Source organism: Garra rufa, chromosome 5 (assembly GCF_049309525.1).
Source record: "Garra rufa chromosome 5, GarRuf1.0, whole genome shotgun sequence".
Classification (NCBI taxonomy): Eukaryota; Metazoa; Chordata; class Actinopteri; order Cypriniformes; family Cyprinidae; genus Garra; species Garra rufa.
This window is the reverse complement of record NC_133365.1, coordinates 15,284,719-15,569,823: the sequence shown is the minus strand read 5'-3', so window position 1 is coordinate 15,569,823 and position 285,105 is coordinate 15,284,719. Positions and strand designations below refer to the sequence as shown.

The window sequence follows — 285,105 nt, the reverse complement described above, 5'->3', positions numbered from 1 at the left end:
ATCTCTAATGGCTAGATGTGAAAGGCGTAATCAGGAGCTGTCCGATTAATTAACGGACACATTGAGGACTTTCGCTGTTGCTTGGGTAAACAGCTATTGTTCTTGGCCCTGAGGTTCCCAAACACGGGGGTAACAATGACGATATTGTCCCTTTACCCCTCATTAGGGGCAGTGTGAGGGGAAACTTGGAGATGTGTGTATGTGTGTGTGTGTGTGTGTTTGCAATCACTCTCCCATGATCCCATTACTGCTTCCTGGTCCTGGCTCCTATCACATCTTTCGTGCCAGCTGCAGAGAGAGAAAGAGAGCAAGCCTGTCATAGCATCTTCACATCAAAACCTCCTATCGGAGAGAGAAAGAGAGGAAGGGGGACGCGGAGAGGAAACGAAAGAAAGAGCGTGTTGTGTTTGGACTTCATTAGCATAGAGGAAGAGGTGTACAATGGAGGACTTTACATCCTTGTTAGTGAGAAGCAATCAATTAACAGGGCCAGACCGACCCTGGCAGAGCACTGTGGGGTCTTTGAGAGAAATTTCCCTCTCCCTGATGAATAAATGTTGTCATTTCCAAAAAAAAAAAAAAAAAACTGAATGTGCCACTGCATTCAAATGCTTGATTGGACTCTCAGCAGCAAGTGACAGGGTTTGCCCATTTTGTGTGTGTGTGTGTGCGTGTGTGTGTGCTTGTGTGTGTTTGTGTGTGTGAGACAGAGAGAGGTAGAAAGTCCATACATGATTGTCAAAGGCACAAAATATACGTTAGTGTACTGTAAATATACCTTAGTCAAAATATAGCTTATAGTGTAAAGAAAGTGTATAGAAAAACAAAAACAGATTTGTCTGTCATCAAACCCTCTCCGAGCTTGTTTTGTTGTTATTTTCTCTTCCTCTCTCTAGTCTATTTACCTCATATCAAATATATCCAATACCTGGAATTTCCTCTCCATCTGTGGATTTGTTAAATCACATGCCACATATTAGAAGTAACGCACAAGAATGCCCTCGAAATTGTGAAGGCACCCAATGCCCCTTTTCGGCTCCCTGGCAGTGATGGCTTTTACAAAATAAAAGTTGCAGAAAGGTCTGCAGCAGACTATGACAATTGCATGTAAAATTGTAGATCCCACCACCCCACCCCAACAAACAAATCCTCATCTGTGATTCTTATTCACCGTTATCCCAGACTTCTCTGATGTTTTTCTCCACCTGGGAAATTGTCCTGATAATGGCTGCAATCTGTATCCAAAAGGCAGGGGACATTTCCTCTCCGGCAACCTGCCATGACTTCTGTCTAGAATCTCTAATTGAGCAGAATCAGGCAGTTCATACTCTGATATAAAATTAATTGTGAAACTGGTTACTTTTTCAATGAAAATTGTAAAGCTTAAGTAATATGTGACCCTGGACCACAAAAACAGTCATAAGGGTCAGTTTTTTCTGAAAGCTGAATAAATTAGCTTTCCATTTATGCGTTATTTGTTAGGATACTATTTGAAAATCTGGAATCTGAGGGTGCAAAAAAGTCAAAATATAAAAAATTTTTAGGTGTTCTTAGTAAATTCTTAGCAATGCATATTACTAATCAAAAATTACGTTTTGATACATTTACAGTAGGAAATTGACAAAATATCTTCTTGGAACATCATCTTAATATCTTTAAAATAAAAATTGATTTTTGGGATAAAATAAAAATGGATAATTTTGACCCATACAATGTATTGTTGGCTTTGCTACAAATATATCTGTGCTGCTTATGACTGGTTTTGTGGTCCAGGGTCATATATATATATATATATATATATATATATATATATATATATATATATATATATTGCATTTCAAGTTTGTAAATTCACTTTTTTTGTAATAACTGTGTTATTTTTAGGATTTTTAATATTAATAGTGCAGATTTGAATGTCAGTCAAATATTGCACACACTGAACAAATGAATATCAAAAAATTTCTTTTTTTTTTTTTAATGTGAATATGCCAGTGTTGTTTATTTATAATATTTCAGTGTGTGAGTAATGCAGCCTTGTGATTTCTTGCTGATTTGGTCTGCCATCCCTAAGTGCTTCAAGAACATCGCTTTTGATTGGCTCAGGGTTTACGTGCCAAAACGGCATAATGTTCAGCGGGGCGCAAATCTTCATCTTTGCATTTCTCATTTTCCCCTTCTCACAGACTTCTCGTCTTCTCGTTTTGAGACATCATAGGCAAATATTATTCACTGATTTTTATCTAAAGCCACGCGCAACTACGTCCGCCACTACCGTGGGCATGGCAATCCCAGAGAGCTCGTCAGGACAACAAGGACATATTCTAAATTTAAGGCCTTCATTTCGAACCTCTTTATTTTCTCCACATCATCACATGCGAGTTATATCCAAATCGAGGACTTGCGGATTTGTCGCCGAGGCATCTGCTGTTAAGCTGATGGTCCCTGCCAACTCGTCCCTCAAATGTCTGTCAAATACCACGCACACACCCCTGTATTTTCTAAAATGCCAGGTGCTTCCTCCGAACCCTCCTCCTCTGCTCCTTCCTGCACTCGTTCGACATAGCCGTTGTGTTTTAAAAGGAAGCCCAGGTACATTATCGTCCCTTTATTCAATTCTAATACGGAGTGTGTCTGTCGCAGCGTCCTCCGATCTGCAAATCCGCACCCAGGGTCTTTGTGGCAGCCTCATTTGCATAGAGACTGCCGTTCGCTTGGCTCTCCCTTAATGGCACATTACCGTGGCAACAGCATGTTGTAAGCAAGGGAATAATTAATGACGACCCGGTGACATGGGTACTCGCAACAGAGGCGGGCGGCAGTGCTCGGGTTGTATTCTTTAGAAAGCATTAGCCAACATTAGGCAGAAATGCAAGGCACCTTGATGTGTAGAGAGGAACAAAGGGATACAGAAAGAAAGAAAGCACATAAATGTGTGAGGATGGATGGATGGATGGGCGTGGGCACAGTCACGTCTGAGGATGTAGGGCTTCCGTATATTCTGAAAGTCAGCGCCAGCAAGAAAGGAAAGATCTGAATACGATTGACACTCTAATAGAGGTGGTTTGTATTGCAGCTAGGGCAATGCACACGCTGTGTGTGTGTGCATGTGTATGTGTGTGTGCATGTCTCTGTGTTTTGATGGGAGGGTGCTTGAACATGCTCCCGGTTGAAAGTTGAAATCTTCAATATTTAATACAGTGGGAGAGAAAGAGGGTGTGCGTGCGCGTGTGTGCGGGCACGGGTGCGGCTGTAATGATTATTTGTGACAGAAGACTGTGTGTGTGGGATCAGTCAGCTGAATGTAGGGCAATGTCAGAAAGCCTTTCTGCCTTCTGTGGGTGCCGCTGAGAAGTGAAAGGGCGGGGGTTGCGTGCAGCCCCTCGCTGCAACTGAGGAATACCCCGTGTCAGTGCACTTTTCCCTCTTTTCGTTTCATCTCGCCGGTTGTTATTTGAGAAAATGGCATGTGCTGTGATAAAAATATGAGATCTCTTGCATTGCTGCGATGCAACACTCAAATGTGTTTTTACAAAATGTAAGACAAATGCATTAGCAACTATCTCTCATTCACATGACATGTTGCAATACTTCTAATAGGCCAAATCTAACAATGGCTGGCAGGGTCCATTATAAAGACTTGGCAAATACATGTCCGAATTGACTTAAGTGCATAAATAGAGCACTCGCCAGTGGATGGTAACTGTAAAAAAAAAAAAAAAAAAGTGCAACATATGTGACCCTGCACCACAAAACCAGTCATAAAGGTCAATTTTTTGAAATTGAGATTAATACGTTATCAATAGGATATTACTAATCATTTTTGATCAACTAAATGCAACCTTGTTAAACATTTCAGACTTCTTTCGAAAACATTGCAAATATCTTTCTGACCCCAAACTTTGACTATGACAATGACTATAATAATTGTAATAGATTTGATGTAAAATGCAGTTCCCACTATCTTTGAACCCTGGCAGGTTCTGTTGTTTCTCTCTATCCTTACCTTCATATTCTTTCCAGAAACGTAGCTTCATCAAAGAATATGTTTACTATAAAGAACAATGAAATATTCTGATATTTTTTAAATTACATATATAGTTTCTTCACATTAGTTTATCTGTTAGAAGAGGAAAAGTGGAGCCTTTGTAGGTTCTTTGAGGTAACAGGATACAGATGAAGAGTTTATTTGCAAAAAACAGAATCGTATTTTTTATTGTAACTGGTTTTTATTGTGCTTTATTACTCAATAACCCAACTGCAGTTTGTTTGAGATTAATTGGAATGCACAATGAAAAAAAAAACATGATTGAAAATAGTTAAAATCAGAGTTATCAATTTTTGCAAATGAACTCTTCAGATGATTCTCTAAGGAACATTAGAACTACTTCTGTTCTGCACTGGCCTCTGGCTGCAAAACCCTTTTTTAATCTTTGCTTTATAAAGAGTATGAGGTCCTAATTTATATTGGGTGGCCTTAACTACTCTGTACTTGCATCAGAAAATAAGTGCAATGTACTTATTGTGCTATTGAGGTGGGATACGAGTAAGATTAGGGGACAGCTATGGTGGTATGGGTAGGTTTAATGGTGGGTTCAGGTGTAAGGGATGGGTCAACATTGTAACTATGTAATTACAGATTTAAAAACATGTATGTACACAATAAGTGCATTGTATTAAATGATTAATTTACATGCAAGTATATAGTAGTTAAGGCCTCCTAGTATAAAGTGGGACTGACTATGAATATAAATTACACATTGCAGGGCATACAACAGTGTTTTATGCCCGTAGGAGAGAGGAGAGTGCTGTATTGCAGGGATGGAGGCTTGTCATCTAATTGAAAGAGGGCAGGGACATGGCAACACAAATCCAAAAGGCTTCCAACACACAAGGACTCACACAGCAACCATGGGAATGAAGGCTACTGGGGTTCAAGGTCAATGCTAGAATAGAGGCCTGCAGTTACATTGTCTGTTTTGCCCTCACACATATTACTCACACACATATGCAAACATACACATTAGCACACCACTACCAACAGAAGTCACCGGCACCCCCACCAGCACGGGTCTGTTTGTGTGCGACACAAAACCAGCAAAAGTAGCAGCTCCGTGTGTGTGTGTGTGTGTGTGTGTGTGTGTGTGTGTGTGGGCGCATTCACATGTGTGCACTCGCTCGTCCTATAGAAACAACAGCTGTACATATACACAGAGGATAAATATCCCACAGCTTTGTTTGTCTGTCCAGACAAGCTCGGAGCTAGCTGGCCAGCTAGCTGTGAGAAATGATCTAAGACCTAGTGAAAAGAAAGTCTCTGGCCAAAGCTGAGGAGAGAGTCTGTGATTAGCTCCTTTGTTGGAGGTCTTTTGAGCTTCATTGGCTCCAAAGAAAGGCCGTCTAATGAATCCATCCAAGCTTGGCCCAAACTTTGTATGGACGACAAACTAAGTTATGGTGGCCTCCCTGTGCACCGCCGCACAGCATAATGATACAGAACGTTTGCACATATGGTCCCCTGGTTTCAGGACCCCACGTAAGCACTTTCTCATATGCCTGGTTATCCGTCTGCTCCAAGACACAAGGGGGTTTTGCCGACTACTGGGCCTGGTGTGATTAAAATTTGTTTTTAAAAGAAGTCTGGATGAAAGTGCTACCATTTTGCAACATATTTTTGGTTTGTTTATTCATTCATTACAAGTTATACTGGTATATATTATATTGTGAGTTTGAGAACATCTTAGGGGCCATTCACACAGAACGTGAAGAAAACACAAGGCCTAGAGATGCATTTTTTTTAAATTGAACTTCACTACTTGAGTGTTGCGGTTTTAGATGTTGGGAGCGCAGTGGCCCGAGATGTTCGTCTGGAACATGTTTACATAGAAAAACAATGGAAAAGCAGTGAAAATGTCTCTCTTTTGCTTAAATGATAGCAGCACTCGAATTTCATGAAGTCCACAAGTTTGTGTCAAACCCGATGATCGTGTCCTCCATCATGATTTGAGAAGACATTTGTAATGTATTTATTTGATTAGTGGCCCAGAGATGGTGCAGACATCTTTGCAAGATGTTCAAGTGTTTCTTTTTTCAGTCAAAAAGAAATAAAGGTTTTTGAGGAAATCATTTCAGGATTTTTCTCCATATAGTGGACTTTAATGGGAGTCAGCGAGTTGAAGGTCCAAATTAACGTTTTAGTGCCGCTTTAAAGGGCTCTATGTGATCCAAGCCGAGGAATAATGGTCTTGTCTAACGATACGATCAGTCATTTTTTACAAAAAATAAAAAATTTATATACTTTTTAACCACAAATGTTCATCTTGCTCCATAGCACTGTGATGCACACGCGAATCTTCGTGCATGGCGTAATCGCGTTGGAAAGTTCATGTGTGTTTAGTTCTTCGTCTGTGTACTTCGGTTTAGAAAGGTAGGGTAGGGCGAAAAACTTCATCTCATTTCCTCCTCAAATTTCAAAATCATCATCAATTTTCTTTTTTGTAAAGGGCGTTTGACTTTCTTTGCATGTTTGCGTTGTAAACGCTGGGTTGGTACTTCCACCTACATCACACATGACCTTTTCCAACGTGATTACGTAATGCGTGAAGTCAAGCTGGTGCAAGATAAGCATTTGTGGTTAAAAAGTTAAAAAGAAAATTTATTTGTATTTTTTTTTCTTTTTTTTCTTTTTTAGAAAGTGACCAATTGTTTTGCTAGATAAGACCCTTATTCCTCCGCTGGAATCATGCAGAGGCCTTTAAAGCTGCATTGAATCTGCAGTTTGGACCTTCAACCTGTTGATCCCTATTGAAGTCCACCATATGGAGAAAAAGTCCTGGAATGTTTTCCTCAAAAACCTTCATTTCTTTTTGAACTCAAGTAAGAAAGACATGAACATCTTGGATGACATAGAAGTAGGTAAATTATCAGGAAATTTTACTTTCTGTCCATTTCCAGGTTTAAGTTAGAATTTGACTTTTGGAACCCCACTGTATGTTTTGTGAATCTTACAGTACTTTCTTCATCTGTGGAACATATTTTGAGACGTGTCAATGTTATTTTATTGTCAGTACAATGGAAGTCACCAAAACTGTTCCATTACCAACATTCTTCAAAAAATTTTCTTTTGTCTTCTACAGAATAAAGAAAGTCATACAGGTTTGCAATGGCATAAGCGGGAGTAAAAGTGTAAATTACAAAATTGTAATTTTTGGGTAAAACCATTGTTAAAAAAAAAAAAAAAAAAAACTTTCAAATTGTGCTGTCCTATCTGTGTCCTCATTTAACTGTGAGGAAAGATATTTAGTTCACTTAGTTGGCCTGTTCATCAAGATGTCCTCGCTGTAAGGACAAGGGGGTCCAAGGCTCACTGTGGTTTGAATCTTTTTGTTTCCATCAGTCTGGGAATGTCCCAGCAATGTTGTCCTTGTCCCACTGCCCAGGGTCCCGTAACTGAGCCCGGCCAAAGAGAATGGGCCCACTTTGTAGCCACACAGCAGGCTAGAGCGGTACCTATTCTGCTCCCCAAACTGTCATGCATAACAACTTTATTGTGACCCAAATGGGAGCTGAAAGCAAAGAATAGGGCAAAGAAAAGAAAGATGAGGGGGAGTGGGAGAAATAGTCTCTTCAAGCATGACTGAAAAAGTGTAAACACTTGTAAGATATTGTCACGTCAATGTGATTGGCATATTATAAAATATTGCAGCTTTGTTTAATTAGGGAATGGCAAAAGTATTCGGTTTTATGAAAAAATTTATTTGAATCACTAGCAGTGAAGGTAGTGGTGACCTGTCAGCTTTCATAGGTAATGTATATGACATTGACATTGGTGCATGCAAAGTAGGTAATATGTCAAGTTCAAGTCTAGTTTCAAGTTTGGTGTAAACATTGAACCTCCCTGAAAGACTGAAAATCAGCTGACTCAGCCAGCCAAAAGAGACTATGGAGTTTTATGTATACATCCTCTCAGTTTGACCTGTAGGGAGCTCGTCCTTGAGAGTTTGTTTTGGAGGAACATAATGGTGTTGGACTATTCAGATGATTTAGAGCCAGAATTAAAAATCCTCTGCATGCGGTCATCAACTATGGGTTGAGGAAGGAGCTGAAAAGACCAACTAAGACCAGCATGAATTTTCAGCCTGGAAGCTGAGCTAGCTGTTTTAAGCCTGGTAGGTACACCAACATACCAGCATCCCACGTTGAGAACCAGCATACTTATTTTAATCATTTCTGATTTTCAATCTTCTGAAGTTACAAAGAAGCACAATCTAGTATGGATAAGTATAGAAAAGGTAAAAGTTAATTGTGTGTGAGAGGGGGAATAGAAACCGAGGGGAGTGGTCTGTTCAGGCTACAGACTCGAGAGAAGAAGTAGCCCATAGCTGAAAGACTCAACAAAAGGCCGTCTCTATCCATTGTGTTAGTGCTGGATTTCCCACAAGAGGCCCGTCTGCTTGAAAAGGGGAGTGTATCAGTTTCTCCTGACATGGATGTTTATTCATTCTGTGGCCAACTGCACCGCCAGCTCAAAAGGATTCACCTTACCGTTTTGATGTGTATGACACACACACACACTTTTTGGGGGGAGATAGGTGAAAAAGAAAAACAGTGGCACATGGAGAGACTAGTGTGAGCTGTGTGAATAGGCATGTCCGCCCTCACAGTGACAGTGTTTGTGACAGTATCATGGTTGCTTGTCTGGACTTAGCTTTTGGTGTGAAGTGAGCCACCATTTTGTACTGGAGGGTTTCAGAATCCTGCTGGAAGGAAACCTTTACCGCTGCTAGAAGATTAGTTTTAGAATTTCTTTTGTAGTTTGAGGAACCAGTGTACTTGTAAAAAATCCTTCAGAAACATTAAGAAACAATTACATCTGGTTATTACTTGTAGTCCAGACCAGTGGTTCTCAATCCTGGTCCTGGAGGACCCCTGCTCTGCACATTTTGCATGTCTCTCTTATTTAACACACCTGATTGAGATCTTCAGCTTGTTAGTTCAGTTCATGGATCTCTCTCCTAATGAGCTGATGATCTCAGTCAGGTGTGTTAAATAAGGGAGACATGCAAATTGTGCAGAGCAGGGGTCCCCCAGGACCAGGATTGAGAACCACTGGTCTAGACATCCACTCGTTTCTAGGAAAGAGACAAGTGGATCGTTGGGACTACTGATGTGTAGTTTCCAGTGTTGCAACAGGTTAACATTAGTTAAAATTAAATATGTATTGACTAATCATGCCAATGTCTACATGTAACAGTTAAACTGCATTGAGTAGCAGAGTCAAAATAAACCCAGACTCATGAAAATACGCAAATAATACAAATAATTACGTACCATACTGCACGTTTCGTAGCAGTTTCAAAGTCAAATGTCCAGAGAGTGGCGCTAAAACACACATTTAATACTTGATCATAGCACGTTTTTATTAAGTTGGTACAGGCACGTATTGCTGTTTTTTTTTTTTTTTGTTTTTTTTTTCGCTGCTTGAGGTACTTATTGCAGCGGTTTAGAATTTAAATATCTGGGGAGTGTCACTAAAGGTTAATGCTCTATCATGTTGGAAATATCCCTACACCAAACCCAACCCTAGACCTAACTGATAGTGTTAACAAATGCAAAAGTGACAAAAAAGTATTTGTTGACATTGCTGCACTATTTTAACTCCTTATGCAGATTTGAGCTGTTTTGTCAAACTGTAGTTTCACAAGATTCGTACTAGAGCTCTTCACCTCTCAAGTTCAATGCCGTTTCATGTGAGCTACCGAGCAAACCTTCTGAAATGTATAGAGGCACTCCAATGAGTATTTTATAGAGGTATTTCCAATGAGCCTAGGTAGGTCAAAATAGTGTCAACCATTCTGGCGACAGCTTACCAAATTCCTGTGAACTGTTGATTAAAAAAAAATCCAGTTAATTTATTCAAGATGAACCAAACCCCATGACCTTGAGGTTGCTAGCATTATGTGAGCTACAGGAACTTGAGGAACCAAAATTTGCTAGGTTTTATTGACAGAATTTAGAGTGAGTATTTCTTTAATCAGACTTGTCAGACTGTTCTTTTTATTCACATAGGCTAACAGTGCTTCCTTTAGTAAAGATCATATTTCTTCAAGGGGACTGTCCAGTTCAATGGAGTAGTTGTTTTGGGTAAAACATCTTCCAGTTGAGTTTTTGTTAGTAGAGGTGAAGGGTGAATGCTTTTTTGCTGTAATAAGTTCTCATTCTCTGCTCACCTACACAGTGTGTGAACTGTTTTAGAGTATTATTAGAACTGAAGCCCTGTGACTATGTAAGCAAACATCTTGGTTTGGCTTTGCGTGGTGGGTAACTTACTAACTGGCATTAGGCTATGGAGTTGAAAGGGTTCAGCTTTTATGCACCAATTAACATTATTCAAGAACAGTGTGTATGTAAAGTATCACTTTAATCACACTCTACATACTCTTGGATCTTGTTAGGCGATCCGTTATCCACATGGACATGAGCTTTAAGGTCTGGACAATTCCCTTATTTCTTTAGCCATCCAAGTTTAACAACTTTAGCCTCTGAGGTAGATAAGTCAAAACAAACTTGGCAAACTGAAACCGTCTAATTTCTGGAGCACCATTATCGTCTAAAATATCTCAACACTTAGCTTCTCCTCTCCCTCTTGACCCTTTGTGAGACAATCGGAACCTGTGGACCCGGTTGCCTTGCTCAGTCTTGGTTTCAATGGCTCCATTGTTGTGTTGTAACAAGACGCCAGAGCTGGTTGTTTGATCCACTCTTCTGAAAAGTTTTCTTTGCCGTCTTCTTTTCTCTTCCTTTTTGTTAACCGAAGGATCAGCTGAGAAGGTCAAGGAGCATTGTCTTTTGTTGCGCAGTCTCTTCCTGTATCTTCTCCTCTTGTAGTTTGCTATGAATTGCATTTAAAACATTAGCTAAATTTTTCCACATGACTAAGTTGTCTCCGGCGCTCTTGAAATGATTGGCCATTATTACCATGCTAGTTTGTTGAAGCCTATCCACATATTTGTCTAGGAGTTGCTTGGTTTCGCAGCAGGTGTGTCTGTCAGCCGACTTCTCAGAGGCAAAATCATGGTCTTTAACGTGAAAGCACAGAGGCCGCTGTCTCTCAGCCTGAGTGCTAGCAAACTGTCAGAAATCACGTTTTAGTGGCTTGTTCAGGTCACGCTGAGAGAGCAGCCTCTTGTTCCTTACGGTTTCTTTCTTTCTTTTTGTTTGACTGTCCTCTTTGTTTCTTTCTTTTCCCTTTTTCTGCCTACATTTATCAGTGTATACTAAATTTACAGTTTTAAAGGGTTAGTTCACCCAAAAATGAAAATTAGCCCATTATTTACTCACCCTCAAGCCAGCCTAGGTGTATATGGCTTTCTTCTTTCAGACGAATCCAATCTGAGTTATATTAAAAAAAAATATCCTGGCTCTTTCAAGCTTTATAATGGCAATAGGCAGGTGTTTCTCTTCAACAAGTCAAAACAAGTCCAATTAAGTGCATCCCTCCATAATAAAAAGTGCTCCACACAGCTCCAGGGAGTGAAAAAAGGCCTCCTGTAGTGAATCGATGAGTTTTTGTGAGAAAAACATCCATATTTAAAACATAATAATCACTTTTCTCTAGCTTTCGCTCACTGTTGTACACTGAAGCAGCTACGGGCGGATGACGCAGGATGTCGACGTTGTGCATGTGCCGCTCAGATGTGACGAACGTGGACGCGCAAGTGGAGAGCTCAAAACAAAACAACGGAATTAGAAGTACAAAATGAGGATTTGTAAAGAAGAATGTCGAAGGATTTCGATATAAGTCAAGAGGAGACTGCTTTTCCTTTGCTAAGTAAACTTTGCTTCCTTTGCTTCTGTAAACAAAGGTATACGTCCTACGTCATCCGCCCAAAGCTGCTTCCCTGTGAAATAAGTACAAACTAGATTAAAGTGATTATTATGTTTTAAATATAGATATTTTTCTCACAAAAAAGCATTGATTTGCTACAGAAGCCCCCCGGTGCCATGTGAGGCACTTTTTATTATGGATGGATGGATGCACTTTATTGGACTTGTTTTGGACTGATAAAGAGAAACACCCGCCTATTGCCATGATAAAGCTTGAAAAAGCCAAAATGTTGAACCACTGATGTCAAATAGTCTATTTTAACAATGTCCTTATACCTTTCTAGGCATTGAATATGGTAGTTGCGTTGCTGTCAATGCAGGATCAGAAAGGTCTTGGATTTCATCAAAAATATCTTAATTTGTGTTCCGAAGATGAACAAAGGTCTTACGGGTTTGCAATGACATGAGTTTTAAGTTTTGGGTGAACTACCCCTTTAACCTCTTTGATTTTTATTTTCTTAGACTTCTACTGATAAATGCTCATAAATATATCCATATCAGCCGATTTGTTTGTCGTGAAGGTTATCGTTCCCTTGGTGGTAAACAAGAGCTACTTTGCGTTCTTCCTTCAGCAAAGCATTGCTATCGTTAAGAGTATCCACCAGCGTAAGGGAAGACAGACATGCAGACACCATCATCACATTATACAAGGTCTTATTGTCTGGCCGGCTGCTTTGCCTTGCGTGGCATGATTTGTGGGTAGCCATCTGTGCTCAGCCTCTTTTGAAATGTGAGAAAGAACATATGCATTTGCATAAGAATAATTGACACTTCAAATTAGACCTCCAATCACAAAGGATTATTTTTAGTGTATGGCTAAGTAGAGGCTCTTACATCCTGGAAAGAGAAATTATGAGACAAGATGAAGATATTAAACCTGCAACAGTATTTATTATTATTATTATTATTATTAATTATAATTTATTTACTTTAATGATTATATTCTGATTATGTGACCCTGGACCACAAAACCAGTCTTAAGTAGCACGGGTATATTTGTAGCAGTAGCCCAAAATGCATTGTATTGGTCAAAATTATCGCTTTTTCTTTTATGCCAAAAATCATTAGGATATTAAGTAAATGTTTTATGAAGATATTTTGTAAATTTGCTACTGTAAATATATCTAAACGATTTTCTCAATATTTAAATCTTTTGCACCCTCAGATTCCAGGTTTTCAAACAGTTGTATCTCGGCCAAATATTGTCCCATCCAAACAAAACCATACATCAATGGAAATCTTATTTATTAAAACAAAAATCAACCCTTATGACTGGTTTTGTAGTCCATGATCACATATAATACTGACTTAAGTTGCATAAATGCATACAAATAGATTTCCTTTATTTACAATAAATAGCGTTTGTAGGTCATGTGTGCTGAAGTGTGTGTTTTAGCGTATGTTTGTGGACTGCTTGTTAAGTGTATTCTATGTAGTAGTGCATTTGTAATGTTGTAGCGGAGAGAGAAGAGAAGTGAACAAGCACACTGTTACATTATTGATAACAGCTAATGAAATGAATCATTTCAGGATGAACAGAGGGATAAACTGTACATGTCTCTGGATACCTGCAAAAGCACACACAGATCTATACACACACACAAAAATTTTTATGGGTAAATATGAACTACCTAATATCTAATTACAGTGTCAAAACTGAAAAGATTTATGAAAATTATAAAAATTGGAAAATATTGCACCACTTTTGTGAATACGGTTTCACGCAGTGCTAAATGCATTTATCTAGATTTAGCCGGTTCTGAAAGGCCCTTTGACAGGGCTGCTCCATTGGGTTAGCCGTTGGTAGACGGGGTTGATCTCGCCTGCTCTTAGATGGCCATGAATTCATTTGCACACATATGAAAGGAGAGGAGCCCCTGGCGAAGAGATATTTGTGCTGTCTGGTGTCAGATACCAAGATGGGGGTGTGTTTGTGTGTACACGGATGCTTAGCCTCACCCATCTTGCCTGGTGGAAGAGCATAGGTTTATCCTGGTCTCCATGGCAACACTGCAGCATGCCAGGGCCGTACCAAAGCGTGGGTACCCGGGGCAAGGCTCTTGATTCAGCGGGACAAGAAAAGAGAGTGATTATGTGCATTAGTTGCATTAAATAAACATATCAGGCTTGAATGGAGAAACAGTTCGTCCTGGTCAGGGACGATATTTGTTTAGCGTTTTTGTATCCTACGACCTGTATTTATTCTGACTTTTGCACAATGTGGGACTCAACTAAACCATGGGCTTCTCCAGGTTACGTTTCGCCTTCATACAGCGAGCGGATATGTGGAGCATATATTTTTAACCTGAGCCAAATGTGCTTTTTGCTGAGGGGTTAAAAGGGCGAATGAAAAATTCTGTAAATTATTTACAATAGCTGAAACTCTTTTAGTGTTCCTCTGTTGGTTTGGGAGTGAGACTGTGCACTGGAATGTGCTTTACTTATACATTGTCAGATATGTGGTGAGGAGGTGCTTTTATCTACACCAACAAAAGAGCTGTAGGTGGAGGAAGAAGTAGGTCACGTCATTTACTTTAGGTCAGAAGAACAGAGCAGAGAGATTTTGACGGGTTTAACTAGACGTATAGAAGCAGTTCATTCACACATGACACTAATTATTGTGTTTTCTTTTCTTCTAGTGATGCTTCTGAGAAGGTGCTTTGCTCTTTGATGTGAGGAAGGAGGGTTAGTAGACTTCCCTTATTTATGTCACATGAAATGAGGGGTCATGTCTAGGGGTTGAGAAGTGGTCACTGACGGACAAAAACAGCTTGACAGTTACAGCTGGTAGAGGTGAATCAAAGAAAAAAAAGTGAAAATCACTCATTTACACACTTTAAAATCTTTTGACTATCAAATAAAGGCGTGATGAACCAAAAGTCTTGGTTTGTTGGTCTTGGTCTTTCAGCCTGGCCTAGCTGGTGTTTCCCAACCTGAGTTTATGAGTGAACTACAAGTCGGGTCACCTTTATTTATATAGTGCTTTATCCACCTTTTTCCTGAGTAACCAGTGAGCGCTGCCATGATGGATTCTAACTTCCATTTGGGTGCTCTCATGTTCCTATCTAAAAAGAAATCCATGTTAAAACACGGTAAAAAATTATAGACTTTCGATAGACTTTAGATTTTCAGCATCATTACTACAGTCTTTAGTGTCACATGATACTTTAGAAATCATTCCAATATGCTGATTTGCTGTTTAAAAAATATTTATTATTATTATGAATATTTAAAACTTTTTTTAAGATTCGTTGATGAATAGAAAGATCCAAAGATCAGCATTTATCTGAAATTAAAAGCTTTTGTAACATTATACACTATACCATTCAAACGCTTAGAGTCAGTGTAATTTATTTATTTCTTTGGAAAAGAAATTATAGAAATTAATACTTTCATTTAGCACTGAAAGTATGTTACAAAAAATATCTCTTTTTGAGATAAATGCTTCTGAACTTTCTATTCATCAAAGAAACTTGAAAAATCCCACTCAGCTGTTTTCAACTTAACAAAATAATAAATGTTTTTGTAACAGGAAAACAGAATATTAGAATGATTTCTGACGGATTGTGTGACTGGAGTAATGATGCTAAAAATTCAGCTTTGAAATCACAGGAATACATTACATTTTAAAATATATTCAAATAGAAAACAGTTCAAAATTGCTGCTGTTGCTGCTGTTTTTGCTGCACTTTGGATCAAATAAATGCAGGCTTGGTGAGCAGAAGTCTTTAAAAAAAAAAGTTGAAGTTCAGTTGAAGTCAGTTCATCGTTGATTCTGTGATGTTAAAGTCCAGCTAAGTTAAGGTCTCTTCCAATAGTGTCTGTGCAATAAAGTCATTAATATTGCCAAAAATGAAGTGTCCCCAACTAAGCAAGCCAAAGGCGACAGTGGCAAAGAACCAGTTCAGGTCAGGAAACCAGGTTCAGTCGGGAAGCCACTTCTGTTTTGCAAGATGATTTGTAAGATGGTGGAAAAATTAACAATGAATTAAATCATAAAACTGTAAATTCAAATCTACAAATAAAAAAATAATACAAAGATGAAATATTTTATGTCTAACATCAGAGAACTGTGATCATGCAGATGTTTTCCTTGCTGAGAAAAAACAATAGAAACCATCACAGAAATTCTAATGGTTTTCACCACAAATACATTACAAACATTACAATCCATCAACTTTTAACCATTAAAAAATGGTTTTCTGTAGTGTGTTTGGGACATATTCCATTAGGATTTAGTGCTTTTAACAAGTCTCCAATAGAAGGCGACCAGTTAACCAGTAGAAACCAACAGGGTGCATTACAGTTTCCATTAAAATCCCTTTATAACCAGTAAAACCATTACAAAATCTGTTATGGTGTCTATTGTTTTTTTTTTTTTTATTGTTACATTTTTTTAAAGCTTCTCAGGTGGTAAATATCTGAGATGTTTTTAGATGAAAACAAAAAAAAAAGTTTATGAAGCCCTGTCCTAGATTATAAAGTGCCCAAAACCCATCCAGACTAGCTCGAGCAAGTTGGGAGACCAAATAAAACCAGCAAACCACTTTAAGATGGTAGACTTTTTTTCTTTTCAGCGGAGTATCATCTTTGAATATCTGGTTTAGTGGTCCAAACTGCAAATGTACTTCTTATTTTACCTGTTATCAATAATATTTAGTCCACATGGACACTTATATCTAGGCGATAGCCTTCAAGTTCTTAGATAGAGTTGCTCTTTTTATTTTGGACAGCAGTGTGGTTGGATCAAGCAGGAGTGGTTAGCGCACGCCGCATTGAGTCGCAGGGTTCAGTTCTGGAAAGAGTGGCTCAAGCACCTCTTTCATTTCTCAGAGAAATAATGTGCGGTCTGAGAGGAATCTGACACAGATAGGGTGATGAATTCTGCAGAGTCAGTAAAAGCAAAGTGATGCTGAAAAACACATCTGTGCCGATCTTGGACCACACTTCAAAGGTACATGCTTCTCCTGAGGCAGCCTGCTGTATGTAGCAAGCACTTTTTAATTTATTCCTCTGGGCTGAAGTACTTTTTGTTGTTGTCTTGATTTTTGTATTTAATTATTTACTTTCTGGGACAAGAGATTTAGAATGGAGATGGCTGGATGAGACAAATCTAACAAGCCACTGAAGAAAGGGCTGCCAACATGACCGTAAGCGACGTCCACACTATCCTACCTGCAGTAACTCTTTAAAACTTCAAAGGAAGGCTGGAAACAGCTAAGATACGGCTAACAGTATACGTACTGGCGTATAGGTCTTCTCCTGAGTAAAATCTCATGCTTGTTATCGCCTTCTAAGGTTTTAAGAAATATAATACTATAATAACCAAAGAGAGGGAAAGCTATAGGGGGTAAGTGGAATCGGATAAGTTATTCTCTTGCCCAACAGCAAACAAGAAATAATGAGGGGAGGCAGAAACACAGACCCTCCCAGACCTGTGTTCTTCAAAACAAGAAAAAAACACTCTTATCAGGTTATAAGGAGACGTGTAAGCAAAAACCATGTGAGAGGATGAGGAGGAAACAAAGGTGAAGAAGAATGTGTCGGACACTCCATTCTTGTTTTCCTCTTTGTTAGAAGATTTTTGAGAACTTGCTGATCTTTTTGTCACGTACTGTACTGTGATAATGGTTTAGACGCGAAGTGATTCACCTGTTTCATAATGATGCAGGGTTTAGTTTCCTTTTGTTGAAGAATCGAAGGCCTGTTGAGAAGTCAAACTTCTGCTCGGTGGAAGTGAAAAGTGTCCATTTCATCTACGATGATGATGTTTCAGGATGTGAGTTGGATCTCAAAGGCAATGAAATTTAAAGCATCATTTCATCTTGTGCGTGCATTGTGTTGTTTTCTTTTCGTTGCAAACTTGAAGCGCAGAAAAGCGGAAAACAATGGATCCACAATGGCGCCTGCGTGAAGTAGTGCCTACGATGAGGTTTCATTTCAGAAGAAAGATCTTGAGAGTAGCAGGCAGAGGGCCATCCCGAGTCTATTAGAGATGAACCATTTCAGAATTCAGCTTATGAATGTGCACTTAAAGTCTGACAGGGCAATAGAGACAGTTCATTTTGCTACAATCCTCCATTTTTTTATTTCTCGTTGATCTGTTCTCCTCAAACTGTACACTTGGATTAAGTGTGTATCTATATTAAAGAGGTATGATAATACATTGTAAGCCTGCCAACAGACAGCCTGGAATATTGGGAATGTCAGAATCCCTCCTAGTGCTAGACAACTTTTAATAAAACTGGCAAGCTGTGTGGAAAACTTTGTGATGCTTATGAGGACTCTTCCCTCGTGCTGTAGAGAGAGAGAGCGAGGTTCTTTTCAGTTTCTTGATAAATGAAATGATCGTGGTAGCTTGAGCTGGACTAAATGAGCAGCAAGGGATTTGTGAGGGCTTAATGTCAGAATTAGTGCTTTGTGTCAAATCACTTACAAAAAAGAGCGAGAAATAACAAAGCTTTTATGAAAGAAATACTTTTTTTGAGAATCACCTTTTGCTTTTTACTTACAGAGCTTGTATTTGCTGGATAGCTCGGACTCTAAAGTTTGATAAGATAAGCCATAACAAACTATTTTAAAAACAAATAGGTTAGGGTTAGTTCGTTCATCTTCAAAACACAAATTACGATTTTTTTCAGGAAATCTGAGAGCTTTCTGATCCTGCATAGACTGCAACACAACTGACACGTTCAAGGACTAGAAAGGTGGTAAAGACATCATTAAAATAGTCCAAGTAACATCAGTGGTTCAATTTTATGAAGCTACGAGAGTACTTTCTGTGTGCAAATTAAACAAAAAAAAAATACTTTTTTCAACAATTTCTTCCCTTCCGTGTCAGTCTTCGACACGTTCACAAGAGCATCACAACGCATGTGTGTTTTTCTGCTGATACAGGACGTAGAACCCAGATGTGCTGCACCTTATTTGCAAGCAGAAGATGCACACTGTAAATAAAACTTTTTGTAAACATGACTGAAGATTTCGGCAGAGAGGATGACAGCCTTATTTGAACCAGATTATGCAGATGAACTAAAACGGATGGACTTTTACGTTAGAACACGGGCTTCTGCATCGGCAGCACCACACGTATGCGTTGTGGTATTCTCGTGAACACATGTCGAAGACTGACAAGGAGGAGAAGAAATTGTTGAATAAAGTCATTATTTTAGTTTTCTTTGCTGTTTTAACAATGCGCTTACTACTTTTCTGGACCTTGAATGTGTTAGTTGTGTTGCTGTCTATGCAGGGTCAGAAAGCTCTCGGATTTAATAAAAAAATATCTTAATTTGTGTTCCGAAGAGGAACAAAGATCTTACAGGTTTGGAACAAGATAAGGGCTAGTAATTAATGACAGAATTTTCATTTTTGAGTGAACTATCCCTTTAAGTTTTATGGAATTTAATTGTAGGACAAATGTCAAGTTGGAAAAAAAAAACTTGTGAAAGAAAATGTAATGTTTTAAATGTTTTTTTTTTTTTTTTTTTGAACATTTATTTAAAAAAAATATTTAACTTAAAAAAAATTGTATCACAACATCTACATTTGCTGTTGTTGCAGAACTAATTGTATATACAGTCATGGCCAAAATTGTTGGCACCCCTGAAAAATTTCCAGAAAATCAAGTATTTCTCAAAGAAAAGTATTGCATTAACACATATTTTGCTATACACATGTTTATTCCCTTTGTGTGTATTAGAACAAAACAAAAAAAAAGGGAGGAAAAAAGCTAATTTGACATAATGTCACACAAAACTCAAAAAATGGGCTGGACAAAATTATTGGCACCCTTTCAAAATTGTGGATAAATAAGATTGTTTCAAGTATGTGATGCTCCTTTAAATTCACCTGGGGCAAGTAACAGGTGTGGGCAATATAAAAATCACAACTGAAAGCAGATAAAAAGGAGAGAAGTTCACTTGGTCTTTGCATTGTGGGTCTGTGTGTGCCACACTAGGCATGGACAACAGAAAGAGGAGAAGAGAACTGTCTGAGGACTTGAGAACCAAAATTGTGGAAAAATATCAACAATCTCAAGGTTACAAGTCCATCTCCAGAGATCTAGATTTGCCTTTGTCCACAGTGCGCAACATTATCAAGAAGTTTGCAACCCATGGCACTGTAGCTAATCTCCCTGGGCGTGGACGGAAGAGAAAAATTGATGAAAGGTTGCAACGCAGGGTAGTCCGGATGGTGGATAAGCAGTCCCAAACAAGTTCCAAAGAAATTCAAGCTGTCCTGCAGGCTCAGGGAGCATCAGTGTCAGCGCGAACTATCCGTCGACATTTAAATGAAATGAAACGCTATGGCAGGAGACCCAGGAGGACCCCACTGCTGACACCGAGACATAAAAAAGCAAGACTACAGTTTGCCAAAATGTACTTGAATAAGCCAAAATCCTTCTTGGAGAACGTCTTGTGGACAGATGAGACCAAGATAGAGCTTTTTGGTAAACCACATCATTCTACTGTTTACCGAAAACGGAATGAGGCCTACAAAGAAAAGAGCACAGTACCTACAGTCAAATATGGTGGAGGTTCAAAGATGTTTTGGGGTTGTTTTGCTGCCTCTGGCAATGGGTGTCTTGACTGTGTGCAAGGCATCATGAAATCTGAGGATTACCAAAGGATTTTGGGTCACAGTGTAGGGCCCAGTGTCAGAAAGCTGGGTTTGCGTCCGAGATCTTGGGTCTTCCAGCAGGACAATGACCCCAAACATACTTCAAAAAGCACCCAGAAATGGATAGCAACAAAGCGCTGGAGAGTTCTGAAGTGGCCAATGAATTCCAATGAGTTCAATGAATCCAGATCTAAATCCCATTGAACACCTGTGGGGAGATCTTAAAATTGCTGTTGGGAAAAGGCGCCCTTCCAATATGAGAGACCTGGAGCAGTTTGCAAAGGAAGAGTGGTCCAAAATTCTGGGTGAGAGGTGTAATAAACTTATTGATGGTTATAGGAAGCGACTGATTTCAGTGATTTTTTCCAAAGGGTGTGCAACCAAATATTAAGTTAAGGGTGCCAATAATTTTGTCCAGCCCATTTTTTGAGTTTTGTGTGACATTATGTCAAATTAGCTTTTTTCCTCCCTTTTTTTTGTTTTGTTCTAATACACACAAAGGGAATAAACATGTGTATAGCAAAACATGTGCAATACTTTTCTGTGAGAAATACTTGATTTTCTGGAAAAATTTCAGGGGTGCCAACAATTTTGGCCATGACTGTATAGTACAGTTGAGCATAATTATCAAAGTATTTGAGAAAATAACTTTTTGTCTGAAATAATAATGCTTAATCTTTGTTTATTGTAAAAAATTATTTATAAATTTAACTTACTGAACATTGGTTCAGTTAAAAACACTTGTTAATGTCTGGCCTTTTGTGGTTTTAATAAAATAGCACTGCACAAACAAGAAAAAAAGTAAGAATAGTGTTGGGCAGTAACTAGTTACTAATAATGCATTACATTAATACTATTACTGTCCTTGGTAACTACACTATAAAAAATTCTATTTTCTATTTATTTGGCAACCCAGCGCTGGGTAAATTTTGGACAGAACATATGCTGGGTTATTTTGTGTTAAATATTTACCCATCATGCTGGGTTGTTTTATTGAAGTCAACTATTGTTTAAAAATTGTTATATTACTGGATTATAATGTGCTGGAAATTAAAAAATCACTAATAATTATAGAGGCAACAGCAATAATCAAAAGATAAACATTCATTATTAAGCTAGAACACTGATGTGGACAAAAATATAAGACAAATTTTATTTATTTGGATGAATACAGCATAGTTTTCAATATTAAAGTAGTTTAACAAGCATTTTAGAAATAAAAAAATGAAACATTTTAAAGTAGAATTTTCATTTAAGTGTATTCAACTATTCTCTGTAATCACTTTTCACTGAAATAGCGCTAATTCTTGTGCCGGTGTGTCAGAAATTTAGCTGAAGAAATCCTCCAAATAGGCGGCACTGAGAACTGAGAGCTCTCTCCTGAAGAAAAAAAGCCCGCGCTCTGACTGAAACTCAGCAGCTAGGTTGTTTTGTTGGAGACGGGTTCAACCCAGCGCTTGGGTAGAAAAAAATAACTAATTAAAAATGACCCAGCCAGCTTAGTTACAAAAAAAACTACCCAGCACCTGGGTAAAAATAATATTAAAAATAACCCAATAAAATGACCCAACAAGTTGAACCCAGCATTTTTAGACTGCAGAAAAACTACCCAGAACATAGGTAAAAATATTAAAAACAACCCAATAAAATGACCCAGCAGTTGGGTTGAAAAAAATAACCTTGCATCTTTTAGGGTGTACTAGTGTTTCTTATTACTAACACAATTGGTTATTAGTTACCATCCAAAAAATGGCTAGTTACTAGTTACTTTTTTGTCACAATCACTAATGATTTAAAATTCAAAAATATGGTCATTCCTATCAGTTTTCATAATCGTTATCGTGCATTTATGCACATGTCATCGCCAACACATCAAGCTAGCTTTGTCGGAAGATGGAGAAGCCCACATCATATAGCGGCTGTTATATGTAAATTGTGTAGTGGTACTAAGACTTTGTCTACTGTGAATGCCAACATGTTTGGTTGGAAACTATGTTGCTGCTTTATTAAATAACAGAAGTTATACAAGCTCAGCACAAAGTATGAAAGTGCAAGAAGATCAGTACAACGCCAGTTCTGATGACATGAATGCATAGCAAGACTCCACACAATTTGTGTAAAGGCAATAAAACAGCTGAGTAAGATTACACTGCTGATTCAATATGTCATTTTTACAGAATAAAATTTGAATTGTTGAATTGTTGAATGTCACATTTCTGTGTGTAATGACTGTAAATGACTGTCCATTCTAAAGTGTTCTTCTCTCTGCTGCAGGTTGAGAGAGCTCTCTCCAGCACATGCCACCCTCATTAGTGTCCAGCAGCTGAAGACGAGAGGTCACAAACCCAATGAGTTGTCCATTTTATTCAGCTTTGCCGACATGGAAAGATGACCACTGTGACCTAATGTTGCGGTGCGGTCTGACACATTGTACGCAACATACAAAGTAGCTTGAATAACCCTTGAACCTTGTGTGGAGTACATTATTTTTTATGAAATTGCTATAGGGTCCAACTTTTCGACATGCTTGTAGATTTTATTCATTCAATAAATTGTGCATTTTTCTAAAAAAGGGAACAGGTCTTGTGATTTATTTGCTGAACTGTGGGTGATGAAATATTTAATATCCTGGGTATTAAAATGATCAGTCTCAGATCCATTGAGAGGCTTGACATGGTTGAATCAGTACCACGCTAAGGGACTGCCGCACTGGGAATTATTGCTTCAGTCTGAACATGTCACCTCTACAATATTTCTGCGATTATAATGTACAATTATCCCTTCTTTTCGTTCTCGGATCTAAGTTTTCTCTGGCTTGTCATTGTTCGAAATTTCACGCACACAATATGAAAGAACAATAATGTCTAGTCTCAATGTCATTGCTTGGATTTGATTTATACATGTAAGTATTATATTAAGCATAATGCAAAGTAGCTCTCACACTCCACATTTTGTTCTTGAAACAGTTTAGTCCCACATAATGTGACTAAGGTAAAATGAGCAAGACGAATTTCATGTATTAATGTCCCAGAAAAGCTGTTTTGCTGTTTTCTCTGAGTTGCATCAGGAAGCGGTCAAGATGCACGAATAAAGCTACTTTGGTCTGGAAATGAAAGTTCATATATTCTGCTCTTTCTGCATGTGTCACAAAGAGTTGATCACATGGGAGTCTACCAGAACACCTGAACACAAAGCCAGGCATTGTGTGTTGTTCTGACCTCAGTGTCATGTGACTCTGTCATGGCCAGGTGTTGCCTGTATCTGGAGCAGAAAAGGTGTTTTGCTCTTAAGACCAAACCAAACAAACTAAAGCAACAGCGAGGAAAGGAAATGTTACGGGAAAACATAACTAAAAGGAAATAAAATGCATTGAGAGTGTGAATTACATGTGTATACAGTGGGATTGAAGAGTCCATTCTGAAACACTGAATTCAAACATGTAGAACTGAAGATGCTGTTAGTATTATTATTTGTATTTGAATATTGTTCCCCCTTATGTCATCCAAGATGTTCATGTCTTTCTTTCTTAAGTCAAAAAGAAAGGCTTTTGAAAAAAACATTCCGGAATTCTTCTCCATATAGTGGACCTCAATGGGAACCAACGGTCTAAATTGCAGTTTCAATGCAGCTTCACGGGGCTCTACACGATCCAAGCTGCGTAATAAGGGTCTTATCTAGTGAAACAATTAGTCATTTACTAAAAAAATTAAATTCACATACTTTTTAACCACAAATGCTCATCTTGCTCTTTGATGTGCGTCTACGACTTCACGCATTACTTAATCACGTTGGAAAGATCACGCGTGGTTAGTTCTTAGTCTGTGTACTTTGGTACAAACAGGTAGGGTAGTGCAAAAAAAACATTCAAAATCATTGTTTTCGACTATGTCACACATGCTTGAGTATGTAATGGTGAGGTTGAACTAGTGCAAGAGGAGCATTTGTGGTTAAAAAGTATTATTTTTTTCGAAAATGACAGATTGTTTTGCTAGATAAGACCCTTATTCCTCATCTGAAATCATATAGAGCCCTTTGAAGCTGGACTGAAACTGCAACTTGGACCTTCAACCCACTGATCCCCATTTTAGTCCAGTATATGGAGAAAAATCCTGGAATGTTTTCCTCAAAAACCTTCATTTTATTTCACCTGAAAAAGACATGAACATCTTGGATGACACTGGGGTGAGTCAATTAACTAATCTAATCTAATCTAAGATTTAAAATGGAGAAATATTTAAAATCATGCACTATTTATAGGTCAAACACTGCAAAAGATGCTTTTCTTACTTAGATTTTTTGTCTTGTTTCCAGCCAAAATATCTAAAAAATCTTGAATCAGGAGGGATTTTCTAGACAAGTAAAAATTATCTTGTTTTTAGTAAAAACAAGTCCAAATTAAGTGAGTTTTTGCTTAAAACAAGAAAAATAATCTGCCAATGGGGTAAGAAAAAAAATCTTATTTCAAGCAGACAACTAGATTATTTTTCTTACCCCATTGGCAGATTATTTTGCTTGTTTAAACAAAAACTCACCTTATTTTGACTTGTTTTTACTAAAAACAAGACACAAATTTTTACTTGTCTAGAAAATCCTTCCTGTTTCAAGAATTTTTAGATATTTTGGCTGGAAACAAGACAAAAAATCTAAGTAAGAAAAGCATTTTTTGCAGTGCATCAAATTTGTGACATTGTGCAAGATGTTCTTAAATGTTCTTACTTCTGTTGAAGCTCAACATGCTCTTTGAATCATGTATGCTGAATGTTGAATCATCTGGTTTTACACAGTTTTGAGTCATTATATATATCAACCATTTAACACTAAAATAAGGTAATCAACCATTCATTTAACAACAAGATGTAACATAAAACCCAAATGTACATTACTGAAGACAAAAACTAAAACAGATATTTAAACAAAACATTATCACATGTGAGCTGTTAGATAATTCTGGGAATGTCAGTTTATTGTTTCTCACTGCAAACTGTACAGTTGTACTTTTTTACTTCCAAAAATGCTACATTTAACAGTATTTTGCTGTAAAATTATATAAAATGTTGGGTTAGTTGTATTACAGTTTTTCGTCATAAATAACTACTAACTAATAACCAAATAAAAGGTTTTTACTGTAGCATTTTTACAGTTTTTTGATACTTAAAGGGTAAGTTCACCCAAAAATGAAAATTAGCCCATTATTTACTCACCCTCCCCGCATCCTAGGTGTATATGGCTTACTTCTTTCAGACGAATCCAATTAGAGTTATATATATATAAAAATATGCACTTTATTGGATTTGTTTTGGACTGTTGAAGAGAAACACCCATGCAATTTTAAAGCTTGGAAATGCCAGGATAATTTTTAATATAACTCAGATTGGATTCATCTGAAAGAAGAAAGTCATATACACCTAGGATGCATGGAGGATGAGTAAATCATTGGCTAATTTTCAATTTTGGGAGAACTAACCCTTTAAAATTACTTAAATTATAATTTTTACAATGTGTAAACATTTTCACTAGTGGTCTCAGAATTTTGGTATTCCTAGATATACCAAATGTCTCCACTAGGATAGTAAAAACAGATTTAAAAACAAAACAAAACCTATTTATAAATCATGCTAAAAATCGTTTTCTTTTTTTAAAGGTATAAACGCAGAATGTTTTCTACAAAGGCTAGGTTTAGGGTAAGGACATAAAATGTATAGTTTGAACAGCATAAAAGTCACAAACACCTAATGTGTGTGTCTGGTGTCTTTCACATCAGTCCCATGTAAAATCCACTAATGAAGTGTTTTTCTGAACATTTTTAACTGACCGTCTGACTGAAAGCATACACAAACCTTCCAGCAGTTGATCTGCTTCCATAGACCAGCATTCAGTTCATTCAGCAGCTAAAGACGGCCTCTCAGACATCTGACGAACATATGAATTCACCATCTCAGTTGTTTCAGTCCAAAGCTTCAGATTAATGGTCTCAGACTCGTAATCTATAACGCAGAGATGGAAAATAATGAAGAATTACAAATGACGGGCAGAGGCAGAATCTGATTAGGCATATTGACTGACTGATGTCCAGTGTAAATCCATGATGACTGATGTTCCATCTTCAGTTATGAAACACAGTTTTAGAGTAGATCTTCCCAGAACAATGGCACCGGCCGCTTCAACTCCACGGCACAATTGAATTGTCCGTAAGCACATAGAACCACAAAAAGCCCCGCTAGCTTTGCTTTAGAATCACTTACGAATGATCCGAAATCAGACGCAAACAATGAAACTCAATATACTTTTTGTTGACATTTGAAATTTAGAGAAAAGAAAATAAAGTGAGAGTGCTTTTAAGGCCAAAGAAAGTGACCTTGGTGAGGCCAGTGAGAGGTATCTAACTTTAAAAACTCCATTACCTACTCCAGGACTTGCTCTCTCTCTCTCTCTCTCTCTCTCTCTCTCTCTCTCTTTACTCGCTTTAAGAAAGAGGAAAGTACTGCGCAGTATTTCACCTTTATCTCCCGATAGCAGGTCTTTGTGTTATCTTATTCTTATTGGAAAGAAGGGAGAAACGGGAAGGAGGGGAAAAGCCTCCAAGGCGCGATACACCACGCACTCCCCACGGATGGTGAGATACCAAACACTTCCTTTCCAAACTTTCCACACTTTCATGCTAAAGGAGATGAGAGCCAGTTGCATTGTAAAGGGAGCTTCTTTTGGATTCCTCTACAGACAAATAGAGGGATACATCTGAAAAGCCGAGCATATGCCGCCGCACGAGGTGTACGCGCGCCTGCGCGTGTGCGTTTGCGTATATGTACTCGCGCAGAGTCGGGCTGAATAGCACAAAGAGAACTTTTAAAGAGAGAATTGTGACATATTCCCAGAGTGTCTGTCTGCCAGTCAGAATTCCCAAGCATGCTGGGTGATGTCCTCCAAAGCACAGATCTACCTGTGCAAGAGGCCCCAGTGACAGAACACATGCCGCACTGATTTTCACAGATGGGTTGCAGTGGCCTGTGAGGTTTCTCTCTCCCGCTTCAAACTGAGAACGACAAGTTTTGGGCCACACTAAAACTGTAGCAGGTTTTAGTTCTGGCTTTTTTCTGTAGCCTGGCACCACATATGAAGTCTGAACGCAACGGGTTTCACTCGTAAAATGCAAGCAGAATGTAAACTGCCTGTGAAATGTTAAACATCTTAGTGATTTACATAAAACTGTTTTTGCAGAAGGTTTGCACAGAAATTTGTTTATGTAGACTAGTCTAGTCTAGACTAGTATTTTTTGTGGTTTCTTTGTGGTCAGTGCAGGCCTATATTTTATTTTAGGATCTGAGGCTGTTACGGAAACTTTCAGAAACAAGAATCCAGAATTCAGATTTTTAACTCAAACCATTGCAGTCTGTCAGTCATATATGGCAGTCAATGGGACCCACAGTTTTTAGAGTCAAAAATAACATACACAGATTAAACCCTGGTCGTTGCCGACATACAGAGCCGTTGCGCTCCGGGCGTCCCGTGTTCAAATCCCAACTTGAGGACCTTTCCCAATCCCGCCCCCTATCTTCTCCCACTTCATTTCTTGTCATTTCTGATCTGTCCTATCACAATAAAGGCAAAAATGCCAAAAAATAAATCTTTAAAATAATAATAATAATAAATAAACCCTATGGCTCGTGACAATACATTTAGGTCTTAACACATGAAACAATCGATCTGTGCAAAAAACTGAACAGTATTTATATAATTTTTTACCTCTGATCCACCACAATGTCCAGCTGTCCTGAGCGCGCTTACAACAGCCGGCACATGACGCGTCAACGTGCTCTGGCATAGTAGACGCATACACGGAAGCGATCTGTCGCTCGTATACATCACTCATGGTTTACACAGAGGGATTGTGTGTATGACGGCTATTCAAAATGGTAATTACTTGTGCTTATCCTGATTGTTGCAACCGATTAAAAACTAAAATATTACGTTTGCTTGCGCAAAATCATTTTCAGGCTGTTCACCGACTCCCAACTTTTGAGCCTGACTGACTGAAGTTATGCTTGCTTGCTCTTCGTTACATGCCGGCTGTTGTGAACGCACTCAGGACAGTTGGACGTTGCAGTGGATCAGAGAAAACAATTATATAAATACCATTCAGTTTCTTGCAACATTGTTTTATGTGTTAAGACCTCAATGTATCGTAACAAGCCGCATGGTTTAATTTGGTTTTCTCTGTGTATGTTTTTTCGATTCTCAAAGCCATGGGTCTCATTGACTGCCATTATATGACTGACAGACTGCAACGGTTGGAGTTAAAAATCTTTGTTTGCATTCTACTGAAGACATCTTGGATGCCCTGGGGGTAAGCAGATAAACATAAAATTATTCCTTTTAAGACTTATTAAGGTCACTGTAGTATGAAGCAGGGTGGGACTGAATGTTGTAAAAATGAAACAAGACCACTGGAGCGATTGCTAATGAAGGACGAGCACGACACACGGCTCAAAAGCAGTGAAGCTTTTATTATGCCATAGTCGACCTCTTTCACTTCTTCCGGTCTTGCATATGTAGGAAAAAGCATTGCTGTTGTCATACTAGATACATTTGAGCGTTGAAAGTTCTGTTATAATGCTACTCAGTGCGTTTGTCACCTGTCTAATAAAATGGATAACATATTAAAGTGTCTTTGGGGTTTCCACGTTTTCTACAAAATGAAACTGGAAAAATGAGGGTGTATGACATCTTTGGCAGGTGACGCAATGACACGGTCTTTTACACTAGCTAAAATTGCTTATTTCTCTGGATTGAAACATTCTTCAAAACATTTTTTAATATATTTTAATTGAAAAATCTTACATATTGTGCTTTTAAACATGGTTTTACTACAAATAAATAATAAAAAAAAACGAAAGCAACCGCAAATTAATACAGTGCCTTGCAAAAGTATTCATACCCCTTCATTTTTGTCACGTTTTGTTGCAGCATTATGTTAAACTGCTTTAAATTAGTTTCCCCCCACATCAATCTACACCCCATACACCATAATAATGACAAAGCAAAAACCAGATTTGCAAATTTTACAAGTTTATTAAAAATAAAACACTAAAATAAGTACATTGCATAAGTATTCATACCCTTAACTCAGTACATAGTTGAAGCACCTTTACAGCCTCAAATCTTTTTGGGTATGATGTGACAAGCTTTGCACATCTGGATTTGGCAATTATCTGTCATTCTTTGCTTCACCTTTTCACCTCTCAAGCTCTGTCAGCTTGGATGGGGGCTGGCAGACATTTTCTAGAGTCCTAGTTGTTCCAATCGTCTTCCATTATGGATAATGGAGGCTACATGCTTCTGTGATCCTTCAATGCAGCAGATTTTTTTTCTGAACTCTTCCCTAGATCATTGCCTTAACGCAAGTCTGTCACTGAGCTCTACAGGCAGTTATCTTGACCTCAGGACATATCATAGTTTTTGCTCTGATATGCATTTTCAGCTGTTAGACCTTTTCTGAGAGGTGTGTGCCTTTCTAAATCATACTCATTCAAATGAATTTGCCACAGTTTAACTCCACTCGAAGTGTAGTAACATCTACAAGCAATATAAAGGCTCCTGAGCTAAATTTCGAGTGCCCCAGAAAAGGGTATGAATACTTATGCAATGGGATCTTTTCAGTTTTTTATTTTTAATAAATTTGCACAAATGTTAAAAACCGATTTTTTTGCTTTGCAATTATCGAGTAGGGAGTGTAGATTGATGTGGGGAAAAAGTAATTTTAAGTACTGTAGTTTAACATAAGGCAGCAACATAAAATGTGAAAAAAATTAAGGGGTATGAATAATTTCGCAAGGCACTGTATCTTTTTGTAAAACTTCATGTACAGTACTTATGTAAAGTGTTCGTATTCTCAGTTTTTTCATGTGTAGGTCAACTATTTATTGTAGTTATATTTATAGTATGTGTATAGTCAGATGGTTAACTGTTGTATATGTCTATAATTGCTTTTCTTATACTTGTACTGTTTTTCATGTTTTTGTTATGTTTAACCAGTATGTAGCACCGTGGTCCTGCGAGACATGACATTTCGTTCCACTATATGTCCAAACATGTAGCAGAATGACAATAAAGCTCGACTTGACTTGACTTGATTAACCATGGTTTTGCTGTACTAGCCATAGCTTAACAATAGGATTTGTAGTAAAACTGATTATACTAATGGTAATCAATCCAAGTGAATATACAGAGTGAGTGATTTCTGCAACACCTAGATGCATAAACCAGACCCTCCAACCCCTGTAATAAACGCATACATTTTAGTCTGAAAATGGTACATGAAAATCGCATACGTCGGGTGATAGGAATCGAAACTCAATTGTAGTTTAGAAAACTAGTCCTGTTCAAACAGGGCGAAAGACTGACACAAAAGAGAAGAAATAGTTGAATAAAGTTTTTTTTTTTTTTTTGACACAAAAAGTATTCTTGTAGCTTCATAAAATTTCGGTTGAACAACTGATGTCACATGGAGTATTTTAATGATGTCCTTACTACCTTTCTGTGCCTTGAACATTGCAGGGTCAGAAAGCTTTTGGATTTCATCAAAGATATCTTAATTTGTGTTCTGAAGATGAACTAAGGTTTTACCTGTTTGGAACGACATGAGAGTGAGTAATTGATGACACAATTTTAATTTTTGGGTAAACTATCCCTTTAAGATTTAGTGTAATGACCATGTTTACTAAGCAGACTGCTTTCAAAGTTAAGTAAATGGACAAACTGCCTACGCTATAAACCCGCGTGATTATTATTGTGTTAACAAATAAACAGCATAACAGACTCTTTCTATAGCTAAAATAACTATAAATAGCTGACGCTGATCGCTCTCACGTTAAAAGTAAGGAACTGACTGGAAGGCTTGTGGATTGAAGTTTTCTCCACGTAGATTTTGCAACGGGTTCAAGTTGGTCCGTCTGATTCATACAGTAAATTCTATGTGAACAGTGCATACATCGCTGCACTATTTGACAATACACAATAGACCTTTTTGCCCGCGAAATTTAGCTAATGTGACGCTGACGTGTATGGATTTTGAGATGCACAAGACGCCTGAGCTGAGCTCACACACAAGGACAGTTTAATTTTTTTCTCACTCTGCATGTTTGCATTGATAGTAACATGGATGTTTATTGCTACAAAACCACACTTGGTGAGTGTAAAATGTTTATATTGGTCAATAACAGGCTAGCTGAAGCCTTGCATTCCGTGATTTATTTCTGGTTTGCTGAGTTCACTGCTGTCATATTTCCACTGTCTTTATGAGGACTGTGACAAGCCACACAAAATAGGCTAACAGACCACGGTAAACAACAATTGAATATCTGGAAAATAAGCAGCTGTGAGGGGAGGCACGCAATTATAGATTTTAACAAGCATAGGAAAGGATTATTTCGAAGCACTTGATAGAAACATCATGTTTCTGACTTCAGTTTAACTTATATTTATCTCAATTAAAAATAAGAAATTCGAAAATGACTGTGGATGGCTCAGGAAAGTGTTTTAATAATGTGTTTGGACTATATATATCTAACATTAGTATCTGTATTATATCTGGCTATCCCACTGCTCTGAGAGCAGCTTTCTTCTCCCAGCATGCCTTGAGGCAGTGTGGTTTAAACAAGTGGAGTCCTTTTTGCTTTTTGAGAATGATACAGAACCAACAGTCAAAGCATTATTCTTTCATGAGTCCTAACAAAACTGAGTGATGAAAGACCGAAACAGAGGGCAAGTTTATGTTGTCCTTTTTTCCCTGTACAGATATTTCAATTGCACATGTTACATAGAGTGGGAAAACCTCTTTAGACAAGACTAAACACTGAACCTCATCATGATTTCTGTTTGAAAAGGAACTAAAAAAAGAAAAGGCATTCTTAAAACAGCTATTTTAAGGGTTTTGATTTGATAATGATTTCTAAAGCCAAGTATATGTTAAAGAGATGCTTGAATTAAATTGAACGTCGCTCTTTGTCTGATGAGCACATACATTTTCATTTAATAGTCACTCTTGTTTCCTCACACAAAGCAATTGTAAGACTTTTTAAGTACTTTTTCCCATTCACTGTAATTAAATGCAAAGGATTGACCAGTATCATTTTCGAAATGTATTTTTGTGTTTCATGGAAGAAGGAAAGACACATGGGCTGAGTAAATGATGATAGGATTTTTAGTGTTGGCTGTTCTATTCATTTTCGAACATTAAAAATACAATAATACAATATAATTGGCATGGTAAAAGACAAAAAAAAAAAAAAAGAAATTACCTTCATCAGTTGCTTTAGTACTTCTGCACAAGAAAAACATAACATGCCTGAGACATTTGTTAATTAGCCTTTGTACGAGTAAAAATGCCCAATCTCGTATTACGATTAAAATCGCTGTCCTTAAAACCCATTAGAGAATTGAAAATCATCTAAATTTAATTCATCATTCATACATGTATAATTGCAGTCCAAAATAATAGGGTCCTAAAACCCTCTCTCACTGAAGCCACTCCAAACTTATCCATGAGTGTCCCTGTCCATTATCCAGTGGGCTTACGACCGTGGATCAGCCAGACTGCAGACTATCGCTGTCTCGCTGAATTTAACAGCTATTTGATTCTATTCATGAGATGCAAACATTAATATGCAAAGAACAAATGACATCTCACATACTTCAGAAACTCATTCTTCTATAGATCTGAGACTAATCTTAACTCATCTCTAAAATCGTACATAGCTGTGATTGTGATTCTTAGGTTTTAAGTTGATATTTTCAAATAAATGAAAGCGCTGATTCGGTATCTCTGTCACTAGCCTATGTCCTAGGGTCAAGTTCCTCCATTCAGACAGGACATGGGGATCACAGGGGACTCACAAAGGAGGTTTGGTCTAGACAAAGTCCCCTCACCCAGTGTTCAGACCATGGTGGAGGTCCTTAGAGACCCATCCTTCATTTGTTTCCATTGCCTTTCACTACTTGTCTAGTCAGACGCCAAATGTCGCCCGGCTAAACTCACTGAAGCCTTCAACTTGAACTTCAGCCATGTGTCCCTATCAAAAAAAAAAAAAAAAAATTGAATAAACCATCAGAGACTGAAATTCTTTGCCATGTGGGACATTTCAGAGTTAAATATCGCTTCATTAAAAAAGTTCAAAAAAAGAATAATTATAAAAACAATATATATATATATATATATATATATATATATATATATATATATATAGGACAGAACTTTATATCACACTTTATCCCCTGTGAAATAATTGTATTTAATAGGAACAATTGCATCTTTGGTTATGATAACATGCAGTAGACGACAGCAGATGATGTTTAATGTGGTTGTGGATTTTACGACAGACACCTGCAGATCGCTCACATCCTTCTTGTATTACCCATGAGGGAGTGTCTGCCATCCCCGTTCCACTATGGCTGTATTCATATGTGGGAGAGAGGCCTTACCATGGCTAACTCTGATGCAAATTACCCTTAGACCATGAGAATATCTGTCTGCGTGTGTGTGATATCTCTGTGTGTATATATAGCATAGCTCTCCATCCTCTCCATGCATGTCTGCATCGCCTGAAGCATTGTGCAAATTTCAGCCAGCTTCTACCTTATAAATATCACAAAAATATGTTGTATTTTTCCAATTTTGGACCAGCATTTGGACCAAAGATGTGGTAACACTTTACAATAAGGTTCATTAGTTAACATTAGTTAACTACATTAGTTAACATGAACTAAGAATGAACAATACTTCTACAGCATTTATTAATGCATTATTAGAATCAAAAGTTATTTGTTAACATTGGTTAATGTACTGTGAATTAACATAAACTAACTAACAAAAACTAACAAAGATTAATAAATTGTGTAATAAGTTGTTCATTGCTCGTTAATGTTAGTTAATACATTAAGTTATGTTAACAAATGGCAGCTTATTGTAAAGTGTTACCAGAGATGTCTATGAAAAGTCCATATAAATTGCTTGTTTTTGTGCCAAAAAAAGAATTTAAGCATAATGCAAAAATGTATTTTATATAACTATAATATTTTGCACATAAAATACTATGCATAAATACCCAGCTCATAATAACACAACAAAGAATCAGGAAAATGTAGGGCCTTATGAAATCTGTTTTATTTGTTCCCAAATTGTGGTGTTCATTTTTCTGTTTCATTTTTTCTAGACTCTGATTTAATGGTTAGCTTAAATTGTATTAATCAAAAAGCATGTCTAAATAATTGAAATCATGAAACTTTTTAGCAATTTAGCAGAAATTTATTAAAAGTTAAAAAATTAGACACGTGAATTTTTTTTCTCAAATTCAGTTTTATATTTATTGAAATCTGTTTTCCATTAATTTTCTGGATTCTATTTGAATGGCTACATTATTTTTTAATAATCAAAAGCATCTGTAATTAATTGATTTCATTAAAAAAAAAAACTTTCTTAAAAAGGTACATATTTCTTTAAAAAATAAGGTTTTAATAACAATTTTATTATTAGTAGTAGTAGTAGTAGTAGTATCATTACTTTAAGTAATATATTTCTGTCAACGTTTCCTCATGTTAAATCAAACTTTTATTTTGATGGGTTGCTGTGAAATCCTTAAAGTTTTTGTTTGTATACAGTGTTGCCAAGTCCGTGGTTTTACTGCTGAATTGGGCTACTTTAACACTGTTGCTGCGGGTTGTTTTTTATGTCCGCGGGTTAACCCCTGGAATGCGAAATTTGTGAAAAATGTGTATTTTACTTCTTGGAATGCAATTTTTAATCGGAGACCCCCTTCAAATTACAATTGGGATAGTTTTACGCTAGTTTTGAGTTGCAATGGGGTGGGTTTTGTTGTGAAAACCTGGCAACCGTGTTTGTATATGATATGAAGATAGTTTTTCTCAAAAGAAATGATAAAATGCGCATGAAGTGACTCTCAGAGCAGTTCTAGCGATTATTTTTATGTGTTCATATCCTCATATATTGAAAATTTTCAATATGAAAATTTGGCAAATTCCATGACGTTTCACATTATACAGTAAATTCTGCAATACGGTCTCAGTTCATAGTGCTCTAAAAATGTTAATTGAAAGACAAACCAGTGTTTTGAGTGAGGAAGTCTATAAATGCATTCATATATTTATATATGTGACCCTAGACCACAAAACCAGTCTTAAGTAGCACAGGTATGTTTGTAGCAGTTGCCAAAAATACATCGTATGGGTCAGAATTATAATTTTTCTTTCATACCAAAAATAATTATGATATTTGGTAAGGATCATGTTCCATGGAGATATTTTGTACATTTCCTATTGTAAATATGTCAAAACCTAATTTTTGATAAGTAATATGCATTGCTAAGAATTTCATTGGGACAATTTTAAAAGGCGATATTCTCCATATTTAGATTTTTTTTGCACCCTCAGATTCCAGATTTTCAAATAGTTGTATCTCGGCCAAATATTGTATGGTTCAAATAATCATCAATAGAAAACGTAGTTATTCAGCTTTTAGATGTATTAATTGAATCTCAATTCAATTATCAATCTCAATTTCAAAAACTCAACCCTTATGACTGGTTTAGTGATTCAGGGTCACATGTGTATATGATTACATATATGATTAGTATATATGTGACCCTGGACCACAAAACCAGTCTTAAGTCGCTGGGGTATATTTGTAGCAATAGCCAAAAATACATTGTATGGGTCAAAATTATTGATTTTTCTTTTATGTCAAAAATCATTAGGAAATTAAGTAAAGCTCATGTTCCATTAAGATTTTTTGTAAAATTCCTACTGCAAACCTATCAAAATGTAATTTTTGATTAGTAATATGCATTGCTAAGAACTTAATTTGGACAACTTTAAAGGTGATTTTCTCAGGATTTTGATTTTTTGCACCCTTAGCTTTCAGATTTTCAAATAGTTGTATCTCGGCCAAATATTGTCCTATCCTAACAAACCATACATCAATAGAAAGCTTATTTATTGAGCTTTCATATTATGTATACATCTCAGTTTTGTAAAATTTAACCTTATGACTGGTTTTGTGGTCCAGGGACACATATGTGGAGCAGCTGAAGGCCAGGGAGAGAGTATATATGTGTATTATTGTGAATGGTTATAGCTACATAGAGGTTTGCATATAATGGTATTTCATTTGAATTGTTATTTATTTATTTATTTTGCAGCTGACTTGGGTAGAAAAATATCTGCTAAATACATAAAAGTACACATCTTTACAGATGGATGTGGCCTTGCATCTTTATCACAGAAGCTGAGTTACTGAACCCTAGAGGTCTCCACTTGCACACAGGCTTTTTACAAATCTAAAAGTGCTGTCTTAAGGACAGTCTCACATTCATGCGCATGCACACATATACAATTCAACCTGGACTCAGTTGGAGGATTGAGTCATACTGTATTTATGAGGGTCTGAAGACAGAGCTGGACCTTCACTGTTACTCATATACCACAGCCTACGCTCTGAGTCACACACACCGTCATTGCACTGACATCACCCCACCATGACAAACACACCTAAACATGACATCACTAGCTTTAGAGCTAACATATTGGCAACAGACTCAAAATATATAAGAGAAAAAGACAAGGATTGAGATGTTATCAAAGCGGACTGGTTTAGAGGACGTTCACACAGCTATAGCATGATAGAGAGCGAGAATCATCGCCGACGGTTAACACAGATGTCAGACTTGTGTTAAATTGAGAATGTTTTCCTTAGAGAAAGAGAGAGAGAGAGAAAATACATTAACAACAATGCATCATTCAAATGTTTTTTTTTTCTAGTAAATAGCAACAAAATAAAATGCATTGCACTTGATATTCCTGATTAATTTCCCAGTGCCATGATGGCCGTAAGTGATTGATTGTGATGTTATTTATGTCATTGATGTACAGAGGTACTACGCTGCCGCCACACACACTTCCAGCGTTTCATTTGCACTGAGCAACAGCTGCCTATTTGAACCCACTAAATAAAAAGAGAGAGCAAGCTTTGTATGTGTGTGTGTGAAAGAGGACCAGAGGCTGTGAATGCCTCTCCTGATGAGAGATGGAGGCATATTGAAAAGTTTATTAAATTACCCTGATTAACAATTTAGCCACGAATAGTAGAGTGGTGGAGGAGCTCTATGAGGAGGCCCTAGCGCCATTCAAACATCGAGCTGCGGGGTCGAAAGGTTCCTCAAGTTCACATGCTCTAGGGCCTTTGTTATGCTAACGCTCCAGCCCCCACTTCATGGCCAGACACAAACTATTCCTTGAGAACCTCACCGTCGCCTTGTTGTTGTTCCTGGGTGTGCCACCGCATTGCGTGGTCAGTGCTCCGAAACCTTTTTTTTCTTTACTGAGATGCATTCGAGGGCTGCTGGACTGTGTGAGGATGAGGAGACAGCGAGCAATGCTGTTATGCTCATGTAAAAGTACAGCAAGATATGTGAATTATAAGAAATCTTTCATGAGTTGAGTTTTATAGGGTATAATTTTATGTCCATTTTAATTTGAAGTTTTGCAAAACACCTGATTAAAAATTACGGTAACACGGTGCCATTTGTTAACATTAGTTGTGCTAACTAACATGTACAAACAATGAACAATACATATATTACACCATTTAGTAATATTTGCTAATGTTAGTTAATAAAAATACAGTTCATGTTAGTTTACAGTGCATTAACTAATGGTAACAATCATAACTTGTGATTTAAATAATGCATTAGTAAATGCTAAAATTCACATGAACTAAAATTAATAAATGCTGTAAAAGTATTGTTCATTCTTAGTTCATGTTAAATAATGTAGTTAACTAATGAACCTTTTTGTAAAGTGTAAAAGAATAACATTTTGTTATTTCAATTTGAACCAGAATGAGTTTGCATTACAGCAAATATGATAATGTAGTCAATTGTAGAGAGAATTGTAAAGAGTGTAAATAAAGGTTTTACTCTCAGAGGTTTTTGCTCTGCACATTTAGACTTCTTTTTATTATTATTAGTTTATTTTAAAGGAAGCAAATGCATTTTATTAATATTGTACTTCAAAACTGTTAGACAAAGAGCAACACAAATGATTTGCATACCTTGAGACGATTTTCAAGTCAATGTATTAAAAACCTCAAATAATAAATAAATAAATAACCATATCCATAAAGTAATTGCAAATGATGCAAACATATACCAAATGGAATATATAAACAAAGAAAACAGGCCCATGTATTTTTGGAAGATAAAAAAATGGTAACACTTCACAACAAGGTGTCATTTGTTAACATTAGTTAATGTAACTAACATGAACAATACATTTATTACACTATTTATTAATCTTTGTTAACATTAGTTAATAAAAAGTTGTTCACTGTTAGTTCATGTTAGTTCACAGTGCATTAACTAATGTTAACAAACACAACTTTTTAATTTTAATAATGCATTAGTAAATTCTGAAATTAATATTAGCTTTAATAAAGATTAATAAATGCTGTAGAAATATTGTTCGTTCTTAGTTCAAGTAATGAACCTTATTGTAAAGTGTTACCAAGTAAATAAATAAATAAAACAGTCAGAATAGAAAATACAATGTTGTAGAAAATGTATTCAATAATATGACAAAGACTGGGTTTTTCATTATTAATATTTTTATTTATTTCAATGACGAATAGTCGGCAATAAAATAGGTTACTGGATAAAAGACACGCAGCGCAAAGTGCTTAAAAATGACACATTTCTACAAAGATTTTCAGCAAAAATAAATGAGAATAAAGGCAGTGAAGTGACCGGTCAGTGAGCTTGTGTCTCTAGGGATCGGTAATCAATATGACTTTAACAAGAAGAGGTCAGCAGATAACATGCCTAGAGGTCAAGGTCAAATGCTGGCCAAACACCCTTAACCTAAAGGTCAAGCTCTTTATCACCAAAACGCATGTTGTTAGTTAGTGACTTTACAGACTTCACCAGCTCTATTGATTTTAAACAGTATTAGACTACATTTGTTTACATTAAGTAAATGATTGGTCTTTTGTCAAATAATTTCAGCAATCATTGCAAGCAGTAGACTGCATAAAATGATCAAAAATGCAAACATGTCAAAAACACTTACATTTTTAATTTCAAAAAACCTTTCAAAAAAGCATTCACCCAGAGAAGCGGCCTGTACAGAGAGACTGACACTTATATTTTAGCTTTTAAAAACCTGAAGTAACATGAATACAACATTAATAAAAAACATGTCAGTGCATATTATCATTTAGTGCCGCGAATGATGGCGTAAAATAAAAAGATGAATCTGACTGCTCTATAGAAGATACACGATGCAACCCTGACAGAAGGGCGGACCCAGTCGGACATGCAAATAACGGCACATGAATATGTTGCGTCCAGACAGCTTTCATCCCGCGATCTTACTGTTTTTCAGACGTGCCACATCAGGAACGTGTGTCCGTGATTCCCTGTAAGTCCATCATCAACCCAACGCAAAATAATAAGGATGGCGAGCGGCTCCGTATGAAAGCCTGGCTAATTACTTGATGAAGAGAATCTCTCTCTCTCTCTCTCTCTCTCTCTCTCTCGCTCTCTTTCCTAGAGAGCCCACCCTCCCCTCTCTTTTAATTATCACATTTGTGGATTGCAGAGCTGTGGCAGAATCTATTCAAACTAATGCATATAACAGCAGGCCGTTTGGTCTGAAAGTCCTTGATTTCTAGGAACGGCCGTTTGAAATTGTACTATATTCGCTTTGTTGTCATTCTATATAAGAATACTGCTAAAAAAGAGAGAGATCTAGCTCTATTTAGTTGAGCAGCTCTGGGCTTAAGGGGCTCTGGCCATTAGGTAGGCACTTCTCTGAGACAACAGAGTGGGGACCATCGGGGAGAGATGGATTGTAAGGTGTGGGAGTTCACAGCAGGAGATCTGTCTGACCCAATGGACCCACAAAGCGGCCCTCTCAGAGACAGTCCACCCCTCTTTCAGAGCTGCTTGGCATCTGTTCAAAAGGCCTCACTCAGAGGACACTATAGGTAAAGAAAGACTATTCTGTAGTCATGTGCCTGTGTGAAATGCTTTGGTTTTGCATGCAGTATTACAGTTTGCACACCCTTGATGAGAGATGAGCTTTCATATGTTTAGAATTTAATAAGTTTCTCTTCAGAACATGACACAATATTTACACTTTGCCTGTGGTTTGACTAAAAAATGCGTAATATTCATGTGCACGGTATTCCATCTCGTTCGTGCAAAGGATGTTTGGGGCTTGCGACCGGGGTCTAATGTCAACAATGCACGGAGGTGACATTTACATTGAGAGAAGTGTATGCATGCAACAAAAGCACCTCCAGTGTAATTCCTTTAAATAACATTATGTCTCTAGAAAAATCGCATGACATTTGATAGAACGAGTATGATGTTTCTAAGTGGACTGGATATCACAATGGCATATAAATGCCACTCTTGCATTTCCTTAAACAATAGAAAAGAAATATGCTGTATATAGTAAAAGCAGATATGAACAGGTCTGCATCTTAAGATTTTAAATATTAATAACAACACTGTTTCAAGTGGCAAATAAACCAAAGTTTAAATTATGACGGCAGAAAAACAAAGCAAACATGGAAATCATTCAGTTCTGTTGCATTGCAAATTCTGAGACAGAAAATTGTAAATTGTATTTTACCAAAATAAGAGGGATCGTACAAAATGCATGTTATTTTTTTATTCAGTACTGACCCGAATAAGATATTTCACATAAAAGACATTTACAAGAGAAAAGTTTACATACACTTTATTCTTAATACTGTGTTGTTACCTAAATGATCCTCAGCTGTTTTTCTTTCTTTAGTGATAGTTCTTCACGAGTCCTTTGTTCTGAACAGTTAAACTTCAGGTCTCACCGATTTTTCAGCATTTTTGTGTATTTGAACTCTTTCTAACAATGACTATGATTTTGAGATCCATATATTTTCACACTAAGGACAACTAAGGGACTCTATTACAAAGAGCAACTATTACAAAAGGTTCAAATGCTCACTGATGCTTCAGAAGGAAAAACGATGCATTAAGAGCTGAGGGTGTAAACTTTTGAACAGAATGAAGATTGATATTTTGCCTAAACATCTTTTTCATGTCTCTGTATTTTTCAAGGGCAGAACAGCTCGGAATCCTGGCACAAATTTCAAATCATGTTTAATTAATAAAAGATGTAATTTTGCTCTGTTTTTGTAAAAAAAAACAAACATGGCATGTAGAAATGAGGATGTTTGACTGGATATTCAAAAGTTGGGTTGTACTGTAGTATTGTCATAGTGTGTGTTGCAGAGCAAGGGAGTTGGAAATAAGTGAACAGACACCACTTGGATAAAACGCAGAAAAGCCTGTGAAAGTTGGCTGTGATCTTCCATGACCCAGATATGGTATTTCATCCAAAAATAAAGCATGCAGCAGGGATAGTAATGAAGGCAATTCCCCGCCACACTGTACAAATAATAAAAGAGAGGGATTCATTTATTAACGCCACTTGTGTATTTCAATTATCATAATGATTTTCTAGTCAAGTCTTCTGACTTTTAGCTATTTAATGGACATTAGGTTATATCCTGTGTGGTATGTGGCATGTTCCTAAACAAATATGTTTGAAAAATCCAGACACTTTTGTAAGGAAATGTTATATTCTCAAAAGGGAAAACTATGTACTTAATCATAAGTGCAAGAGATATATTTTTGTTGTGTTGTGATGCTGACAGCACAACGGCACTGGAGGGAAAGAGACAGCTTTTGCGCACACACAAAAAAAGGCTCTCTGGACCCATCTACTCTGATTTTAATTAAATTAAATGTGAAGAGTAATACAAATAAGGTATCTGAGATTTGTACTTTAAATACACAGTGATTACCATTATGTAAATTATGTTGGATATTTTTTTAACAAAATTAATTAAGAATTAAAAAAACTGTTTGCTTTTAGGAGTCATTGTTAAGTCATAGTCATTCACCCATGGTGGATACCCATGGTAGGGTATTTTATTTTAAAATGAAATGCTTGTTTGCTTTTCAGATGAAGGTGTATATTCTGATAAATTGTACAATATTTACAGTTGAGGTCAAAAGTTTACATACACCTTGCAGATTCTGCAAAATCATTTTTCAATTTTCATTTTTTTTACCAAAATAAGAGGGATCATGCATAATGCATGTTAGTTTTATTAAGTACTGACCTGAATACGAGATTTCACATAAACGACATTTACATAAAGAACAAATAATAATACAAAAGAAAAAATAATAATTGAGATTTTAAAAATGACCCTGTTTGAAAGTGTACATACACTTGATTTTTAATACTGTGTTGTTACCTGAATGATCCATAGATGTGTTTTTGTTTTTTTTGTTTAGTGATAGTCCACTGTTTGTCCTGAATAGTTAAGCGGCCTGCTGTTCTTCAGAAAAATCCTTCAGGTCCCACAAATTCTTTGGGTTTTCAGCATTTTTGTGTATTTGAACCCTTTCCAACAATAACTGTATGATTTTGAGATCCATCTTTTCATACTGAGGACAACCGAGGGACTCATATGCAACCATTACAGAAGGTTTAAACGCTCACTGATGCTTCAGAAGGAAACCCAATGCATTAATAAGAGCCAGGGGCGTAAACTTTTGAACAGAATGAAGATGTGTACATTTTTCTTCTTTTGCCTAAATATCATGTTTTTTTTGTTTTGTTTAGTACTGCTCTTCAGAATCTACAGAAGATACATAAGACAAAACAAGTTAAATGTACCCTGATCTTTCTTCTGAAGTATCAGTGAGTGTTTGAACCATCTGTAATAGTTGCATATGAGTCAATCAGTTGTCCTCATTGTGAAAAGATGTGAAAAAAATTGTTAGAAAGGGTTCAAATACACAAAATGCTAAACAAACAAAGAATTTGTGAGAATTTCTGAAGAACAGCAGGTAGTTTAACTGTTCAGGACATACAAGGGACTCATGAACAACTGTCACTAAACAAACAAACAAACAAATACAGCTGTGGATAATTCAGGTAACAACACAGTATTAAGAATCAAGTGTATGTAAACTTTTTATAATTTCAACTTCAATCTTTTTTTTCTTGTGGATAATATGTAAATGTCTTTTATGTGAAATATCTTACTCAGATCTTACTTAAATAAATAAAAAAAACATGCATTTTGTATGATCCCTCCCATTTTGTTAAAATAATTAACATTTTGCAGATTCTGCAAGGCGTATGGAAACTTTTGACCTCAACTGTAGATATGTGCTTTGCATGTAGGCTGGTGGTACATTATATCAATATCTGAAAATTTTAGTAGTATATTCACATAAAAGAAACAACAAGGCATAAAAGGTGCTTTGCCTCTCAGCATTTCAATTATATAAATGTTCAGGTAATAGTGTGGTTTTCCTCTATCCACTGGATCTTCTATTGTTTTGTTAATGCTCACCACTAAAACACTGTTTACACCAGCTCCACTGGTTTAATGTGTGTTTGCTGTTTACACAGCGTCTTTGTATTTTACTGAGCGTCTCTTTTTAGAACACTCTATTTTTTCAATTAGTTCCGAGACTACTAATAGGAGCATACTCGTTAAATAAATGCATTCAAATGCGATTTGATCAGTAGGAAAATTACAATCATGTTTTAAAAGCTACAGATTTGTGTAATAAAACATGTAAGTGTGGTATAAAATAAAAAAATAAAGGCAAACATAAGACCACACCACAAGGCATTTGTTCCATTTGTATTTGACGGTTAATGACATCAGCGCATACAAAGGTCTTTTGTAAATACAGGATAAGAAGATCTTGTTTACTGTACACAGTGATAATGACATAGGGGAGCGAGGATGAATTCATATATGACCCACTGCTGTTTACACTATAGCACTCAATAGTGTGGACACACCTACTCCTTCTATATTAGTAATATTTTCTACATCTATTAAATGTTAAACAAGATTATTGTGTAGTATTGCCAATAGATTACAGCTCTGTTCACCCTCAAATTGCAATACGTGAAACAGTTTAAACAGTATTTTTCTCTTTGAATTGTCTTTCTAAAGAAAACAATTCACAAAAAGGTATATAAAGATATTACTGAATCACAAGAAAAGTACATAAAATATACTAGAGCATAAATACAGTAAATAAGGGAAGAGTAAAGTAATGTTAAAGTAAACTATAGTTTGAAGTAAACTAAACTATATGAATTAATAAATAAATAACCTTTAGTTTGAACCTGTTTTTAAAAACTAGAATGAGGTTTGAAAACTTTACATTTTCAAATAATATATTATTTATAAATGCACAAATGCTCTTTTTTATATATTGTTTTCAAATGTGACGGTTTTATGTTGTTTACATATGAAGAGAATAATAATGTGATACAATGCAATAATACACCTGAAAATGAGCATTTTTCCCTTTGAATTTTCTTCCTAAAAAAACACACAAAAAGGTATATAAAAATATTATTGAATCCCAAGAAAAGTACACAAAATATACTAGAGCATAAATAAATAACCTTTAGTTTGAACCTCTTTTTAAAAACTAGAATGATGTTTGAAAACTTTACATTTATAAATAATATATTATTATATTATTTATAAATGCACAAATGCTCTTTTTTTATATGTTGTTTACATATGAGGAGAATAATAATGTTTTACAATGCAATAATACACCTGAAAAAGAAGGAAAATGCTTAGGTAAAAAAATAATAATATAATATAGAATATAAAAATACAATATAATTTTTTTTTATATATAAAAATCTCCAAAGTGCTTTATCAATTATTCTCCCATTAGTCTCAGTGTACCCGCTTATTTTACTTATTAGCACCACAATTTTTTAATTTCTTTAGTGAATTCACATTGATAGTCTTCTGTACTGTGCAGGGTTAACAACACCGGTAGGAAAACGTCACATGTGCTCCTTTCACTACTTCCGGCGAAGGGGGTCCTTCAAGATCCTTAAGTCGCCCAAACTAGTGCCTGTTTTAAAAAATGTGAATAATACAACGTTCTAGTTTCAAATGTACTTCACAACGTAGATGTGTACGAAACTATATGTACGTAATCAATCCGAAATATCACTCTGAAACAATGTTTTATTATTAGCGGGCTCCTGCAGTCATTAAACCGTACAGGCTGTCTTGGGCAGCTCAGTACCGAGAGTCTGAGCGTGACCTCTACTGCAGTTGAAAACATAGTGGAGCCGCGGCTCGATCAGTGGGATGTTTGTTTAGGTCTTCATTTTACCTGTCAACACAGTACTCTCAAATAACAGCACCGTAAGATAGGCTTATGTGCTCCGTGCCGCTGGATCTCCGCTTAGGGGTGCTCAGAGTGTCTGCCGGCTTTGAGGTCTATCATAGCACTGCAACATCAATATGGTAAGTGACCACAGCATCTGAATGGAGTATTACTGTTATGTTTTCATTAATGCATGCTAGGTATATAACAAGAGGATGTTTTATTTATTTATTCGTTCTAATGATAGATGCCTGCAGTCATGCTTATAGATGTTTAGCTAATTAGGGTTGAGTTTCTTGCATCCTATGGATGGATGTAAATGTACGCGCGTTTTTCAAACAAACGTTAAGAATGGTAATGTAATGTCATTTTAGTGGTAGTTGTAAATGCTTGGATTGAACATCAGGTGATGGTTTTGCTAGTAGTGGGGTGTGCCTCACCTGGTGCAGGTAAGCTTTTGACCTCAGAATGCCCTCCACTGGATGACGTCATGGAAGGGCATCAGGAGATCTCTTGCCATTAGAACCGTTAAAGATTATTAGTATTTTAAAGGGATAGTCCACCCCAAAATTAACATGTTATCATCATTTTCTCCTCAAGTAGTCACAGACCAGTGTAAAATGTATTTATGTACATAACAATATGTGACCCTGGACCACAAAACTTAAGTCTTAAGTAGCAGAGGTATATCTGTAGCGATAGCCAAAAATGCATTGTATGAGTTAAATTATTGATTTTTCTTGTATGCCAAAAATCATTAGGATATTAAGTAAAGATCATGTTCCATTAAGATTTAGTAAGTTTCCTACTGTTAATCTACCAAAACTTAATTTTTGATTAGTAATATTCATTGTTAAGAACTTCTTTTGGACAACTTTAAAGATTTTCTCAATATTTTTGTTTTGTGCACCCTCAGATTTTCAAATAGTTGTATCTCAGCCAAATATTGGCCTATCCTAACAAACCATGAATCAATGGAAAGCTTATTTATTTCAAATAATGTGAATCTTATGACTGGTTTTGTCTTCCAGGTTAACAAAAGGTGATATGAAAATGAATGGAGACTCTCACAAACATTCTGCATTACATGTCAGTTTAAGGTCCACAGATGAAAGAAAGTAATTGTGATTTATAGAATTATAATTTTTAGGTGAACTTTCCTGTTTTAACTCCTAACCTGCTCAGTTATAGATGTGAACTGTGGGCGTGTCCCAATACCCACATTTATGGTCTTTGCACTTTGACTACATACATAATGTATTTCCTGTGTTTGGCCCAAGTGTTCAAGTAGGTATGAAAACTGTAAGTGTGTGTAGAACTGTTGATTACAAACATTATAAATTTATACGTTTAGATTTCCAATACTTCGCACTTTAAAATAGACCTTTAAATGTCTGTTCAGTAGTACCATGTTTGTAACAGGTGACATAATTGAATTGTGGTGCTTCTAATTAAAAGATAAAAAGCTGTTGGAAATGTTTTACAAAATGCACATAAACTTATCTCTGCACCAAATTACACTTACACTGGAAAGCTTTCCTTGAAATCCCGCATAGGAGTTCCTGAACACGATAAATGATGAGATACTCAGACTTGAGACAGTCTTGCACACCCTGGGCCACAATCAGTCATAAAGAAATTTTTCCATTGATGCATGATTTGTTAGGATAGGACAACATTTGGCCGAGATACAGCTATTTGAATATCTGGAAAAATCTAAATATTGAGAAAATCACCTAAAGTTGTCCTAATGAAGTTCTTATCATTGTATTTTACTAATCAAAAATTAAGTTTTGATATATTTACAGTAGGAAATTTATGAAATATCTTAATGGAACATGATCTTTACTTTTGGCGTAGAAGAAAAATCGATCATTTTGACCCATACAATGTAATGTTGGCTATTGCTACAAATATACCCGTGCTACTTATGTCTGGTTTTGTGGGGTTAAATTTTTCCTGTCACATGTACACATTCTCAAGTGGCCAAAACTTCAAGTGTAAGTATTGGGACAGGCCTGATTAAAACATAATCTGCAGGAAACGTCTGTAAACATTAATGTTTAACTCTCAGTAGAACTTATAGTTCTGGACCGCTGGAGGCAAGGACATGTAATTAATATTTAATTTAATAATAATAACGCTATTATATCAGTTTTAGATTGATGTCAGTTTCTTTCTACACTGGCATTAGTCTTTATGCCTGGTGGTTAAATAATAATCTACAACATATCAGTGCAAACTTGAGTAATGGAAGAAAATTAATTGCAGAATCTCGAATTTTAACGTGTCGCCACAGGCTCAAAATCCATACTTTACCAGAGCAACTCTCCTTCTGACCATTATTTCATATGGTGACTGAGCTTCCAGACCTGCTGGTTATCTTCAGTGGCCCCCTTCAGAGCTAATTTGGCCCCTGTGCTGTCCAGGTCACTGCCAGCGAGGCAGATAAGTGGCCCATGCTGCTTCAATTACCTCTCCTACCCCAACCTCTCATGGTGACTTACACTGAAGGATCAAACTTCCGAAGCAAGGGAGGCGGCCCATATTATTTAAGTCACGCTTTTAAGGAGAATGTCCAGGGTGTGACACTTTTCTGATGGTTTGAGTTGACTAAAGGGGAACTGTCCCATCCCAATATTGATAGTTGGATGGACATTAGGTTTTTCCACTCTACCTTCAGGAACCCCCTAAAAATACCTCATTCTTCGCATTCAGCGTCAAAGTCTTTATATACAAGTAAGCCGTGACATAGTTCTTAATGATGCCACTGGCTTAGCTCAACTGTGAATCTGGACCACAAAACCAGTCATAAGGGAACATTTTTTGAAATTGAGATTTATACACCTGAAATCTGAATAAATAAGCTTTCCGTTGATGTATGGTTTGTTAAGATAGGACAACATTTGGTTGAGATACAGTTATTTGAAAATCTGGAATCTGAAGGTGCAAAAAAATCAAAATATTGAGAAAATCACCTATAAACTTGTCCAACTGAAGTTCTTAGCAATGCATGTTACTAATCAATAATTAAGTTTTGATATATTTAAAGTAGGAAATGTACAAAATATCTTGGAACATGATCTTTACTTAATATCCTAATGATTTTTGCCATGAAAGAAAAATCAATTATTTTGACCCATACAATGTGTTTTTGGCTATTGCTGCAAACATATCAGTGCTACTTAAGACGGTTTTTGGTTTTGTGGTTCAGGGTCACAATTACTAGTAAAGATAATAGTAGATGACTAGTACAAAAACTAGTGAAATAATGTTTTCTAAATTAGCCAATTACATGTAAATGATAAATTAATACAACAAATAAATAAACTGCAGAAATGATCTAAATAAATACCAAATAAGATATTATTGTCTCAATAAAATGTAATTCATAATGTATGTTAATCACAAATAAAACTGTACTTGTTACTGTGTCTTTAAATAAAAATGGAATATTAAAATGTACACTTTTTTTCCAGCCCACCAAGAATTAACATTCATTGTTTCAACTTAATAGCACTTTTCTTGGCAGTCTCACATTCATTCTTATGGGAAGTATAGTTCCCATGGCAATGGGATGCCTCTCTGTTTCAGTTAAAGTGAGGGAAACATTGTAGTCTGGCATCAGCTTGTGTTCTTTCACAGATTCCTGTAACCAGGAGTGAAAAGAAGCATGCGGCTGCTTTCATGTGTTTTAGACCACCACATTATAGCTTTTGTGTCATTGTGTAGCTCTGCCTCTGTGCAGGTACTGGCGTTTGTTTTAGTGATGAAAAGCGGGATAAAATAAATGAAATCTAACATTTAAGTTTTTATGGCAAGCTTTGCATTAGCGCTGCACACATAGTGAGCTATTCATAGTAAAAGCTATACTGAGAAACTCACAGTCTCACAGTGTTTCACTGTGAATTAAATGGCAGCGGTGCTTAAATATCACAGCTGTTGATCCTATTACAGGGAAAGTTTGATGCTGGTGTCATTGAAACGAGTACAGAGAATATAGTTGACTGATGAAGTAAAAAACAGTAATATTGCAAAATGTTTTTACAATATAAAATATTTTTTTTTATTTTAACATACTTTAAAATAGAGTTTATTCCTGTGATGAAAAGCTGAATTTTTATCAGCTGTTACTCCAGTCTTAAGTGTCACATGATTCTTGAGAAATCATTCTAATATACTAATTTATTATTACAATGATCAATGTTGGATAATATCAACTGTTGTGCAGCCAAATATTTTTTGGAACCAAATATTTTTTTTTTCCAGGATTCTTTCATTAATAACAAGTAAGTTTAAAAAGTACAGTGTTTATTCAAAATATATATATATTTTTATAACAATGTAAATTATTTATTATTAACTTTTAATAAATTTTTAATTATTAACTTAATACATCATTGGAGAATAAAAGTATTAATTTCTTAAAAAAAAAAAAAACAATAAAAATGTACTGACTTCAAACTTTTGAACCTTAGTGTATATATATATATATATATATATATATATATATTGTGTGTGTGTGAGGCTGTGGTCATCTTTCGTGTGTGAATCGTCGTAATTATTTTCTACACTTTCTTTACCCACGTGAGTCAGTCCGCGTCAGTCGTGCTTTTTAACCAATCAGATGTGACCTCGCCATTTCAACCAATCATAACCCGCCAGGGGCGCAGCCTAAATCCTGTTTACATGAAATAAACCTGCTCCCGAGCAGGTTTAAGCTTACGGACCTGTTACTATAACAGCAAGTCTGAGATGCGCATCGAAGAATGAAACAATCCAAGATCAGGACAAATCCACAACAATCAAATCCAGCTAACTGAGTTAGCGACGTACGAACAACGGATCCCTGTTCTGTTCTGAATACCATTGTGAGGGAAATACAATACATGTTTGTAGTGTTTGTAAGCGTTTTATTTTATTTAGTGATATTGTACGTTATTTCTTAATGTAATATTAAAATGTCACCTATGTTAGGGGTGGGTGATATGACACAAATCTTACATTACGATAGGGCTGTCACTAACGATTATTTTGGTAATCGAGTAATCTGTCGATTATTCTGACAATTAATTGAGCAATCAGATAATTATAATACATATTTTGTAGTAATAAAAAAAGTGAACAATAGCCTTTAAAATCATGTAAAATAAATAAATAAAAGCAACAAGGCAATAATAATAAAAAGGGCGCCAACGGCCTGACGATTGTTTTTACACATTACTGTGCGATCTAATCCTTGTTTAATATTGACTTAACAAACATTTTATTCAAATGTCCACTTAATCTTTAATATTTGGCCATTTCTTTATGATAGAAAAGCTACAGCCACTGTAATTTCATGAATAAATGGACATCAAAACGTGTAAACTCAGAGTTAGGGCTTAAACTTTTATTTTAAAATTATGTATTCTCCTGTGTTTGCGTAGGTTTATAAATGATTTACCTTATAAATCTCACGTTGAGATGGTCCACACATGAAATGAAAACTTTGTGTAGAAGCATTTACTGTGAACTGTCTGACACGCACATGCATAATACGCATGTAAATAATTAAAGCACATATATTATACCTGCATCGCATTTTTTTTTTTTTAATTGAATCATAGTGTTTGTGAATTCTTAATAGCATTATGCTTTATTATAATTTTTAAATGGGTTTAATATGTGGAATATGCCACTTCTGGTATTTTGATGATTACTCGACACAGGCAAAATCCAATCCAGGATTTTTTAAATCGAATATTTGAATAGAATCGAGGAATCATTGCAGCCCTAAATTACATATGAGTAATTTTATTTTACGGTAGTGGTATATATCAGTTCTTTTTGCTTTAAATAAGGTCTTAATGATATCAAAATTGTTGGTACTATAGAAATTTCACAAAAAATCTTATACTAACCTAAAAAAAAAAAAGAAACTCAAGCTCACTGAAGAAAAGTAAACAGTCGATTAAATAAGAAACTAATTACAAGCAATAAGAAAAAAAAAACGACATTAAAACAAATAAATAAGAAATGCTACATAGTACATACATTGTATAAAGTAATCAAATGTATAAAAACACTGCACTACACACACACACACATATATACAGTATATATATATATAATTTTTTTTTCTTATTAAAGTCACAAGAGTGATTTAGTCAAGAGCAGTGAGAGATTTTATTTCTTTTGTTGATTGATTAACATGAATGACAGCAGGAATATCATACTGCTGTCACTTTAAGAGCCGCCTGGGTCCAATATACTGTTATATATGTGTTTTCTTCAGCTGTTTGCTTTAACTTAAGACCTTAATTATTGTGTTCATGAGGATACGTGCAAAGATGGGCATTTTGACAGATTATTTAACCGCTCAAGGCCTATTAAGTGGCAAAAATAACTCCGTTTGATACTCCTGCACTCTATGAACACCATCTTCATGTGTGTGTGCGTCTCTGACAGTGCTCAAAAACAGTATCTCAGACAGAGCATATGCATATAGAGAAATAGTTCTCTTTCACTTCTGATTGCATTTAAATGACTTAAAGGAACCGTATGTAAGAAATTTATGTCAGTTAATCATAAAATGGCCCTGACATGTCACTAGACATTAAGAAATCATGTTCATTTCAAATACTTATATCACTGACAACAGTGGTCCGGCCAGGATATTGTCATTTAAAAGTGAGAGTTGCAGCCCTCAACTGATGTTATTGTTGTCATTTTGTGTTTTGGTCTGAGGCTCCACCCTCCAGCTATCTACCAATCACGAAGTCAGTAGAGTTTCGTGAGACGGGTTGCCAGCTCTGTTACAGCTGCGTAACAGCTGCACGAACGTGTCGGATAAAACATGTATAACGTTACGAAACGTAAAAGACCTCGTTATGAATCCGAAATACGTCGTGACGAAGTCCGAAATAAAACAAGGATTGGTATAGGAGATGCCTTTGAAAGATGGAGACGGCTGAAAACGGAGAAGAATTTGAAGATAGACGCCAACATTGCTGATTTTCTCCTGGACAGGTAAGATTCATCTATGTTTGGCTAACTTTGCCTCCGTAGGCTACACAGTGGATTTTCCACGGTCGGCAGTGCTAAATGCGTTCATAAAAAGCTTTATATCGCACCACTAGGAGGGTATGAAAACAATCTATGTTCCGACTGAAATGTGGTATTACAGTACATCTTTGCGAAATATTTGGCTAATCGCCATCTGTAAATTTTTGCGATACATAATTACTTCGCAAAACATCTCTTGTGAAGCATAAACATAATTAACAGAAGAAAAACAAATTACTGTGTAGGACTCGTCACTTGCCGTTGAAGCTCCTTGTAGCACTAGCAGCCTACTCCTGCAGCTTAGCTGGCAACCTCGAGTCAGGGGGAGCGGGAGGGGATACACCGTTCTACAGTATTTTGAAAGTGATTGCAGTACCAGTTTTGGCCACAATCCTACATACGGTTCCTTTAAAATCACTTGTTTTTAAACTGCAGTAATTAAAAACCCGTGCAAACGATACATTTTTGCGACCACGTATGTAAGATATACACAGATGCGACTTATCTGTTTTTTTGTTTTTTTCTCTTAGCTTTGCAGTTTGACCCGGTTTGACTTGTATTCAGGTGCAACTTATTTTCATATTAACATACAAAAATTAAAATGACAGATTTTTTTTTTTTTTTTTTTTTTTTTAAGTTTGTTTATATTTACTGTCTTGGACAAAATGGGGAATCGAAATTGGAGTCAAAAAGGTTTATGTAGCTGTTATGTGGCTTTACCAGGCTATTCCTAATATTCCTGCTTTGTTGTGTTCAGAAATAAACTGTGCTAAAACATGGCACTATTATACACCACATGTCTTGACAATTAGGCTCCAAAGTCATGGACCAGAATTCACCAAGTCAACCTTGCAAAATTATGTTATCACAGAATAGTTCTGATAATTTTCTAGTTTTCTGTCTTGTGATTGAATTGCTGTACAATTTGATTCATGATTCCTCTTTCCTGAGTGACACGCCGGCCATGTTGCCATGTAAATTTCTTTTGTGCGAGTTTTGAAATGGCTAGCTAGGCACATAGCAATTTGTGCGGATCAGCGATCATTTGAATGCACATCACCGTCTCCTCGACACAGGGGCAGGACACTGTGCCTTACACGCGTGGATGGTGAGATTGCCCATTGATGCCAGCGGTCCTCCCACGCTGTAGCTGGGATAGTTTGATGCTGGGGTGTTTAAGGCAATTACAGAGTAGGTGATTGACTGGGGAAGTCAACATCATTTGCAAAGGTTACTACCTTTGCAGCACCGAATTCCTTGCTGTTTTCATTGCTCTGTGGACATTCTGTACATGGAGGAAAATTTGAAGTATTTGGAGTACTCTTTTGGAATTATTTTGGAGTAATTTTGGTTTCGAAATCATATTTTCTAGCCTGCCAAAATGGCAGTTCAGGTTAGTTACTAGGTTTTCACTAGGGATGCAACGATACCATTTTTTCAAAACCGATCCGATCCGATACCAAAAATTCTGAGTATCGCCTGATACCGATACCAGGCCGATATCAGTGGGGGTATTTTACCTTCCAAACTAAAGAGTGTATACAATTCACTTTGTCATTAAGATTTATTTGTTTTAGGTAAAGAAAGAAATACCAAATCTGCTTGCACATTGTTGGATAAAAAAGGGGGAAAAAGAGATACATGCATGAGTGCAATCAAATTCATAAATTCATATTAAGATTAATGTTTTAAAAATAACATTTTGAAAACAGAAATATTACAGATTTAAATAACTGAACAGATCTGCCAGCAGATGGCGGCAAGACACTGATTTAATTACTGAATCATTTCATTCATTTGATTCGTTCGAACGGATGGTTCATTCAGTATTAAAGCAAGTGACTCTCTGTTTGAATGGGAAATTGAATCATTTCACTAGTTTTGTTTAAAAACGCACGATCATTCATAAACGAAACACCGCTGTGTTTGAATGGAGATGCGGAGCAGCTCAGTTGTGACTTGTTTCAGACCACTTTTGACGACGAAATAGAGCAAAATCAGGCAAAAGTGTTATAGTCAGACAGTGTAAGTCATTTAATAATAACTTCTTATTTATTTAACTGCTGTATTAAACAACATCCCATTTACAAAACATTTACAAAGGAAGTATTAAAAGCTGTCACTCGGTTCGCGAAGTCCTTGTGTTCTTTTGCGTGATGCTTGCAAATATTTCAATTTGCATTGCTACTAGCTGCTCTATCAAGAGAAAAATATTTCCAAATCGGGGACATGTTTACCGCGCTGAGGTAGACTTTGCATGTAAAAGTTCTCTCTGAACTCGCCTCTCACACTCATGTCACATGTGGTTGTGTAAGCAGCGCAACGGATTTTAAATGTATTTTATTTTTAAGGCAATGTTTTAAAATAATTGTGTTCTTGTATGAATTATTATTATTATTATTATTATTAATATAATATAATTATTATTATAATTATTTTTACAGTAGACTATTGTTTCTTGATATTTATTTAATCAAACTCTGGTAACGTATCGAATTTGGATCGGTCACGCATCACCGATATCCGATCCATTCAAAAAGCTTGGATCGGCGTCGATACCGATCCAGAGTATCGGATTGATGCAACCCTAGTTTTCACTAGTTTGAATGCTGTGCCGTGTTCTTGCTGGTGCGATCAGAAAGTGTTCTAATATTTCACTCTTTCCCTTCAGGGTGTGATCAGTGTGCAGCTGGTGGTTACCATGGTAATGGCCAGCGTGATTCAGAAGATCATACCCCACTATTCCTTTGCACGATGGCTCCTCTGCAGTGGCAGGTAATGAGGAAGTACGGCCCACTGTGCCGCTCTGACATCCCTCTTGATGGTCAACCTAAAATGGCATCTTAATCTACAAGGCAGCCTTAAAAACACAAACCACAGACCCCGCTTCGCACACAGCATATCCCGTTTTATTGTTCATATTAAGGGCCCATCAAAAATGCATCATTATGGTGTTTCAGTAAGACCAAAGGGTATCATCAAAAAGCTCCAAGACCCAAGAGAACCGCTAACGAAAGTACAAGCCACGCTTGTTTCCCCCCTTAATTAGCGCCATATGTGTTTAGAGTAAACAGCTCTTCCAAATGTGCTCAATAATTCATCTGTGCTTGTTTTTGGCTGTAAAAATAGTTTGGGAAAACTCTGGCTCGAGTGCAGGGCTTGAAGTGTTGCCCTGGAGACTTTGATAATTAAGTTTTCATTAGGAAGTAAACATGCAAAAAACAACTGAAAGCAGTACAGCCCTCTCAGGGCTCATGACAGGCCAGTTTCTAAACAAAGTTTAAGGGGTTGTGGTAAATATTTGCCACCAAAGATCTGATCATTTTATTACCATCAAACAACCTTTGCAATTTGAAGAAATGGTTTAAATGAAAGTGCAAATTCTGTGATTATTTACCCTCATTCCACAACCGTATGCCTTTCTTTCTACGGTGAAACATAAATGGAGAAATTCAGAAAGCTACGGTTGTCGCTCTTTTCCATACAGTTACAATGAATTCGGATGGAAGCTTTCAACTTTCAAAATAGGTCACAAAAGGCACCATAAAAGAATTATAAAAGTGGTCCATGCAATGAAAATCAATAGGTTGACTCACATGTTGTTTTAGACCCCATTGAATTTCATTGTGGATAAACATTCTTCAGAATAGCTTTTCTATCTGTTCCGAGGAAGAAAGCCAGTCATACAGGTATGAAACTAAATGACTGAGAGTAAATGATAACAGAGAATAGTTCACCAAAAAATTACAATTCTGTCATTAATTACTCACCCTCATGTCGTTCCAAACTATAGGACAACCTTTCAACTTCAAAACACAAATTAAGATTTTTTTGGTTAAATTTGAGAGCTTTCTGACCCTGCATAGACAGCAACACAACTACCACGTTCAAGGCCCAGAAAGGTAGTAAGGACATTGATAAAACAGTCCATGTGGCATCGGTTGTTCTACTTTTATTTTATAAAGCTATGATAATACTTTTTGTGCACAAAGATCACAAAAATAACAATTTTATTCAACAATTTCTACACAAAAAGGGTCAGATAGCTCTCGGGATTTAATCAATAATATTTTAATTTCTGAAGCTCTGAAGATGAATGAAGGCCTTATGGGTTTGGAACGACATGTGGGTGAGTGATTAATGACAGAATTAAATTTTTTGGGTGAACTATCCCTTTATTTATTGAAGTGAATGTTTCCTATTGTATTAAAGGAGTAGTTCACTTTCAGAACAACAATTTACAGATAATTTACTCACCCCCTTGTCATCCAAGATATTTATGTCTTTTTTTCTTCAGTCGTCAAGAAATTATATTTTTTGAGATAAACACATCTGGGAATTTCTCCATATAATGGACTTAAATGGTGCCCTGATTTTTGAATCTTCAAAATGCTGTTTAAATGCAGTTTAAATGTGGCTTCAAATGGCTGTAAACAATGCCCTAGTGCTGGACGAGTTTCAGTGCTTAAAAGGTATATAAAAATATATTTTTCTAAGAAAATGACCAAACGTTTCGGTAGACAAGACCCTTCTTCGTCAGCTGGGATTGTTTACAGCCATTTGAAGCTGCCTTTAAACTGCATTTAAACGGCATTTTGAAGACTCAAAAATCGGGGCACCATTTAAGTCCATTATATGGAGAAATTTCCAGAAATGTTTATCTCAAAAAACATAATTTCTTGACAACTGAAGAAAAAAAGACATAAACATCTTGGATGACAAGGGAGTGAGTAAATTATCTGTAAATTGTTGTTCTGAAAGTGAACTACTCCTTTAAGGAGTTCTACAGTTTTTAACAGATTAATAAAAAAGTAAACGTTTCTTAATCAGCAGCAGATTAGAATGATTTCTGAAGAGTCATGTGACATTGACTGTAATGGCTGCTGAAAATTTAGCTTGGAATTTTTTTTTTTAATATTTCATAACAAATGTGACCCTGGACCACAAAACCAGCCTTAAGTAGCACGGGTATATTTGAGGTAGTAGCCAAAATGGGCCAAAATTCGATTTTTCATTTATGCTAAAAATTATTAGGATATTTAGTAAAGATCATGTCTCATGAAGATATTTCATGAATTTCCTGCTGTAAATAAATCAAAACTTTTTCAGAAATTTGTAATTAGTAGTATAGATTAAGAGCTTCATTTGGACAACTTTAAAGGCGATTTTCTCAATATTCGATTTTTTTTTTTGCACTTTCAGATTCCAGATTTTCAAATGGTTGTATCTCAGCCAAATATTGATCTATCCTTACAAAACATACAACGGAAAACATATTTATTCATCTTTCAGATGTATACATCTCAGTTTCATAAAACTGACCCTTATGACTGGTTTTGTGGTCCATGGTCACAAATTTTGTTTTACTATAGATTTGATCAAATAAATACAGCCATGGCGGACATAAGAGAATTATTTTTGAAAGAATGATGAAATCGGAAATTAAGGGTTTTTTTTTTTTTTAGAGATATTTGTATTTCAGAGATGGTTATATACTTGTTTCTTGTCTTGTTAGTCTGCGTTGGTACCAGCACCCCACAGAAGATGAGCTGAGGACTTTAGCTGGAAAGCAACAGAAAGGAGGCAAGAGCAAGAAAGACAGGTACAACACAGCATCATTTTCACTTTTCTTTGAATCTGTGCACATTTGACTTTTGGTTATGAAAGAACATTTTGTGGCTACAACAAAGTGGTAAAAATCAAGCAGCTTTGTTGCCCATATTCTGCAGCGGACTATGCATACAATGCTAATTCCCTGAAAAGGTAGACTAGCCTGTGTCTAGCAGCTTAGGTTTGATAGTCAGTTCTATTATACCTACCTCCTGTTCTCAGACAAAAGCCCATTTCTGCTCTGCAGGGAGCTCTTGGGCCATTTTGTCAGGCAGGTATGCCGCAATCCAGTGCGGAGAGACTACCATGCCCACAGTGCTTTTGTGCTGAACACCATTGTGCACACTGACCTATGTAAACAACAGAGACCCGGAGGAGAAGTCCAAGAATCTCAGGTTCAGCTGGCTTGGAGCCACGGGGCAGAAAGCTTGCATACTAGACCCGCTCACGCTAAGGCCTGTGCCCCTTTCCAATATCCCACCGTTCCCAGCAGAGCCCGACATTCATTTCTCTATTCTTTGTCATGCAGACAGCATTAGAGATGGGTGGAAATATGTTTGATTTGAACGTTGTGTGGATTTAGCTCTTTTTCAATAGCGAGGAGGGCTCCTCTAATCCCCAGTAAAATGTGCAAACTCTGGTGTTTGGTTTCCAATAGAGACAGAGCCCTCAGTTAGGACTGCGAAAAATCTGCTGTCCTTCGGACAAAGTTGCAGATCCCACACGTTGATACCTGCTTCTCAGTTTTGTTCTTTTGCTTTAATTCATCATTGTGAATAAATGAAATTGTGTAATACATTTAGCTTCAGTGTTAATAATTAAAGGTCCTAAAAATGTTAAATTGATCAAAAGGGACTGTAAAGAAATTAACTTTTTATTTTATTTGAACTTATTGGGCAATGTGACCAAAATCTTATATCATGATATGAGTAATTTTATTTTACGATAACAATATAGGTCAAAAGTTTACATACTTCTTTCAGAATCTGCAAAATGTTCATTATTTTCCCAAAATAAAAATGATCATACAAATGCATGTTATTTTTTATTTTGTACTGACCTGAATAAGATATTTCACATAAAAGACGGTTTACAGATAATCCACAAGAGAAAATAATAGTTGAATTTATTAAAATTACCCCGTTCAAAAGTTTACATACACTTGATTCTTAATACTGTGTTGTTACCTAAATGATCCACAGCTGTTTTTTTTTTTTTATGTTTTTTTTAGTTATAATTATAGTCCCTCGTTTGTCTTGAACAGTTAAACTGTCCGCTGTTCTTCAAAAAATCCTTCAGGTCCCACAAATTCTTTGGTTTTTCAGCATTTTTGTGTATTTGAACCCTTTTTAACAATGACTGTATGATTTTGAGATCCATCTTTTCACACAGAGGACAACTGAGGGACTCATATGCAACTATTACAGAAGGTTCACTGATGCTCCTGAAGGAAAAATGATGCATTAAGAGCCGGGGGTGAAAACTTTTGAATAGAATGAAGATGTGTACATTTGTCTTATTTTGCCTAGATATCATATATTTTTTCATTTATTACTGTCCTTCAGAAGCTACTTGTTTCCCAGAAGACAAAATAAGTAAAATCTTCAAATTTAAAAAGATTTCGCCCACCGGTTCTTAATGCACTGTTTCCTTCTGGAGCATCAGTGAGCATTTGAACCTCAAGTCCCTTAGTTGTCCTTGGTGTGAAAAGATGGATCTCAAAATCATACAGTCATCAATGGAAAGGGTTTAAATAATTTAAAAATACTGGAAAACCAAATAATTTGTGGGACCTGAAGGATTTTTCTGAAGAACAGCAGGCACAACTCATGAACAACTATCACTTAAAAAAAAAAAACACACACAGCTGTGGATCATTCAGATAACAACAGAGTATAAAGAATCAAGTGCATGTAAACTTTTGAACGGGGTAATTTTTATGAATTTAACTATAAGTTTCTCTTGTGAACTATATGTACACCGGCTTTAATGTGAAATATCTTATTCAGGTCAGTACTAAATAAAAAAAAAAACATGTATTTTGTATGATCTCTCTTATTTTGGTAAAATAGTTAACATTTTGCTGATTCTGCAATATGTATGTAAACTAGGGGTGGGCATAGATTAATTTTTTTAATCTAGATTAAATCTTGGAATTAATCTATATTAATCTAGATTAAAATGGCTAATTTGAATTCTGCTGAAGGCATTCAGAATATGTGTGCTACCCAAATAATGACTAAAAGTAAGTCTTCGAGAACGGGCCAGGTGGCGCATTAGATCAGGCGCATTAGACCAGGCGCTCATCTCCTGTTTCCAAAATGCATCACAAACTGCTTGACAATTGCATTTACAACATAATTACCTATACAAACTTGTGTAACCAAGTACTTCTGCGCAAAAGGCTGCACGACGTGCGCGTTGCCGTTAAATACACAGACGCGCACGTGCATGGATTTCTGCGTGCATAGTCTTCCATTAAACTGCGTTGCTTTTAGAAGCGTCAATTCAGTTGTTGCATATAGTTTAATGTCTTTATTTCGGGATTATCAAAGTAAATTATAACTCACATGCCCCAGTAAAAAGGATCTGGCAACGCACCTGCCCTGAAGCGGCTTCATAGCTGCATTCATGTTTGCACGTCTCATTTGATGTGGTAATTTCACAGAAGTTGAAGACTCGTTCTCGCCCCCCTACAGTGCAATTCGACTAGGTATACGTCATCCGCGCTAAAATATCAAGGTGAAAGTCATCATATCTTGCGTAGTTTAGACCCAGCTCCCAACCCAACTTTGAGAATAGATTAACGGCGATATTTTTTTTTTATCGCCCGATAAGAGTCTCACGTTAACGCAGCACGTTAACGCCGATAACGGCCCACCACTAATGTAAACGTAATTGTATTACATTTAATTTGATGATACTCTATGATGTATAAAAGAAAAAATACATTTCAGTTTTTGGCTTAACTGTTACGAAAGCTCTTAATTATTACTACAACAAAAGGGATTACCAATTTGTATTGCAACACATCACATACAGTATTGTTGTGCAGTGAGGAGCAGGTAGTCAACATGACAGCATGAAACCGTTTTACCAGTTTAATCGACTTAACTGATATCCTATACAAGTTATCAGAGTATTACAAAGTGAATGAAACTAAAGTGTCTTTTAAAGTGTAATTGGGAGCATCTGAACTTCTCACCCTGATGATGACATCCCACTTCACATAGCAACCAGAATTCACACCGCCAGGAAGAGATAGTAGTCATGTGACACATTGCATTGTGTGATGAGGTTAAATGCCAGAGAAGCCCCACCGTACTACAACTGAAGCACTTACAAGAGTGCTGAAACATCATAAATGAATGGATAAAGTAGCCCAGATGCTCCTGAATAAATTCTGTCTTATCTGGGCAGCAGAGGATGATAACGCCTAGTTCTTGGAATAGCATACTGTTATCATTTTGAACTTTTTTTTTTAAATAAAATGTTAATTATTCTTATTTATGTTTGGCCCAGATATTTTGAGTAATGTGCTTTGAAAAATGTGCTTTCTAATAATAAAACTGGGGTGGTTTTATATTCAGTTTTATTCAAAAGCATAAATAAAAAGCATCTTCAATACAATTTATGCAATAATACTTGGCAAGTGAATAGAGAAAAATAGCACTCTAGCACTTAATTTTAGTTTTTGGCCCAAAATGTCCTTGGTGATTTATGTGTGTGTGTTTGTGTTTTAGTTTAGCCTATTTTCAGTGTTTCATTGTTCCTTATTGTATGTGTTATGTCCACGTTTTGCTTCTCAGAAAGTACAATGGGCACTTAGAGAACAAGCCGATGACTATTCCCAAAGACATCGACCTTCAGCTGGAGACTAAATGCATTGCCGAAGTGGACACACTAGGTAACTCACCTGTTGTCATTATATGAAACCTGGTGAAACCTTGAGCTTCAAGGATCTTCTTAGTAAGTCTGGTTCCTTAAGCTTGTCTTTTTGTCTGTCTGTGTTTTTTTTTTTTTTGGTCTAGCTCTGCATTACTTTCCTGAATTCCAGTGGTTGGTGGATTTCACAGTGGCCGCCACAGTGGTGTATCTCATCACTGAGCTGTACTTCTGTGTGGCGGAGCCCAGTGGAGAGATGAACATCAGCGTGGTGTGGAGCCTCCTGGTCTTGGCCTTTGTCATGTATCCCTTTCTGGCTTGAAATCCTGAAGGAGCTTTTACTTTCCTTCTTTTTTTGCATTGCTTTTCCTTTTTTTCATTGCAAATATTTCTTGTAATTATTAGCATAGTTGACATAACTTTTTTTTTTTTTTTTGTTATATCAAGATTTTTATTTAAAATTGATATTCTATACGGGGTCAGTAAGTAAGTGTAAGTGTAATTAGAGCCCTGGTCATTCTTTTCTATTTATTTGTAGTTTTAATCACCTTTTTATGGAAGCCTGTTTCCGCCACTGAATTAAAAAAAGAAGGTTAATGTGACTTTTTATCTCACAATTCTAACTTGTTTCTCACAGTTGACTTTTTTTTTTCAAAGAATTGCAAGTTTATATCATGCAATTCTGACTTAATTTTTTGTAATTTTTCTTGCAATTCTGACACGCAAAACAAATAGCGTGACATAAACTCAAACTTGCAAGTAATAAAGTCAGGATTGTGAGACAGACTCGCTATTCGAAATTAAGTTTTAATTCTGAAAAATAAAGTCAATTGCAAGAAATAAGCTCACATTTCAGATTTTTTTATTGCAACTTTATATCTCAGGACTGACTTTTTTTCTCAGGAATTGTGAGTTAAGTTGGAATTGTGAGATGTAAACCCACAATTTAAGAGAACATATCAGTAATTATTCCTCTCAAAATTGTATTTTTTTTAAATCTCACAATTCTGAGAAAAAAAGTCAGAATTTCCAAAAAAAGAAAAGTCAGAATTGTGAGATAAATTTGCATTTGTGAGGAAAAAAGTCAGAATTGTGAGGTTTTATCTTGCAGTTCAGACTTTATTTCTCACAATTTTGAGTTTATATCACGCAATTCTGAGAAAAAGTCAGAACGGTCAGGTATACTCGCATTAGCGAGAAAAAAGTCAGAATTACAAGTTTTTATATTTAACTTTTTCTCGCAATTGAGAGTTTATTTTTTGAAATTTTTGAAATTGTGAGTTTATATCACACAATTCTGAAAAAAAAGTCACAATTGTGAGTTTATATCTCACAGTTGTGACTTTTTTTCTTAGAATTGTGAGTTTATATCACGCAATTCTGATTTAATTTTTTGTAATTGTGAGTTTATATCTTACAATTCTGACTTTCTCGCAATTCTGACTTTTTTCTCAGAATTGCGTGATATAAATTCTCACATTTGCGAGAAATAAGGTCAGAATTGCAGGATAAAACCTCACAATTCTGACTTTTTTCCTCACAAATGCAAATTTATCTCACAATTCTGACTTTTTTTTTTGGCAATTCTGACTTTTCTCGGAATTGTGAAATTTAAAAAAAAAAAAAATTTTGAGAGGAAAAATTACTGATATGTTCTCAAAATTGTGGGTTTTTATCTCACAATTCCTACTTGTGAGATAAAAACAAGAAAAAAAATTATGAGATAAAAAAAAAACTCTAATTTTGACAGGGAAAAAAGACTGATATGTTCTTAGAATTGTAGGTTTATATCTCACAATTCTAACTTGACTCGCAATTCCTGAGACAAAAGTCACAATTGTGAGATATAAAGTTGCATTTGTGAGAAAAAAAGTCTGAAATGTGAGTTCATATTCAGAATAGCAACTCACTATTCTGAGAAATTAAGTTTTAATTCTGAGAAATAAAGTCAGTTGAAGAAATTGAGAAATAAGCTCACATTTCAGATTTTTTTTTGTTGCAACTTCATATCTCAGGACTGACTTTTTTCTCAGGAATTGCGAGTTAAGTTAGAATTGTGAGATATAAACCATTCTAAGAACATATCAGTCTTTTTTCCCTGTTTGAGTTTTTTTCTATCTCATAATTCTGAAAAAAAAAGTCAGAATTGCGAGATAAATTTGCATTTGCAAAGAAAAAAAGCCAAATTGCGACTTTTTATCTTGCAGTTCTGACTTTATTTCTCGCAACTGTGAGTTTCTCAAAATTCAGAGAAAAAAAAGTCAGAATTGCGAGGAAAAAAAGTCAGAATTGAGAGAGAAGCTCACATTCGCAAGAAGTCTCATAATTCTGACTTTATTTCTCGCAATTGTGTTTCTCAAAATTCAGAGAAAAAAAAGTCAGAATTGCGAGGAAAAAAGTCAGAATTGAGAGAGAAACTCACATTCGCAAGAAATCTCATAATTCTGACTTTATTTCTTGCCATTGTGAGTTTATATCTCACAATTCTGAAAAAAAGTCACAATTGTGAGTGTATATCTTTCAATTCTGAGAAAATAACTAGAGATAAAAAAAGTCTAAATAACCTTATTTTATTATTTTATAATATTTTAAAGAGTATAGATAACAATAGTATTATTTAATAAGTGTTTTGATGCGTTATTAAAAAGTGGTTGCATGAGGACCGTAATACAGTAGTTTCTCAGCGCGTGATGTGACTTACATAGTGAGCCATTTGTTATTTTTAACAGAACTACAGTAGGAAACTTAAAGTACTTTATTCAATAACGTGTCCATAGTTCCTAAATGTTAAAACATCCTTTATAAAAGACAACCCTTGTGGAGAAGCTCAATTTTCACAGTCTCCGAGCAGGGACAGTCTAGCCGTGAGTGATGAAAGCTGCACCTGTTGCCTTTTACCTGCTACTTTCCCCTTCTAGTGCCTCACCAAATCACACACATTAACCCCGGCACAGTCCACAAAGATCAATCTCCCTCCGCTCGCCACTGCCCTTTACCTAGCTCAGCCTGCCACAGAAGATTGGAGGCCCAATTTTCACGGCCCACCGGACTGATTTGCCTGGGAAAAAGAGAGGAAGGAAGGAAGGTGCCTGGTAGGGTGATGAAGATGATGACGATGATGATAGGTCTATATGTGTGCAAATGGCTGAATGTGGACAGGAAGGAGCTATTTTTCCTGATCTCAGTGGAGAGTGTGTGGTGGGGAAAATGGCCTTGTCAAAGTGATGGTCACTGAAACATTTCCTCAGATGGCCACCCGCTTGCCTTGCAGATTTGCACGACGTAGCCACAAGTTGAATGATTGACCCTAGACCAGTATAATCAAAACGGGCACATATAGGCATCGTAAAAAAAAAAGAGGCGCAGCTAGCCGTTTTCTGTCTGCATTTGGCGCCTTTCTTGCTTTTCAGATTTGTTATTTCTCACCGTAGGGGAAATTAGCCTTGACGCTTTTTGATGAGGTGTGTTTTAAATGCATTTCTCTTCTGCTGTGACACTAAATGTAAGACTTGTATGTCAGGATACTCCTCGATTAGATTAGATTAGAATCCAACCTCAGAGTTTGTATGTAGAGTCTATGAGAATAATATGTGACCCTGCACCACAAAACCAGTCATAAGGTTAAATTTTACAAAACTGAGATGTATACATCACATGAAAGCCCAATAAATAAGCTTTCTATTGATATATGGTTTGTTAGGATAGGACAATATTTGGCCGAGATACATCTATTTGAAAATCTGGAATCTGAGGGTGCAAAAAAATCAAAATACTGAGAAAATCACCTTTAAATTTGTCCAAATTAAGTTCTTAACAATGCAAATTACTAATCAAAAATTACATTTTGATATATTTATAGTAGGAATTTTACAAAAAATCTTCATGGAACATGATCTTTACTTAATTTCCTAATGATTTTTGGCATAAAAGAAAAATCAGTCATTTTGACCCATACAATGTATTTTTGGCTATTGCTACAAACATACCCCAGCGACTTAAGACTGGTTTTGTGGTCCAGGGTCACATATTATAAATTCTGTTGAAATCCAACTTGGACTCTATTAACCACAAAAATGACCTATCTAGAAATTATTATAGCGTGGAATATTTCTTTAATTAGTCTAAGAATTTATTCTAGCCTTTATCTGATTTTTTTGTAACGCAGTTTTTTGGTATAATGTGCCTTTTGTGAATGTTCCTTAGCTTCAGTTTCTCTCAGGAAGATCCTTTTCTCCCTCACGGCTCACTACTTCAGACTAGAGGAGGGCGGTGAGCGTTCCCTCTGCATCACCTTTGCCTTTTTCTTCTTTGTGAAAGCCATGGCTATCCTTATTGTCACAGAGAACTACCTGGAATTTGGCCTTGAGACAGGTATAGTATTGTCAAATTGGTTTTATGCATATTTCTTTTTTTTCTTTTCTTTTTTTTACAGTTATGTAACAGACCATTTTGTTCTAATGTGGATTTCTTTTATAGTCCAAAATTAACACACGCTACATTCAGTTACTTAAAATCATTGCATGTTTAAATTGCATCACTCACAGTGTCAAGCATCAACCAGTCTCACAAGAAAAACGTGGGAAATTTTTTTTTTTTTCCTCATATTTTTGTTTGGGATGTCACTTAACACCCGGAATGTGTGGCTACATGCAGACAATAAAAGAAAAGCTTTTAGCTGCCTAGTTAAATTTCTGACAAAATCGTCTACTAAAGTGAAAACTTGTTTGGCAGTCACCATGCTTTTATGTTGAAGACCATTTTCATTTTTTTGATTTGAATCACTCACATCGCTTATTGTTAGCGAGGGTCAGACTATTATTCTTGCATTATGATTTAAACCATGCATTTGGCTGCAGTATGTCGCAATTTCTAAAAACTGAACTCTATTCTACTTACTCACCATAGACCTTGTAACCAGGGCCCAATATAAACACTTTGACTATGACTAGGTGTGTGCGGTATTGACAGAAAATGATATGTGATTTTTTTATTTATTTATGTCAATTAGACAATAGTTTGCTGAATGTGTTTTTGTGCTGGTACCTTAGCTGATTTAGCCCTGTCATGGACAAAGCGTTTTATATTCTTCATATTTTGTGCTGTTGTTAGTTCACAGCCATGACAGAAATGCACTTTAACACTGTGAGACAATATTTCACTTAAAGTGATTTTTACCTTTTTATAATAGCAGTATTCTATAACAGAGGTGTCCAATCTGCTCCTGGAGGGCCAGTTTCCTACCGAGTTTAACTCAAACCAGCTCCTACACACTTGCCTGGAAGTTTCTAGTTACTTTAAATTAGGGTTGCAGCTAAACTCTGCAGGACAGCGGCCCTCCAGGAACAGCTTTAGACACCCCTTTCCTATAACCTTCATCTTTTGTCAAATGTTTACATTTAATCAATAAAATCAGTTAGAATGAAACACTGGGGGAAATGGCCCTGTATATCTCACATTTCAGGTGCATTCCAACAGCATTAAAATAGACCATCACACAGTGACCGCTTACACTCTCACAGTGTTTTTGTTTAGTTTTTGCAAATCAGGTGACTTACACAATAATGTCAGCTCGCACATTGTTAAAAAATAATTACAATATTTAATTTCGTGATTCGATTTGATTCTGATTCGGTTCCGTAGCAATTATTTTGAATGTATATCAGGTACAGTACAAGCCAAATTCTCTCAAGGAAACAAATCTCAACTAATGCTGCAAAATATACACTAAAGTCAGTTGGTACTACATTACTATAATATTGAAGGTTAAAATTAACTGATTTGTATACAAACGCTTAAATTATACTTATTTTTTAATATACACATGTCAGTCATAACGTCTTATTGATGTTATGTGACAGTTGTTATATTGGCATCTTTACGTGGTTAAAAAAACAGATTGAGCAATTACTTGAAACAAAAACAGATTTCAGTAAAGTTAAACTTTTAACATGTTTAATTCATGCTGTAATTGGTATTAAAGAGGAGACGACGTCAATTCTCATGCACTTGTTCTCTTGAACTGAGGTGCTGCAGCGATCTGTCAGTTCACAATAAACGGATCCAAAATGACATTTTTTGTTTGAATATTGTAATAAAATGAACATAATTTGAAATCTGAGACTTTGTTTCATATCAAAATTAACAAAGCACAAAGCTTATTGCGATTAATTAAATGGGATGTGCGCTACAATGTTCTGTTCATTAACTGAAAACAGGATAGACTAACCGATTCTTAGGATTGAAGAATCAATACCTAACGGTATTTTCATAGACATTTATATGTATTGCACACCCCATCTTTGTCAATTTTATTCTTTCTGTTGATATACAATGGTTTTATCCTCCTCTTTCTCCTTTCATAGGCTTTGCAAATTTTTCCGAAAGTGCTGTGCAGTTTCTGGAGAACCAAGGCCTTGAGTCTCAGTAAGTGTTATGGCTGATATACCCCTGTCTCCTTTGTCAGTAGAGAGGTGTGTGTGTGTGTGTATACAGTATACCATGTCTCCATGGGTTAGGATTAAGCCATGTATGTGATGGTTTGTGGTTCCCTGCGGTGAACAGGCCTTGCTCTCTTCCTCTATCTCTACAGGGGCCCCATATCCAAGCTGACCTTTAAGCTGATCCTGGCACTGCTCTGCGCTCTCATTGGAGCCTTTCTCACCTTCCCCGGCCTGCGATTGGCCCAGATGCATCTTGATGCCCTCACGCTAAACAACTGCAAAGTCACACAGTAAATGTTTTATAAAATCAAATTCATTACATCTTATACTCATAATTACTATTACAGTTGAGGTCACATGTTTACATACACCTTGCACAATCTGCAAAATGTTAATTATTTTATTAAAATAAGAGGGATCATACAAAATGCATGTTATTTTTTTTTTATTTAGTACTGACCTGATTAAGATATTTCACATAAAAGACGTTTACATATAGTCCATAAGAGAAAATAATAGTTGAATTTATAAAAATTACCCTGTTCAAAAGTTTACATGCACTCAAGTCTTAATACTGTGTTGTTATCTGAATGAGTCCCTTGTTTGTCCTGAACAGTTAAACTGCCTTCAGGTCCCACAAATTATTTGGTTTTTCAGCATTTTTGTGTATTTAAACCCTTTCCAACAATGACTGTATGATTTTTAAGATCCATCTTTTCACACTGAGGACAACTGAGGGACTCATATGCAACTATTACAAAAGGTTCAAACGCTCACTGATGCTTCAGAAGGAAAAACAATGCATTAAGAGCCAGAATGTAAACTTTTGAGCAGAATAAAGATGTGTACATTTTTCTTATTTTGCCTAAATATATATATATATATATATATATATATATATATACTCATTTAGTACTGCCCTTTAGAAGCTACAGAAGATACTTGCATGTTTCTCAGAAGACAAAATAAGTTAAATTCACTGTGATCTTCACATTCAAAAAGTTTTATTAAGATGCAAGTGTATGTAAACATTTGAACAGGGTCATTTTAATAAATGTTTTATGTGAAATATCTTATTTAGGTCAGAACTAAATAAAAAACAACATGCATTTTGTATTATCCCTCCTATTTTGGTAAAATAATTACAATTTTGCATATTCTGCGAGGTGTATGTAAACTTTTGACCAACTGTAAATTGAAATGTAATAGTTTGAATTGTGGATATTTCTTTGACCTTACATTTGAATGTATTCAGATCTGGATCATTTATTTTCATAAAGATGAATTTAACCAGTTTATATAGAAATATTGTAGCCACTAGCAGTATTTCCATATTAATTTGTAGGAGCATCTGTGTCTGATTATATCCCCAGCAAGTTAACAGATACGTATTACTACATGGACCTGGTCTCCATTTTCAGCCAGGGTTGGCCTCTAGGGTAACTGTGTTACAAAAGAGGAGTTAGGCATTACACATCTCACATAGCTAATCCTCTTCAGCGTGGCCAGCTCGCTATACCTGCACTCATGACACTATGGGGCTTACAGTCAGACCTCTTTTAGGCCTGGATTACAGTTATGCTGCTTGTACAGCTGAAATGGTATATTTAAAGCAGTGGCACTTTGAGATAGGCGATGTTTGCTGCTCCACTGATGTTGATACTCTTGTGTGTTACCATGTCTAATTGGATGTTTTTATGTGTCCATCTTTCAGGACCTTGCTACATATCAACTTCTTGGCCCCCTTAATCATGGTACTGCTATGGGTGAAGCCCATAACAAAGGATTACATAACGAATCCCACATTTGGGAAAGATAGTGTGCCTTTGTGAGTATTTTGTTTTACAATTACTAGTTTATGTTGAATTGTTATTAAACTAGTTTTAAAGTTCATCAAGATCATCTATGCACTTAAGCAAACTCACTTTCAAGTCAACATGAAAACATAGTTGGCCTTGATTACTTACTTAATACGCATTCCTTGTATTATTGTATTCCTTAGTACACAGTTTTCAAATGAAAATGAATGTCTTTGTAATCTTTCATGAAAATCATTTATAAGTTTTATTTATAATTAATTTGTTCTACCTCTGAAATGGCCTTATTTGATGCTGTGAAGGAATTGGTGACAAAGTCATGGGAAATGAGTATAATCTCATTGAAACATTTTTTGTATTATGTGCTTACGCCCCACTAAGAGTTAGGTTGAGGGCTGGACCTTCATGCTTGTTTTTGTCTAAAAATTGTATGTTTTAATGCAAGTTAAATCATACAAATCTGTAGAAATTTAACAACAACAGTAATGCAGTCTTTTAAACTATTTCTAACAATTACCCTCTCAAACAGTAATTTAATGACGGTTAATGGTCGTAGAATAAAGAAAATAGAATAAAGAAAGGTTTGGGATGGGATGAGAAGTCGATAAGCTCTGAGGGTGAACTTGTTCTTCAGCTTCCACAACTTGGTCAGAAATTCTCTTCAAAAAGGAAGTAATCATGGGGCAATCTACTACAAACTCTCATTTGGGTTCCATTCTTGTCTGAAATGCACTGAAATCACTTTTCGTGATCCTATCAATCAAGCCCCACCTTATTTTTGCTTTACTCATAAATGCATCAAATTGCAGTAATAAAATGGATAGTGATGGTTATTTTCTGTTGACTTTTTAAGTGATGCTTCTGGTAATTCTCCTCAAGTCACAACTTAAGGTTTGGGTTGATTCAGTGTGTCACTCCAGTTCATCTGCTTTCAGAATGTCTGAGAAGACATACGACACGTTGCGTCTGTGGGTGATCCTGCTCCTGTGTGTGCTGAGACTAGCCATGATGAGGCATCATCTGCAGGCCTACCTCAATCTGGCCCAGAAGGGCGTCTTGCAGATGAAGAAGGAAGCGGGACGCATTAGTACGGTGGACCTCCAAAAGATGGTACGTAGACTTTTATCGCTTTTTGTTAAAGGGTCATGAACTGCCTTTTTTATTAATTTGTACTGTTCTCTGGAGTACCCTTATTATGTTATCAAGACTTTTACATAAAAAAAAAAACACAATTTAAAAGTAATAGGCTATTTTCTGTCCTATTTTTAACCCCCCTCATCTGAATGCTCCGTTTGAATAGGCATGGCGAATTGTAAACTCGGAAGTAATAAAACTAACACGCAGTGGAAAGAGGTAAACAAAACAGTGGTCAGTGGGTGAACTAACCCTTGGCACAGCATCATCTATTAGTTTCAATCTTTCTGAAAATCCTGTCTAATTGTGGCTTGTTTGTAAACAAATCCTTGGTAAAAGGAAATGAACAAAGGATGGAGTACTTACAGACGTGGTCTGGAACTTCATTAAAAAAAAGTCCTCCACTATTTCCTAACGCTGGGATCAAAAGGAAGGCAATGCAAAACTGTTTTTCCACAACTTGGCACTGCACAGCGTCTTGTTGTATTTCGTTACTGCGTAGATCTTCATTCACTTCTTGTCATTAACACTACATATGCTAATCAGTGGGTGGGGCTAAACAGGCAGTGATGTAGAAGCAGGCGTTGATCTTTTTCTGCGGAGGCGGTGTTTAGTCACACTATTACGGCAGATTAGCTTCAATATAAGCTGTTTTTAGTCTAACAAGAAACTTTTGAGTTCTGAAACTTACAGGATGTTTTTATAGTACAATGACCGCTTGTATGTCAAAGATCAAGGTAATTTCGGTTTCTCAGTTCCTGACCCCTTTAAGTCTTGTTCTTACAGATAAACAATGTGGAATACGCAATTAAGCCATTGCAATGCAAAGCCGTCGTCTTTTTTTGCCTGGTATCCCGTCTATCCCAAGGGTCCCATCTTTAGTAGGTTGTTCTTGTGATGTTTGATCTGATACTGGTTAATAAATGCACTCAGGGACCCTCTTGTGGCGTCTACTCTTGGGGCCTGCATTACAGTGTCGACATTCCTCAAAGGTGGAAATATGTCGGTATGAAAAAGGACTGCGTGGCATTGTTGCCCTCAAAGCTCTAAAATGAGGAGGCTATTTGAGTTTAGTGGAGCGCAAGGATCAAAACCCACAGCACTCCACAGCTGGAACCGAGGAAAAGAGCCCGTTTGATGTTCCAAGCCATAAGTGAGACTCGCAAATGGCTGTAGAGTCGCAGGGGTGTCTGGTCTTACATCTGTTCCAGAATCATATGCTTGCAGCCTCCCTCTGTACTTAAGCTCCCAGTGATGGTTTCAGCGAGTCTGTTTGATGAGCTCCTCTCCTGCCAAGCTGCTTGTTTTGAATGAAATTTGCCTAAATGTTTTAACTGCAAATTTGTTTTTCCTCACTTAGGTCGCCCGAGTCTTTTACTACCTGTGTGTAATAGCTCTTCAGTACGTTGCACCTCTGGTGATGCTGTTGCACACTACTTTGCTGCTAAAGACATTAGGTGAGTGCGTTAAGGTTCTTCTCTACACATTCTCAATTGCCTGGTAGGGTTTCTTGAATTTTTCAGACTCTTGTTTTAACCCCCAGGCGGATACTCGTGGGTGATTTACCCTGAAGAGAATTTGCCATGTCTACCAAATGAGGACTCGAGCCCCGTCGAGGTGGGGCACGACGAGATGCAGGCCTCTCAAACAGTGGCCCAGCTATCGGTTGCTCTCGGGGGGCTGAGGACTGTTTTCTCCCCCTTGCTATTTCGAGGGCTCCTGTCCTTCTTCACTTGGTGGATTGCCGCATGTCTGTTCTCCACCTCTCTCTTCGGCCTCTTCTACCACCAGTATCTCATGGCTGCATAGCAGCTGGGAATGGCTTGTTCGACTGAACTGTGCGACGTGAGGCCCTGGAACGTTCCCCTTTTCTGAAACCATATCAGTCAGGTTGTTCTCTGACAGGCTTCCTCCATGGACACATTATTTTAACCTAACCAATACATCAGCAACAACAGTAATAAGTCACCCATTCATAATATTCATAAGCATCAACGGAAGATGGCCTCCGAAGGAGAGCTCAAAATAATGCTGATTTTAAAGGGGAGGACGTCTTTGAACTACCAGAGGGTTGAAAGCAAGGGATCACTCATGGTCGTTGACATACTGCATTTTATTTTTTAGAGTTTAAAATTATGATAGACGAATTTCATAAAATTGACGGTTTTTAATAGTGTTTTAATGTTGTTTCACATCTTCGAAGCAGAAACTGGGTTCTGCTTTAGGGGAATATTTCATTGCTGATCCGTGAAGACGAAACAGTGTTTTAGTCAAGCTTGGAGAGTGCAGTGAGGGGATTGATCAAGGAGAACAGTATGTGTTAAAGGTATATTTATTTGTCCATTTCAGAGGGACTGAAGACACAAGGAGCGTTTCGTTTGACTGACGAAGACTGAAAGATAATTTAAGTGTGCGTGCGTGTGTGAGAGTGACGGTTCGTGTGTTAACATCAGTGCCTGCAGGCTCCCAGTGACCCCTGCTGCTGGTGGGTAAATCTAAAAAGGGCATTTTGATCAAGTATAAAAGCTAACTCAAAAAACTGTCTAAGGCAGTGGCCTCCGCTCTTCTGATACCCTTCCCTGTCATTTAACCGGTCGGATGTTTCACTTTGAATTTCGGGTCCAGTGACATCAAACGCATCCTGTAAGCGTGCTCCGTGTTTCTGTATGGAGCCTATTGATTTTCTGTAATGCATCAAATAACAGGATTGGATTTGTTTCATGTGAAGGTGCCAAGTATGCTTGTATTCCTCCGTGAGTGTGTACAGTACTTCCTGCTGGAAATCGGAAGCACACATGCTGAGGTACGAGCCAAAGCAGAACACACGGCTTTATCACAAAGAAACGTCTATGCGTTTAATGAGGTCCACTTTAATATTGCGAGATTTTTGGCACTACAGTTACAAAAACCACACACAGAGGCATATCTGAAGTATTTTTTAGTTTTAGTTTTTGTTTGTTAGTCTTTTTTAGTGTTAACCTACTGTAAAAGTCTTATTCTTACCTTCCATTTGTACATTTTTGGAAGGTATGCAGACAATGAATGTATTGATCCTGTTTGATTTTTCTTTTATTATTACAGAACAAATCTACAAACCTTGGGGCCCCAAATGAAAAGCCACATATGACATAATCTTGGCTTTTAACAAATATCATTGAAATAAGAAATCAAATTTTTCTACGTTGTGGACTTCCAGGGATATTTATATTGCAAAGCATCGTCCATTATTATCAAAAGCACACTATACAATCAATGCTTGTTAAAAATGTGGCAGTAAGATGCTGTATTCAAATTCTGAGAGCTGTTTCTTTTTCTGTTGTTGATTATCAAGCTGTGAAGATTGATGGACGCAAAGGGGAGTTTATTTTAGCTGTAAACATTCGCAATTTTTGGTAATCATCAGCAGGGCCATTTTAGTCTTAAACTCAGCTATATATATATTTTTTTTTCTCCTTCACCTAATTTTGATTTTCTCCCCCTTTCCCTCACCATTTAAAATTTAAAACAAGTGACCAAAATTAATCTAAAAATCTATTACTAAAATCTTACTACAGCCCCTTTTATGTTCAATAAGCATGTCTGTAAACCATTTCTAACCTAATGCCAAATAACAGTATATGATGCTCAGAACTGAGCCATATTAATTTAAGATATTAAAGACAAATCACTCTTGTTTTCCCCACAGTATTCCAGTAGTGAAGTAGCTGGGATCTCTTTTAAAACCTATGAGCCTAATGGATCTGTTGGTCTCTAATGCATTTTAAGTACTTATCTTTATTTATTACTTTTCAGTTTGTTTAATAAATGATTGTCAAAAAAAAAAACCTCATGACTTGCGTCTTCGTTATTTTTGTTCTGTCAGAGTTTTCCCACTCCCATTTTTCACAGTATTTTGTTGACATGATAAAGTTAGAGTTTTTTTATTTTTTATACACAATTTGGTTTTGTTACTCTACTAAACCTAGTGTTATCATGTATAAAATGAATTCGCACCGTGAATGCTTCTCCATGTATCGCTGGGGTAATGTTGTCCTGAGTGCTATTGTCGATACGGGCCTCCTCTTTTAGTTGCCGCTCTTGGATCAATGAGACAAATTCCAAAACAAACAGCCGAAGAGGCTCTTTTCTTTCCCTAAGAAGACTCCATTCACACAAACCATTTCATCCGAGGCCCACAAAACAGCCCTTTGAGGGTCGTCGTTCCCAGTGGCCGAACGAGCGAATCTTCTCGAAAGGTATCTTTTTAATGACCGATCCGCTGTCTGTGCTAAATAATGAGAGTTTCATTATTGTGTTAGCTCAGTTGAGAGCAGCAAAATAAATAATGAGAACTTGTAATAATGGGCGACCTAACCTTGTTCTTTTTGTCCAGAAATGAATGGAGTGAAAGCAAGGACGCTTAAGGAAGCTAACGAACCTGGGTGCTTTGGTTTTGCCCTGAGAGCTGTTTTCAAAGACTACTTGATTTTCCATAATGCAAATACACTCTAGAACAGTACGTTCACATGCCTCGATAAAGACGTTAGTTGCGAAACAAGACATATTTGTGTGATTTACATAGATGCGTTAGTTCACATGTTTTAAGATGAGGGAAATGAGAGCTACAACGTGATATGTCTTTTTTGTTGTTGTTTATATATGATAGAGTATTTGAAGATAGAAAATGCATGGAGTGCCAGTGTAATGCAATTAAATACACTGCATAATGAGCTGAGGTAGAGCTACAACAGAGCATTTGGACAGAAGTGACTGCCCCCTTGTGAAAGCATCATGTACCGACAGGCTTAACATGAAAGAGGCTTTTTTTATTGTATTGTATTGGACATTAGAACAAGACAATCTGAGAAATATCTGACCCTGGACCCCAAAACCAGTCATAAGGTTATTTTTTTTAAATGGAGATTTTTACATTATCTGAACTATTTGAAAATCTGAAATCTGAGGGTGCAAAAATCTAAATATTGAGAAATTCTCCTTTAAAATTGTCCAAGTGAAGTTCTTAGCAATGCATATCACTAATCAAACATTAAGTCTGGATATATTTATGGTAGGAAATTTACTAAATATCTTAATGGAACATGATCTTAATGATTTTTGGCATGAAAGAAAAATCAATAATTTTGATTCATTCGTTTTGTTGGCTATTGCTACAAATACACCCGTGCTACTTATGACTGATATTGTGGTCCAGGGTCACATGTCAAAAATATTTTTAGACATTTAAAAACCATTAATATTTAATTGCAATTTGAGGGTCTGTGTAGTATTGATTTGCATTTGCTTTGCATATGCATAAATGTCAAAGAATAATATAATGATATAATTGTATTTTATTGCAATATACATAATGAAAACATCAGTCACTTTAATATTGCATTCAGAAAAGATCATAAAAATAACTAAAATTGCTTTTTTTTTTTGTACTAAAATAGAATTATAAGAGAGTCAAAGAAGCACACAAACATTATTTTCTATGTCCGTTGATCTATTTAAAGAAAACAGATTTTAAAAAGCCAACACACTTCCTTAGCTGGCAAAAACAAATAGTATTTGTTACAACGTTTCGGTCAAGCGGCCTTCGTCGGGCATATGTCCGCTGATCTATAATCCTCTTTAGCCCTTAGTTGCCCTTGATGTGTCCCTTGTGCCTCTTGTTTGAACTGTGGCTAGTGGTCCGAGGGCAGCAGAGGTCAGCAAGCAGTCAACCGAAGCCCCCACGGGACACCGTCATTTAGATTCCAGCACACCAGCACAATCACTGAAGGTACTCTGTGTATGAGTGGAAACACTGAACAAATACCTGTAAGTGTCTCTTTTTATTATTTGCATTATAAGTGACTAAACATTATATTTCAATATATTTTTTACAAGGTTTAAAAAATGTAAGTGGTGGAATAGTAGCCTAGTATTTTTGCCTAAAAAGGTAATAGTAATTAGCTTAGAATAGCAAGCATTATTTTTGTTACACAAATGAATGACTTTAAATTATGGAGGTTAATAATAGAGAAATAGTGCGTTTAGACACATAGGATGTGCTTAGTTGCATTTTTCACCAATAAAATATCTCTGAATGGAAAAAAAAAAGAGAGAAAACTTTACACAAGATTTATTTCCACAATCACAGGCATGACAACTTTTCTGCCCTGCTCCTGTGCGGCTACTATGTGGCCATAGTGATGATCCTGTACAGAAGTATTTGTCATTGGGGAATTGTTGCCGCTGGAGACAGTTGCCGGGCGCAGTGGCTGGAGGCATGTTTTCCGTCTATAGTATCCCAGAAGGCCATAGGAGCTGACTCCCCATAAGTCACCACTGGAGGTGAGAAACTCATATTGTGTCCTCTGTTTGCTGGCCTGAAAGACAGGGGAAATAAGGGTTAGTCTGTATTAGTTTGTAAGTTTGCAAGGGACGTATTTCAAGTGCGGCAGAGAGTGTCACCATTGTGTGAACGGCCCCGGCTCACTTTGCTAAAGCCTGCCCATTTACCAACAGATTGCCTCTGTTACCTAGCAACAGTTTAATTAAGATGGTACGTGCAAGGTGGGGCTTTCTCTCTAAATGCAGGATTTTTGGGGTACCAATAAGAATATTTCATATCACGTTGTTTGTCATAGCTCGTATTCTCTTTGAATGACCTAAATCACTTTTTTAATCTTAATAATTACTAGTAATATAAGCAAGCCTGACCTGGCTGTAAAGTCAGTGAATGTAGTTATTAAAAGTAAATTAATTGTGATCATTTCTTAAAAAAAAATCCATTTGATTTTATCATTTATTTAAGCCTTTTATATGGTCCATGACAAATATTGTGAATTATGCACATGTACATGTTTTGTGCATGTATCATATCGCAAAAAGTTTTAATTTCTAGTATTTTTTGTAGTATTTTCTAAAAATTTTCATTTTAATTTCTGTCGAATGTCAAATGAAACAATAGATGTGACCCTGGACCACAAAACCAGTCAAAAATACATTGTATGGGACAAATTTATCAATTTTTATGCCAAAAATCATTGTGATATTAAGTAAAGTTAAGTTCCATGAACATTTTATGTACATTTCCTACTATTTATATATAAAAACTTACTTTTTGATTAGTAATATGCATTGCTTAGAACTAACTTTAAAGGCCGTTTTGTCAGTATTTAGATTTTTTTGCACCTTCAGATTTCAGATATTCAAATAGTTGTCTCTCAGCCAAATATTGTCCTATCCTAACAAACCATACATCAACAAAGCTTATTTATTTTGCTTTCATGATGTATAAATCTCAATTTAAAAAAATCCACCCTTATGACCGGTTTTGTGTTCCAGGGTCACATATGTCCTGCTACTGTGTAAAAACTCTTCATTTTGTGTGTATGTACATGACCGCACCAATGAAATGACCATAAATTACAGGAAAGGGCACAAAAATTATCTGGAGACTGCTAAAGCTTTTCATATTTTTAAATATTAGCCTATTTATTAATAAAATGCCTATAATTAAGCAGTAACACTTTACAATAACATCCTCTTCTATTAATTAATGCAATACATCATTAAGAGCACTACATTTCTTAAGAGTATTTATTCACCTGAATTTAAGTTAATAAATATAAAACCGTTCATGGTACTGTTCATTTCAGCTCAGGTCCATTAAATAATATTAACAGGTATTCGTTTTAATGTTAATAATGTATCAATTATGTAATTTCATGATGTAGTTAACTAAGGTTATTGAATAGAACCTTATTGTATAGTGTTACCAGTAAGGCTTAATTCTGAGTCATATTACTGGATAAAAAATAAACTACCATTTTAAGCTGTAGTACTTTACAATCTGTGACCTAATGTAAAATATAACCGTACATCCAAATTATTCAACAAAGCTTTGCCATAGAGGGTGATGAAAGGGTGCGAGTGGAAACGATTTTAATATGGAAAATAAATTGATTTCATAATTGTAATGTCTTTATGCTCAAAATTACTCACGGAGTGTCAGTTTCAACAAATCAAACAAGAATACGCTCTGCCATCGGCATCTTCCTGTCCTAAAAAGGTGATGAATGAGAATTTTAGATCAAGCTTCAGGAATGACAGAAACTCGTTTTAACCAACTGCTTTAGATACCTCATCATCTGCCGGAGGTGTGCGATTCATTATTTTTCTGTCAGTTTACAGTGTAGGAAAACCAACGAGTAGTTTTAGGTGGTTTATAAGACAGCACAAGCAGATGGTACAAGTACTGTGGATAATATCTGTTCCGCAGTACCACTAAACAAATATTTTCACCTGACAGTTAAACTTGGCATAATCACATTCATAGCTTGACATATACTTAGTGTAAGCAATCTGAATGGATTGCGGACCATTTAGCCTGCTTCTAATGTGATATATTTGTCCATTTCTGATTCGACAGAGACTCAAAGCATGCAAATCAAAGTACTTGACAGTGTCTCGGTTAACATAATGACTTTAATAGTCCTGCCCCAAAATTTGGGCCTTGACATTAAAAATGACCCAGCAAGGAAACATTTGTGAAGCTGATGTGTGATTGTGGGTTGGTGGGAAAGGGCACAAGCAGTTGCTGGGATCAGTTCACACTGCCGTGTGTCTGCTCCTCCAGACACATTGCCAATCTTACAATGGTGACAATAATGGCGGCCCATCCTGCCCCGCCACTCCAGACAATAGGAAAGGCCCGGGGCCATATGCTGAGCCTCTTGACACGGGTTCGTTTGCAGGGTTGTCTGTGGGAAAGCAGGGACAAGGACTACGCCAGACACCAAAGGTCACAAGGTCTTTCACAAGAGGCGGCGTGGTCGAAAACTGCCGCAGAGGGCCGAGGTGTGGGCTTATTTTCATGCTTGTGATCTCGGTGAACTGTACAATTATTTAAATCATGTTTAAACGCATGTTTTTCGCGAATAAAAAGATGTCACCTTGGCAACGTAGTTGCTGCTAATTACCGGCGTGCTATTTTAAGAAAAATAAATAACGTCCCCCATCATCTTTCAGAACCAAAATTTGCCACGACCCAAAATGACTTTCATTATCCCGTGTGGTGATTAGCATGCACGCGATGTAGATTGGATGTACGGCTTTGTACGCACCTATACAATTGCACAAAAGGCGGACGGCCTTAGGCTGCTCCTCTTTCCCCTTCCCCCACACTTGAGCGTTCCCGCCTCCCTTCTCCTCAGTGCTACGCAAATAAGCATCTCGCTCGCGGTACCCCGTTAATTAGAGTGTAGATAACTAGCTGCACCCTCCATTCACACTTTTCTACTCTTTTATTAGCATGACACTGGTTAGTGGCCGATCTCGTTGGGCCCCTGATTAAAAAGAGGACCCCTCAGAACACAAATCTCCTGTCCCCTTTCATCCCTGGCCTCATATAACATGGCTCTCTGATCCATGCTGGCATGGCTAACCGTCAAGAGTACCTGTTCGCTTCCTTCTCATCACCTCGGTCCAACCCCGTTCCAGCTTGTGCCTCTCCAAGTGAGAGTAATTGTTGCTTTCACCTGAAAGCCAAGCCGTACAGATTTAAGTCTGACGTACGGGTGTCGCCGAGGACAAAAGCAAATAAAAGAAAGCGGGTCAACGTTGGCGTCGAACAAGTCGGCGTCTTTTGTGGGGTCACTTTGTCGCTCCTGTCATAATCCACTCTGGTTTGAGAGCATTATTCCTGTCTGGATTGGATCACACCCTCTCTCTTTCTCTCATTCTCTCTCTCTCTCTTCGCTGAAGGATCCAGACCCAATTGTGATCCCCCTATGCAAGCTCAGCTCAACAGGGTCTCCTCCTGTCTTGCTCTGATTTCAAGGTAAAACGTCTCATTAGCTCTGGCCCTTGAAAGACGCCCGCTCCATCTCATATTCAGTTATACATTCCCTTTGAATAGCTTGTGAGAGGCAAGAAGGGAGAGAGAGAGAGAGAGAGAGAGAGAAAGGAAGGCAGGGGTGAGAGCTGATCCAGCTACCTGAGAGATAGGGAGGGGGAGGCCTGCTGAGGCCTCTGTAATTTCATGCAATCATTACTGCCTTGTGCCACAGACACATTCGACTGTCATTTATGCCTTACTTGAGGATAAAAGCTCTCCAGAAAAAGGAAAGGAGAAAGTGTCTCCGCGTTTGTATATTCTTAGTATGCCGGCCAAATGAAAAGGGCTTCGCATTTGATGGTTAAATTGTTTAAAATACCGCTAAAAGGAATTAAGGAGCACGCTAGATGCTTTTAGAATATTATATGTTGATTATTTAGCTCATTATAGAGGCATTAAGGGGTATGTTTAAGTGGAGACCTTTTATTGTATCATTAGTATTAGTAATGTTGGGAATAGTGGTAATAGCAAGAGTAAGTATATTATGTTATGGCTTAACCTTCAAAAGCTTTTCAGATTTTGAAGCTGACATTGACGTCCTAAAATAAAATAAGGTAAAATAAAAAATGTGATTACATAAGTGCATAAGATAAAATGTTTTTTGTCAAATTTTTTTTATAGAAATCACACATTTACAGCTAAATCTGGTCAGTCTAGTCAAATTTCATCATTTTATGTCAAAACTCAAAATACTTTTTTCCCTTTAGACTAGGAATTAATAAATTGCCAAACCTGCTTTATTCCCTATCATGAATTTATGTATTTATTTTTAATATACACTGACATTCAAAAGTTTTTAAAATGTTTTTTTAGAAGAAGTTGCTTATGCTCATCAAGGCTGCATTTATTTGATCAAAAATTCAGTCATTCACTATTTTCTATGCGAATATGTTTTAAAATGTATTTTATTCCTGTGAATCAAATCTGATTTTTCAGCATCTTCAGAAATCATTCTAATATGTTGATTATCAATGTTGGAAACAGTTATGCTGCTTAAAATTTGTTAAAAAGAACAGCATTTATTTTAATGTTTTGTAACAATATAAACTACAATTGAAAAGTTTGTGGTCAATAAACTTTTTTTTTTTTTTTTAAAGAAATTAATACTTTTATTCAGCAAGGGTGGGTTAAATTGATAAAAAGTGATAGCAAATATTTATATTTTGAAAAAATATCAGTTTTGATTCATCAAAGAATCCTGAAAAAGGTTCCAAAAAATATTAAGCAGCACAACTGTTTCCAATATTGATAATAAAAGTAATAAATCAACATATTAGAATGATTTTTTAAGGATCATGTGACAGACTGGAGTAATGATGCTGAAAAACTCAGCTTTGCATCACAGGAATAAATTATATTTCAACGTATATTAAAATAGAAAGTCATTATTTTAGATTGTAATAATATTTCACAATATTACCGTTTTTTTCTGTATTTACGATCAAGTAAGTGCAGCCTTGATGAGGATAAAAGACTCCATTAAAAATCTTACTGATTTCAAACTTTTGAATGGCAGTGTATTTGTTAGTAGAATTGAAAGATCTCTTAGCATGCTATAAAAAGCTGCACTGCTAGACTAATCAGTTTTATGCTTGATTCAAGAACTATTGCATTGTTAAAAAGTGTTTTCTTTGGACATGTACAAGACAAAGTGAGCCAGGCTTGCATATCATTCCCCTTGTAAAAAGAAAGTGCAGGAATATAAATTGGTCATAGTGTAAAAATGCTTTGCCCAATGATTTTCATAAAGTTCCTCAATAATGATTTCACAACAGGCAGGTAGATTGAGACCCTTTCTAAATTCAGGCCTTAAGGCACCAGAGCATGACTGGAAGCTACTTTGATGCGGTCCTTTACCGCAGTGACTAATGATCAAGCCAGCCCTCACATCTCTGAATAAGCTGGGAGAGTGGTGCCATCTCTAATAAGGACTCTCACCGTAGAAAGCTGACAAGGGCTATCAGAGTCGGAGTAAGAATGCAGCAAAATCTACAGAGAACTCTAGAAAACAGAATAGCTCCTTTATCGCCCAAACTCAGATTAGAGCATGCTCAACTGCAATGCCATGAAAACCAGAGGCTTTTAAAGAACCTTAGTTGCTGAATCCTCCTCTCAGATCCAGAATGGAACAGTAAATGGCAGAAAAACACCTCAACTAGCTCTTCTCCTTTTGACTCCTTGATTTGATTCTGCCTACTCTAAGATCTTCCTTCAGACCTGAAGGATCTAAGGGTCTGAGTTTCTTAAGTGCAGTCTGTGTGTGTGTGTGTGTGTGTGTGTATACACACTTGCATTCAAACACTTTTTTAGTCTCTTATGTTCACCAAGGCTGCATTTATTTATTTAAAAAATACAGCAAATACAGTAACATTTTGAAATATTATTACAATATAAAACAATTGTTTTCTATTTTAACAGTAATTTATTACTGTGATGCAAAGCATTTTAGAAGGCATTACTTCAGTCTTCAGTGTCACATGATGCTTTGGAAATCATTCTAATATGCTGATTTGATGCACAAGAAATATCTTTTTAAAATTTGTGTAAAAATGATGATTTTTTTAAGATTCTTTGATTAATAAAACAGTGTTTATTTGATAAAGAAACCCTTTGTAACATTGTAAATGTAATTACTTTCACTTTTGACGAATTTAATGCATTCTTACTAAATAAAAGTATTAATGTATGTATATATATATATATATATATATATATATATATATATATATATATATATATATATATAAACATTGTATATATATTAATTATACACTGACATTCAAAAGTTTGGGATCAGTAAAAGTTAAAGAATTGTAAAGAATTATGCTCATCAAGGCTGCATTCACTTGATCAAAAATGCAGAAAAAACTGTAATATTGTGAAATATTATTACAGTTTAAATTAATGATTTACTATTTTAATATATTATAACATATTTTAGCTGAATTTTCAGCAGCCTTTACACCTTCAGTGTCACATGATCCTTCAGAAATCATTCAGATATGCTGATTTATTACTATTATTAGCAACATTGGAAACAGTATATATTTTTTTACATTTACTGACCACAAAATTTTAAAAGGTAGTTTAAATTGTTACAAAATATTTCCATTTTAAATAAATGCTGTTCTTTTAAACGTTTTATTAAAAAATATAAAAACAAAATCACAGGTTAAAACTAAATAAAGCAGTTTTCAACATTGTTAATAAAGCATCATATTAGAATGATTTCTGAAGGATCATGTGACACTAAGGACTAGAGTAATGATGCTGAAAATTCAGCTTTGCATCACAGGAATAAATTACATTTTAAAATATATTCAAATAGAAAACAGTTATTTTACATAAAAATAATATTTCACAATATTACTGTTTTTTCTGTATTTTTGACTATATACATTCAGCCTTGATGAGTATAAGAACCCTATTTAAACAAGCATTTAAAAATCTTACTGATCCCAAACCTTTGAACGGTAGTGTATATTAGCTATATTAACTAGGCTATATCTATCTTCACAAATTAGAGATGGCAACTGTCTCCAAAGTCTTTAAGGTCATAAGACACCATTTATATTTTGTTTCTGACCAGAGAAAGTCAGACTGACTTTGACAAAGACAGATATACATTCAATAAATTCAGCTTGTTACTTATCACTTCGTCTCCTGCTTTCTGCTCTTCCCCCGCATTTTCCTCTTGGCTGGTAGAAGAGTTAACATGACAACCAAGTTGACTGACTTTGAATACTAGACAAAATCGTAATTTCCTGACGGAGAGAAAGATTTGGTAAAAAAACAAACTGAATCTACACTGGAAATAACAAACCCTGTATAAAAACTACACCTGGTCTTACATGCCAGACAGAGATCAGTGCACTTTTCCAGAGATGTTACCTGTAAGTCAAAGGTAAATCGAAATGAGGCCTTTAGCGCCCTGTCACTGATTTAGAGCTGAGCGAAATCAAAGCTGAGCAAAAGAAAGTGCAGAGACCCAGAAGCGAGCGCTTTCCACCGCAGGTATCACTTCTTGCCTTGCGGCACACTGCGGGGGCTAAAATGTTCTGCCCAACCGGAATCTGAGCAAGCAAAAGGTGTACCGCGGATTAGCTGCCCGCGCCGTAGCCGTGGGCAACCTCTGAGATTCACGTGCGGCCGCTTTCACGTGTGTGTTTTCCCCCACACGTAGCGCAGAAGGGAGTTGCAGTGGATGATCGACTCAGGCGTACTCCTGGGGAAAGGAGATGTCCTTCAAAAGTGGACGGTATCAGCAGAATCCAGTCCCAGTGAACGATTTCTCATAGTTTTGTTCCTATGGAAACTTATGTGCTCTCCAAGAAGGCCTGTGAACAACTGAGGCGACTTTCTTTTGATTACAGTACAAATACGCTGAAAGAGTTTTCACTTGTCTCCTAACTGATACCAGTATATTGAATTACCAGTGTTACAATCCCAGATGTGAGGTCTGAGATACAGAAATTCAATATTTTTGCCACCCTTAATTAGCTTCAAATGACAGTCACTGCATCCTCACTGCTCTCTCTCTCGCACACACACACACACACACATAAATACTGTGATTCCCCGCCGAGTGCCTGAGGAGATGAAAGCCATTGCAGCTGCACCCACCTCAGTGTTGTGCAGTGCCTCTCGGAGGGGCTCCCAGCATGACACAAAGCAATAGCGCAACCCACACACACACACTTACACGCAGATTCACCTCATAAACATCATGTAGATAACCCCTCAGACATCTAAACAAATACATATCTCACAGGTCACCAATTAAACGTATAGTTATCTATGAGATCTTTTACTGCACCCAAGACCACCATCATGTATGTTTATACATAATAACAGGGACTGTTAAAATCACAATGAAATAGAAGTAGCGACAGATCTTTTCTTCTGTGTTGTAAATATCTGGGGATTTTTTTAGAAAAGAAAAATGTAGGGGAGGGACTTCGTTTTATTTGTGAAAGTTGATTGGCTTGTGAGATGTGGAGGAAGATGAATGTGAGCTTACAGGGTGGGGTTTAGGCTGACTAAACTCCTCAATGGAGGATTGAATTATAATATTTTGATTTAGATAGTCGAGGTGATGAATTTTCATTTCATAGCAGTGTTAAAATATATCATTGCAAAAATGCCTCAGACTGGAAATGTACTGATCTTGTGGGTGTTTAAAATTTTATTGGTGATTTACCATCACGTGGATCAATGACTGGCCATTAGAGGTGGGCGTTAAACCATTAGATATGATTAACCGGTGGAAATTTGTCAACGGGTAGAGATTTTGGACCATCGTCTCTATTGCAGTTACACACTCATGTGACGTTGCTGTGTTACATCGTCACAAAGACTTAACATTTGCACATGTTTTTAAGCATTGTGGTTTAAAAACAAGTGATTTTAGGCCAATAAAACGCAATCAGCAGTGAAAGAGAACTCTTTTCTCGATATGTGCATGCTGTCTGGTGCCATTTGTCTAGACCCCAGTGACAGGTAGGTTTAGGGGCGGGGTTTGGTGTACGAATTCATACGAATTGGGGAACTCGGAAAATATGTTCAAGTTAGCAAAAACCATATGGATTCATATGAGTGAGGCCATACAAATTAGCCACCTCATTTGTCTAGACCCCAATGACAGGTAGGTTTAGGGGCGGGAATTGGTGTAGGTCATTCATACAAATTCATACAATTTGGGAAACTCGTCAAATACATACGAGTTAGAAAAAATCATATGAATTCGTACAAGTGAGGTCGTACAAATTAGCCACCTCATTTATCTAGACCCCAGTGAGAGGTAGGTTTGGGGCGGGGTTTGGTGTAGGTGATTTGTACGAATTCATACAAATTGGGGAACTCAGAAAATGCGTTTGAGTTAACAAAAATCAAAAGAATTTGTATGAGTGAGGTTGAATTAGCCACCTCATTTGTCTAGACCCAGAGACAGGTAGGTTTAGGGGCAGGGTTTGGTGTAAGTAATTTTTGTACGAATTCATACGAATTGGGGAACTCTGAAAATATGTTTGAGTTCACAAAAATCAAAAGAATTTGTATGAGTGAGGTTGTATGAATTAGCCACCTCTTTTGTCTAGACCAGTAACATGTACGTTTAAGGGTGGGGTTTGGTGTAGGTCATTTACAAATTGGGAAACTCATCAAATACATACGAGTTAGAAAAAATAATGCGAATTTGTACAAGTGAGGTCGTACAAATTAGCCACCTCAAATTAGCCAGTGAGGTCGAATGAATTTGTACGAATTAGCCATATCATAAAATATGTACAAATTTGTACAGATTGCTGTGAGATCGGGTTGGTCTGAGAGACTGTTTCTAAGCATTGTCTGAGAAGTGCACGCACATAAAAATGACATTCATAGAGTGTACTGAACTGAGTTATTTTTGCTGCTTTATAGGTTTTGAATGATTTAATACATACGCTTTGCAAGTAAGCTCGTAAATGCAGTAATTTAGGTCTTAAGTGAAAGCAAACAGCTGAGAAAGAAAACATTTGTAACAGTATATTGGATCTGGGAAGCTCTTAAAGTTTCATATTGCTGCTGTCAACATCAAACATCAAAAGAGAAAATCTCTGGCTGCTTTTGACTAAATCACTTTTGTAACTTTAATAAGAAATATATATTTAATTTACACAGTGAAGAATATGTAGTGTTTTAATATATTTGATTACTGTATATTATGTATGTAACATTTCTTATTTATTGTACTTTTTTGTACTAATTAGTTTCTGCTTACATGTCATCAGTGAGCTTGAGATTTTTTTTTTTAGTTTAGGTGTGATATTGACAGTGGTGACAATAATTATTAAATTTCTATGATATCAAAACTTTTGATGTCATAAAGACATTATTTAAAGCAAAAATAGCTGATATTGTGATATATATATTGTTACTGTGAAATAAAATTACTTTTAGTCGCCTACCCTACTAGCCATATATCTTTTAATGTATATAAACAGCAATTTTAAACTATAGCCCTACGGCACTAGATTGTTTTAGTCTTTAAATCACTGTCACTAACACCGTCTTTTTGTCTCTGTTTATCCCATTGGACAGTCTGTGCTCTCGACTAATAACATTTAAACTTTTGTCTGGGCAACTCTGTGCCCTTCATTACTTTGTCTCCACTCATTCTTCTGAAAAATCCCTTTAAGGATTGCACCAGCGGGGCCAACAGTGAACGCCCCGGTAATGGTGTGAGAACCTTGGCCGTCTGGATGAATATTTACTCTGTCATCATGGCAGGGTGATGCAGATAAATCTGCCTCCTTTAGCTGCCCATGCTAAAGATGGAATGGAGAATGGAAAGGGGAGGAGGACGTGAGTGAGAAAATGGCTGACAGTGAAGGAATCAATTACTGGACAGAGACAGCTGTGATGCACACTGTGAACTCAGGCAGATGAGCAAAACAATGCAGAACGGCATGAATTTATACAGGACAGCTGCGCATATATTACTGTGTGAATATTTTAAATAAGAATTCCTTTTTACCTGAAATGTGAGACAAACAAACAACAGCTTGATTGTTGAATTGTTAGAGAAAATCAAGTAAATAACCAATGAAGCATCATTTTGCTGTTTTGTGTGGCCTGAGATTGACAGGTGATGTTAATATTCACTTTGAGTATTGTAAATGTGAAGATATCTTTTATAGACTAGTCATGTAGATTTACTCCCTTATTTATCTGACCAGACAGGTTCACATTTCCTTGTGTTGTTCCAGATGGTTCCAGTAGTTTAATGTGAGTGCCACTGTCCCCTCATTATTGGCTGTTCGGAGCACATGGGCCAATCCCAGCCAACCATGTAGCAATGACATCACCACTGCAGTGATCTCATCTTGCTTCTCCAACAGTTTTACCCTACTTTCCCATCAGGCCATGCTTTTTCTACCTTCGTGCTTTTTATCTCTCCATCTTTCATACAGAGACACCCCTCCTCAATGCACTGATTACAGACCCTGTTCACTGAAGGCCTTTAAAGGGGCAGCAAGCTGGAAAATAACCACATGCTGTCCTGGGCAACTCCACCACTCCCAGTTACGCAGTTTCCAAGGGAGCCATTCAAGAACTTAAGCAGCAAGGCAGGCTCCCACCCCAGGTCTATCATCCACCTAGCACCAACCCTCACTGGGTCAAACATTAGAAGAGCCTCTCTTTGAGGGACAATAGGGAACGTGGGAAAAGTGAATGATGGATGCCTGAAATGAAGTAAGGAGGTGATCCTTAGAAAGTGACCCCTTTTCACTTTCTAAGATCAGCTTAAATATTTATTTAAACATATTCATATTTTTGATGAGCACCTACTGTTTCAAAATTTATCAGACTTATTAAGGGAAATCAGGTGTTACTTACAAGCTAACTGTGTTCTTCAATTATTTCACACTGTTCTTAGAATAAAATACAGTTTTCCCTCTTAAACAAAGCTTAAGGCCAAACACCATCTTTATGATGGCTATCTTTGATAATCATCATGAATTGAACTCTTGTCCCTGTAAACAGTCCTGGTCATTTAACCTTTGACCCTATGGGATGTCAGCCATTCTACTTGCCCTGCCCTCCATATGAACCTCCATATGCCCTGGCCTCTAAGTCAATAGATAAACCGGTAAAACGGCTCATTTTGGGTGGAAAGGGAGGGGCTTTGAGAATGAGGGGCTGACCAGTTCATCATCAACCACTTTAGTGGTCACTACCATTATGACCTTTAGCTGGAGGTCTTGTCAATGTCACAGGCTCCCTGTGGGATAGACATGAGCTGTTATTTGGGTGAACTTAGACATATGTGACCTTGGAGCACAAAACCAGTCAGAAGGGTCAGTTTTTTAAAATTGAGATTATAATTGAGCAGATGTATGGCTTGTTAGGAAAGGACAATATTTGGCCGAAATAGAACTATTTGAAAATCAAAATAAAATCGTCTTTAAAGTTGTCCAAATTAAGTTTTTAGCAATGCATATTACTAATCCAAAACTGTAGGAAATGTACCAAATATCTTCATGGAACATGATCTTTACTTCATATCCTTTATGATTTTTGGCATACAAGAAAAATCAACAATTTATTTTTGATTGAATTCAATGTATTTTTGGCTATTGCTACAAATATACCCATGCTACTTATAACTGGTTTTGTGGTCCAGGATCACAATTGTGGTCACAGTGGAAACACAATTATCAACTCTTTTAATACTCTATCGATACCGATTAGTATATCTTTCTTATAGTTGAGTTTGTTAAAGCTGAATACAATCACGCACACAGCTATGTAGTTTCAGTTTTAAATTGCACACTACATTTCCAGAGTTACAATATTCCAACTCTTGAGTTTTCACATTTTGGGAAAACAAATCAACAGTGAAACAATCTCTAGTGTACTCACACTCCCAACGGGTGTGATTCAATGACCGTCTCATTAGTCAGACATCCCCAGCACGTGGCCACCAGGGTCATGTTGTAAGAACATACACAATTTGTTTGTGGTCAGCTCTCAGAACAGACAATAGGCCCTGTGTTTCTCAAAACCCCATGAGGGCCTTCTATCTAGGAGCTTGTTTGAGCTTGAACACAGGCCTGGTCAAAGATGGGAAGGGTCACAGCCCTTAACAACCTTAACCTATGACCTTTTCCCAAAGGACCTGACCCAGTGGCCAAAGAACATGGTCATAGAAGGCTGATTGAGACATAGAATATGTGATGAAGAACTAGAATCTTTTAAACCTTTTAAAAATATTTTTATCAATTTACCCCAGTTTGGCATAAAATTATTCAAAGCTTTTGAGATTGTAGTTTAGATGGTTCTCATGAAGGGCAAGCAATCCTCAAGGTGAGGTGCATGATGCATGAAGAGGATAAAGCATGTTAATTATACATCTGACTTTATTGGAATGCATCTTATTAATGATGACCTAATAAACAAAGTCTGTACATCTCAAAACTCATGAAAGATATTCTGCCCAGCTCAAGGATAACGGTAAAACCCGCGTGTTGTCGATCTTGTGAAGGTGGGTCACATTAATTTCTGGGCTAATGGCTGATGCAGAACTTATGATGTGTGATATTAAAATGAATCGTGGACTATTAAATTACAGTGTGGAACGGTCACAAACATTGTAGAGAGAGACATGAACTGTAGCTGTGTGTTGGGGTCCCGAAAAGACCATCTCAAAGTAAAACATGTTAAAATAGCCTTTGTTCCAGACGTGGCACACTTGATCGGCCCTCCAGGTCTACTCGAACATAACAATATTCTCAGTACGACTGATGGACTTTTGCCCCGACCTGAGATTTTGGGCCTCTCAGCTGAATAAGTAGAGCTGCAGGGGCAGTTGACGCTGGCGCCTGGGCCTCTGAATAATCCCGTGCATATCCCCACAGTTCCTTTTCACGCTATAGCCCAGCTCTTCCCCCTTCCCTGGATTCCTCCCACTGTCCTCCCAACCCTGACTGTGCACCGGCAGGTAAGGACTCCGATCAGCCCGCCACTCACACTCCAGGGTGACGGATTAGAACACGTCCACCCGCCGCCCGCTTTCATCCTTTGCCAGTGCTCGGGCAGGGGGCTCGTCCGGAATAGGAGCGCTTTCTCCTCCGGCCCCTCCCCCCTTCTCGTCTTACCTCGAGGAGGTGGCTTGGGGTGTGGGGCGGGAGACAAACCAAGTGGCATGAAAAGGAGGGTAGTGGGGGAGGGGCGCCAAGAAAAGCTGGGGAGAAAAAGAACGAACATTGTCCTTTTCAAATGGATGGGAAACGATTCAGTGGGATTTGCTGGCAATTATACGGTGCAGGGCTAATCAATTCAGAGTATTCTGGCCATGGAGTGGACTGATCCGATAGAACAAAAGGTCGGTCAGCAGGAGAGGTACCTGAGAAATGGGTCCGCTCGGTGTAAGTAGCATGGGGCAACACTTCCCCCTCCTGAACAGCACCAGAGCATATGGACTGGCTATGAACTTATTAGCCAGCGGATTAAGGGGTAAAAGCAAGGGCTCAGGGGGACACCGCAAGCCCCTTTCACTTCGGCACTCAGGGGTCTTACCCCTAATAAGAAGATGATGATACCATTAAAAAGACCTAAAAAATATTCCCGGTAAAAGCGCACATACTTCAAGAGGGGTAGTAGTTTATCATGTGCCATCCAAGCTCAACACACAACCCACAAAATCCTTATCTCGCTAATAAGAGGGATCAGATTGCCCAGTATATTCATGAGCAGATCCCTCACACAAGGAGCTTCTTCTTGGGACTTTGATGTGATGAGGCGGGTGACAGGTGATCCTTGGCCCTTTCATGCCTGTCAGCAAGGCTCCGTGCCCTCAACAACCTCTCATCACCTACAGACAGTCAGCAACTTGCTTCAATGGGCTTGAGGGACCTGAAGAGGCTCTATCTGGTGTCTACACAAGATGAAGGTCTACCTGGTGAGACTTGGTTCCAGCACAGGGTTACAATTTTCATCATCTCCGCATGAAGGGGATAAACTATCAGTCCTTTGATAATTCTTACCACAAACTAAGAACCCTGTAGTGTGCATGGAACTGGAAGCACCTGGTGCTGAAGAGCAAGCCGTGGAGAATGGGCCTAAGGGACCAAAAGGACACTAAGGGTGTGTTCACACTTGTAGTTTGATTCATTTAGTCTGGACCAAAAAGGAAAATGATGCATTTGGTCCTGGTCCGCTTAGCGTTTACATTAGCATTTTTGACAGCGAACCTAAAGATACAGAACTTAGTGATACATTTCCAACCTGATTGGTCAATTGGTTGAATGTCATATATTTTGTGACGGAACCTACCCAACAATCCAAACAAAAGGAAAATGTGTGTTCGACTGCTCAGCTCCACTTTATGTCCAATACACCTAATGCCGTCTGCTAAACTAAGCGTACTCATTGTTGCGTATTTTGTTTTGGATGCACCGCTTGTTCCCTTCATGAAATCATGTCGTATAGCATTGCATCTTGTCATTACTTCCTGTTTTTGCTTTGTTTAGAAGTATTTGGTCCTTGTTGTGTTCTAATTTCATTTGAACCACACCAGAGTTCGTTTGGAAGCAGACCAAGGCACCTCTTTTTAGCGATCTCGGTCCACTTCTTTGGTGCACACCAGGGTTTGGATGGCAGCATTCACACTTGAACCACACTAATACAACAATTGAACCAGAGTTCAATTGTTCAAACCAAACATGACAAGTGTGAACACTTAACCCTAAGGGCACCAAACAACTGGACCGAGACTGCTAAAAAGATGGGTCTCAGCCCACTTTCAAATTAACTTTGGAGTGTTTGGAATAAAATGTGAAAGTGACACGGACCAAATACTTCTAAATGAACCAAAAACAGGAAGTAATGACAAGATGCGATGCAATGCTATGTGACATGATTTCACGAAGGGAACACACGGTGTATCCAAAACAAAATGAGCAGAGGGCAAACGTGGAGCAACAAGGAGGTAAAGTGCCTTTTATGAGCTTTTTGTAAGTTTGCAGGTGGTGAAAATAAAATCATATACATGCAACAATGAGTACTTAGCACTTAGGTGTATTAGACTTTTCTCAACCCGACCAATCAGGTTGTGAACGTATCACTATGCCTTTAGGTTTGGTATCTGTAGGTTTACTTTCAAAAATGCCAGTTTGAACACTAAGTGGACCAGGACCATAGCTTTGGTGGACAAAGCTATGACACTCCACATTAATGTCCACCTTTTTTTGGTTCCTCCTCACTCGATTGTGTGACTCTGGAATTCCTGGAATGCCACTGTCCTGCATAGTTTAGCTCCAACCCTAATCAAACAGATCAGAGCAAGCTAATCAAGGTCTTCAGAATTATTAGGGCTACAGCAGGTGAGTTTTTTTAGGGGCGGAGCTAAACTCTGCAGGACATCGGCACTCCAGGACCGATGCCGGCTATCCCTGGTCTAAACTGTTTTTAGTCTTCACTCTCACTCCAATGCCTCTCTTTCATTTTCTCTCGACCTTTCTTTAAATGAATATTAAAGGCAAGATGATTTTGAGCTTTGTAGTGCAGAATTTTACATTGCGTGGATGTTTGTTTTTTTACTTCGCCTGTACCCCCACCTTTTTTCTTTTTACGATTGAGGTCAACTTCCTTAAGGATTCTTTACAGAGGAGCTGAGAGGTTGCTCTTTAATGAGCAGGGATCTCAACAGGGCTTCGAATGCCTCAGTCATTCTCATCGACTTGTCACATGATGCTGGGGTTATCAACTTCAGAGGCCTGCATCTTCACTGGCACCTCTCGAAACTTCAAGGGGAATCATAGAGTATACCTCTCTCGTTCGTAAACATAAAGACAATGCGGTTCCTCCACTTTCCTTCCCACATATACGCAGGATGAAAACACATGATGGCCTTGCTGTCTCAAATTGAAATAAAAGTCCTCTGTATTATCAGTGATGTCATTTCGTTGCAATTTTTTTGCTCACGAGTTTCTGTACATTGCAGGCTTTCTATAGAATGACTTCAAAGGACTTTCTTTGACAAAAGAGCCACGGGTAGTATAGAGCTCTATGGTATGTCTCAGCATAATTGAAAGGCTCTATTGACTGGTGAATTCATGAACTAACTGTTAACAGCTAAGCCCACTATAGCATGTTATTATAATGAAGACAGATAAAACGCATAAGAGGCTCTGGTCCAGTCTGAGCTTTTGTGACTACACCTTTGACATACAGCCAATGCATCTATAATGCTTAATGACTAAATTGACTAAAAAATGACTAAAAAAAGATGCTTAGCTGGCACCGAGCCACTTCCATTCTAGTCTGGCTATATTAACTGAATCCAGTTAGATCCTATCCTCTGTCTACAAGCCTCTCAGCTCAACCCATCAGCAATGACATGGACATACTGCATTTAGGCAATCGACAGCCACTGCTAATGTACAGTGACCCGTGTCCGGTAAGGTCACGGATGTTTGGGTATGTGACCGTGTTCTGATACAGAGGGTTTGGGGGCTACTGGAAGAAAAAAAGTTGTTGACACCCCGACACGCTCACACCGTGACGGACACACGGAGAACTTCTGCCTTCCCCCCTTCTTCTTCCTGGTGCTGTCAGCCTGGGTCAGTCGGCTGTCAATGTGGCTATGTTTGTGTGAAGTGCCGTGGCATTGCGCCTGCCTGTCAGTGTGTGATCGCACGCCTGGAGGTGACCACAGGGTTGTGGGTGTGCCAACCTCACCCCTCACCCCTCTGGTAGCAACTGACATTGCCCATCCATTCCTCTCCATGGGTTTGTCAGTCAGATCATCAGTTGAAAAAACTATAGAGATACTGGTAACTTACACAGAGCTGCTGTCTATACATATTATGTATATTTACTTAGTGCAAATCAATTTAGTGCAACATTTTTACTATAGGTTAAGATAAAACACAATATTTGACAGTTCTATCATCATGTACTTATCCTTATGTTGTTTCGAACACATGTGACCATAAGTCATAAGTAGCACGGACATAAGTAGCATTTGTAGAAATAGCCAAAAATACATTGTATGGGTCAAAATGATAGATTTTTTTAGATGACAAAAATCTTTAGGATATTAAGTAAAGATCATGTTCGTTAAAGATTTTTTATAATAAAAATATATTAAAACTTGATTTTTTGGGCACCCTCAGATTGCAGATTTTTTAATAGTTGTATCTCAGCCAAATATTGTCCTATCCTAACAAACCATAAATCAATGGAAATTAGATCTCAGTTTAAAAAATGTAACCCTTATGACTGGTTTTGTGGTACAGGGTCAAATATGTCCAACTTTCTTATGAAGCAAAAGAAGAGCTGTTTTTTATGTACTATTTTTTTTTAAGTACCAGGACCAGGGACAATTAACCAAAAAATAAAAAATCTGAAACATAAGGTAAGTTTCTGCGTTCAAAACTAAAGTTTAGTTATTTAATTTAGTTACTAACCATTTTGGCCTCTGACACAGCTTTCTCAAATCTCATTTGAGCTTGTTTAAATACGGTATTCATGATCAGCCATGTAATGTCCAAGAATGAATGTTTTTGGCATCACTTGCCTCAAACAAATGAAATATTTGAATATGCAAATGGAGATTTGAGCACTACAGAGGGGGAGAAGAATTTCAGAGAATAATGAGTCAAATGTTGGTCTCCAACAAACAAAGCTATTGCATGTACGGCCTCACAATGACTTGGCCCTTATTGTTAATTTCCCAGAATTTACTTGCTTGCCTTTAATGTATTTAGCCAGAAAATTACAAAAAGTTAAAGATCTGGATTTTGCTATTGCATATTATTTACGTATTGTTATAGTATTGTTTATATTATATTGTTAAACATACTAATGCATGGTTAATATATGGTTTTTTTTTTAATTGAATGGAGGTTAAAGTTACTAATGTTAGTTTAGGAAATTTCCCACTGCTTCACATTAACAGTCCCTCAATTATATCAGCAAATATTAAACTGTAAATGCTGAAATGTATGATATTAAGATAAGATATTAAAGTGAGGGGAAAAGAGATTATAACAAATATATAAAGGAAACAAAACATTGATCCAAATCCAAATATAGTATTCATTAATGCATTGTTTTGATTTTTTTATTACACTAGTTACTTGAGTTATTCCATGTAATTAAATGTTGATTAGACAAAGAGACGGATAGTATGTGCTCACGAACATCCTTAAAATCCCCATTATTAATAGTGGTACGTACTCTATACGTAATTTTAAAACCGCCACCAAACATAAAACGTATACTGATATAAATAGGTTAAAATCGAGAGGAAGGGTGATCCAGAGGCAACAGTATGACAGAGCACTGATCAAAGCTTCAATGTGTATAATTGTCATGGATGCAGGTTGTCAATCCTGAAGAACAGAAGCATGGCATCTACATATTACGATGCCCCTACCTTCTTTACTTTCCTCCTTTCTTTTACACGCAGTCAATTACGGGTTCCCATGTCACTCACCAACACCAAAACACTGCATGGAGGATATGAGGCGAAGAATTCTTATTTGAAGTTTAGCTCTCATTTGAATGACAAAAAGAAGGCCTGCTAACACACCGATAATAGAATCAATTTGCACACATTTATAGGCAGCAGAAATTAAAAGTGACAGAAAATGAAAGTCTCCAAAACAAATGAAACTGCATTTCCCGACCCACTAATGCAAAAAGTCCGATGACAAACAACAATGTGAACAGTTCTGTAATTTTGCTAGGTGCTTCTTGTGCTGTTAATGCAACAAATAAGAAAGAAGAAAAAAAAAAGGAATGAATTCTGCTAACATACAGAGAAACAGGCAGGCGAGGGCAGGCAGAAACTAAAAAGAGTCCAGTTTTATCTCTTTGAAAATCTCTGAATTAATCAGCAAGTAAACTATTACATTAAAGCATATAAAAGACATCTTTTTCTTTTGCTTTCTGCCTCTCTCTCTCTGTCACACGCTCACTATACACAAGAAACAAAAGCTAATTGAAGCGTACTGTTAAAAGGGTTTGAAATTTTAAGAGGGGCTCATACAGCTTTTGTTGATTTAGGTTTTGCACCATCTATCAATGGGTTCATAGGAAGAGGTTTAATCAGGTAGGAAACCCGGACAGAAAGAGGTGGGACGGGGTATTGTGTTGGTGTGAAAGCAGAACCAAAAAGGGGCGTCTTTTCACGTTTCTTTACTTTCACCTGCTGGGATCCATTTGGTCTCTTTCAAGAAGAAAAAGGGGCGAATGCAATGAATAAAGAAAGACAGACGAGTAGCCCATAAAGGCCAATAGCTTAATCAACAGCCACTTGTAATCACCACAGTACTAAACTCGACTGTCAGCTCACAACACTTTGAGCTCCATCCTCGCTCATGTAGTCAGAAACACATAATCAGATAGGAGAAAGCAAAATAAACTCTGTTTCTTCGCGTTGCTTTAGTCAGTTGTGTTCAAGATGTTGCAAAGCATGCTAGGGAGAAATTTAGAAATGTTATAAAATCACATCTGGGCGATTTTTCACTGTAGAGTCACCCAGTCAAAACAATGAGGTCATTGCGCCATCTTGGGGTGGAAGTGGGAACCATCCTCAGATTTTAAAAAAGAAAAATAATTAAAAGGTGTTATGAAATATATATATATATATATATATATATTGTTTTATAACGCTTTATCTATTTTTGTACTTCTATATTATATTTAAATAATTTGAACTACATTAACAGAGTTTCCGAGTGAAAAATAGTTGTGATGTGAAACAAATTTAGAATTCCAGGTGCAAAGAATCAGTAGCGTTTTATGCGATTACAAATGCTTTACCATTAGTTTTTCAGTGTAGTCTATTACGAAAATCATTTTGGAACTAATGACCACAAGGGGGCCGTCTGCAGTTTTAATATACAGTCTAATTAAAGTCAAATCCACACAGAGGCACACGTTTCACGCACACACACACAACTCAAATATTATTATGAAAACTATACGTTTTAAATGATAAATCCAGCACGCTGTATGAATTAAAATATGCAAATCATGTAGGCCTAAGTCATCTCGTGATTACATTTAAAATGCGTATATTTTCTGCTTTTGCTCATGAACTGGAGATTGTCATTGATCTCATGACATCACAGTTTCTTTTTCAAGAAACAGCTTTCAGCAATTTGTGTAGAAAAATGATACATCTGAATGGCATTTTTTAAATCTCTCAGTGTTAGTAAATCCTTCTTGCCCTACGATCACAGTCAATTCAACACTCTCAAGGCTATCAGGAAAATAAAATTTTCACATGTGAAAGCCACATGAATAACACATTTAATGCTTTGTATGCCTGAACATAAGAAACCCATTTCAAAACATACCATGGACAACATACAGACACACTCTCTCAACACACACACACACACACACACACACACACACACACACACACACACACACACACACACACACACACACTGGTTTACATGTTTTATGGGGACATTCCATAGGCGTAATGGTTTTTATACTGTACAAACCGTATTTTCTATGGCCCTACACCTACCCTACACCTAAACCTAGCCCTCACAGGAGATTGTGCAAACTTTTACTTCCTCAAAAAAACTCATTGTGCATGATTTATAAGCCTGTTTCCTCATGGGGACCTGAGAAATGTCCCCACAAGGTCAAAATTTACTGGTATTCCTATCCTTGTGGGGACATTTGGTCCCCACAACGTGATGAATACCAGGTACACACACACACACACACACACACACACACACACACATGTTGGGTTTACATGTTTTATGGGGACATTCCATAGGCGTAATGGTTTTCATACTGTACAAACCGTACTTTCTATCGCCCTACACCTACCCTACACCTAAACCTAGCCCTCACAGGAGATTGTGCACACTTTTACTTCATAAAAAAAACTATTTGTGCATGATTTATAAGCCTGTTTCCTCATGGGGACCTGAGAAATGTCCCCACAAGGTCAAAATCTACTGGTATTCCTATCCTTGTGGGGACATTTGGTCCCCACAACGTGATGAATACCAGGCACACACACACACACACACACACACACACACACACACACACACACACACACACACACACACACACACACACTTACGGCAGGGTCAGAAACCCATAACATTGTGAAGACAGGTCATACATTACTCAGCCAGGTTTGTACATGCATCTATTCCTTGAGAGCGCACTGGCTATTTGGAGAGCTACGGACATGGCACTTTGATAAAAGGGTCATTCTGCAGGCTTTGCGGGGGCTGTGTACTGTGAAGGATTGGATTTTCACATGAATGCTTGCACTCTCAGGCTGCCCGTCCTCTTCTTCGTCCACACTCAGATAGCCTTTGAATGGCAGATCTCAATTTCTGATTGCTGTCTGATTATCTATTCACCTCCAGCTATATTGACAGGGCACACTGCTATTGAGAAGTGTGTCAGAACGAGTGGTCGGAATTTAGATTTGGGCGTACAGGAGTGTCCACTTAGCCTATATTTTCTTAGTCACTGCTTGAAATGCTTGCGAATAAGCTCTGTAATAAATTAAACGCTTAAAGGCATAGTTCACCAAAAAACAAAAACTCTGGCATTGTTTATTCACCCTTATGTTGTTCTAAACCTGTATGACTTTCTTTCATCTGTGGAATTAATTTGAAAAACAATTGCTTTGAGTGCGTGAGGCAGAGTAAATCATGACCGAGTTTTCATTTTTACTGAGCTATCTATTTGTTTTAATATATTTATGGTAGGAAATTTACAAAATATTGTCATGGAATATGATCTTGACTTAATATCCTAATGATTTTTGGCATAAAAGAAAAATAAATAATTTTTACCCATACAATGTATTTTTGGGTATTGCTACAAATGGTCCAGGGTCACATTTAGGATAAACTGATAAATTATTATTTAATTACAGCCTGTTGTAAAATCTTACAATCAAGTAAGTTACATAAAGGAATTGTGCACCTAAAAAACAAGCAATTCATCAATGGACGAACCTTGATTTCTATAGTGCTTTATGCAATCCATCATGCTTCAACATGGAAGCAAGTCTATGGATGAGACTTCCGGTTCGTTAGCCGCTATAGGGAAATAACAAGAAGAATAACAGCATGGAGTAAACTATAAAACTGTTTGCAATACAAATCAGTGTGTTCATAATTAAGATAATACATTAAAATAATACGGTAAGACACACCAATTTGCAATATCATGCAGCAAAACAAGCTGTTTTGTACACTGTAAAAAACTATTTGTTGAGTCAACTTAAAATAATTAGTTTCCCCGCTGCCTTAACATTTTAAGTTTAGTCAACTCAAAAAACGTTTAGTCAACTTGAAATGTTAAGTTTTACTAAGTGACAGCTTAGATATTTGAGTTGATTCAACTTAAAATTTTAAGGCAGTGGTGTAACAAACACAGCTTTTAAGTTTAACAAACCAATTTTTGGTTTAGTCAACTCGAATATCTAAGTTGTCACTTAGTACAACTTAACATTTCAAGTTGACTAAACTTATTTGAGTTGACAGAACTTAAAATTTTAAGGCAGCAAGTGTTTGTTTTGTTGTTGTTGTTTTTTTACAGTGTGCAGCTAAAAATAGCTAGACACAGATGAAATCGCAAACCTGTTGGCAAACCAGACACAAAATCTATTCTATTGATCTAGAATCAATTACAGAAACTAGTATACACCTCTAGAAAGACAATTGTGTCATTAGTTCAAGTCAGTTCAGTGTTGGTTTAGTTCATAGTTAAGTTATTCAGCTATGTGCAGTTCTACAAAAGTGCAAAAATGTCGTTATTTATTTTGAATTCAATATTGTTTTTTAAACTACACTCTTGAATATAAAGGTTCTTTATTGGCATCGATGGTTCCATGAAGAACCTTTTCCATCTTTGAAACCTTTCAAATGCAGAAAAGGTTCCTTATAGTCAAAAATGGTTCTTTAGATTTTTAAAATGTTCTTCAAAATGGTTCTTTTAAGAACTGTTCACTGAAAGGTTCTTTGAGGAACCAAAAATGGTTCTTCTATGGCATCACTGCAATAGAAGAGTGTATTTAAGCCAGTTTTGAAACTTAAACTTAAAGTCGGCATTGTAGTGTGGTGTAGTAGAGGCAAATAAGGTGCAATATTAAGCTGAGGAATCTAGACAGAGCCCAATTAGAGAGAGATGGTTAGGATGGGACCTGCGGTGTGTGTGTTGGGGGTGGAGCTGATGGGGGAAGGGTGCCCGATGCCAACCTGAGACTAAACATTTTGATCTCCACACTTGGATTCACAGGCATACATTACTCCGCTGGCAGACTAATACGCTTCCACACACGCGCATAAACACACACAATTGGTCATTGCAGGCAACATGATCTGGGTGGCAACACAGTCAACACTGTGCATGGTGTTATGACGCCATCCTGTCTAGTGCAATCGCCTTTGTCGCAATGAGGACCACAAGCCAATAGCATCCTGCGACCCTCTAAAAACGTGTTATGGGAATATTGGTTGTGTTTCTGTCAAATGCATTTTCGAAATAGTTTGGTTTTGTCAATATAACACTTCCAATGAGTCGAACGGTACGTCTGACATAAATCGTCAACGTGAAATTGTAAGTAAGCTATGAATATATTACAGCCCTTGATCATGGCACAGTGCCAGCCAGTCTGCAAGCAGAATAGAGATTTGATGAGGTCATGTGATTTAGTAGCTGTTTGCTTCATGGAGAGAGCTGCACTTGTCCATATTGTAGCAGCTAATATCACAACAGCCCTCTGTCGGTGTCCATGGCAACGGGCGACAGAAAATGAAAGGAGGAAATTAAATCATGCTGTCGTGGGGGTGCATGCATTAATTTTGCATAAAGAGTGGATGATATGTGAACGCCTGGGCTTGCCTTTGTTCAGTGCCAGAGTCGGGTACACATCCAAATATGACAAAGCCGAAACCAAAAACTTGGGTTTAAAAACAGTGTAAGAGAGAGAGAGAAAAAAGCTAAATATTAATCATTGTCAACATAAATGTAAATTTGACTATGCTGGAAAAAGTGCAAGCAACACAAGATCAATCAAATATTATAAATGTACAAAATTATAAGTATAAAAAAACATTGATTTCTGTGCCAATATACAATAAGTGGACAACATTACAATTCTTTACAGTTTTGGCTAAATACATTTAAATTGAAACAAAGAAATAAAATATTTTAAATGTGAATTTATGCATTGTTACAGTGCAAAAATTAAAATTATGTATTGAAAAAATATTTGCTATTATCTAACAATGACTTAATGTAAATGTAAAAATACTAAAACTGATAAATTAAACAATATATGTGACCCTGGACCACAACACCAGTCTTAAGCATCTACAAGTATATTTGTAGCAATAGCCAAAAATACATTGTATGGGTCAAAATTATAGTTTTTTTATGCCAAAAATTATTAGGGTATTAAACAAAGATCATGTTCCATTAAGATATTTAGTAAATTTCCTACCATAAATATTTTAAAACTGATTTTTTTTATTTATTAATATGCATTGCTAAGAACTTCATTTGGACAACTTTAAAGGTGACTTTGATTTAGATTTTTTTTGCACCCTCAGATTCCAGATTTTCAAATATTTGTATCTCAGCCAAATATTGTTCTATCCTAAAAAAAAAAATCAATGGAAAGCATATTCATTCAGATGAATAAATTTCCATTTTAAAAATGACCCTTATGACTGGTTTTGTGGTTCAGGATCACATACAATAAAAAATGAAAATAAATTGGGCAACACTTTACAATAAGGTTCATTAGTTAACATTAGTTAACATGAACTAAGAATGAAACAACACTTCTACAGCATTTATTCATCTTAGTTAATGTTAATGCAGTGCGAACTAACATGAACAAACAATGAACAACTGTATTTTCATTAACTAACATTAACAAAGATTAAGAATGTATTGTTCATGTTAACAAATGACAAAGTTGTACCATAAATTGTCTAAAAATGTTGTTACATCATACACGTCTGAAGAGGAATAGTATGTACAATATTTTACTAACACTTAAAAATAAAGGTTCTTTATTGGCATCCATGGAACCTTTCAAATACAGAAAAGTTTTTTTTATATTCGAAAAAGATTATTTAGATGTTCTTCAAAAGGGTTCTTTTAAGAACTGTTCACTGAAAGGTTCTTTGGGGAACTAAAAATGGTTCTTCTATGGCATCACTGCAAAAACACCCCTTTGGAACCTTTATTTTTAAGAGTGTAGAGCTCCAAGATATTGCAGTAGGGTAATTTACATAACTAATTCAATTTACATATTTTTTCCCAACATATTGCACTGAACTTAGTGAGCTTTGTGGGTTTTTTATAGAGTCTGTATGGTGTTAAGTTGATAAAGGCCACAATGGAGCATCTGAATGGATGTTCTTGTAACATGCATGAGCCATTATGCACTTGTAGCCTATGGACAATCATTTTGATGGGCAACATTGACTGACATTATGCAGGTAAATTCTATGGAAGATTTTTCAAGGGCTTTGTGTTGCAGTGCTCACAACATTGCAATCTACTATAACAGAAATAAAGGGCAGGGTCAATGCCACAATATTGCTCCTTCAAGATGATCCGAGCCAAAAGAAAGCACTGACATACACTTTCAATATGTGCATAAAACATACTTGAGCTTGAATACAACATAACGAGTTTATTATTTGCTCAGACCTCAACAAGGAGCCTCAGCACAATAATCTTCGACTTTTTGCCTCGTGTATCCGGCCGTCGAGGGGCACGGTGACAGCTGTTCATCACGGCGACAGTAATACAAGACATTTCTATCTCTCCACACCATCAATTTACCAAGCCTGGACATTGATTTATTCATAACCATCAGTATGCATCATTTGTCCAAATTACAGAGAGGAAATATTGACAGAAGATAAATAAAGATATACCTGAGGCACAGTGTCAGATACAGCTGATTTCCTGCCTGTTCTAAACTGACTGAAACAACAACACCCAAAGACATCAGCTGATAACTAAAGTCATCTGCCAGAGTAAATTCACAATTTAAGGATAAAGGCAGTCATCTCCACCTGCATTAAATACCAAATGTCAAACTGTAAAATTTCTTGGCAACCTAAAGCCCGCATTTTCAGGCTGAAGGCAGTGCTTGACAGCAGATATCAGCTGCTGCATGACAAACAGATCATGCAAATGACCTCTGATGGATTCAGACTATCTGTCCATACCTGTGCTACATGGAAATGAGATTTTAATTTGACCAGACCACCTGATAATGATAAAACACTGACTGAGGGTCTGAGAAGCTGCCATCAAAGACACATTTATATATCAAGTAACATCTTTGAGTATCATGATCCATCACTTCTCCAGTTTTTGCATCTTCCCATGCAGCTGCATAAGGCAGAGCTTGCATCTCATCAATAATGCAACGAAACATCATGTTTATGCAATTCACACAATGACAGAGCACTAGTACATACTAGTGATTGTAGCCACATACTGACAACATCCCTACGAGCATACAACAGCCAGTGCCCACTCAAAAGCATGAAAAAAGACAGTTATTTAGGCTATAACACATATATCATGCCTCAACAACAGCTGGAGACTAGAGAGTGTAAAAAGGCAATAAATACTCACCTTTTGATGGTGTTTTGTGCAGGCTCTTATCGCTTCATGGTAGCACAGCACACAGGAAAAATAACTGTAGTGCCATGGTGATATGCAAATTAATGGATCACGCTGAATACAAGGACATTTATTATTCATAAATTACTCATGTTTATGCAAATTAGGTTACACAGCCTTACTCAAATAGGAGCTTGGTAATTTATTCTGTCTTGCTTCATAAGCTTCAGTGGCTTTTTATAAAGGCAAATATTTGGTCTAACTAACTGTTATTTGTGTAAAAAAGGAATTGTGGGTTTTGATTAAAAGCTTTTATTTCTTTGTGCAAAAATAATATCAGTGTACAAACATTTAAACCAAAATCGTCAGACAAATTAAGCACCTTAATAATGTAATACACATTAATGCTACAAAATAGCCTAAAAACTGGGTTTTTTTTTTTTTACTTGATGGAACCACGTTTCCAACATAGGGAAATGTGTTATAACAAACACTTGGCGCCCTCATGTGGTCATCTGAGAGAGTCTGTGTAGAACCTAGCCTCTGACAATTCACAACACATCTAAATACATATGAACTAAACCCATGCAGGGGCCAGTTGTTCAAATACATTTAATCTGGATCACAATGATCTGGATTTGGAAATCCTATGTTTTGCTATCCAGGATTACCATTTTACTTTTGTGTCAGTTTTTCAAAGCAAAATTGGATTGGATCACTCTGATCCAGATACACACTTTTTCAGATTTCCAAATCTGGATTACCATACGGAGCCCCTAAAGGGACATGGTGATGGAAATAAAAAAAATGGAATGCCAATGTTTTGCATTTTAGTTTTGCATTGCGTTTACACAAATAACTACTTCTGACTGGTCCATCTCTGATAATCATTCCAATGTAGTTTAAAAAAAAAAATGTGTTTGAAATGTTTGATATTGACAGCTGTTTGGGCATTTACTACATGTTCAAATTAAAGTTTTATTACATTTTTGTTCCTGAAATCCACCTTTCTGATGCAGAATAATCCGGATTGAACAACACAAACCTTTGTGTTAATCCATATCAAAACCAAGATTAGATTTTGTGATCTAATCCAAATTCAGAATCCTTTTTTATTTTGAACAACCCATTTTCAAGATTTGATCCAACACTCTTAACAATAAAGGTTCCAAAAGGGTGTTTTTACAGTGATGCCATAGAAGAACCATTTTTAACTCCCCAAAGAATCTTGTAGTGAACAGTTCCTAAAAGAACCATTTCAAAGATCTTTTTAAAAATCGAAAGAATCTATTTTTTTACTATAAATAAACTTTTCTGCATTTGAAAGGTTCAATGGATGAGCCATTGATGCCAATAAAGAACCTCCGATGGCCAATATCCGATCAGATTACTTTTGAACACCTGGCCCCTGTCCTGTTATGATTGTGCCAACGTAGTTTACAATTTTTAAACTTTAAATGGAATACAATATTTTTGTTTGATATTGACAGCAGTTTGGGAATTTAGGGCTATATAACATGTTAAAATGTTGTATTTTTTTGACAGTTTTCAAGTTTTATTACATTTTTGTCACTAAAATACACAATTCTGCTGGGATCAGAATAATAGTTTTTTAATCAAAAGTCTCCAATCTCATTAAAACGTTTTGAACAACACAAACTGTGGATTTAATCCAGATTGAAACCAAGATAGGCTTTTGTGATCTAATCCAAATTCAGAATCCTTTTTTATTCTTTTGAAAAACCCATTTTCAAGATTTGATTTAACACTCTGAAAAATAAAAGTTCCAAAAGGGTGTTTTTGCAGTGATGCCAAAGAAGAGCCATCTTTGGTTCCCCAAAGAACCTTTCAGTGAACAGTTCCTAAAAGAACAATTTAAGAACATTTAAAAAAAAAACTAAAGAACCTCTTTTACTATAAAGAAACTTTTCTGCATTTGAAAGTTTCCATGGATGTTCAAGGTTCTTTGTAGAACCAATAAAGATGCCAATAAAGAACCTTCGATGGCCAAAATCCCATCAGATTATATAGAACACCTGGGCCCTGTCCTGTTTTGATTCCGCCAATGTAGTTTACAATCTTTAAACTTTAAATGAAATAGAATATTTTTGATTGATATTGAAAGCTGTTTGGGAATTTGGGGATATATTATATGTTAAAATGTTGTATTTTTTGGACCAGTTCTACAGTTTTATTACATTTTTGTTACTGAAATCCAAGATTTTGGTGGGATCAGAATAATCAATTTTTTTTGGGATCAAAAGTATCCAAATCTTACCAAAACATTTTGAACAACACAAACTGAGGATTTAATCCAGATCAAAACAAAGATGTTGTGATCTAATCTGAATTCAGAATCCTTTTTTTCCATTTTCAAGTTTTGATCCAACACTCGTAAAAATAAAGGTTCCAAAGGGGGTTTTTTTCCAGTGATGCCATAGAAGAACCATTTTTAGTCCCCCAAACCTTTCAGTGAACAGCTACTAAAAGAACCATTTCGAAGAACAATTTAAAAATATAAAGAATCTTTTTATTGATTATAAAGAACATTTTCTGCATGTTCAAGGTTCTTAACAGAACCATAAAAAACATAATAAAAATGACCTCCTATGGCCAAAATTCAGATCAGATTGCTTTTAACAACTGGCCCAGTCCTGTTATGATTGTGCTATATTTACACTAGCAGTCTCTAACAATCTACAGCACACTTAAGTCCATATGAATTTAGCCCACAATTTTAGGCTTGAAAGCCGTTTTGTGTTCCTAGGGTCATAGATCTTCTCAAAACACTATCAACCTCTTTTTCAAACTGATGAAGAAGTTTGAAGTCACAGAATCCTCTGTACATTAGCCCGGTTGCTAGTGTTTTCATAGCCTCTTTCATTTGCCACAGTGAAGGTACAGTGACCGTGTGTAAACCATCGTTGAGCTCTGCTGTGACCACAGTCGGTGCGAGTTTTGGAACGTCCAGATCCGATAATGTGTCACTTTCATCATTAGACTGGTCCGTTGTGCTCTCAGATTGTTCGGACACACTTCTGTCCTCAGTTTGGTAACTTTGTGTATTTTCTGAACACTGGAACATCTCTCGTACAACATTCTCCCGGGTTTTAAAACGGTTGAACCAGGTTGTGCTTGCCCGAAAGTTACAGAATCCCATCATCCTAGCCAGCCGAGTTGCTTCTGAACAAATCTTTCGATCATTTAGTGTAATACCCCTCTCTCGAGAATGATCTATCCATCTCCAAAGCGCAGCTTCAATTTGTCGCGTCTTTGTAGATGTAAAATCCATCCTTGGTACCAGTTGTGCCACAGTCTTGTTATTGCATGACCGATTATGTCGGCCGATCTGGAACATCGCTCGTACGACTCCCTCTCGGGTTTTAAAGCGTGTGAACCATTCTGTGTTCGCTCTGAAACTACGGAAGCCCACAGTCCGGGCCAACCGAGCCGCTTTTGAACGAATGGTCGATTCGTCTACGTTAACACCGCTCTCTCGAGAACGATCGATCCACCGCCACAGTGCAGCTTCGATTCGATGCGTCTTTCTGGTTGTAAGGTTGTTCGTAGGCTCCGCCGCTTTATTGTCAGATTTGAGCTCTTCTGTTGCGTCTCTTTCTTTTCGGTCGACCTGGAACATTTCTCGTATTACTGCCTCCCGTGTTTTGAACCGCGTCAACCATTCTGTGCTCGCCCTGAAATTACAGAGACCCATTTCTGAAGCCACTCGAGTCGCCTTTTTACGAATCGTTGAATCATCTACTGTGATTCCGTTCTGAAGGGAAGTATCGATCCACTTCCAGAGTGCAGCTTCTACTCGAGGCGTCTTTCGAGATGGAAAAACAGTCTTAGGAAGGTTTGACTTGGCATTTTTGATATTCCTTTTCCGGAGCCAGGTGCAAAGCAGAGGCCCTGAGATGTTTAGCAGACGCGCTGCAGCTCTTTGGGACATTGGAGGAAGCTGGTCATATTTCTCGAGTATACGCTTTTTCTCCTGAACTGATCTGCGGAAATACTTCCTCGTGGCCATGTTTATTTTCCTCAGAGAAGCGATGGAGATTTGAACTTTGGCGGCGAATCTTTTAAGTTGGATCTTTTCAGCGAGTCAACTGAACCGGTTTGGTTAGAATGATTCGTACACGAATCGGATTGAATCGAGCAACTGAAATTTTACAAATGGCATGACTGTATGAGAGTTCTATCAACATGAACACGAGTACAAATACGAGTACACTTTTTATAGGAACTTTATTTGTCCCAATTCAGTTATTATTAATGTCATATAAAGAAAACAATATGTGATTTGAATAAACACCTTTAGGGCCACTGTCCTGCAGAGTGTAGCGTCAAATTGCTCCAAAATACCTGGATGAAAGTTTCTAGTAACGTTAATAAGACCTTGATTAGCTGGTTCAGGTGTGTTTAGGTTGGAGCTAAACTGAACTGAATTTCACATCCATAAAGCATGAAGTAAAAGAATCGCTCAATTGTTTGTTTGATCCGGATCTTTTAAACATACTGTTCGAAAGAGTCGATTCACATAAATGAATCAGACTCTTGAGTGAGGAACACAATCGACATCATCGAAAGGCGACTAAAAGGTGGCGTTAATCGTATGCGACGTGTTCTTGCGCATGTCTACTGCTGAAACTTCGGTTGAAACAAAGCTCAATAGCCGAATCTCTTAAAACCATTTAATATTTGTACGACCATTTTTGATACACAGACGGAACGTCAGCGTGTGCCCAGGAGGGGTGAGACTAAAATATTTAATCCTTAGGATTCAGTTTTAAAGAGATTTGAAAACATTGCCTTAGTTAACTGCCTCGGTAGTGCATTGCACTAACTTGCATACTAGTAACTCGTAAATAATATGCAATTATTTGTATATACTCGTCTGCTACACTTCTTGACAGTTTGTCAAAATGCCCGTTTGTAGTGTGTAATCAGATGTATTGTTCCATCAGCAGCCTTGTATTCAACATGTATCACAACAGCTCTCAGAAGAAATACTGGACTTACGATAAAGAAGACAGTTTGGATAAATTAAGACTAGAAGCTAATCGAAAGTTCTGCTTAAAAGGCATGTCCAGTGGTAAGGTAAGTGAAAGCTACAGGGATTTTACTTACTTTAAGTCTTCAAAATATTATCGTTCTATCTATTTTATCTATCATTCTGTTGTTCTATCTATCTATCTATCTATCTATCTATCTATCTATCTATCTATCTATCTATCTATCTATCATCTATCTATCTATCTATCTATCTATCTATCTATCTATCACAAAGCACAGGAATCCAGTCATTTATTGTTAACCGCATAAACATGAATCATACTTTGACTTCATCTCTTTTTCAGCCTGGAATAAATGAATCCATGTTTCTTGATGAACAAGAAGAGAAAGTGCTTTTCAGACACTACGAGAAGAGATTGCTAGACTTCTGTGCCATGTTCAAGCCAGCGATGCCTAAATCAGTTGTGGTAATAAAAATCACTTTTATTAGTTCAAGATGAGATCATCTAGTGTGGCGTTCTGGGGTTTTGTGTTTTCAAACCTGTGTATGTTTTTCAGGGCACAGCCTGTATGTATTTTCGAAGATTCTATTTGAACAACTCTTTAATGGAGTATCACCCTCGGACGATAATGTAAGTGTATTGAGTTATAAGATCTGGAATTATTAGAGATTTTTCATTTCTGACCTTCATGTCCTACTTTTGCAGGTTGACATGTGCGTATCTCTCCTGTAAAGTGGATGAGTTTAATGTGTCCAGCACTCAGTTTGTGGGAAACCTTCAGGAGAGCCAAGCGGGACAGGACAGGGCTCTAGAACAGATTCTAGAGTATGAGCTGCTGCTTATCCAGCAGCTTAATTTTCATCTGGTTATTCACAATCCATATCGGCCCTTAGAGGGCTTTCTGATTGACCTGAAGGTGATGGCAATGTTATTATGTCAGGCTGCTCAAAAGTTTGTAAAAGTTGCCAAACGGATTATTTAAGTGTATGATTTCTGTATTCTCAGACCAGATACCCATTGTTAGAGAATCCAGAGATGCTGAGAAAGACTGCAGAAGACTTTCTTAACAGAGCAGCAATGACAGATGCCGGACTCCTCTTTTCTCCATCTCAGATCGCCCTCACCGCCATCCTCAACAGTGCTGCACGTGCTGGCCTCAAGATGGAGGCGTAGGTTTCTTCTTCAGCATTCAGAGCTTCTAGCAGTTGAGATGGAAGGGTGTTAAAAAGTATTTTCTTTGACATTTACAGATATTTGACCGAATGCATGGGGCTTAAGGAGGATAAAGAGACCCTCTCAAAGATGTATGAGTCAATGAGACGTTAGTATTTTTCTTTTCCTTTTTTTAACTGTTAAAATGTCACTAGATAAGAGATGAATAACTCTGAACACTCCTGCAAAACCTTCATCAAAGGTCTCAGGTATTCAGGGAGTAAATCTGATAAATGGTGGCCTGTAACTTCATCAAAGTTATTTTATGAGAGGTTTATCTCCTAAAAGATCTATTTTGCTGTGAAATGCCATTTTGAAGACCTAAAGAAAACCCATTCGAACCCTTCCATACTTTAACCGTATGCAGACTATGTACACTGCCACTCAAAAGTCTAGAATAATTTAACCAAATTTATATTTTTAATCTTTAAAACCTTTTGATCTAAGGACTTGAATGGGTAACAGTTCATGTGACACTGAATTACATTATAAAGTATATTAAAATGTATTTATTTGAAATAATTCATTCAAAATATCACTGTTTCACAAATTTTTTTATTAAATAAATGCAGCCTTGGTGAGTGACAAAAAAAACTCCACCTTACCAACATAGTGTACTGTATATCTGTGGAGGCCCGTTTCTACTTTTTTTGCTGTTTCTACTGAAAAAAAGGTAATTGTGACACTTTTCTCAGAATTACATGATAGCCCCCTCCCCAAAGTTGGGCTTTGTAATTGGAGTTTACAACTCGCAATTCTTCCTTTTTTCCTTCAGAATTGAGATATAAACTCCAATTTCAAAGTCCAATTTTGTGAAGAAAAAAAAAGAATTGCATGATACAAACTCACAATTTTAATAAAATCAGAATTGCGAGTTAGTATTACGCAATTCTGAGGAAAAAAGTCAGAACAGTGAATTTATTTCTCACAATGCAATTTTATATTCTGAATTGTGAGTTTATATCTCGCAATTCTGACTTCATAAATCACAATTATGAGTTTATATCATGCAATTATAAGTTTATATCTCACAATTTTTAGAAAAACAGTCAGAATTGTGAGTTTGTATCACGCAATTCTGAGGAAAAAAAATGTCGCAATAACCCTTTTCATTTTTTATTCAGTGGTGGAAACGGGCTTCCATAGTATATCCATACATCAGAAGTTTTGATTTGTTGTTGTGCCTAAAAGTAACTGGTTTGGTGCAAACCAATTATTTAAGGACAACTTTTGTCATTAAAGATTATGAATTATTTGTTATTGGCACATTACGGATATAAAATGTACCATGTAGACCATAATATTGTGTCTGTTTTGATTACAGGAATGACAAGTCTTGTTAAAGCATACGAGCTTCCCAAAGCAGAGGAGGTCAATGCCTGCAAACAGAAACTGGAAAGGATTCATGCAGAATTTGCTACAAACTTGTGAGTATTTTTTAGAAAATATAAGATTGATACAAATCAAATATATTAAATAAACACACAAAACTAATCATACTAAGAGTTTTATTCAGCCAGGTTAGTAACTTGGTGTTTTGTATCTAAGATGCAAAAGTTGTGGTTTTTGAGTATAAAATATAAAAATAAAAATACATGAGCTACCTGAAATACAAAAAAAATTGGTAAATCTGCATCATGCTCTTCTTAAGATTTGCCGGGTAATAAAATGCAGCTAAATGTACTGTAGAGAATCCCCTACATCAGCTGTAGATGAATGAGTACAAAGTGAGCCGTTTCAAGTCAGTTGTAGCGAATATACACTGAATATACAGAATTACCATGTTTTTAGGATGTGGCACAAAGGTTAAACCAGTTTTTTGGACTTCTACCATGGTAATCATTGATGACAATGATGTATATAAGAGTACCATGGTATTGCTATCAGTTATCTCCACTGTACATTTGTACAGGAATCAGAGAGTACGGAACAAAAGGACATTTTTACGTAATTCAAGGAGTAATAATACACATCAAGAAACAGCCAAATTAACTCAAGCTAGTTTGATAAACACGAATAGTAAAATAATGTATTTTTATACTCAGTAGGTCTTGATGTTTGATGCTTTTGTGATGTGAAATAAACCAGGAAGCCCATAATCTACTCGGCCCATTTTGGTGAAAAGCTTTAAAATTAATTTGAGCTTGAGCCATCGTAGGTTAGGTGGAAGAACAGGGGCCAGGTTATTAAAAGTGGACGCATGCAGCAGCCTCGTGTAATCTATCCTCCAAAATTGAATCGGTCTCACTGATCTGCTCATGTATCACATACAAACACTGGTTTGGAGATAAAAGCCAGGATGCAGCATCTTGTCAGGCGAAGCGGCTCAGAAGGTAAGATAGGAATCAGTCGCTATCTTTAGGATCTGTGCCTGCCTGCATCTGAAACCGCAGTCGAAAACAGGAAGAGGTTGTGCGGTACAACTGAGTGTAGACGGTTTCTTAAGGCTTGCACCATAAGTGCATCTCGCTTCCCTGATGGTCAAGAGCAACGCGGTGCCAGAGTTCTCGCTCGCTACAGATACCAGTCAAGCGCTCACGGCTCCAAGCGTCGGTTATACCAGCGAGGGTCAGATCCAAGTTGATTTCGCAGACGTCTCCATGAGGGGTCAAGTCAACAAGCATTTCAGATTGATGCTTAATTTTGGTTATTCTGTTGAAGATTCATCATTTCCAGTCAAGGAAGATCTCTAACCATCTCTTTGATGGCTTTTGAATCTGTTGGTTTGAGATTGAAATTGGCAGTGTGTTGCCTAACTAAAGTCTGAGCATCCACCGTCTTCCTTTGCATCTGGGGAGAACAAGTCTTGCTGTCTTTGCTAGCAATCTTTTCTTTCAGAGGATCTGGATAGTGGTTGCTACAGCCATAAAGGTACATTCAGTTCTGCAAAATAAAGACAGAATTAGGCATGGCGACCTTTCAGGATTAAGTCTTGAAGGACTGATGGTAGCACTGTCAGAAGGTCATGGCATTGTAATGTCTACATGCTATGGATCATCTTGTTCTTCACCCTGTGTGCTCAGAATTTCTTCTAGTTCACAACAAGATCATTTCTGTTCAGGCTACAGTTAAAGAACAAATTGGCACGGACAACAGCTACATATGATTGACAACTACACAGTTAATGAGCTACAATGAGCAACACTAGTTTGCATGCTTTGATGTGTGTGAGACTGTTACGAAATGAATGCAGTCTTTGGATGGTAACTGTTTGTGGTTCTGATGCTTTCCTCTGTCCATGTCCTTCAGGAAAAGAAAACATGGATATGAAGATGATGATCACGTCGTGAAAAGGCAGATGGTGGCTGAGGAAGTAAGTGTATTTGAAGATTATTTGCTCCTCAGATGCGCATCTTCTGGCTACCGCTTGAAGTTTATGGGTTTTCTGTTTTACAGGAGTGGACTGATGAGGATTTGGATGCATTGTGATGATGAAATTGTTTTTAAATTGGCCACGTCCTCTGCAGAACGGGTTGAGTGATTCTGTTTGACATGCCATCACCGACGGAGGATGCACTTCTCAAACTAGATTGTAAATATTTCAGTAAAATGTAATGTACATCTTTTTCTTCTGTGGAAATAAAACGTTATTTTTTATTATTCACATAATAGTTGAGTTCTTTTATTAACACACATTACCATGAGCATGGTGCATTTACAGTTGAGGTCAAAAGTTTACATGCACCTTGCAGAACCTACTTAGTACTGACCTGAATAAGACGTTTACATATAAGAGAAAATAAGTTGAATTGATAAAAATGACCCCGTTTAAAAGTTTACATACACTTCATTCTTAATACTAAGCTGTTACCTTGAAAGATCCACAGCTGTTTCTTTTTTTTTTTTGTGATGGTTGTTCATGAGTTCCTTGTTTGTCCTGAACAGTTAAACTGTCTGCTGTTCTTAAGAAAAATCCTTCAGGTCCCACAAAATTTGTGTATTTGAACCCTTTCCAACGACTTTGAGATGTACAGTATAACTGAGGTTCTATTTCTATTAGGTCCAACTATTACAGAAGGTTCAAATGCTCACTGATGCTTCAGAAGGAAACAAGATGCATTAAGACTAGAACATTAGAAGATCAGGGTAAATTTCTCTTATTTTATCTTCTGGGAACCATGTAAGTATCTTCTGTAGCTTCTTAAGGGCAGTACTAAATGATAAAAATAATGACATTTAGGCAAAACAAGAAAAATGTACACACCTTCAGTCTGTTCAAAATCTTACACCCCTGCATTGTTTTTCATCCTGGAGCATCATTGAACATTTGAACCTTCTGAAATAGTTGCATATGAGTCCCTCAGTTGTCCTCAGTGTGAAAAGATAGATCTCAAAACCATAGTCATTGTTGGAAAGGGTTCAAATACACAAAAATGCTGAAAAACCAAAAGATTTGTGGGATCTGAAGGATTTTTCTGAAGAACAGCGGGCAGTTTAACTGTTCAGGACAAACAAGAGACTCATGAACAGCTATCACTAAATAAAAAACACAGCTGTGGATCATTCAGGTAACAACACATTATTAAGAATCAAGCGCATCTAAACTTAAACGGTCATTTTTATAAATTCAACCATTATTTTCTCTTGTGGACTATATGTAAACATCTTTTATGTGAACTCTTATTAAGGCCAGTACTAAATAAATAACATGCATTTTATTTCCCTCTTATTTTGGTATAATTAACATTTTGCAGATTCTGTAAGGTCAATGCAAACTTTTGAAATCAACTGTAGAGACTACTGTTCAAAAGTTTTGGGTCAGTAAGTTTTTTTTTTATATATATATAAAGAAAACGCTTTTCAGCAAGCATGCATTACTTTTGATCGAAGGATTGATGTTGAATATACTGTTCTTTTCATCAAAAAATCCTGAAATATGTTTCACATAAATATTACACAATATATATGTTTCAACTGATGATAAAAAGACAGTTTCTTGAGCAGCAGATCAGTATATTAGAAGGATAATTCAGAAATCTTACTCCAAAGACTGGAGTAATGGCTGGTGAAAATTCAGTAAGTTCTTTTAAATGGTAACAATTCCACAATTGTACCGTTTTTACTGTATTTTAGATTAAACGTCTTTTAAAAATTTTACCCACCCCAGACTTTGGAAAGGTAGCCAAAATCCACTGGATGAGCAAGAACGGCCTACATCTTCAATTACTGCAGGAACAATGGTATTCATATGGTATATCTTCAATTACTCATTTTTCAGATGTTCTACATTACACATATTGCAGGGTCAATCTCTCTACAGAAAAGTGGGGTAAAGGGATGTTCTGGGATTTGCTCAATTGACACATCACAGATGCTGTTGATAACCATAATAATGGTTCTTTATTCAAAATCAAGAACTGAAAACAGACAAACACTAGAATATCTTTTAGAGGAGCACAACAGCTGTCTTGTTATTTTCAAAAGCCGTTTTCACGAGCTGATCCGAGACAGTCAGTACTTTATAAAACGTTTAATAAGTGCATGCATTCCTGATACAATCTTTACTATTATAAATTTTACTGCTGTAAACATTTTTTTTTTTTACCTTGAACTTTTCTCCTGAGAACGTGTCTGGCTTTGAATTTGTCTCAGGGAAGACTGAACCAATCAAACATATTGTACAATATGGAAAACAAATCAGGTTAGCTCAAATTATATATACTCATGATTCCAGCAAGAGAATTTATTGTTCTGATATAAAATAATCATACTCTCTGAGGATGATAAAAAGAAAAAAAAAATCCAGTCTACAGCACAAATCGAACTAAATGGAACAGGAAAAAGGACAAAGAACACTAGTCTGAGCACATTTTGCATATTCATAGCCATGTAAATCAGTAACAAATTACAGTATAAAAAGCATTTTAGCTCATAATCCAGTTATAGAGAAGAATCGTTGCAGCCTTGTGTCAGTTCAGTTTCAGATCAAGCAGATGAAGAGATACACTTTGGCAACCTGTATTTAAAAACATCATTCTGTCGACTTAATGGGTCGCTCGTTCGACCCGTCTGTTAGATTGATATGTACCCAAGATATGGAGAGCAGTCAAACCTGGTCGTGTGATTATAAAGTCATTGGTGTCGGACTTCGGAGTCCAGCCGTTTTGTTTTCAGCTGTAGTTTGCATAGTTCTCGTGGCACGGACAATGAGGCGGAGGAAAAGGGATGACGGAAGATATGGGGAGGGTGGGAGTTGGCATGGGGATGAGGGTGGAGCATGCTGGGGGTCCCATTGGCTACTCCATGAAGACGGAGACAAACTGACAGACAAAATGACGGAGGTGGAACTACCTGTTGCTGTTGGACATGGCATAGTGTGCCTGTTTCTGCTGCAGGAGCTCAGTGATGGCCAGCAGCTTTTTCAGCACATGCTGTGAAGAAAAGAAAGAGCCAACAAGCAATGATTGCATTATAATCTTCACCTGCTGGTTTAAAAAAATGGCACAGCAAAGCCAAAGATTTCTCGAGGTGACTTATGACAATCGTTTTCTGATCGTCGGGTGGCCCTTTTCATTAATGTCTGCACCAATAACGGTGCGTTTTGCACATAGTAGGTGACTTACTGAGCCACAATGATAAATAAAAAAACAGCTAGATTGAACACAACAGAACTGAAACGAGGTCCAGGGTTTTTCTGGACATTTTCCTCAGTTAAACTTATAAAAATGCATCCAGTGATTCTCAACCAGGCGGCCTCAACAAACGTCCAAGGGAGATGTAAAACATTTTACTGGGTTGAGATTGAGTTAAAGTATTTTTAAAAAATCCTTATGCAGTAAGTGAGTCATTGTGATTGAACCGAATCATTTAAACGGTTGATTCATTCAGGAATGAAACCCAAAACTGTGGTGTTGCTGTGTTTGGAATGATTCCTGTTGGCGAAACTGAGCAAAAACAGAAAATATGGTCTCTTAATATTAACCTCTTGTTTATTGAACTGTTGTATAAAATCAATATCACATTTGCAACCAAGCTGATTTCTGAAGAAAAAAACAGCACTTTCAGTCTTTGTGTGATATTGATTAACTATATGAAATTATAAAAAATATATACATTTTCTTCCTCCATATCTTGAATTATGTGATCATTCTAAATTAGGGCTATCAGTAGATTAAAAATTTTAATCTAATTAATTACATGATGTGTTGATTAATTTATGTAATTAATTGCAAAATAAATATGACTATGAAAATAGCCACAAAAGATTATTTAAAGCTATTTTTGTGTTAAATGAGGAAGTGTCAACAGAGAAGGTTTGTTACAAGTCTTCTAAATACCTTCTTCTATGTTCCACAAAAGAAAGGTTTGAATTTCAAACTTTGAAATGACATTAGGGTGAGTAAATGATGACAGAATTTAATCTTTTAGGTGAACTATCCTTTTAATGTTTTTATTGTTATTATTATTAGCGTATTATTTAATGAATAATGATACTCCTAATAAGAAACTAAATCTGCCAGCAGATGACGGTAAATGTCTTTATGAGTCAGTCATTTGATTTGTTCAAATGAATACTGTTTGATAAGCAGCTGTGCAATAACAACGAACAGTCAGTTCATAAGTCTAGGTTTGAGACAAATTTCACAATTCAATTTGATTATGCTTCACAAACTTGCAATTTAATTCCAATATCAATTTCATTACAGCACAAGGCAAATTTTCTCAAGGAAACAAAAATCTTGCTGTAAAATATACATGACAGTCAGTTGGTACTACAGTACTATAACTGAAGGTTAAAATTAGCTGATTTGTATATGAATGCTTAAAATTACACTCAATGAAGTTTATTCAAACATAAGTTAAATATTGACGAACAGCAAAAATAATGAATGTTATATGCTACATATATTTAGCAAAATGCTCCTCATATTGAGTAAATTTTTTCTAGCCGACTGACGAGTTTAAGCTCACCAAATATGTTTTTTTCTGAGGTAAATGCTGTGTTACATGACATTGTTTACAAACTGATATATTAGTGTCTTTCCACAGTTTAAATACTGATTGAGCTATTACATAAGACAGTTTATGAATATCTGTAAGTTGTACTCTTTCTTTTAACATACCTTCGGATGCTAATTCATTTTTATTTCATGCTGAAACTGGTATTTATGGCAAGCCGTTTTAGCCTTAAATATACTAAGCGTTACTCATTGTAACTGCATTTTTACTAGTAACAATTCAATTAGAGAGCTCTATAATTCAATTTTTACTAGTAATAATTCCAATTACAGAGCTCTCTAATTCAGTTTTTACTAGTAACAATTCTGATTAGAGAGTTCTCTCATTTAATTATTATTAGTAAAAATGCAATTACAGAGCTCTACAATACAATTTTTGTACTAATAAAAAAACACATTAAAGATATGTTTATTGCAGAGCCCTGTAATTGAATTAAAGAGCTCTCTAATTCAGTTCTTACTAGTAACAATTGAATTAGAGAGCTCTCTAATTGGAATTGTTATAAGTAAAAATAGTAGTAAAAATAGTAAAAAATGCAATTACGACAAATGACTCTTAGTATATTTTAGGCTGAAACGGCCTTTTTTTGTTTGAATATTGTAATAAAATTTGAAATCTGAGACTTTGTTTCACGGAAATAACAAAGCACATTAGACTATTTGTAGATGCACTACAATGTTCTGTTCATTAAATAAAAAACAGGCTATACTAATCAATTCTTGGGATATTTTTTACCCACCCCTACACCCCACCCATACATTCATGTCAGGGTCCTGTCGGGGTTTGTTTTGTGATCATGATTGGCTGACTGCACATAATGTCTACATATATCCTACCATCATATATCATGAGAAAGACACATACCTGCTGTGCTCCTCTTTCATTGCTGAGGGTGCGGAGTTCGTCAGAATGAGTAGCACAGATCTCATGCAGGGCAGCAAGGTCACGGGACAAATCAGTCCTAAAGTGCTCGGTAGATTCCGGGAGATCAGGAACATTCTGGAGAAACAGCACAGAGGGAATGTTATAGGACAGCTACTTCACACAGAGCTCATAAACTGAGCTGCAGGCAACTCATGCTGCTTTAAAAATGGATACAGGGCAGTTTACCCCCAGCTCATCCAGAAACATGATCATCCTTTGTTTGTTGTTCTTGATGAAAGGATTCACCCCCTCCATGTAGGGCTCCTGCAACACAAACACATCACGACAAATGCATCTCAGCATTAGCATTCACAGGACTCTTTGACATCTATTCAGCGTAACTCATTTTCTAACACAGCGTGAAAATCCAAACACCTTAGCACCGAATTCCACCAGGTTGGCCAAGTTCTGCACAGACTTTGCTACCAGGGTAAGCGTTCGACCTGCTGTGGAGGATGGAGGGTCTGCAAAGACAAGACACATTTTCATTTTTGTTAATATCATACTAAACAAGGTAACAATCCTTTTTTGGACATGGCTTTAAGACAAAAATTCCTTAAAGGAAACCCCGGGTATTAAGACTTCTCTGACTTAATATAACATAAATTATGTTTCTTACTAAAATATTATCCAAATCGTTTCACACATATTTTGGACTAAGGGGGGTGCCATTATCTCTGCCGTTGTGTCTCTGCCATTTGTAAGCTCTTTTAGTAGCTATGGTCTACTAAAAGCCTCAAAGACATCAGGGCTAAAGTGGAGAGAACAAAGACGCAGGTCTTTAGGAAGTTTTATTCATCCACAGGCATCTTCACATTCTTTTCCCCTTTTCTTATCGCTAAAAATGCAGTGAAGACTTACATAGCTTCTCTTGTTGACCTTCGACTGAAAAATGAAAATTACACACAAAAGCTGCAAAATGTGGCATTGCATCAGTATTTTATTTTCAGAGTTGTGTTGCAAAAAAAAAAAAAAAAAACACTAGTCCCCAATACTGCCCTACAAAGGCAAAGTGCAGTAACTACGCCAACACTGAAACTGAGAAAAAAGCCTTTAAAGTTTTTACGCCGGCTAGTCAAACATGTTGACACTCTTGTTTCTCTGAAACAGGGCAAGATTGAACCAGGAGACTTTGCCACAAGACAAAACCATTGTCACAAAGTCTATTTTAAGCCTTAACTCAATTTTGACCAAATGTGTAGTTACTGCGCTTTGCCTTTGGAGGGAAGAATAGTATAAAATATGTATAAAACAATGTGGATTTTTTTAAAATAACGTAAATCTTTCATGTTTTTTTTACTACATGTTTCAGTAAGAGACATTATTTATGTTATATTAAGCCATACAAGTCTTGATACCCAGGGTTCCCTTTAAATTCATAGTCATTTTTTTGTCATGTCACATTAGTTAGGGTTTGGTAATTTAGTCTGATTCTAATTAACTTGTCAGCTTCTATAGTCTATGATGTCTAATGATAACCCTGAAAAAATAAAATAAAAATCATACTGACCACAAACTTTTGAACCAAAAACTATATAAACTATTTTAATATTTTGATGTTTATATCAAAATATATGAACATCAATTAATTTGAAAACTAAAAAACAACTTTATACATACTTAAATCTAATAACCTAAAGTAAAACTAGTAACGTAGAACTTAACAGTTATTTATATATATACTGCAGTGTTGTTTTGTATTTTAGCCATCTGTATATATAGACTGCATTCAAATTAAATTACAATTTCCTAAGAAATAATTAATAAAAAAAAAAAAAAAATCTAATCTTTACAATTATTTCCTAAGAAATAATCAAAAATTCTAATCTTTACAGTTTTTATGCTCTTATTATCTTACATATTTGTTAGAAAAAATTGAAAAACTTCCATTAACAAGACCTTTGTTGATTATTTTGATTATCAGCTAAATATAACGTGCAATAAATCAGAAAATATGATAGCCTGTTGACTTTGTCTCACTATGACATGTTTATGCCTTTTACACATTTGGACCGTTAAGTGCTCTTCTGTCAGACTGAAGCTCTAACAGGTGCAGAATGAAATATTTGAGTGGGTACTTGACCTAAATATGTTGCATCTGAAAAAAAGAGAGCTTGTTTGCAAGCTGTGCACTCACCAGCAATGATGTTAAACATTCTGGGGTTGAGAATGGCAGGGCAGATGAGCCTCAGGAAGACAAAACCACTAGAGGACAGAGACAAACACATTTTGACACTTTGCAAGATGTTCCTCTGTAAACGCTCGCGAATGTAGTTTGACAATGTGTTACCTCACAACTCGGGTCCTCATTGTAGTGTTGGTAGGCCATTTTTGTTGCACAGACTTCTGAAGACAGCCATAAATGTACCTCAGGGTCCTTAGACAGGACAGAAACAGACAAACTATGAATACTAAATCTGTGTAAACAGTGTTGTACCACAAAGAAGTGATGGGCGGATAGGTAATATAATAGGGATAATATAAAAAAAAAAATCTGGTTGAAATAATAAGATGGTTATTTTCATGTTATGACTAATGACCAATAAAAAGCTAATGTTAAAATTATACAGTATTTTGTCTTATACCAGTTGTAAAGAAACGCCAAGGCAAAATATGGATAAATAGTATGGTACCACATTTGTGACCCTGGACCACAAAACCAGTCATAAGGGTCAATTTTTTGAAGTTGAGATTTACACATAATCTGAAAGCAGCCATATCACCCTGCAGCCCAAGACCGGTTGCTCACTGAAGCTAAGCAGCGCTGAGCCTGGTCAGTACCTGGATGGGAGACCTCCTAGGTTGGGTTGCTGTTGGAAGAGGTGTTAGTGAGGCCAGCAGGGGGTGCTCACCCTGTGGTCTATGTGGGTCCTAATGCCCCAGTATAGTGATGGGGACACTATACTGTAAAAAAGCACCGTCTTTCGGATGAGACGTTAAACCGAGGTCCTGTCTCTCTGTGGTCACAAAAAATCCCATGGCACTTCTCGTAATGAGCAGGGGTGTAACCCCGGTGTCCTGGCCAAATTCCCTCCACTGGCCCTAGTCAATCATGGCCTCCTAATAATCCCCTTTCATTGAATTGGCTATATCACTCTCTCCTCTCCACCTGTAGCTGGTGTGTGGTGAGCGCAATGCCGCATACTGGTGGTGGTTGAGGAGAGATCCCCCATATGACTGTAAAAGCGCTTTGGGTGTACGGTAATACACAATTAAAGTGCTATATAAATGCATCATTCATTCATTCATTCATAATAGGATGATATTTGGTGCAAAAACCAAAATATTGAAAAATATTGCCTTTAAAGTTGTTCAAAGTTCCTAGCAATGCATATTACTGATCAAAAAAAAGTTTTGATATATTTACAGTACATGGAACATGATCTTTACTTAATATCCTAATGATTTTTGGCATTAAAGAAAAATCAATAATTTTGACCCATGCATTGTATTTTTGGCTATTGCTGCAAATATACTTGTGCTACTTAAGACTTGTTTTGTGGTCCAGGGTCACATTTATATACATATACATACATATATATAGTGGTGAGCTATCATGCTTACGGGGGCAAGATCTCTGCAGCCATAAATATCTTCTCCACCAGCTCCGACAGGATGTTCAGTAAGTGAGCTAGATTCAGGTTAACATCTTCATTCTTCTCCAGTTTAGACGGGTTCAGCTATGGAGAGAGACCAGAAAACCCACCGCATGAGGGAAAAGAATTTTGACTGCTGGTTCAGTTTATTCACTATTCAACAGAAACTCGACAAAAGCCAATATGCCCAAGGCTTTGGAAAGAACATCATGTTGATGCATTTGGGCTTAGACACACTATGCACAACACATCAGAACATTTACAGATCTGAGGCACAAAGGAGCCTGATGTTAGCAGTGGGACATTTTTGTCCACTGACCACTATCGTTCAGTTCTGTTTCGTTACCTCGCAGGACTGCTTGCTCTCCATGATCTTCAGTATGGTGTCTTTGAGAGCGTGGTGGACAAAAGGAGTGGCTGTGGCCTTCATGTACTGCTCCATCAAAGTACTGGCCAGAGTAGTGGCCCGGAACAGCGTTGTGGCTTCGTCTGCAACACCAAAACAAAACTAATTGTAGGGATGTTCAATGTCTGATTAAAAAAAAAAAAAAAAGTAATGTCTGAAACATTCATAGAAGCCTATTCTGCCCTACAAAGCAAAAAGGCAGTAACTACGCCGAGTGCAGAACTGAGAAAAATTACTTTAAAGTTATCCTGTCATCCAGCCTGTTATCCAATGTTAAAACCGTCCATGAGGATGCCGCAAAATCACACACATTTGAGATAAGATATTTTGTCACATACCAAAGGATGCCTTGAATGTCATGAAAATGATAATAACTAATTTTTGACCAAAAATGCAGTTACTGCCTTTTTGCTTTGTAGGGCAGTATTTCTGACACTCAGGTAATTGCGACTTATTTCACAATTTAGACTTTTTACCTAGCAATTGCGAGTTTACATTTCTTTTTCCTCAGAATTGGGTTTTACAAACTTGCATTTCTGACTTTTTTCTAAAAAGTGAGAGAGAAAACTCGTAATTGCGAGTTATAAAGTCAGAATTGCGAGACATAAACTCCCAATTCTGACTTTTTTCTCAGAATTGTTTTTCTCTCGCAATTGTGAGTTTATATCACAAATTTTGAGAAAAAAAGTCAAAAATGAGAGCAAACTCAATTGAAAGCAAACTCAATTCTGAGAAATAATGTCAGAATTGCGAGAAATAAACTTACAATGCAGACTTCTTACACAGAATTGTGAGTTTATATCTTGCAATTATGATTTTTTTCCTCAGAATTTATATTTCAATAATAAAATATATATAAATATATATTCAGAGTTTATAGTCACAATTCTGACTTTATAACATGCAATTATTACAAGTTAATAAGTCAGAATTGTGAGATATATAAACTCACAATTCTGAGAACATAGTCTTTTTCCCCTCTCATAATTGGATTTTAAATTTATATCTCAAAATTCTGAGAAAAAAGTCAGAATTGTGTTTATAACTTGCAATTCTGACTTTATAATTTGCATTTGTGATTCTAAATCTCACAAATTTTGAGAAAAAAGGTCAGAATTGGGAGATGAAAAGTTGGAATAACTTTTTATTTCATTTTTATTCAGCGCGGAAATGGACTTCCATAAACACTGCACAATCCTTTTCTATGTTGTTTTTTTAATTAATAACAAATTAGCATTACATTAATCATTCGATTTATACTGAACAGTCTAAACATTTTAAAATTCATAAGAAAATGTATAATGAATGTATCCTGAATTAGAGGAAAATATATATTGTAATAAATTATATATGTAATTTTTTTTTTTTAAAGATGCATTTTTTTGATTAAAATGTAATATCATAAAATATTATTACAATTTAAAATAATTGTTTTTTGGAATATATTTTAAAATGTAGTTTAGTCCTACATCTTCAGAAATCAATATTCTGATTTGCTGCTCAAGAAACATTTCTTAGTATTGTTGTGGAAATCAAGATCTTTTTTTTTTTTTTAGGATTCTTTGATAAATTTAATTGAAAGTGAAAAACAACAACAACTCTACTTCACTGTCCAATCCACTCCAAATGAGAGATGTCAAGATGGACAAATTAGAAGACAGCAATTTTAAGAATGCTACTACACAAGCTTAGCTTATGAATATTAATTAGGCAATGCTGATGTTGCTTCATAACCTTCCTGCAGAGTCAAGTCACAATCTAATTAATATTCATGAGTCAAACTTTCATGACTGAGTTTGTAAATTCAGCCACGTACCAAATTGAGTCGATACTTCTAATACTAGTATCCTGACAGCTCTTCTCTGAGCACACTGCACATTCTCAAGATGGTGTCTGATTACCCAGTCTATTAAATGAACAATTGTTCATTGCTTGAAAAGAGGAACTGTATAAAATGCACAAACAAAACTGTCAAAGCTTTGTTCTGCAGCTAAAACATGATGAACAAGCCTGAGGGAAGCTGCCCAGCCTCGGTGCAGCTGTGACATCTGTTTGCTGTTGAATACTGAACTGTGAATAATACAAAGAAAGAGCCCTACCCTCCATATTAATTTCTCTGTCATTCAATGTCCTCAGTAAAGGAGCTTCGGCTCGCTCGTGTCTTAAGATACGGAGCAGGATGCTGGCCAGCAGGGTGCGGTCCTGCCCACACACGTGAGCCAATGCATAGATCACGTGATAGTCTCTCTGTAAGATGAGCTGGGGACGGACAGTAACAGCATATAAGCACAATATACTTTTATCAAAAGGATAATAATAGTTCAAACTTACAATCTTTTAGTAACAAGGCCAAAAAATTGACCACGTGTGTGCTTACCTCTTTGAATTCACTGTACTCTTCCTCAGGCATGATCTTCTCCATTGAAAACCGCACTCTTACACGGAGAGAGCCTGGCTCGATTCCCTTCAGCGGCACGTAGGAGCTCAGAGGAAACCACTCATCGATCATCTGGCCCCTCTGCAGCTTGCTCAGCTGGCAACGCATGAACACTGAAACAATACAGAAGAGAAATAAATTAGAGAAGAGCAGAATTCATGCTTCGCTTCATATAGTGCCAGCAGAGGGCACACTTGTGCAAGGAAAAGGAGCATAGGTGCCATTAAAGCAATGTTGCTGCAGAAATTGAGCTCTATTTGTAACACGCTGTTGATTACCACAGACAATAACTTGTATAAATTGATGAAAAAAAGCTTAAATCAAGTTACAGCAACATTTAAAATTCATAGTGCCAGGCCACAAACATCAAAGACAGTTCTACTTATTTTTTGGACTAATACTTCTGTTCAGCAAGGGTGCATTTCTGTTTCAGATTTCCATTTCAAAGGTTTGACTGAGCTGGAGCTGTTTTGCAAAGAAGAATGGGCAAGAATTTCAGTCTCTAGATGTGCAAAGCTGATAGAGACATACCCTAAAAGACTGGCAGCTGTAATTGCAGCAAAAGGTGGTTCTACAAAGTATTGGCTCAGGGGGCTGAATAATTACGCACACCCCACTTTTCAGTTCTTTATTTGTAAAAAATGTTTGGAATCATCGTGGAATCATCATCTCACGTGTACACCACTTTGTATTGGTCTTTCACATGGAATTCCAATAAAATTGATTCATGTTTGTGGCTGTAATGTGACAAAATGTGAAAAAGTTCAAGGGGGCCGAATACTTTTGCAAGCCACTGTAAGATATAAAAAAAATAATAAATTAATGATTGTCTGATTTAAGCAAACAAGTTAACAAGTCTTTGTGTTAACCACTCAAAAATAAATAAATGAAACATACTTCTAAATAAAATAAATACACATAGCATTTTGCATTTTGGCCAAAAAGTTCCATTTTGGTCTCATCTGACCAGAGCACCTTCTTCCACATGTTTGCTGTGTCCCCCACATGGCTTGTGGCAAACTGCAAATGGGACTTCTTATGGTTTTCTTTTAACAATGGCTTTCTTCTTGCCACTCTTCCATAAAGGCCAACTTTGTGCAGTGCACGACTAATAGTTGTCCTATGGACAGATTCCCCCACCTGAGCTGTAGATCTCTTCAGCTCGTCCAGAGTCAACATGGGCCTCTTGGCTGCATTTCTGATCAGTGCTCTCCTTGTTCGGCCTGTGAGTTTAGGTGGACGGCCTTGTCTTGGTAGGTTTACAGTTGTGCCATTCTCCTTCCATTTCTGAATGATCGCTTGAACAGTGCTCCGTGGGATGTTCAAGGCTTGGGAAATCTTTTTTGTAGCCTAAGCCTGCTTTAAATTTCTCAATAACTTTATCCCTGGCCTGTCTGGTGTGTTCTTTGGACTTCATGGTGTTGCTGCTCCCAATATTCTCGTAGACAACCTCTGAGGCCATCACAGGGCAGCTGTATTTGTACTGACATTAGATTACACACAGGTACACTCTATTTAGTCATTAGCACTCATCAGGCAATGTCTATGGGCAACTGACTGCACTCAGACCAAAGGGGGCTGAATAATTGCGCACACCCCACTTTTCAGTTCTTTATTTGTAAAAAATGTTTGGAATCATGTATGATTTTCGTTCCACTTCTCACGTGTACACCACTTTGTATTGGTCTTTCACATGGAATTCCAATAAAATTGATTCATGTTTGTGGCTAGCCTGACAAGCCAGACCCACATAAATGTAGGGTCTGGGCACTCTCCATAGACAGAGCTCAACCAGAGGGGTGGGATAAACGGTTGTCTTTCAAACTCCCTCTCCACGCAATAGGATAGCGCTACAACCAATCAGAGCAACGAAGAAGGTGACGTACTACGTAGTCAGAGCGACGGAAAAGCGAGTTCCTTGCATGTGTGTTGTGGAAAAGCTTAACTTCAAGTCTTTCAGAGTAGCGGCCAAAGCCGATTCGAAAGAACGTTGTTCGCTAGCAGCAGCCATCGCTCTATCTCTCACGCGTAATTCACGGAACCAGAGAATGTCTGACGCCTATTTCACACATACTCCGTCTACAGTGCGTCTGCAGTCCGTGTGCGTTATGTATGCGGTGCAAAAGCAGCACGGACTCGTTTTGCTTTCACACAGCGTCCGTAACTGATCCGCGGCTCTTTACCACAAACACAACATTTATCCGTTATTTTGATTTAAAATCCAAACATGCTTTTTCAGCATTGTGATCCTCTTTTATCACAGTACACTAATACAATAATACTAGACATATTCACGTTTAAACTCAGTAAATATAAACAACGTATTATTCATCCATTCATCCTCAATAGAGCCATCGCTCTATTTCTCACGCATAATTCACAGAACCAGAGAATGTCTGATGGAACTTATGGTCGCAGGTCAGTCGTTATCATGTTAAACCCGCCCACCGACTCGTGATTGGCCCGGTCGATTTTGGATTTTCAGAAATCTCAAGTGAACGGAGAGTAACTAGACTGCCCTTGGAAGCAAATGTAATTTGCTGCCGCTAGGGGCGCGTCTAGATTCTAGGCTAGTTTGTGGCTGTAATGTGACAAAATGTGAAAAAGTTCAAAGGGGCCGAACACTTTTGCAAGCCACTGTATGTTTTAAACAACAAAATTAGTCAGCTAGTCAGTATCTCATTTAATTTGTCTGCCAAAGTGCATTTTTTATTCACACAATGCTTGCCAAACGTTAATTTTTGGACCCAGCGTGAGGCACTCAAAAACAAATCTAATACAATAATTATATGGTAATGAATAGACAATGATACTCACATATGTCACTTTCTTTGCTCTTCTTGGTCTTGTTGCTTAAGCTTATTTCAAATCTGTTGATTTCGCTCGACAAGTCACTGCGAGAGAGAAATGGCAATCAGAACCTTAACCTCAGCCTTAACCGAAAATTCCTTTCAAAGTCTGTAAACGAATTTCAGTGAACTCACTCAAAGATGAACTCCTCAGTGAACACAGGGTTCTGTCCCTCTCTAGGATGAGTCTTCGCCACCTGCACACTGTTCAATGAGATGGTGCAGTAGGGGTTGGTGAAGTGTTTGATAGGAAGTTTGTGGGCCTCCTCCACATACAGGACTAAACTGCTAACCTACGGTTAGAGAATGACACGCAAATGTTAGATTTTTCTGTACTCTAATGAATAAGTGATGAGATGTCAAAGGCAGATGACATGCGGAGATCTTTTTCCAAAAATACGCCTGTGGTAATGAAGATGACGATGTTCTTTTCAGATTTAGCCCAAATGCGTGTCTGGGAGCAGGTGCTCTGAAAGGGGTTTTCATCACCCTGCTCACCAGCATCCAGACAGCTCAGCTGTGGCCCCTTCTGACAGCACATCCACAGTCATCTGAACACCTTAACTTATGATTAAGGGAACGGAAGCCAGCATGTAATGAAAACAGTGAGACTTCTCTCTTACCTGACGCAAACGCTTGTTGAACGTGGTCTGTAACGGTTTCCTAAGGTTATTGCAGAATGTCTGCAGGCATTTCATCCAGTCCTGTGAATGCAGGACACATGGTTGGTTCAAGGACTTATTTATGACTTGATTCAGGCATACACTTACACTTTCTATTACATTTCTATTCTATAAACTCGTTTTTTAGTATATATACAGTCAAGCCCAAAATTATTCATACCCCTGGCAAATTCTGACTTAAGGTTACTTTTATTCAACCAGCAAGTTTTTTTTTGACTGGTAATGACACAGGCTTCTCCCAAAAGATAATAAGACGATGTACAAGAGGCATCATTGTGAAAAAAAAATATTTCTCAGCTTTTATTTACATTTAAACAAAAAGTGGCATGTCACATGCAAACTGTCACAGTCTATGGGAAAATCCAAAGTTCTATACCATTCCAAATAGTCCAAACTGTACTAAAGCATCCTAATTACCCTGATTCATTGGGAACAGCTGTTTTAATCAACTCAACAGGTGAAAAACAGAAGCTCTCTGCTGTTGGTTTGTGGACAGTCATGGCTAAGACAAAGGAGCTTACTGAGGACCTGTGGCTGTGCATTGTGGCTGCTCGCAAGTTAGGAAAGGGCTATAAGACCATATCTAAATGTTTTGAAGTTCCAGTGGCTACAGTGCAGTATATTTTTATTAAAAAATACAAGACATTCCGCACTGTGAAAAATCCCAGAGGAAGCGGTTGGAAGCCAAAAGTGACACCTGTGCTGACACCACTTCTCCAGATAAGGCACACAAAAGCCTGCTTGGCCTTCAGGTCTTCTGTTTTATGGTCTGATGAAACAAAATTTGAATTGTTTGGCCACAATGATGTAGCCTTCATTTGGTGTAAAAAAGGAGAAGCCTTCAACTCTAAGAACAACATCCTCACTGTCAAACATGGTGGTGGGAACCTAATGTTTTGGGGGTGTTTTTCAGCTAGTGGACCAGGGAACCTAATCACAGTAAACGGCACCATGAAAAAGGAGCAATACAAAACAATTCTCGAAAACAACATCAGGCAGTCTGCAGAGAAACTTGGCCTTGGGCACCAGTGGACATTTCAGCACGACAACGACCCAGAACACACAGCAAAAGTGGTGAAGAAATGGTTGGCAGACAAAAACATTAACGTTTTGCAGTGGTCCAGCCAGAGTCCTGACTTAAATCCAATTGAAAATCTATGGAGGAAGCTAAAGATCAGAGTGATGGCAAGGAGACCCTCCAACCTGAAAGAGTTGGAGCTCATCGCTAAAGATAAATGGGCAAAAATACCAGTGAAGACATGCAAAAAGCTGGTCAGCAATTATAGGAAGCGTTTGATTGCTGTAATAGCCAATAAAGGCTTTTCTATTAATTATTGAGAAGGGTATGAATAATTTTGGACATCATGCCACTTTTTGTTCAAATCTAAATAAAAGCTGAGAAAGATTTTTTCCACAATGAAGCCTGTGTCATTTCCGGTCAAAAAAAAACAAAACCCTGCTTTTCTTTACATTTATAAAAAAAAAAAAAAAAAATTATTTATTTTTAAAAAGCGGACCCTCTAACAACTAGCATTTTCTATTCTTTTTTTATTCTATCTATTTTTCTTTTTATTATTAAAAACACCTTGCTACATTTACTGTATTAGACTAAATGGGACTTGTCACAGAACATAAATTACAGCTCTTTTGTTGGTTAGATTGCTTCAGTTGTCCTCATTTGTAAGTCGCTTTGGATAAAAGCGTCTGCTAAATGACTAAATGTAATATTTTTATTAAGCAAGAATGCATTGAATTGATCAAAAGTGACAGTAAGGACTTTTATATTGTTACAAAACATTTTTGCATTTCAAATAAATGCTGTTCTTCTGAACTTTCTGTTAATCAAAGAAGCCTTAAAAGAAATCATGGTTTCCACAAAAATATTAAACAGCACAACGGTTTTGAGCATTGATCATAAAAAGACATTCTAGTGTACCAAATTAGCATATTAAAATGATTTCTAAAGGATCTTGGGACAATGAAGACTGGAGTAATGGCTGCTGAAATCCAGTTTTGCCACTGAAGGAATAAATTACAATTTATATATAGAAATTTACAATAAAAATGTTTTGCAACATTAACTTTTTTTTTTACTGTATTTTGAATCTAATAAATATAACCTTAGTCATCTTTTCTACAGTACTTTTTAATTTATATATGTATATATGTATAGAAGTGATATGTACCTGTGCCTGCTCAGGTGTCTCCCCAGCAAAGTAGAAAATGTACTGCTCCTCGCTAAAGTGCTGAACCACAATCTGGAAACAGTTTGGCCTGGACATAAAAATATCAACATTAACAAGTACATAAATACAGCTGCTCAGTAAACTAGCCCCTTACACTTTGGACACTTATATGCTATATTTGAAAATGCTTTAATCTTAGAAATGTCTTAGAATTACATGTAAAATATCAAACCTATCGGCAACTGCAAACAAATACTGATCAGATTTAAGGACACCACCGACTTGAGTTGCATTACAATTGCATACCTGCCAAACAGACTGTCGTGGACCCCGTACACAGAGCACACGCTCAGATCAATCAGTCCTTTGGGTTTGGTGGCTCGCTTCTCACTCTCAAAGTAAATGAGCTGAGCGTCGTTGCCCTCCAGGATGAAGTACAAATGCTTCCAGCGCTTACCCTTACCTGTGGAAGTACAAGTGAAATTGTAAGCAAGATGCTCCAGACTCACAATAACTACTTGAACAGTTTAAAAAATTCATTTTAAGGGAGCCAAACCATGAGAGAACACCTGATTTATTTACATCATGAATTTAAAAGACAATTATGGTCTTTTTTGCACAAGGAGCCTGTACAATAAAAAAAAAAAAAAAAAAGTACTACACATCAAAATAGCTGAATATTAAATACAACAACAGCTGAATGCCAAGAAGAAAATGCATTAGAACTAGGGCTGAGTATTAACATAGATTTTACAAATCAACCCGTAAAAGGGTTTAGGCAGAAAAACAAAAAGTGTAATACTTTAAACAGTCTTTTTTATTTTTTATTATTAAATATTAAAACGTTTTCGGTTTAATTTCACTGGATTTTGTTTTTGTTTTTCTGAGCAAAAAATAAATATCATACATTTTCCCCTAATTTACAGAAGACACCCACTAAAATGTCATTCAGTGTAACAGTCTTGTCAGGCATATTTATAAAAAAATAAATTTATGACGTTTGAAACTATCCTAGGTTTTGCCCATTTGTCAGTAGGAATTTTTTTCTCATTTAAAGTACAAGTCAGAATAACAAGCATGTTGTTTGAATTTTTACAGAAATATTGTGTTACACTGAATGACAATGTAACACTATTTAAACCACATTTTGACATTTTATTCTCCCAAAACATATTTGAAATCTTAAAAGTAGACACTTATGTTTAATGTGCTTTCTATGGACATAAAATCACTTTTGTACATTTCTTTTGACGTGGACATCTTAATGTCTTTGACCCACATTTAAATGGTGGCTGTCATGAAAACTTGATTTTGTGGCTGATTTATTCAATAATAAAACACATCACTAACAGGTTAAGTAAAAACACAATGAATATTTAACAGTGCATATGTTTAGCAAAATTCTTCTTTCTAAAGTATTTTTTTTTCCAGCTAACTATCAATTTTATGGACACTGAATGGCTTTCCTGAGGTAAATCTAACCGTTTCATTGATGTCTTTCCATGGTTGAAACACTAACTGAGGGATTACATGGGACATGATACATTTCAGTTAGTTATATTTTATTTTTTAATAACTTTTGATGTTAATTTGTGTTTATTTTGTGCTATAACTAGTAGTAAAGCAGAAGAGATGATTGGTTCATGTGCACTCCAGAGATCGGTCACACCATGGTAAAGAGTGCCAAAATAACATGAATTGGCCAAATTTCCTGATAAAACTGGCAGAATTTAAAAAGCAAAGACTTTTGTAATCAAAAGTAACAAAACACAAAATTTATTATGATTGTTGGATGACAGCCATGCAATTAATGTTTAGTGAAGTTTTATTCATGCATCAACTAGAAAACAGCAAGAGATTAAAATATCCTTGGGATTTAAGTAATAAAAATAGATAATTTATAAAATGTATTAGGTATGCACCTAAATTTCGGCTGTCGAAAATTATCGTCCGAAAATTATTTTATTGGCTTGTATTTTTTATTATTATTCAGTATTCAGTAAATTCATAAAAAATATTGAGTTAAATTAAAAGGTTTTAGAAAATTATTTATGCTATCTAATAAAATAATAAATAATTAAAGCATTTTCATTTTGGTGCATCACTAAAATGTATTGATGGATAGTCAACTCAGCCCTAATTCAATGCACAACCCTGAGGTAAATATACTACATATTGACTACAAAGCTCGAGCAAACAGATTTTTTACAGATCATTACTTGCAGAACACCTCATTTATTTATAGCAATTTTTAAGAGAAAATTTAATTTGTACACGGGGAGCCTGTTTAACACAACCAGGATATTAGGTGCAAAGATTTTAGCACACATTAAACCACCTGAATATTAAATACAAACAGCTGAATACTAACAAGACAAGATGTCAGAACTAATTCACATTCATAGCCTTTGATCAGTGAGAACACCCCACAGAGCGCTAAATCTCTTATTAAGCAAAGCCACTGTCATTGAACTGGACAGCTCTGTGTGTTCAGGTAAACGCTTTGCTTTGTGTTCTACGTAGCTGATCCTGAGCTGTCTGTGCAGAGCCTTCCTGTGCGTTTCACAGGTGATCAAACACTGTCATGGTTTGACAAAACCACACTCACATGGGGCTTATGTGCTACAAATTACCCACATCCTCTCGTCCCACTGAGAACGATTGAGCACCGAATGCAAATGATACGAGTATTTGTCAAAAAGCCTGATAACCAGCAAAAACTCACTGCATAGATTAAAAGTAACCTGTGGTACCTTTGTTGAAGAGAAGATATCCTTTCTTGACAATGTTTTTGTAGAAAGCATCTTTTGTTTTTCGTCGAATAGTGTTATAAATTTCTCTGCCGTCGACCATGTCGGAAAGGACTTGCTCTTTTTGCTAAACGACAAAAAGGACACAGCATTATGCTTATTATTGAGATGATCTTCAGCAACATCTGAACTTACTAGAATGACCTTTCATTTACCTGGACCGAGACAGGATCTTTCAGGGTGTAGCCCTCCACAATCTGCTCTTTTCGGTAACGTTCGATAATATCGTCAACACTGCCAGGAAAAGCATAGTTTAATTAGAGACCAGCTAAATGTAAAGCTGTGTGATTATATTACTATGTGCAAAATTACACAGTGTTACATCTTAATTAAATCAGATCTGTGGCATAATATATGGGACAGGGTTTAATCTCTAAAATGCGTTCAGACAGGCAGCTAAAATATCTGGACAGGCAGTTGTCTGGAGTAAATGACTGAAATCTGTTACAGGGGAACAAATGTAGAGTCAACTGAAATCTTTGCAACCAAATAATTAATATCATAATTGTAAAAAAAAAAAGCATAATCATTATTTGGTCATCACTGTGCAATATGCAAACACTGCTCAGAACTACAGTGCCTTGCAAAAGTATTCATACCCCTTCATTTTTTTCACGCTTTGTTGCAGCATTATGTTAAACTGCTTTAAATTACTTTTTTCCCCCACATCAATCTACATCTCATACACCATAACGACAAAGCACAAAACAGGTTTGTAACAACTTTGCAAATTTATTAAAAATAAAAAACTGAAAAGATCCCGTTGCATAAGTATTCATACCCTTTTCTGGGACACTCGAAATTTAGCTCAGGAGCATTCATATCGCTTCTAGATGTAACTACACTTTGAGTGGAGTTAAAGTGTGGCAAATTTATTTGAATGAGTATGATTTTGAAAGGCACACACCTCTCAGAAAAGGTCTAACAGCTGAAAATGCATATCAGAGCAAAAACCAAGTCCTGAGGTCAAGATAACTGCCTGTAGAGCGCAGTGACAGACTTGTGTTAAGGCAATGATCTAGGGAAGAGTTCAGAAAAAAATCTGCTGCATTGAAGGTTCACAGAAGCATGTAGCCTCCATTATCCATAATGGAAGACGATTGGAACAACTAGGACTCTAGAAAATGTCTGCCAGCCCCCATCCAGGCTGACAGAGCTTGAGGGGTGAAAAGGTGAGGCAAAGAATGGCAGATAATTGCCAAATGCAGATGTGCAAAGCTTGTCACATCATACCCAAAAAGACTTGAGGCTGTAAAGGTGCTTCAACTATGGACTGAGTTAAGGGTATGAATACTTATGCAATGTACTTATTTCAGTGTTTTATTTTTAATAAACTTGTAAAATTAGCAAATCTGGTTTTTGCTTTGTCATTATTATGGTGTATGGAGTGTAAATTGATGTGGGGGAAAACTAACTTAAAGCAGTTTAACATAATGCTGCAACAAAACAAAATGTGAAAAAAAAAGACTTTTGCAAGGCACTGTATATGTGCACATGTTATGTTATTACTGTTAATGAGTTCACCAGGGAAAATTCCAGACACCCATGCTGTTATGGCAATACAGTATTGTATTGTATTATATGATGGGAAGGCAAATAGGTGTTTCAGAGGTATGAGGGTCTGTTTTCAGCCAGACCCCACAGGATGCTTTTAGGTATTGGCACTTTAAAGCATTTGTCTGCAGTCTTACCTGTTATAGTACCGCCCTCCCATCATGAACTGGTTGTTGGGAGTGGGGCTAATCTTGAACCTTTGGATGTTCTCACTGGTACGAAAGAAAAGGGAGTAGTCGCCTGGTGTGTTGTCCGACGGCCTGACTAGAAAGCTGCAGACCTGACCAACTGGACAAAAAAGCAGCATGTTAGAATTGCGTTAAAAATAGGATTATGTAATAGGATAATGTAATAAAATTAGCTTTAATGAATTCCTCCTTTAGGTTTGCAAAAACAATCTATTCAAAGTGTGTAATCTATGCTAATGTGAGTCTACGTGCGGTTAAAAAAATGACAAATGATGCATATAATACTTTAAAATGAAGCCTTTAATGGCTTCATAAATCAAAATGGTTAATACATGCACACTTTTATGATTTAAAACAATAATTAAGCCAAAAGTGGAAGTTATGTCATTATTTAGATTTTATAGTTCCTCCCACAAAGCTATTGTATGACTTCAGTGGGTTTGGAATGACATGAGGGAGTAAATACACTGATAAGCAGATCTTTATTTTGGCTAATAACACATAAAAGACTAATGAATATTTACTTTAACATTTGCTAAAGATAAATACAGATTAGCTTTAATTTAAATTAAAGATTAACTATAAGTGAGTGTTAGATAAAGGCAAAGGTAAGATAAAATTAGAGGAAGTAAGCATGTATAATTAAATATCCAATATCAACTAACACTTTAACTTTATTCCACACAATTCAGACTTTTATGCTCACAATTTTGAGTCTATATTACACAACTTTAAGTTGTGTAAACTCAGAATTGTGAAATGTAACTTTAAATTATGAAAAGTCCTAATTGAGAGATATAAATTTGCATTTGCAAGAAATAAAGTGAGAATTGTGAGATAAATTGAAAAAAAAAAAAAAAAGTCTTTTTTTATTTATTTATCTGTTTATTTTTTATTTCATGGTGAAATCACGCATTCATACTGTTAATGCTATTTGCACCACAATACCAGTCATAAGTGTCAATTATTCTAAATTCAGATTTATACATGATTTAAAAGCTGAATAAATAAACTTTCTGCTGATGTATGGTTTGTTAGGATAGGACAATATTTGGCCAAGAGACAACTGTTTGACAATCTGTGATCTGAGGGTGCAAAAAATCTAAATATTAAGGAAATTGCCTTTAAAGTTGTCCAAATGAAGTTCTTAGCTACGCATATCACTAATCAAAAATTAAGTTTTGCTATATTTACAGTAGGACATTTACACACTATCTTTATGGAACACGATCTGTACCTAATATCCTAATGATTTTTGGCATTAAAGAAAAATTGATCTTTTTGACCCATACAATGTATTTTTGACTATTGCTACAATTATACCCATGCTTATTTTGTGGTCCAAGGTCACAAATAACGATTAATATTCATTTAGGAGCTGAATATTACTTTAATAATGTCAAAATACGCATGTGAAATGCATTGCTCTCTGGTTTGAGCACATCACAGTCAGGGTTTTTTTTTTTATTACGCTCATTACATAAACATGTAATAGCCTGTGGTTTATGTTACGCTCATGTACCTGTCATTAGCAGGTTGTACGCCTCTTGTTTGCTGATCTTCCTGTGGTACCAGCTATGAAGATAGAAAAGGAAAAACAAGAGGAAACAGGAAATGAGACATAAGTAAGCAGGGTATAAAGGGCAGGCCTCCAGGCCCTGTGAGTCAAATCTGAGTCAGAGCAGCCTACTGCGGTCACAGCACAAGGGATCAAGCCACCTCTATCAAAGCTGCTCTCTGATCAGATCAACAGCCTGAGGCTCAAACACTCATTTATACACATAAGTGCAGCATTTCCCTCTGATTCTGACAGATGTTTATTCTGCAATGGCACAATGAACTAAATAAACCTAACTGGGCAGATAAGATATGCATGTGAAACTAAACAAAGATGGCAGCAGAGAAAATGATCACTCCATGATTCTGGCCAATTTGGACAGGACTGTATAAGAGGTCAAGCCTTGGCTGCATGGGCTGTTCTCAGTTACTGAAGGCCAAAATTGTCATGTTTCTTAAAACATTTTATTATAGTAAATGTTTTACCAGTTCATATATTCGGATGGCTATTAAAAATTCAAAACAGATATACAGTCTTACGCAATAAATACTTACATTTTTCCCTCATGGGGATCTTCTTCTCGTCCCTGAGAATAAATTCAAATTAATATATTAATCAATGTGCAAATCCAAAGAAAGTTTACTGAAATCTTTTGTAAGGAGTTTTTTTTTTTTCAGGATAAAACCTGAGACACTTACCACCTCCTCCACAAGATCATCCACGATAAGGCCCTGTTCTTCTGTCCGAACATTGGTTACCCACATCCAACCGTCATCCAGTTCATTGTGAACGATAAAAATGTCTCCTTTGAGAAAACTAAAGACAGACAATAAAGTATAGAATTACACAGAAGAGAAAAATAAACAATTGAATGAGATAACCACACAATTATTAATAATGTTAAACATACATATGAGTTTTTTGGTAATCTGATGTTGCATTTTCAATGTAAAATTTACTATAAATGTGAAATGTTTCTCAAATAGGCATTCAAGGGTCTTTGGAAGAGGTAATACTTTATGATATTTTGAAATTGCTTTTTCGAAATTAAAAGGCGGATTATAATACAACCTAAATTGCTTCCCTGCACTGTTACTTTTTGTAACTTCCTGTATGAGCCATTGAATACCACAGAGGAAGAAGATTATTCCAACTAGCCACTCAGGTGAATCATCTCAATCCTGGTCCTGGAGAACCCCAGCACTTTTACCAGCACTCATTTAACACACTTGATTACTATCAGCAGCTCTTTACTAGAGGCTCCCAGACTTGTCCTGTATCCAAATATAACAGCTTCCCTTCTATAGAGTATGTGAAATGAGTCACATCCAAATACTTGTTAAATACGCAAAAATAACAGGATGACCTACTGCTTTTTCCCAACATTCTATAGTCGTATGGACACTTTAATATTGCATGAGGCCACAGGAAAGTTGTCTTATGCATACAGTAAATGGTGGGAAACAGCACCGTAACTGACATTGTAGGTCACGTTATTTTGTCAGTATGGTGGGTGTAAAATGTCAGAATTGTTTTCATACTATACACATGCATACTTGTGTAGGTGCAATGAGTTCAGCACGAAATGGATTGAGTGGTATTACTGAAGTACTGAATTTAAAGCCAGAATTATGACCGCACGATAATAGTTAAAATTAATTATTTGTGACCCTGGACCACAAAACCAGTCATATGGGTCGATTTTTTTGAAATTGAGATATATACATCATCTGAAAGCTGAATAAATAAGCTTTCCCATTGATATATGATTTGAATATAATATTTGAATATATATTTGAAAATCTGGAATCTGAGGGTGCAAAAAAAATAGTATAAAATAATAAATCATCTAAATATTGAGAAAATCACCTTTAAAGTTGTCCAAATGAAGTTCTTAGTGATGCATATTACTAATAAAAAAAATAAGTTTTGATATATTTATCAAAAATTATAATTTACTATTACTTTTGTTCTTATTTAAGATTTTTTTCCCCACATTGTATCAGAATTATTCATGTAAGCAGAAACCAAAAGAATATCAACTCATATGCAGGGTGTGGGTGAAAAAAGTTAAAAAAAAAAACAACAACAAAAAAACAACAACGTAAAAACGCTAATGTGGACAAAAATGCCACTTTCAATTTTATCCGGATTAATGTAGATGTAGCCTAATATAAATTCCAACAATTTCAGATAACCTTAATTTTTTTTTATTAAAACAACAAAAACACTTTATTGTATTGTAGCACAGAGTTTGCGCAATTTAATTTATTCCGCAACCATTGGAAACAATATACAGTCGTGGCCAAAAGTTTTGAGAATGACACAAATATTAGTTTTCACAAAGTTTGCTGCTAAACTGCTTTTAGATCTTTGTTTCAGTTGTTTCTGTGATGTACTGAAATATAATTACAAGCACTTTATACGTTTCAAAGGCTTTTATCGACAATTACATGACATTTATGCAAAGTGTCAGTATTTGCAGTGTTGGCCCTTCTTTTTCAGGACCTCTGCAATTCGACTGGGCATGCTCTCAATCAACTTCTGGGCCAAATCCTGACTGATAGCAACCCATTCTTTCATAATCACTTCTTGGAGTTTGTCAGAATTAGTGGGTTTTTGTTTGTCCACCCGCCTCTTGAGGATTGACCACAAGTTCTCAATGGGATTAAGATCTGGGGAGTTTACAGGCCATGGACCCAAAATTTCAACGTTTTGGTCCCCGAGCCACTTAGTTATCACTTTTGCCTTATGGCACGGTGCTCCATCGTGCTGGAAAATGCATTGTTCTTCACCAAACTGTTGTTGGATTGTTGGAAGAAGTTGCTGTTGGAGGGTGTTTTGGTACCATTCTTTATTCATGGCTGTGTTTTCCAATTTCCAATATTTATGTAATTCTCAAAACTTTTGGCCACGACTGTAGATTTATGTTTGGTTTATTATATATGAGATGGTTTGCTCACAGATTTAGTAGAAATGTGAGAAAGGATGACTTTTGAGGAGGTTTTATACCTGATCTCATCAGTTTCTGGCACTTTGGTGTATGGAAGTATGGCCCTCACTCGTCGCCTGTCCTCTACTGGCTGGCAAGAGAATGTAAGGTTATAGCAACACCACAAGGGACCATGGCACATATTACCACTATGATGATCAGCACTGAAGGATTAACAAAACACAATCCTGCTTCTGGACGCAGAACCTCAGATAAAAACAACAACAACAACAAAAAGCACATGGACATGTTATCATTCTTAAAGTCAGAAGTTCTGATCATACCTCTGGGGGAGCCACTGGAGACGACAGTTTTTCACCTTTCAGTAGGCAAGACACATAGCTGTAATAACCAATGAGGTCTGACAGGGACGAGAAGCGTCGTCCCCCGATGTAGTAATCTCCACACATCGCAATGATCCTGAACACGCACACAAAGCAGAAATGATTTTGCCGTTCTGCATTAAAATTACAATGCCTGAATGAATTAGACTGACATTTGCTGCAATAAAGTATTTACTTCTGTGAGTCTGTCCAAATATAAATGCACCACAAGCACAAAAGCAATTGTAGTGGCTGTAAAACTCAAATTGTGCATGTTTATTTAAATGTAAGAGTTTTATTTAACTGCAACAAGAAGCATTTGCCATGGAGAACTAAATTAATATATTACTGAGACTTGTTTGTTTGCTTATTGTGTGCCTCTTTATAAATCAGTCATTATGAGCTGCACAAGTTTGTTCATTATTGATGAAAATGGCTTGAACTGTAACCTTTGCTATGAATGCCTTGAGTATACAGTGTTTAAATGTGAACTGTGTCTTCATTTTACTTCTGCTGTATCTTGTGTACTAATCTAGCCTATACTTGAAACTTGGCACAGAGATTTGAAAAAAAAAAAAAAATGTTGGCTCTTATGATAATTTGCTTGCAATGTTACTCATTTGTAATTAGTTCAGATTAAAGTGTCTGCCTAATATGTTTAAATGTGTAAACGTTTAAACAGAATGAAGGTGTGCATATTTTTCTTACTTTGCCTAAATATCATATTTTTTTTTTCATTTAGTACTGCCCTTCAGAAGCCACACAAGATACTTCCCAGAAAACAAAATAAGTTAGATTTACCCTGATCTTCAAATTTAAAAAGTTTTCACTCCCTGACTCTAATGCATTGTGTTTCCTTCTGAAGCATCAGTGAGTGTTTGAACTTTCTGTAATAATTGCAGTCCCTCAGTTGTCCTCAGTGTGAAAAGATGGATCTCAAAATCATCATACAGTTATTGTTGGATAACGTTTTAAATACACAAAAATGCTGAAAAACCGAAGAATTTGTGGGACCCAAAGGACATTTCTGAAGAACAGTGGGCAGTTTAACTGTTCAGGACAAACAAGAGACTCATGAACACCTATCAAGCCCCCCCCAAAAAACAGCTGTGGGCCATTCAGGTTGATTAAGAATCAAGTGTATGTAAACTTTTGAGTCATTTTTATAAATTCAACTATTATTTTCTCTTGTGGACTATATGTAAACATCTTTTATCTTATTCAGGTCAGTACTAAATAAAAAATAACATGTATTTTGTATGATCTCTCTTATTTTGGTAAAATAATTAACATTTAGCAGATTCTGCAAGTATATGAAAACTTTTGACTTCAACTACATATACTTCAGCTTGTGGGAAAGCTACTTGCAATGAACTTTGATTCTTCATGTGGTTTTCTCTTTTACCACCTGCATTATTATGGTGGTTGTCAGTATATGTTGAAGGTACAAAACAGATTTCAGTAGCAGTGTTCTGTATATATGTTTACAATTTTTCTGCATTGTTCTGCTACAGCAGCCAAAATTATTTTGTAAAAAACACATTTTCTAAAATTGAATCAAAACAGGCGGGACAATAAATCGGATATGGTCAAAAGATGCATTAAGACTTGCAGTGTAAATACAGCCTAGATGTCTACAATAATCTGGACTATAAGTGAATCTATTGGAGGTCTGTGTGCTTCAGTAAAACATGATCCAGACAGCACAGCTCACCTGAAGTGATTGACCACATTGGTCACGCTGAGAAAGGACAGTACGAAGGAGCCAGGCCGGCGGTCGCTTTCCCTGATGAGGTAGCTGCCCGGTGTCCGAGCCTGACGCAATCGCTCTTCTGCAATGGTTCTGTCCAACATTCCATGGTACCATCTGAAAGAAAGCAAGCACAGATGATAAAAGTTAATCGACAGTAAATCAGATTTTAGTGTCTTCCTCTATTCGGTCCATCAGCATTGATTTTAATGCAGTCCTGACTGTTGGAAAATGCTGAAGTAGGTTTTTTGAAAGGCTGTTTTTGGCATGCTGACATAATCAAGCCTATATTTAGTACATTTTATACCAAATCACTTTTAGGATTTTGTGAAAAAAGCTTTGCTATAATGTAGTAACTCTGTAAACTGAGGCTTGCAGAGATTGCATTGGGTTTTTAAAAAGAATGCAAGCCGCCCTCTCACACAGAGATATGACAGTCCTCCGGCTGCAGAATTTCTCTCAACAAAAACTCATGCACAAATATCCAAAGTGAAATCTTGCTCTAAAAAAGGTGCCTCAGCACAGCGAGAAAATGTAAAAAGCTTTTACTGCAGAGCCTCAGCCATCAAAAAACACGGAGCTCTCTAAATTAAACAGTAGCTTTTCTAACAACACTGGTTAATTTTTCAGAGATTTTAGATCCCTGCAGAAAAATAAAAAAATTATTTTAGTCTGATTTTAGTCTTTTGCAACAGGGGGTCAGGACAGAGAGTAAAAGACACAACTGAAGTTTATTTAACCCTACAAAATTCTACTGAAAATTTCACTTAACAATTGTGTCATGTTTACTTGGACAGACTGTATATAAACTCACTGCAGTTACATTATAACTTTGTACATAAACATAAAGCAGGTAAAGTAAAATGGTATGCTAGGTCTGCTTTCTTATATACTTTGTATAAATGAGACGTTACTTCAAAAAATGATGTAAAAAAATTAATCTTGGGAAACGTACAGTTATGTAATACAATAAAAAAAGGAATCACAAAGCAAAAACTGTAGAGTCTAAAAATGAATTTTAATTTTGAGATTTGCTAAAGATGATCTTCAACTGTGTTATTAAATGAAAATGTTAAAATAGGGGAAATAAGTATGCATAATTAAATAGTAATAAAAAGATCATAACCAAAAATGTTACCAAACTTACTTCTTTAAATATACAGCAAAAACAAGGCAAATTACCATGCGTGTCAAAAAGGTTGCCTACGCCATTTGATAAACATCATGATTTTGCATGTTCACCATGGTTCATGGTATTTCTAAAATTAAAACGTGTAAGCTATCTCATGTATTTCTCCACAGCATGCTATTTATTATAACGGAAACTATTACCATCAAAAAGTATTAAAAAAAACAACGTATGTGCTTACGCTTTGTTTCAACTCACTCTTGCTGCACAAATAATCTAATTCAAATGCAACAGAACAACACGTCAATTAGCACTTCAAACATGTCAAAAAATGCACAAAGTCAAATACAGCACAGAAGTCAGCACATATATGAATGTGTTGTTGATGTGGTGAAGAGGAAGTGATGGCAAGTGAATGGAGGAGGTGAGAGATGAGAGTGAGACACAGGAACAACTGTGATATTTTCAGAGTCTTGCCCATGATAAAATGCCACACTGACTGCAAACAGCATGATATCATGTGGGCATGCAGCCCTCCCACACTCAAACTCACTGTTTTCATACAGAAGCATATGCAGCAGAGAGAGTAAGTTTTGTGTTGAATGTCAGTTTTCTATGGAGACTTTATAAAGTTTTGTTCAGAATACAAGAAATGTTGCACTTCAACTTTTTATTTCCATTTCTACTGTACTCTCCGTGTAGTAAATTTGAGAGAAAGTATATATAGGCTACACTGCTCAAAATAATTCAAGTTAGTTCACCCAAAAAAAAAAAAAGAAAAATCTGTCATTATTTATTCACCCTCACGTCATTCCAAACCTGTAACACTTCCGTTCACCTCTGGAACACAAATTAAGATATTTTTGATGAAATCTGGGAGCTCTCTGACCCTCCATAGCCAGCAAGGGTCCTACCACGGTCAAGGTCCAGAGAGGTACTAAGAATTTTGACAAAAGAGTCAAACATAATTTTATGAGCGAGTAACTAATGACAGAATTTTCGGTGAACTAACCCTTTAAGTGAACACCTAATCATCACAATAACACCAATTCAGTTCAAATTCATCTATATACAGGACAACCCCCCAAAATGGAATGGTTTTACAGTTGCTCTCTCCTTATCTTTCTTGACTGACTTGTCTCTAGTTTTGTGTTTTGTTACGGTCCTTCTCACTCATAGCATGTCGATGAGGCAATGCCTGCAAACCAATCAGGTTGCACAGGTAGACCAGCTTCTCCAGAATGGCACATCCAAACGTGCCATCACAACAAGGTTTGTTGCCTTCAAGCACAGTTTCAAGAGCATAAAGGAGATAACAGGAAATAGGCCATTATACAAGGAGAGCTGGACAGGAGCGTAGAAGGGCAACAACCCAGCAGGAGGACCAGTATCTGCTCCTTTGTGCAACGAGGAGCTGTGCAAAATGACCTCCAGCAGGCTACTGATGTGTATATTCGGACCAAACTTTTCAAGAGACTTCATGAGGGTGACATCCTCAGAGCCACTGTCAGAACTTGCATTGGTGCAGTGGGCCCTGGGATAGTCCCTGTGCATGACAACGCCGGCCAATGTGGACAGAGTATGCAGGGAGTTTCTGGATGACAAAGGCTTTGAAGCTACTGACTGGCCCTCATATTCCCCAGACCTGCACCTATTGAGAACGCCTGGGACGTTATGTATTGGATTACCCAAAGCCTCCTAGCAGCACCACAGACTGTCTAAGAGCTCACTGAGGACTAAATCTCAATGAAAACCATCCACCATATCATCAGAGGCATACACATTTAATACAGGCATCTGAGGACCAAACACGCTACTGACTGACATTATAGCCGCTTTTCCACTATCGGGCCGAACCGTTCTCAAAGCTTAACCGTTCTGTTCCGTGCCGATCCGGGCCAGTCAGCACAGATACGGTTTGATTTTCCACTGTGGTGCAGATAACGGAACTCTTTGGAATGTAAATACAAATGAGTCAAATCATTGCCTTGGTAACGCAAGAGTAGGCAGCCGCAGCCCCGCACAAACATACATATCACATCCTTTTAGACGCGATATGTATGTTTGAGTTTTTTATTTTTTCCCGGCACTGTTTTGAACTTTTCTTAATGCCCTTCTCTGCAAGACACTGCGCAATAATTTTAAAAACTTTTCGTTTCTCTTTGCACCCTCCAGCTGTTGTTGAATTTTTCTTTCTGTCCAAATATCAATATTAGAGCAAATGTTTCATCCACAGACCAAAGTGTCTCAGCCATTTATATTTATATTTATCGTATTTGCTTACTGCGCATCCGCTTAGCCATAGACAGAGAAACTGGTAGCCAGGCAACAGCGTGGCGACGTCATGCACACGCATTTTACCAGCCCGGTTCAGCACGGTTGTCTAACCGTGCCGAGAATTCCAGGCCGAGAACGGTTTGTAATCGTTCCGTGCCGTACCAGGCTCAGGTGGAAACACAACTGGAACTGTACCCGACCGTTCTAAGAACGGTTCGGCCCGATAGTGGAAAAGCGGCTTATGAGTTGCTTCGATTGAACTGTGGTGGGTTATGCAAGCGCTCCAAATGAACTCTGACATGTGAAGACCTTTTTATATATACAGTGGTGGTCAATATTATTAGAACACTAGTATTTTCACCAGCTAAAAATGGTTTTAAGTCAGTTATTTCTAACTTTTGCTGTAGTGTGCAAGTAGGAAATATCAGTTTACATTTCCAAACATTCGTTGCCATTAATTGTAATAATCCAGTGAGAGTTTTGTTTGCACAAGGAGTCTGACAACAACCAGTGCTCTTATCAAGAATATTAAAATTAACTTTATAGGCTAGGTTAACGAATTTTATTCATAATAAATATACAAACTTAAAGAATAGCTACACTTCAAAATGACGTTTTCATATATAAATTAATAAATCACGGATATGATGAAATTAAATTATTCTATATATGTGACCCTGGACCACAAAACCAGTCTTAAGTCGCTGGGGTATATTTGTAGTAATAGCCAAAAATACATAGTATGGGTCAAAATTATTGATTTTTCTTTTATGCCAAAAATCATTAGGAAAAATTAAGTAAAGATCATGTTCCATGAAGATTTTTTGTAAAATTCCTACTGCAAACATTTCAAAATGTAATTTTTGATTAGTAATATGCATTGTTAAGAGCTCAATTTGGACAACTTTAAAGGTGATTTTGTCAGTATTTTGATTTTTTTGCACCCTCAGATTCCAGATTTTCAAATAGTTGTATCTCGGCCAAATATCGTCCTTTCCTAACAAACCATACATCAATAGAAAGCTTATTTATTGAGCTTTCATATGTTGTATACATCTCAGTTTTGTAAAATTTAACCTTATGACTGGTTTTGTGGTCCAGGGTCACATATATTAATTGTATAGCTGTAACAGCTGTATCAAATGGATAAGGAAATTATAGTGCTTTGAATTTATTAAGTAATGTTTAATTTCATTTGTTTCGTTCTCTGGAAATGTAAAGAAAAAATTGTTTTTACTTAGAACCAAATCATTTTTAATCCCAGATTTTAGACAAGCATACATGAGATAATGTATATATTATTGCTTGAATAAATGTTTAAAAATAGTGCTAGAAATGTTATAACTAAAGAAAATTAAAGAGACCTAGGCATTTGAAAAGACATAATTCGACATATTTGAGACTGTGACATTTATTAGGAACACCAACATAGCAGGAAAGCTAATATGTTTTCTGTCATATTAAGCACAAATTAAGAAAATTAAAACAAACCTTAATGTTTCAATAGGTAAAACAGGTTTCAAATAAAAGCAGTGTTGTATTTTGGTGCAGCTGCGGGAGCGTAGATGCTGCGGTTTTGGTCCACTTTTTTTTTTTTTTTGGTTCGGCACAATTTGTCCAGTCGTGACTCACCAATCGTTAAGTGTGTTGTGCAGTGGAGTGACTCAGTCTTTAGGTTTGTGCTTCTTTCCGATTGTCAAAGACTAAAATCGGTTCCAGTCGATGGAAACAGTCCTTAAGTGTGTTCAGTCTTAGAATGTTTCTGCTAGTCGTGTAGTGTGTCCCCATCTTAAAACAGATTATGTTTGTGTGAAGACTTAGATACTGTAATTCTGTGTATATGTGTTTATTTATCAGGATTGCACATTGCAGGAATTGCTGTAATGCAGGCGCTTCAGATGGCAGATCATTTTAGATGTTTAATTGCTATTTGGAGCATTGGGATCACTAGACATTTTTCACTTTTTGACTGCAGTCCAAAATTAGCCGTGTGCATTTCGACTCATTTTGCCAGCGCAGGTCACATATTTTTACAACAGTTCTTTCTAGTACTTGAATCTAATTGGCTGAAAGGAGTGTGATATTCTAGAACTTGTATCACTTGTATTGTATCACTCTGTTTGCAGCATTTCTCACAGCAAGTGTACGGTAAACACCCAAACGCTCTGTTTTTGTCACAGAATGTAGTTTTAAGAGTTTCTGAGGCAAGAATGTACTTGTTTAAACTTCAAATATGCAGTTTGTTAATAAAAATAGATCTATTTGAAGAGTTATGTCTATTAGGCTTACACTGTTTTGTTCAAGTGATAAATTATTCCTATCACAAATAATAATCTGCCTAAATGTAGTTGTTGTTACAGTCCTAAACTCACCTTATAGTACATATGCAGTCTAAAAGGTAAAAAATTATCATTTACAAGAGGAGAAACACCCTTGGTCATGTAAACTATTGACCTATTTTATTAACCACAGTGATAGTGTGTAGGCGTAATTTGCACATGGCAAGCTTAACTAGGCTAAGCTCTTCCTTCCCTCTATATTAATTTATTGAATATGCAGGCTCTATGAAGCAGTCCTTTGACTAAAATTGCACCGTTAGCAGAAGTAGAGTCCCTCATAATTCCCCAGAGGCTCCGCTTTCTTCTCAGCGGGACTGCTTTGCAGCTCTGTACGCTATAAAAATGACATCAGTAATACAGGGTTATTAGCACACTGGATAACGTGCTCGATTAAAACTTCCAGTCAAATGAATCACAGGCTCCTGAAAACACAGATATGTGGAGCGAATGAAGAGGGACTGGGATCCTCAATATTAGCCGTGATGAAAGCGAGATGATGTACAAGCAACAAAAGTTACACACTCTTGAGGCCTGTTCACACCAACAAGCCTTTAAACGAAAATACTGCATTACTGTAGAGCCCATTACATATCACACGATTTAAATGCCATTATTCCATATCTAGAGAGTGATAACATAACTTACAAATATGAAACATGACATATCAGCTATTTTTGTTTTCTAATATATTTTATGTACTCTTATTTTGATATTTTATACAGTCATGTTTGCTTTGGGTTCAGTAAGATAACATTTGAAGTTAGAAGATCAAAAGAACAATGTATTTTTAAATATTTCTGTAATCATTATTAATGTCTTTACCGTCACTTTTGATGAAGTTAATGCATCCTTGGTGAATAAAAGAATTATTTTCTTTCAATAAAAATAAATAAACTTACTGACACCATACTTTTGAAAAGGTAATTTAAAGGGATAGTTCACCCAAAAATGAAAATTTGATGTTTATCTGCTTACCCCCAGGGCATCCAAGATGTAGATGACTTTGTTTCCTCAGCAGAACACAAACGAAGATTTTTAACAAAAACCAGTGCAGTCTGCCAGCCAAATAATAGAGGTGAATGGGCACCAAACCTTTAAAAGTAAACAAAAACATGCACAGACAAATCCAAATTACGCCCTGCGGCTCGTGACGATACATTGATGTCCTAAGACACGAAACGATCGGTTTTAGTGAGAAACTGAGCAGTATTTATATCATTTTTTACCTTTGATACACAGCCACATCCATCTGTCATGAGCACGAGCTTTGCATCCGGCTTGTTACCCGTGTATGCGCTCTGGCGTAGTATACGCAAACGCCGTAAGGGGAAATCGGTTAAAAGTCCCGGATGAGTTTGCGCAAGCAAATGTAATCTTTTAGCTTTAAATCGGTTTGAACAATCAGGATAAGCGCAAGTAATTACCATTTTGAATAGCCGCTATACCCACAGTCTGTGTGCACTGTGTAAACAATGAGTGTCGTATACACGCGACAGATCACTTCCGCAGTTTGCGTATGCTACGTTAGAGCGCGTACACATGTAACGAGCCGAAAGCTAAGCTCGTGCTCAGGAGAGATGGACGTGGCTGTGTATCAAAGGTAAAAAAATGATATAAATACTATTCAGTTTCTCACAAAAACCGTTCGTTTCGTGTCTTAGGACATCAGTGTATCGTCACAAGCCGCATGGTGTAATTTGGATTTGTCTGTGTATGTTTTTCTTTCCTCTAAAGATTTGGTAACCATTGACTTCCATTATTTGACTGACAGACTGCACCGGTTTTTGTTAAAAATCTTCGTTTGTGTTCTGCTGAGGAAACAAAGTCACCTACATCTTGGATGCCCTGGGGGTAAGCAAATAAACATCAAATTGTCATTTTTGGGTGAACCATCCCTTTAAATCTGTAATCTTAAAATGCTGTACTGAGGAGAGTTAGTTTCATTTTATTAGAAGGTTTCTCAACATTTAAAGTGTTTGGATGCCATCAGGCATCTATTTTTTTTTTCTCAGAGAATGACATCAGACTTAGTGTAAACAGGCCTTTAGGCTAGTGATTTCACCATTCTTCCTTCACAGCACTAGAGTTCAGCTCCTGTGCTGACAACAAGGCCTATGGGTAAATAACAGATCCCTGTGCACATCCAGATGGGAAATAGACAAGCTCATCCTCCTGAGGAATGTCCGATCGTGTCAGTGCTTGATCTCTAGCTGGTGCCTTCAATGAATAGAAACCATGAAGTCAAAATAGCAAATTACATCATAGCCTCTTTTCCTCTCGGGAAACTGATACTCGCATTAAATTAGCTGACGTGTGTGCCAAGCGTCCAGTGACTTGTGTGGTGTACTTTACAAAGAGCAGGTGAAAGTTTCATATCCGCTTGTGTGAGTATTAGACTAGATAATGATCTACACTGATGGCGCTCAATACAAAGGCTGACAGTTCTTTTGGTTTGGCTCTTGGATTTCGGTTAAGAACAAAAACTGATTTAAAGATGAAAATTAAAACAAATTTGTACTGTGCTAAATTGAGACTTTAAATAGACATTATACAAAACACTAAGGTACTATTAAAAATGAAAATTATCAAAATTTAACAATATTTTAGAACAAATTTTTCCCTAAACATGGCTTTAATAATAAAAAAAAGTTTTACTTTTTTCTCATATTTTGTGTTATCCATTTGAATTTTTCATTTCAATGGTTTATTAAAACTGTAATAAAGAATTTGATTGGTTAAATAATATGGGTCATATGTCAACTCAACCAGAGGTCCCTGGCAGTGCACTTCTAGCACTAAGACAGGCATGTTTAATGCAAATGTTTTGATAGAGGGAAACAAGATACAATTCTAATTTTAACATAATTTCTTCTTCAGACATTGTTTTTTAAATAAAATAAGCACCAGCTGTATACAAAGTGACCAAATTTGGTTTTCGACCACTGAAAATAGGTAATATTCAACAATCTAGACATGGAGCCTCATTGAGATCCCCATATCTCTGAGACTGAATGATGTAGGGCCTTAAATTTTAAGATTGCAAAAGAAAGATTTAAGAACTATAATCTAAAATTATATTGCAATATCTATACTCCCTGAGTTATAGGCACGCAAACTTTAGAAAAAGAATATTTATGGCACTCGGACAGGTTTGTCCAATGTGGTTGTCCTGACAGAAGGAAATGAGATTCATCTCTAGTTTTAACATTATTTGTTCTTCAGACATTCCTCTTTAAAAGAAAAGAAAATCTTAATTTTGCAAACTGACCCACATTTGGTTTTTGAATACTGAAAATGTGTACATTTTAACAATTTACTCCTGGAGCCCAATTAAAAATGTAAATATCTCTGGAACTAAACCATATAGAGCCTTAAAAATAAATACGCTAAAAGGAACGTTTGTTAAGACCCAATTATCTAAAAAACATTAAGATATCTTTAATACTTCTTGAGTTACAGGCATGCAAACTTTGGAGAAAAAACTTGAAAAGTATCGTTTCCCCATTTTTGAATGGTCACCTTTGGCACATAATGCAACAAAGATTGCTGAAGTCAACAGATTTTACTAACAGGCCTACCATTCTCTGTATAAAAAAAATTAAATCATGATGCAGCCATCTTTCTGAAGTAATTTTTATCCCCCTGTAATTTGATTCTGAATCTCAGCTGAAAACAGCCATTTTGACCCCCCTCTACAAAATAGTGGATTACTTTGTAAATATTCATCCATGATTTTTAATATTTTGGCTTTCATCACTATACATGTCTATCTTTCCTCAGACAAATAATAGCAAAATCAAAAATTTGAGCCGGGGAGGTTTTAAAAATTTGGTCTAATATGTCTAATCAATTGAATTATTAAAACATAAACAATAAGAGGGACCCTATTACTGTAACAATTGTTGTAATATATTAAAAGATTTTTATTTTATATATTTTTTTTTCTTTAGAAATTCTTTGTTGTTGGTTTTAATTGTTCTGGGTTGGGTTTATTTTATTCAATACACATTTATTATCAAATCATGCAGTATATGCAGACTTCATATTTAAACAGCAATCTTTTGGCGATTTAATATTTACAGTCGCTAGTCCATTATCATAAAAATGAATTTTTATGAATTCAGCAATTTCATCTAGATTTTCCACATCTCGGAAATCATAGGGCCCTAAATGTGTGTACTCAACAAATTAAATATTACATGAAATTTAACATACATAAATTTTGACCAAATTTGACAATATTACTATTTTATTTTACTTTTTAAATATTGCTTATAGAAGTTTTTAACAGTAAGAAAAAAAAATGTTTCTCACATACTCCATCGGTTCAACTGCTTATTATATGACAACTAATCCATCACAGCTAAAATATGACAGCTTGAATTTGAATATCAACTTTAGATCTGCAGAACAAATATGTTTATCATTTTTAGATGCTGTCTGCAAACTAAAACACAATGTCATTTAGGGTATTTTGCTTAAAAACTGTGCTATAAGCACAACTTCTCAATATAAAAGCAACCAAGAGCAGGAATCAATGGTTACACTCTAGTGCAATAACCTGCCTATTCTTCAGCACAGGCCAAAAGTCAACTGCCCTCAAATTGAGCATCTTCAACACACACTCTGATCTCGAGAGATCTGCGGCTACACACATTTGCATTTGAGACGAGTGAAGCAAGTAGATATCAAGCATGACTGCGAAAAGCTGATGCCTCAAAGCAGATTCATGCAAAAGCAGAGAAACAGGAAGTGTGGTGAGGTGGACAGGTGACACTTTCTCAATAACACTCAAACGCCTTGACACTCACTGCCCGTTTTGTGCCTCGCTGTAATGGAAATCAACTGATATATGCAGCACGGCGGACAAAAATAAATGATTACAACCACAGACGGCAGCACGTCATCGGCAACTTCATTCACAGGCTTGACACAACGGAGGTCTGAACCATAAATAGGAGTGAGAAGTATGTACTAGTTAACCGTGTGCTCGTTAGCCCACAAACAGGACATTATAATGACACTTCACAAGAAAAGTGGTACTTCACACGTGCAGTGAAAAAGCTTCGACTGCAAAATGAACCCAATAGGAGAGTGAATGCTCAGGCACTTAAACGTCACCATCAAGCACAAATCTCTCAAGCACTTGAATACGTTATGATTTCCAGACAATGGCTGTATTTTTAGATCCATACTAGGCCTTTTGAATTATTCACTAAAAATGCCATGAAAAGCTCCTGACAAGATACCACGGAAGAAGGGCAATCTTCTTCCTGGATGTTTCTTCTTCATAGCTGGCTCACCGAAAACAGGACATGACCTTTTTGCGGTTAGTATGTGCCAGCCATCAGAAAAAGAGTTGGACCTCTCAATTTACAACACTTCATCTCGGAGGAAGCGAGGGCAGAGCGGGCTTGTTGAGACTTGATTGAGGGGTCGTATTCGCTCTCTTAAGTAGTTTCAACTCATCCGTCTCTCTGGATGGGTCTCGACCAGTGTTGTTTTCGTCAACGATGACGATGACGAAATAATTTCGTTGACGCCACTTTTTTTCATGACGATAACGAGACGATGACGAGATAAAAATGGCTCGTTGATGACTAAAACATGAGGAGACGTGTGAGTTTTCGTTGACGAGACGAGAATAGACGAAAATGTTAGTGGGTGGTCCGTCAGACATTTAAAATGCATGACATTTCTGCTTATTGTGCATGCCAATTAAAACTTAAAAAGTATCTGACACTATGGCAAGCCGTTTTAGCATTAAATACTCTTTGCTATACTAGTATGGCAAGCCGTTTTAGCATTCCATCCTTGTTTGTCTTTTATGTTCTAAAACATTCCTTCATTATTGTAATTATTGGTGAAAATAGTTGATCCGGAAGCTCACATTGTGTTGAACTATAGATCTGCTATTTTCAGAACTTATAGGTGACACTACCCAACAGCAAAATACTTACTGACCTACATTAATTTGTTAAAAGACTACTTTTTCACCTTTTTTTGACTAAAACTAGACTAAAACCTTTTTGACTTTTCGTCGACTAAAACTAGACTAAAACCTTTTTGACTTTTCGTCGACTAAAATTGGACTAAAACTATCACATATAGAAGTGACTAAAATTTGACTAAAACTAAGCAGCATTTTAGTCCAAAAGACTAAGACTAAGACTAAATCTAAGATGGTTGTCAAAAACAACACTGGTCTCGACTACCTCAAAAACACCTTTAAAGACGTCACGTTGGCGCTCATCGGCATGACGGAGTAATGAAACTGCACAGCCTTACGTTAATAGTGCCCTTCCACTATGCTGTCAGCTGTCATGAGGCCATCTTTCATTCTACACAAAGAGGACACCAAAAGACCTGATGATCTCCATCTGAATCTCAACAAAGTAGTATTATTGTTATGAAAACTACCTAATGAATAATCCACGTTGCCCTCAAATGGTTTGAAACATTCATACTGAAAAGAAAAACACATCACTAATTCATCAACTCTTAGTACAAGCACTCTGTAACCACGCTCAACTACAAATTCATGCATTTAACATCTGTCCACCTGAGAAAATCTCTTTTAATATGAAATAAAAGACACTGTATTAGCATTTAGTCACTATGTGCATTGTGTATACTACAAAAGTTATACTATAAATGTATAAGAATTAAAACCTAAAAATATATTACATTCTGTCAAAATGCAACAGAAATATTTTGGCCAAATAATAAATTTAGAGCTAGTGAGCTTAAATGAAATCTCTATAGTTTTCTGGGCAATATTTAATATACGCAGTGCCGTTCAAAAGTTTGGAATCAGTAAGATTTTTCTTACCATTTTCTTTTTTTTAAAATTAAGTTTCTTATGCTCATTAAGGCTGCATTTATTTGATCAACAATCCAGAAAAAAACAGTAATATTATGAAATATTATTTCAAAAAGTCATTTATTCCTGTGATACAAAGCTGAATTTTTAGCAACATTACTCCAGTCTTCAGTGTCACATGATCCTTCAGAAATCATTCATTTCCAACATCGATAATAAAAGTAATAAATCTGAATATTAGAATAATTTCTGAATCATGGCTGATGAAAATTCAGCTTTGCATCTTAGAAATAATTAATATTTTAAAACATTAAAACAGAAAACCATAATTTTAAACTGTAATAATATTTCATAATATTACTGTTTTTTTCTTTATTTTTCATCAAGTAAATTCTGCCTTGATGAGCATAAGCAAATTCTTAAAAAAAAAAAAAAAAAAAAAACATTAAAAATCTTACTGATCCCAAACTTTTAAATGGCAGTGTATCACAATGTGTATCACAATCTTTTTATCTATCCATCCATCCATACACACACTCACTAGATATATACATATATGTATACACACACACACACACACACACGTCATGCATATCATACATATGTATTATTATGCCATGCAAAGAGACTTTCATAAACATTTTGAGTGATGAAACAGTGTTTCATCTTGAATCAAAGCATTTAATTTATTCAGTAAAATAGACAGTTTTAAGTCATTCTTAAAAATGAATCGAAAGTTCCAAGTATACCACAGTTTTTGCTGCTTATTTTAAATCTGAGATGATATTAAATTGTCTTAATGCTAAATAATTTTGAACACATCATGAATGTGCAATAAATTAGCTAGCTCTAGAACTGTGCTTATCAATTTTAATAAAAGCAAAGAAGTGTTTTCTTTTTATAATCATTATTATTATTATTGTTATTGAAAGTGAGAACGCAACAGACTGGACAAAGAGGGCAAAACCGAAACGGAAGTTCTTCACTCCATATTCTGCGCGTCTGAGCTCGTGTCCCACTTACGCTGAATTCATTCTCTGCTGCATCCTGGGCTGTCCGGCTCGCTCTCACTCATTCACAAAGTAATCCCGCTCAGCTGCCGAGTTGCTGGGGTCTGTCTCCTCCGTCTCTCCAGACAAACCTCCCATTTGGTCGTCGCCATGTCCCAGAGAACCCGCTGTTTGAGTGCGCCCACCACACAGCTCTTTAAGCCACTGAGCAGAACCCGAGTGGAGGTGGGGCTCCACCTCACATATGGTCGGCACAGTCTTAGCCGATCTCCAAAAGTGCAATAATCCAAGCTGGTATCACTCCATTGAGGGAATGCTTTAACTAAGAGATGCTGGAGAATGAAGATTTGCCTTGTCTGCCTTTGATGTCCTTCCTCTGTGACGGCAGTCACTCAAATAATGCAAAGTATGAAACGGCTCAGCAAAAGAGGCAGGCAGGACGGGAAGGGAAGGGAGGGGAGGGGACAAACGGGATGCGAGACGGTAAAAGCAGTGGGGGGACACAACTTGACCACCCTCATGTTGTTTGTTATGTGTGTAAATAATGGCATTTATGGATCCCACGCCCTTCAAATTCAAACTTGTGCTTTCATTTTTCTGCAAATGAGCAAACTCGGCAAGTTGGAACATCAGTAACCCGCTGGTTTGCTCAGCGACCAACCATTATAAAGTGACTGGACTAGCGATGTAATTTTTCAGAACTTTGCACACTGGAAAAAGGTGGAGATGAACAGGGTCTGGGAGCAGCTGCCAAACAGCTTTGTTTCTCTTCACACATGATGGACTGTCACAGCTTGTTAGAGTCAGCACACGGGGACTGTCCTCCAGCACACAGATGGATGACTAAAGAGCCCATCTTCAGCGAGCAGTTACTGTGCGGCAGGAGCCGAAACGGGGTCACGCAAAGGATGGATTATACATCCTCAAAGCGCTGACCCACGAATCTGCTGCTAGTTGAAAAGTGTCGGCATCTTTTTAAAAGAAGCCAAAGTCACTGCTGTGTGAAAGTAAAAATGTATTTGAGTTTTTAAACTTGAGCTTATTCCTAAAGTTAGAAGTTGTGCAGATACCCAATTACATACCATATCCTAGAAATTAAAATCCATTTATTATCAACTTCTAAGAGTTAGTGACTGAATTTAAAACAGAATACCTAATGTTATAAAGTATATGAACTCTTATTTTAAACAATAGCTCTGCTCCAAAACATAATAAGATGAAAAAAACTGGTCTAAAATTTAAAAAGTTGGTCAAAAAGTTGAGTAACATAATTATGTTACCTTTTTTGAAAAATTCAAAGACGCCATCACAAATATAATTTGCAGAAATGACAATCAGACACTGCTCAGGGACAGTGTTTATTATTGGGCTGTACTGAGCTCAGTGAAAAACTCGATTCAAGATCATGCGGGTGAAATGTTGGTTATAAATACCTCAGAGTATTTACATTACTAGTCAAAAGTTTTGTAAAGGATTTTTAATGTTTTTTATAGATGTCTCTTCTGCTCACCAAGTCCTCTTTACTGCAAAGGTGTTGCACATTTAAAAAATGACATGAAAAAAAAAGGTCTAAAATTAAAAAGGTTGGTCAAAAAGTTAGGTAACTTAATTATGTTACATTTTTTGTTAAATTCAAAGATGCTATCACAAATATAATTTGCAGAAATGACAGAGACTATTCAGGGACAGTATTGATTAATTGGCTGTATTGAGCTCAGTGAAAAACTCGATCCAAGATCATGCGGGTGAAATGTTGGTTATAAATACTTCAGAGTATTTACATTACTAGTCAAAAGTTTTTGAACACTAGGATTTTTAATGTTTTTTAAAGATGTCTCTTCTGCTCACCAAGTCCTCTTTACTGCAAATGTGTTGCACATTTAAAAAATGAAATGAAAAAAAAAAATGTCTAAAATTAAAAAGGTTGGTCAAAAAGTTAGGTAACTTAATTATGTTACATTTTTTGTTAAATTCAAAGATGCTATCACAAATATAATTTGCAGAAATGACAGAGACTATTCAGGGACAGTATTGATTAATTGGCTGTATTGAGCTCAGTGAAAAACTCGATCCAAGATCATGCGGGTGAAATGTTGGTTATAAATACTTCAGAGTATTTACATTACTAGTCAAAAGTTTTTGAACACTAGGATTTTTAATGTTTTTTAAAGATGTCTCTTCTGCTCACCAAGTCATCTATATACTGCAAAGGTGTTGCACATAAAAAAAAAAACTGGTCTAAAATTAAAAAAGTTGGTCAAAAAGTTAAATAACATAATTATGTTACCTTTTTTGCCAAATTCAAAGACACCATTACAAATATAATTTGCCGAAATGACAATCAGAGACTGTTCAGGGACAGTATTGATTATTGGGCTGTATTGAGCTCAGTGAAAAACTCAAGTGTAACCAAAATAAAACAAGCGTGTAAGATGTTAACGTCACCTACATCGCGTGGGACACTGGTGTGTAAGGTCTGGTGTCAGAATATACACCAAAAATAAAACAAGCGTGTAAGATTTTAACGTCACTTACATCGCGTGGGACACTGGTGTGTTTCCTCTTTACTGTAAAGGTGTTGCACGTTGAAAAAATGAAAAAAAAAAAAAAAAAAAAAACTGGTCTAAAATTAAAAAAGTTGAGTAACATAATTATGTTACCTTTTTTGCCAAATTCAAAGACACCATTACAAATATAATTTGCAGAAATGACAATCAGAGACTGTTCAGGGACAGTATTGATTAACTGGCTGTATTGAGCTCAGTGAAAAACTCAATTCAAAATCATGCGGGTGAAATGTTGGTTATAAATACTTCAGAGTATTTACATTACTAGTCAAACGTTTTGTAAAGGATTTTAATGTTTTTTAAAGATGTTTCTTCTGCTCACCAAGTCCGCATTTGTTTGATCCAAGGTAATAAACAGTAATAATTTATTAATATTTTTAATTTTTAAAATAACAGCTTTCTATTTGAATACATTTTAGAATGTAATTTATTCCTGTGATTTCTAAGATGAATTTTTAGCATCATTGCTCCAGTCACATGATCCTTCAGAAATCATTCTAATATTCTAATCTGCTGCTCAAAAACATGTAGTTTTATTATGTTAAAAACGACTGAATAGAATTTAGAATAGATTTTTTTGATGAATAGAAAGTTCAGAAGAACAGCATTTACCTGAAATAGAATCTTTTGTAACATTATAAATGTCTTTATCATCCCTTCTGATCAATTTAAAGCATCCTTGCCAAATACAAGTACTTAAAAAATACTAAAATGTTTTAAATATTGAATAATGATGAATAAATTACATTTTAAAATATATTTAAATAGAAAACAGTTATTTTAAATAGCAAACATTTGTTCAATATTTTACTGTTTTTGCTGTACTTTGGATCGCATAAATGCAGGCTGTTCAAAAACTTTTGAGTGGTAGTGTATTTTAAGTGAAAAAAAACCTGATATTTTACATCAAATTTGTTTATGCTATTAAAATGTACACACTAGCATTAAAGGCATAGTTCATCCAAAAATTAAAATACTGTCATGAATTACTCATCCTCATGTCGTTCCAAACCCATAAGTCCTTTGTTTATCTTCGGAACACAAATTAAGATATTTTCGATCAAATCTGAGATCTTTCTGAACCCTTATAGACAGCAATGTAACTGACACGTTAAAGGCCCAGAAAGGTAGTAAGGACACCGATTGGCATGGAAGAGAAGAAACTGTTGAATAAAGTCATTCTTTTTGTTTACTTTGCACACAAAAAGTATTCTCATAGCTTCATAAAATTACAGTTGAACCACTGATGTCACATGAACCATTCTATCAATGTTTACTACCTTTCTGGGCCTTGAACGTGTCAGTAGCGTTGCTGTCTATGCAGGGTCAGAAAGCTCTCGGATTTCATCAAAAATATCTTAATTTGTGTTTCGAAGAACAAAACTTCTTACTTCTTAGGTTTGGAACGACATTAGAGTGAGTAATTAATGACAAAATTTAAATTTTTGGGTGAACTATCTCTTTAAAGTATTGCTTTGTTCATTTTGCATTTGGCTTAAATAAGAGTTTATGTTGTTGTTATGTTGGCCAAAAATCAATTTAAAAAAACTGTCTGATACTCAGCTTTTGCAACATATTGCTAATATGCATGCAATCTCTTTGCCTTCAGACAATCCATAAAAAGCTGAGCTTTTACAGCATTAGACCTTTTACAGTGTAATGGGAAAAAACATCATATCAGCTTGGCCTACATGACCTACATTCGTCTCAGGAGAAATCAATAAAAGTTCAGAAACAGCCAGGGAATGCTCTTAAATGCGCAACACTTGAATAAATCCTGGTGCTCAGATGTTTTTAAACATAGAATAAGGATGTGGTTAACAGTAAATGCAGAAACATTTTAAAACCAATTTAGAGATGGTTAAAAACAATTCTTGTTAAATAAAACTGCTGCTTTAACTAAACACATAAGGTCATGAACGCCGTCAAAAACAATGAATTAGAGAAGTTGTTCAAGGCTATTTAAAACAACAAAAAAAAGAGGAAAGAGAAGACTTTTCCACCACATAAGCTTCTTGACTGTGACAAGAACATATTTCAGCACAGTGACCAGCAGTTTCTGCCGTTTCGCTGTGCCACTTGGCATTCCAAAGTCTCTGTATTTCTCAAAAATAAAGCAATTAACCAGGATGGATGCTCAATTAGCCCTTGACGCAGAGTGAGTTTGTTGAACAATTGCTTAGCAGACACAATATGCACCGCTGTTGATCTCCAAATCAAACTCTCTCTCTTTCCAGCTCTTGAGGGAAACCGTTTATGACTAAATCCTTTCTAATCTTCGTGGAAACAAAATCAACTTGCTCTTTCGTCACAGTGCTGTTTGTTTGCGTTTAAGGCCCAGTGCTACAGAGAAGAACTGCCCTGCTCTTCACATGCTCTGCTTTTTGTCTTTGTTAAACAGTAGAAAGCATCTGTGAAATATTTATTCCGCTGTGGCATCATTGTTTATGAATGAAGTGCACAGCAAAGAGGCGTGAACGATCGTGGCTGTCTTCTGTGTGTGACTAAAGCACTAACTTTAGTCACACATTCTGACACACAGGACCACATCCAACCCGGAGAATGTGTACCACACTGCGCTGCCATTCAACCTACTACTGTGAGAAAACACTGAAACAACTGCCTCGGTTGAAAAGAAATATGAAAGTGGATCTGGAAATGATGAAATCATGAGAATATGCAGCTATACACGTTTTGCGAGTTATACAGTCATGGCCAAAAGTTTTGAGAATTGCATAAATATTGGAAATTGGAAAAGTTGCTGCTTAAGTTTTTATAATAGCAATTTGCATATACTCCAGAATGTTATGAAGAGTGATCAGATGAATTGCATAGTCCTTCTTTGCCATGAAAATTAACTTAATCCCGAAAAAAACTTTCCACTGCATTTCATTGCTGTCATTAAAGGACCTGCTGAGATCATTTCAGTAATCGTCTTGTTAACTCAGGTGAGAATGTTGACGAGCACAAGGCTGGAGATCATTATGTCAGGCTGATTGGGTTAGAATGGCAGACTTGACATGTTAAAAGGAGGGTGATCATTGTTCTTCCACTGTTAACCATGGTGACCTGCAAAGAAACGCGTGCAGCCATCATTCCATTGCATAAAAATGGCTTCACAGGCAAGGATATTGTGGCTACTAAGATTGCACCTAAATCAACAATTTATAGGATCGTCAAGAACTTCAAGGAAAGAGGTTCAATTCATGTTAAGAAGGCTTCAGGGCGTCCAAGAAAGTCCAGCAAGCACCAGGATCGTCTCCTAAAGAGGATTCAGCTGCGGGATCGGAGTGCCACCAGTGCAGAGCTTGCTCAGTAATCGCAGCAGGCAGGTGTGAGTGCATCTGCACGCACAGTGAGGCCAAGACTTTTGGAAGATGGCCTGGTGTCAAGAAGGGCAGCAATGAAGCCACTTCTCTCCAAAAAAAAAAACAAACAAAAAAAAACATCAGGGACAGATTGATCTTCTGCTAAAAGTATGGCGAATGGACTGCTGAGGACTGGAGCAAAGTCATATTCTCCGATGAAGCCTCTTTCCGATTGTTTGGGGCATCTGGAAAAAGGCTTGTCCGGAGAAGAAAAGGTGAGCGCTACCATCAGTCCTGTGTCATGCCAACAGTAAAGCATCCTGAGACCATTCATGTGTGGGGTTGCTTCTCATCCAAGGGAGTGGGCTCACTCACAATTTTGCCCCAAAACACAGCCATGAATAAAGAATGGTACCAAAACACCCTCCAACAGCAACTTCTTCCAACAATCCAACAACAGTTTGGTGAAGAACAATGCATTTTCCAGCATGATGGAGCACCGTGCCATAAGGCAAAAGTGATAACTAAGTGGCTCGGGGACCAAAACGTTGAAATTTCGGGTCCATGGCCTGTAAACTCCCCAGATCTTAATCCCATTGAGAACTTGTGGTCAATCCTCAAGAGGCGGGTGGACAAACAAAAACCCACTAATTCTGACAAACTCCAAGAAGTGATTATGAAAGAATGGGTTGCTATCAGTCAGGATTTGGCCCAGAAGTTGATTGAGAGCATGCCCAGTCGAATTGCAGAGGTCCTGAAAAAGAAGGGCCAACACTGCAAATACTGACTCTTTGCATAAATGTCATGTAATTGTCGATAAAAGCCTTTGAAACTTATGAAGTGCTTGTAATTATATTTCAGTACATCACAAAAACAACTGAAACAAAATTCTAAAAGCAGTTTAGCAGCAAACTTTGTGAAAACTAATATTTGTGTCATTCTCAAAACTTTTGGCCACGACTGTGCACTGCCTTCACAAGAAATAGGGTCTGGTGTCAGGATATACACCAAAAATAAAACAAGCGTGTAAAGATGTTAACGTCACCTACATCGCATGGGACACTGGTGTTTCCTCTTTACTGCAAAGGTGTTGCACATTTTAGACGTGCACTGAGCCATAAGCCGACACAGGCTTCTATTATGTCACAGCCTAAGCCATTTTGAGCAGATAAGGGCTGAAATGTGAATAATACCTCATCGTTGCGCAAATTCAGCAGTCGCTGTGTGCATGCTGTAATATAAGCTTATGGAGCACCTCTGGTTCAGCGTCGGTGCATCAGGGAGCAACGCTGCCCAGCCTTATAGGCAGTCGAGTCTGTCAAAGTCAATCATCTGGAAGCTCTGAGGAAACTTTCTTCGTAATTGGGTCACCAGTCTACGGCAACAGTGTATCTCAAGAGCTAACAACTGTATGCATCAGAACCTCAGTGCATGAAAAACAAGTCACAATTTAAAAAAAAAGTATAGCATCTCTGTGAATTTAGTCTTTTGTGCAGCACTAATAAAAAAAAAAAAACATCTGAAAAGACCATCTATGATACTGAAAGCCAAAATAAATCACCCCCACACTTTCTGTGACAACTTTTAGCACTTTCAAAGAAACCACTGACAACCAACAGGAAATTAAATCCAAAGTATCATTGCAAAATCATTGACAATTTTTGCTTTAAAGATGGAATAAAACCTGCTGTCACTGTCAAATCAATAGCAAGTCTCTTATTAAAATCATCATTCTTTGATTTGATCAATGAAATAATGTATTTTAAGTATTTTACTGTAAAATATTGAACAATGATGATAGTGTTTGTATTTCTGATGAGCTGAAACCAACTGTGCACAATTTAAAATGAACGGAAAACTAAAAATGTTACTTATAACTGTTAAGTGTAAGTTACTTTAAATATAGAGTAAAAATTCATTCATTTTTTAAATGAATATTTTTAATATGTGACCCTGGAACACAAAACCAGCCATAAGGTTCATTTTTTTTTAATTATACATGACCTGACAGCTGAATAAATAGCTTTCCATTGATGTATGTTAGTTATGAATGATAGGACTATATTTGGCTGAGATACAACTATTTTGAGAAAATTAAAGTTGTCCAAATTAAGTTCTTAGCAATGCATATTACTAATCAAAAATTAAGTTTTGATATATTTATAGTATGAAATGTACAAAATATCCTCATTTTGGAACATGATCTTTACTTAATATCCTAACGATTTTTGGCATAAAAGAAAAATCGATCATTTTGACCAATGCAATGTATTGTTGTCTATTACTACAAATATACCTGTGCTACTTAACGAGTGGTTTTGTGGTCCAGGGTTACAAATAGCTTTACTGTGAAATTTAAAAACTAATATTAGTGTTGGTATTTTTAATTACCTTAGTGTAAGGATGAGCTGTAAAACCATGCACAATATAAAACTTCAGGCCTGATTATCAACCTGCTCTTGTGCAACCAAAGATATGAGTGAGCCATAATAAATTACACACTATCATTTAGCTTATCGCAATATAGACTATGTCACCACCCTGACATTCTTCATTAGATTCGGCCACTGATCTTGTCACCAATATGATAATGGATGACACAGAAAGCAGTCACAATCATTTATCACTAACTGCGGTTTCACAATGTGTGCAAAAGGAAGGTGTAAAATATACCAAAGGTATTCAAAATACCGTATTACTGCAATGCATAGGTCACAACTATACTCTACAACAACAACAAAAAAGATGCAGTGGCAAAATACAGTGATAAAAACTTGACATGGGACTGTATCTTATGAAGAACAGTGGTAAAGTTATGGCTAACCTATAACGAAATGGCACAACTTCAGAATACATACTTTCTGCAATATAAGGAAGTATATCATATGAAAGTCACAAAAGTGACTGTCTGTTAAATATAAGTGTATCATGAATGCTTGTCATCATCCAAAATAAAAGTTTATGTTTACATACTAAATGTGTGTGTACTGTGTGTATTTATTACGTATATATAAATACACACACATACATGTATATATTAAGGAAAAATCTGTTAGATTTATATATAAAATATTTTTAATTATATATAATCCAAATTATATGCAAGTATAAATATGTATACATATAAATATATATTTTAAAATATATACATGCATGTGTGTATTTATATATACATAATAAATACACACAGTACGTACACGTTAACTTTTGTTTTGAATGTGATTAATCCCCTACTGAAAACCTTGTCTCTAAATTTTTCTGTCAAAAATATAACAGAGAAATAAAAATGCTACAGTAAAAATGTAAAACCTGGTTAAATGCAAGTTACTTTACAAAATACAGTTAAAATTGGTAAAAGCAAAATAGATTTTTAAAATTAGATATTTAACTTAAAAAAAGGAAAATTTTAAATATGAATTAGGAATGACTATTTATTACACAAAATTGTTTGCAATATATTTAACAAGAAATAATTATAAAATATAGGTAAAAAAAACATTTCTTTGTTTTGTTATCATTTATGCATACCTGAATTGCTTCATGATTCATTAAATCCTAATACTAGCATTATTTTAATGCTTTGTCTTTAACTTGTTAACAGTGTATTTACATAAATATTAACTACATTTTTAAGGCTATTAGTATGTCAAAAGGCAGGTTTCTATAGCTTATATGTTATTAGTAGTTACACATATTAATCTAGACATATGTGACACAGGACCACAAAAACAGGCAAAGGTATATTTGTAGCAATAGACAAAAATACATTGTATGGGTGAGAATGATCGATTTTTATACCAAAAAACAACGGGATATTAAGTAAAGATCATGTTCCATGAAGATATTTAAAAAAATGTTCTACTGTAAATATATCAAACCTTAATTTTTGATTAGTAATAAGCATTGCTAAGAACTTAATTTAGACAACCTTAAAGATGATTTTTTCAATATTTAGTTTTTTTGAACCCTCAGTTTCCAGATATTCAAATAGATGTATCTCAGCCAAATATTGTCCTATTCTAACAAACCACACATCAATGAAAAGCTTATTTATTCAGCCTTTCAGTAATACAATATTACTGAATTTTTATTTTGGTAATCATCCCTATAGAGGTGGATAGCTAACTACTTTTTGACACACTTTAAGAGGATCACAACAGAGCATGTCAGAAGTGCTTTCCCATCATGTATTACTACCATAAATGATACATGTGTGCAAGATGAATCCTTACTGGTTGGTGGGCGGCGCTGAGAGGGGGAAAACAACCTCCTCTTCCTCATATTCCGGCCCATCCTGTTGATCACTCTCATCCACACTCCCTTGCGCCCCGATTCCAGACGGCGGAGGGGGCGGTGGTAAAGGTGGGAAGACCGTGGGCCCGTCGGTGGGCGACATCCGGCTGCTGCCCGGCCCATCCGAGGAGGGAGACTCGCAACCGGCAGCGGCAGCAGCAGCTCTCCCCGTGAGATCCTCTCCTCCGGCGCTCGGGTAGATCATCATGTCAGGATCCGTCACCCGTGCTCTCGCGGGTTTGCTGTAAAGAGGAAAGTGGGTCGAGTCGGGGCCTCTGCTGCCGTCCGATCCCCTGTCCTCGCCCCTCACCTCCATGCAGAATTCAAGAAGACAGCCTGAGCTTCTTCTCCAAGTCTGTTAAAGCTTCGTCTGCTTCCAGTATTTTAAAGCGACGGGAGAAAGTTTCCTGGAGAAGAGAGGAGAAGAGCACACACTCACTCTCTCACACACATACATACACTCACTCACACACACACTCAGCTCAGCGGCTAACACATGAGTTTAAGTCTTCATTGTTTCCTGAGTTTCACAAAGAGAAGAAGGGCTGTTCTGAAATAATGCAGTGTAAATATCCGAGTAGAGGAGAGGACGGTGTACCGAGGCCCTGGTTCGGTCTGGTGTCAGTTGTGGGCTTTTATTGTCAATCTTTCGGGGTTGTTATTTTGTTTGCAGTGAGTTCAGAAAACGCGCCGATCTGCTACTTTGGACGCTTCGCAGATGATCGCGGACGTCCGACGCGCTTCTCCTCACTCGATTCCGCTCAAAGAGTGCGTTAAAGTGTTTTCTTCAGTCGTAAATTGTCTTTTCTTCTCGAGATTGCTGGACTGGTGGAACATTTGCCACAGCTGCTCCCAGTCCCACTCCTCTCCCTGTGCGTCCCCGCTCATGCGCAGACCAGGCTAGCAGATCGTCGAACCGATGCGTTCACATCAGTGAGCACGGCAATCGACGGAGAAATGAAAGTACATCATTTCCTCATACTTAAAACACACCGCCTCGCCTTTGATACTGCAGCATAATGATTTATGTACATCGGTAGTTTGTCCTTTCGGCCTAAGCTAGACTAGGTGCGTTTGAGCAAATAAAATAGTTGTTTTGTGAAATTATACCGCAGCTGAGTCATGGTTTCTGCACTGTGTGTGTTCAGACACTTTTTTGAAGCCACTGTAACTATTTATATGATATTTCTAGTCCCTCGCTGTCATACACAAATTCTTACATGAACAGATATTTCAGCAATACGTTAGGCAAATTAGTATTATTTGATAACTAACAAGAATAAAACAGAATTTTACACAGTATGTATTGTATGTGACCCTATAGACCACAAAACAAGTCTTAAATGGCACAAGTATATTTGTAGCAATAGCCATTTAATTGTATGAATCAAAATGATCTATTTTTCTTTTATGCCAGAAATCATTGGGATAAGTAAAGATCATGTTCCATGAAGATGTTTTGTAAATTTCTTACTGCAAATATATAAAAACCTAACTTTTGATTAGTAATATGCATTGCCAAGAACTTCATTTGGACAACTTTAAAGGCAATTTATCTCTTCGATGTTTTGATTTTTTTGCACCCTCAGATTCCAGATGTTCAAATATTGTCCTATCATAACAAACCATATCAATGGAAAGCTTATTTATTCAGCTTATATTACTGGTTTTGTGTAGATCACAACAAGTCTTATGTAGCATGGTTAAGCAATAGCCAAAAAATAAGGGGCAAAATTATTTTTATACTACTATTATTTATGTATAAATCTCCATTTCAAAAATTGACCCCATGACTGGTTTTGTGGTCCAGGGTCGCATGTGTATGTTGCTCTTAAAATTGAGTTGAAAACAGATTGATTATCCCCATAGCATCTTGACTGACAAATAAAGATAAGGCAATTTAAAAAAAAAAAAATATATATATTTTTTTATATCTAAGCATGAATTAACAGTTTTTTAAAGTCAGTTTATATTTTCAGTTTAAAATATATATTTTATGTTATATCATTCTATTATTTAACCACATTTTACAATATGAATGATTTAATATTTGTGACCCTGGACCACAAAACCAATCATGTTCATTTATTTAATCTGAAAGCTAAATAAATAAACAAATAAGCTTTCCACTGATGTATGGTTTGTTAGGGTATGACTAAATTTGGCCAAGATACAACTATTTGTTCATCTGGAATCTGAGGGTCAAAAAAACTAAATATTAAGAAAATCGACTTTAAAGTTGTCCAAATGGAGTTCTTAGCAATGCATATTACTAAATAAAAAAATAAAGTTTTGTAGAAGATATGTATATAGAAGGAAATTTACTAAATATCTTCATGGAACATGATCTTTACTTAATATCCTAATGATTTTTGGCATAAAAGAAAAATCTATAATTTTGATCAATACAATGTATTTATACCTGTGCTACTTATAACTGGTTTTGTGGTCCAGGGTCAAATTTAATGTTTATAAATTTGTCATATTAAAAAGTAAATTTATAAAGTATAAAAAGTATTTATTTCCTTGTTTGAATTGTAAAATTAACAACATATTTCTTCATTTCATTTGTAGGCCTCCATAGCTGGGCTGGTGTTTATTTACCCTAAAAGTTGAGAGCATATTTCACAGCTGTGCTTGAGAAGAGCCAGAGATGTTGCTGTATGTAAGTAATCAGACAATAATCTGATGTAGCCATGGGAACTAAGGGCTTGCAGATGCGTCTGTGTTCATTGTTCCTCATCTACAGTCAAAACATATCTGCCTTCAGTGCTGAGGACACTATATAAAGCTCAATGACATTTCTCAAATGTCAAAGTAGGCGACCAGACGTTTGCCTCTGTCATGTTGATATGAACACAGCCTGTGCATTGCTGTGTCCATCTCTGTAAAGTTTCATATATGAAATTATTTCCACCGGTGAGCATATATTATACACTCTTATGAACTGGATTTTGAAACATCCAAACATAACAGGAAAGTGGACCAGTTTGAGACTTTAATAATTTACTGTTTATTTATTGTTTCTTTCATACAAACTGATTCTTAAATAGCAGTATATAGACACTATACTGTTTTTTAAAGATTTAAAAAAGTCTGCACCAAAGCTGCCTTTATATTATCAAAGCAGTAATATTGTGAATTATTATTACAATTTTAATCATTTTTATTTTTTATTTTGTTATATTATAAAATGGCTAAAACTAAATTTCCAGCAGCCATTATTCCAGTCTTTAGTGTCACATGATTCTTCACAAATCATTCTGATATGCTGATTTGCTGCTCAAGAAACATTTCTGTTTATTAATCAGTGTTGAAAACAGTTGTGCTGGTTAATATTTGTGTGGAATTTGTGATACACTTTTTTTTAAGGATTCTTTCAAAGTTTCAAAAGAACAGCATTCATTTTAAATAGAAACATAAATGTCTTTTATGTTTTTGATTAACATATCTTTCAGGAATTTGCAGCATTGCTTATGGATTTAAATTTAGAACCAACAACATTATCTTAATGGCATAAATTGCATGTCACATAATGCAATCGAATAGGAGTCAGAATCCATTACAATTTTATCCATTTTTAGCATTTTTATTGGACCCCATTAGGACCTTTTAAGATGATTACAAAATTGTAATAGTAATAAAAAAATAAAAAAATATATTTTTTATTTTTTTGTCTTTTCCCCTAGGCAGTTAGAACACTGTAACATATTTTCAGGAAACTGTGCAAGATAATAACCCTTGCACACATTCTGTAATAATTCATTCCTTTGTGCTCAAAGTAGGAGTGAGGCCGTGTTGTCTCAGTGGTGTGATTGGGCCGCGCTGCGGGAAGCCAGCTTGTGTTGTGTGGATGATTTGTAGGGAAGAGGGATGGCTCTTTGTCCTGCTGCACAGGCTGCTGCTGCCGTGGTGTCTGCCAGACCCACGATAATGAGATTCAAAGCAGGGTGCAGCTAATCGTCCATCTTAGAGTGTTAGCCAAGTGGAGGAGCACAAGCACCTGCTGATGACTACTAGCCCCTCACTTTGTCATTATGGACAGTGTGTGTGTGTGTGTGTGTGTGTGTGTGTGTGTGTGTGTGTGTGTGGCACCGCTAAAGCCTCTTGCTACATAAGGAGGTAAACAACAAGAGATGGATTTGACAAGAATCTTGATTTTTTTTTTGCTGAGAGCAGATCATTGGGACTTCTTGCAGCACAATTGCTATCCAAAGTCTGTATATCAGCAACAGCCAGGTCAAGAAGGTCATGTTGTTCATATTCCCGTCAACATTAAAATGTTCTTAGTGTGAAGAACATTTTAATAACCTAAAGAATCACTATAAAGAACCTTTGGTTCAACTGAAAGATTCCATGGATGTTAAAGAGCAGGTCAAATGGCATTTTAAAGTGTCCTAATATATGATCATATGAGGCCCATCACTGTAAAAAATGACTGTGAATTTAACAGTAAAAAACTAAAATGCTACGGTAAAAACTTGTGAAAGGTTAACGGTAAGTTCCCGTTCTATATACAGTGAAAAACTGTGCATGTAATTTTACGGGAGTATACTGTTTTTGGAAATGAAAAAGAACGTAAAATTTACAGTGAATAACGGTAAATTGGCATTCCCAGAATTCCCTGTTTTTCATTTTTTTTAATTTGATGTTTTTTTTGTTGAAATAACTTTTTCTTCTTAGTTTTTTTCTTGGCAGTTTTGTACATTAGGGTTGTATGTTACATCTAATGTTGTTAAATTAATGTTTTAGTACTACAAAAAGTCGGTACATTATCATTATATCAGTGAAATTACGGTATTTACCTGTAAATTTAAGTGTAAACTGTAAAATATTGCTATTGTATTTTTCACGGTAAAATTCTGGCAACCACAGCTGCCGTTTTTTTACGGCTTTTTTTTTACAGTGCATACAACAGGTTTAAATGCATCTAAGGTTAGAAAATATTAATTTATTAGAATCGTTTTGCAATGCTTTCATAACGATTCGTTTGAAGCAGTTCTGAGCAGTGTTGGGGAATGTTACTTTTAAAAGGAACAAATGCATTACAATATTGAGTTACTCCTTTGTATTATTTAACATTTAATTATTGCAAGTTTGCATTGAATTTCACTGTTTTTATTCATTTTAAAGGAATACTGTATCTGTTTTTTTTAGTTAGTGAGATGAATTAATGCATGTTCACATTTATTCTAACTAAAGTAACATCTTACTCACGATTTCTCTCAACATGGGGACAGAAGAGCTTTTAAACCAAAATATGTCTACATTCTTTATTATTAAATAAGTAATTAGAACAACGACAGTCTACATTTATCGAGACATTCTTAGGAAATAGTTGGTTCACAACGAATTATCAGAACTATTTCGGTAAGACATTAATATCGTGGTTTACCTGGAAGCCTAAAGCTGCACTAGGTATACATCACATATTAGCACAAAAACGTTGATATTTTGAGCACTCAATTGAAAATGTACTTACAGGTTGTGGTTTGGAGATGCTTGTTGGCCCAAACAAAGAAGGTACGGACTTATATTTCATGGACAAGTGTATAGCGAATCCCGGGTTGAACTCACCAACATTAGAGAAGCAGTCCTTGGTAAAATGACGAGCACACAACAAAAGGTTTGAATTGTATTGTTGTTGTATGCCAATAAAGAATCTTTATGTTAAGAGTATATATTCTTTTTACAACAGTATTTTCCATAGTCTGTGCCTTTAACAAAACCCAACATGAACTTTCCACCCAAATGTAAAAAATCACTACATTCAGCTCAAAATGTCAGCAAATCTTTCTCTACATTAGTATAAAACTTTAAAACAGCCTTAGTGTTATAAAAAGTCAGGAAGTGTCTGTAGGGAATATTAGCATTATCACTCTCTTCTTGAAAGTCTTGAAGGCGAAAAATGTCCAAAAGCAGTCAGGGCCCTTAAAAATAAATGATGTGAATTTTATATTTATAAAATGAGGGAAATCCATGAATGTTTAAGCAGTCTTCTAGCCAACTCAGTGCACTGGAGGATATGAGTGCTCTCATACACACAGATGAAACATTCTGGTTATGAGCAAATTAAGGTCAACTCATGGACAGTGAAGTCTCAGCATTATCTTGCAGATCTGTTTTGAGATATCTTGCATTTCTGTTTTGTATGCCAGCATGTTCTTAAGACCATGATCAGAAGCAGATTTATATTTTTTCTGGAAACATTATTTTTGAATATTCTCTTAAAGGGATAGTTTAGCTAAAAATGAAAATTCTGTCATTGATTACTCACCCTCATGTCATCCCATAAAACTTTGTTCATCTTCAGAACACAAATAAAGTTTTTTTTTTTTTTATGAAATTGACCCTGCACAAGCCCTATTTGGACAGTAATTGTTTCTTATGTGGACGTCTGTAAAAATAAACTAACAATCAGAGAAAGACGTACACGCATACATCATTGGTTCTCTCATGAATGTGTCAAAGACAGGCATGGAAGAGAAGAAATTGTTGAGTAAAAAGTAATTATTTTTGTTTTCTTTGCACACAAAAAGTATTCTTGTAGCTTAACATTACTGTTAAAGGGGTTCTATTATGCTCTTTTACAAAGACTTTATTTTGTTTTGGGGGTGCACTAGAACATGCTGTCATGCTTGGCGGTTCGAAAAATGCATTATTTTTCACATATTTTACATTATTACAATAGCTTTCTCCCCAGGCTGGCACAAATGACTCAATTAGTTCTGGGTTAGATGAAGGTCCGCCTTCCGAAAAACTAAATGTGTTGTGATTGGTTAGTAGTCTCACTGCATTGTGATTGGTGAGCAGCTTAGACTGCGTTTCAGTACTGCCACGTCCCTTCCCAAAGCGGTAAATTCCTTGTACCACTGCGCAAGCTAGATTAAAGTGATTCTTACATTTTAAATATGGATATTTTTCTTACAAAAACTGATCGGATCGCTAAGGGAGGCTTTTACTGACCCCCCCGGAGCCATGTGAGGCACTTTTTATTATGGATCGACTTGTTTTGGACTGATAGAGAGAAACACTTGTCTATGCCGTTCTTAAACTTGGGAGTGCCAGGATTATTTTTAATATAACTCAAATTGCATTCGTTTGAAGGAAGGAAGACATATACACCTAGGATGCATGGAGGGTGAGTAAATAATATGCTACAGTATAGTGTTGGTCTTATTGTCAACCTGTGAGATCACCAATACATGATATTATCATTATTGTGCAAATTTATTTAATCATTTACATGCCCGAAACCAGCTCCAGCATAAGGCTAGTGAAGCTATCTACACTGTATGATGAATAAATCTCTTACCACACACTGCACACGTCTACAGCGCGGCTCCGACGCATCCACCGATGATCGTCACTCTAGTCAATGATTGTGTTTACATTTGTGATCCTCTGTACCGCACACGTCAATGGCCCGGCTTCGACATGGTGACCGGAGCAGTTTGCGGCCACTTTACTCAATGCTTGCATTTATATGAGCTGTGACTGGCTGAAGCATCCCAGAAGCGGCTGTCCATGCTACATCGCTAAAGGCGAATCCCCCACCTTGTCCCTCCCCACCCGCCAATGATTTGAATTTCCATAGGCGGGATTTATGTTGTGACATAATAGCATCCGGAAAACAAACGCTGTAGTCCGAAGGAGCCGCTCATTGTAGTTCTTGAAAAGGGATTTTTTTAAAAACTAAATATCTCCCTTTGGGGTGGACTTTGAGATTTGTAACTTTGTAGATGTTTTTATGCCCAAACATACACACCACACACTGGCTAAAATTCAAAAAGTGAAAAAGCATAACAGGACCCCTTTAAACCACTAATGTCACATGGAACAATGTCCTACTACATTTCTGGGTCTTGAACGTGTCAGCTGCACTGCTGTCAATGTAGGATCAGAAAGCTCTTGATTTCATCAAAAATATCTTAATTCATGTTCTAAAGATAAACAAAGGTCTTACGGATTTGGAATTACATGAGGGTGAGTAATTTTTGGGGTAAACTATCTCTTTAATGTTAACAACATCCAATATTATATTCAGTTTTGCCAGAATGTTCTGAGAATGTTCCCTGTTAACTGGGTTTTTGCTATTAATCTGTTAAATCACTTCGTTGCCATTGATTCAACACCCACAGAACACATACTATATACTCTGTCTTTCCCCTTTTTTTAATTGGGCATTCGAAACTGCATTAGTATGTCTCAGTCCTCCCATTCTTGTCTTTGAATTGCATGTGCTACAAAATATATAGACTATCCACACCACACTTATCAGAGTTCCCCTGAGGGACTGAGAGAAGCAAACAGCCACACATCCATGATGCTTTGCTGCTGGGACACCTAAGGCTACACATAGCATGGTGTACTTCTTTTATATTGTTCTGCAATTAGATTTTTGGTCGCTGTTGCAATGGCTTCATGAAATATTTACAACACACACAGAGAGCTCTCTAAAGCATAGCTGTACAACAACATGACCACTGTAAAAAATGATAAAAGCAAGAACATTGGCCTAAAATGAAGAAGAGTAAAACAATAATTCAATTGACAAAAGACATGTATCATACTGATTAACTACAACAGTGGTGTGCATTTAATTATCACCTAAAAGAAACAAAAGCACCAACAGATTTCACAAAAACAGCTTATTTGTTTAAAAAAAAGAATAAAGTAGAACAAGATATGTGTGATAATTTAATTTATTGCCATATTGAGCACAAAACGTCTAATTTACATGGTGTTCAGGAATCATTACAGCAAAGAGAGCTTTGTCACACTAAATGACTCATGCAAGCATGGCTGATTTGGTAGAAATAATTTTTAAAGTGTGACAGTAATTCAGAGGTGTGGATATATATATGTTTATGAACACTGTTTACTGTTTGTTGGTAGCAATCACTTTTCCCAGCCCTGTTTGTGTCTTGTTGCAATGTAATTCAATTTCTTGTGCGCAATCAATGTCTATAACTATAACAAAAGCCTTACACGCATAGTCTGCTCTTGCACGCACACACTAAAGGAGTTTTGTCACTTTGAGAAATGCGTTTTATGGCGCTGCGCCTAAAGCGGAGCAGCTTTAATGTAATTTACAGATGATTTTATCCCAGCGTTGCACAAGCAGCTCACCTCTTTTCTCGACTGACAAGAACATTGAGTGAACCTGCATGAGTCGTCGTCTCTGGGAAGTGGGAACCTTTTCCTCTTAAACTTTACTAGGCTGAAATATCAATAACAAGACAGACTGAAAGGCTCTCGGACGACAGGCTTCTGAAAAATAATGCCAGCTGGATGACATCACCAGAGCATGAGAGCTCCACAATCAACATAAATTCAAAATGGAATATTTATTTATTTACTTTAATGCACGTCTTATTGTGCACAATGATCTCAAAGATATATATCTATTTCGCTTTATTAAGATGCTCCACCTCTGAAATGCTTTTTGGATGATGTTACAAATTCTTTTTCATTTCCCTCCCTTCCCGTCAAACCACCTGGGCTTATTCTGGTATATAAAACCTGCTTGTCATGATCCTTGGAACTGAAACAGGCCTTAGTTTTCTTTGTGCACAAAAAGTATTATCGAAGCTTCATAAAATTACTGTTGAACCACTGGACTATATTAACCATGTTAAAATACTTTCTGGCCCTTGAATGTGGTAGTTGCATTGCTGTCTATGCAGGGTCAGAAGGCTATCGGATTTCATCAAAAATATCTTCATCTGTGTTCTGAAGATGAACGAAGGTCTTGCGAGTTTGGAACGACATGAGGGACAGAATTAATGACAGAATATTCATTTTTGGGTGAACTGTCCTTTCAAGTTCATATATGAGCACAACAGCTCAAACTATTATAATCATTATAGAATCATTAGAGAATAAGCACATCATGTCATAATCAATTCATCTTTTAATTTCTTCTGAATATGTCAATTTCTAAAAAGTTCAGATTGGTTATGAATTAATTTTTAAACATATCATTTGCATAAACCATATGTCATGTCCTGTTGTAATCCAGCAGGATGTGCATTGATGTTTCAGTCTATAATCCTCGCCTCAGGCAAGATCCTGTGATGAAGCATGTTTAAAAAAACTTCAGTCTATTTAAATACTTAATGAGTGATATAATAACGTATTAATATCTACTGCTTGTTAAGACACTTTGGAGCCGCAGGGATTGAATATAGAATCTTAATGAGATTGTGACAAGTGCTTAGGGATACTGAGCTCTGCTATCACCATTGTGGCCCTAAACAAGGCACTTAGTCCCAAGTTGCTGCAGAGATTCTGCAGTCAGATGACAAGTGTTTGTTAAATTAGACATAATGAATGTTATCTGCTTATGTAAACAGTGGGGTGTAAACTCTGAGACTACTGCATTATTTACATTGGCAACATACAGAGTTTTAGAATAATGAAAAATTTAAAAATAACAGTTATCATGTATAATAGATATGACATTTTGAGATGGTGCTATTTCCAGGTCATTAATCAAATAATAAAACTTCTATCATGACAACTCTCTCACTGGGAATTGATTTGACAATGTTAATGTATTTGGTCTTAGCAGAATAGATCTGCTACAATGCAGAATTGCTGCTACTGCAAAGCAAGTATAGGAACTTGCTACTGCCAATACACAAGCCAATACAGTGCTGTGAGTATTAAAGGCATTCTGGTGCTGCACAAGTAGCATATATAATAACCCGTAGCAGATCTATACAGGTGGAGCTGGGGAAGGTGGAGCGTTTCTGAGTAACTCTAATAGCGTGCTGCAAAATGCTAGTGCTAGTGAATGCTAAACAGCCATTTAAATGTAAAGCAGCCAGCTTATTGGCTGCGAATGCAACATGAACCAATCAGCTTCTGCCAAGCAGTTTCACGCAGTGAATATCATGAGTTTGCATTAACGACCCAAGCCTGTGCCATCTAGAGTTTCATGACAGAACTTGGCATGAGTGACATTTCGTCACGAGCCGCAGGGTTTAATTTAGTTTTGTATGTGTATGTTCTTTTAATCTTAAAGATTTGGTAATCATTGACTGCCATTATATGACTGACAGACTGCAACAGTTTGAGTTAAAAATCTTTGTTTGTGTTCTATTGAAGAAACAAAGTCACCTACATCTTGGATGCCCTGGGGGTAAGCAGATAAACATTCAATTTTCATTTTTGGACGAACTATCCCTTTAACTTGGCGTATATGATCATCAGATTATTAGATTGACATTTACATATCTACAGTTCACACAAGCTACATGTCTCTGCCTTTTTTTTTTTTTTTTACAATAAAATACCATTTGCACAAAATATCGGTAAGCTCTGTGATGTCAGTCACCTGAAATAAACTTTAAATAGTGCAATGTTTTGTTTTGTTTTTCTCAGGTGACCTGGGGTGCGTTTCCCGAAACAAATCATTACAAATAGAGTTTAATGGAACGAATGGCCATAGTTAGCTAATGATGCTTTTGGGAAACGCACCTCAGGTGCACCTCAGATTTATCAGTCCAATGTGACAACATTTTTATAGCTTATGAGTGACAGACATAAGGGGCCAATCACAGACTGTGTTTTTTATTTTAAAAACATGAGATACCGCAGTAACATTTTTAATAGACTCTGAAAAAGCAGTGAGATGCGAAACAACATTTTTTTTTTCCACTAATTTTTTTTTGTTATTAATATATTTTGTAATCTTTTTTTACTACACTACAAAAGATTGCAAAATAAAAATGATTTCACTAGTGGCCTCATTCTGGAACTAAATATATATATGTATATATTTTGGACCACAAAACCAGTCATAAGGGTCAAATTTTTTAAACTGAGTTTATACATCATAGGACAATATTTGGAACTGTTTACAAATCTGAAATCTGAGGGTGCAAAAAAATCTAAATATTGAGAAAACTCACCTTTAAAGTTACCCAAATGAAGTTCTTAGCAATGCATATTACTAATTAAAAAAGTTTTGATATATTTACAAAATGTCTTCATAGAACTGATCTTTAGTTTATATCCTAATGAATTTTGGCAAAAAAAAAAAAAAAAAAAAAAAAAAAAAATATATATATATATATATATATATATATATATATATATATACTGTATATAATTTATAATTTTGACCCATACAATGTATTGTTGGCTATTGCTACAAATACCCGTGCTACTTTTTTTTTTTGTGGTCAGTTTTGTGGTCCAGGGTCACATATTCATTTTATATGTGTTCTGAAGATGAATAAAGGAATAAAGGGGTTTGGAACAACATGAGGGTGAGTAATTGATGACAGAATTTTTATTAACTGTTATTTTTAACTGAGCTCATCTCCTTTTTTTAACCCTCCAAATCACACAACCCTTGGTCAGTGGCGACACAAATCCACAATCTGCATTTCTCTCTTGCTTTTAAGCACCCATGGTTTTATTCATGAGCTTCTTATGGTTGCTGTCAGCTCACATCGAATCCACAGGAAGGCAGACTGTAAATAATAGAAATTCCCAAAAGACATCTTCTGAGCTGGCCTCCTTTTCTCCCCAGTCTGCCTCATAAAGCAAAGTCAAAACTCATTGCTGGCCATCCTTAATTTTTAGTGACATGAGTACAATATTTGGTGACACATCTTCTCTTATACTTAACAAGAGAAGAAATATTTACACTGATATTGCCAACAACTGTAGAAAGATGTGAAACATAATATAGCACCGAACATAGAACTAGTCGTTTGTGAAATCTCCAACAATTGAGCTAAACCACGAAGTGAGTTAAATCACGTGATGCTATCACTGGCAATGGTGACTTTTGCAGTCGATCAATCACAGAACTTCTCCAGATGATTCAATAAAGCCACTCGCGAGAGAGCTGGATCAATATGCTTCCATCAGATGGTTCATAGAGAGAGAGGACGCGAATGGTGCGTTTAAGTCCTTCCTTAACTGAGCATATGTCGTATTTATAGCGTATGACTGTTACAGTAGAGCCAGACTGAACTTTCACCGCATTCATTTTGACCATGTGTGAAGCAATTTCCTAATCTTCTAAATGCAACAAATAAGAAGGAAATGTAAGTGGTGCTCATCTCCACAAAACATGCCATCGTGATGCTAATGTGTTAGCATCTTGTGAGTGGTTGCTTCCTAGAAAAAAAAAAGCCCATCCCCCAAGTCTCCCTAGATATGACTTGTATCATATCATCATTGTATGTGGTATCCAGTATTTTTCGCCCATTTTATCATCTGCCATGTATGAATTTGGATCGCAAGAACATTAATCTTTACCACAACAGCTCAACGAGTCACACAATTTGAGGTATAATAATTCACTCTTAAAAATAAAGGTTCCAAAAGGGTGTTTTTGCAGAGATGCCATAGAAAATGTACCATTTTTGGTTCCCCAAAGAACCTTTCAGTGAACAGTTCTTAAATTAATTATTCTGAAGAACATTTTAAAAATCTAAAGAACATTTTTCGACTATAAAGAACCTTTTCTGCATTTGAAAGGTTCAATGGATGTTTATGGTTCTTCACAGAACCATCAATGCCAATAAAGAACCTTTATTTTTAGGGGTGTAGCCTGTAATACTCAGTGTTTGTGGTTTGTTTAATTGACTTATTAAGAGCAAAAAGTGATGTTTGATAGCAAATGCCACTAGTTAGAATGGGCCATTTTAACAAAGAATATAAAGAGAATAAATGCAGTCTATCTATTCAAATTGTAATGGCGTGTCAATATAAGCTTACATTTGCCCATGTCAATGGTGAGAATTTACTCACTGTTGACTGGAAACCATGTTGAATAAAAGTGTATTGCTTCCACTTGGCCCTGCAGCATTTCTGTTGTGAACAGAGAGAAAACAGCTACTCACTGCAGACTAACGTTAGTGTGTCCTTTCAAATGGCTGAAAAGTGGGGTCGATCAATAAAAAAATCACATTTATCATTCTTGTCCCCTCTTGAGGCAAACGTTTGACTGAAAAACATCAATGAGCAGCACTTTACTGAGCTTATGTAACTTGTTGTAGCAAGCATTTTAACAAAGTCCCTCTGATAACAAAAGGGCAGAATGTATATTTTGCTAAAGGTGGAATTTACATGTGGACACATTCTTACTCTTCCTTTTTTTCTAAAAATTACATTGTCATAAAATTGGGAAAAGAAGTTATATATGGTTACTCTGTAGTGAGTACAGATCTGGCCATTAAAAATGCGTCTATTTTCACGCGGCAGCCTGCAATTCGGCACGCGTGGGCACGCGTCCTGCCGCAGCGGCTTTTTTAGATTTTTTTACAACGTTGTTGCACTTCATATAATATCCACCAGGTGGCGCAAGGAACAACATTCTGTAGCCAAACACCATGGCCAGCTCTAGGGGGCGTTGGTCACAAATACCAGTACAATAGTTCAATGATTCCTCTTTCCTGAAATTATGGTTCAAACCAATAGCAAAAAGATAGCCTATTCATAAGCAGGTGCAGTTGTATTGTTATTTTGTTTTCTTTCTTTGTTTTCCTGACGAACATTTATTAGACTGCATCGGAAACAGAAATGTTAATTTCGGTTATTTTATTTCTCCAACCGACAACTGACGTAAACCGCTAAATTCGTTTTCAGGGATTAATTATACACAAGCAAGAAGCAGCATAAACATCAGAACCTCACGCGCAGAGCTTATGCACAGAGAAAAACCCAATAAACCTATATATAATAATAAATAAAATAGGCCCACATAAGAAATATATGTTTTTCTTTTCTGAATGAATAATAATTTAACAAATTAATAAGTAGCAAGCCTATATGCAGAATTTTAGGCAATTTCTGTGATGCGCCCTTAAACCAGCATCTTGTTTCCAATTTTTTTTTTTTACAAATAGCCTACACGTTTTTTTTTTTAATTTTTTTTTATTTTTATTGTGATTGTACACAAATAACATAAATATGTAAAATATCATAGTTTTAAGCAATGCCGTACTCTTGAACGAGTATTGTAAGCTGTATCCACTTTATTAAGGGGAAAAAAATCAAGTGATCCTGACGGCGCCGCGGGCAGTTAAATTACTCGACAACTTTCACCTTCAGAATAAAATACATTAGGCTATATATTTCAGCGTTTTAAAGCAACATCAAATTAAGATATGCATGTTTAAGAGGTAGTTCGTCTTTTTCTTTTTCTAAGATACACAATTTTAGATACACTGACAATTAATTTGAGTAGAGACAGATAGAAATGGGAAGGATAAATATAAACTACAGTATTTTTGCGATTTTGGTGCTTAGAAATTTATTCTAAGCGGGCCGCGGGCGAATAATATAGTTAATATAGCGCAGAGCGGGTGGATGCGGAATAAAACCTCGTGGAAGCGGGACTGGAAAAGCACTTTGTTATATCCTATAGACTATTTAGATACTTCATCATCAAGCAAAAATTTATTCATAAGCAGGAGCAGTTTTATTATTATTTTCTTTTATTTTTTTCCTGTTGAACTTTTATTAGACTGCATTGAAAATAGAAATGTTAATTTCTGTTTTTTTTTTTTTTTTCCAAACGACAACCGACGCGTTTAGTTATTATTAACGACAAGATTGTGTTAAATTACATTTAAATTGAAACGTGGCTGTGACACATTAATAACAGTTAAATTCGTTTTGAGGGGTTAATTGTACACAAGCAAAAAGCAGCATAAACATCAGAACATCACGCGCAGATCTTATGCACAGAGAAAACCAAAAAAAGCTGTATGTAAAATAAATAAAAATGCCCAAATGCGAAATATAAATTTCTTAATGAATAATAATTTAACAAAACGAAATAAAATAAAATTAATAAGTAGCAAGCCTATATGCAGAATTGTAGGCAATTTCTGTGACGCGCCCTTGAACCAGCATCTTGTTTACATTTTTTTTTTTTTTTACAAATAGCATACACATCTGTTTTTTCGTTGTGATTGTACACAAATAACAGAAATATGTAAAATAGCATAGTTTTGAGCAATCCCTTACTCTTGAACGAGTATTGTAAGCTGTATCCACTTAATTAAAAGGGGGAAAAAAAACGTGATCCTGACGGCGCCGCAGGCAGTTAAATAACTGGACCACTTTCACCTTCAGAATAAAATACATTATATATTTCAACGTTTTAAAGCAACATCAAATTAAGATATGCATGTTTAAGAGGTAGTTCCTCTTTTTCTTTTTCTAAGATACACAATTTTAGATACACTGACAATTAATTTGAGTAGAGAGGAATAGAAATGGAGAGGATAAATATAAACTACAGTTTTTATAGAGTTAAAAATTAATTAATTTATTTATTAGTATTATTACTATTATTATTTTGATTTGTTTCTGCGATTTTGGTGCTTAGAAATTTATTCTAAATGGGCAGCGGGCGAATAATATAGTTAATATAGCGGGAGCGGGTGGATGCGGAATAAAACCTTGTGGAATCGGGACTGGAAAAGCACTTTATTGTTATATCCTGTAGACTATACTTCATCAAGCATGGGCGTCGGAAGCAAAATAAATGTGGGTGGGTCCTCCCCCAGAAAAATAAATACTTTAGTATATGCCATTTTCTGTAGTCTGGTGCCTTTTATTTAATGTTTTTACACAATGCAAATACTCCATATTTACAAATATTACAAAAGACGGCTATACTGCAACATTTTCAGTGGCGTAAGTGATAATACGAGTAACATATCGTTTTTGACGCGGGAGACCCGAGTTCGCATCCGCCTTTTGGTGAAATCATTTTCGAAATCGTCTCCCTTTTCACTTATATCATATCGGAAAGGCATTTGTTTATTAGTTAATTAATGAAATAATTGAAAAGTTGAAATAAAGTATCAACTAGGGTTAGGTCACCTACCGTAAGTGTATCTGAGCACTATACTGTACTTTTAGGAGTGTTAATAATTAATTTTATTATTATTATTGTTATTATTATTATTATTATTATTGTTGTCTTTAGATTGTTCTTACATTTTGATGCCGTACATTATTATGACGCACTGCCCATGCAGTTTTTTTTTCTTTTTTCTTAAAAACTAATTGAAGTGAAAGGGAAGAAACCCATGTAGATTTGGCCTAATGTCCATAAATACTATAGCCTAGTATTATATCCTAATATAGAAAATAATTTAGACAAATAAACAGAAGGCTCACTTTTCAAAACAATAAAGCTTTATATGACTGACAACGAATACAACAATTGTTAAGTATCAAAAGTGCTCCAGTGAGTTATGCAATTTTTTTCCACCTTTTTTTCTTTTTCTTTTTTTTTAAGTGGAAAAGTAGTTCTTCTATTTCGGAGAAGTTCATTAAGTCTTTCTCTTAACAGCTTCCAGTCACGAACTGCGGGTTGAATCTCCGACCAACGATCAGTAAAAGTTTTTTTTTTTTTTTTTTTTTTTTCATCTTTAAACAGCTCCGATTTACATCATTTTAGCCTGGAACTAGGCTTAAGTCTGTTCTGGGAAACCAAAGGGAAGTGTATTTTTTTTTTTTTTTCAGTTTTCTGAAAAGTAGCCGTTAATGAGGCATCAGAGTTAAGCGGCATGCAGTATAAAGAGCGAAATGTTTATGAATGGCAGAGTGGGGGTGGGGTGGGGTGTTGAATGCTGTCTGTTGCCTTGTTGTAATCAACATTTGGAGACTTGGGGGTGCTGGGGGCGGATTCCGACTGCATTCAGTTGCATTTCGAATTCAGCATTCAAATGCATGCCAGGGAGAAGGGGAAAGCTTTCCTCACACGCTCCACTTTTTTCAAAACATTAGTGTCCAACCTGACACGCGGGTCAGTGGATAAACAACCCGAACCCGACCGTTTTCAAATAACCCACCCGCAACTCGGACCGCAGAATAAAAAAAATGAATACTGTACCCGACCCGCCTCCTGACCCGTATGTTTAATACTAAAGTGATTAAGCTGTGGAGATGCAGTCTGAAATATCCCGACATCAGAAATCCATTGGTGTACAAGCTAAAAAATAAAATTAAAATAAAACAATGTGTCCTGTTGTAAAGTCGTTGCCGTATTGTTGTGTATGAAGTTCAGATGTTATTATTTTAAGAAATATATATGTTTTAGGATTCTCCTTATTTTTGTTTTAGACATCCATCAATTACGGTGAATAAAAAAAATTCCGCGCTGGTGGAAACAAGACTTTCGCTTCTACTTTTGAGACCGGTGTTCGGACGTTTTTCTAAAAAAAAAATAAGAATTCAAAATTCAAAATTTATTGTCATAAAAACAGAAGGTGAATATAATTCAAAAATGTTAAGTATTTGCTGATTAAAGAAAACATGAAGGATGCTGCTTAATATTTGGCTTTTACGTGAACTTTAAAGCATATCCCTCATTCCATTTGTTTTCTTTGTTTTGTAATCTTTATATTATTTTCGTGAAATGTATTTTTGCTCAACATGCATTTCTCGTGGCCACGAGTTTAATGAATAAACCAACCTGCGTGACATTAGTAACCCAGAATTATTTGAGATATTTCGTTTTGAGTTAAGAAATTGTTTGCCTATATTAATTGTTATAGAAATTAATACAATATTAAATAATTATACAGGCGATGCTGTATATGCTAATGCTGTCTGTGCGCAATGTAGACAGCTTTCACAAGTGTTTACATGTATTACATGTTGGCCTACTTCAAATTAAATAGCCCTGCAAGAAACATTTCATGCATCCCACAATCTTGTCCATTGACTGACCTTCTTTTTTCCCATTATATTTGTATTATTCGTTTGTATTCGTTATTTTTTCCTTCATTTTGATCTCGTTACATAACATTCTGAATGTAAATGATACTGTAAAGGTGCTATGACTGGGGTTTTTACTGGAATGCAGTTTAAAGGTTAAATTTAACATATATTGTATTTTATTTAGTCTAACTAATAGACAAATAACTGAAGAGTGAATCATTCACGTAGTTTCATTTGTAAATGAAAACATCATGTATCGTCACACACGGGGATAAATACAATCAAAAAGTCAAAACGTAATTGGCATAATTGTCAGGCGTTAAAAATAAATAGCCCTAACCAGGTATTGAAATAATAATAACCTATAATAAGAATAAATAATAAGTGATTTAGAGCTATCTACTTTTTTCTTTATTGTGAATCGCTTAACCTAAATAACTTTATATATGCTATTTGGCATATATTTAGCAAATATTGTGAACTACAATTATGCCAATAAAGTTTTGACTTTATGATTGTATTAATGCCCGTGTGTGACCATACGATTTACAAATGGAACGTGAATGATTCATTCGACAATGAAACACTATATAGGTTATAATTAGACTAAAAATGAATATATGCCATATAGTATAATCAAAGCTTTCATGGCATGTCAGCATTTATCATTTAGATTCGGAATGTTAAGAGATCGAAATTAAGGGGGACATACTGAATATAAACGAATAATACATTTATTACAGAAAAAAAGGATCAATTAATGGATAAGACTTAAGGATGCATAAAATGTTTCTTGCAGGGCTATTTAATTTGAAGTACTTATATGTAATAAATTCTTAATAAACTTTTGAATGCTGTCTACATCGCGCACAGACATTCGCATATACAGCATTGCCTATTGTTAATATATAACTTAATATTGCATTAATTTCTATAACAATTAATAAAAACATTTCTTAACTCAAAATAAAAAATATTAATAAACCTATCTCTGATAATCCTGGGTTATGGTTACGCAGGTTTGTTTATGCATTAAACATAAGGATGTCGTTACCTTGACAAAATAATCTTGTGGCCATGACATAATATGACATTCCCAGGAATTAATATCTCGTGGCAATGACAAAAAGTAATATGACGTTCCTACGAATTTGTGTGGCCACGACAAACATAAGTGAACCGAAGGTGTCCCCTCCAGGTTACCGTACCTTTTAGTTTGCAGCAATGTTTTCAGCCTGCTCCAGTCCAGTGCGTTACATGACTGCCCCCTACTGATCATGTCTTTCCTATGTCATTGTATTTTCCGTGTTCCTTTGGAATACACCGGCGTCACGCGAGACCACTTTACTTCCCGCGCGCATTTTAAATGGCCAGATCTGTAAGTCTTGTATACCACATTAAAACTTGTTAAAGACGATGAACTCCTCTCAAACCCGAGTGACTAAATCTCAGTGAAACAGCTAATGTTTTGGCCTTACATGCAATTTATGCCTAAATGACTCATCAAAACAACACCTGTTGTAGGTTTCAGCTTTCACATCTCAGAGATGTTGATTTGCCTGCGGATCACAAGGCATGATTTGGCCTTACTGGCAATGGATAGGCTATTTTTATCCAACTTTACTCTGCTTGTCTAAAGTGCAGGGCGGAAAGTCTCTTTATCAAAATGAGATCTCTGAATATTTAATCTTTGCTCAATAAATAGATTACGGTCAATATACAGTGCCTTGCGAAAGTATTCATACCCCTTCATTTTTTAATGTTTTTTTATGTTGCTGCCTTATGTTAAACTGCTTAAAATTAATTTATTTAACACATCGATCTGCACTCTATAAACCATAGTGATAACTTACAAAACAGAATTGTCACAACTTAGTAAATCTATAAAAAAAAAAAAAACTGAAATAGGTAAATTGCACTGCATTTGGTATGTTTTGCACATCAACTATCCTTCTTCTCACCTCTTCACCTCTCAAGCTCTGTCAAGTTTGACTGGGTTCAAGCCCAGGCTCTTGCTGGACGACTCAAGGACATTCACAGAGTTGTCTATAAACCACTCTTGCTGTGTACTTAGGGTCATTGTCCTGTTGGAAGGTAAACCTTCTGCCCTTCTGAATGCTTTGGGCTGGGTTTTCATTAAGGCTATCTAAATATTTTGGTGCATTGAGCTTTCCTTCTCCTCTGAGGAGTCCTTCAGTCCCTGACACTGAAAAACAGCCCCACAGCATGAGGCTGCTACAAGCACACTTTACTTTTGTAATGGTACTCTGCAGGTGATGAGCAGTGCCTGGTTTCCTTCAAACATAATGCTTGGAAATGAGATTCATCAGACCACAGAATCTTGTTTCTCACAGTCTAAGTGTCCTTTAGGTGCTTTTTTGCAAATTCTAAGTGTGGCTCAGTTAGGCTTTTTGCCCTTTTTTTTTTTTTTTTTTTGCTCATGATGCATTTTCAGCTGTTAGACCTTTCATTAAGATGTGTGTGCCTTTTCAAATCATACCTATTCAATTGAATTTGCCACAGGTTAATTTCTGTCGAAGTGTAGTAACATTTACAAGCAATATGAATGCTCTTGAGCTAAATTTCAACTGTCCCAGATAAGGGTATGAATACTTATGCAATGGAATCAATCAAGTTTTTATTTTTAATAAATTTCTGAAGATGTTAAAAACCTGCTTTGCCATTATGGTGTATGGAGTGTAGACACTAAACGTAACAAACCTTATTACTAAGGGAAAGCTTACTTTTGTTATTTTTTTTTAATTAATTTTAAGTTATTCATTTTTACTCTATAAAAAATTGTGATTCTGACCTAAAGTCATGGTTATACAAGTAAATTTAAAAAGTGTGCATATGGTTATTAACACAGTTAACATTCAATTTACACAAGCTCAAGATATTTCTATATTTTATTTAATATACAACATAAAATACATCAGTAATACACTTTTTTTTTAAGCTTTCACTAGTTGCTAACAAATGGCTAAATGGGACTACAGAGGTTGTCAGAGACATTAAAAGAGTTGTTGGAAACTTAAAGGGATAGTTCACCAAAAAATTAAAATTCTGTCATTAATTACTAACCCTCATGTCATTCCAAAACCGTAAGACCTTTGCTCATCTTCAAAACACAGATGAAATTTTTTTCGATGAAATTCGAGAGATTTCTGACCCTGCATAGACAGGAATGCAACTGACATGTTTAAGGCCCAGAAAGGTAGTAGGGACATTGTTAAAATAGTCCATGTGACTTCAGTGGTTCAGCTGTAATTTTATGAAGCTATGAGAATACTTTTTGTGTGCACAGAAAACAAAAATAATGACTTTATTCAACACATAAGAGAATTTCTTCTCTTCTGTGTCAGCCTTCAACAGGCTTAGACTCGTTTCACATCATCTGCGATAAGACTTGCCAATGTTATGGATGTCACCATCTTTAGTCTGTAAATTTCATGGCTAGCATTACAACAAAAAAGGGGGATTGACTTTGTCTCATATATAGTCACGACTCAAATACAGTTTATGAGTCACACCTGTCCCAAATACTGAGTGTGTTGTCAACAAAAACACTAAAACATATTATGCAGAAACATACTGACTATCTTTTCTGAATAGCAAAAATCTACATAATATGTTCCTCTAGTACTTTGTTGTTCTGGAAAGTAAAGTTTTCTTCAGTGCAGCTTCTCTGGACGGTTGGTTGCAGGAAGCATTAGTGGCTCTGATGAGGTTGAGTGTACATGACAGCTGCCCATCTGTGACTCCTGCCCGCTCAGGAGCCCTGTGAGAGTACTGCTGTCCTAGGCTGTGCAAGCCTTCTGCTCAAAGCAACACACACAACCATAGAAAGGACACACAAAACAGGCTGACAAGCATATGCAAAAACTGACTTCCGGACAAAAAGATAAAAATTGCCTACATGTTGTATTTGCTCCTGAGGTGCTTTTAACTTAATATTCTTTCATTAACAAAACTAGAACCGTCACAGTCCCACATTAAGCACTATATAAGGATGTCTGTATGCAAGAATAATTTTTCTCTTCTGATGTATATCAAAAAAGACTTGTGTTCCCTGCCAGTTCACAAACAAGCTGCTCCCTTGTAAGTCTGTTGTGTATGTTCTCTGCACAGAGTCTGTGATGTTTAGTCCGCTCCACTCAAGTTTTTCATTAGCTTTCTCTCTGAACGCCCTCAGGCAAGCCGCATCCAAGAGCTCCTTTATGAGAGACCATAACAATGACAGAAAAAACTAGATTGGCTCAGAAGCCTCTAGGCCTTCTTCATTTCTGAGCTCCAAGTACGGATCTATTCAGTGGGATGAAAAAAGATAAATAAACAAACAAGCTGACTGAAAGCTACTCTTAGGGCTTAGAAAGTGAAACGCATTGGCTTTATTAGCCTCTGACAAATCAGTTCATTAGTTCAACAAGAGAAACATCAGATTCCATTAAAATGTGCACATCCTGTTAGAGATATTCAACCCTCATTTGCAGGCTGAGCAGTGTGGAGGTAATGTTGTTTTCAGGGCTCACGCCTTCTGACCACATGCTTTTTCTAGTAATTTGTGAATCTTTATACTAATATAATAAAATATAATAATGTATTTTTACATATATTATGTATTATATAACTATATATTTATATATTTTAAATATTTTGATAGATATTAGATTAGTTTTTAGAGATTGAGATTTAAAGTTGACATTAACTAATTATAATTTAAAAAAATAATATATTCAATGGAAATTTCCATAAATTTTATTTGACTTTTGGTATCATTAAAAAAAAATTAACTAAGGTTTAGGCTAAAATGCTACCAAAATAAAAACAAATGCCCATAGCCTAACTTCAAGACAAAAGAGCCAAAAAATGCCCCTGCACAGTTAGACAATGTATCACAGCTGACTCGTGATTAAAATAAAATGTGAAAATGAATGAGAAGAGTCAATTTAGATTCGCTCAATCTGCATCACATTGCTTTTAAGAGCTGTTTTGTGCAGCGTTGAGCCTTATAACCAATCAAATGCATTTCTGTTGAATTTAGGAATGCATTGGCCAATCAGAGGTTAGTTAGATTAGTCAGCGCTAAAAACAAGTTGATAATAAACAACAGTGTAGATACGATGTAAATAAAAAAATAACTTTATAGCTTCAGTGGCTATAACTTAGTTTTTGCATAACTTGTGATAGACTAGACTAAAGTCATAGACAAACGTGTTTGTTTGTGAAGCCAAAATGTGATGTGCCCAAAATGCAAACACAAAAAATCAATCGATATTAATAACAATATATTGCAATTTTTGTCATAATAACACAACATAGTAGCCTATGGCAATTATAATAATAAGGTAATTATAAAAATAAGGAATAAGGGGGGAAAATGCTCCTGGAAATCAATTCCAGGGGGGCAAACCAACCAAGGTTGTACAAGTTTTTAGTTAACAGCTTATAATCATTAAATATTTTGCTCAATTTAACTTATAAACTTAAGTCAGCTCTATAATCTGCTGACTTTTTAGTAGCTATCATCCTATTAGCCATTAGGAAAAGTCATGTTTAATATAAAGCCATACAGGACAGGAAAGGAAGTTGAAGTGAGTGCAAAATTGTGTTTGTGTTGCCCTCATTTGGTTAAACTTGGTATTACAGTGGCTGCAAGCCAGTGACATATGAGTACAGAAATGAAGGCTTTTGGATGGGATTTTACTGTCCATTGAAACATATATTTTCAAATACTTCAATTTCAATCTATATGTATAGCACTTTTCTTAATACATTTAGTTCCAAAGCAGATTTACAGGGAATAGTACTTTAAACTCCCAACTGAGCCAGTTAAAAGCGTCAGGGGAAAGCTTAAAGCTAAAAGAATTTGATTCAAAACATGATTCCATATTGCAAATACTCTCAAGGAGCGTGTACAGTCCGCTTACTGGCTTTTTGATCATATCGCACACAAAACAGCAAGAGCCAAATATTTTTTGTGCCACCATTTTGATTTCATATTTAGACTATATTCCAGCTATTGGTCCGAATAAACTCGCCAGACTTCATGCAGATAGTCAGAAATGTTTTTTTTTTTTTTTTTGGGGTGTTTCTGATAATCAAATTTATTCATTCTTCCTTCCCACCCTGTGGGAACAGTTAACACCCTAACCACATTCAATAGACAGAAGGTCTTCTGGACCTCACTCACACCTCCACTCATACAACAATAAAAAATATACACATGCATTACGGATTACCCTGTATTCACTATTTTCTCGAGAGACACATTTCGGTTTATATGCAGACGTTCAGTGTCATTAAGGACTCCTATAAGTATATACACAGCAGTTTCCAGCAGTTATTAGGTACTAGGCCTAGCTTAGTAAGCACTGTGTATTCTCAGTTACATGTCCTGATATTTTGCAGTTAAAGTGATTTGTAGACTGTTTTAGGTCGCTTTGGTGAGGAACACTGGAATGCATATATAAAACGTTCATATGAAAGCAAATAATTATTATGACTGCAGTGAAATAAACACTGCAGCAAGTCTGTGTTTATCAGCTTTCAAAAAGCATTGTGGGGCACTGCACAGTGTGTAATTATTATTAAAAATAATTACACACAATGCGCTTACACAAATACATAAACATTGATTCAAAGAATTATTTTCGTTTCTCTCCAGCAGGGGTCCCTCTGGCCATAGCAACAAAGGCAGTTCAGTCAACCAAACAGCACGTAATTCAGTTCTCCAGATAGAGAGCAAGAGTCTTTTCATTTATGTGGTGTACTGATATATTCCCACTGATGCCATAGACAGTCACAGTACAGCCGTGAAAGTGACGGGACAGCAATTTTATGAATATTTTATTGTGAAGGACAATGACAATGTCTTTCCCAATACACCTATCACCAAATCAACTTAAGTCACTAAGTTAGTTATCTAATATGGCATCTTCCATTAATGCCACGGAAGAGACTAAACTTGCGGTGAAAGAGACTCTGACATGCCTTAATTAAATGTGACGCGTTAGCCTCAGTTTCACCTCATTACAGATATAGCCTACTGTACAATACGCATACACTGTCACCCGTGGCGCAAATTATTTGTGCTGAATTTTTCCGGATTTCTACTCTCATTCCTTCTCTCTCTTTCCTCAGTCTTGGCTTCCTTCCTGCCTGACAAATATAGGCCTTTTTTCAATTACCTAGGCTAATCCACATATTTGGCTGCACCAGAAATCAGCGCTCAGATTTGAATGTGATGTGTGGTCAAGCGCGACGTGTACTCGCGCGAGGATTGTGTCCTTGTGTTGTATGAACAACACCAGTTACGAACCGATTTCCTCAGCACTTTCTCTGCACTCGTAAATAAAGGTAATTCTAAAAATTCTTAATTAAAAACATAAATCCTGTTTTGTTTTCAGCTACAAGAAGCATTTCAGGGGGCTCTGAATGGGTGGCACTGAAATAACGCACTCTTTCGCTCTGTGGAAAATTCATAAAGTTGTGTCACTTGTGCCGAATTGTGTGTCCTGGATATGTGTCCAGAGGTGATTTATTGATTTAATTAAGATGATGGCAAAGGTGGCTGACATTGACTTAGCTCCAATGCCATGCAATGAAACCAAATTAAATCAATCCGACACCTCTGAAATCACTGGTAGCCTACTATTCCCCAGACATCATTGCCAGTTAAAGAGCAGGTCATATGGGTTTTCGAAAAATATATTTTTTAGTTTGTTACATTTTCAATGTAAACAGCCTACAAATTTGTTAAGCAAAAAGTGCTTGATAAATAATTGTCTCTCAAAGGAAAGAGTAGACTTAGAATGGCCTTAATTTTATATTTTTGAATCTTCTGCCTGTTACCGATCTACATCACTGGGTAACATATTAGCATAATCCCAGACTGCCCGCTAAATAAGAACAGTCGGAAACACTTTCGCTAGTTAGTGTGTTTACATCATGTTGGGAAGAGGCCTTGTTCTGTGCTGTGAAAGCAAGTGTGTTTTGTTTTCATTGTTGAAAGATGATGATGTGAAGAAATCAGTGGTTAAAATTAAATTTTCCCACAATACCACAGCAATACAATTCGAACCTTTCGTTGTGTGCTCGCCATTTTACAGAGGACTGCTTCTCTAACCTTGGCTTTTATCTTCTTTGGCTTCTAATCTTCTTTATTTGGACTAACAAGCATCTCCCAACCACAACCTGTAAGTAAGATTGATTCGTTATGTTTACATTTTCAAGTGAGTGCACAAAATATCTAGTTTTTTGTGCTAATGTGATATGTATCATACCTGTGCAGCTTTACATTTCCAGGTAAACCACGATATTACTGTTTTACTGAAATATTTATGATAATTCATTAATGTAGACTTTCGTTGTTTCAATTACTTTGTTTAATAATATATTTTGGTTTACAAACCGTGTTGTTTCATCAGTTAGTCACGTTAGCATTCGGCAAACGTATCCACCATTATTGTTTTGTTATGTGTTTACAGTTTAGCAGCTAAACTTCAGCTGTGGGCGTGATTCGCTTGCATAAGTGTTAAACAATATGTTTTTATGTCATTATTTTAAGAACGGATTGGAGCACTATATTATTGTTTTATGTAAAGGTGCATCAGGGTTGCCAGGTTTTCACAAAAAAAAGCCCAATTGCTACTCAATTTTAGCCCAATCGTGTAATTTCACATTTCAGTGGCTAAATATGACGTTATGGGGGTAGCTTCAACCTGCGGACATCAAAAACAACCACGGACTTGGCAACACAGATGGTAACAGGCTTGGCCAGCTGACCAATCAGAGCATAGGTTTATGGACGGGAGGGGTTTGACATTGCGCTTAAAGCTGCTTCGAACTAACCACTTCGAAATCATTGACAAATGACTCTATGTATATTCTGATAAAATGACAATGTTTTCTGATCTTAGATGCATTTAAATCTGTTGTAGGGGATTACAACACAATATTAGGACACTTTAAAAAAACATATGACCTGCTCTTTAAACAGAAGTTCTGATGTCAGTTAGTTACACTTATAATGTTGTAGATTTACATCAAGACATCTTTGACAGTTGCTCAACGTTTCACTGCTTTTTCAGCACCTCACGCATGAGCTTGCTGTGCATTTTTGGTCACAGGGAGTTGAAAAATTCCAATTTTGGGTAAAATGTAGAGCTTATCATTGTCACTTTTTTTACCCAGTTATCCAATCAAAGTGGAGAAGGGGTGGGACAAATACCACACCCACCAACTGTCGCATTCTATTTGTACAACAACATAATAACAATCAAGGAAGAGTTAATATTTCTGGAGTATCTATGCCTGTACCAGATGTCATCACTACCACAACATTAAAGGAGAACTCCGGTGTGATATTGACCTAAAGTGTATTGAATCATGATACCGAGTGTGAACGTACCTTGCATATCTCATCTCGGTTTGTGTCCAGCTGTCCGAAATCTGGGGTCAGTTAGCCGATGCTCACAACAGGTTGTCAATGAGAGTCAACAGGGCATCGGAATAGCCATGTAAATAAATCACTGTTTTACGCCATTTACGAGGCACAAAGTAGCTCCACACTTCATTGGTAGACTTCCAAGGGCCCTGACATTTAAAACGAGACATTGAGAACTCAGAAAAAGCACGGGTAGTTTATTTACAAGTAGATTTATACAGACATTTTCCACCAGGAACAGACCGGTCGCCGCCATCTTAAATTTAGTCACGATAAGTCGAGTGTCGAGCACGAAGGAAACTACAACCTGATAAGTTGATAACCTGATAAATTCCTTGGTGCTCGACACTCGACTTATCGTGACTAAGTTCAAGATGGCGGCGACCGGATTTTATCTTCCAGGTACTGTCTGTATAAATCTTCTTGTAAATAAACTACCGGTGCTTTTTCTCAGTTCTCAATGTCTCGTTTTAAATGTCAGGGCCCTTGGAAGTCTACCAATGAAGTGTGGAGCTACTTTGTGCCTCGTAAATGGCGTAAAACAGTGATTTATTTACATGGCTATTCCGATGCCCTGTTGACTCTCATTGACAACCTGTTGTGAGCATCGGCTAACTGACCCCAGATTTCGGACAGCTGGACACAAACCGAGATGAGATATGCAAGGTACGTTCACACTCGGTATCATGATTCAATACACTTTAGGTCAAAATCACACCGGAGTTCTCCTTTAAAGAGATAGTTCACGCAAAAATGAAAATTCTGTAATTAATTACTCATCCTTATGTCGTTCCAAAACTGTAAAACCTTTCATCTTTGAAACACAAATGAAAATATTTTCAGTGAAATCTGAGAGCTTTTTGACCCACCATAGACAATTCAACTACCACGTTCAAGGCTCAGAAAGGTGGTAAGGACAGTGTTAAAATAGTCCATGTGACATTAGTGGTTCAATTTTATGAAGCTAGGAGAATACTTTTTGTATGCAAAGAAAACAAAAATAATGACCTTATTCAACAGTTTCTTCTCTTTCTGTCAGCGTTCACAAAAGTATCACGACACATGCGTGTGGTGCTGTTGATGTAGGAGCCGGCATTCTGGCGTAGAACCCGGATGGGCTGCGCTTTGTTTACAAGCAGAAGACACAAGCTGTACATAAAACATTCTTCGTAAATATGTCTGAGGATTTCGACAAAGAAAATGACTTTTTGCTATTTTTTGCCAAAGCCTTACATATTTTAACCAGAATATACAGACAATGAACTAAGAGAGATGGACGTTTGTTGATGAACAAAGATGAAAGAAGGTCTTACAGGTTTGGAATGACATGAGGGTGAGTAATTAATGAGAGAATTTTAATTTTTGGGTGAACTAATGAACTGAAAATGCTCATCCAAAATGCTCTCAAGCACCCATAGTTGGTCATTTTCACAGAAGTGCCTTGCATTTTCAACTGGCTATAAACACTTCGGTGGACACTCAGCCTTAAAACCCCAATGCATTTGTATTCAGTCTGCTGCACTAAACTTTTAATTGTTTTTCTAAACATGCTGTCACATCCCCGTACTTTGAGTTGGTTTCTCCCATCCATTTCCCCCCGCTGTTTTGTGTACAATGGTTTCTCCCTCATTGCCTGCACCTGTGTTTGTTGATCACCCTGTCTATTTAATGTGTGTGCTTACCATTATGTCTTTTCGAACGTTGATGTTACCACTCCTTGTTCCTGTGTCTGCCTGTCTCCATTGGATTATTAAATATTTTTACGTTTACTTCGTTGTTGTTCGTTTGTTTTGTGTAAAGCGTTACAGAACGTTCGACCTACACAGTTTTTTTTTTTTTTGCGTGTTTTCCCCGTTTGGTTTAGCGTATTTTCTCAGTCCTTTTGTTTCCATCGTTTTTTTCACCTTCATGAAACTCGCTTCCATCAACGTCCCCCCAAGGAGGGGAAAGGCCATTCTGGGAGGTTATACCACCTTTATCTTACAGGATGGCAAGGAATCTTGAGGACTACGTGGAGGAGTTCATTAGCATTTGCCATCTTGCTAGCTGCGATGACGTCTGCCTTATGGAGGGATTTTGGTGTGGACCCGCGGAATATCAGCCAGAGCCCACCGCTGATGGAGAGCTACCGCCCGCCGCGACCAGCGTGCCATCGCTGAGAGGAGCGACAGAGCAGCTGATCACCACGGGGCCAGAGTGGGACGAGGCGTCAGACCAGGTGTGTGAGCCGGCCTCAATAACCGCGATGGTGGAGAGGTCAGTGGAAGATGAGAATGCTGCGGACAGCATTACCCACTGCACCCCCACTGAGGGTGAGCTGAATTGGTTTCTGGGACATTTTTCAAGGAACAATACTATTGATAATAATTCTGAAGAAGTTTGGACTGGACTCTCTATAATCTCTGAACTATCTACCTGCTTTAATTTCCCACCCACCCTCCCTCAGTTACATCAGTTAAATAGCTATAATGTTTCAACCATGTCACCACTGCTACCTGTCAGTCCATCTGCTCACCCTCAGACCAGCATCTGTGCAGTGGGTTCGCCGCAGGACTGCCAGTCACCATCGGTGTCATGGCTGGACGATCCCTCTGCTAAGCCTCTAGCCTCAGAGTCCTGGACTCCGCCTCGGCCCTCCGACCCTGCGGCTCCACCCCGTCTCTCGGCTCCCTCGTCTCCACCGTTGCCCGTCGGCCCACCAGCTCCACCGCGCTCCATCGTCCTTTCGGCTCCGCTCCGGTCTGTCGTCATCCCACCTTCGCCTCAGGATTCTACTCCTTCGGCTGCGCCTCGTCGCTCCATCCCACCGGCTCCGTGGAACTCCTCCATCCCTCTGGCACAGCCTCAGTTCTCTGTCGCTCCGGCTCCGCCACGGACCTCCGGATCTCCACCTCTGCCTTGGTCGCCAGAGCCTTGGGTTCCACCTTGGCCCTCCGGATCCTCGGTATCGTCCAGGATCTTCAGCTCTCCGTCTCTGCCTCGGGCTCTACCACCACCTGCTCCACCTCCGTCGGTCGGTCCCCTGGAGTCGTCAGCCGTTCCTCCACCATGGCTCCTCCCTCCATCGGCTCCACCGTGGGATTCCATCTTGGCTGCGGTCTGGGTCTCACCTGGCTCCTCCCGCTCCAGATCCCTCCTATCTCAACCTTGGCTCCTCCCTCCGTCATCACCTCCATGGACTACTCCGTCACCACCCTGGACTTCATCCTTTGTCCACCTCCCAGGAGTCTGTCCTCCACCTAAACCCCCTCCTAAAACATTGTACATGGTTTTCCTTGTTGGTCAGCGTGAGGACGCGCCTTTCCGGGAGGGGGAGGTAATGTCACATCCCCGGACTTTGAGTTGGTTTCTCCCATCCATTTCCCCCCGCTGTTTTGTGTACAATGGTTTCTCTCATTGCCTGCACCTGTGTTTGTTGATCACCCTTTCTATTTAATGTGTGTGCTTACCATTATGTCTTTTCGAACGTTGATGTTACCACTCCTTGTTCCTGTGTCTGCCTGTCTCCATTGGATTATTAAATATTTTTACGTTTACTTTGTCGTTGTTCGTTTGTTTTGTGTTAAAGCGTTACACATGCGCTAGAGCGTAGACTGCATCAGACTTTTTTTTAAGTGAGTTTTTATGTGATGTGAATGTGAAGAGAGTACTGAGAATCAAACCTGTGACCTTCATGTTACAAGTCAGACTCTCTAACCGTTGACCACAGCTGCCCCTTATTTTGTTGATTTGATGATTTCCATCGTACTGCTTTCTTAGTATTTTGAGCATGAACGTTATATTTTAAAAATGTGAAGTTAAACAGTTAAATTGCATTTAAACTCTTAAAACAACTTTTAAAGACCCTTTCCTTTGTGTTTTTTCCCCGTTCTGCACTTTTCATTGTGGTTTGATGAAAGATGTCCAATTTCCTCTGCCTCCCCTGTGAATTGCCATCAGATTGTGGGATGAAATTGCATGAATAAATACAAGTGAATGATGTTTTATTTTGTTAGTAGCTCCACAGTGGTCATTTCTTTGATTTTAGTTATTTCTACATCATTAGGCATGCATAATGTGATTAATAGCCTACAACAGCAGCTGTAACCCAGAAATTGATGAGCCATTGTGTGCAAATCAGAAACTTTACACCCGCACACAGAGACACACAAACACGTTTGCTAAGGCGATTTTAACCATGCGGAGAGAGGTATGCTGATCTCTCTCTCCCTTCATATGCCGTTTGCCCCTCTATCAACCACTTCTTTCTGCTCTTACACTTAAGTCACTGAACAGTAGCTCTTGATTGATTGATATTAAATTGAGTTTCCTTTTGAATTTGCAGAGTTCAGGCAGTGTGTTTCGTGCCATTAGCAACATTCAAAAAGATGAATGAATGCATTATCAAATACCTAACGTTCATTTATTATTTCTATAGTGAAATAGCTGCAGTATTGTGAATTGGGATGTGGGCTTCAGACCTGATGTCGTTCTTAAAAATCTATGATTTTTTTCATAGCATCTGTATTAGTTGATATATCAGACTTACTGTTTTTATTTTCCTCTACGACTGAAGTGTTATTCTGTCTGTATTTGGGTAGATTCTCCATTCAAAGTTTGTTACTGCTTTATTTACACTAAAAGTGTGGGATTGACAGTGGATTCAAAGGAAAGTGCATCTGATTTAGAATAATCCTAAAGGGATATGCTGGAAGAGCTGAGTATCATTTCTACTCTTCTTTTAGGATTTCTGGTGCTACTACCAAAACAGGGCTTTAACAGTCTTTTGAAAGCACCTTCAATGCAATGTGAAAATGTCACGCAAGCATATAATTTTTAAGGAGGGGAAATTGCTTCTCACTAAAATTGTTAAAGAGCTCACTTACAGAATAGTAATTTCAGAATAAAGTGGTGTAGCTTGAACCCAAAAATAGAGCCCGTCAGCGAGTGCTAAACACCGAAGGTGACAGGACAAGACCCCAGTCCATCTTAGCACTTAGAGAAGCCTCTTAAGAATCCATTTAGCCCATAATTTCCACATGTAATTGTAAGGGCTCTCATGTTATGGGCAGAAAAGTAGGACTGGGGAAGTTCATATCATTACAAGCAATGTATTTTTGGATGGATTTGTATAATATGAGATAAAGATAAGTCTTGAGAAAAGTAGAGAGGAAGCAAGAGCCTCCTAAAAATGGTATCAAAATGATTAACTACAGTCTTACTGTTAATTGTTTTAATAATTTAAAGATATTGGGGAGAGATCGTCTGTGTTAAAGAATTAGTTTACTTGCAGAATAAAACATTTCTGATAATGTACTCACCCCCATGTCATCCAAGATGTTCATGTCTTTCTTTCCTCAGTTGAAAAGAAATTAATGTTTTTGAGGAAGGCAATTAATTTTCTCCATATAGGGAACTTCAATGGAAGTAAAGCAAATGTGACATAAAAATGCAATCGCAAGCATGCCATTTTAGCTTGTTTTTCTGTCTCTCATCTTTCAGCTCGTTCATTGTGAGTCATGTTTTTTTTATGGGATTAACCAACTAACCATTAAAAGAGAATTGGTTGACCAAAATTTGATTAGTTGTATAGTCGCAGAGAAAAAATCCACACAAAGTGGTAAAGTCACGCAGTCTGTGACGGACAAATCATTAACGGCTGGTCTAAGTGGTAGTATAGTACATCGGGCAGGACATCCATATGCTCACCTATCATTCATTGACCTCAAATGTTGCTTTTCATCTGTAAGACGTATGTAGGCCTGGTAGCAACTTTACATGGCAGCTTAATCTAATGTTAACCTAGAAAAATTTGCACTATTCAAGTGTCTGTGCGAAGTGTGGAAGCTAAACAGTAGTGCGCTGACTGCATGACAGATGGAGGCGCTGGTGTGGTCCCTTGCTCTCAAAATACTCAAAATATTTTTTGTCAGATAACAGTAATACTTCTTTCGAATCTGTAAAGACTGCGTTTATTTGTGTGCACTCAGAAGAACAACGAAACGTTGTGCTTTTGTAAAATAATGAAAGCAAACAGGATGTGTTTTCTGCCATCTTGGTCTCTGTGAACTTTAGCGCGTCACTTCAAAACTCTGTGTATTCTTGCCTTATAGACATGAAAAATATATCTATAGAGAGTGAAATGTCTACTTTTAAATCAACCAATTCAAATAGAAAACAAATATGCTCAGATTATGTAAACAGTATGAAACATGCATACAGGTGCATCACTACTGCGGAGATGACAAATCAGTGTTGCCGACTTTATCTCTTAAGCCGAAAACCACGAAAGTGCTAGTTTATCAATACATTATTAAAACATCAATGCAGTCTACTTGCTGTTTTTCCTTGACACGTACATAATTATTATATCTGCCAGTGTACTGTGGCAGCCCTAGAAGTCCACTATGCTGATTAGTCCAAATCCTGGAATGTTTTCCTCCAAACCCTTTATTTTTCACTGAAGAAAGAAATACATGAACATATTGGATGACATAGGGGTAAGTAAATTATCAGGAAATTTTTACTCTGGAAGTGAACTAATTCTTTAAAGAGCATATCAGAAAAACAAAACAATATGATAATAAATCCTATTTTAGATCAGTGGTGATTTACATAGCTTTCACAGAAAATTCTCTCACAGACCACATGATGAACCAGAAACCAATTGGAAAACAATCATAAGTTTAACATTCCATTTGGTGCTGCTAGTAGCAAAGAAATCACATTGTGCCTTTAAAATAAAGATATGAAGATAAAAACCAACCAATGTAAATTGCGACGTGCTGCTTAAAAGACATCTCAGTATTCTTTCATGAGATTTACACTTTGCTGCCAAAGCATCTGCAAGAGAAAAATGAATCTCAAATAACCTTTAGATTTTGCAAAACAGTAAAATGAACGTAGAGTCTGAGACACAGACGTTAATCTTATGACTTTCAGCTGCAATGGTGCATATGCTCTGTAAAACTGAATTGTGATAAAAGCAGAGATGGACTGTTGAGCTCACAGCAAGGAAGAAAACACAATAGTACATTTGTGTGATTCCATATCAAGGGCGAGGGAGGTGATAAACAAACTTTGATGTTTTTGCTGAACAGCAGTGCATATCGTCCTCCCTGAGTTGGTGCTCAGGTGTAAGCAGTCAGCACTTCAGTTTGTCACATTCTGCTGCATGCGCACTCAAAAACCCTCCTCCTCTTCAGTTCTCTCCCTTTGAGACTGTGCAGAAAAGGCCTGACCAATAAAGAGGAGGTGCTAGATTGTACGGTGGAGGAATACAGAGATCAAGACACTGGTGACACTAATGATAATGCAGTTGATTGATGCAGAACATATTATCCAAGACAAAAGAACATTACAATCTTCTGTTTCATGGTGGCCTTAATAATTATTGGTTGTAGTTGTGAATCTGTGGGTGTTAATAGACACTGCAGGTTTAAAACATTTTATACTTATTAGCATAAGCCACTTTTCCATCATTTTGGCAAACAGCTGGCACAGTTATAGCTTTTTTGTGGTGTGGTGCTGTGAAATTAAAATAAAAGACCATTTGCATGGAATGAATTTGAGTTTAAAAATATTCCACAGGGCAGTGGAATGAAAAAACTTAGAAGGTCTCAAGACACATTTTTTAGTTGTTGAAGTTTTAAGAAGCTGAACTTCTTTTAACTTGAGCGCCTCATTTTTAGAACAGTGTGTTATGTGCAAGATGCTGCAAAACACATGAGATGTGAGCGCAACAGTCAAAGTTAATACATCTAGCACAATTTAAATAAAAACAAAACAATGAAGAAGGATTACAGTGGAATTTTTTATGTTTTTTTTAAAGTTTAGTTTTTTTTTTTTACTTGAGCAGTGTTTTTGGAATACTGCAAAAGTCATATGACCGCATTGATCAAATAGGCCATCTAGTGTATGCTTACACAGAAAAACAATGGAAAAATTATGAAGTGGATTGCAAAATGCATTCTATGTAAACAGCCTATAAACAGTGATTCACATCAAACAAGCTTTTGCATTAAAAAAATATGAAAAATGCACTTCAGTAGAGTGAAACCCCCCAAAAACAAAACACACGCTATTGAGACACGTTTCTTAAAAACAATTTTTAACCTAAGTGCCACATTTTAAGATTGTAGCACAACGGTCAAACACATCTGTTTTTTTTTTTTTTTTTAATTCAAAATCCTTATACCTTTCTGGACTTTGTACATGTCAGTTGCTTTGCTGCCTATGCAGGGTCAGAAAGCTCTTGGATTTCATCAAACATATCTTAATTTGTGTTCCAAAGATGAACAAAGGTCTTACAAGTTTGGAATGACACGAGGGTGAATAATTAATGACAGAATTTTCTTTTTTAGGTGAACTATCCCTTTAAGATATTAAAACTAAATGGTCAGTGATGCCAAAGAGAAAGCAAAAATGGGACAAGGGGAAAAATTCACTAAACAGTTTAGTCACATTTTAGTATTTTTAGCTAAATAAAACATTCACTGTAAAAAATGTTTCAAAAAGTTGTTTCAACTTAAAATAATTTGTTACCTCGCTGACTTTTTTACTGAATTTTTAGTTTAGTCAACTTGAAATTTTAAGTTACTTAATGTTAATTCAAGTGACAACTGGAATATTTTAGTTGAGTAAACTTGAAAGTTTAAGTCAGCGGGGTAACAAATTATTTTAAATTGAAACAATTATATATATTTTTTTACAGTGTACAACACAGTTCATTCAGGCACTTATTGCACTAAAGCATTAAAAATAAACATGCTAAATATTTTTTAAAATAAGTCACTGTTCAATCTTTTTAAGTACAATTGCTTCTATTTTACGTAAAAATTCTATGGCTGATTATAGATTATAGAAGGCTATGAGTTTACGTTTTGCAATTCTGGCCTTTTTCTCTCTGAAATCTGAGTTGTTGTTAAAAAAAAAGATAATTGAAACTTTTTATTTCACAATTCAGACTTTTTTCGTACAATTCAGTCTTTTTTCTTGCAATTGCAAGTTAGTTATGCTATTGTGAGTTATAAACTCGTAATAGAAAATTCATTAAAAAAAATTTGGAGTGGATAATGTAACCTGTTCCAAAAGCCACATGACCCTTCTACAGTCTATTTTTCTCATTCTATCTATAATTCAGCGCCATTCTCACTCGCTATCTCTCTTTTATTCCTTGTGGAGACTAAGATTATAAGAAGCACACAGATGGAAGTCCTCAGTGGGCTCAGCTTCTTTTCATCTGACGATTTTATCAAGAAGAACAGTCTGTGTTTAACACACTCACACTCTGTCTCCTTTTCTCACTTACTCTTTCTCAGTCTCATACACACACTCCACATATCTCGTTCAGCAGCTGGAAGCAATGATTTGATTCAGTGCTTTTGAGAGATTGGACCCCCATCATTCATTTGGCCACAGCCCATCCCTGAACTCTTTCTTACTGTCCATCTGGGACCTCACACTAGGTGTGTTAGATTGTCTGTGTTCAAGACCTTTCGATATCTTTTCTCCCATTGAAAGTTGACAACCATGACATATGTGATGACTGTTTGAACAGACAAACAACCTGGACTAAACACAACGGTTATGTCAAGGAAGCATAGTAAGCTATGTATACTATAGAATATACTTTATAAATTACTATACTATAGAAATTAAGATGTGTTTCTCAAACAGTTTTTTTTTTTAATGTTGAGAGTATCTACAGTCAAGCCTGAAATTATTCATACCCCTGGCAAATTCTGACTTAAAGTTACTTTTATTCAACCAGCAAGTTTTTTTTTGACCGAAAATGACACAGGTTTCTCCCAAAAGATAACAAGACGATGTACAAGAGGCATCACTGTGAAAAAAAAAAACATTTCTCAGCTTTTATTTACATTTGAACAAAAAGTGGCATGTTCAAAATTATTCACACCCTTTGCAAACTGTTACAGTCTGTGGGAAAATCCAAAGTTCTATACCATTCCAAATAATACAAGCTTTGCTAAAGCATCCTAATTACCCTGATTCATTGGCAACAGCTGTTTTAATCAGCTCAACAGGCGAAAAACAGAAGCTCTCTGCTGTTGGTTTGTGGACAGTCATGGCTAAGCCAAAGGAGCTCACTGAGGACCTGCGGCTGCTCAAAAGTCAGGAAAGGGGTATAAGACCATATCTAAATGTTTTGAAGTTCCAGTGGCTACAGTGCAAAGTATTCTTAAAAAATACAAGGCGTTCTGCACTGAAAAATCTCAGAGGACGTGGTTGGAAGCCAAAAGTGACACCTGTGCTGGCCAGGAGGAGGGTGAGAGGTAAAAAAAGAATCCAAGGATCACCACTAAGCCATCCTGATGAATCTGTCTTCAACCCTAAGAACACCATCCCCACTGTCAAACACGGTGATGGGAACCTATTGTTATGGGGGTGTTTTTTTAGCTGGTGGACCAGGGAACCTAATCACAGTAAACGGCACCAAAGGAGCAATATGTTAAAATTCTCAACAACAACATGAGGCAGTCTGCAGAGAAACTTGGCCTTGGGCACCAGTGGACATTTCAGCAAGACAACGACCCAAAACACACAGCAAAAGTGGTGAAGAAATGGTTAGCAGACAAAACATTAACGTTTTGCAGTGGCCCAGCCAGAGTCCTGACTTAAATCCAATTGAGAATCTGTGAAGGGAGCTAAAGATCAGGGTGGTGGCAAGGAGACCCTCCAACCTGAAAGAGTTGGAGCTCATCGCTAAAGATGAATGGGCAAAAATACCAGTGGAGACATGCAAAAAGCTGGTCAGCAATTATAGGAAGCGTTTGATTGCTGTAATAGCCAATGAAGGCTTTTCTATTGATTATTGAAAAGAGTATGAATAATTTTGGACATGCCACTTTTTATTCAAATGTAAATAAAAGATGATTAAATTTTTTTTCACAATGATGCCTCTTGTACATCGTCTTATTATCTTCTGGGAGATGTCTGTGTCATTTCTAATAATAAAAAAAAAAACTTGCAGGTTGAATAAAAGTAACTCAGAATTTTCCAGGGGTATGAATAATTTCGGGCTTGACTGTATATATATATATATATATATATATATATATATATATATATATATATATAGGAAATGTTGAAAATGACTGCCGGTATCCTGTTAATTGTAACAGCTTTTTACGATTACTCACAGATTCTCTAGTATTACTTACTTTATGAACCTAAGGTTAAATATAGACTATTGGGGAGCAGCACAGCTGAATCTGGGTCTAATTTTCTCATGTCAACTATTTCCCTCGAGGGAGTCTGACCAACTCTAGCTGAAATTAAATTAGCGAACTGCTGATGCATTTGATCAGACCATTGACTCTATTTTCTTCAGATTGTTCTTTAAGACATAAAAAGCCTGCATCTTTTATTAACCCAATATCTCACAGACTTGGACAGAAGGAGATGAACTGATATGAAGGAGAGATGGCATGAAGGCTACTTACTCAATCTGCTGCTCAACCCAATGGATACATCTTTAATGAAGTAATGATTAATCTATTTAATAAAAGCTGAAAATTACAAAACGCAGCTCATTTATCATGAGCTAAAACTGAATGGTTAATTCCAGCCTGACTTATACTTTGAGACTGAAAAAGAAAGCATTAGTCTTCTAAATCAGTTTCATATGGAAGACGATTTTTGGCCTCTAGAAAAAGTAATTAACTTCACACAACCCTTTCTCATGCCCATCCATGCAAAAATCATACAAAACGATTCAGGAAAGAGAGGCGTATCACATAGCTAATCCACGATAAGGCAAATCCACCCAATGCTTATGGATCTCGAAAATCAATTAGCATCGCAACAAAAGTTGAAGTAGCCTTTTGTCAGGAACCAAATTGTAGAGACCTGGAGAGCAATTTAATAAATTCAATTAATTAAACTATTCAAAACTAATTGAGTGGGCCACCGAGGCTGGAAACGAACTAAATGGAATTCAATAAATGTAATTTGTTTGTCATCTTTCACAAAGCCTAAGCATTTACTCAGTAGAAAAGTACAACAAATGTCCACTTAAGCTTGAAATGTGTAAAATATACATTTGCAACATATTTACAACCCTGAAAAATGATATTACATTGCTTCCTGGACGTTCTGCTCCACTTTTAAAATGAAAAGTCCATTGAGTGCCGCTAAAAGTGTGTTTAGTACACGAAACAGATGAATGTGAGTCTCGTTTTATTAGGTAGAGGCATGTTTTTTTGTAATTACCTATACGTTGCAGTTTTAATAAAGTATTTAAATAATTATGTTAAATGTTTTTTATTATTGTTGTTAAAAAAGTGTAGCCGTGCAAGAATCTCTGACTTCAAGATCAACCCCTTTTTACCTTTCTTCTAGGTATGAACCTTGGTACAAGGCGAGGGCTTTGAAATGAAGGCCGAACTGACTCATTTGGTAAATGATTTACATTGAAAGGAGATTTAAAGTGAACTCTCTCTGCCTCACAAGTTCAGAGCCTGTGGATATATTTCATCTTTGCCTTGCATTCTCTTGGTTCAACAACATCGGTCTCACATTCACTTTGGAGAGAAAGAAAATAGTCAAATGAGCAATGCCTTTGTAGCATTTCCTCTATTGCAGCTGGTGGCAAATAAAGGTCTGACTTTAAAATAACACAGTAGTGTCCTCTTTACAAGACAGGACACCATGCTGTGCAGGTGATTGCGTTGTGTTTTTAAATGATACTAATAAAGATAAAAGAAAGCCAACTGTAAGATACAGAGACACAGGCAACAATCAAGAGAAACATACTGTACATATATAGATTATGTTAAAGTTTCTATAATTGTGAAGACAAAAGTACTAGGTGGATTTATGAAGTTATATTAAAAGGATAGTTCACCCAAAAGTGAAAATAACCCTGTGATTTACTCACCTTCAAGCCATCCTAGGTTAATGACTTTCTTCTTTCAGACGAATACACAAATACAATTAGAGTTACATTAAAAATGTCCTGGCTCTTCCAAGCTTTATAATGTAAGCTTTGGTGAAAATATGCTAGTCTCTCTTAGTTTGTTCACAGCAAAGGAAAACCATCTCCTCTGAGCTTCAGTGTTCACCACGCTATGCCTGCATCCTGTGTCATTCGCTAAAACAAAATTACAGTTTATAAAGTTTTAAATATGGAAATTTACTTACCCAAACTCATCGATTCACTTCAGAAGGCCTTTATTATTTTTAAGATGGATGGACGCACTTTTTTGGGCTTCAAAATCTCAACACCCATTCACTGCCATTTTAAAGCTTGGAAGAGCAAGTGCGTTTTTTTTTTTTTATATATATATTACTCCAAATGTATTCGTCTGAAAGAAGAAAGTCATATACACATAGAATGGCTAAGGGTGAGTAAATCATGGGGTAAATTGCATTTTTGGGTGAACTATCCCTTTAAGACTGTAAAGTCTTATGATTTTATTTTATAGAGATTTTTTTTGTTGTTTTATACATAAAGGATGAACTATCTTTTAACGTTTTCACATCTGCAGTTTTGAAATGAGCCTCATGATTCATCTCTTTCATTAAACAATGATTTAGAAACATGGTAAACTATTGATCCATATCCAAACCAAGCAAAAAAAAAAAAAAAAAAAAGCCCAAAATATTCCAAACAAAATCCTAAAGGATGGCATATCACCATTTAAAATCAAACAAGTCACAGCTCTACAATGTCTTTTCAGGTCTTGACATGAAATAAACCTTTTGTAATGATGATGACAACAATAAAAAGGCACTGAAACTGTGAACAAAAACTGAAATAAGATTTTCAGCAATAGGTCGTATTGTGCTGTTGTGTTTGTCAAGGCAGAAACAAATGACAGCAATAGGAGCTGCAAATTGCAAAAATGACAAGCTCTTACTGTTGTCATCTGTGAACTGCCTGGGTGACAAAACTGTCAGTCACTGAAACTGTTGAGAAAGACAAAGAATAAGTTTAGCAATTTTGAATCGTTTGTACCAGGCTGATCCGCATTATCAGCAGCTGTCTAAGTCTTTATTTCCAACAAAATCATTCTGCTGAGAAGCAAAGTTCTCTTATCACTCCTGTTTTGTTTTGTTTTGTTCATATATTATGCATCATTCCATATCAGGCAACATTTAATATACAGTGCCCTCCACTAATATTAGCACCCTTAGTAAATATGAGCAAAGGTGACTGTGAAAATAAATCTGCATTTTTTATCCTTTAGATCTTTCATTCGAGAAATTCACAAAATTCTAACCTTTCATTGAAGTAAAACGATGGAAATTGGGTTTTTTCTCTAGTTCATGTTGGCCACAATTATTGGCACCCCTAAAAATTGGTCTAAGTAAAATATCTCTAAAGTATATTCCCATTAATATTACAATTTTTTTAGCACACCAGGGTGGCTAGGAGTATAAAATTGTCCTGTTCCACAGGATTACAAATATGAGAAACACAAAAGCCAAATTCCCTTAATCATCCATCACAAGAAGTAAAACCAAAGTATGTAGTTCTGATGTGCAGAACAAGTTTGTTGAGCTTCACAAAATAGAAAGTGGCTGTAAGAAAAGAGCTAAAGCATTGAAAATCCCCATTCCCAGGGCAATAATTAAGAAGTTCCAATCAACTAAAGATGTTACAAATCTGCCTAGAAGAGGATGTGAGTCTATATCATCCTAATGCATGATAAGGAGGAGAGTTTGAGTGGCCAAAGACTCTCCAAGGATCACAGTTGGAGAATTGCAGAGAATTGTTGAGTCTTGGGGTCAGAAAGCCTAAAATAAAATGATCAAACAGCCCCTACATCACCACATGTTGTTCCAGAGGGTTTCAAGAAAAAATCCTCCTAGCTCACCCCAAAACAAACTCCAGCATATTCACTTGTCAGACATGATTGGAACTTCAAACAGGACTGGCTTCTATGGTCAGATGAAACTAAAAATGAGCTTTTTGGCAGCTAACCCTCCAGATGGTTTTGGTGCAGACAGGGTTAAAAAAGTACCCAATGCCCATGGTTAAAAATACTGCAAGGTCTTTAATGTTGTGGACCTATTGTTCTGCCAGGGGTCCTGGACATCTTGTTTAGATACATAGCTTCATGGATTCTATCAAATACCAGCAGATAAAAAAAATCAAAACCTGACTGCCTCTGTTAGAAATCTTATAATGGGCCATGGTTGCATCTTCCAACAAACAAACATCAAAATCAACACAAAATTGTGTCACTGAGCACAGAATGAAGCTTCTACCATGGCCGTCCCAGTTCCCTGACCTAAACCCTGTATAGAAACTGAAGAGAAGCACCACCAACATGAAGCCCGGAAGAGAGAGATTCTGGAAAATCTAGAGAGATTCTGTTCGAAGGAATGGCCTCTGATCTCTTGTCAGGTGTTCTCCAAACTCATTAGACAATGTTGGAGAAAACTCAGAACTGTTATCTTGGGAAAATGACGTTGCTATAATTGGGTGCCAATAATAGTGGCCAATGTGAACTAGAGAAAAACATTTATTTCATAGTGAGATTTCACCCCTAGGTTCTATTGATTTACTTCAATGACAGGTTAGAATTTTGTGATTATTTTTTAAATGAAAGATCAAAAAGATAAATTATGCAGATTTTTTTTCACATCCACTTTTGCTCATATTTACCAAGGGTGCCAATATTAGTGGAGGGCACTGTAGGTGGATTTTAAATCTCATGCTGCTTCTCTGTTTTCAAAAGCATTTGAATTGCTTTGAATATATATTTGTTTTGTATGTTATCATATACCATTTCTTTATCGGAAATACTTTTACTGTGGAACAGAGTATCCTTTGGCATGGACTTCTGCCAATAGCATCAATTGGCAAAGATGTAAAGCTACTCTCATGAAAAGAAAATTTTTTTTTCTAAAACTCAAATTCCACCATTTTTAAAACATAAGACCACCCCTGGTCCACTGCACACTTGTAATTTTTATAATTTGATTTTCCTTTTCACTTTTGGTAATAATTTTCAACACAAGCCTTTTTTTCAGTCTGAAAGACTTCAACAGCCACTGTGATTTATCTTTAGTAAATGTACTTTTCATTAAAAGGTCAGATGTACTCGATAAACACTGAGAAAGGATCTTATTTTACTGCTGTGGCATGAAGGACAGAGTTATAATAAAGACAAGTGTCTGCCACCTCTCTAGTGGAACACATATTGCATCTGGGACTTGATGACTTGTTTTGTGAGGGCGTATTTTAGAGGCCAGATGATGTTTGCCAATGCACGAACAACCACAGGTAGAAACTAACAGATGAGACCTCAGAACCGTCAAGACGTCAGGTTCAAAAGACATCTATTTCTGTCCGTGGGAGGGAAAGAGAGCTCGCAGCTGTGAAAAGGAACAAATAATGATCCGCAAACAGCCCCCAAATTCCACGCAAACAACATTGTGGCAGAGAAAAGGCATAATGGGAGACTTATAGACTCTCGGCCAATCCTATTTACCAGTGGAACGATATGTCACCACCCTCTCAATGTCTCATTAGGCTCTGGTAGTTTTATCAGTAAACACAGTTCTATAATGTCTCCCAATCATTTTAAATGTCATTTTTCATCAGCGTTTAATAGTGTAAATGTAAACATAAGTATGGCAAGCCATTGTAGCCTAAAATATAATAAGTGTTATTCGTCGTAATTGCATTTTTACTAGTAAGAATTGAATTAGAGAGCTCTATAATTTAATTCCTACTAGTAACAATGCCAATTAGTTGAAATGAATTTTTACTAGTCATGTCTCCATTGACTTCCATTCATTTTTAATTACAGAGCTCTACAGCATAATTTTTACTAGTAGGAATTTCAATTAGAGAGCTCTACAACTGAATTCTAACTAGTAACAATTCCAAGAAGAGTGCTCTCTAAATCAATATTTAGTAATAATTCCAATTAGAGAGCTCTCTAATTCAGTTTTTACTAGTAACAATTCCAATTAGAGAGCTCTCTAATTTAATAATTATTAGTAAAAATGCATTTACAGAGCTCTATAATTCAAGTTTTACTAGTAAAAAAACACATTAAAGATATGTTTAATTGCAGAGCTCCATACTTGAATTAAAGAGCTCTCTAATTCAGTTCTTACTAGTAACAATTGAATTAGAGAGCTCTCTAATCAGAATTCTTACTAGTAAAAACTGAATTAGAGAGCTCTTTAATTGTAATTGTTACTAGTAAGAATTCAATTGTAGAGCTCTCTAATTGGAATTGTTACTAGTAAGAATTGAATTAGAGAGCTCTGTAAGTGGAATTGTTACTAGTAATAACTGAATTAGAGAGCTCTCTATTTGTAATTGTAACCAGTAATAATTGATGTAGAGAGCTCTATAATTGGCATAGTTACTAGTAGGAATTGAATTATAGAGCTCTCTAATTTAATTGTTACTAGTAAAAATGCAATTACGATGAGTAACGCATAGTATATTTTAGGCTAAAACAGCTTGCCATACATAAACTATATTCAGTCATCAACATCTCAGTTTGACATAGTAAATTCCTGATTCATCTGTAGACATACTTCCACCTTCAGGTCATATTTTAACCATTGACACTCCAAATGAAAGCCATCGTAAATGTGTGTTCTATGTTGAGAATATTTTGCGGTGAACTATTCTGTAAGTACTGCAGCAAATGGATGAAAAATAAAGAAAAAACTGTTTTTTAGAAAATAATAAATTGACTTGACTGACAAAAGTATCTAATTGTGATCTTAATGAGATTTTGAAGCACAGCAATTAATTTCTGACAGCAGTCAGGGTATTTTTGAAAAAAAAAAAAAAAAAAAGTCAAGAGAAATGACATGTATTTCAAAGCATTAATGACTGTGATAAAGGTCTGAAAAGAAATGCCAGGAACAGAGTACAGCCTTCTTCATTTCATGTTGTTTGCCTCTGATGAGACTGTATAAAGAAAAAAACAAACAAGAAGCTCTCAGCCTAATAGGCAGTTTGGTCTTATTTCTTTTCAAACCTACTGGTTGCTGTCAACTGCAGATATTTTTTATTCAGTGTAAATAAATCTTTGGGTAGAATGCATTTTTATTTCACAGGATTTTCTAAATTCTGAGCTTTATTTGCTTGTTTGTTTGTTAATTATGTGCTTTTTCTGTTGTTTTTGTTTTCTTAAGAAAACTGCACATTTGGCAAAGCGTGTGAATGTCGTTTCCTTAAACAACCAAGCACTGATGCTACAAGAAGAACAGATTGTAGATTATGTACATCGCAAGCATGACAGACTGTTACTGCAGAATTTTCAAAATGAATGCCAAACCCCCTCTCTCTATATATAGACACAGATTTTCCTGTCCATAAAATCTCTCTTACCTATTACAGAACATAATATATATATATATATATATATATATATATACTAGCAGCACAAAATGTTGGAGACAGCTTGCATAACAATCACTGTTATGACTGTTGGTTTTTGGTTAATTTTTGTTCTGTTTTAACTGATATTTGTTTTCATTCTCATATTCACACTTGTAGCTGCTTTGGCAAACTTAGCACAAGTAATCTATAAAGCACAATTAATTACAAGTATGTTTTATTAATTAACTAAATGAGGGTTTCCAACTATACAGTTGAGGTCGAAAGTTTACATCCCCCTTTCAGAATCTGCAGAATGTTAATTATTTGACCAAAATAAGAGGGATCATACAAAATACATGTTATTGTTTATTTAGTACTGACCTAAGTAAGAAGAGAAAATAATAGTTGAATTTATATAAATAACCCTGTTCAAAAGTTTACATCCCCTTAATTCTAAATACATTCTTACCTGAATGATCCACAGCTGTGTTTTTTTGTTTAGTGAAAGTTCAGGTCCCAAAAATTGTTTATTTTTTCCGCATTTTTGTGTATTTGAAGTTTGAACCCTTTCCAACCATGACGGTGTAATTTAGAGATCTATCTTTTCACACTGAGGACAACTTCGGGACTCATATGCAACTATTACATAAAGTTCAAATGATCACTGATGCTCCAGAAGGAAAAACTATGCATTTAGAGCCGAGGGGTGAAAACTTTTGAACAGAATTTTCATTTTGCCTAAATATCATATTTTTTCATTTAGTACTGCCCTTCAGAGGCTACAGAAGATAGTTACATGTTTCCTAGAAGACACCCCTGATCTTAATGCATCTTTTTTTCCTTCTGAAGCATCAGTGTGAGTTTGAACCTTCTGTAATGGTTGCATATGAGTCTCTCAGTTGTCCTCAGCATGAAAAGATGGATCTCAAAATCATACAGTCATTGTTGGAAAAGGTTCAAATACACAAAATTTCTGAAAAACCAAAGAATTTGTGGGACCTGAAGGATTTTTCTGAAAAACAGCAGGCAGTTTACCTGTTTAGAACAAACAAAACACTCATAAACAATTATCACACACACAAAAAAAAAAACAGCTTTGGATCATTCAGGTAACAGCACAGTATTAAGAATCAAGGGAATGTAAACTTTTGAACAGGGTAACTTTTATAAATTCAACTATTATTTTGTCTTGTGGTCTTATGTAAATAATTTTATGTGAAATACCTTAGTAATCAGCACTAAATAAAAATGTCCTTACTACCTTTCTGGGCCTTGAACATGGTAGTTGCTGTCTATACAGGGTCTGAAAGCTCTTAGATTTCATCAAAAATATCTTAATTTGTATTTTGAAGAAGAATGAAGGCCTTACAGGTTTGAAACAACATGAGGGTGTATAATGAATGCCAGAATTTTGAATTTTTTGATGAACTATCCCTTTAAAACTTAGTATCTGTATGTCCATTCTCCATTGATAGTCACGTTGGTACAGGTATAGCCAAATACAACCTAACAGCCATTAAACAGCCAGAGGACACAAATAGAATGACTGAGACTTGAGCTAATTAAAAGTAGCTAATTATTTCAGCAATTAACCTAGAAAGTTAGACCCATTCAGACATCTTAGCATAAACGAGATTTAAAGAGCCCAGAGGTAAAATAGTAGCTTTCCATTAAACAGACCAGAATTTAACCTTTTGTTCAAAGCTGGAGCAAATACAAATTTATCCAAAATGAACGCACACAGTTTATTGTTGCCTTCGCTTTCATTGCTTATGGCAAATTTGATGGTACATTAACTTTATAGTGCTGCATGACGGTCCAAAATCATTAAACATTAATATACAATTATGGAATTGATTTTTAATGGCTCTGCTTTGTTTTAATCAGGGTCTGTGTCCAGGGAAGAGTTATCATACAATCTGGCAGACTTTGATTTAGGGATGGCTGGTTTTTAATGGCCTGTTCTGTGTGACCTTAGCATTCTGGCACCGGCAAAGATAGCATCTTTGTTCTCAAGGACGTAGAGTGTTATAGTGATACATAAACACTAAGTTAGAACACTAGCTTATAGAGGTCTTTCAAAGTCACTCTGACTGTAGAGATAACATGTTCACAACATAAAAGTACACTCTAAAGAAATGCTGGGTTCAGCCTGTTGGGTTGTTTTTAATATTTTTACCCAGGTGCTGGGTAGTTTTTTCTGTACTCAAAAAAATGCCGGGTTATTTTTTAACCCAAATGCTGGCTTCAGTTTATTGGGTTATTTTTAATATTGTTTACCCAGGTGCTGGGCAGTTTTTCTGTAACTAAGCTGCTGGGTTATTTTTTCTACCCAACAGCTGGATTAAACCTGCCTCCAACAAAAAACAACCCAGCTGTTGAAATACAGTTAAAACACAAGCTTTTTGCTTCCCCTACAGGAGAGAGGTTCACAGCACCACCAGGATTTCCAGCCCATTTTAAGACAGCAATATGAAGTTTTTTTTTAACAATAACAACCCAGCATGTTGGTTAAAAATATTTAACCCAACCAGCCGGATCAAAATAACCCAGCATGTGTTCTGTCCAATATTTACCCAGAACTGGGTTGCCACATAACACAAGTTGGGTTGTTTTTTAACTCAGCACTTTTTGTAGTGTATAAACCTAATGACAAAAAAAAAAAAAAAAAACATATTAAAAGTGAATGTGTTAAATAAGTATCAATATTATTTATTCTTACTATTCAAGTGGGAAATATAAACGCTAAAATGGAAAAATTGTGCTAATCTTATAAGTTTTAGAATTTTTTATAGGGTTTTCTTATAGGGTTTTCTGAGGAGAGATACTTATGGAAGCCCATTTGCGAGATACAAACTCTCAATTCTGACTTTTTCTCAGAATTGCATGATATAACCTCCCAATTGTGAGAAAAGTCAGAATTGTGAGATAAAAAGTCAGAATTATCTTTTCTTTTTTATTCATTCATTCGGGATTTCATAAGTATCTCTCTGAAGAATAAAGTAACAATTCTGAGAAAAAGTCAGACTTGCGAGATCTAAATACAATTCAGACTTTTTTTCTTAGAATTGTGCATTTATATCTTACAATTCTGACTTTTTCTCAGAATTGCGTTATATAACCTCCCAATTGTGAGAAAAGTCAGAATTGTGAGATAAAAAGTCACAATTACCTTTTCTTATTTTTTATTCAGTGGCAGAAACGGGATTCCATAAGTATCTCTCTGAAAAATAAAGTAACAATTCTGAGGAAAAGTCAGAATTGCAAGATCTAAATACAATACTCAGAATTTTTTCTCAGAATTGTGCATTTATCTTACAATTGTGATTTTTTTTCCTCAGAATTCCAACTTTTTAGCACACAATTGCGAGTTACGATGTTAGAATTGTGAGATATAAACTCGAAATTCTGAAAACATATCAGCTTTTTTATAAATTGGACTTTATAACTCGCAATTTTGAGTTTAATGTCTCACAATTCTGAGAAAAAAGTCAGAATTGAGAGATAAGTCGCAAATACCTTTTTTTAAATTTTTTTATTCAGTGGTGGAAACTGACTTTCATAGACACTGCATTTCTTTACAACTGCCTAAGAGAAGATTAAAATAAAGATACTGGACATTACAAACCAAATATAAAGTGTTTGATCAGGAATGACATTTCCATGTGATTCTGTGCACTGAAAAATAGCAAAATTTATCAGTCAACCAAACTGTATATGACCAATATGGTCTGAATGGTTTATAACATTTATGGCTCGTTTCTCAGTCTTACAACCCTTTACCCCTTTGGTCTTCTTAAAAAATTGGCAAGTCACATTCCCTTGAATGATGTACATAAAACTCGAGCGAGCCCGATCCCACTGAAATAAAAATTGTAATGCCAGTTCTTTTATAATATTACTCTGTCACTTTGCAAGTCCCCTCTCTGTTGTTTTGTTCCTAGATATTTATAGCTTTTGGCAGTAGAAGGTTAATTGAACTATAATGGGTTCATATATGAAATTCAGCAGCAGAGGCATAAAGCTGAGAATTGTGGAGGGAAAAACAATACCCTTCCAAACACACTTTTTCAACTGTAGTGACTGACTTCCCAGCGCACATCTAAAATCCCAGCTGACTCTATCATTTTAATATTCTTTACATTGTAATCCCACTGTTGTAAAATGCATTTCATTTTCATTAAGTGAGCGCTTTCCTGGAGTTTTGCATGTAAATAAAACTGTGCAAACGCTGTGAACTTCTGATACTTCACAGCCTTTTCACGTTATTATATTTTTATAATATTTAAAGGGATAGTCATCACTTTCTCACCTCCAGGTTCCAAACTTGTATGAGTTGCTTTCTTCTGTTTAACACAAAAAAAGTCATTTTAAAGAATGCCGATAACCAAATAGTCAACGGCCTATGACTTCTATAGTATGGGGAGAAAAAAAAATACTATTAAGTCAATGGCTACCATCAGCTGAAACTCATACAGGTTTGAAACGAGTGGAGGGCGAGTACATGATAACACAAGTTTCATTTTTGGGTAAACTACCCCTTTAAGAGAACACTTTATTGTAAACATCACATCAGTGTTCAAGTAAACATTTTATCGTACAAATGACACACTAAGTGTAATAAGCAAGTTATGTTGAATGGATAATTTCAAATATTTCAAATATTCTGGAAGGATTTAATCCAAGTATGCATTTTATAAAGAGAATAATTTCATTTACGTAATTCCAGCCTATGCTTTTAAGTTTCAGGAAAGAACGGGATAAAGAATGAGAAAAACATAGCAATGTAATTGGTCATTTATTTACAATAACATTACAAGATCCACACCAGAAGAAACTGAGAGCTGCGTTGTACAAGAATCACACTGACCTAAAAAACAAAACACAAAGGAGCAATGTAAGAAGAGAATAAAAAAAAATGGCATCCTAAATTATTAAATGGTCATGGTTTGTAATGGTTCACAATGTGGCAGTGTTCAAATTTTAATGAAGATGAAGAGCGATAAAGGTCATTTAGAGACAAGCCATGAGCACATGTGCTCAGAATGTGTAATATGCAAAGTTACTTACAATGTGTGACTGGTAGGAGCTTCACTTCTTCAGGATCTGATGCCGGACAACGATGAAGGGGAAGGCAAATCCACTGCCAAAGAACAGCACCATCATGCCAAGAAGCCTCCACTTGTTCTCAACAGAGAATGGCAAGTTCTGCAAAAAAAATAAGTAAAATTAATTAGAAAAAGTTAGTAATAAAATTCGAAATTACGTACTGGTGTACTTGTATTAAAGTAGAGTTTCCAAATCAATTTCATCAAAAATTAATTAAAACCAAGTTTATTAACCGATGTCTTACCTGCTGACCTTTGATTATCAAGTTCAAGCATACCAATAAGCAAAAATGCCTTAGATAAACTAACATTTATGCTTCATTGTTTTTTTTATTGCCGCCTTCTCCTGTGTTCCACTGTACAGATGTGAATTTACTTTTCCATCAGCCTGAGGCTTATTTATTTCACTTTTTAGTGTGAAAGAGCTTTTTCGTTTGCTAAAATAGAACTTTTTATATTAAAAACAAACAAGCTAGCCCTGCTCATATTTAAAAGGTAACACGAAAGTAACACAAAAGTAGCGTAATGCATTAATTTCAACAAAAAGTAACTAAGTAATATAATTAGTTACTTTTTTAGGGAGTAATACAATATTGTAATGCATTACTTTTATAGTAACTTTTCCCAACACTGATAGATCGGTAGATAGTTGAAATATTTAGAAGCTATAAATAACTACAAAGATATATATGTGACCCTGGACCACAAAACCAGTCATAAGGGTCATTAATAAATAGTCTAATAAATCAATAAATAAGCTTTCCGTTTGTGCATGGTTTGTTAGGATAGGACAATATTTAGCCCAGATACAACTATTTGAAAATCTGGAATCTGAGGGTGCAAATATCTAAACCTAAATACTGAGAAAATTGCTTTTAAAGTCGTCCAAATTAAGTTATTAGCATATTACTAATCAAAAATTAAGAGGATATGTTTAGAGTAGGCAACTTACAAAATATCTTCATGGAACATGATCTTTACTTAATACCCTAATAATTTTTGGCATAAAAGAAAAAAATCGATAATTTTGACCTATACAATGTATTTTTGGCTATTGCTACAAATATACCTCTACTACTTAAGAATGGTTTTGTGGTCCAGGGTCACATATTAACTAAAAGTAGCTGCCATTACTTATTACTTGTGAAATATTATTGCCCATTCAAGGACATTAAACACTATTGCAGCATAATTACATTAAAACCAACCTCACTGAATCATTAATTAAAGCACATGAATGGATGTATATTAAAAATCATTGAAGGTTACCCTTAACGTAAAGTATGCGGTAAACGTTGACAGGCGCGGTGGCCTGATCTGCTACATATACTAAACTAAACTAAGCTAAGCTAAGCTAAGCTAAGCTAAGCTAAAGACATTCCTGCATTCAGCCTCTACATGTCCATCACAATCATTCTTAATACGTTTACTTATATATGCTTAACCGCAGCTATGTACAAAGCATCTGATCACTTTTAACTAACACTTAAAACGACATCCCGTTGGGCTTTAGCTGAACACCAGGCCTGTGCCAATCAGTCACACAGGCGCTGAAGCTTTAAAGAAGAACCGACTTATTTGCTTATATCCTAAGATCCCCTCACCTTCCCTGGTCCCTCCGCATAGTGACTGGAGCGCACCGCAGAGGTGGCGAATCGTCGTACGGCTTGTCCGAGCATCGTTTACTGCTGAATTGTGAGATCTGCTCGACCTGAGTCTGACTCTAAACGACCTTCCTGCCTGGAGATAGGAGATTCGCCGAACAGCCTTATGGGTAACGTAACAGTCACGCCGCGAGTCATTATGGGAAATGTAGTTTTAAATCAGATGTCTGAAAAGTCACGTACATGGAGAAAAATCTTAAGTGAATTCGCGGGAGTACCAAAGAAGTGACTTAAATAATTAATATCCAAATATTTTTGCTATATGATTGGTGATTTTTTTTTTCTGCTGTAGTAAGTATCTTAGCTTATAGGCCTAGTTACAGAGTTCTCCCTTTTTCCTGAGCAGAAGCAATGCTGCTTTTGATGAGATTGCCTTTGAGCACCTGTGCGTTTCACAGAATAATAAAAGTCCTGCCTAGCTTGCATCTATACCAGGTTACAGAGTATGAAAAACAGTAGACGAGGAGTCTTATGTCAGAATCCTTAATGTTTATGGAACAGTAAATGAGATTAACAACTTCACATAAAAGATATTTACATATAGTCCACAAGAGAAAATAATAGTTGAATTGATAAAAAATACCCTGTTCAAAAGTTTACATCTCTTTGATTCTTAATACTGTGTGTATTCTTACCTGAATGATCCACAGCTGTTTTTTTGTTTTGTTTACTGATAGTTGTTTATGAATCCCTTGTTTGTCCTGAACAGTTCTGCCTGCTGTTCTTCAGAAAAATCTTTCAGGTCCCACAAATTCTTTGGTTTTCCAGCATTTTTGTGTATTTGAACTCTTTCCAATAATGACTATATGATTTTGAGATCCATCTTTTCACACTGAGGACAACTGAGGGACTCATATGCAACCACTATAAGGGTTCAAATGCTCACTGATGCTTCAAAAGGAAAAACCATGCATTAAGAGCCAGGGGTGAAAACTTTTGAACAGAATATTGAGATGTGTACATTTTTCTTATTTTGCCTAAATATCTTTTTTTCTTTCCATTTAGTACTGCCCTTCAGAGGCTACAGAGGATACATGTTTCCCAGAAGACAAAAAAAGTTAAATTTACCCTGATCTTCAAATTCAGAAAGTTTTCACCCCCTGGCTCTTAATGCAAGGTGCTTTCTTCTGGAGCATTAGTGAGTGTTTGAACCTTCTGTAATAGTTGCATAGTCCCTCAGTTGTCCTCAGTGTAAAAAGATGGATCTCAAAATCATACAGTCATTGTTGGAAAGGGTTGAGATATAAATGCTGGAAACCAAAGAATTTGTGGGACCTGACAGATTTTTCTGAAGAAAAGCAGGCAGTTTAACTGTTCAGGATAAATAAGGGACTCATGAACAACTATCACTAAAAAAAAAAAAAAAAAAAAAACAGCTGTGGATCATTCAGGTAACAAAACAGTATTAAGAACCAAGGGGATGTAAACTTTTGAACGGGGTCATTTTTTATAAATTCAACTATTACTTTCTCTTGTGGACTATATGTAAACATCTTTTATGTGAAATATCTTATTTAGGTCAGTACTAAATAACAATAACATGCATTTTGTATGATACTTTGGTAAAATAATTAACATTTTGCAGATTCTGAAAGTGGGGTGTAAACATTTCACCTCAACTGTATAATTTCGGACACAGCTATTATTTCACAACACATAAGTATTTTTTGTGAATGTGCGGGACTGTGCAAGGGATGCCCAATCCTGCTCCTCAGCCAACATCCCTCAAAGTTTAGTACTAACTTCAATCCCAAATCCCAAATTCAAATCCAAAACACAAAGCCGGCTAAACAAGGTCTTAAGGACCACTAGAAAAGTTCAAAGTATGTTGAGCTGAATTTATGTGGTAATAAATACCAGTTTGTAATATCAAGCAACATAACAAAGTGTTTTTTACAACTAAAAATAACTAAAGCAAATGACGCTATGGAATTTACCAATGGCGATTATTATGTTAAAAAGAAGGAAGATACAGTGCAACATAGTTATAAGAATGACATGAGGGTGGGTAAATAGTCATATAATTTTTATTTTGCATTTTACTGTTCTTTAACTCTACCTTGTGTATGTGGAACATTTATTCTAATACTTGAATTTCATTATAGTTCACTTCAAAGGAGCTGTCCTAGCAGCAGGCTTTGATAAAACTGCCATTATGGACCCACTTACATTTGTGTGGCGTAAAAAGTTTACAGCACAGTAAATAATTTAGGAGCGGAGCACTTTGTAGAGTTTGCTGGAGAATATTTAATTCATCTTTAGGTAGCTTGCAATGTGATTATTTAAGTGAACTCTCAGTATTGGACGTCCCTGCATGAATTCTGTGCAGTTAAAGATAATGCTCATAAATATTCTTGGTTATTTTTCATATTTACTCACAGGTCCTCAATGCGTGACCCAGAGAAACATTGATTCCCTACTGTGCTCTGTCACCTTTGGTTTATGCAATAGATACGAAGAATGTGCAGTAGCAGACACTGAAAATGATTTTGGGCTACATTCAGCCGTTGTTCAATACTTTCATTCACCCTAAGATGGAGAAGATTATAAAACATTTATGCTTTTCATTTCTTTCATGTCAAGGAGAACAGCTCCAAGTCTCGCAATTAGATTTTAGCATTTTCTTTCATCTCAGAGATTTTTCTTCATTCGACACAAATAGACTAACCAAATAATCTTTTGAAAACATATGTAGGTTTAAGTTTTTTAAACCCACACAGAATGGCGTTAAATGGTCATTTAGACTAGTTTTAGAACTTTTTTCCTTCATAGATTTTATTTTACTTCAGACTTGGGGAACCTGAAAGGAGAAACTAGGTCACTGGTCAAAATGAACAGAATGCGAGGGCAACTCAAGTTTCACTTATTAGATATGCAGCTTAAACCACCTTTCACTGTGAAAAACATGATTAACAACTGACTGTTTCACCTTCTCAGCCCTCAGCCTTATAAGAATTTTCTTGTCACGACAGCTTGTTTGTCCCATAGCCGCAGCGTGTTTGAATATGTTATCCTGGGTGTTTGAGTATGCATGTTTGGTTTCCATGACACATAGTTGCCTGCCCTCCTCACTGATGCTGCATCCATCAGCCAAAGATCTTAACCTGGGCAGCAACCACCTGTCTCTGCTGTCACTCAGAAAATGGTAAAAGTAATGAAGGATGCAGGGTAATGCATCTGCTCTGAACTGCCATGAACCTCAAGGCAATAAATAAATAGCAGTTATTTCCATAACAACAATTTGTATTTATATAAGCATTTTTTAAAAGACTTTGCTGTATTTATTTATTTATTTACTTATTTTAATAAAATGTTTGTGTAATGAGTTTCAGATTGATTTGAGTGTATAGCTGTCGGTGCTGTAGTAGTGTCTGAAGAAGGTTATATCACTGTCTTAAAATCATTTTGTGTGTTCACAGCAGGCAGTCCGTATATGGAAAGGTGGAAGCTAAAGCAAAATTTATTAAAAAACTGCTAAGCCAAACCTTAAAAGAAATATGAAGACAAAGGGAAATAAAGAGACCAAGAAGTGAAAGCTTCAAAAATCAAACATCTGAAAACATCTGAAAAGCTTTTCATCTTCTGGCTGACAGGTAAATATATCAGGTATAATTACTTGGTCATCACTGTAGAAAGAGAAGTGTTTTTCCATTTATTTTTGCCATATGGCTTTTGAAAGGTATTTGTTAAAGGGGTCATCGGATGCAAAACTAACTTTTACATGTTGTTTGAACATTAATGTGTGTTAGCAGTTTGTGTACACAACCACCCTACAATGATAAAAAAAATCCACCCAGCGGTATTTTTATAATCTTTAAAAGTAATATCCCATTTTTAAAATCAGGTCATTCTCTGCTTCTTGTCGGTGCGACGGCACACGGACAGATGCCGCTCCCATGATAGTTGATTGACATGAGCGCCTTACCTTAGACCCGCCCTCACCGAGCTGAAACAGTCCGACTCCGATCGTCTTTGTGTCGACTCAGGTGCAGGGGAAGACAAGAATGTCTTCGATTGAGGTGTTCTGTTGTTGGATGTAATAATGAACATAGCAGTAGACATTTATTCCCGACATCTGAGCCGCTGAAGACGCAGAGGATAACGTTACTTTCGTTTTTAAAAGGAAAGCATCAATCCCGATCTACATATACATCTATGTTCCTGCGAATCCTGGATCCTGATGCAGCTTCACCCACGGCAGAAGTGAGTATAAGTATTTTTGTATGCATATTTGCAAATGGCCTTTCTTAATAATGTGCTTGTTGCCAAGTTTCGCCGTTAAATGCGGCTAAAGTAAACATTACGGCTCATCATCCCAGACAGAGAGGGGCGGGGCAAGCAGAGCTCATTTGCATTTACAGGGACCATGCAATAAAATTAGTTGAGGTTTTGCAGTGCTGATTTTGACAAGGTAAAAGGGTGTTTTTTTACCCTACTATTGAGAATTTTTAACCCAAGTATATAATAGACTTTTCAGTAAGACCCTAAAGAATCATATGAACTTGTGGAAAATGGGCATCCGATGACCCCTTTAAAGAGTTATAAGCCTTGGACTAAATCAACCATCTACGAGGATAATCATAACATTACAACATTTAAAAAAAAAAAAAAAAAAAACAGACAAAAAGACAAAGATACTGGACTGTGTACTAATGGCTGTAATGTGGGAAAGAACTACAATCCCATGAAGTTTTCCAAAGGGCATAATCGCAATAAAAACAATGGATAAATATAAACTGTTGTTTTAAATATGTTGATCATGGTAATAAAAACAACATTTTATGTTTATTGCAATATATTGCAAATATATAATTTTTTTTAAATAGTTTAAGTGTAGGAAGACTGATTTATTTTCATTGCTTCGTGGGAGTGATTAGCTGCTAAAGTGTTTTTGGGACAATTTGCGATTTTCTGATTGATGGATGTTTTTTGCAGAATAGCTGGTAATGTATTTTTGACTAGGAATTCAGCTGTTAAAATGTTTTTTTTTTCTTTTTCAAAAAAAAAAAAAAAATTGTAATGATTTAGGCTGATGGTTTTAACAAAAGTGTATGTCACCAAATAACAAGCTCCTGGCTCACAGTAGCTCTATCTTAGTCATCTTATCATTAAAAATCAATTCCCCTATGGAGAAATTAATAGGGTTTTTATTTCCGGACTGTTGCACTCTATAACAATGTGTTTGGAATGTATGTAATTTTCTGCTGTGTTATTTTTCTTTCTGTTTGTTAGTACCTTATATTTTACACGTCTGCGTCACCTTGTGTTGATGGATTCTGTGCTGCTAAAGTAAAGACATTTTCTTGAGTAAATAATTCAGAGCTCATTGACTATGTAAATTTGCTCATGTGAAAATTGTGCAGACAAGAGACAAACAGTACGATACAATCTGGTACAAATACCCTTAATGTGGATTTGCCTGTCTTTAATAAATACAATAAACACTGTAAACTACTGGGGCAACCTCACCTGTCAGAGCAGAAGGTATTCCCTATTTAAACTGAGCAGTAACTTTAGGCAAAAGATGTTAATCAATTTATCAATTTGCTTTGGCAGATGTGCCACCAGCTAACATGTCTTGCATCGTTGCTGCTGACATTTCTGCGCTGAAAAGATTATGTTCATAGTGGAAAGAATGCAGTTGGCTGAGATTGGTTTTACCATCCTCTGTTTTTCTCCAGAGGCAGACAGATTGCATACTTTATCAGGTGACTTTTCCTCTTGGCGGGAGCTTAGAGTGACATCTTTATCTGTTGTTTCCCAAGGTTAGAGACGAGTGATGAAAGGTTTCCTTTCTACCCCAAGGCCTCGGCTTACAGAGCTATGAGACTAGATACAAATTTTTCAGACTGAGTTTCAATTTTAGAAACATAAACTTGAACAAGCTGGAGAAATTACAGCAAAACCCCCTTTCCATGTAAGTTAGGGATAATTAAATGGGAAAAATGTACAACTGATCAATTTTGAGCACACTGTTTCTCAGTGAACATGTAATCAGCACATATTTATTTTTACATATTAACAGATTACAGTATTCACAATGCCTGCATAAACGCCACAGTTCTCTGTAGTAAAAGTGAAGGTGCAATTAAAGTTCATGCTGCAAACTATGAAGCAATTTAAAGGAACTGTATGTAGGATTGTGGCCAAAACTCGAGGTTGCCAGCTAAGATGCAGGATCCGTTTTCAGCCGTCTCCATCTTTCAAATGTATCTCCTACACCAGGGGTGCCCACACTTTTTTGGCTTGTGAGCTACTTATAAAATGACGAAGTCAAAATGATCTACCTACTATAAAAATGCAAAACATATATTTATTTATGAATATATTGAGAATTCTTTATATGTTGGTGTAGCTTGCATAACTACATGAACCCATATTGCACAATACAACTACATACAATTACATTCATTACTTTACTCTGATGACTTGCACTGAATGGAATCAGCCACTTGGCGCCGCTGTATGCACGTTCATGCGCGGTGATTCGTGTCATAAAAAGTCAGATGTCAGACTGGCTGCCTTGTATGTCAATCAAGTGACAAAATTAATAGTGAGGACAGATGATTGGCTGATCGTCTACTTAATTTGACTTCTAATTGTTAATGCCGTGCGATCTACCCACACCACCTTTGCGATCGACCGGTAGATCGCGATCGACGTATTGGGCACCCCTGTCCTACACAAATCCTTGTTTTATTTCGGACTTTGTCACGACGTATTTCGGATTCATAACGAGGTCTTTTAGGTTTCGTAACGTTATACATGTTTTATCCGACACGTTCGTAGCTACAGCTGTAACTAGAGCAGAGCTGGCAACCTGGATGACAAAACTGTACTGACGTCATGATTGGTAGATAGCTGGAGGGTGGAGCCTCAGGCCAAAACACAAAATGACAACAATAACATCAGTTGTGGGCTGCAACTTTCACTTTTAAATGACAATATCCTGGCCAGACCACTGTTGTCAGTGATATAAGTATTTGAAATGAACATGATTTCTTAATGTCTAGTGACATGTCAGGGCCATTTTATGATTAACTGAAATAAATTTCTTACATACAGTTCCTTTAAAGGTAACATATCATGAAAATCTTTTTTTTTTTTTGTCAGAGTTTAAGTGCTATAATTGGGTCTCCGGTACATCTACCAACCCAGAAAACATAAAAAAGGGCAACCCAGTAACTTTGTTTTGGTAAGCCTTTTTCTGCAAGCATGTGAAAAAGCAATGTGCTCCCCAAGTGACAGAAAGGGGACCTCATAGGCGTAATTCTATGGGGGGACAGGGGGACACGTCCCCCCCAATATTCAAAGAAGGACAATTTGTCCCCCCTAATATTTGATCATACTGTATGATTATGCGGGCAATATCGATGTGATTGCAAATACGTCTTTCTTTCCAGCTCCGATAATATAAAATCCCGGCCGGTCCATTTCCCAAATCCATTCGACTGGCCTTACACTATACGTAAACAAAACCTGATCCATGTCATGTTTTCCCCTATACCTTTAGTAGCTCGTGCACCGCCACCGTCAGTGAGTTAGGAAAAAACAAACAGAAGAAGAGCGCGAAATCTGACAGACATTTGGCACATATCTATGAATGGTGTTTTTGGCTGACATAATCCCTTAGATAACGACCAGGTGAATTTCACTAGAATTTCGAATTGTAGAATTTGTAAATTTCGACTGTAATATTATACAGCTTGTATGAATGGGGCTATTGACAATCTAGCCGACAGCTAACTAACGTTACTGTATACACGCTAGCATGTAGCCTGGCTTTAAAGCAAACTGGGATAGCGGTCAGTGACAGGCTTGTCAAATCTACTGTACCAAACCCAGTTTTTACAGCTAACGTTAGCGTTTTGAGCCACGGTCCTGTTCTCTGAATTGGGTTTATCTAGCAAGTTATTTTAGAGTCCTGCCATTTGTTCTTTCTTACTTCACCATTTTCATCCCTTGGAATTGCGTTGCTGTTATATTTCACAGTATTGGCCAAAAATGAACAAGAGAAAGACTGCAGCAGCTGACATCTGTAATTTCTTTGGAAAGAAAAAGAAAGTACGTTTCTGGAGATTTTTGGCATTTTTAACAGAGAAGTGAGAAGTAATTAATTTAATGTTCTAAGGTACCGGACAGCATGACATTAATAGCTCTTAACCCTTGTATGGTGTTCGGGTCTGTAGGACCTTTACTCTGTCCTCCTCCTGTCAGGCCTTGCGTTATGTGTGTGTGTGTGTGTGTGTGTGTGTGTGTGTGTGTGTGTGTGTGTGTGTGTGTGTGTGTGTTCTTGTATAGTATATGGTTTATGAGGACACAAATGTGTATAATGACTTGGGTATTACAACGTAAACATGGTTTATGAGGACATCTGTGTCCTCATAAACCAAACGGCTAAAAAACATACTAAATGGTGTTTTTTTGAACTTCAAAAAAGGCCAAAAGTTTTCTGTGATTGGTAGGTTTAGGGGTAGGGTTAGTGTAGGGGCATTGATTATACAGTTTGTACATTTGTAAAACCATTACGCCTATGGAGATTCCCTGTATGAACCACATATCTGTGTGTGTGTGTGTGTGCATGCATGTGAGAGAGAGGTTGTGTGTAAGTGTGAGAGAGTGTGAGTGCAAAAGTGAGTTTTGTTTCTACCCCTGCCGTTCCCGCACAAGGCTACAATTCTTAAATGTGATCTAACAAAGCTAGAGAGGAAATATTAACCATAAATGCTGTTTCTATTGCTTGTAATTGGGATGAAGTAGCCTAAATATCTGTTGAGTATTTTAACATAAATTGGTTGATTATGTTGAATTAAAAACCCCAAAATGCAGCGGGTCCACCAGACCCACGAACACTGGCTGAATAACAAAAATATAAACACCACACAAGGGTTAACTCACATTCATTGTGAGTGAATGTAACGTTATAGGGTAAGATGTGGTAACAAGCCGCCCCTTAGAACAATGTTTAATTACTGAAACAAAAAAGCAAAGTTTAGAGGAAATAAAATATGTGGATCATGGGCATTCTTATGAGAATTATGAAGGGAAAAAGACGTTTAGATTTTTAGAAAATGTGATTTTTTTTTAAAGTATAGAACAAAATAAGATATTTTGAAAAATGTCTGTAACCAAACAGTTGATGGACCCCATTGACCTACTATGGAAGTCAATGGGGTCCATCAACTGTTTGGTTACAGACATTTTTCAAAATATCTTCTTTTGTGTTCAGCAGAGGAAAGAAATTCTTCCAGGTTTTAAAAAATTTGAGGGTGAGTAAATGATGACAGAATTTCCATTTTTGGGTGAACTATCCCTTTAAATTCAGCTTTGTGACTTAATAGCCTGTATGCTGATGCTGTAATCATTACAGGGTGAGTATACGTTGGTTTGACGATCAGATGTAATAAAATTCCTTGTTGTGTTATACAATTACAAACATTTGGACTCTGGCTTTTTTTTTTTTTAAATGTGTGCATGCGCAAACACAAAAAGTCCCACAGCTGTCCCCCCCAATGTGTGATTGACAATTTCGCCCTTGGGGGACCTTATTATAATATTACCGCCCCTTAATCTGCACCTTTCCACTAATGGTGCCACCATTTTGTTTTCGCAAGTGGCAATGGTGTACCAGTTGTAATGCCATGGCAAAAGTTTGAGCAAAGCATGCTAATTGTTCTGTCGTTGGCTGCACAGACGAGCACAGAATACTATTTGGAGTCCCAGCCTCAGGAGACAAACAGAAGAGAAGAGTGGATTTATTTATTTATTTACTGTATATTACACTATTGCCACACAGATCAAATATAAACATGAGATCACTTTCCCAGCTGTTTACCTTCACAGACATAACCAACATGTGTTTTTAACATAAACTTGTGTGCATTTGACAGTTTAAGCGCAATAAGACGTGAAAGTTAACTTAGTTTAGTACTCACATGCCTTTTTTGTGCTTCGGATATGTTCAGTCAGAAACCCTATATCAGAAGTTTAAATTAATATGGTTTAAAACACATGATTTCAGTGCAAAAGACATTATAATCAATACCAAAAAGATGTTGTTTGATGCAAGTTACTTATGCAGTACACCCAAACACTTTGTTTTCAGTAAATCTGACTGAATCAAGGATATTTAAGCGGTGTCACTCTGGGGATAAAGGTTTGCCTGTGTAAAATTGATTTAAACCATTTTATAATTTATGGCTTTTGTTAATGGAAATATAGAGAGAAATGATGCTCTGTTGCACATTCCCCTCATTCATTATTTTTTCTCTCTCTTCCCGCTTCATGCACCACACAAAAACACAAAGTGAATGTGAATGTATTAGTGACGCAGGTGTAAACCCAGGGCAACAAGACCACATGTGGATAGATATTAATCTTTAACACAGAATAGCCCATGTTTACTGCTGACCAGATCCCAGCAGGAAAATAGACCTTGGCTCTGACTGAATGAACTGGAAAAAAATGGACTTTTTAGGTTTCTTTTTCACCCACAACCGAGCAGAGACTGCAGGATAAAAGAAAGCGTTACATTCCTGTGAGATCAGGATTGATTTATAGAACCATGGTGTTTACAGTGTTTTTCCAAGAGCATTTATGATCACTGGATATAGATCCCAGAATTTGTTTACAGTGTGCAATGAATGACACATAAGAGTGAACTGACCTGTGATCTTCATGTGCATCAAAGGAACTCACTAATACACTTTACTGAAAGATAAAATGTCTAACAAATATGCACTTAATGCTAAAACTGTTTTTAAAGCATTTATTGTCTGGATCTGATGCTTTAAATACACAAGGAACTGGTGAATCATAGTAAATCCTCCCTTTGCAGACCCTCAGCACAAGACAGACTACAGCTCAACATGAGGTGGCTTTCAACTAATCCTCTGGCTGTTGATCTGAAGGCCTGTAGGGAGCAGTGTTGCGCAGAGTCTGCCTCTCTGCCAGACATCAAACTTCCCAAATCAGAATATGCCTAAAAAACCCCTATAGCCATATTCTGCCTACAGGAATAATTCCCATTATCTATATCTCCTGAGGCACTCTAAAAATTAAAGTTGGTAATCCAGCAACATTCCACTTAATCACGCAAGCATGGATAGTCATCAATATTTTTGGACCATTTTCCCCAGAAGAGAAGAGTTGTAAATTTAAATTCCTAAAGGTATTTTGGGGGTATGTTAGCATACGTGTGTCATCATGGCTAATATTCTGTACTTAAAGTTATAGCCAAAAAACTCAGTTTTTTAAAAAGCAATTCTTAACTATTCATGACAGGCTGAGCTATGTGATGTCTTCAAACGCACGTCTTGAGTGTCTCACCCACCTGCATGGAAATTTCTCTCAAGAGAAGAGACTTTCAGCATTTAAATGTAGAAGCAGATAATGTCTGTTATTTCGAAGACACTTTGCCCCTCCAGACCTCCTGGAAGCATCAGCAGAGTCAGTCAAGCTAGACATTTAAGACAAGGTCTACAGGCCATTAATTAAACCCTGAACTGAAAAACTAGCCTGCTCTCACTTGATAGGCAGGGATGTCAGTGGACTTTTGCAAAAACAATTTTGGTGACAGATAATTTTAATTTTTCAATTTAATGTCTGCTTTCTTTTAAAATAACCACACACACACGCACACAAACTGATTTTTATATTATTAAGAACAAAGAATAAAATGATGAGATTTTGATGATGTGTGTTGATATTTTAGTCTTGTAAAGGCAAAGATTTCTTTGACAGAGCTTCAGACACGATGATATGTGCAATCTACACTCATGCATCATGAAAGCAGAAAGTGTTTTCCGTGATCTTTCATCTGTGCATTTGATGTCTTATCACATGCACATGCATTTTAATGTTGTTTGCTGTGAAAGTGCAGCCTGTGTGATGGGGTCTATCATCCAAATCTCTTTTATGCTTCGGCCAAAATTGATTTAAGCAAGGAAGAGCCATCCATGATTTTATACACTGCTAGTTCAGACCACATGATAAACCAGAAGTGGAACCATAGCGGATAGCCGATTTCCGCTTGTTATATGATACGTTTTTGTAGTTGAGCGAAGCTGCTTTGAGTGTGTGGGCATTATATGCCAGTCAATACTTGAGATTTCGGTAACACTTTACAATAAGGTTGTATGAATTAGCATTAGTTAATGCATTAGTTAACATGAACTAAGCATGAACAACAACTCTGTTCAGCATTAGTTAATCTTAGTTAACGTTAACTTATACGTATATTAATGCATTTATTCATGTTAACAACTGAATTAATTAATGTTAGTTAATGCATTAGTTAACATGAACTAAGCATGAACAACAACTCTGTTCAGCATTAGTTAATCTTAGTTAACGTGAACTTACACGTATATTAATGCATTTATTCATGTTAACAGCTTAAATAGTTAACATTAGTTATTGCATTAGTTAACATGAACTAAGCATGAACAACAACTCTGTTCAGCATTAGTTAATCTTAGTTAACGTTAACTTATACGTATATTAATGCATTTATTCATGTTAACAACTGAATTAATTAATGTTAGTTAATGCATTAGTTAACATGAACTAAGCATGAACAACAACTCTGTTCAGCATTAGTTAATCTTAGTTAACGTTAACTTACACGTATATTAATGCATTTATTCATGTTAACAGCTTAAATAGTTAACATTAGTTATTGCATTAGTTAACATGAACTAAGCATGAACAACAACTCTGTTCAGCATTAGTTAATCTTAGTTAACGTTAACTTATACGTATATTAATGCATTTATTCATGTTAACAACTGAATTAATTAATGTTAGTTAATGCATTAGTTAACATGAACTAAGCATGAACAACAACTCTGTTCAGCATTAGTTAATCTTAGTTAACGTTAACTTATACGTATATTAATGCATTTATTCATGTTAACAACTGAATTAATTAATGTTAGTTAATGCATTAGTTAACATGAACTAAGCATGAACAACAACTCTGTTCAGCATTAGTTAATCTTAGTTAACGTTAACTTACACGTATATTAACACATTTATTCATGTTAACAGCTTAGTTAACATTAGTTAATGCATTGGTTAACATGAACTGAGCATGAACAACAACTCTGTTCAGCATTAGTTAATCTTAGTTAACGTTAACTTACACGTATATTAATGCATTTATTCATGTTAACAGCTTAAATAGTTAACATTAGTTATTGCATTAGTTAACATGAACTAAGCATGAACAACAACTCTGTTCAGCATTAGTTAACCTTAGTTAACGTTAACTTACACGTATATTAATGCATTTATTCATGTTAACAACTGAATTAATTAATGTTAGTTAATGCATTAGTTAACATGAACTACGCATGAACAACAACAACAACAACAACTCTGTTCAGCATTAGTTAACCTTAGTTAACGTTAACTTACACGTATATTAACGCATTTATTCATGTTAACAGCTTAGTTAACATTAGTTAATGCATTGGTTAACATGAACTGAGCATGAACAACAACTCTGTTCAGCATTAGTTAATCTTAGTTAACGTTAACTTACACGTATATTAATGCATTTATTCATGTTAACAGCTTAAATAGTTAACATTAGTTATTGCATTAGTTAACATGAACTAAGCATGAACAACAACTCTGTTCAGCATTAGTTAACCTTAGTTAACGTTAACTTACACGTATATTAATGCATTTATTCATGTTAACAACTGAATTAATTAATGTTAGTTAATGCATTAGTTAACATGAACTAAGCATGAACAACAACTATGTTGAGCATTAGTTAACCTTAGTTAACGTTAACTTACAAGTATATTAACGCATTTATTCATGTTAACAGCTTAAATAGTTAACATTAGTTATTGCATTAGTTAACATGAACTAAGCATGAACAACAACTCTGTTCAGCATTAGTTAACCTTAGTTAACGTTAACTTACACGTATATTAATGCATTTATTCATGTTAACAACTGAATTAATTAATGTTAGTTAATGCATTAGTTAACATGAACTACGCATGAACAACAACAACTCTGTTCAGCATTAGTTAATCCTAGTTTACGTTGACCTACACGCATCTATTCACGTTAACAGCTTAATTAATTAACATTGAGCTATTAATGAACAATAATGGTAAACAGCTTTATTTAATTTTTGCTAATGTAGACTTGCTGTGCATATTTACATTAGTATAAATAGCAGCTGATACACAGTAAGGATAAACAGTTCTAACTCACCATCTTAAAGGTACAAAAGCTTGTGTTTACCTTATTAACTTTATTTAATAATACAGCATTAATTTGGCCTACTGGTAAACAATTCTAAAGAGGAAACCATCTACTGACATGTTATTCATGTTCATAGGCTCTTTACTATCATTACTTATATTGAACAAAGCACTTACTAATGAATTTTGTGAACCTTATTGTAAAGTGTACACTAGTTCAATATTAACTGATGTGTTACTAACATTTGTAGACTCTTAATTAAGATGACTTACCCTTAACAAAGCACTTAACGTTACTAATGAATTTGTGAACCTCATTGTAAAGTGTACACTAGTTCAACATTAACTGATATGTTACTAAATTTTGTAGACCCTTTAACATGACTTACCGTTAACAAAGCACTTACTAATGAATTTGTGAACCTTATTGTAAAGTGTACACTAGTCCAACATTTACTAACGTTTAACTAACATTTGTGGGTTAATAACAAAGCAGACATTGATTTTACTGGAAGTTAAATGAGTGAAAGCCATTCATGCATCACTTAGATTTTCAACTTTATTACATATTATATTATTACATATTTGTGGTATGCATTATATACATTTATATTATATAATCAATTCATTAAATAAACAAAACAAAAATAAATAAATAAATAAATAAATAAACTTCGAGAAGAAGGAGGTGTTTCTCCTAATGTTAACTGGAAGTGAGCAAGCATGGTCAGGTTAAGCTGGACAAATAGTTGGTTGGTAATCACCTTTGCATTTTAAAGCTGCTATTTTCGATGAATGTGATTGAAAAGTCTTCCAAGAAGACTATTTCTATCCCGCTTTCCAAGCCAGTAAATCTGCTATATCACGCGGTGTTTTACTAGTTCTGATCCATTCTGTTCCTACGGGCGATTTTGCCGCTGAACCCCACAACAACAAACGTGTGCGCGCTCAGTAGAAAGTCACGTAGAATTAAACTATTTCCAATCAGAAAACGAGCTGACGGAAGACGGAAGCATTGCTCGCGCCATAACATACAAAGTTCTCGTGATTTAAACAGTCTCCACGACTTAATCCTCACGGACGTTCGGTAAATAAAATATATCCACACATTATTATATTTCTTCTTGCACGTCGTCCGCCATTTGTTTAAAGTCATGTCTGTCAGCGCGAGATTTCCCGCGTTTACAGTCTTACGGTGCGTTCACACTGGCACGTAGCGAGCGGGGCGAAGCGAGCGTTTTCAATTCATTCATGTGGAAGTTGAGCGTAAACGGTCGCGTGGTGCATTTTGGGATTGGAAGCGGCGCGAAGAAGGCGTTGAGAGCAGCTGAGAGCGTCAAAAGGTTGGACATTCCTCAACTTTATGCAAATTTCGAGCGCAAAACGCCGGCGACAACCAATCGCTGTGAAGAGTAGGCAAGGCAAGATTATGACTAGTGTTTCTGAAACTGGTGGATTACTGAGCTGAAATCACATATTATAGAAAAAGTCAAGCAAACGTAAATGTACTTTGCATGTTTACATTATATGCTACAGTTTAGTTTGCGAACCGCCGTAAAATGAAGACAATGGAACGTAAATAGGGTGTGAACATTGTTTTTCAGAGGTGTGCTCAGCCCTAAATTAGACACTCCCCAAAGCAGTGGCGTTGTAGCGTTGCTAGCGGCACTGAGCGTGGATTTGACACTGTAGTGTGAACGCAACGTTACGGTGCGTTCACACTGGCACGTAGCGAGCGGGGCGAAGCGAGCGTTTTCAATTCATTCATGTGGAAGTTGAGCGTAAACGGTCGCGTGGTGCATTTTGGGATTGGAAGCGGCGCGAAGAAGGCGTTGAGAGCAGCTGAGAGCGTCAAAAGGTTGGACATTCCTCAACTTTATGCAAATTTCGAGCGCAAAACGCCGGCGACAACCAATCGCTGTGAAGAGTAGGCAAGGCAAGATTATGACTAGTGTTTCTGAAACTGGTGGATTACTGAGCTGAAATCACATATTATAGAAAAAGTCAAGCAAACGTAAATGTACTTTGCATGTTTACATTATATGCTACAGTTTAGTTTGCGAACCGCCGTAAAATGAAGACAATGGAACGTAAATAGGGTGTGAACATTGTTTTTCAGAGGTGTGCTCAGCCCTAAATTAGACACTCCCCAAAGCAGTGGCGTTGTAGCGTTGCTAGCGGCACTGAGCGTGGATTTGACACTGTAGTGTGAACGCAACGTTACGGTGCGTTCACACTGGCACGTAGCGAGCGGGGCGAAGCGAGCGTTTTCAATTCATTCATATGGAAGTTGCGCGTAAACGGTCGCGTGGTGCATTTTGGGATTGGAAGCGGCGCAGAGAAAGCGTTGAGAGCAGCTGAGAGCGTCAAAAGGTTGGGCATTCCTCAACTTTATGCAAATCTCGAGCGCAAAACGCTGGGCGACAACCAATCGCTGTGAGAAGTAGGCAAGGCAACTATGACGCGTGTTTCCGAAACTGGTGGATTACTGAGCTGAAATCACATAGTATTGAAAAAGTCACGCAAAAGTAAATGCACTTTGCATGCTTTCATTACATGCCAGTGTTCAGTTTGCGAACCGCCGTTAAAAGAAGACAATGGAACGTAAATAGGGTGTGAACATTGTTTTTCAGAGGCGTGCTCTGCCCTAAATTTGACACACCCCAAAGCAGTGGCATTGTAGCGTTGCCAGCGGCACTGAGCGCAAATTTGACGCTGTAGTGTGAACGCACGTGTTAGTGTGCTGTCACATGGGAACATAACTGTTAAATCTATTTTTTTGTTTGTTTATTATTTGTAAGTGGTATGTCTAAATCATGTTAATAAAGAGTTTACAAATGTTAGAAAAACATCAGTTAATGTTGGACATGAGTACACTTTACAATAAGGTTCACAAATTCCCTTAATAAATACATTGTTAATGGTAAGTCATGTTAATAAACAGTCTACAAACATGAGAAACATTATCTGATGATGTTTAGATGGTTTCCAAGTTTACCAATAGCCCAAATGGGGAGGTAGTATTGTTTATCCATTGTGTGTGTTAGCTGCTATATAAACATATAGTCTAATTAAATACAGTTATTTACAGGGATAGGCATAATGCATGAACAAACACATTAGTATATGAATAAGTTAGCATGAGCAAAGATTTGGTAATACTGAACAGATGCCTTGTTCATTTTTAGTACATGTTAACTAATGCATTAACCACAATGTTAACTAATTAATCTGTTAATGTAAAGAGATGCATTAGTAAATGTATACATTAACATAACAAAACATTAACCCCCTGGGGACGAAAAACGCCCTGGGGCGTTTTGAGGCAGTTTCCCAAAAGGAACTTTAATTACTTTGTCATTTCTGATTGTACAGATAAAAGCAGTACATCAATCGAATCTGTAAAGGGTCTACTTTTATTTGTATATACTCACAAAATCAAAAAACATTGTGATTTTGCAAAATAAAGAAAACAAAAAGGGTGTGCTGTCTGCCGCGTTGATCTCCGTGATCTTCATTCAGAAACGCGTCAGTAAAATATACTATAACTCAGCCAATATACAACACAGAGACATGAGCAATATGTCTAGACAAAGCTTGATATGTATACTTTTAAACGAAGTAAGTTTTACCGAAAACAAATATCCTGTGATAAAATAATCAATATGAAACCAACACGATGTCCAGTCTCTCCGGTCTGCTTCATTATTTTATAATTAGATCACGCCCATGAGCTGTTCGCTATTCATATTCAAATCGTCCACGTGAGGGCGCCGCGCCAAAAGTAGACGCCCACATCACGGTAAACAAAGGAGAAACTTCGTTCAAGTTAGTCATTTCTGGAAGAAGACTCTGTCAGGAATAAAACGTACTTCAGAAGACATGAGTAAGTTTTTTTTTTCTCTTATTAGCCTACTTGTTAGTTATTACTGTGACAGAATGTGCAAACATTTTACCAGTTAAGACTTTTTGCCAACTATAATTCCTGACTACAGCAAGTGAAACATTATAAAGTACGTTTCATTTCACTGCATCTAAATGACTCACGATGCCAGTATGTTTTTAATAGTCTGTTCAATAAAGAATGATGCAATATAAAGGTTATAGTGTTCACATTTAAGCTTAACAGTTATAATATAGCCTTTGTAGTCTTTGTATTCTATAATACACACAAAGCATGCTTATGTTTGACTATAAGATCATAATTATTTATTTAGTTATTAATGTATCTTACAACAGTAGGATGTAATATGAGGGTTTACACTGTGTATGTTTTGACAATATGTATTAATACTATGTTCTCGAATGGATGTTTAACACGATAAACAATTTTTATTAGTTTCTCAGATATAAAATGTCCTTTTTACATTTGTACAAAATGCGTGGGTCTATGACTACAAAATCATAATATATATATAAATAAATAGTATGATGCTGCTGATATTAACATGCTCACAGATGTTTTGTTTTGTTGTTTTTAGTGATTGGAAACCTGCTCAACACATGAATCCTGCTGACATTTACTTGAGTCTCCTCAAACTGTTTTCCTGAGAGCACTGTACCATCTTCAGATGTTAAAGAAGTTCACAAGTGAATCTCAAGTTATTTTTCTTGATAAATAAATCTATTCAAAATAAGCTACAAACATATTTTGTCCTTATATTCCTCCTTCATTCATTCCTTTGTTCCTCTCAGTCATCTGACTGAATAACTAATTATGCGGCTCATTATGCAGGTCTTTGTCTTCTCAGGTGTGAATCACAGCATTATTCATGATCATTCACGCCTTCTTCGCATACAGCCATTCTAAACAAAAAGTGTCTTCAAAAATTTAAATCAATATACTGTTTTGTGTAAACAAGTGAACGAGATGATTTTCACATCATTTGATAGAAAAAACTCTAGCCTAACACATCCAGTTCTCAAAGTCTTGTAAACAAATATTCTGTATGTGTTTCATGACTTTATTTCAGTGACTTCAAAAATTTTGTTTTTCACTAAGCACGCATAAACGTTGTTTTCTCAAAAACACAAACATGTACATTCATGTTGCTTACATATTATTGTAGCCCAAATTGTGCTGATTACAATATAATCAGATTTGGGCCATTCATATGTTTTTAAGATACTGAAAAAAGCACAAATGTCAGGGCATGTCAAAACTTCTTCAGGGCCCAAAAACACCCTCAGTCCCCAGAGGGTTAAGTAATCCTGAACAGTAGAGTTGATCATTGTTAGTTGATGTTAACTAATGCATTAACTAACACATTAATATATGAATAAGTTAACATGAACAAAGATTAAGTTATGCTGAACAGATGCCTTGTTAGTTCATGTTAACTAATGCATTAACTAACATTAATTAATTCAGTTGTTAACATGAATAAATGCATGAATATACGTGTAAGTTAACTTAAACTACGATTAACTAAGGTTAACTAATGCATTAACTAACATTAATTAATTCAGTTGTTAACATGAATAAATGCATTAATATACGTGTAAGTTAACGTTAACTAAGGTTAACTAATGCTGAAAAGAGTTGTTGTTCATGTTAACTAATGCATTAACTAATGCTAATTCATACAACCTTATTGTAAAGTGTTACCGTTGAGGTCAAAAGCTTACATACTACTTGCAGAATCTGCAAAATGTTATTTATTTACCAAAATAAGAAGGGTCATACAAAATGCATGTAACTTTTTATTTAACAGTGACCTGAATAAGATATTTCACATAAAAGACATATAGTTTACATATAGTCCACAAGAGAAAATAATTGTTGAATTTATAAAATGACCCTGTTCAAATGTTTACATCTGTCATGATCGGGGCTGTGGGTCTTCCCTCAGCCTCCCGAGGTCGCTGTTCCTGCACTGCACTTCCTGATTGCATTCACATGTCTTTGTCATTAGCACTGATCACCCACATCTGTTCACTATCTAGACTATAAGAACAATCACTTCTCACTCCTGCTTCATGTCTGCAATGTCTTCTGTCTAGTATGTATTTTGTGTTCCTGATCTGGCCTTGACCGTGTTCCCTGTTTTGTTTATTTAGTATTCAGTTTAGGTCGTGTTGTGCCGTGTTGGCCTTTTGGTTTTGTCTTGTTTGTTATTATTTTCATTAAATATATTTTTCCCCTGCACCTGGACCCAGACCCTCCCTTATTTCAAGTGACAACATCCCCTTGATTCTTAATACTGTGTTGTTACCTGAATGATCCGCGCTCAGTAGAAAGTCACGTAGAATTAAACTATTTCCAATCAGAAAACGAGCTGACGGAAGACGGAAGCATTGCTCGCGCCATAACATACAAAGTTCTCGTGATTTAAACAGTCTCCACGACTTAATCCTCACGGACATTCGGTAAATAAAATATATCCACACATTATTATATTTCTTCTTGCACGTCGTCCGCCATTTGTTTAAAGTCATGTCTGTCAGCGCGAGATTTCCCGCGTTTACAGTCTTACTCCTTGTGTTTTAGTGTGCTGTCACATGGGAACATAACTGTTAAATCTATTTTTTTGTTTGTTTATTATTTGTAAGTGGTATGTCTAAATCATGTTAATAAAGAGTTTACAAATGTTAGAAAAACATCAGTTAATGTTGGACATGAGTACACTTTACAATAAGGTTCACAAATTCCCTTAATAAATACATTGTTAATGGTAAGTCATGTTAATAAACAGTCTACAAACATGAGAAACATTATCTGATGATGTTTAGATGGTTTCCAAGTTTACCAATAGCCCAAATGGGGAGGTAGTATTGTTTATCCATTGTGTGTGTTAGCTGCTACATAAACATATAGTCTAATTAAATACAGTTATTTACAGGGATAGGCATAATGCATGAACAAACACATTAGTATATGAATAAGTTAGCATGAGCAAAGATTTGGTAATACTGAACAGATGCCTTGTTCATTTTTAGTACATGTTAACTAATGCATTAACCACAATGTTAACTAATTAATCTGTTAATGTAAAGAGACCCTCAGCCTCCCGAGGTCGCTGTTCCTGCACTGCACTTCCTGATTGCATTCACATGTCTTTGTCATTAGCACTGATCACCCACATCTGTTCACTATCTAGACCAGGGGTTTTCAAACCTGTCCTGGAGCCTCCCCTGCCCTGCACATTTTGTATGTCTCCCTTATTAGGCACACCCAATTCAGGTCTTGCAGTCTCTACTAATGAGCTGATGATTTGAATCAGGTGTATTAGATGAGAGAGACAAGCAAAATGTGCAGGGCAGGGGAGGCTCCAGGACAGGTTTGAAAACCCCTGATCTAGACTATAAGAACAATCACTTCTCACTCCTGCTTCATGTCTGCAATGTCTTCTGTCTAGTATGTATTTTGTGTTCCTGATCTGGCCTTGACCGTGTTCCCTGTTTTGTTTATTTAGTATTCAGTTTAGGTCGTGTTGTGCCGTGTTGGCCTTTTGGTTTTGTCTTGTTTGTTATTATTTTCATTAAATATATTTTTCCCCTGCACCTGGACCCAGACCCTCCCTTATTTCAAGTGACAACATCCCCTTGATTCTTAATACTGTGTTGTTACCTGAATGATCTACAGCTGTGTTTTTTTTGTTTTTTTGTTTAGTTTGAGCTGTTCATGAGTCCCTTGTTTGTCCTGAACAGTTAAACTGCCTGCTGTTTTTCAGAAAAATCCTTCAGGTCCCACAAATTATTTGGTTTTTCAGAATTTTTGTGTATTTGAACCCTTTCCAACAATTACTGTATGCTTTTGAGATCCATCTTTACATGCTGAGGACAACTGAGGGACTCATATGCAACTATTACAGAAGGTTCAAACACTCACTGATTCTTCAGAAGGAAACACGATGCATTATGAGCTGGGGGTGAAAACTTTTGAACAGAATGAAGATGTATCCATGTTTCTTATTTTCCTTTTTTTCATTTAGTACTGACCTTTCATAAGCTACAAAAGATACATGTTTCTCAGAAGACAGAATAAGTTAAATTTATCCCCATCTTTAAATTTTAAAAGATTTCACCCCCGGCTCTTATTGCAACGTGTTTCCTTCTGAAGCATCAGTGAGCATTTGATTGATCTCAAAATGATACAGTCATTGTTGGAAAGAGTTCAAATACACAAAAAATGCTGAAAAGCCAAAGAACCTGACCTGAAGGATTTTTCTGAAGAACAGAGGGCAATTTAACTGTTCAGGACAAACAAGGGACTTATGAAAAACTATCACTAAACAAAAAACACAGCTGTGGAGCTTTCAGGTAACAACACAGTATTTAGAACCAAGTGTATGTAAACTTTTGAACAGGGTCATTTTTATAAATTCAACTATTATTTTCTCTTTGTGACTACATGTAAACGTCTTTCATGTGAAATATCTTATTCAGGTCAGTACTATAAATAATAATAAAAAAACATGCATTTTATATGATCCCTCTTATTTGGTAAAATAATTAACATTTTGCCATGAACTGTATATGTTCACATACATACACATACTGCTGTGATAGCAAAGCTAAATTTTCAGCATCATTACTCCAGTGTGGAGTGTCACATGATCATTAATAAATCATTCAAATTGCTGGTTAGCTGCTTTAGAAACATTTTTTATTATTATCAATTTTAAAACTTTTTTTCTGCATTATTTTTATGGAAACCATGATACACTCTCAGAAAAAAGCTACAAAAGCTGTCATTGGGCGGCACCCTTTCAAAAAGTATACCTTTGTACCTTATTTACCCCTAAAGGGTGTATATTAGCACCTTAAAGGTATATATTAGACCTTGTGAAAGGGTAATGCCCCAGTGACAGCTTTTGTACCTTTTTTGTAGGTAGCATTCAAAGTTTTAGTAGGGTACTTTTTTTTAAAAGATTTTTTTCAGCAAGGATGAATTAAAATGATCAGTAAAGACATTTTATGACAGTAAAGACATTTTACAAAAATATTTCTATTTAAAATGAATGCTGTTAACTTTCTAATGTTCAAAAAATCTGAATTAAACAAAAAAACATTACAGTTTCCACAAAAGAGTATCTATTCTGAAAATTGTCAGCACTGGAATAAATACAATTAAAACAGTAAACAGTAAAACAGAAAACATTTATTTTAAATGTCACAGTATTACAGTTTTTACTGTATCTTTAATCAAATAAATGCACCCTGTAGTGTGAGAGACTTCTTTCAAAACATTTTTTCAAATTATTATATCCTATATTTTTTCTTTATTTTGTTACTATAAATAAAAAACTATATCATGTTCTTATGGAGTCACAGCATAGAATCAATACTGGAAGAGAATTCCATTCATGAGCTGAATTCAGCATTACCTGAAGACCTCCTTAGAGATGCATAGGTGAATGTGTACTGAGAATTGAATTTTTGCTCACCTCCCCAAAATAATGAATTAAAATGGACCTGCATGACCTCCATGACAGCACTGGCTCCCTACTAAACATTAAAGTCCCTAGCCAACTCTCTGCCCTCTCCTCTCATATACTGCTTAAATACCGTTACATCTTCAGCCACAACCACCGGGCTGCACATAGAGCTGCTCTCTTAAAGGAATAGTTCATCCAAAAATGAAAATTACCCATGATTTACTTACCCTCAAGTCATCCTTGGTGTATATGACTTTCTTCTTTCAGACAAATGCAATCAGAGTTATATCAAAAACTGTTCTGGCTCTTCCAAGCTTTATAATGGCAGTGAGTCCAAAAAGGTACATTCATCTATCATGAAAAATACTCCTCACGGCTCCAGGTGGTTAAAGGAGTAGTTCACTTCCAGAGCAAAAATGTACAGATAATGTACTCACCCTATTGTCATCCAAGATGTTTGTTCTTTTTTTTTCTTCACTCGTAAAGAAATTATGTTTTTTGAGGAAAACATTTCAGGAATTATCCCCATATAGTGGACTTCTATGGTGCCAGAAAGTTTGAACTTCCAAACGGCAGTTTAAATGCAGCTTCAAAGGGTCCCAGCCGAGGAATAGGGGTCTTATCTAGCAAAATGACCGGTCATTTTCTAAAAAAATAAAAATGTATTCACGTTTAAACCTCACATGCTCGTCTTGTCTAGATCTGCTATACACATGCATACTCATCGTATTCATATGAAAGAAGAAAGTCATATACACCTAGGATGGATTGAGGGTGAGTAAATCATGGGGCGAAATATCCCTTTAAGTAATTAAAGGAAAGGCATATGCGTGCACGTACACTCACACTCTGAACTCACAGGACCCTGAGGAAGTTACTTCGGAGCTGCAGAAACTTAAGATGCCTGTCACATTCTCTTTAGAGACAGATATGGTAGGACCTTAATGCAGTTAAATTAATATTTAAAACACTGGCTGAAATAGAAACAAAATTAATGTCTGGAATTAATCATAAGGACACTGGATCTTTTTTTAGATGACTTCAAATATGATAATGTATGGAAAAAGTACACTAAAAACTTTTGGCTAGTTATAAACTGTTTGATTCAAAAAGGTTAGAATAGTTTATTAATGGATTCAAAGCACACACATATAGATATGAAAGTTTGCACAGTGCTTATGAATTCAAATACTTCAAGTTTTAAATTTGTTGGCAGTGTAATAAGTATACAGCCCTGCATGCTTGCTTGATGGAAAAAAATGCTTGAATTTTAATTTGTGACCAAGGCAAGTACTGGACTTAGATCTTGGATGAAAGTACCACATTTCTTTGAACCCACAGAGAGATTTACAGCTAGAGAGATCCTTCTGAAAGCTCAATCTATTTGAAAGGATAAAAATTAAAATGGGAACTTGATTTGAGGATCAACCGGCTTAATGCTGCGTAAATCCAGACTTCCTTCCCATTTGACAACTAAGACTGTTTGGATATAGGAAGAAACAACCAGACAACTGCATGTCACCTCAAGAGACCTCACTGTTGACTAGACTCCTATGCTCTTGTCCTTTAAACGTCTGGCCACATAGCGTGACGGAACTTGCCGTCTTCAGCAGAGAGGACGCGCAGTGTAGTCCTTCACATAGGCTGTCACTTCTTTTCTGTGTCTCGCATTCCTAGGCCCACAGGGTAGCTGAGCACTTCTTAGACCTGTCTGTGGCTGTCACTAAACTTAGAGCCACCTGAGCATTATGGTCAGGAATATTTCATGAGTCCCCCTCTAACTTCACATCAATGATGCAGCATTGTGGCCATGACTTAATCTCAACAGTTTGAGACTTCTCTAAGTCTGCGGTAAGCAAAAGACGACAGCGTTAGCTTTCTTAAAGTGATAGTTCACCCAAAAATTTTAATTCTGTCATTAATTACTCACCCTCATGTCGTTTCAAACCTGTAAGACTGTTCATCGTCAGAACAAAAATTAAGATACTTTTGATAAAATCTGAAAGCTTTCTGACCTTGCATAGACAGCAACGCAACTACCACGTTCAAGGTCGAGAGAGGTAGTGAGGATATTGTTAAAATAGTCCATGTGACATCTGTGATTCAACCGTAATTTTAAAAAAAGCTAAGAGAATACATGTGCACACACAAAAAAAAAACCTGACTTTATTCAGCAATTTCCTCTGTCAGTCTTTGACGTGCGTTCATGAGAGTATCATGACGCATCTGGGTTCTATGTCAGAAGAGAAGACACCGAAGAGAAGAAATTGGCAAATAAAGTCGTTATTTTTGGACTATTTTAATGATGTCCTTACTACCTTTCTAGGCCTTGAACATGGTAGTTGCTTGCTGTCTAAAGTTGTCTTATTTCATCAAAAGTATCTTAATTTGTGTTCTGAAGATGAACAGTCCTACAGGTGCGGGATTACAAATGAAAGAATCGGTCTTAGATTTACAGATCCTACATCCTGATGTAACATCATATGAAAAATTAAGGTGATTACGTTGTATTGGGCATTTAATGTGAACACAATGGCATCTGTTTACTGATTAGATTCAATATAGTTTCTAGTGAGGGGGTTCTGCTGGTCTCTGATCTTTCTACTGAAAGTTAACTAGATGTGAATTGTTTGACATTCATCTTTTAGGCTGCAAAAGTGATGAAGAAAGTGAATTTGCATGTCTCAAGCTTTCCATCTCTGATTTTCACACATAAATTTGCCTCACTAATGATGTTATTTAGCAGAAGTGCTTAAAAACTGCCAAACTCTATAAAGAGATCTTAAATGTACTGTATATTTATCCATATATTTACCTCACCTTACATCTTGATACATCAGCACTGTATGCAAACTAATTTATATTCACTAAGAACATCGTGGAGTAAAGTTGAGAAGCCACTTTCTTTCTGCCATGTATCAAAGCATTCGGCATGACTTATTTTCCGTTTTATGCATAAATACACATTTTCTCTGTTTACAGCGTGCACTTTCTGCTTTCTTGCAACCCATCAACCTTAAATTCACCCTTGTGTGAAACTATCTGCAACTTCATGAAGATTTCAAAACAGCACATGACACTTGAGTTCAGCAGACAGGGTCATAAAGTGGAAAACCACCAGTGTGTAAGATTCACAAAGTGCTATGCTATACTGCTGTGCTGTTCAAGTTATTGTATATTCCTCTATGCTGAGTGAAACAAATTGCCCTCCCATGAACCCCTACAAAAGTTAAATGCAATTTCTTGGAACTATAAATTCATGAATATAAGCAAAGTCTGGAGATTAGAGGGTCATTGTGTCTTTGCAACAGACTGTGAAAATCCAACCCTGCATCAAAAGAATAGCAATGATGCAGTACGAAAAAAAAGGATTGATTAAAGTTGATTTCTGGTCCTGGCCCTGGCTGAGGGGTCCTTCGTCAGGTTCAACCTCTGGGAAGGAGTGGACGATGGAGCGGCAGGGCAGGGCAGAAGCCTGGCCCTATGGGAGAACTTGAATTAGATAGGGCCATTGCAAGCTGATGCAATATTAAATGCAGCAGAGCTCAAGCTGAATCAGCCACTTTAAGAAGTTTGCATCAAAACTTCAGTTTTTCCCTGTCAATCACATTACATCTTGCAGTCAAAGAGAGAAAACTAGTCGCTAGTTTAAAAGGAAAGTTCTCCCCAAAATGTAAATTCTGTCATCATTTTCTCACTCTGATGTTGTTCCAAACCTGTATGACTTTCTTTCTTCTGTGAAACACAAAAGAAGATATTCTGAAAAATGTTTCAGTGTTATTTTAGTCCAGCCCATTTTTTTTATTATTGTCAGTCAAGTAGTTACTTCAGTTCTACTTCAGTATAAAAGGTTTGGATCAACACGAGGGTGAGTGAATGATGACAGAATTAGCATTTTTTGGGAGAACTATTGCTTTAAAGTAAAAACAGAACATTCAGTAAAAGTAATTTTATGAAAGTAAGCAAAAGCTTTGAATAATTTATCAAGGCAGCGGTAGTTTTGCTTCGTAATGTGTTTACTTTATGAAACTACAACTCAGAAAGCACTACATCTTCTAGACTGCTTTGAACCACTGCTTCCATAACACTGCATAAATACCGGACTACTCCGATGTCAGGTCAAAAGTTTAACTGTGATTCACAATATTCGCTTCTATGGTGTTTTATTGTTTAGACTTTAAGGTCCCTTGAGCTGCATGGTAAACAAAATATACAAATCAAACCAGCTTGCACAACTGCAACTCGCAACTGTCCTTTAGTAAATTGCCTTGTTTTCTGTGGATGATGAAGTGCCTTGAATTAAAGAGATAGTCGACCAGTGTCCTTGAACTGATTTTTCTACAGGGGCAACTTCCTGCCGTACATGGCCATGCATCTTTGACCAGGTTTCTGTCCGTTTGACAGCGTATAAAACTTGCATTTGAACTCGTAAAGGCTGGCTTACAAATAAAATGCAAGTTCAGCAAAGCTCTGGGATGACAGATAATCATTTGATGTATTCAGAACGATCTGTGAGGGGTTGGGTTTGGACACCAGGATTGAGATATATAGAAAATACTAAATCACAAAGCATGCCATTAAAAACATCACAGCTCTCCATTCGTTTAGTTCAGCTGCCAAGCTAAATTATAATCTTAACAGAGGGTGAAGATACTGGAAAGGCATGACGGAAGGACTGACTCACAATTGAATCATTTCTGCAGCTGTTCAGAGAAATTCTTCTCATCTTTTCGCCTTTTATTCTGGACATCCATGTCTTGATGTTTTGAACGCCTTGCAACTGTGAGGGGAAAAAAGTGGCAGCATTTATTAGCCTGGAGTTTATTTATATTCTGCCCCAGGACGACGTTCATGAGATCATTGGAGCAAGACATTAAAGGATTTCATTCTTTATTAATGCTAATGCTGTCAATTCAAAGCTTCCAGACAAAACTTCACCCTTCGGTACTTATGAAATCTGCTGTTCCAAGAGAAAAATCCAGGTTACAGACAGTTTTTTTTTTTCTTTCAAAATAACTTGTTTGTGGTAATGTGTTGTAAATGGAACAAACAGGCCTAATGGGAAGAACCTGAAAGCTTGCAAGCACAATCGTAGCGCTCAGTGATCTACTTTTTCAACTCGGAGTTGGAGAACTGAAATTGCTCTTAGTAGATAAATGGCTGAGCATTTCACTCTAGAATATTCTCATTTATGTGCACTGAGGAAAACATACATATACAGTAACTTTTCACCAAAATAATAGAATACGGTGTATAGTGCAGCATAAGCAAAATGCTTGGATTAGACTAACATGAAGTCGGTCTTATGAATAGATATAACTTTGAAAACAAACTAAGAAAAGAGGAAGTAGGAGAAATACTGTTAATGCGTCAGAGGTGAATGACTGCATAAAGCCGAAACAGCATAAGGTTAGTCATAGAGCTTAGATCGGGCCCAAAAAATGAAACCCGATCCTACCCGAGCCCGTGCACCTTGTGTCCGAGCCCGACCCGGTCCGACACATTAACTATAATTATGAGCCCAAGCCCGATTTAAACCCGACTACTTTTTAATACGTGAGCCGTTATAACAGAAGTTCTCAACTACAATTCTAAGTTGTTTGAACTACAGAAATTAGTTTAGATTTATCTTAATGAAAAATGCAACAAGGACGAAGCATGCAAACTGCATTGTTTGTTTATTCAGAATGGATCGACACATATGTTGTCACTGCCCACGACTTGTTGAAAATGTTACCTCCGACTTTCCTCCAAACTTGCTCAAAGTTAATTTCCCCGTTTTAATTTTTTTTCTGTACGTCTTCAAGCTCTATGTTGCACTTAAGCTATACACATACACAATACAGCACAGCTGGCCCGGTGTTATGTGTGCAAGTGGAGGAGACGCTGTCGCGGGAGCTAGAGCGTTGCTGCGCATGATTGCAAATTGCGCAACTTTGTAGACCTACACGTGTTGCTCAGGCCGACTTTGCTAAACGGGTTGGGTCGGGTCGGGTCAAGTCCGGGCTCGGCCTCGGGCAGAGAATCTAAACTCTAGTTCAAGGGTTCTCAACTCTGGCCCTCGAGGTCCACTTTCCTGTAGAGTTTAGCTCCAACCCTAATCAAACACACCTGAACAAGCTAATCAAGCTCTTCATCATTACTAGAAAATTACAGGCAGGTGAGTTTGATCAAGGTTGGAGGTAAACTCTTTAGGAAAGTGAACCTCGAGGGCCAGAGTTGAGAACCCCTGCTCTAGTTAGTCATGCAGTGTTCTAGTAAATTAAAGACAAAGGATATAAAAGTGAATTTAAAAAGTCAATCACCTTTGTTCTTAGTTCTGTGTGCAGTAATGCATTCTAATGCAGCACAATACAAATCAAGGTAGTAAATTGCTGTTTATTTAAAAATAGCAGTTTTATTTAAATAAAAAAAAAAAAGTGCTATTATGCATCGTTTCCAAAAGTAGATTTTTATCTTAACTATGAGTAATTATTTAAAAACCTCAAAAATTTTAGAAAAGAAAGTGTAAGAAAGTGTGTCTGCAACCACAATTGGTCAATCAGCCTGTTATGGGCAATGAGCCAGGCTGTTTGTTATGCTTATGCTCCCGCTGCTACCAAATATAAATAATTCATTCAAGCTTTTACAATTCAATATTCCCCTAGGGAGGTATAAATCCAAGATAGAGTCATATTTTAATAACAATGAAAAATGATTACATTGCCTTTTATTTGTAGCGCCAAGCTTTGCACCTCTTTTGAAGGCCTGGAGTCTTCAATTGCGTTTATACTGTTGCTGTGTGATCACGAAGTACATGCTGTAGTTATTAGTTTTAAAAAGTTACGAATGGTTTTAAAGGTATAGTATAGCACACTAAGACTCCTCACACATTGCAATAACACATTTTTCTTACTCATTATTTTTATCTCGTTTTATAGTATCCATGCATCATTAAAACAAAATACACTTATTGAGATGCAAAATGACTTAAAGACTTGCAAGGATTTTTTTTTTTTTTTTTTAATAATTGATGACAAGCTGTTGAATGTTGAAAATAATGCACACCCAAGGTGGTGATGTGACCACGATGTGAAGCATGTGCATTATTTTCTAAGAATTCAATGGAACAAAGTCAATTATTCCGCTTATACTACTGTTACCACATCTCAAGACATTTGTGTATTTTTTGTCCATAAAATGCTATTGTGAGTATGATTAATTTCTTACACAGCTCATCCAACACCTCCCTTGCTAATTCTAAAACGTCATTTTAGACCCTAGTAATGATGCCTGAGCTGTTGATAGCAGACTAATGCAGTTAATAATGAAGTTTAGACAGACAGACAAACAGAAAGAGAGAAAGAGAAAGAGAAAGAAAAAGAGAAAGCTTGTGAATTACTTCATGAAACTGTAAGTTAATTTTCGTCAGGACTACGCCGTTGTTTCCTCACTTGTGAGAAATGTCATGTAGTTTTGAAGTTGTTATTCATCAGACCATGTGTTAACGTGTGTGCTAACTGTATGTGTGTGCGTCTGCGAGGGAGAGAGAGTGGGAGAAATAGAGCATGTGCTTTCCGTACATAATAAAACGTAAGTTTCAAGAATTGTATGTTCTTCACTAAAAATGACAGTTAATGAGGGAGGAGAAACTGGTTAAATCTTAATTGTATGTTTTTTTTTTTTTTTTTTTTAGATTAGAGTCAGTTTATTTTAATATATTAATTCATTTAACATCTTTTTACATCATCCTGTGCCGCTCTTGGAAGTTTGCTGAGGCCCCCTGGTGGGCTCTGTCCCTCTGGGACTGGGACTGCCATATAATGAAATAAGTAATTGCAATAGAACATCTGCCTTCTCCTTCTGTTGAGTACAAATATATCTTTCACTTCATTAGAAGAAAATATCTCTGTGTTTCTGCATCACAGAAAAGCTTTTCCTTTCATTACTTCACATGCATTTTCAGAGGCCACAACAAATGTGATTTAAGGCCACTCGTGAATGAATGCATCAGTAAACATCAACCCTCTTCTTTTACTCTATGAGCTCCTCTTCTGACCAAAGACCTTCACTCTCAATGCATATTTCATGCTCTTAGATCCTTGGGCTGCAGGGTGGAGGAACCGAGGGACGAATTTGCCAATGACAGCGAACCGTGAAGCAGTCAAAGCACTTTCTGATTTTTAATTACGGCAAGAAATAGAAGATCATTAAAACCCTCTAGCCTTATTGGCTTGACCATATTCATTATTTTAATACAGGCTATTATTCCATCTGTTGCACCTGCTTTTGCAGTCTGCTAATGTGGGGATATACAAAAAGTTTGCCACAACTCTCTGGACATTTCCAGTCAAAATATTATTACAATTAGGGCAATGTTTGTAATAGAGACATGAATTATTCAGCGTGTGAATTGGTCTCAACTGTGTCCAGTAGGCACAATCAATAAGAGTTCGCCTCCCTTCTCCCTGGCAAAGTCTATTATGCCATCTAATGCGGCTAAGTGCTTTCTGAGCAGAGAAGCAATTTCCTGCTAATATCTCAAGGGAGAAAAGTCACGTGCGAGAATCAAAACACCCAGGCGTGTTTGTGCGTGCAGCCGCACATTGCCCAAAGGATCTCAGATGAAGTGATGGTCTAATACCCTAAACGAACTCATTTGTCATATGGATAGCCTGAGTGAGCTTGACTGTAACTTACAGCAAAATCAAACCCTTCATTAATACTCTGTTTGTCTGACACGCTGGCTGTTTTGTCCCAGCTTTCCACCTCAGTGGGCAGACTGACGGCATTCTTTGAGTCACCCTCATCTGGAGGCTTTGAGCCTTGTTATACTAAGTTTTTGATTCTCTAAGGCTGCTAAAAACAGACTCAAGCTCTTTACTTAAGCCAAGCGTATAATGCTTCATACTTTGATATTATTTTAAGTAATGCTTATTAACCACCACTGCAGTAATACTCTCCTTGCAGCTACAAATGTGATCCTGGACCACAAAACCAGTCATTAGGGTCAATAGGAAAATATTTAGCCGAGATACAACTATTTGAAAATCTGGAATCTGAGGGTGCAAAAAAATCTAAATATTGAGAAAATCACCTTCAAACGAAGTTCTTAGCAATGCATATTACTAATCAAAAATTAAGTTTTGATATATTTATGGTAGGAAATTTACCAGATGTCTTCATGCATCATGATCTTTACTTAATATCCTAATGTTTTTTTGGCATAATGGAAAAAATTGATAATTTTGACCCATACAATGTATTTTTGTCTATTGTCTACAAATATACTTGTGCTACTTAAGACTGGTTACTGGTTTTGTGGTCCAGGGTCGCTAATCTTTTTATGTATAGTAAGTGATTATATTAGTGATTTTCAAACAAAATCTGAAATAATAAAATATAAAAACATCATCATCTGAACTTGGGGAGTTCCCCTAAAAGAAAAAATTCATTCATCATTTATTCACTCTCATATCATTCCAAACCTGATTGATATGGAAGCACGGTTTCACATAAATGAATGAATGAATAAATAAGTAACTTTTTATCTCACAATAATTCAGTAATTCTGTAAGTATGTCAGAATTGCAAGATATAAACTCCGAAAGTTTATTGCTCAAAATTTTATTCATAAACTTACAATTCAAAGAAAAAAAGTCTGAAGATAGACTCGCATTTACAAAAAAAAAAAAAAAAAGTTGCAATTGCCTTTTTTATTATTCTGGAAACATGTTTTTCTTGGGAAAAAGAATGAATTGTGAGATTAAACTTAATTCAGAGAAAAAAATAATAACTGCAAAAATCAAAGATGACTTAAGGTCTTGTTGAATGTTTAATCTAGAGAAATGAAAAGCCTTTTGTGAGCTTAAATTTAACTCAGAGAAAAAGGTCATCACTGCAAGATGTATTTCTGTGGATTTTGAGGGAGAAAAAAGTCAGAATTGTGTATTATACACTCAGTATTGTGAGATGTACAGTGGTGGTCAAAAATATTGGAACTATAGTATTTTCACCAGCTAAAAAATGGGTTTAAATCAGTTATTTCTATGTTTTGTAGTATGTCAGTAGGAATGTCAGTTTAGATTTCCAAACATTCATTTTGCCATTAATTGTAATAATCCAGTGAGATTTTTGTTTGCACAACAAAAAGTCTGAAAACAGCCAGTGTTCCACACAGAGATCTGATCTCATCATCATCATCCAGTCTGTCTGGAATGACATGAAGAAACAAACTGAGACAGACTAAATCCAGATGAACTGATGCATCAAGAGACCTACTTGCAAAGCTACCTGGAAAAACTATATGCAAGTGCACCGAGGGCAAAAGCAGCTTTAAACGAAAGGGAGTGTCACACCAAATTTACTAGAAGTTAACTGATAAAGAAAATCTATTTATTATTATTATATATTATTTTTGACAGCATCCTCATTTCATTCCTCAAACAGCATTTTTACACAAGTGCCTAAAACTTTTTAACAGTACTGTAGCTTTACAAATAGGTTTCTTGAGGCATCTTGGAGACAATGCCACAATCAAAAGAAGAAGAATGTGCATTGAGAAAAATGTTCACTCTGTGAAAAGTAAATGGGGACCAGGGGAAGGTCAAACTCCAAAAAGGACAGGAAGCAGCATAATAGCAGTCTATATGACTTGTCTTTTGAAACCATATGATAGTTTTGTGTTGAGCACTGTAAGGAAAAGCAGCGTGAAAATCCTGTCTCATTTTGTAGTCTACAGAAGAAAGCAAATCATACGGGTAGGTAAATGATGACAGAACTGTCATTTTTAGGTCTGCTAAGCCTTTAATAGAATGACTAATCCTGACCTTTCTGGCACATGTAACTAAACACTAAGTTCAGTCTTAATATGCCCAGAGCAAAGCAATTATTTAAAGTGTGATTAATGATGCCAAACTCTTGTAATCTGTTCTGTTTTACCTCATGTTGTGCCCTTGATAACACAGAATACATTTATTAGATCTAGCTGGATAAATTTTCATTTACATGCCATATTTTTTACACGAATCAAACCGAATAATGTTCTATCCAATTTGTCTTTGTGGTAAATGAAAAGTGTTTTAAGATATGAGTGAGCTGAGGGACATTTAATAACTTAGTCCAACTTTAATTCTTATTATCTGTGGGTTGTGATGAGGTTTAACAGCTTCTATTAGTGGCTGCATAGAGACTCTGAGTTATGGCTCAATTATAGCAGCATTTAAACCTGTGTTTACTTGCTCACTGTTCGAGAGAAGATGCAGCGCATTACTAGAACACAGTTGAAAAGCTCTAATCGTTATGACAGCAATCAATGAAAATTGATCACAAAGTTTAGTTTACTACCTATTTAGCATTAACAAGGATTTATGTGATCTTTGTCAATATGCATATAGGGTTTTCAATAAAATGGTTTTGATGAATATTGAAATGTTTTATGTTGGCAAATGCACCATTTCAGCAGCAGTTCCACTGCAATGCACTAATGAAATGTGGCAATAAATTCTGAATATAGGCCTAATATTAAATCTCATGCTCACATGAGTATACAACAGTTGAACTACAAGTGTCCTAAAAGACTTTATTTATGTGTACAACCGTCTTTTTAAACAATGGATTCAGCATCTGCCATTGCTAGTTCAAAAGTCCCACTTACCAATAACCCTCTGGTTGTTGTGAAAATACTAGTTAATGTTATTGCATTGGACTCAAACTTACTGACTTTGTTCACACAGGGTATAAGTACTTCTCAAATTAAATTATTATTATTATTTTTTTTAATTAAAAAATGACCGGACTTTTTCAATTGCTTATGAATCTCCCATTAGAATCAGAATCAGAATCAGAATCAGAATCAGAATGAGCTTTATTGCCAGGTATGTTTACACATACTAGGAATTTGTTTTAGTGACAGAAGCTCCACAGTGCTACAGAATGACTGTCATGATCGGGGCTGTGGGTTTTCCCTCAGCCACCTGAGGTCGCTGTTTGCACTGCACTTTGATTCATCACGTCTGTTTTGTCATTACCACTGATTCACACACAGCTGTTCACAATCTGGACTCTGTATAAGAACACTCACACTTCATTCCGTTTTCAGGTCTGCATTGTCTTATGTCTCCTGTTTTGTCTGTTCACTCTGCGTTCCTGAATTCCTGGCTCAAGATCATGTTCCCTGTTTAGTTTATTTAGTGTTTCAGTTTGTTACGTTTGTGCCGTGTTGGCCTTTTGTTTTGTTTATTTTCTGTTAATAAAATACTTACCTGCATCTGGACCCAGACCTCCTTGGCTGTAACGTGACAGAATGCAGACCTCACTGATGGGTCCAGCGGGGAGTAATTTTTTTTCTGAGGAGGCGGAGGCAGCGTCGGCCACCCGCTTTGAGACCATCTACGCCTGTTTGGCGGCGATGGAGGCCATTAACGCTGAGGCGGAGCGGAAGCGCCCCTACTATAGGGCCAGGGCGGAGGCGTTTTTTCGGGAGAGGGCGTCCGCTCAATCTGCTCCTGACGCGGCGGTGACCGCTCTCTCTGCTCCTGACGCGGCGGTGACCGCTCTCTCTGCTCCTGACGCGGCGGTGACCGCTCTCTCTGTTCCTGACGCGGCAGTGACCGCTCTCTCTGTGCCGGACGCGGCGGTGACCGCTCTCTCTGTGCTGGACGCGGCGGTGACCGCTCTCTCTGTGCCGGACGCGGCGGTGACCGCACTATCTGTTCCGGACGCGGCGGTGACCGCGCTCTCTGCTACGGACGCGCCGGTGACCGCTCTCTCTGCTCCGGACGCGGCGGTGACCGCTCTCTCTGCTCCGGACGTGGCGGTGACCGCTCTCTCTGCTCCGGACGCGGCGGTGACCGCTTTATCTGCTCCTGACGCGGCGGTGACCGCTCTCTCTGCGCCGGACGCGGCGGTGACCGCTCTCTCTGCGCCGGACGCGGCGGTGACCGCTCTCTCTGTGCCGGACGCGGCGGTGACCGCTCTCTCTGTGCCGGACGCGGCGGTGACCGCTCTCTCTGTGCCGGACGCGGCGGTGACCGCGCTATCTGTTCCGGACGCGGCGGTGACCGCGCTATCTGTTCCGGACGCGGCGGTGACCGCGCTCTCTGCTACGGACGCGCCGGTGACCGCTCTCTCTGCTCCTGACGCGGCAGTGACCGCTCTCTCTGCTCCGGACGCGCCGGTGACCGCTCTCTCTGCTCCGGACGCGGCGTTGACCGCTCTCTCTGTTCCGGACGCGGCGGTGACCGCTCTCTCTGCTCCGGATGCGCCGGTGACCGCTCTCTCTGTGCCGGACGCGGCGGTGACCGCTCTCTCTGTGCCGGACGCGGCGGTGACCGCTCTCTCTGTGCCGGACGCGGCGTCGACCGCTCTCTCTGCTCCTGATGCGGCGGTGACCGCTCTCTCTGCTCCGGACGCGGCGGTGACCGCTCTCTCTGTTCCGGACGCGGCGGTGACCGCTCTCTCTGCTCCGGACGCGGCGGTGACCGCTCTCTCTGCTCCGGACGCGGCGGTGACCGCTCTCTCTGCTCCGGACGCGGCGTTGACCGCTCTCTCTGCTCCGGACGCGGCGGTGACCGCTCTCTCTGCTCCGGACGCGGCGGTGACCGCTCTCTCTGCTCCGGACGCGGCGGTGACCGCTGAAGTTCCTCTGGCGGCGAGGCCAGCTCACGTTCCACTGGCGGCGAGGCCAGCTCACGTTCCTCTGGCGGCGGTGTCCGCTCACGTCCCTCCGCTGCACGGGCCTGGCCCGCCATCCCTCCCCCTTATGCACCTTCCACCGTTCCTCCTCCCTCCAGAAATTTTGTTTTGGGAACGTCTGGTAGCCGTTCCCTAGAGAGGGGGTACTGTCATGATCGGGGCTGTGGGTTTTCCCTCAGCCACCTGAGGTCGCTGTTTGCACTGCACTTTGATTCATCACGTCTGTTTTGTCATTACCACTGATTCACACACAGCTGTTCACAATCTGGACTCTGTATAAGAACACTCACACTTCATTCCGTTTTCAGGTCTGCATTGTCTTATGTCTCCTGTTTTGTCTGTTCACTCTGCGTTCCTGAATTCCTGGCTCAAGATCATGTTCCCTGTTTAGTTTATTTAGTGTTTCAGTTTGTTACGTTTGTGCCGTGTTGGCCTTTTGTTTTGTTTATTTTCTGTTAATAAAATACTTACCTGCATCTGGACCCAGACCTCCTTGGCTGTAACGTGACAATGACAGCGACAAGACGATACATATTATAAAAAGAACAATATACAAGTACACAAGACAGACAATGTGCAAAAAATAGCAAAGACATTTGAATGGAAGTAAGTATGTGCATTAAATAAATAACTGAAAAGTGAAATAAGAGTGTATAGTGTTGTATGTTCCACGATCAAGTGTTCATGAGATGGATTGCCTGAGGAAAGAAACTGTTTCGGTGTCTGGTCGTTCTAGTGCTCAGTGCTCTGTAGCGCCGACCGGATGGTAAAAGTTCAAAAAGTGAGTGTGCTGGATGTGAGGGGTCCAGAGTGATTTTGGCAGCCCTTTTTCGTACTCTGGATAAGTAGAGATCTTGAAGGGTAGGAAGGGTTGTACCAATGATTCGTTCAGCAGTCCGGACTATTCGGCGTAGTCTTCTGAGATCAGAATTTGTAGCTGAGCTGAACCAGATGGTAATTGAAGTGCTGAGAATGGATTCAATGATGGCAGAATAAAACTGTTTTAGCATTTCTTGTGGCAGGTTGAGCTTCCTCAGCTGGCGGAGGAAGTACAGCCTCTGCTGGGCCTTTTTAGCAATGGAGTCTATGTGAATGTCCCACTTCAGGTCCTGAGAGATGGTATTTCCAAGGAACCTGAATGACTCCACTGTGTTTACGGTGCTGTTCATGATGGTGAGTGGGGGGAGAGCAGAGGGTTTTTTCCTGAAGTCCATGATCATCTCCACAGTTTTGAGCGTGTTGAGCTCCAGGTTGTTATGACTGCACCAGACAGCCAGCTCTTTAACCTCCTGTCTGTAAGCAGACTCGTCACCGTCCTGAATGAGACCGATGAGTGTGGTGTCGTCTGCAAACTTCAGGAGCTTGACAGAGGGGTCTTTGGAGGTACAGTCATTAGTGTACAGGGAGAAGAGCAGTGGGGAGAGGACACAACCCTGAGGGGCGCCAGTGCTGATAGTACGGGTGCTGGATGAGAATTTACCCAGCCTCACTAGCTGCTGTCTGTTTGTCAGGAAGCTGTTGATCCACTGACAGACCGAGGTGGGCACAGAGAGCTGAGTTAGTTTGGGCAGGAGGAGGTTTGGGATGATAGTGTTGAAGGCTGAACTGAAGTCCACAAACAGGATCCTCACATAAGTCCCTGATTTGTCCAGATGCTGCAGTATGAAATGTAGACTCATGTTTACTCCAAACAATTGCTTATAAATCTCCCATTATAATATTATCACCAAAACTTGTTTTCTTTCATTTAGGACTGGTTTTGTGTTTCTATTTGCATCTAATAAATTGTATGCCTCATTTATCCGAAAGTAGGTACCTCATTTTTTGAGTGGAAAAAACATAATTTTCAAAATATAAGATTAATAAAAAATTTCACGAAATGAGATAAAAAATTCTGAAAATTTAAAGTGTGACTTTTTGCAATTTTGTACAAAATAAAAGCATTTAAAAGCAAACTTCCTGATTAAACATTAAAGCACACTAGTGTGATAAACAGTGCAATTTTTAATTTTAATTTTTTGTGAATATTTATCATAAAAAATTATTTTTTTCACAAAAAAGGTACCTACTCTTAGATAAATGAGGCCTACGATTAATCAGATGCAAATAGAAACACAAAACCAGTCCCAAATGAAAGAAAACAAGTTGACAAAAAAGACTGAATCCAATATTTGGTGATAATATAGCGTAATGAGAGATTTATAAGCAGTTGTAGGGAGTCCGGTCATTTTTGACCGGGAACATCAAAGGTGTGACACAAATCTGAACACAACCAGAGGGTTAAATATGTCACGTTAGAACTATCAATGATGTCCTGGGCCTGATGTCCTATTTATATTGTTTATAATAATTATGTATTTTAGCAGTTTTGTTCAATAACCATATGATTTCCTTTTGATTTGATCCAGTCACTATTGTCCAATTGCTATTAAATAGGTTGAGAGAATGATTCAATAGCTTGTTCATAATCATATCTTCCTCAGTGAATCAGCATATCGAACATCGAAACTTGTTGAATGAACTGAATCACTTACAAAGACAAAGTCACTGGCATAACAATGTAACCACCAAAACATCCCTGCTACTAACACACAGACTGACAGTCTGTCTATCTACTGATTTTTTCCACTCACATCTCTCATTCCATTTTTATTGGAAATGAAATATTTAATAGAAAACAGAGGTGCTCCACTATACCTATCCAACTGTGTCTGCCTTTATTCTCCAAAGCAATATGGTGAGCTACACAATGAGAATACCAGTGTCCCCTCATGTGGGAGGTTAAAGGCACCTTTTAATACCGCCCTCTTCATTCCCCAACAGCTTGAGGCTCTTCATGTCAACCTATCAGCCCCATATATGACCTGCCAGCCTTACCCAGGACCCCCTGCTGCCCACCCCCTGCTCCCTGCTCAGAGAACAGAGTGCTCCCTCCGTGGGGAACCCTTATGATTTTCATAAAAGAGCTCTCACTTAAAGACACATTATTTATGGGATTTTGGTTAATTATTGGGTGGGCTCACATTCGAACAATCTGACTACAAATTCCTTCCAGTGTGTATAATGAAGGATAATCAGCTAAAAAATAGCTGGGAAAATGAATTTGAATGCAAAAAAAATCATTACATATCTAATGTCTGCCATTTTAGTCACAACTGAACCACAGCTAATCTGAATCGTCTTTTCTTTCATAATCATTTTCATTTACACCATTGTTGCTGATTAACAGTAGCATTAACATAACTGTTGATACTAATAAATAACCTTTAAAATGCAACAGTCTGTTCTGAATGCTGTCTGCTGTTAAATGTATTTGCAAAGGACAGTGTTATTTATAAGATATATATTGTCAGTATGAGCTTCATTGGCGGTAATGACCAATTTGTTTAAAAAGCACTCTCGCAAAACCTACCTTTGACACTTTTTTTTAACAGAAGGACTGCACGTTGCCTTAAGCATTAAATAATGTCTTCAGTTGAATTCCTAATGTCTAATGAACCCTGAATGGGTTAATTTTTTAGCTAATGAATCTCTGCAATATCTATGAGCTCTTCATGACATGATTTGCATGATTTGATAACACTTAATAAAAAGCGAAAATGAAAAATGTCCCAAGCCAGCAGAATAAAAAATGAAAATTGCAGCATGCAGTAATTACCTGATGACAGTCCAGAATTTAGTTTCATTTGACAGACTGCTTATTGCAAATAGCACTGGAGCCTTTTGCATTTATGCGGACTTGAAAGCAAATTATATTATAATGTTCTCATAATACGATGTGCATTAGTGAAGTCTATTAGTGAAGTCATATAAAAGTATAAACAAATATGTCTTTAAACAGTAATTTCCTATATATTTATTTGTAACTTTTAGAAATAGAGGTATACATAAAAATATACACATATAGAGAAAACAATGCAGTATTAAAATCTGAAAATATCTGAGCTATTTTTAATTTAATTTAGGTTCAGATTACCTTTAATTTACATCATTGTTCATCTATGTGAACCAGTTTTATTTTAGTATTACTTCAGTAATATTTTAATATAATAATGTAGCTTTATTTTCATATTTTTAGTTGTTATTTTAATTGTAGTTTAAGTTTTAGTAATTTTATGTACTTTTGTCATTTTTTTTTGTTTATTTTAAATATTTGTATTTATCTTTATTTTTATTTCAGATGTAATGTAATTTACTAATTTAGTACCTTCTTTTAAACTTATTTTATATTAATTTAAGGTTTTGTAATGTCTAATATTATATTTTCTTGTATTTCAAGTTTTAATAGTTTTAGTTTTACATAACAATAAAAGCACTGATGTGAACTATTTAAACTTTGCCGGTGCATTACTTTTGATATTGCATGACAAAAAGAGTTTCAAAATGTTTGATACCTTTTAAGCTGTTTAATTATTTTAAGCCGCACCGAAATTACTCTCTTAAACTTTCTCCAAGTTGTCTCTTCTCCTGTTTGTCTCACCTGATAATTCTTTTCTCTCGCAAGCAGACAATGAGAAGGGCTTAGGCATCATCATACACTCATTAGATAGTCCCTGGGCTTGAAGCTTTCATTACATGCTGAATTTTTGCTAAAGGAGAGTGGAAATCAATATCAGGTCCTAACAAACAAGCAAGCCAGACAGACAGATGCAACAGTCTGCGATACTCTGGGAGAAACCAGTTTGAGCTGTCTTTCAATGGTGTGTTAACTGATCAAAAAGCGGCTTGACGTATTGAGGTCGCTATCTCAAAGGAAGCTATAACTTTTGACCCTCAGTCTCTTTGGAATCTGTGTTGAGAGATAATGATAATTCAATCAGAGTTTTTAGAGTTTAGAGTATTCCACATCGCTCAGCTCATTCGTTCAGTGTTTGGCAGCTTTAGCACAGATATCGGCAAAAGCTAGTAAAAATGTCTCCTGTAATTCATTCAGCATGGAACACATCAGTAGATTTCATTAGAAAAGTATGTTGCCTGTGTTACTTACAAATCCAGGTTAAAAGGCTGATAAACAGCAAACTGTGGTAGGAGAGGCTGGAGCTGTCCATTCAGACCCACCACCAGTTCAGCCAAACAAATCAGCACCAAGGACAGTTCCACATCCGCTGCCAGTCAACCCACTGAACCAGAAACACATGTGTCCCACACCACCGTATCCCTGTTATCACTGGTCACAGAAGGTTGGACCTCCTTCAGAAAACTCAATTCAGCCGATCTCAGTGGCACACTGTTTAAAAAAAAAAAAAAAAAAATTTGCATTTTTTTTTTCTTATGCACATTTTTTTCATGGTTATTCTCCTGGTTTGGTTTGCTTTGAAGTTTTGTTGTATGCTCTGACCCTTGTGTACACCTTGGTATCTGGCCTTTCCCAGAGCCCATTACCTTCCACAGCTTGAGAGCCATTTATGAGGAAAATATAGCTTTTAGCAGAACTACCGATGTGTATATGACTATGACAGAGACACACGCTGAGAGTCTGATTTCTTTCCTCTTTTCTTGATTTGTATTTTTATTGTTTTTGTCTTCTCAGATATTCTACTAAAGCTACAAGTTCTGAGCATTTCAGATCTGAAAAGTCATTCATTTTCAATGTTCTACACACAAATTACTTTCATTTGTGTCCCTCATATAGGCCTATAATTTCAATTGTTGATGTCAAATTTGCTGTCTTTTTCTGTATTTTCATCTTCACAATATTATTTCTATTAATATTAAAGGATTAACTCACTTCCCGAATAAAAATGTCCTGATCATTTACTCACCCTCATGTCATCCATGATGGTCATGTCTTTCTTTCTTTAGTCGAAAAGAAATTAAGGTTTTTGAGGAAAACATTCCAGGATTTTTTCTCCATATAGTAGACTTCAAAGGGGATCAACGGGTTAATGGTCCAAATTGCAGTTTCATTGCAGCTTTAAAGGGCTCTACACAATCTCAGCTGAGGAATAAGGGTCTTAGCGAAACGATCTGTCATTTTCTAAAATAAGTTTAAAAAATTGTACATTTTAACCACAAATGCTCATCTTGCACTAGCTCTGTGATGCACGTCTTCACGCATTGCGTAATCACATTGGAAAAGTCACGTGTGGTTAGTTCTTCGTCTTGCTGTGATAAATGGAACCATGAATTCTGCTGTCTACCAAAAAATCCTGAAGGACAATGTCCGGCCATCTGTTCGTGACCTCAAGCTGAAGCGAACTTGGGTTCTGCAGCAGGACAATGATCCAAAACACACCAGCAAATCCACCTCTGAATGGCTGAAGAAAAACAAAACAAAGACTTTGGAGTGGCCTAGTCAAAGTCCTGACCTGAATCCTATTGAGATGCGGTGGCATGACCTTAAAAAGGTGGTTCATGCTCGAAAACGCTCTAATGTGGCTGAATTACAAGAATTCTGCCAAGATGAGTGGGCCAAAATTCTTGCACAGCGCTGTCACAGACTCATCGCAAGTTATCGCAAACGCTTGATTGCAGTTGTTGCTGCTAAGGGTGGCCCAACCAGTTATTAAGTTTAGGGGGCAAACACTTTTTTTTACACAGGACCATGTGGGTTTGGATTTTGTTTTCCCTTCATAATAAAAAAACTTCATTTAAAAACTGCATGTTGTGTTATCTTTGATTAATATTTAAATTTGTTTGATGATCTGAAAAAAATCTGGAAGGGGGCCAACACTTTTTAACACCACTGTATATTTCAAACTGAAAATGTCAACTATTTTATTCAGTGTCTGAGCTGTTCAGGGGTATGTTTTCCAAAATAATTGTTAGCTAGTTCCACTGAACTCTACTGGTAATGATGGAACCATAGTTGCTTTTGGGAAACTCACCTCAGGACGTCCTTAGAACAAAGTGTTCCTCCAGCCGAGTGAGTGTAACCTTTTCTTCTCTTTTTTTCTCAATTGATTTTAAGGGTCATGTTAGGTGGGGTGGTATCTAACATCATATCTACTGTCTAGTAGTCTATTTTTATGTGTAGTCAGGAAAGTGCAACCATGGCTAAAACGCTCTTTAAAGCACACTTGTAATAACCTTGACCTAATGAAACGTGAATGGAGAGGTTTTCATATTGGCAATAATGTCACTGTGGTGTATTTTCTCAGTTATGTCACATTTCATTTATTTCAAAACAAAACAGAGAGAGAGAGACTGGTCAGAACTCTTTTTGGTTCTATTGCTTACTTTTCTTTGCTCTTTTGCATTACAAGGTTGATTTAGCATGGTCCCAGAGGATTAGCAAACCATTACACATGACTCCGAAACGGACCTTATAGCCCGGGGCTGATAATGGCTTGTTTTAACGCTGTATGTACTGGAGTGATTCCTTCAGCTGTGCAGAGCTACTGGCCTGAGGGACTTTTTCAGACAGACACGCCAGACGGATTTCAGGCCAATCATTTTTGAGCGCAGAATCACTGGGGATAGAGACAAAAATCAACAGTATGTGAATGAGACTGATGACAAGACAGAACAGAAATCCAGAAGAAAAAGAATAATATTGTGAAATATAATTTAAAATAACAATTTTCTATTTGAACGTATTTTAAAATATTTTAAAAGCTGAATTTACAGCAGCCATTATTTCAGTCTTCAGTGTCACATGATTCTTCAGAAATCATTCTAAAATGTTGATTAAGCTTAAGAAACAGTATTAATTTAAGTATTAATTTATTTAAAAAAACATTTTTTTTCCCCAAATATTATTCAACAAGGATGCATTAAATTGATCAATAGTGTCAGTAAAACTATTTATCATGTTACTAAAGATTCCTCTTCATAATACATGCTGCTTTTTTGAAGTTTCTAATTGTCAAATAATTCTGGAAAAATAAATGTATCACCGTTTAAAAACAAAAACTCAAACAGCACAAAAGTTTTTTAAGCACAAGAGTTGTTTAACTCCCATAAATACTATAGAAGTAGACTATTAAAATGTAAACAATATTCTACTATATTTCAAGAAGGTTAATTTTGAATGACAAAAGGGTAAATAAATAATTAAATTAAATTTTTAATTTTATTTTGTTTAATTTTATTGTTTTTGGATTAACTATTCCTTTAGATTACTAAAGTTTTTTTTTTTCAAATAAATTAATACTTTTATTCAACAAGGATGCATTAAATTGATCAAAAGCGTCAGTAAAACTATTTATCATGTTACAAAAGATTCCTCTTAATAATAAATGCTGTTCTTTTAAAGCTGTTCATCAAATTCTGATAAAGGAAATATATCACAGTTTAAAAACAAAAACTCAAACAGCACAAAAGTTTTTAAGCACAAGAGTTGTTTAACTCCCATAAATACCATAGAAGTAGACTATAAAATTTAGATAATATTCTACTATATTCCAAGAAGCAAAAATTTGAATGACAAAGGGGTGAATACATTTTTTAAAGTTTTTTTCTTTGAGTTTTTTCTCAAATAAATGAATAATTTTATTCACCAATTATTAAATTGATCAACAGTGTCAGTAAAACGATTTATCATGTTGGAAAAGATTCCTCTTTATAATAAACACTGGTGCTTTTGAAGATTCTATTCATCAAACAATTCTGAAAAAAAGAAATGTAGTTAAAAAAAACCTCAATCAGTACAAAAGTCTAGTAATATATTTATTACTTAAATTTAACAGAAAAAGTCAAGCTGAGATCTAAACATAACATATTCTAAACGGTTTAAAATCAGAATGAAACATCAGCACATCTTTAAAAACCCTAGGCCTTGATGAATCCTTTTTAGAGGAACTTTTTAAACAGATTTATGTCAGTAAAAATACTGCAATGTATATTTATTTGTAGGCTTAATATAACAATACCTCACCAAATGTTTTATTCATTCAAAACAATCTGATTCTGACATACAGATCTAGCACTCTACTAAAAGCGGGTGGCATCAAGACACATTTTGTCCTTATCGGAGCAAAGAAGAAACATGAAGAAATATTCTATTCATACATAAAGATGTCCAGCTGAAGAGAACAAAGAGGGAATACATGCAAACTATTGATGTCTGAGGAGAGCTATTAAGTTACAATGGCAAGAGAATTTGCAGAATGGGGTGATCATTAGTCACAATTATGAAACGTTTATAAACGCTGCCATGTGAACTGATAAAGCACGCAAGCTCTTAAATAAGCTGTAAGCCATATATCACACACCACTCAACCTTTTGCGACATTTGAAAGCACCTAATGTACCATCCTGTGCATGCTTGACTTGCCTGCAAAGCAATGTTTATGTAAGTCTTACAAATGGCCGTAATCCCACCTTTTATAGCAGTGAAAGGCCGGTATAATGAGTTAATGGAGGAACTGTATGGGGTTCATTTCAGGAGGAAGATTGCATTCATACCAGCGCTTCTGGCCGCTGTCACAGAGGTGGTCCCATTCCAGCGGGTCTAATAGAGGGCTTATCTGATCCTGGTGAGCCTCTGATCCACACTTTTCGACAGCACAAAGTGCAGCGTATCTCTGGAGGATTAGACGGCAACTGAAGAAATGCCCTCTCGCGCGAAACTCCCACCTAATGTGTGTAGATGTGCCTGTGTGTGTGTGTGTGTGTGTGTGTGCAAAGAGGCTTTGAGATGTCACCTCACAGGGCTTTTTCTCCACGGTAGGCAAACTGTCTTTGTAGAAGTGAGAATTGCTGAATTATAAATTGAGCAGAATCGCATCACAGTCGGAGAGGAATCGTGAAACACTAACACATTCTTTGTGTCACAGATTTGTGTGAACGCTGTGGAGCATCTTGTGAAGAAGCTAGCAGGCTATCTTCAGGCTTGAGGAACAAGAACTTTATATATATATATATATATATATGTGTGTGTGTGTGTGTTTAGAAGTTTCAAGGCGTCTGAGCTGTGTCTGTTATTAATCACCTCAGAGTTTCTTTAGAGATGACTTTTTAAATATGCTTTGCATATCTGATGAAAAGTCACTTATGTGACACAGTGCAGCTCTTTTTTATTGGTTTGCCAGACAAAGTGTATTATTTGAGTGCTTAAATTTATTCAGCATCTAGTACTGTTGAATAATGTATGGTTTTAAAGGTGACATATCATGAAAGTCTGACTTTATACATGTTTAAGTGCTATAATTGGGTTCACTATTCATCTACCAACCCAGAAAATGTAAAAGGACAACCCAGTAACTTTGTTTTGGTAAGCCTTTCTCTTCAAGCATGTGAAAAAACAAGCTACTTAGATTTCACTCTCCCCCTGTTATGTAAAAAGGGGATGTTATTATAATATTCCTTATTATAATATTAATCTGCATGTTTCCACCCACAGTGCCGACATTTTGTTTCGTCAAGCAATAACGGTATACCAGTTCTAACAGCATGGCAAATGTTTGAGCTGAGTCTTTGGCTGCAAAGAACACAGAACACTATTTAGAGCCACAGCCTCAGAATAAACAAGAGAGTATTTATTTATTTACACACAGATCTAATATAAACAATTTCTTCTGCAATTTCTTTGCAAGCTATTTACCTTTACAGACATAACCGACTGTTTTTGTAACTTGTGTGTGTTGTTAACATCAACTTGTGTGTATTTGACAATCTAAGCGCAATAAGACATGAAAGAGAAGGACTATCAGAAGTTTAAACTAATATGGTTTAAAGCACATGATTTCAGCACAATAGACATGATAATCAAAACCAAACTGATGTTTTTTGGCAGAATGTCTGAGCCATGAGCTGTAAAGGCACAGCCCAGCATTTAAAGAGAAATGCATGAAAACAGTGCGTTTTTGCTTTCACTCAAAATGGGCATTTTCAGAATGATATAATAAATGATCTATGGGGTATTTTAAGCTGAAACGTCACAAGCACATTCTGGAGACACCCGAGAATTATATTACATATTGTAAGGGGCATTGTAGGTATCCTTTAACATTGTATGTATTGATCCATAGTGCTTGTGCTTTAACCCTTGTGCTGTGCCTAATCTCATTAAGCTATTTTGTCAACAAACCTTGGGTTCAATCTTTTCGTCAACTTGTTTGGAATAAGCAATTAGAACAGGTTTTAAATTTCTTTTTGGAACTGACTGCAGGCCATTATTGGGTGAAAAGCATTATTTGTGGATAATTTTGGCAATGCTCAAGGTGCATAAGCTCAGATCGATGAGACAACAACCCAAAACGTACAAAAATGTTTAACAATTTTTTGGGAAGTAATTGACTATAACTAGTATTTTCTGGAAAAAGAAAATGCTCTCTGGGTCAAACTGACAGGAACACAACATGAGGGTTAAAAATACTATTAGTTCTAACAATGGCTCACACTGGATGAACAGAAGGACACAAACTAAAATAAGGATTTCAAAATAAAAAAGAATTCACATGAACAAACACAAGACTGGGAAATAATTTAAAATGCTTTTTAATAAGTGGCACTGTAGTTTGCTAGAAATCTTTTCTTCATGTCCTTGTGTTAACTTTATCATAAATCAATATTTACCCTACATATTAAATATTTTTTTAAAAGCCAAATAGTCTGGGATGCTGGTTTGAAGCTGAAAGCAAGCTGTTGTGTATTCTGCTAGGTGGCTGTTTTTTAATAAATTTTTTACATGCCTTTATCTTGTTTTTTTCCAAGATAAAAACCAGAGAGCAGAATAGCTGTAATTTTTCAGGTTCTATGGCATTGTTTTATGAGCGCTGTTATCATTTTATCATTGCAGAGGGCAGTAAACTTGACTTTCTCTAGTTAAAAATGTATCCATTTAAATTATGCTGACGTTTAGTAGGCACGGCAACGTTAAATACAAGCAATCAAACATTTAAGCTCTAAAAAAGTAGATAAAAACGGATAGAAATTAGCTGTTTTAATGTGAAATGTGCTTATTATAAAATGCACATTAAATGTTTTTTTAGAGCTACAGTATATAAATGACTGCACGTGAGCAGCATAATATGCTGTTTTCTTGTGCTGTTAGATGACTAAACTTATCAAAAGATAAAAAAACAAGATAAAACACAAAAACATTATTTGAACATGTTAGATGTTATTAAGTGCTTGTGTGATGCAATCTATCAAGTACTATTCATTCAATATTACCACAATTTTCTAAAGAAGAAATTCAACTGGCTTGTTCCAGATTTGTTACCCACAGAAGATGTAAAACAGTAAGAAAAAGGGCTCACACAATTCAAGGGAGGTTAATAAATTGTGCGGATACTAAAAATGTTAGCAGAGTAAAAACCATACTGGGCCTTTCATGCATAAGAGTGTGGTTTCTCAAGAAAATGGCTGTGTCAGCGTTTTGCTTGGGCCCTGCGCTCAGAGTGCGCTCACTGTGAAACGAACATTATTTCATTATCAAATCAATCTGCACTGACATTTATTGCATTTTTAATGAAAACTCAGAAATGTATCCACCACCAGCCTCTCCTTGCCTGCAACAGTTAATTCAGAATTTTCCTGATTTACAGCAAAAATGACTCTCAACAGTATTAGCAGTAAAATTAATGTTACTCGACCATTAATGTGTTTTGCACAGCGTCCATTCACACTCCCACGGTCACCGCTTCTGCGGGGTAATAAAACCTTCTGATGTGTAAGCTAACAAATGTATTTAAAGATTTTTTAGTCTCTTTATACAGTCTAATGTCCTTTTCATATATCTTTTATTACTTTATAGCAGATCTTCTCTCCTCATATTTCCTTGTCTATGCTGAATTCTGAGTAGGAGGGCTATCCATCTGCCTGCAGACCACACATAAATAACAAGATGGCTCATAAATGAAGAATGCAGACTGGAAACTGCTAGATTCCTTAACAGGAAGCTCAGAGATTATCGACCTCATAATTGATTTCCAACCAGAAGATGGAGGATATAAGAAATACATCTGATTGTCTGCTTGAGAAGTTCAGTGTTGTGTGTATGTGATATCTCTTGGAGCATTGGAAGAATGCCCAAATATGCCTATGATCTATAGTGCGATGTACTGTATGCTAGAGTTCAGTTTTATGGCTGCACAATTTTTTCAGCTAGTGGTAAAGCAAAGCTAGGATTATGTCCAGTTTGTGTGTAGAGTCAGTAGTTCATCATTTAGCATATGACTCACAGCAGAAGACTCTTCTCTTACAGTAAACTGAGTTTAAGTGCCTTGGGCAGAAAGATGATGGGAGACGCTTGGTTCAGCAATCTTCTACAATCATTTTTTTTTCTTTTGGCAACACTTCATATAACTTTCATTAATCAGTCTTTTAACAAAAACACATTTCATACAACAGTTACTTCTGGTTCTCGAATTTGTTTGAGCACCTTTCCATAAGCGCTGATAACAGCACAACAGTACTGTACCTTTTCCCCGTTTCTGCTTGTCTTTTTGCGTTCTACACAGACTGTCTCTGTGAAAGTACACTTAGTTTTGCTGCTTGATATTGCAAACTGGCATTTTTTTTTTAATCATAGATACACTGGTTTATAGCTCAGATAGTTTTTCTTCTAGTTCTATTATGACAGCTCTCTAAAGATTTTAGCCTGGTAATGGATATGACAATGTTAATATAATTGGTCTTAGCAGAATAGATATGCTATGCTGCTGAATTGCTGCTGCTGTTGGTTATTGCTGTTGTTGTAGATTATTGCTGCTGCTGATGCAAAGCAAGTACAGGAATTTGCTACTGCCAATACATACATCAATACATATGTCAAATAGCATATATAATAACCCGTAGCAGATCTAAACAGGTGGAGCTGGGGAGGTGGAGGGTTTCAGAGGAACTTTGAAAGCTAATTGTGCCAAAAAAAAAAAAGAGAATGAATGGGGTAAAATCATGTGAAAGGAGGCAATGCCTCCATCATGATATGATTGGATGAGACTGGTTTTGTTCAGCTGTGATTGGTTGATGCAATAAATTCACCTCTTGTTTTCATCTGCATTTAGCATGCACAAATCAGTTTGAATTAACAATATAATAGCGTTAATGGGAAGACTGATTTTAAAAAGTAAGTAAACAACTCATACACTTAGGTATAAGCACTTTGCTATGTCAATATAAGACTTGAAATGGCATGAAAACATTAGAGAGTCTTTGTTTGAAATGAGTAAAATAGACAAAATATTTAGAAACATTGTGTTTATCACAACATTAAGTAAGGAATAACTGACAATGCACCATTGAATTCTTAGAAAATAATGCATACCGAAGGTGGTGATGCGTTGTGGCCATTACACCTCGGGTGTGCATTATTTTCTAAGAATTCAATGGGCCGAAGTCAATTATTCTGCTTATACTACGGTTACCACACCTCAAGACATCGATCAGATGATATATTTCAAGACATTTGTCTGGTTTTTGTCCTTAAAACGCTATTGTTAGTAGGATACATTTCTTACGCAACTCATCCAATGCCTTTGTTGCTAATTCCGAAACGTCATTTCAGACCTAGTAATGAATCTTGAACCACTGATAGCAAACTAATGCAGTTAATAATTAAGTTTAGACAGACAGACAGACAGACAGACAGGCAGACAGACAAAAAGAGAGAGGGAAAGAGAGATTAAGCCTGTGAATTACCTCTCTCAAGTCTGTGCATCTCTCAAAAGTGATTGGCAGCATCGTCTCTGCTAATAGTGAAACTTTAAGTTCATTTTCTTCAAGACCACGCTGTTGTTACCTCACTGTGAGAAATGTCATGTAGTTTCAAGTTGTTAATTGTCAGAACAGCGCTAACAACATTAGCGAGTATGCTAACGTGTGTGCAAACTGTATGTGTGTGTGTCTAGAAATAGAGTAGGTGCTTTCCGTACATAATATTGTGGCAAAAACATGAAAATAATCTGTCGTTTTTATCCTATTGTTTACTGTATTTATTTGTTTGGCCAGTGTTGTTGTGGGTTTTGGTTATTTTGCTGTTTTGGGGTGTAAGGACCTTTTAAATGACTGAAATTGTATGGTGAAGTGATATAGACATGCAATACAGTCAAGTGCCGTGCGTTTCCCTTAAAATAATGCACACCATTAGAACGTTTGTCAGCCAATCAGATTTAAGCATTCAATGACCCCATAGTATAAATAAGACTAAACAATACATGTTTACAAGCTGCTCAACATTAGCTAGAACTATGGAACAATATTATTTTTAGGTCTGTCAAAATTAAGCATGTTAATGCATGGATTTAACTATTTAATGTTTAAAAAGCAGTCCTTTCCCTGACTCTCTTTTGATGTGATTAACAGAGCCTGAAGGGCTGTCACAGACACAGATGTGATTTCTCTCATCACCTATTTCAGTGTTGTCTGTCAGGTAGAAGCTGCATTTTATGTATGCTATTCTAAAATGATCACTTACAACAGCTTTAATTACCTTCAAACCTCAAAATCACCCAAGAGCAAAACACTTTGTCATTTGCACAAACATGAACCAGAAAGGCATCAGAGCACTGCAGCAGCAAAATACTTCTCTGTTACACATGTAAGATTAAATCACAAAGTAGGGTAAAAGATTCATAATATTTAATTATTCTGCCAGTGCAGCAAATAGAAATAAACTTAAAATATACATTCACTGAAAATGTTTTACTATCTTATGCAGTACTGCATCTCAAGTACATTTTTATATACAAATCTTAATCTGTTTATACAAGTTTAATAGTTAAAAATTAGTTTGTGTTGTAAAAATGAAATATAGTGACATTTAAATGCAAATAGAGTTTAATATATTCCTTTTTTTTTATAAAGATATGCAAGCCTTACAATTACAAAGCATGATTTGTGCAAAACAAAAGCTGTGCCAAGTGCATAGTTTAGTATTATTGCGAGTCCCTATTTTCAACATTCAGAGTAGACAGTCCCACTTCATTATGGATTTCATGATTCTGTACCTCTCTGCTGCCCCAATTCTTCTACCTTTTTAATATTTTTCCCTTTCCTCTTACTTTTTAACTGATCTTTTAAGTATTTCTCAGAGCAGAGGAGAGGTTGTGATGGAGTTGAGCTGTAGCAAGATCTAATGAGCTGCCTCCTCTGCTGTCTTTCTCTCAACTAATATGGCTGGCTTGGCTTTTAGTTTTGCCATTTGCTTTGCAAATGCTTTTTAAAATATCAACAAAAAGGAGACACTTCATGTCATTAGCTTTACATCCGCAATGAACCTGCAAAAACATATGATCAAAGCACATATGTGCTTTCTCGTATGTCCTCAAATAAAAAGATGTCTGTTTTATTATTTTCTTTAGAGCTGCAGTTTTAGAGTACTTAAAATACTATCTTCTATCCATATGTGAAGTTATAAGTAAACTATTTCTAAATGGATTCCTCCCAAAAGTAAACACCATGGCCCATTGGCTCAAACAATGGTGTGATTTTGTATTGGGATTGACTGTTTGTGGAAGAATGGCAATCAGCTGGAGTTGTTAGGAAAACAAAATTATGTTTGAAATTCTGGTTTAACGCTATTGACTTGACTTTAAAAGTTTATAATGGCACATTTTCTACAGTTTGTTTCTGAAGTTCCTTTAGTCCCTTGAGTGTTTATTCACAGTCGAAGAGATTGAACCATTTAAATATATATTCCTGATGGCAGCAGATTATAGCATTCGGGTCCATTCCTATTCACTTACTTTTGACAAGAATTGCCATTGTGTGCATAAGTTTCCATTAACAATGAAAAAAAAAAACTCTTTCATTAACTTGGCTTAATAACTAAGAACATTAGCATTTTAATAGTCATCCTTCATTTCACAGCACATACAAAGAAACTAAGGGGAAACTCATCACACAGGGTTCATCTAACTTGTCTTTTCCTTCCCCAAAGACATTCAAGTAGAGAATTTCTCTCACTTAGAGAGTTTCAGGTGCTGACATTGAAGCAGTTTAATGTTAAAAGAAACGAGTAGTTCTTTCTCAATTCTTTATGCTACTTCAATGTGATCTCATAAGTAAGGGAGACCAGGGATGGATGTAACACTCTGTAACTGTAATGGCCTGTAAGTCTGTGATCTTATTTTGCGCAATGTGTCCCCACATAGTTAATAATATAAGTTTCCCCACATAAATCTACTAAAAGTTATAGTTGCTTTGAAACAAATTACCCCTAAATCCTTTGGGGAAATATATATATAATATATAGTGCCTTGCAAAAGTATTCATACCCCTTCATTTTTTTTCATGTTTTATTTATTTTATTTTAATTTATCGCTGTCTTATGTAATCAGCTTTTTTTTTTTTTAAGTGGATCAGTCTGTCTGCGCAGATGATATCACTTCCTCTTTGGTTTTTTTTTTTTGTTTTTTTTTTTTGTTTTTTTATGCGGATCATTCTGTCTGCGCTGATCACATCACTTCCACTTTTTTTTTTTTATTAAATAATATTTAAATGTGTCTATGAGCACGTCTTTTTACACCAGTGTGAATGCTTGTGAGTACACCTTTGTGCACACCTGTGTGCATGAGCGTGCTTGTGTTCATAAGGTTCTTACATGTAAATGTTTAATAGTGTGTGTGGGGAACCACAGCCCCATCCCGCAAGACATGAAGCAGACATGGAGGAGATCCGGGCCCCAAATATCCGGAGGCCCCCCCCCCGGGCACGGGAGTCCCAGGAGAACCACCGCAGAGACAACCGCGGATCCCACCCAGAAAAGGGCAGATGAAAGCCCGGAGGGGGTCATCCGGCCGCCACACTGCAGAAGCTCCAGGGCCAGGCCCTGGGCCCGGAGATCCGATGTCCTGTTGGAAAGTAAACCTTCTGCCCAGTCTGAGGTTCTGAATGCTCTGGATTGTTTTTTTTTATTAAGGCTATCTCAATATTTTGGTGCAATGAGCTTTTCTTCTACTCTGATGAGTCCCTCAGTCCCTGCCACTACAAAAAAACAGCACCACAGCACGACAGCATGACACTGCTACCAGAACACTTTACTTTTGGGATGGTACTCTGCAGGCAATGAGCAGAGCCTTGTTTCCTTCAAACATGATGCTTCAAATTGACCAGAGAATCTTGTTTCTCTCAGTCTGAGGGTCCTTCATGTGTTTTTTTGCAAATTCCAAGAGTGTTTTCATGTGCCTTCACTGAGGAAAGGATTCAGTCTTGCCTCAATGCCATGAATCCCAGATCGGTGGAGTGTCAGTGGAGTGTTGTTTGTCCTTTTGTAGGTTTCTCCTATCTCCATACATGATCATGAGGCTCAACTAGAGTGACTATCAGATTCTTGCACCACTCTAAACAAAGCCCTTCTCCATCATTTGGCCAGAAGGCAAGCTCTAGGAAGAGTCATGGTTGTCAGGAAAACAAATTTATGTTTGAATTTCTGGCTTAACGCTATTGGTGAAGAAAAGGCACACTTCAGAAAAACAGAATTGTCACAACTTTGTAAATGTATTAAAAATAAAATACCAAAATAAGTACATTGCATAAGTATTCATACCCGTAGCTCAAGTCTTTTTTAGAGTGTGGATCGGGCCGCATTTTTCTGTCCGAGCCCGGCCCGCGTCCGACAGAGCAGTAGCCGAACCCGACCCGAGCCCGACAGGCATTAAGATATTTATGTCCGAGCCCGATCCCAGCCCGACACAGTTAAAATCTTTTTTTTTCTCATACTAATGACACATGCACTTTTTTGTGTGGAAAGCCCGCTTTTATTAAGCAACTGTAGGAAAGCGTTCGGAATGTCAACAAATGAGCGCATCAGTGCACACGGGGCAAAAAGCGCTGTAATGACACAGGCGCACTATAGCGTTGATGTGACCGAGCCCGACCCGAACCCGAGCATCCTTTCTAAATATCTGTCCGAACCCGGCCCGGCCCGTCGGGTTCCGTCGGGTACCGTCGGGCTCGGCTCGGGTATCCATCCTCTAGTCTTTTTGGGTATGATGCGACAAGCTTTGCACATCAGAATTTGGCAATTATCTGCCATTCTTCTCCTCACCTCTCAAGCTTTGTCAGGTTGGATGGAGGCAGATGCACAATTTTAGCCCAGACACTTAAGGATATTCACGGAGTTGTCTATAAGCCACTCTTGCTGTGTGCTTAGGGTCATTGTCCTGTTGGAAGGTAAACCTTCTGCCCGGTCTGAGGTTCTGAATGCTCTGGATTGGGTTTTTTATCGAAGTATCTCAATATTGTGGTGCAATGAGCTTTTCTTCTACTCAGATGAGTCCCTCAGTCCCTGCCACTGAAAAACAGCCCCACAGCACGAGGCTGCTACCAGCACACTTTTCTTTTGGGATGGTACTCTGCAGGTGATGAGCAGTTCCTGGTTTCCTTCAAACATGATGCTTTAAATTGAGGTTCATCAGACCACAGAATCTTGTTTCTCACAGTCTGAGGGTCCTTCATGTGTTTTTTTTTTTTTTTTTTTTTTTTTGCAAAAAAAAGGTTGGGGAAGCCTAGCCTCCAGTCTGTTCCAGATTTTTGGCATACACCCGGAAGCTCGCTGACGCGGCAGCCTGGGGACTGATTGACCGTTACATTGTGCAATCAGCCTGCCCATATTACAACCTGCAATCAGCCAAATTCTGCAGCGAAAGCCATGACCTCTCTCACTATTTAATCAAGACTCACCCCCTCATTTCTGCAATTAGAAGCAATTGTTCCTGGATGGTATCTAAATTCTTCTGTGATTAAGGAGCCTTGATTAGGCTTAATTAGGTTCGGACTGTTGTTATGTCATAAGAAAAAGAGAGCTTGTGAATGGTCGTGCAGAACGAACAAAAAGCACTGCACAATGTCTCTAGTTAGATTTGTCAGTGTTGAATATTTGAAGACAGTACAATCCATACCGAGGGAAAACATAGAGTATTCTTAAAAACACCAACTCTTTCTGCTTTTCCCCATCTGTGAATATCTAAAAATGTGCCTATTCTTTGTTAGACTTAGCTTCGATTTTTCACGTCACTGCAGCTCTGAATAAAAGCAAACCAAATGTTATGGGAAAATATGGGCTGGTTTTATCCGCTTGCAGTCAGACAACTTTGAAACACTTTTGCTTGCACTCACCTAGCAGGCCACTGACCTTTCAGCGAGAGAAGCCGAGCAACCTTAGCAGAAAAAGAATGCCTGTGACGGCAAAAAGGTTGGCACAGCTGGACTGGTAATTGCTTTGCTGTACCCAAACGTACCCTTGATGCAACACAGCAAAATTGGCTATCGAACGCTTACTTCTCCAGTGACTCACAGTCCGTGGGTAGTTTGTCCACCTCTCTATTACCGGAACTCTGCAATGAGCAGCATCATTAACGACTTAATGAAAAGCAACACATTATCAGTTTCATAAAGAGCTGATGACTTCTGTTTATTCTCCTGTGTTCAAGTAAGAGATGGGACACAAATTTCTCAAAATTACATCTGACATTGGGCCAAAACAGGCAACAAAATGTATCAATGTATTATTTTGGATGAATGTGTATTCTTCGTTTCCTCCGTTATTTCTCCCCTATCACTCAAGATGACTCAGCACTATCAGATACAAAAATAATGTGTCTGAAAGTTGACAAAATAACTGTAATTTTGCACATATTTTGCATACACACACTGTGTTTATATCTGTCTCTAGCTAAGGGACCTACTTAAAATAAGGAAAAATTTCAAGTTTCAAATAATTTTCTTTTTTTTTTTTTAAATAAATTTCCTTATGATTTGTGTGATTAAGTTGAGAGATCAAGGTGGTGAAATATATGTATATGTTCATTTGTGGTAAGATTTAGTGATCATCAATGAATAAATAAGTGTTGCAATTTTGAAAACTATTAAGTGATAAAGTATGACTAAATAAATACATTACCAGAGTTTTTAAAGGAGTAGTTCACTTTCAGAACAAAAATTTACAGATAATTTACTCCCCTTGTCATCCAAGATGTTCATGTCTTTCTTTGTCGTAAAGAAATTATGTTTTTTGAAGAAATTTTTTTTATGATTTCTCTCCATATAATGGACTTCTATGGTGTCCCCCGAGTTTGAAAATCTGTAATCAAAAGAATTCAATAAAATATAAATAGATTAAAAACTTAAAAATTAAATTAAATTAAAGCTAAACCAAATGACTAAAACATAAACAAACAGTAAATTAAAGACTAAAAATGAATAGTGAATGTAAAATACAAAAACAAAAACTATAATAGTATTTAAATAATATTGCAATAACACTGTAAGAGATTGCGGTGTATAAAAATAACAATGTACTGCTATTCATGATACTTGACAAAAATGCAAAATTCTGTCATGAAACTCTAGATGGCACAGGCTGGTAAGTTCTAAATGCAAACTGATGACATTCACAGTGTTAAACTACTTGGCACATGATGATTGATTGATACTGCATACAAAGCCAATGAGCTTACTGCTTTACATTTAAATGAATGCATTGCTTAGCATTAGAGCATTTCACAGTATGCTTTCAGAGTTCCTCTGAAACCTTCCACCTCCCCAGCTCCACCTGTATAGATCTGCTACAGGTTACTATATGCTATTTGTGCGGCAGCAGAATGTCTTAAATACTCACAGCACCGTACTGGCGTATGTATTGGCAGTAGCAATAATATACGACAGCAGCAGCAATTCAGCAGTGTAGCATATCTGTTCTGCCAAGACCAAATAAATTAACATTGTTGTATTGATTATCATGCTAAAAACTTCTGAAAGTTATGACAGAACTACCATTATTTTTACGTTTTATCACAATGTCTGGCGTATAGGCTAATATTACTGTTGTTTGTTACAAACACCAATTTAAAATATTGCGAAAATATATTGCAGTCTTTGTTGCATCAAACCAGCGGCTCCCAGGAATGAAGGAGGTTTCATATTTTTCTAAGAATCAGCAGCATTAGAGGGTCTAACACAGCACTGCGGGAGTCTGTATTAGTTACAGCAACGGAGCTAAAGGTCAGAACTAATAGCTTGTAGTGGTTTGCTGTGGCATGTCTGCAGTGGAGTGCTCTTTCACAAAGCGAGCATCATGCACTCTTTAATGGACCTGTCAGTCGTCACACTGCGCTCAAAACACTGAAAAATTCCCAGATACCACAGTTAAGTCAATTAAGAGGCTGCCATTAACCCATTAGCCAATGTGGCAGTCGATGAGATTCGAGTCAGCTCAGTCAGCAGGTGAGATGTTCACTGTTGTTATTATATCACACTGTTGGGTCATTTATTGAAATGCAGAAACATTGTGATTGTTGTAAATCAGAGTGGCTATTGGAACAAGCTCCAACTGAGACATTCATTAAAGAGAATGTATTCTTATTGTTATATTATTATCCTTGTTGACAGGAGACACTTTGCTTAACAAAGAGAAAAAAGAAAATGTTTAAGATAGATGTTTAAGATCCAGGATTAGTTCACTTCCAGAATAAAAGAATTCCTGATAATTTACTCACCCCCATGTCATCCAAGATGTTCATATCTTTCTTTCTTCAGTCGACAAGAAATAAAGTTTTTTGAGGAAAGCATTCCAGGATTTTTCAAAAAGAAATTACTTTTTCTGAGAAAAACATTTCAAGATTTTTCTCCTTATAGTGGACTTTTATAGGGATCCAAATTGTGTACTTTGTCAAGCTAGTGTAAGATGAGCATTAAGTATAAAGTATAACTAAATAAGATCCTTATTCCTTGGCTTTTGGAGCTGCATTGAAACTACAATTTGGACCTTCAACCTGTTGGCTACCATTGAAGTCCACTATATGAAGAAAAATCCTGGAATGTTTTCCTCAATAATAATTTTGATTTTAATTTCTTTTTGACTGAAGAAAGAAAGACATGAACATCTTGGATGACATGGGGGTGAGTAATTATCAGGACATTTTTATTTTGAAGTAAACTAATCCTTTATAACTTCATCTATTTTTTAGATTTAAGTAATTTTTAAAAACATGCCTTGGAAAAACATTACTGGTGTGCATCTTAAGACAAAACAAAGCACTGATATATTTTATGATCAGTCAGTACAAGTTTCTTTCAGTTGAAACAGCTCAGACTTACATTTTAGTCTAGGACTTATTATCCTTTTGGTATCTGCTAGTTGGTCAGATTACAATATAGTCTTAACATAGAGGCTGAGTTTATGCAACTGGCCCAGTTTACTACATGATCAATCCAAGAAACAATCCAAAAGTAAAGGTGAAAGAACAGGTCAAAAGTAAGCATTCTGCTCAGCAAACAATTTCAAATATCCATCCAAAAAAACAAAAACCTAACAAGAAAACGTAGGGTTATGGTAAACAAGGCAAGTGAGAGTAATGGTTTAGAGCAGGGTGCACATGTAGGGGTAATCACTGGCACATGAGCAATATCCAGAGAGGAATCTGTATTTATTTTATTTAGTCCCTCACATCTGCATGCCAAACTAGCTCTCGCATTAATCATTCCTCATGGTCACACAGTCTATTCTGTCATGAGCTGAATGGGAAGCCAAACACTATTTCTCATAAACCATAAACAGGTCAGCCTTGCATTGGTCGTACTGCACAGTTTATCCTTTATTTGTTGTGTTTTGCTTTCACATAAATACTTGATTTCAACAGAACTTAACATTCCATACACAAACCACAACGATGGTGTCTATCAACGCTATTGTACTGTTTATCATTAAGAAAAAACATGCACTGTAAATTAGTACCACAGGACACATAACTCAAAGTAATTAACAAACATGACAACATTTATTATAACCAGTTTTTATGATGTAGTAAAAAAGGAGGAAAGTAGAAAAAGCACTGGCCTGGTGTTTTTGAAATGGAGAGGATTTTGTTTTCTCCAAAATGAGAGAAAGGCCTACAAAAATTGCTTACAAATTTCTTGTCATGCTATATTTTCACCAAAGATTAGATTCAGTCTTTTTAATCAACTTGTTTTCTTAAAGGATTAGTTCACTTTCAGAACAAAAATGTACAGATTATGTACTCACCCCCGTGTCATTCAAGATGTTCATGTCTTTCTTTCTTCAGTCGTAAAGAAATTATGTTTTTTAAGGAGAACAATCAGGATTTCTCTCCATATAATGGATATGTATGGTGCCCCCAAGTTTGAAGTTCCAAAATGCAGTTTAAACACAGCTTCAAAAGGCTCTAAATGATCCCAACCAAGGAGGAAGGATCTTATCTAGCAAAACGATCGGTTATTTTTCAAACAAATTGACAATTTTTATACTTTTTGATCTCAAATGCTCGTCTTGTCTCGTCTCGTCTCTGCCTGTGTGATCTAGGTCAATACAGTTAGGGTATGTCAAAAAACTTCCATCTTTTTCTTCCTCAACTTCAAAATCATCCTACATTGCTGCAGAAGAACCAACCCAGTGTTTACAAAGTGAACATACAAAGAAGACAGCCTTTACAAAAAAGGTAAAACAGCATTGTAGGACGATTTTGAAGTTGAGGATGAAAATGAGATGGGAGTTTTTAGACATACCCTAACTCTATTGACCCGGATTACACAAACTGCACATGCGCATTGCAGATACAAGACAAGCATTTGAGGTTAAAAAGTATGTAAATTGTCAATTTGTTTCCAACAACCAATTGTTTTGTTAAATAAAACCCTTTCTCCTCATCTGGGATTGTTTAGAGCCCTTTGCAGCTGCGTTTAAACTGCATTTTGGAAGTTCAAATTTGGGGGCACCATACATATCCATTATACGGAGAGAAATCCTGAAATGTTTTCCTCAAAAAACAATTTCTTTACAACTGAAGAAAGAAAGACATGAACATCTTTGATGTCAAGGGGTGAGTACATTATCTGCAATTTTTTGTTCTGGAAGTGAACTAATCCTTTAAGGCAGGTCAGTCATTTCCAAAATAAATATAATAAATCAATCCCAAAAATAAATACAAAACCTGTGCTAACTGAAAAAAAAAAAAAAAATCTAAGGTTTGGTGATAATATAGCCTAATGAGAGATCTGCAAAACAATTTCTAACATGTCTGTAATTTTCAACTGGAACAATTAATTTAGGGTTAAATTTTTAAATATAAGAACATAAAGAAAGAAGGCAAGAAGGTCTGTGGTACTGACATGGACACACTGTTACAACACTTTCAGATGTGCTTTTTTGAGAGTAGTTTGATGTTCCTTCCCATCATCAGTGAAGCACTTTTAGTGCAAGTATGTGAATTGGATAGCAGCCACTACTTTATTGAGGGGGCCCTTTGGCAGCTTACAGATGGAGCTACAGCCCCGAATGTCACACTGACATTGTCTGAAGTACTGTTGGGTCGAAGAATTGCATCAGACAAATGTATCATGTTCAATGGAAGATCCCACTGATGAGACCAACATGACATACAGACATTCTTTGGGAAGAAGGATCAGGCGGTTCTTTATATATTAAAGACATTTATATAATGACAACTCTCGCAGGATTTTAGCGTGGTAATGGATATGGCAATGGCAATGTATTTGGTCTTAGCAGAATAGATATGCTATGCTGCTGAATTGCTGCAGCTGTTGGTTATTGCTGATGTTGTAGATTATTGCTGCTGCTGCTGCTTCAAAGCAAGTATAAGAACTTACTGCTGCCAATATATATGCATAAATGGTGCTGTGAGTATTTATAGCATATATATAACACGTAGCAGATTTATACGGGTGGAGCTGGGGAGGTGGAGGGTTTCAGAGGAACTCTGAAAGCATGCTGCGAGCTGCTTTAGTGAATGCCAACCAGCCATTTAAATATAAGCATGGTAGTTGCATTAATGTCTATGCAGGGGTCAGAAAGCTCTCAGATTTAATCAGAAATATCGTAATTTGTGTTCCAAATATAAATGAATGTCTTTTGGGGTTGAAACAACATGGGTGAGTTATTAATGACAGAATTTTAATTTTTGGGTGAACTATCCTTTTAGTAGAATAAGACTCATATTATGATCTAGGTAACTTGACAACAAAGTGAGATCCATTTATGAATAGTTTACTGAGTCTTGTGTAGAAAAACTTGACAAAGCCCAAATATGAACTCCACTGAACACCTCTGGGATAAACTGAACGCAGACTGTGAGCCAGGTCACATCACCAGAACTGAACACAAGTATATATTAAAGCAGCAAAGGGAGGAAGTGATGCCTATAAATAAATTAAATGTAACACATTTGGGTGTAATGTTCGGGTCTCATATTTCTGGCAATGTATTGTAGTATGTATGAATTGCACAAAAGTAAGTAAGAAAGCAAGAAAGAAAGAACGATAACTTGTAAAACATTGGAAACTGATTTTTATTATGTCACAAGACTCTGTGCAGTAATATATCTTTTGTTTATTTCGTGATTTCAAAGTGTCGCCTTATAACCTTTTAAACTTGAGTAGACTTTAAACTTTAAAGCAGTCCCAGCCCTGGACACATTTTGGGTGCCCCCCTAATCAAAGAAACCAGATTCAAGTTGGAGACCACTGCTCTAAAGATTTCTAAAATAAAAAGTTAAGGAACTTTGTTGAACTTAATAAGTTTTCCCTGACACAGACTATTACTGTTATACCCCAAGCAAAAAACACTTCACCATTGTAAAATCAAATGCTGCAGTGAAAATAGAAAGAACATTGAACTTAAAAATAACCCAAAAAGCATTTTGGAGATCAATCATATAAGGGGAAACACTGTAAAAACTTAAATGTCAAGAAATGTAATGGCAATGTGAAATTTTTCTTCTTGTCAACTTTTCACTGAAGTACCTCATACAGCTAAAATGGTTAGCTTTGTACTGTAAAGAA

General features: G+C 36.5%; 5 protein-coding genes and 1 long non-coding RNA gene across 9 annotated transcripts in view; 3 read left to right on the top strand and 3 right to left on the bottom strand.

Annotated features, from left to right (window-relative positions):
* Window positions 1-23,069, top strand: part of LOC141335803 (uncharacterized) — a 43,075-nt gene extending 20,006 nt beyond the window's left edge. Inside the window, exons 3-4 of the long non-coding RNA XR_012355625.1 lie at window positions 14,523-14,568; window positions 22,777-23,069. This is a non-coding gene — a long non-coding RNA (uncharacterized lncRNA). The remainder of the gene's footprint in view (window positions 1-14,522; window positions 14,569-22,776) is intronic.
* A 22,679-nt stretch (window positions 23,070-45,748) lies between these two features.
* tmem161b (transmembrane protein 161B) lies at window positions 45,749-74,277 on the top strand. Its single transcript, XM_073839790.1, has 12 exons — window positions 45,749-45,937; window positions 55,516-55,619; window positions 58,360-58,446; window positions 62,264-62,361; window positions 62,486-62,642; window positions 66,559-66,710; window positions 68,702-68,762; window positions 68,929-69,069; window positions 70,494-70,607; window positions 71,532-71,706; window positions 73,091-73,187; window positions 73,274-74,277. The coding sequence occupies exons 1-12, from the start codon at window positions 45,935-45,937 to the stop codon at window positions 73,537-73,539; spliced, it is 1,455 nt and encodes a 484-aa protein (XP_073695891.1). The 5' UTR covers window positions 45,749-45,934; the 3' UTR covers window positions 73,540-74,277.
* Window positions 74,278-108,256: 33,979 nt separating this feature from the next.
* LOC141334309 (uncharacterized) lies at window positions 108,257-110,010 on the bottom strand. The gene has a single exon (XM_073839358.1). It carries the CDS (start codon window positions 109,776-109,778, stop codon window positions 108,486-108,488), a length of 1,293 nt encoding a protein of 430 aa, XP_073695459.1. The 5' UTR covers window positions 109,779-110,010; the 3' UTR covers window positions 108,257-108,485.
* A 346-nt stretch (window positions 110,011-110,356) lies between these two features.
* Window positions 110,357-115,580, top strand: ccnh (cyclin H). Of its 2 annotated transcripts, none has more exons than XM_073839359.1 (10): window positions 110,357-110,502; window positions 110,719-110,848; window positions 111,109-111,231; window positions 111,323-111,396; window positions 111,472-111,682; window positions 111,772-111,935; window positions 112,017-112,087; window positions 113,303-113,405; window positions 115,228-115,291; window positions 115,375-115,580. In XM_073839359.1, exons 2-10 carry the CDS (start codon window positions 110,732-110,734, stop codon window positions 115,405-115,407), a joined length of 960 nt encoding a protein of 319 aa, XP_073695460.1. In that variant the 5' UTR covers window positions 110,357-110,502; window positions 110,719-110,731; the 3' UTR covers window positions 115,408-115,580. The 2 variants fall into 2 exon arrangements, with proteins under 2 accessions (XP_073695460.1, XP_073695461.1); XM_073839360.1 differs by having other exon boundaries at window positions 110,377-110,502; window positions 110,716-110,848.
* rasa1a (RAS p21 protein activator (GTPase activating protein) 1a) lies at window positions 113,416-168,815 on the bottom strand. Of its 3 annotated transcripts, none has more exons than XM_073839354.1 (26): window positions 167,879-168,815; window positions 144,158-144,310; window positions 142,405-142,540; window positions 142,141-142,211; window positions 139,827-139,944; window positions 139,683-139,714; window positions 139,093-139,145; window positions 137,520-137,670; window positions 135,984-136,062; window positions 135,772-135,895; window positions 133,325-133,481; window positions 133,019-133,106; window positions 130,773-130,853; window positions 130,285-130,442; window positions 130,118-130,194; window positions 127,241-127,413; window positions 126,963-127,122; window positions 124,804-124,946; window positions 124,426-124,541; window positions 123,152-123,238; window positions 122,999-123,066; window positions 121,237-121,325; window positions 121,048-121,125; window positions 120,802-120,936; window positions 118,270-118,349; window positions 113,416-114,861 (listed from the first exon to the last, which is right to left on the bottom strand). In XM_073839354.1, the coding sequence occupies exons 1-26, from the start codon at window positions 168,253-168,255 to the stop codon at window positions 114,813-114,815; spliced, it is 3,033 nt and encodes a 1,010-aa protein (XP_073695455.1). In that variant the 5' UTR covers window positions 168,256-168,815; the 3' UTR covers window positions 113,416-114,812. The 3 variants fall into 3 exon arrangements, with proteins under 3 accessions (XP_073695455.1, XP_073695458.1, XP_073695457.1); XM_073839357.1 differs by lacking the exon at window positions 167,879-168,815 and adding an exon at window positions 157,785-158,137; XM_073839356.1 differs by lacking the exon at window positions 113,416-114,861 and having other exon boundaries at window positions 117,300-118,349.
* A 50,372-nt stretch (window positions 168,816-219,187) lies between these two features.
* On the bottom strand, window positions 219,188-221,282 carry cox7c (cytochrome c oxidase subunit 7C). The gene is made up of 3 exons (XM_073840997.1): window positions 221,121-221,282; window positions 219,479-219,616; window positions 219,188-219,278 (listed from the first exon to the last, which is right to left on the bottom strand). Exons 1-2 carry the CDS (start codon window positions 221,193-221,195, stop codon window positions 219,500-219,502), a joined length of 192 nt encoding a protein of 63 aa, XP_073697098.1. The 5' UTR covers window positions 221,196-221,282; the 3' UTR covers window positions 219,188-219,278; window positions 219,479-219,499.
* Window positions 221,283-285,105: the final 63,823 nt, after the last annotated feature.

Bases quoted from the DNA above. Each gene is read 5' to 3' on its own strand.
- tmem161b (XM_073839790.1), top strand. The intron at 58,447-62,263 runs GTACAACACAGC...TTTGCTTCTCAG, and splicing joins GGCAAGAGCAAGAAAGACAG to AAAGTACAATGGGCACTTAG. The intron at 66,711-68,701 runs GTATAGTATTGT...CTCCTTTCATAG, and splicing joins GGAATTTGGCCTTGAGACAG to GCTTTGCAAATTTTTCCGAA.
- LOC141334309 (XM_073839358.1), bottom strand. From the start codon at position 109,778: ATGGCCACGAGGAAGTATTTCCGCAGATCAGTTCAGGAGAAAAAGCGT.
- ccnh (XM_073839359.1), top strand. From the start codon at position 110,732: ATGTATCACAACAGCTCTCAGAAGAAATACTGGACTTACGATAAAGAA. The intron at 111,397-111,471 runs GTAAGTGTATTG...CTACTTTTGCAG, and splicing joins TATCACCCTCGGACGATAAT to GTTGACATGTGCGTATCTCT. The intron at 113,406-115,227 runs GTGAGTATTTTT...CATGTCCTTCAG, and splicing joins GCAGAATTTGCTACAAACTT to GAAAAGAAAACATGGATATG.
- rasa1a (XM_073839354.1), bottom strand. From the start codon at position 168,255: ATGGAGGTGAGGGGCGAGGACAGGGGATCGGACGGCAGCAGAGGCCCC. The intron at 124,947-126,962 runs GTAGGGCTCTTT...TTGGTGTTGCAG, and splicing joins CAGAGAAATTAATATGGAGG to ACGAAGCCACAACGCTGTTC. The intron at 118,350-120,801 runs GTATGTGTCTTT...TTTTCTTCACAG, and splicing joins ATGAAAGAGGAGCACAGCAG to CATGTGCTGAAAAAGCTGCT.
- cox7c (XM_073840997.1), bottom strand. From the start codon at position 221,195: ATGCTCGGACAAGCCGTACGACGATTCGCCACCTCTGCGGTGCGCTCC. The intron at 219,617-221,120 runs GTGAGGGGATCT...TTTTTTTTGCAG, and splicing joins ATGCGGAGGGACCAGGGAAG to AACTTGCCATTCTCTGTTGA.